At 45.4% G+C, this 222,933-nt stretch overlaps 12 protein-coding genes across 31 annotated transcripts; 4 read left to right on the top strand and 8 right to left on the bottom strand.

Moving 5' to 3' along the window:
• Positions 1-9,704: 9,704 nt before the first annotated feature.
• Positions 9,705-35,605, top strand: ghrhrb (growth hormone releasing hormone receptor b). The gene is made up of 13 exons (XM_028403411.1): positions 9,705-9,874; positions 14,443-14,551; positions 25,685-25,792; positions 30,192-30,292; positions 30,390-30,487; positions 30,565-30,697; positions 31,795-31,948; positions 32,024-32,084; positions 32,621-32,690; positions 33,082-33,173; positions 33,252-33,381; positions 33,454-33,495; positions 34,063-35,605. Exons 1-13 carry the CDS (start codon positions 9,770-9,772, stop codon positions 34,270-34,272), a joined length of 1,413 nt encoding a protein of 470 aa, XP_028259212.1. The 5' UTR covers positions 9,705-9,769; the 3' UTR covers positions 34,273-35,605.
• A 1,556-nt stretch (positions 35,606-37,161) lies between these two features.
• Positions 37,162-41,237, bottom strand: LOC114434645 (pituitary adenylate cyclase-activating polypeptide type I receptor-like). Its single transcript, XM_028403976.1, has 6 exons — positions 41,107-41,237; positions 39,045-39,140; positions 38,864-38,933; positions 38,696-38,787; positions 37,995-38,124; positions 37,162-37,230 (listed from the first exon to the last, which is right to left on the bottom strand). The coding sequence occupies exons 1-6, from the start codon at positions 41,235-41,237 to the stop codon at positions 37,162-37,164; spliced, it is 588 nt and encodes a 195-aa protein (XP_028259777.1).
• On the bottom strand, positions 38,923-58,889 carry LOC114434834 (pituitary adenylate cyclase-activating polypeptide type I receptor-like). 3 transcript variants are annotated; one of them, XR_003670513.1, is made up of 17 exons: positions 58,537-58,889; positions 58,306-58,440; positions 51,639-51,770; positions 49,411-49,504; positions 48,755-48,868; positions 48,454-48,557; positions 48,009-48,106; positions 47,457-47,589; positions 47,224-47,377; positions 47,089-47,149; positions 46,950-47,019; positions 46,782-46,873; positions 46,417-46,546; positions 46,174-46,215; positions 45,454-46,000; positions 39,045-39,140; positions 38,923-38,933 (listed from the first exon to the last, which is right to left on the bottom strand). XR_003670513.1 is itself a non-coding variant. In XM_028404260.1 (15 exons), the coding sequence occupies exons 3-15, from the start codon at positions 51,693-51,695 to the stop codon at positions 45,623-45,625; spliced, it is 1,527 nt and encodes a 508-aa protein (XP_028260061.1). In that variant the 5' UTR covers positions 51,696-51,770; positions 58,306-58,440; positions 58,537-58,889; the 3' UTR covers positions 42,305-45,622. The 3 variants fall into 3 exon arrangements, 2 of the variants coding, with proteins under 2 accessions (XP_028260061.1, XP_028260062.1); XM_028404260.1 differs by lacking the exons at positions 38,923-38,933; positions 39,045-39,140 and having other exon boundaries at positions 42,305-46,000; XM_028404261.1 differs by lacking the exons at positions 38,923-38,933; positions 39,045-39,140 and having other exon boundaries at positions 45,679-45,987.
• A 6,145-nt stretch (positions 58,890-65,034) lies between these two features.
• Positions 65,035-85,870, bottom strand: LOC114435090 (alanine aminotransferase 2-like). 11 transcript variants are annotated; one of them, XR_003670539.1, is made up of 17 exons: positions 85,551-85,869; positions 85,100-85,189; positions 84,916-85,024; positions 84,692-84,825; positions 84,344-84,587; positions 84,193-84,272; positions 83,984-84,114; positions 83,737-83,911; positions 83,508-83,663; positions 83,262-83,362; positions 83,028-83,178; positions 80,269-80,340; positions 79,292-80,037; positions 79,090-79,212; positions 78,446-79,002; positions 70,701-70,846; positions 65,035-66,771 (listed from the first exon to the last, which is right to left on the bottom strand). XR_003670539.1 is itself a non-coding variant. In XM_028404632.1 (12 exons), exons 1-11 carry the CDS (start codon positions 85,653-85,655, stop codon positions 83,037-83,039), a joined length of 1,467 nt encoding a protein of 488 aa, XP_028260433.1. In that variant the 5' UTR covers positions 85,656-85,870; the 3' UTR covers positions 81,270-81,430; positions 82,992-83,036. The 11 variants fall into 11 exon arrangements, 1 of the variants encoding a protein (XP_028260433.1); XR_003670540.1 differs by having other exon boundaries at positions 65,035-66,408; XR_003670541.1 differs by lacking the exons at positions 65,035-66,771; positions 70,701-70,846 and adding an exon at positions 72,815-73,009.
• A 2,731-nt stretch (positions 85,871-88,601) lies between these two features.
• On the bottom strand, positions 88,602-109,308 carry LOC114435088 (1-phosphatidylinositol 4,5-bisphosphate phosphodiesterase gamma-1-like). Its single transcript, XM_028404629.1, has 32 exons — positions 108,108-109,308; positions 100,561-100,710; positions 99,949-100,042; positions 98,850-98,897; positions 98,123-98,207; positions 97,966-98,046; positions 97,510-97,544; positions 97,257-97,329; positions 97,070-97,165; positions 96,856-96,974; positions 96,200-96,285; positions 95,986-96,106; positions 95,748-95,916; positions 95,536-95,655; positions 95,356-95,463; positions 95,098-95,282; positions 94,796-94,996; positions 94,608-94,727; positions 94,337-94,520; positions 94,175-94,252; positions 93,722-93,825; positions 93,558-93,654; positions 93,407-93,473; positions 92,455-92,621; positions 92,265-92,361; positions 91,956-92,180; positions 91,644-91,789; positions 91,444-91,558; positions 91,201-91,362; positions 91,006-91,094; positions 90,616-90,800; positions 88,602-90,433 (listed from the first exon to the last, which is right to left on the bottom strand). The coding sequence occupies exons 1-32, from the start codon at positions 108,376-108,378 to the stop codon at positions 90,373-90,375; spliced, it is 3,939 nt and encodes a 1,312-aa protein (XP_028260430.1). The 5' UTR covers positions 108,379-109,308; the 3' UTR covers positions 88,602-90,372.
• Positions 109,309-111,098: 1,790 nt separating this feature from the next.
• naprt (nicotinate phosphoribosyltransferase) lies at positions 111,099-116,106 on the bottom strand. Of its 2 annotated transcripts, none has more exons than XM_028404631.1 (13): positions 115,691-116,106; positions 114,438-114,565; positions 114,271-114,353; positions 114,018-114,148; positions 113,814-113,929; positions 113,517-113,713; positions 113,237-113,374; positions 113,024-113,108; positions 112,869-112,949; positions 112,682-112,784; positions 112,405-112,562; positions 111,454-111,561; positions 111,099-111,364 (listed from the first exon to the last, which is right to left on the bottom strand). In XM_028404631.1, the coding sequence occupies exons 1-13, from the start codon at positions 115,935-115,937 to the stop codon at positions 111,278-111,280; spliced, it is 1,662 nt and encodes a 553-aa protein (XP_028260432.1). In that variant the 5' UTR covers positions 115,938-116,106; the 3' UTR covers positions 111,099-111,277. The 2 variants fall into 2 exon arrangements, with proteins under 2 accessions (XP_028260432.1, XP_028260431.1); XM_028404630.1 differs by having other exon boundaries at positions 113,237-113,377; positions 115,691-116,079.
• A 205-nt stretch (positions 116,107-116,311) lies between these two features.
• c4h8orf82 (chromosome 4 C8orf82 homolog) lies at positions 116,312-118,491 on the bottom strand. The gene is made up of 3 exons (XM_028404634.1): positions 118,212-118,491; positions 118,074-118,122; positions 116,312-117,175 (listed from the first exon to the last, which is right to left on the bottom strand). The coding sequence occupies exons 1-3, from the start codon at positions 118,371-118,373 to the stop codon at positions 116,688-116,690; spliced, it is 699 nt and encodes a 232-aa protein (XP_028260435.1). The 5' UTR covers positions 118,374-118,491; the 3' UTR covers positions 116,312-116,687.
• A 562-nt stretch (positions 118,492-119,053) lies between these two features.
• LOC114434500 (MARVEL domain-containing protein 3) lies at positions 119,054-122,329 on the top strand. 2 transcript variants are annotated; one of them, XM_028403796.1, is made up of 4 exons: positions 119,054-119,324; positions 119,765-119,906; positions 120,320-120,438; positions 121,029-122,329. In XM_028403796.1, the coding sequence occupies exons 2-4, from the start codon at positions 119,770-119,772 to the stop codon at positions 121,682-121,684; spliced, it is 912 nt and encodes a 303-aa protein (XP_028259597.1). In that variant the 5' UTR covers positions 119,054-119,324; positions 119,765-119,769; the 3' UTR covers positions 121,685-122,329. The 2 variants fall into 2 exon arrangements, with proteins under 2 accessions (XP_028259597.1, XP_028259599.1); XM_028403798.1 differs by having other exon boundaries at positions 119,055-119,324; positions 119,768-119,906.
• A 703-nt stretch (positions 122,330-123,032) lies between these two features.
• On the bottom strand, positions 123,033-138,751 carry LOC114434448 (PH domain leucine-rich repeat-containing protein phosphatase 1-like). Its single transcript, XM_028403706.1, has 17 exons — positions 136,783-138,751; positions 133,536-133,732; positions 132,860-132,985; positions 132,051-132,199; positions 130,277-130,423; positions 129,209-129,436; positions 128,912-129,114; positions 128,764-128,824; positions 128,574-128,669; positions 127,803-127,958; positions 127,521-127,721; positions 127,218-127,380; positions 126,574-126,704; positions 126,363-126,479; positions 125,425-125,619; positions 124,955-125,192; positions 123,033-124,818 (listed from the first exon to the last, which is right to left on the bottom strand). Exons 1-17 carry the CDS (start codon positions 138,389-138,391, stop codon positions 123,667-123,669), a joined length of 5,169 nt encoding a protein of 1,722 aa, XP_028259507.1. The 5' UTR covers positions 138,392-138,751; the 3' UTR covers positions 123,033-123,666.
• Positions 138,752-140,005: 1,254 nt separating this feature from the next.
• On the top strand, positions 140,006-170,556 carry LOC114434372 (tensin-3-like). Of its 6 annotated transcripts, none has more exons than XM_028403567.1 (27): positions 140,006-140,055; positions 143,216-143,421; positions 143,524-143,574; positions 143,656-143,778; positions 143,859-143,923; positions 144,955-145,038; positions 145,227-145,339; positions 145,410-145,470; positions 145,546-145,621; positions 145,705-145,834; positions 145,981-146,046; positions 147,033-147,137; positions 150,010-150,939; positions 153,909-154,039; positions 154,517-154,619; positions 154,706-154,774; positions 165,618-165,774; positions 166,908-167,362; positions 167,571-167,654; positions 167,806-167,937; positions 168,030-168,122; positions 168,363-168,440; positions 168,733-168,810; positions 168,899-169,067; positions 169,154-169,222; positions 169,475-169,504; positions 169,762-169,903. In XM_028403567.1, exons 2-27 carry the CDS (start codon positions 143,254-143,256, stop codon positions 169,901-169,903), a joined length of 3,762 nt encoding a protein of 1,253 aa, XP_028259368.1. In that variant the 5' UTR covers positions 140,006-140,055; positions 143,216-143,253. The 6 variants fall into 6 exon arrangements, with proteins under 6 accessions (XP_028259368.1, XP_028259370.1, XP_028259367.1 ...); XM_028403569.1 differs by lacking the exon at positions 140,006-140,055 and adding an exon at positions 142,667-142,706; XM_028403566.1 differs by lacking the exon at positions 140,006-140,055 and adding an exon at positions 142,685-142,725 and having other exon boundaries at positions 143,245-143,421.
• A 29,930-nt stretch (positions 170,557-200,486) lies between these two features.
• Positions 200,487-218,753, top strand: igfbp3 (insulin-like growth factor binding protein 3). The gene is made up of 4 exons (XM_028404451.1): positions 200,487-200,985; positions 203,704-203,951; positions 207,098-207,217; positions 216,034-218,753. The coding sequence occupies exons 1-4, from the start codon at positions 200,622-200,624 to the stop codon at positions 216,157-216,159; spliced, it is 858 nt and encodes a 285-aa protein (XP_028260252.1). The 5' UTR covers positions 200,487-200,621; the 3' UTR covers positions 216,160-218,753.
• A 539-nt stretch (positions 218,754-219,292) lies between these two features.
• Positions 219,293-221,702, bottom strand: igfbp1a (insulin-like growth factor binding protein 1a). The gene is given in 5 exon segments (XM_028404481.1): positions 219,293-220,329; positions 220,331-220,438; positions 220,525-220,653; positions 220,883-221,052; positions 221,143-221,702. Coding segments are annotated over 5 exon segments (819 nt in total). The 5' UTR covers positions 221,537-221,702; the 3' UTR covers positions 219,293-220,311.
• Positions 221,703-222,933: the final 1,231 nt, after the last annotated feature.

Genomic DNA, 222,933 nt, shown 5'->3' with positions numbered 1-222,933 from the left:
CCTATTAGCATATATATCTGTTCAGACTCGGGTCCATAGCAGGACTGTAAGATTTTCTCTGCATTGCATGAAGTATGTTGGTGGTACTGCAGAAAACAGAGCGAGTTCCTTTGTAATGGCGAATGGTCAACTTTGAATTTTTCTACCAAGTTTGGTGAGTTTTGGGGAATTTTAAGGCCTCCAAAAATGCGATCATTGAGTCGGAAAAAAAATATAATCCCTAGGGTTTCAATAGGGCTCTCACACCGTTCGGTGCTCGGGACCTAATAAGAAGTACAACCACAGGATTATCCCATTGTCCCATAGGGGGCACTGTGCAGACAGCTTGGACTGAATGGGGGACCCATGACGTTAAAACAGTAATTTGGGAACTTTTGGGAAGTTTTTAATATGAAAATCAGATATTATTCCAGATTTTCTTCTTTCACACATTTTAAATGTTAAAAAAATACTTCCCAGCATCCTCCATTCTGAGTGGACACAGCCAATAAGCAGCAGCAGACCCCCTATAGAGATATGTATCTGAGGACTCTGGCTGCCATTAAGGGAGGATCTCCTGTCACCATCAGTCTTAATCTGACCTGACCAGTCAGCTGCATAATCAATACTCTATTGGCCAAAAATTAATGACGTTGTTCACCAATGCAACACATGTACAGCAACCACACAGCAGGACATGTTGTCCCAGTCATCTGAGGGAAAATGTTTCTGCTAAAAAACATCAGCTCAGAAACAAGGGCACCTTCACGTGATCAATATACATCCTGCAGTATATACAGTAACACGGTTTATCTGTCAGATCTGAGCTCGCTCATCTTCAGCTGGCTTCCAGCAGGAAGGAGGACATCAAACATTATCAGTCCTGGTGGACAGGAAGTCTCTGTGACGTCTCGCTCTGCACCGTGTGATGAAGCTGTTTGTCAGTGCTGCTTTGTTCGAGCATGTGGAGTAAATGTTTTATTAGTCGTGGTCTATTTTTCTTTCCTTTTAATTTGCATTAAAGGTCACAGACGAATTTGCTTTTCTTCTTTTAATCAAGTCAGATTGATAAAAAACAGAAGTTGCACTGCTCTCCTGAAAAAAGGCTTTTATCTCCACTCACTGAGAGTTATGACTTTGAAAGCCAGATGCTCTTTCAATTACTTATCGGCATTAGCGCTCATAAATGTGTCATTAAAGCACACACGGCAGCCCAACACAGTTGTCGTTATTGGGAGTTTTTTTGTGGCTTGGTGTCTCCGGGGTCCAGCAGTGGATGTGATGATATTTAGATATGATTTGAAATTTGTATGTCAACACCAGTGGGACTCTGAATCCGTTGTGGTGAGTATATTGGCTGGCCACTGTTACATCTGCATAATTTAGCAGCAGAAAGGTTAGCGCTGTCTCTTCCAGCTTCAAAGTTTGTCCCAGAGTGGATCAGACGTCTGCTTTATACTTCAGCCAACATCCTCGACAGCTGAGACGTGCGATGGGAGCGACGGTGACACATGAATGAAAACGTGATGGGAAACGCGAAGGACGTGCTATAGGAAGCCCGATGATGATAAATAACAATAAAGCTGTCCGCAGGGGACTGCGGCTGATTTACCCATCACAATAACCACAGAGATGAGTTCACCAGGATGGGATGATGGAGAGACGTCCATCCATCTCCCACAGGCTGAGACTGGTGTCTTCCCGCTCGTTACCAGCTTGGATGCTGCAGGCGCTGATTTGTAACTTTAATATTGAGACACGGTGTGACGCCTAATGCCGCGTGAGTTTCTGTGAACGACTCTCAGGACTGACGTTTGACATCTGCCTCCAGTAGAGGCAATCAGACAGAACAGACCTCTGCAGGATCATCTGAAAGCGTCCTCATCAGGCGACAGATGCTTTTTGTCTCACTGGCAGCAGGCTGTGTGGATGTTGGCTGCTCTGACTCCAACCACAGGCTTCATGTCAGAAAGGCAGGAAACCACACCACCACTACTTATCTCTGTTCAGAAGGAAAGTCCTTTTCCATTCTCTACACATTTACACACTTCACAGAACTCAGCGGACCTTCACTCAGGAGTCCAGGGTTCATGTCCACCTAAGGGGTTAGCTGAAGATCATCATCATGAATTTATAGCATTATCTTGCTGATTTCCTGTCAGACAGATCAGCGTAGTCGGCCCCTAGTGTGACTCTTCCTAAAAACCCTTTGATGCAGACCTCACCGACTCTGGTCCTAAGTCTCATCCATGGTTACAAACAGCTGCAGTAATCCCTCAGGATCCACCTGAGACAAGTGGATCAGATGTTTTTCAGGGCCCAGTACGCAGACAGCTGGATCTTTTGGAGTTTGTTGTGGATGACTGGATGTTTCTGGAAGACACCCAGCTCTGTGCCAGTGTATCGCTGTGTCATTAGATCATGTCATGGATCTCGTCGGTGGTCTCCTGTGTGGTGACTGGGGTCATCTGCCACAGGCCCTGGAAAAAAGGAGCTCCATCAACTTGCGATGTCAGCCCGTCATTGTGGACCTCTGGTTGATAAATCCATGACACACAGATAGTGGATGACTGCATTAAGGATGGATCTTCCAGACACTCATCAATCACACATCCAGTTTTCAGTATGTCAATGAATAAAGGAATAAAGTTTAGTAAACAGATTTTCTCGCTTTTCATTTGTTGCTCCACAGTTCTGTGGAAATGAGCCATAAAAAATGACCACTGCAGAGCGTATGACATGTGAGTGTTGCTGCACCTTAAACCACAAATCACGCTAACGAGTGGCAGCCGTCCTAATGGAAAGAATGTGTGTTTATGTACTTCACAGATAATGATGATGAATGCGCGGCTTTGAGTGTTCAATTAAAGGACATCAACAGAAAGGGAGGATATGCGCATGGTATTCAGCTTGCTCATCTGATTAAACCGAGACCTCTGAAACTCTATAGCAACCGTAAAAAGCTTGATTCTTCAGAGGAGCAACTCATAAACAGAGCAGATCAATGAGGCCTCTCTAAAAGGCACATGAGTCAGGCTTTGGATGAGGATATAATTAGGAGGCAGCTATCTGTTTCCAAGCTGATATCCTCATTAGCCCCTCTTAACAGGTCAGAACAGAGAGGAGCTGCACGGTTACTGTAACATGTAGTAAATACATCCATCAGTTATTGTAATATGAAATAAATTGCCATATTTTGTATGTATTTAAATGTTTTTGGACACAAATAAGATTGAAGATAGTCGTGATACGTGGATGTTTTATCTGCATCTGTTCAGCTGCTCTTGGGTGTTTGTCCTGCCGGCTGACCTCCACCTCTGTAGAAGACAACAGGCCTTTATTCATGAAGGTTCCTCTCAGTCAGCAGGGACAGCTGCTGCTGCTGCTGTTGGTCCTTGTGAAGATAATGCTGATCATGTTTCTTCTTAATGATGCTGTTGTTGTGAGAGCAGCTCCGCTGTGGTTCAGGTTAGGAGGGGAGACAGCGGTGATGCTGCGGTCAGACACCGTGATGAAACATACCAATCATTTCAGAGAGGCTGATTAAATTCAAAGCAGGCGGGCTTCAGTGTGGCCTTACAACACGTCGTTTTTTAAACCCTGATGGTACTGACGAGCTGAGCTGCCCGTGACCACAATACGAGTCGGTATGGATGAAGTTAAGAGTTAACCAGCTCTCTCACTGACAGCTGCAGAGGCTGATTGACACAGACAGTGATTATGAGGCGCAGTATTTATGTGTGTGTATGCTGCTGCTCAAGCTATAGACCCTCCTCTCTCAGGTTTCACTGCTTAATCTTGGACTTGTAGAACTCCCTATAGGAGCAGCAGCAGGTCAGAGGGGTCAGACATCAGGGTGAGGAAGAGGAGGAGTCTCTGTGCAGGTCAGAGCTGCGGGTCCCGGGCAGGGACAGCTGCTGGAGTCTCTGTCTGCAGCGTCCACAAACATTTGACAGGACAGCTTTGGTCCACACATGGACAGAGGAGGGCTGGATCCAGACTCCATGACCCCCAAAAGAGACGCAGCACAGACTGAGAGCCACAGACGCAGAGTCTGTCTCTCTGTTAGTAACAGACACTGACCCTGTTTGTTATCAACCCGTCTAACCAGTTTGGAATAGCAACTAGCCCAGTGCATTCTGGGAGTTGGAGTTTAATCTTCGTCTGTTCAGACAGGTTTTCTGCTGTACATCTGACTCATTTCCATCAATGACAACATAACATCATTATTACTGCCAGTTGAAGTCCCGTGTTGCTGCCTCCTGAACATCAGTCCTTGTTTCCATTTTACTGTCACAGCTTCTTCATAACTGGGTCAGATGTGAAAATATAAAAGCTGTTTCCAGCTGGACGCTTCGCTCGGCAACACAATTAAATGTGACCTTCAAATGGCTCTGAGGTCATTTAGAAAACACTCCTCGCATACAAACCAAACATCAAAACCTCCTCTGCAGTTTCACAAAAAGCAGACATGAACAGAGTTCACTTTGATGGTGACTCCTCCAAAAAATACATCTCTGATAAAAGACAAAGACAAACAGGAAACACCAGAGAGCTGTGCTGATTGGTTATTATTGTCACCATCGGCTCCCAAACTGATTTTGATTGATTAGGATACACAAGTTAAATAAACAGAAAATAATGAAACAGGAAACAAACAACTCGACAAGGATGAAATGAGACACACACAGATGACAGCTTTCCGGAAAATCATTACACGAGGTAATTTAAAAACCAGACAGTAATATGAAATATGAAATCGTATATTATCATGACTGTGTATCCTCATCATTCAGATCTTCATAAAATGTCTCCGGGGGAGGCTAAAGCTTATCGTGTCCTGTGTGTGTCGATGAAACTTCTGGCACACGTGTGGTGAACATGTGGGTAAAGGTCAAACCGCAGCCTGCCGTGCAGAATAATGAGCTGTGATGGCTGCGATGCGCTGAAACAATGAAGGTCCTATCAAGTGTCACTGGCATGTTTTTTTGGAAGGTACCGACTCTGTGATCTCTCATCTGGCCACAGCTGGTTAAACTGTGATGTTAGCTGCCTCTCATCTCCAGTCTGTCACCTCTACCTTTGCAATCAAATCAACCATCAACCATCAAAGTCAGATGGAGCAGCCTCGTCCGTGTTGGTGAACTACAAGAGCACAAAGCAGTCCTGAAGGTCAGTGATTCAAGATGATGATGAAGATGATTCTGGACATTTATTGTGAAGAATCCTTCATTTTGATTTAAAATACACAACAAGCAGCAGAGAACCTAAGTTATAATCTGATCTGCCCAAACACCATCCATTAGCAGAATCAAGAAGAAGCACGAAAGAGGAGAGATTTGTTTTTTCAATTACTGCCAGAAATCTAATAAAACATAAGATGTTTTGGTTATGGGAAGCTGGGAGGTGAGGCAGACAGGTGACATCTGACAGAGATGGTCTGAGGACATCTGTGGTCTGGGTGGGTTTGGATCTAGCAACATAGATGATGGAGATTCTCTTCTTCTTGGATTACTGGAATCCTCAAAACAGAAAGCTGTTTTACAAGTATTTCTGTTCAAGACTTGCAGTTGTGCATGTATATTTGATACAGCATTCAGTCAGTTGTTCTGTTTATTTTGCTTCCTGACAGATTAAAAGGTCCTCACAAATTAGAGCAATGTTCCTGCAGAGCCTATTCTGTCTTCAAGTTATCTGGTAACTGACTGCAACACACAACAACGTCATCGGTCTCACATAAAAGCGACACTAAAGTCCAGAGGTGAGGAGCTGATACGTGACATCTCCTGCTCCATTTGCTTCCCTTTGGGGTTCAGAGCCTCACAGTGTCTGTGTGAGCTGTGAGGAGACATGCAGCTGCAAACAGCAGGTGTCCAGCAATGACACACACACACACAGTGTGTACACAGGAATGTTGTTTGTAACACAGCAACGATCCACAAAGGAACAAATCTGGACAAACAGACAGCAGGTCATCTGAAGGCTAAAGGTTAAAGAACATTTTCTACCCAGCAGACACAACAGACACACACATGGCAGTGACACAAACTACAACACACATCTGTAACTCATTTGAAAACATACATTTGATGACAGATAAAAACACTGTCTGTGTGAAATCACATTTTAATCTGGAGGAAACATCATGCTGCTCAGATTACACTTCTGCTGTGCCTCAGTGAAATGATTTGTTTTTCCATTACAACTTCAATTTCATTGTGGGGTTAGGCACACAGCTGAACTTCTCACAACATCAGCACTGAAGTTATTCCCACTTCTAAGTGTGTGTTACAGAGATATATGCAGGGGTTAGCATGCTAACCAGCTAGCACCACCCTGCACATTCACGTAATATCACTTTGCCCCACAAGATGGATCAACGTAGCAGAACAGATGTACTTTAGTTACTTAAACTCAACACAACCAACTAAGATTGCTCCTTTTAAATGGCTAATCTTTCAAGCTAATGCTAGTAGAGACAACTGAAGCAAGGCTTTTGGTCTTGAAGAGTCTAATAGTACTAACACTAGCTGTCACAGTGCAGTAGTGAATCATTCCAGGCTGCTGAAAAACACACTGAAGGCTTCTATCAGACATCAGAGATCTATGTATCTATCTACTCAGAAGAATCCCAACCATGCACTTAAAATAGCAAACATCAACAAGAGAGGCTTCATGAACTATCAAAATCGTAACATCTGGCCTAGCTAGTCTATAAATCTGACCTTGGGGAGCAGGATTAAAAACAGACTTTAAGCCTCGTGTGGATCGCCTCTGCTTCCTTCAGCTATCAGACTTTAACTTCACATTATTGCTTCTAATCTGTTGTATTAGAGGCATGCTGAGACAACAGGCCCAGTGCATTCTGGGTGTTGACGTTTGAATGCTGGAGCCTTGTTTGTCCTGAAGCATCCATTTAAAATGTTCTTCTTTATATAAAGTCAGATCTTACGACTTAAGACTTTGTTTATTTTTCTATGTTTTTTCCAAAGAAAAACTGTAAATATATCTTTAAATGTGCTCCGGCAGAAGTGAAACTTCTTTAAAATGCTACTTTCTACCTCCACAGCTCCTTGTGTCTGGTTTGTCCTTCATGAGTCCTACATTCATATATATTTCTGGGTTACATTCAATCCTTTAATTAAGTGATCCAAAAGTAAAATTACAGACTGAGTGTAATAAGGTTCTCCCACATTATTATTAATATAACTATTACTTTGTACAATGGCAGAAAAGGGATCCTATTCAGAGCTGAACAGACTGATTGGAGATTACAGAGATAATGACTCATCTGGTCTTTATGAAGAGGTTTGTCCTCCACTGCCTGCTGAGTGTTTATTTTTCAGAACCACTGTGTACACACAGAAAGAAACTCACAACAATACAACAATGATCTGCTGAGGTTGGAATTGAACAACATGTGACAATGACAAGGACAGTTTGAACAAAAATCCTTCTCATGTACACACACTTACACACACTTGTGAGGACACTGTGCTGCTTTAAAATCTATTTCTATGAGTGTTTATCTTGTGCACCTGCATGAGGACACACATGGACATGACAGAGACACCTGGACGTTTGAAATCCAGAGGTGTCAGCAGAGCTTCAAAGAACAACAGCTGCTTCAGAGCCTGCAGAAAGAAAGCCTCCACCTGCAACCTGCGACCACAAACATCATCTCCACCCAAGTTTAATAGGTGAAATGAAATGAAATGCCAAAATCTGCTCCAAAAGTGAGTCAGGCCCCCTAATGGCGTAGGCAGAGCGACAACCAGACTAGTGTCAACAAAAGACATCAAAAACAACGTGCAGCTACACCTGTGACTGTTTTGATATAAAAACTTTAATGTTTTGGAACAAGGCAAACAGCAAATCATCACATAAATCCTGCATCATGTTAGATAAACAGTTACAAGCGGTGTAAAAGAGTTTGTACTGAGTGGAAGTGGCTGTAAAGGGGAGGGATTCTAGATCTGATTCACAGACAGACCTTTCACAAAGTACTCGGGTATGGCCGGCCAGGCTGGGACTTTAAAGCAGAAATAAACACAGCCCTGATCAAGAGACTGTTTGGTCTCTATTCATGGCCTCCTTCCATCTTCTGAATCCACAGGATCACAGTACCCAGAGTACCCAGGGGGAGAACGCACAAACTGCCCACAGAAAGGCCCCCGCCAGAATCGAACCAGGAGCCTTCGTGCTGTGCTAAACACTGCACATTAAAGCAGAAAAATGACAGCTGGGTGTGGACACAGGTCGCTAGCCGTCAGCCTCAGTGCACCTTGTACTCCAGCTTTTTGCTGCTTCTGGGTTAAATCCAGGTTAGCTGTTATCAGGTGATCAGCCTGTGAGCAGATTTCTGTCCTCACAACATGACAGAAACACATGCACACACAGTATCCACTGACTATCAGAAGGTGCATTTTTATAACAGATATCACACTGCAATATTTATGTAGTACACACACACACACACACACACACCTGCTCACAGGTGCTGCTGTCTGCAGGAAGTTCATTGTTGGTGGTCTGCTGGAAAAGCTAAAGTCACCGTCTGTCGCCAGCTGACCTATGCAAGGTGCAGGGTGCCTTCTCCTCCACACAGACACACACACAGACACACACACACACAGCATCCTGCTCTGCGTGCTCCTGTCAACTTGCACTGTTTAAGTTTCCTCTAACTGTTTATATAAAGTGTCCTGCAGTACAGTAACATTCAGCAAGGGCATGGCTACTGTGCCCACAGAACACACACATACACACACACACACACACACACACGGTCTCTTATAACTGCTGTACTTTCAGAAAATATGCAGCCTACATAGTGAGAAACAAATGTCTTCCTCTTTGTGGGATTTGTTGCCCTTCAAAACAGACGAAGAACAAAACACAACTGCAATTCCAGTCGACACTGATCAGTCTGCTAACTGCTGCAGAGGTAATGACAGCTACATTCTTCTGAGATAACAAAAACACATCTGCCAGGCTTTAAGATAAAATATTGTTGCCAGACCATGAGTGGTGCAGACCGATCGGTGTCCTGAGAGATCAAGTTATGGGCATGTTCTGCATGAGGAGACCGTTTTATGCACATATTTCCTTCACAAAGACAACAAGACGAGTGCCACCTGCTAGCTGTCAAAGACCCTCAGCAGCTTGTTGTTTCCTTTACAGCCATAACTGATGATTGGTGACACTGACTGACAGATGGTTCATCCAATCAGCTGCCAAGGATTCTTTTAAAAGGTCCTTTACAAATAGTTTCCTCCATCTGGAGTGGCAGGTTAGCAGAAGCTATTGAATTTTATTGGTTCGGCTTATTATTTGGATATTTCTTTATTTCTTCTGTTTAAAGTTCACACTTTAATAACAATAAGAATGGACCAATAATGATATATTTAAAACGATGAATGAGTATATATGTGTATATAAATTGGCTGTGTGGCTGTGTGCAGGTGAAGACCTTCCTCTCTGCCCCCTCTCCTCTGCGCTCCGCTGCTGCGCCTGTGCGCTCCGCTCCTATCCGCTTTATCAGGGAGGAGCGCACCTTGTGTGGCTCACTTGGGTCCGGCGGCCCTCCTTTGCGCGTAACGCGGGCAGTGAGTGAGGACACGGAGGAGACACTCACACCTGCGAACTGCCAGCGCGCTGCTCGCTCCATGGATCGCTTCCAGCTGTGGAAATGTAACGAGGACGCAGCTTCTCATCCTCGATGACTGATTCTGATCCCTGGACCTTTATGTGCGCACTTTTCAAAGTCTAAAAAAAAAAATAATCCTGAATGATGTCCACGCACAGTGAGCTCCTCTCCAGCAGTTCGCGGCTGAAACGGAGCAGCGCATTACTTCACATGGTTCTGTTCCTGCAGCTGGCGGGCTGGGAAACGGTGAGTGCACAGATTTTATTTCGGAAATTAGTTTTATGTTAAGAAATATACATATAAAAACACATTTATTTGTCAACAACGATAGCTTTTTTTAAATTTGTTGATGCACATTTGTGTAAGTTATTATTACATTTAATTGTTCGTGAAGATCATTTAGAGGCCAGCAAAGAGCCTAAAACATGAGAATATTGGAGGGTTCATGAATAAAGGCGCACACAGAGCAGGTTATCTGTGACAGATGTGCAGATCTGCAGACAGCCGTCATCACGTCTTTATGAGTGTGGGTCATAATTACCTGATAAATGACAGATTTGACTCCAGCAGTGTGACATCATCATATGTCAGGTTCAGTTATCAATTTTCATCTAATTTGCTCTGATGGTTATATGGTTTACTTCTGCCTTTGGCGTGTCACCTCTTTAAATATACTGTATATTTCAGCAGGAGCAGCTGGTGATATAGACACACACACAGAGAGAGAGAGAGAGAGAGAGAGAGACATGAAATAAAACTCAAATAAATGAAAAGAATGGATCCAGTCCGTCTCCTGTGGCTCCATTAACACTGGACCCTGGCTTGACTGTGCTGCCTTGTGGCTGTAGACCGGCAGCTGCAAAGAGAAAGCATTAATATCTGCTCTGTGTGTGTGAATATGTTGGTTTGACAATTCACTATTCCATTTTATCCCTGCTGTATTCAGAAGCCATTTCTTTCTCTCTTCACTGTGATGATGATGATGATGATGAGGATGGTGTGGGTTAACCTGAGGACTGATGCAGGTCTTTGACTGTAAATGATCCCGAGCTGTCCCCTTCCTTTATTGACCATTTTACCCCCGAGACACAGCTTTTGATTGTTATCAGGTCTCAGGGTGCTTCTCTATCCTCTCTTATAGATCTTTTTCTGTTGATGACGTCTAGATGGTCACCAGTCGTCAAGTATTGACCTGCTGGATCACTGTAATTGCCTCCAAAGTGATTGTGGGCAGAGTGACTTACTGCACAGGCATCCATGTTTACACTTCTGCTGCTTTTTGAGAGACAGCACAGGTTCTGTGGTACCCACATGATCAAGACGACCTTTCTTTACATCAAAACAAAAACAGCTGAAAGACATATTTGGACAATTTGCAAGGGCAGGAAAGGGGTGAAGCTGCAGTAATGGATCTTTATAGCCACTTGAGGGCAGTAGAAAAAGCTGTGAAGCTAATTTAACCACTTACACCTGGCTCTAAAGGCGAGTCAGTCCACATAGACCTCCACCTTTACAGCAGAAATGAACATGTTTACTGCCCTGTAGGTGTTAAAATATGTTAAAGAGCGGAAGTATAAAATCGTGTCAAATGTTCAGTCAACATATTTACATCATGACAGTTCAGCTCTAATTTCCTGAGCCGTGACATCAGAAATGGCCCCACTGAGCTCTGTCCGTCTCCAGCCTGAGGCCAGTCTCTGTCTCTGCCTTAAAAACAAGCTGGAAACCTTAAAAATCAATTGTAGAGGCCACAGGTTGCTGCAGCTAGAAGGTCACAATGAGGAAATGCGCTGTAATGTTTTCTTGCATCCAGTGAGTGCCCTTTGGGTGGCTGTGTTTTTTGTCTAGAGGGAAGGTGGTCCATTGATTTTGGGGGGAAATGGTGAAAGACAGTAACGCAGCTTCTGTAGGAGCCTGAAGAGATTTAATTTGAAAAAAAGAATCCAATTTCACAGAAACTCCTGAGCTGATCGACTCTGAAATGTTTTTCAACAAATTTAATGTAATGACAATTACATATTGATTTAATGATAAGCAAGTTTAATAAGATTCAACTGGGGATGTGTAGAAGGTGCAATTTAAAGGTATGAAATGAGATTCTAATTCTGAACCACGATAAAACCACAAAATCCATCAGACACATCTTTATATATCGAGGCTGATGTTGCTCTAAATTTTCACCTCACTTCAAGTTACCTTTCAGACTAAACTTGGTTCACACTCACACACACAATGAGGATGGGCTGTTATTATTATTATTATTATCATATGTTTGGACTCAGCCAGGCCTCCGTTTCCAGTCTCATGTGCTAAGCTGACGACATTTATCATACAGGAAACCTGCACCGGGGAGACTGAGGGGAGCTGATGTAGCTGTACGTCATCACACAAAAATTAAGGATTTGATTACACATTAGACTGAAAACCTGACAGGGCCAATAACACACACACACACACAAACACACATTAATGACCTTGGAGACCTGGTGATCACCTGTCCTTTGTAACACGGTGAATGTGAAGTGATGGCGGCTCGGTCTGGAGGCGATCTGTGATCTTCCATAAGATTGAATTATTGAATTTAATTGACACTGCAGCAGTGAAAACTGCTGCCATTCAAGGAGCCCGGGTTACAAAAAATTAAAGTGCACACTCTCACACACACACACACAGTCGGGGTTTATTATTCTGCATCTATTGAAGTTAGGAACAGATCCAGCAGACTCTGCTGCTCATCACAGGAGTTACTCCAGGTTGTCGTACACACTATAAGACAGAACATCGTGCTGCTATCTTGCTTATAAAAGCGGTTTCTTTCCATAGACCTACAAGCAGATATGGTGGCACTGTCTTCTGTCATGGCGAGGCTGCACTGCCGCGCGTCTCCTGTAGGTATAAACTATTAGTGATGGAGGAGTTTACAGGCCACCCGGCTGAAATGAATGTGGAAATGTTTGTACTGTAAACTGTATAAAAGGTTTATTTATGACGGTATTAGATAAGAGAGAGCTTTTAGACCATCATTATTCATGCCACTTTTATTTATTTTTATTGTGTTATTGAGAGTTTACCGTATAAAGCCACAGAGCTGTAAGGTGGAGACTTTACTGCCTGCTTTCTTTTACTCACCCCAGTTTGATTCAATCAACCGCTCATTGCTGCTGCTAATGCTCTATTTAAACCTAAAATGAACAAGTCGATGGGATGTTGGGATGAATCTATCAGCTGTAAACGATGAGCTAAATCCAGCACCTGTGTCTTTTAGGGGGCGATTTTCAAAATGTGTTTTCTTATTTGACTATTTTATTGTCTCCTCCCTGAGTACTGAACTAAACAATGAACACCTGAAGCACAATGACACCACCGTTTAGAGGTCATATCAGGCACATTCTGCAGTATTTTGTGTAATAAGCAGTGCAGCTAATGACAAAGCTGATTTTAATCATAAATTCGATAACTAGTGAAGTCGCACATCTCACCTATCAACAAATACAGGCATAGAGGTAGTGCTGAGGGAGGAAGGCAGTCATGTAGGAATAATCACACCGGCCATGAGAACCGACATCCACCTGTCAACTGATGCAGTCAAGACTTAATTATGCAAACTTGAGCATAGGTTTTATGTTTTAGCTTGGCTAGACCTTAGATTTCTCACCTCTTCTGTAAAAAAGTTAAAAAAAAAACATGTATAAATTACCTTTACAGTATAAGTTTGACCTCAACACGTGGGGTTCATCCACCCACCCGACAGCTGCTGGATGTTCTGTGTTTTGACAAAGCTACCTGCAGTCCTCACAGAGTGTCGTTATTCAAATGATGTGTCCAAATACAGGGAAAGGATCGACTGGAGACAGAGAGGCTGTCAAAAGGGGTCAAGAGGCTGGAAACACTGAGCTGCAGAGAGTCGTACAAAAGACTACATATTTTATTGGGACTGCATAACGAACACATTCACACGTTTCAGATACACAGAGATTGACGATTTGACAACTGCAGGGTAAAAAATGTTTCAGTCTATTAGCAGGAAGCATCTCAGCTCATGGGCCCTGGGCCCTGCAGCGCTGCCAGAGCACAGGGTCAAAGGTCACACTGACCTGCAGTGTCTCCATCTGTCAAACAAGCAGGCGTTCGATACAACAAGAACGAACACATCCAGCACTAAAAAACAGCCTGAGACATAATTTCTCTCAATCTATGACATGATTGTATACACGCCACGTCCAGCTAGGTAATTACACATCATCTCAGATAATTAACGGTTGCTTCCTCCTCCTCACATTCCCAAGACGCCATGAAAGGCAGTGAGACACAGAGGAGCCTTGACAGTTGATGTCAGGAAGCCGTCAAACACACCCACGTTTCTGTTGTCTGGGGTGCTGATTAACGTGCAGAGGTTCGTCTCCGGAGGAGACCTACAACATCCTCCACGTCTTCACTGCAGGGGGGCGATGAGGCAAAGATGAGCGCTGAGCAAAGCTCACAGGCAGACCCACAGGCAGAAATATTTTAATGTGGACGGAGGGATTGACCCCAGAGTGATCACTACGTTCAGCTGAAAAATCTAACCTGAGTCTGACAAAAATCCAAAAGGGAGAGGAGAGGTAATCTGTCTGTTTATCACAGATGAATTCTAATCTGTTCAGTATAAAGTCATTCACCCGTCTGAATAAACAGAGTCTTCTACATGAGATGAGACGATACTACGAATATTCACCAGTCAGTTACTTTGCCCTGAATTTGCTGAACTCCAGTGGAGGTTCAACATGTGCTAAAATCCTACTGAAGGCACGTTTTCATTTTCATTTTCTTTTCAGACTGAGGCCATCCACCCAGACTGCGCTCTGGTGGTTCAGCACATGAAGGCTCAGGATGAGTGCAACCAGATCCTCAAACAGGAGGAGAACAACCACTCTGCCAGGACAGGTGAGTCTGCGGGTGGGGAGAAACAGCAGGTTTAAATCAGGCAGGACATCTCCCGTATTTCTGACTTAATAAATATGAGCGTCATGTTTGAGGTGACTCAATAAGATTTTCAATAAGAGCTTGAAAAAATGAAAATGCTGTTCTGCACTAATGCTGACACCCAGCTGCTGCATGATCACTGTCAGGGTTTTCATCATGACAACAACGAGGCAACTATCATGACATCAGAAAAACACCTACACTCTTGCACATACTAAGCAACATATCAGATGACACCAGACCACTGTAAAGCCAAATGGACAAGAGGAACAAAAAGATGTTGACGTGAATTGATAAGAGGGCGTAAAGGTCCCAGCATTTAAAAACATCTCCTCACATATAGATGCCATTGACTGCCAGTAAATCTAAAGTCATGTAGTTTTAGCCTAATAAAATAAAATGGACACTTTCACAATTTATGTATTCATGTATGACTTAAATATGCCTAAATGAGGCAATTCTTTTAAACACTTTTGAAGATTCTTGGACATTAAATCTCCATTGTACAGTCAGGACAGGAGATCATCTTATCAGTGAGTATAATAATAGTAAAAGTGTACGTACATGGAACCGGCCAGTAATATGAAAAGAACTGAATCCACTGGAAGGATCGAAGCATCGTCGCTGTAGATGTTAAGATTCACTAAATCCTACGTCTAAGAATGAAGTGCACCACTTCAGTGAATCATTTAAAACCCATAACCCTTTAGCCTGTAAGCCTGTAACGATGGCCAGGTGTCCCAGGAAGTTCTTTTGCTGACTTTAACTATGATGGATTAACAATATTCTGGATTTAAGCTTTTCTTAGCCATGACAGCTCCTCTGGAAATGAAGTCTATTTAGAGAGACTTAAGCAACACATTAGACTTAAAAAGGCTTTATCTAGCTTCATGTAAGACCATCAGAGGTGAAGTCATTTTATAACCTTCTAAAGGTTTGAGTGAACTATGAATTTTACCTGATCCAAAATGCCAAATAGCAAATATCATGCACTGGCTAGGCACAGTGGATTCACACAAAGAAGATAACTATTGGCTGAAGGGTCACTTTTTGCCATCATCATCCTCCTCAGAGAAAGGCGTTCAACAGCAAACATCAGCGAGGGAACTGATTACTGTGCGGAGGTTCCTGGTTAAAGGACAATGACCACCACATGCAGCCTGACTTCTCAGTGAATAGTGGAATTTAAATTCAATCCAATATAAGACAAAAACGCTCTCAAAATCTCATTTATTAATCGATATAAAACATGAAGAGCACAGCTAGGAGCTGCATGAGAGCTGTTATCTCTCTTCTGAGTGCTTTTTACTTGCACAGCATGTGGTCTGTAGCTGTGTAAGCGCACTTCACCTATCAGCCATTCTGTACCCTCTCTTTGGCAGAAAGGATGTTTTTAAACGTACGTCTTGAGGCAAAAAACAAAAAGGCTTGAGTCGTGTACATATGAGAAGAACTGTGGCATGTCAAATACCTGAAAGGACTGTTAGTAGAAACAGTAGGAGTGTAAAATAAAAAATGGCGAGACAATAGATGGGTGTAGCTTTATGTTTTGCAAGGATCTGATTAACTCAAAAATATATTTGTAACCTTTCCTCCAAAAAACAACAGTTCCACATAAAAGTGTGGAATATAGAAAAGGAAGGAGTGTCCATGCATATGTTATAGTGTTAACCCTTTCACTACTATAATTATAACAGTTCACCTTCTTTCTTAATAATTCTGTCAGAAAACGTTCTTTGTATTCATTATTTTGCCTGTTTTTCTTGATGAAACTTTCAAAAGCTGGCACATATTTGTTGGATTAACGGAAACAAATTTGAATTTTCATCAAATTTCTCTTAATAAACAACTAGAAATGTTCATCAACAAGACTTTTGAGATTACAACTATTTTACATCAACTCTCCTACGCTCCATAAAACTCTAGCCCCTGGCACACACGCAATGTGGTCATTACCGTAATGAATGTGATGTGGTGTAATCTCAGCTTTCAGAATGCGGTGAGATTTTTTCAATAGTGCGAACATAACCAGAGCTACGGTAGTTTGAACAGCGTATGTCAATTTCTGTCACTGGCGACAGCTCCGTTTTAGAAGGGGTTAAACTAACCTGGGGACGACCTGGACCTCCCTCGAGCTCCTCCATTCACAGACTTAATTGCTCTTTCAACATAGACGATTAATAAATATCTTGGCCACTGAACTACTCTGTCGTTTACGTGGTAAATTGCCTTGAACTACCTGTAAGCCGCACCTGAATGTGAACCTGCTGACTGGCTTCCTGTGCCAGATGATCGCTTCTCTTTAATCAAAAGCTCAGCGAGCTTGTTTGCTTCCTGTTATCAAATTAGCATCTGTCATTTGTCAGAGCAGACAAAACAATAAAAGGAACTAATCAGGTGAGGAGATGACTGGATTAAAGAGACCTGATTGGGCTACGTGGCCTGGCTCTGTGTAATATCTGGATCTGTATCAGGAGATTTTTCCTTTATCCTCCTCTGGAACAGCTCGTCCTTCAGGAGGACTGCGCTTCACGCTGCCTCAAAGTGTGTTGATTGCACCTGAAAAACGAATTCTCCTTGTTGTGAAGTGTTTTCAGGATGTGATGGGGTCATTCTGGCTGGGTGAGCTCCTCTCTCTCCACCTTGAAAAGCTTGTTATGAACGCTACACACTCTGTAAGACAGCCAGTGGGACCGGCCGTCTGTGCACGCCGCAGCTGGTGCCGCTCAGAATTAATTGCATCGTTTGCCACTTTTTCCTCTGATCATCCAAAGACATGACAATTAGCATTTGAACAGGCAGGTATGAGCTTTTTCATGTCTGCACCAAACACAGACTGAGGTGCTTCACGTTCCTTCAGGTGGAATGGCACTGTCTGTAGGGACAAATGGTCACATCACGGACTCAGTGAGGATTCCCGAGAGGCCTAACCAGCCGACCAAACACACATTCATTCACTTCTGTCAATCAAAACGAGGCATTCACTACACATTTAAACACAAAGACAACTACCAGTACTACCAGGTTCTTCTCAAGGTGGCTACACAGTGTAGAAAGTATGAAATCAGACTGAGTGCTTTCAAGGTGTGGAAGCACCTGTGCTACATACACCTAATCCCTCCTGACTGTAATCATATTTGTTCACCTTGTCAGTTACTCTCACCTGCACAAGTCTGTCCTGGTTGCACAAGGATCATTAGGTCACTTGCACAAGGCTGTGGAATCTGCATGCTTTTATTTCTGTCTTCTTTCTAAACTAAAACTCAAACCTAAAAAAAAAACTTGCCAAGTGTCAAATATGATGCCTATAAAAAATCCAGAGCACTACTTTAGCTCACATTGACATTAAAACTTCTTTAATGAGCTCTAGACTCATAAATGTTCAGTCATGTTTTACACAGAGACAACCTGAGGGCTTGTAGGTCAATAGGTGTGCTTATTCTGGGAGAGTTTACTACATTCATCTCAGGACTGAAGCTCAATAAAACAATAAAAAACAAGACAGGTGACGCTCATAACATGAATTACTGCTCTGTTTCTGTTCCGTCAGTGAGACAGCAGCAGGTACGTCCCAGGTGGGTTTTACAATATATCACAAGTGTTTCCCAGTTTACACATCTTACCTTATCAAGTCCATACAGCCTGTCACTGCTGAATGGTTTCAGTAATGGCTAAAGAATTTTGGCCAGAGCAGTAAGCTAGCGTTCCAGTTTTGGAGATAAACAGGTACCTGCTCAAATTCTGGTATTTTTTAAACTCCAATCCCTTAATTATTTCTTAGCACAGCACTTGGTAAGCTAGCTGACATACACACCATTGGGCAAAATGGCATTTTAAAAATGTAAATGTTTGGTATTTTGTCAAACTGAGCAAATTTGTGCAGGAAAGTAGCTCAGGATTATGTCTTACATACAAATGTTCAAATGACTAAACCCAATTAGTGATTCTTGCACAAAAAAATTATTTTCATTTATCTCAGCAGGGCCGGCAATAACGAAATTATGCACAGACACGCTGGGTTTATATTCACTTTAAAGAAGCCAGGCTCAATCCCTAATACAATATGTGAGATGTTCAGTGAGCGCAGGAATCCTTCAGCATCAGTGTTTTGTTGTTAAATCAAATCTGGACGTGTGTTTACTTCATGAATGTGTGTTATATGGAGGTTAATAGGTGGAGTTATAATTCAGCGGATTCATTTCCAAATCCTTTCAGTCTGATGCATCATGTTAAACAATGAGGAAGCTCATCAGATGTGAGTGTGGGATGAACAGATGGGCAGGATAAAGAGGTGGTAAAGGGCGACATGGCTCATGAAACAGTAATTTAGAAATTATGAAGACGTTTTAAAAGCCTGCAAAAAAAGCTAGAGACTACTGTATAAGTACATGTAGAATTTTCCATCATTTGTAGCTGTAATGGTAACAAAACTGAACCAAACACGCTCAGATTTTTCCCTTTTCTCTTCCTAGCGACTGTCAATAACTGTCCAGAGAGGGCAGACATCTTGCCTTCTTCAGGTTAATTACCTTCACACCTCCAGTCCCACAGGAAGCACCATCAGTGCAGAGACATGGAGAGTCAGTGACAGAGAGAGGCAAGGAAGAAATAAACTGAGAAACAGGGTCAACAGACTTCCTCGTTTTTTAACAGATACCCAGATTAATTAGACTCACAATGAGCTACAGGCAGCATCATCAATTTGTGTGTGTGTGTCTGTGTGTGTGAGCGCTTGTTTCCGCTCAGCTTTCACACTCCACTCTTGGCATTTCCACAGATCATTACACACCGTGACCCTCCTGCCCTCTTTGTATTTCTGTGGTTATCCACAGGTGTCATTTTCAGAACTAATTAGCATATATGGAATACCAAAGGTGGAAGGTAAACACAACATTAAATTGAATAATGATCAGCGTCTCATTGATCATTCATTCAATGTCCACAGATTGTTAGAAAGGTCTCCTTGGATTTATGCAACTGTAGACGATGCAGTATTACTTAAATAAATTATTTTTTTTGTTTCCTGGGTGGGTGGGAAGGTGCATGGGTACTTTATTGACGCCCGAAGGGAAATTCAGGTATCCAGTAGCAACAACATAGGAACAGACAGCATAGCATGCATAAGAGTATAAATATAGGGTACTAAAAATAAAAAGCAAAGTAGTGTATGGGTGGGGGAAAAACTGCTTTGTGATATTTGCTTTAAATGTCATTTAGGAAAACGAACAGTGACCTGTGAAAGTCCACATTCTCAGGTGCAAACAAAGTGGAGGATTTTTCAGTGAGAAAAAATACAGATGTTTTATTTTGGATCTAAAACACAAACCTGCAGATCAGACCAACGCTTCCTGAGTTTCTCCGAGTTGTACTGAGGAGTGCAGAATTTTTGATATTATTACATAATCTGTTATTTTGTAGAACAAAGTGTTCTTGTTGTGTTGAACTGTCACCATTTTCAGTTTAGGTTTGCTTTTGTATTCTAAAGGAAACATACAGACGATGCATTCTGTTATGTGCGGTGTAAAAGGAGGACCCAAATGCAGGTGAAGTTCAGGCAACTGAAGGCGAGCTTTATTCAAAAGCCAAGGTAAACTCAAACAATCTTCATCTGAAGACTAGGAACTAAGATTAAACTAAGACAAAGACTTGGACTAATAAACGAAAAATAAAACAAAGAAACAAACAAACCTAACCATGAATAATCCAAAGGAGGGAAGGGAGGACGAAACGACAGGAGAACCACAACGCAGGAACAGCAAACAATGATCCGACAAGGACAAAGGAGAACATAGGGCTTAAAAGGAAGAGGAAGACAAGACACAGGTGGAAACAATGAGGGAGGAGCAGGTAATCACAGAGGCGGGAAAACAGGAGGAAGTAGAAACACAACAGGAAGAAACGGGGAACACAGGACTACAAAGCGCACCAGAGAACAGGAGGGAGGAAGGACAGCAGAAAGGACAGGAGGGGAAGAGAAGAAAGAAGCTGACAGAAAGGAGAGAGAGGAAAGAAAATGCTAAATAATAATAAATAAGAGGAAGGAATATGGTAAATAATGTAAAAATGACAAGCAAAATGAATACCAAACAACGATCAGAACACAGGCTCATGACACATTCAAGGACTATTAGTGAATTAAAAGTCCAATATCTGCACGATGACTGTGGGGGGGGGGGGGTCTCAAACACTTTACACACACACTGAAACCAATGAGGGATCAAAGACACTATGACATGTCAAATCAAGGCATTAAAGTCTGGTGATGGCCACAGTTTAAACACACCAGTTGTTTGCAGTGATGCATCAATTTGCCAAACACCAACAAACTCAACAAAGAAGAAGAAAAAGGATAAGGGGGAAGAAGAAGTAAACCAACACTGATGACAGTCGGCTCGCTGCTGCCACGGTCTGTGCAGCTATCTGCTCAGAAGAGTCAATCGTCGTTTTGATTTCCCACTACTTCCTGTGTCCCACCCTCTCTTTGTTATTGGTTGTCGGCGACGCATGTTTGGGTCAGTGATCAGTTAAGCTACCCGACTGAGTCGAGACTCAGCTCGACAAATGTTTTGATCGACTGCAACTGAGGTCGGGTCACGTCTGTTCCCCTCACACACTAACAGATTTACACATGCGACTGTCCCCGGTTAGTGCAGACTGGTGCAGACCTTGCCCGACAAAGTCTGTGACGCAACTGACACTCCAAACCGTGAACGTTCTTCATTTTAAAGTCTCAACAGATTTAAAAGTAGCATGACGCAAAAGTAGTTCAGAGCACCTCTAAACAAATGAAAGCTGGCGGCGTTCCCGTCAGGAACACATGAATGGAGAGCAGAGCTGATCATCCTGCTGCTCCCTGCAGACGTCTGTCCATGAATGAAACATGATTTCAGCCATTCACTAAACATTATGCAAACTTCAAGTGGACCCTGGTGGAGACAACAACTCGACCTGTGGCCACCACATTATTTGAGTTTACACCACTGGTGTGCACACAGCACTCCACATCTCGAGGGAAAACACTGTCACCGCACAGAAGTTTCATTTATAGTCTGGATCTGAGGAGGAAAGTCTGAGTGCAGATGTCTCAGCAGTCTCTCCTGTGTCCCACCCTGCTTCTCCCTCACCACATGTAATATAATATTGTAACAATATTACAGAAGCAGCAAAGTTCATGGTCTGTATTATTAAACTCCCAAAATGCAGGGGAGGGTGAGGAACAGAGGTGTAGCCAGAGGACAGATAAAATGCAAGACATCCGTTTAGTCTGACGTCTGGTGAACCTAACTCTCTTCTCTCGTCATGCCGTCCTCTACAATGACAAACCTTTCTTAATAACTTGCTCCAGCGCTCAGAGAGAAAGATAATCTAATAAGTTAAATTAGATGGCAGCTGGGCCTTATATCCTTATTGCAGTAAAGTCATCTTCAGGATCGGTTTGACCTTTCTGTAATTTGTGTACGAATGAAAAAATGCTATCAGCAAAGAAAAATAACTAAGATCCCTCTGGTGGTCTGTAATGGTAGTGCTAGTCGGGGTAGGACAGCCTAGATTAGAAAAAGGTAAAGCAGACGGTTGCAGCTTAAAACCGCAGTTCTTCTAATGGCCACTGAAGGCCGCCTCCAAAAGTGAGTTAATTTCCACCGACCCCCATGTTGAAACCACCGGGCCTGGTACTCTTCAGTCTATCTGTCTCTGGTGGGTCGGGCTAAACCAAAGTAGTGAAAACAAGGAGGGTGTTCAAAGATCGACTGTTACCTGTGAAACGGGTGCAACGAAAACACCCCCATTAGCACTTGGTACAGTCCTCCTGATAAAATTAACGCTACAAAAAGTCGACCAATCAGAATTTTGGTCGAGCCAGAACGTATCGACTAATAAATCGACCAGTCGACTGGGAGATTACAGCCCTAGTTGAAATATTCAACTTTAAAACAGAAATGAACATATTTACAGCCTGGTACTGTGAATACAGTGGGACTCTGATGATAATTGCTCCATTCATGACATACAGCGGGTGAATTTGCATTGATATTTATCTGGCTGAAGGTTATGCAGATGTAAGGGTGTGTGCAGTCTCAGATCACAAGCTGTCTGCATACACTGCCACGCCCAGACAGATAAAAACCTGCCAACAGGTGTAATCCATCATTACTGACAGCCTGTTTCCAACATCACTTCCTGGATGCGTGTGTTTCGAGGTTTGAAATTGGATGCCAACGTTAAGCACTTCTTTTACTTTTAACTTTTATCTGCACAGCCAAACCACCATCTAAAACTTTGTCTTGTTTCATAGCTTTGATGGTAAGTTTAGAATAATTAAAATAGTAAACTAGCAGGATTGAAGTAGTTTTTACTGATTAAAACAAATCTCTAGTAGCAGCTGCAAACATAACATTTAGATATATCTGGTGTGACTAAAACATCGACAGCTCCAAAACCTCTGCAGCAGAATCAAACACAGATCTACACACACCGTTTGTTCTGTTTGGTTGCAGCTCTGTTAAAGTAAACACATGCTCGTTATGTAACAGCCTGTCATAAGGACCATCAGTCCTGCTGCGGCTCCGGTGAAGGAATCCACTGCCGGCTTTGTGTTCTGCACCCTTACTGTTAACAGCACAAAAAAGTGCAGCCATTAATACCTGATGCGAAGCAACAGCCTATTCATCCATTGTATAATCCTGCCAGAATGTCACCAGCGGTGCTTTAATTAGTGTCTAATGAAGGGACTTCACTGGCACCTATGGAGCCTCTCTCACACACAGACTCCAACAAGAGCTGCGTGTCCATTTGTACCCGCTGTCTCTAGTGGCTGTCCATTACATGGAGGGCCATTAGGACATTTACGACAACAACAACCTAATAATCAGTCAATGCAGCGGAGGTTATATGAACATGTCATTTGCTGCACTTTGTGTGTGCGTACAAACAAAGGCCACGCTGTAAAGAAGAAATTCACAGCGAGATGTTTGCTTCAGCGCGGCTCTGGCAGGAGAACCTCCAGCAGCAGCCAAAAGCTGTGTTTTATTATGAATGAGTGCTGGTGTGTCTGCACTGCTGTTTTAATTGACACCGGGCCGAGGAGCTTTGATGTACGAGGCGTGGTGGTGGCAGAGAGACGGGCTCCTCATTACTGCTCTCTCATCCCCACCATCATCACCTCCTCCTCCTCTTCCTCCTCCTTGCAGCTAGTCAGCCATGTGAGAGAAGCATCACGGACGAAGCACGGGCAGAGAGGAGGGCTGAGGACGTCACCGACTCAAACGCCCCCTTCACTTTCCCAGACCGGGGGAAACCCCTTGAAAGATGACATCAGAGGACTGACTTTCTATACAGCCAACCAATAGGTACTGTAGGACCAGGAGGCGTTCAAGGTCGTACAAGTCAGTCGCTGGAAGAATTTTAAGTGCTCTGCATTAGGAAGGGGAGGACACGCTGCTCCGTCTGTAATCAGATCAGACACAAACAGAAATCCTTCTAATCAAGTCTGTATTGTCGCTACCCAACAGAGCGCGTGCTGTAACTTGACCGTTATGCTGTCTGAAGCAGTTTTTTTTATGATTAAACCTTTGGACATTGATTGCTTTTAATTGTGTGCAGGAGTTTAGTCTTCAGACGGCTGGATCTCATTTTAACCTGTGGCTGTATATTACTGCCTGTTTTGTTAAGTGCCTGAATTCCTACCTCCATCTGTGACAAGAGAAGGGGCCATCCTGACTCCGAAGATGAAGCCAATGGAAGGTGGAGGTGGAATACGATGACTGAAGGTGATGATAACGAAGGGGTTAAACCTCCAGGAGGCGATCAGCTTTATCAGCACCGTCCAGTCTGGAAAAAAAGATCAATTCAACATGAACAAGCAGCTTCTTGGTTCCTTATATTATTGATTTCAACTATTCTCCAGCACACTGTGACAGGAGTTATTAATAATTATTAAATGTTAGTATTAACTAAAGGATTTACACGTCAAGGCAAAGCAATTCATTTTGGTCAGATATCACCTATTATTAACAATAATTCCTTTAGCGTGTCACCACCGTTTAAACAGAAACAAAACAAACGTAATAAAAAACTAACAATACAATAAGTGACATTTTCAGGAGGAACCAATAAATGTATTAAAATCTCAAATTTAACAGAAAGAATTACACATAACATGCTCGTGTTTACACTCTAAGCTAGTTATTATCTCTTTTATATCGTTAACCGTTAAGTTAGCTAATTAGCTCGCAGCTAACACTCTGGAAAGTTCGGTAAAAAACTGACGTTTGGATTGAACTTAGCTCTTCGTCCTGCCTGCTGTGTCTCTCTAAGTTATCGACCTTCTCCTCACGCTGCTTTATAATCAATAAATCGAACTTTATTTTACACCTTTCCTCCACCCTAGCTAACAGCTCCATGCTAGCTGCTCCGTCACAACAGAAGCTGTGGTTTAACTGGGGCCCGTTTCATTAGGTTCAACAAGGGTTAAGTTTATATGTCAACTCTAAGTTGATTCACCCTGAGATCCAAAAACTCGGAGTTTCCGGTTTGACTGCAGCTGATCTGCGGTGGTTCAATGGAGTAAACAAGCGCGACTATAAACAAGGCATCATCAATAGATCCCCGATAACACGATTCACCATGGCAACAGGTGCCGAAAAAGAGCCCAAAAACCTATAATTTGCAGTATTATAGGTTTTTGTTTTCGTTTTTGTCAACATTTGTTTGTTTGTAGTTTTTAAAAAATATATTTTAAAAACTAGAATGAAGTGGTTTGATTAAATATCACAGTTTTCATCTGATTCATACTGATTGTTTACTGATGGGAACATACGGAAACTCAAAGTTCAACAATTGCTTCTGTTTATATAGAGTTATATAGTTGTTCATATTTATAACCTACAGTTTGTAAATGTCCTCTGGGACTCCAGGATGAATAAAGCCTGGATCGTTCTGGAGTGCAGACGTTACAGCTGCTGATAGTGGTACATAATGTTTCTCTTGGACCAACATATGTCTGACTGTATTCAGTCCATCCTCACATCTCTCTACCCCATTAACTCTTCATGTAACTCTGACTGATGTCTGGTACATGCTGTGCTGCTGTTTCAGGGTGCCCCACAGTTTGGGACGACATCCGCTGCTGGTCTCGTGCAGAGGTGGGACAGGTGGTCAGCGTCTCATGTGCCAACGTCTCCCAGCTGTTTGAGAATAACCAAGGTAACTCGTAAAATTTGGATTATGATATCAGAGGCTGACATTTTGGGGACACTGACTGTACGTCCTGATAATGAAGAGTTTGTGTTTGTGTTACTTTTGGCTGCTTGCACTTTTTATCCTGGGGCAGCAGAACAGCTCACACCAGCTCCATGTAAAGCAGAGAGGTGATTAATAATCCTGCCCACAGCCACACTGGTGTTTTTATCCTCCAGCTTCCTGCATGCTGTCCGTCACTGCTCTACGCCCACGTTCACCTTTGTTTGTAGAACAAGCTTCTGAAACTTAGCAGCATGATGAAGTGCAGCGCCTCATTTCATCCATCTCTACGTTTACAGCTCAGCAAGCCATTAAGTATATTTAGAGATCTCTCAGGACCAGCTTTTCTACGTGCTGCGCCATGTGAAGGAGGCTGCAGAGGGCGGCGCTATCCGGACTGTTTATGTGACCCCCGCCTTCTGCAGACCCCTGTCTCCTCCAGCTGGTCTAAAGAAAACAAAATGCACTCACACTCTCTCATATGTAGCAACAAATACAGACAGACGTGGAAAAATGGATCTGAGACATGAACGATGACAGAAAAATCTGTGTTGTCATTAACAGACAGCAGTGTACAAAAATACAACACGTGTACATACAGTGAAAAGTAGTTTATTCAATTCAGTTTTATTTATATAGCACATTTTACAGTCAGAATTGTCTCAAAGCTTTTCACAGAGACCCAGAGCCTGAACCCCATTAACATCAACAGTGTCAGGAAAAACTCCCTTTAACAAGAAGAAACCTTGAACAGGACCCGACTCATAAGGAAAACCTTCGTGCTGACAGTCGGCCGGGTAGAGGAGGAGAAGAAGAGGGAGACAGGACAGAGAGGATGAAGGACAGAGAGAGGAGAAGAGGGAGACAGGACAGAGAGGATGAAGGAGAGAGAGAGAGGAGAAGAAGAGGGAGACAGGACAGAGAGGATGAAGGAGAGAGAGGAGAAGAAGAGGGAGACAGGACAGAGAGGATGAAGGAGAGAGAGGAGAAGAAGAGGGAGACAGGACAGAGAGGATGAAGGAGAGAGAGAGAGAGAGAAGAAGAGGGAGACAGGACAGAGAGGATGATTCCATGCAATAATGCATTCCCCTCGAGTGGTTAGTCTGTTTAAGTTTAGCTTCATCAATAACATTATTAAAGCTCAAGTTACAGTAAATAACATTGGAATGACGTGGTGATCTCTAACAAAGGTTTGGAATTCCCCAGAGAAGGTGAGAGGACCACTGTTGGTGTCACATGATCCCCATCAGTCATTCCAGCGTGTCGGGGGGTTCCTGTTGTCGGATGTTTCTCTGAATGTTGTGTATTGAGGGATCGGGGGTGTTGGTTTAGGGAGGATGGGTGATGACGAGTTTTACCTAAGCTGTTCTATCATGTCAGTGAGAGGCGCTGAAATGGTCTCAGCAGTACGTGGGCTGCTGGGCGTAGAAATGATGCACAAAGCTTGCGAGCAGAAGTTAAGCGTACACTCTGCGTGGAACGATCAGGAGGCGGAGGTTGCCGTTGACGACCTCATAACTCAGTGCTAGCGCGTTGCTGGACCCCATTGGACCTTCTCCTCCACCACCGCGCTGTATCTATGGGGCTGATCCAGCATTTCCAAAGGGAGGTTACACGCAGAGAAAATAATGAATTGGAAAATCAAAGAGTTAAATGTAAGAGCCAACCGCTTGAGGAAGGAGTTGGCGCTGCTTGTTAAGAACAGCAGCGTTAGCTTCAGCAGCAGCTTCCCCGGAGGCCCGGCCTTCAACCTCCATTCACATCCAGGCATTCTGCAGGCCTGCAGGCTCTGCACGCCGACTTACACCCAGGCTAATGCGGCTGGATATCGGTTAATCCGCCCACGACTCAAACCCCCACACTCTCGCTCTGCGGCGCTGAGGCGTTTTCACAGCGTGGAGCCGAGAGCTGTTCACTGTACACTGCATAAACACAGACTCCTGCTGGATACCTGGTGACCTCATGTGCATCCTAACTGCTACACATCGTCAGTCTGACTCCAGGCCATGGACGGAGAACAAACTCAACAGATTTCAATGATGCATTGGCTGTCATAAATAGAGATTTCTCAAACTTCAGAGCTCAGACACTCTCCAAAATCCAGCAGTCGGAGGGATCCAGCATGCTGCAGCTATAGCACAACGACTAATTAAGCTAGCTGTCAAAGTGCACCACTTAGGGTTCTGGAAGACGTTGTTTTCACAGCTTAAATTGGACACGCAGCAAAAGTAGAAGACAGTTATTATTATCGGTGGAATCTGCTGCTTGGCTCAGGCTGGATAATTGGCTGAAACATCTGGTCTACATCCTGGCAAAGAAACAGAAGATTCTCATTGATGGCAATTACATAAATAAAGTCAATAGATGTTATAGTGAATGTTAGTTTTCTTAAGCGAACGCTGCTCGACACATGCCGCCTGTTGTTGTTTTAGGACAAAGAGTTCATGTCTCTCAACCTGTGGAGCTAATGTTGTGTGTGCTATGAGCTTCTGTGTTTCATAATTAGAAGAAGGTATTCGTGAGCACATCCAGGTCTCATTAAAAGAGGACTTCAACCCAGCATGGTACAACAGAAGAGTCTGGGATAAGACCAAAGCACAGCATCATAAGCCAACTCCAGCCTGTTAGATCAGCTAAAGAGGAAACACAGCACAGCTGGCATGCACCCGTCTGGCTTTAGCACCAGCCTTCATCTGGCCCTGATGAAATCCATGTGAGCCTCAAGACCAGATCTGGGCCAGTTGTGGTTTATTTGGTTTATTTCGGTGGAGGACTGGCTATGATCCGGCCTGCTTGTGGCTCAGATTAGACAAAGAGGTGTGGACCACCTGAGTGCTGTCATTCCACGCCATAAGAGCGCTGAAGTGGGCCAGATTTAGGCCACACCAAATCTGTGGTTAATAAACAAAAAGAAGAAAGGATCATGAACAGGGGCTTCTGATTCTGCAGAGGAGGGTTTGAGGTGGTAAACTCTCCGTGACCCTCAGCATGTGCTGCACGTCGCCTTCACGTGTGTTTGTCACGTGTCCTCTTCACAGGAGGTGCGTCTCCAGCTACATTACATCATTAACAGGCAGATGGAGTTTTTTAGTGCGACCCATTGAATCCTAATGAAGAGCTGTGGTGTTACTTCACATCTGAGAAAGTAGCACAACATCTGTGCTCATGTGTACGCATGTGTTCCAGTGGCAGCGTCTGCATAAAGAGGGGAAGGGGGAATCACTCCGATGATCCAGCAGAGTGTCGGTTATACCGTGAGGCAGATTATATGAACATCAACATCAGACGCCATCCGGCTTGTGTGCGTAACATGTAGCACAGCTCAGACTGGGTATACTGAGCTTTAGATCATTACCTACATTCAAACACTCTTTACTGCACTCACCTGTTTGTAATAGTGCTTCCAGTGAATGCTGACCACAACGCCGCTGAGGTTGTTGAGGTCAGTGTTCCGGTTCATCCCAGAGGTGCTGGATCGGGTGGAGGTCGGGCTTTGATAATGCCAGTCAGGTCCTTCATGCTGCACAGGGAGAAGCTTCTCTTTGCCTGCAGACAGACTGTTAATGAGGACAAATAAGAAAACAAAGCGCCTGTTGGAGCCTCTGTGCAGTGAATGTGATGACCTCTGACCTTCATGTGTGACATGCTGTGCAGCCTGGCATCACTTAACAATGTATGAGTCCCACTTCCAGGCACTCTGCATGTCATTTTGGTGGTGTGTTATTTAATGCCCACTCATCTTGTTACATATGGGTGTTTGGTCAAGTGCCCTTCATCTGCTATTAAGATGCCACAAGTATGAACCCCTGACTCTCTCCAGGAGCCGGCGCTGGTGTTATTTTCACTCTCTGCTTACCTTAGTATTATCCAGATGTTCTGGATGACCTGCCTCTTCACCCTGTAAAGGATCAACTGTAATAGTATCATGATGTTTTTAAAGCAGCTTACGCTGAAGCTTATTAGACAAGCATCTTAGCATAGCTCTGTCATGTGTTTTCTCTGGGGTCATTCTCTGTTTTTACTTTACTTTCATGATGAGGTTTGACCTTTGATGCCTTGATGTGACTGTTTGTGTCTTCAGAGTGCGAGCGTCTCTTACATTTAATGCCACATAATAAAGATATACATGTAATTCATCTTTTCCTGTAAATGAACATAAACTTCTTACTGAATTAAAAAACAATTAAAGAGTATTTTATTAAGTAGATTAGTCACTGCTGTGAGAGCGGTGGGTCTATATGGTGCATCTGTCCGCCTCCATTCTTCTGCTGGCCTCCCTCGCCTCACAGTTGATGGTCAGATCTCTAAATTCTTCACGTTCAGTAGCTGACTGAACAGGATTGCCTGCTTTGTATCCTTCTAGGGTTCATCTATAGAAACTGCACTGCAGAGGGGTGGTCCGAGCTCTACCCGTCCTACGAGGAGGCCTGCGAGTTTGCAGAGGCTGAAGAGAGAGAGTCAGAGGTAGCCATTAATCATCCACTTCTGATTTGGAGGTTTTGTGCCGTGTGGACATGCTGAAGAGACTAACAAGTGTTCTGCTCGCTTTCTCACATTTCAGACGACATATTTCTCCAACTTCAAACAGGTGTACACCGCCGGCTACGCCACCTCCCTCATCTCACTCATATCCGCTATCTTTGTCTTCACTGTCTTCAGGTATCGTTAAAGCTTCCTGTGAAACACAAATCTCTGTAAAACTTCGTCCAAATAAAAAAAACCTCCATGCATTGCAGGAAGTTTCACTGCACCAGAAACTACATCCACATCAACCTGTTTGTGTCCTTCATCCTGAGAGCCAGCGCCGTCTTCATCAAAGATGGCGTCCTTTTCTCGGATGAAAACCTGGATCACTGCTTCATGTCTACGGTGAGTGTGCATCAGCGGGTCTATATTTACCTGTTTTACAGGAGAAAAACAAGCTGCAGAACACCACGAAAGAAGAAAAACAGGACGTCATACCTCGGAAATATATCAGAGATGAGTCGCAGCTACTAACAGCTACAGAATGAGAGTTTTGTAGACGTTGACTCAGAAAGTGCGTAAGCAGCAACCAGTTTATTCTGCCCGAGTGAAGAGAGGCTGAGAGCATTAATGACGAGGGTTTCTCTTCCCGTGTTACTGCTGATGAAGCCGCCTGGAGGGACGCTGAGTGTCACTTTAGTGTGTCGACAAGGGACGAGCATCAGCACATCGCTGTGACTCAGAGAGGAAGTGAGGCAGAGACACTGATCGGAGCCATGACAGGAATATGACACTAGAATAGAGTACAGTAGTGATCAAATAAGCAATACAATATTTTAATCAGTGATATGCTGTTTCACCAGTCAGCAGCTGGCTAGTAACAAAAGTGGGTCGTCAATCAGGCTAAAGAGACAGAGGCTGGAGGAAACCAAAACAGAGCTAAAAGCAGACAAACAAGAGATTCATGGACTTTATAAAAGTGCTTCCAGGTCTAAAGAGGTTTTCAGATTGTTGCCAGGTGTGGAAGCCCTTTGAGTCAAAATTAAACATTAAAATAATGCAGAAATATTTAAACACATCGTATCGTTCCATTCCCTAAAGTCATGTATGTAGCTAATGTTAGCTAATGCTACTTCTACGGCAACATCAGCAGCATCAGCTGCTTTGGTCTGAAGATGACCTCTCCCCTCTATTTGAATATTAGGAGTGAAAATCAATAAAGCCATGAAATAATTCCATCCATCCATCTACGTTTATCAGGGGCAGCAGTCTAAGCAGGGACGCCCAGACTCCCCTCTGCCTGGACAAGCTTCCAGCTTCCAGCTCCAATCAATCAAGGTTTCAGACATGAACCTTTCCAGAACCCCTGCCCACCACAGGAGGATGAGACCTATACTTAAAGCACACACCCACAGCTTCAGATGTGCGACACAGAAACAGCGCCCGCCCCTCTAGTGACACGAGCCACACTCAGTAACCTGATGTCTCCTGTTGCCCTGCAGGCGTCCTGTAAATCAGCCGTGGCCTTCTTCCAGTTCAGCATCCTGGCAAACTACTTCTGGCTGCTGGTGGAGGGGATGTACCTGCAGACACTGCTCGCCCTCACCTTCGTCTTCCAGAAGAAATACTTCTGGTGGTACATTCTGATCGGCTGGGGTGGGTAGAGCCGCAGCACGTCTGCTCAGACCTCCTCTCAGACCCTCTGCTGATGCTGCTGTTTGTGTCTCACAGGTCTCCCAACCACCATCATAACGGTGTGGATCCTCACCCGAAACTTCTATGACAACAGGGGGTGAGTGGCTGCTCAAAAATGTAAAAATGTCATCACATGGTAAAGATATCAGCATCACATACATGAAGCCACAGGAAGCACCTTTCTGTCAGCTTTAATTGGCACCAGCAGAGTCAGTTCTCAGCCACCACAGGCTGCTGAAAGGAAGCCCACAATAGGAGACAATTCATTTTGTTTTTACTTACTTTTTTCTGTCCATAAAAAGCCTGGTGGTCAGTCAGTCAGTCAGTCTAAGTCTTGGTTAGGTTTAAGCCAGAAAACTGCATCGTTTCGGTCTTGGTTACCATGGTAACAGCTCCTGTCCTTTCTAGGATGTAATCAAATGGAAGGGGCTGAAATTATTGGACTACAATCTTGAAGATTATCAACATTCTCATTAATTTAGATTCATCTGTGCTAATTAGCATAACCTCGTTATGTGTTTTCATGATGACATTAAGACTCACTCACTGAGGGATGAGGAGCGTGTGTGACACGTGATGTCGCAGCCTCGGGATTGTTGTGTTTATTTCATTAGTGCCTGTTGTGCGTCTCAGGTGCTGGGATGACACAGATGTGGCCTTCATCTGGTGGATCATAAAAGCTCCAATAACTGCCTCACTGCTGGTGAGTACAGAGCGCTCTCAGTGGGAGATATCGGGGGATTATATGAGTCATCAGTCTTCTATATGTCCAGTGTTTTGACACAATGGCGGCGGTGGCGGCTGCTGCTGCTGCAGACATATCCGGTGTTCAACATCAGCAGAAGGACAGTTGATTCATTCAGACAGACAGCGGACAGCGCGGATCAATCAGTGTTCTTCCTGGTTTCTTGTGTGTTTCATTGTTTGCCTCCAGGTTCTGAGCTCAGCTGTATGTTTGTGTTTTATGTGTGTGTCTTCACGCGGCGCTAGTTGCTTCAGTTTATTGTCATAACACTGACTCCAGGTCAAGTCCCCCTAACAGTCAACGACAAGATGTGTTTTAAAGTGTCTCTCACTTCTCCACCTGTGTTTAGGTGAACTTCATCATCTTCATCAACGTGATCCGTATTCTGGTGCAGAAGCTGAGGTCTCCTGGTGTCGGAGGCAACGACACCAGTCACTTCAAGTAAGACGACATAAATGTGACACATGAGGACACACAGGACGAGCAAACATCGCAATGTGTGTGTGTGTGTGTGTGCAGGAGACTGGCCAAATCCACACTGCTGCTCATCCCTCTGTTCGGGATGCACTACATGGTGTTTGCCTTCCTGCCGGAGAACACAGGAGTGGAGGCTCGGATCTTCATAGAGCTCGGACTGGGATCCTTCCAGGTAAAACAAAGACCCAAATATACAGAACGAACATTTAAATCTTTTCTATGCTAATGTCTTTATGCTTTAAAGGGATTCGTTGTGGCCCTGCTCTACTGTTTCCTGAACGGTGAGGTAAGATACTTTCACTTCATTCTAAATATCAGACTGACGACCACTAAGCCCTCCACCTCCTCCACCCCCTCCTCCGCCACCTCCTCCTAATTTTGCATTTGATTCAGCTGTCTGGTGAATATTTTACTGCTTCTAATTGAGTCAGAGACTTTCTGATCTCTAATCATAAAACAAAATCTGTGGCTCCCTTGTCGGACTGTAGCTGATGTAACAGACAGGGAAGCATCACCGAGGGAGTTACGAGTAGAGACATCTGTAGAGGCAGAAGTACCACCAGGAGCTACACCTGCACTCACACACATGGCTCCACCTAGATATCAAGAGACAGCTCACTGTGTGAACACTTTTACTTTTAATACTTTAAGTATGTTTAAAAGTACTTAAGACTTTCACTGAAGTAGGACTGTTGATGTCCACCAGACCAGTGGAAAAAGCTGTGTGAGTTCAAAAAGAGCTCTGAAATGAAGAGCTCTGATGAAATAATCTCTTCTTTTCTTTTATATAATAAATGTGGTTAAAATGCTGTAAATAAAGTTTTTAAATGTGTGTGTGTGTGTGTGCTCTCAGGTGCAGGCGGAGCTGAAGAAGCGCTTCTGGAAGTGGCAGACTCAGAGCTACCTGACCTACAGTAAACGGCGGCGCACGCTCTTCACAGAAAGCAGCACCATCACCCAGATATCCGTCCTGGACAAATCCAGTCCCAAAGAACCGCCGGGCTCACAGACGCTCGCACACACACTCAACACACACACACCCAGCACTGTGTCCACCGTCTGAGGGAGCAGCCGGGCTGACGGCTCAGACCTTCGCTGTTTTCAGATGTCATCCTGAGTGCGCTGAACCGCGGGGCCTACGTCTGTACAGTCAGGGTTCACTCGTTAATTCACGGCGGCCCACACATTCCTTCACTGCGACACTGATTTGGTGGAAGCAGAGGTCAGATTTTGTGTTGATGCTTTGGGGCTCCTCCTCCACATCTTTCTCACTGTTTATCCCCTTTTAAAATGCGCTCGCATTACACAACAACACAAAAGTCAGCCCTCTCATACTGTAAGTCTTGAATCCTCCTGCTCTGCTGCTCCCTGCAGTGGTTTGCTCATATTTTTACCTGCTCATGAAAGAAAACGAGCTTCCCAAGCAGCCAGTTCTCCTTCTACAAACAGCCGATAGGATTCCTCCGCTGTCCTCTGGATTATTGCAGAAAATACATAAAAGTTAATGATCCTCACAGGTGTAGTTCAGCAGGATCATCCTCACTAACACCACTTTATGATGTTTGAAGCCTGAATACGATCACCAGAAGCTAAAAGCTAATGCGACGCTACAAACCAGCTGCAGCGCGCTCAGTTTATGATGTTTTGCAAGCACAGAAGAAGAATTCTCTTTCTGAATTGTTACACTAACATCTTTCTTTCACCCTAAACTTGTTTCTGACTCAGCACTGCCGTCGCCATGATGACAGTGAACACACCGGCGTTACCGTCCACACACAACATGTTGCACAGTGCATGAGCGCACATCTGGAGCACTAGACTGTAAAAGCTACGTGTCTGTCTGATGATTGTTTTTCTTGTTGAATGTCAATACTCCTGATCTAGAGTTTACATGTGTTTAATGAGATTTCTACACACAAACACGTTCAATGGCCTTGTTACATAGCAACAACACGGTGTTTACGTTCAACAGAGTTTTTGTATCATACATGTAGTTTTATTCTTATAAGCTGTAATAATGCAAAATGTACATGTTTCTATTTGTTAGTTACAGTTGGAGACAAAATGATCAGCCCACCGATCAAAATGTTCTTTTTCGAATATTTTCCCACATTTCCAAACAGATGAGTTTTATTTTGGACGTTTACAACATTTCACAGAAACGAGCTCAGAACGATGCTGACGGTCAGCTGTGTGTCCTCTGTGTGTGATGACAGTCTGCAGTCTGTTGGTGGAGTTTTCAGGAAGTCTGAGTCTCCTGAGGAGTCCTGGTCCATTCTTCTTCTGTGGTGAATCTCTCAGGCTTCTCCAGACCTGATGGTCTCCTGCATGGACCCTGGTCTTTAGTCCACTCCACAGACCTTCCATCAGATTTCAGTCAGGTCTTTGTCAGTCATTAACCCTTTGCTCTCCTGGAGCTAGTTCTTCACTAGAAGAGACGTTTGCTTCATCTGTCATCATGTTGGAGAGAAAACCAGGACCCAGACCCAGTCTGACTGCAGACTGCTTCAGGGTTTCTTTCAGATGTTCAGACAGACTTCTTGTTTCATGATTCTTCCACCCTGACAGGATCCACAGCTCCAGACTGACTGAGTCCTCCTCACAGCATCATACTGGCACCACCATGTCTGACTGTATGAAGCCTGTTCTTTGGGTTCTAGCCTCTCCTTTCTGTCTCCACATGAAGACAACATCTCTCTGAGCACAGAGCTCTAGTTCAGCTTCATCTGACCAAAGGACTTCCAGTCTGTGTGCTCTGTCTCCAGGTGGTCTCTAGCAGACTTCAGTCTGTGTGCTCTGTCTCCAGGTGGTCTCTAGCAGACTTCAGTCTGTGCTCTGTCTCCAGGTGGTCTCTAGCAGACTTCAGTCTGTGTGCTCTGTCTCCAGGTGGTCTCTAGCAGACTTCAGTCTGTGGTCTGTCTCCAGGTGGTCTCTAGCAGACTTCAGTCTGTGTGCTCTGTCTCCAGGTGGTCTCTAGCAGACTTCAGTCTAGTTTGGAGGTGTCTTCTCTGCAGTCCATTCCTGTGCAGGACTCTAGTAACGGTCTTCTCTGACTCTTCAGGTCCAGACCTGGTTAAATCCTTCACTAGTGTCTCTGCAGCTGTTCTCGGCTCTTCAGACTCATCTCTCAATAGTTTTCTTTCCACATGTTTCTGTTCCTGTCTCTGACAGTCTGGCTCTGATTGACTCTCTTTGAGCTTCTTGATAAAAACCTCTCACAGCAGCTCTTTAGCATGAAGCTCTTTGATGAACTTGTAGATCTTCTGCTGCTTTGTAGATGTTAACAAACCTTTCTCTCAGGTCTAAAAAGACGTTTTTATAGTCGGGCTGATAATTGTGTCTCCACCTGAAGATGTAGTGAATTGCTAATGCTAAAGCTAATCCAGAGGAATGTCTGACTGTGTATCTGCTCTCCTTTTAGGTGTATGTACATACATATGCAGATGTGTATATACTGTAACATACAGTGTTGTTGATGAAAGAAAAATAACTTTGCTGAGCACTACATTTGGTTTACAACATGAGTGCAAGTTTCAGGTTTGGTGTTTGTTTTTTTGGGCTGAGGGGACCATTAAAGCTCAAGGCTGCTGGTTTAATATGATGCAAATAAAAACATGTGAGCTCTGTAGTTTTAGGCCGACAGGACATCCACACTGGGACTACTTTCAGTGGTGGATTCATACATAATTATATCCTCATTTCTTACTCAGGTGTTCACTCACAAAAAGTTCGACATTTAACCTACGAAGCCCCTCAGGCTGCACCAGCGTGATTGGTTGGCTTGGTGATGTATTTCTGTTTCTTCAGACTTCACGCTCCTGCTCCACCATTTCTTAAAACTCATTGACTATAAACATGATTAGGGACACGGTTATGTACCATCTTCTCCACCTCCTCCTCCAACTAAATACACTCTCTCTCTTTGGCTGTTGCCAAGGAAAGAAACCCGACCCTACTGCTCTGGTGGTGACACAGTGGAGCGACAGAGATGTTCAAAGGGTTCTCGACAGCAGCGGGGCATCTGTGGGGATAAACCAGGCTTAACATGGAGGCTCGAGTCGCTTTTAGTGGCAGCTCCTAGGGGAGCTTTTGACACGTCTACATTTGCTTCAGATGCAAAAAACAAAACCACCTGTGTTTGTACAGCATTCATTTGAAAGAATGTATAAAGTCAAACTGCAGTTTATTTAGGCACAAGGTTCGGCTACAGACCTCTCAAACACTTCAACTACGGTAACCATCTTTGTCTGACATCAACATAGTACTAGATAGATGGATATAATATTGATCCCCGAGGGGAAATTCAGGTGTCCGGTAGCAACAACAGTGTGTGTGGAACACACAGCATAGCATGCCAGAGCCTGAACCCCCTTAAGAGCTACAGTGTCAGGAAAAACTCCCTTTAACAGGAAAAAACCTTCAACAGGACCCGACTCATAATGAGAACCTTCCTGCTGACAGGCTGGGTAGAGGACGAGAAGAGGAGGGAGACAGGACAGAGAGGATGAAGGAGAGAGACAGGACAGAGAGGATGAAGGAGAGAGAGAGAGGAGAAGAAGAGGGAGACAGCCTGTCTCCCTCTTCTTCTCGTCCTCTATTTTTAGGATGAAATTTCTTCATAAAATGTCAAAAACATTGATTAATCATGTACAATGGAAACAATTATCAGCTGCAGATCTAGTGGACTGCAGCTTTAAGAATGACACCTAGACACCCAAAACTAGAACCAGACCAGCTAAAGCTGAAATTTCCCACAATTCATCAGTGCTAAATTTAAACCCTTACCTGGAAGGACCCGAGGCCGAGCTCGAACACCAGACGCTCCCTCTTGCTGACGTTCTCGGGGGAGAAGGCGAACACGGTGTAGTGGATCCCAAACAGAGGAATCAGCAGCAGAGTGGAGCGGGCCAACCTCCTGCACAAGAACCACACACAGACACACTTATTATAATAAAGACAACACACACACACGGTGTTCAGCCGTCATCACTGCATCGTCCTGTTTAAAGGAAGGACAACTAAATCCCTTCAAATGAACCCTTCCTGTTCAGCCTGCTGTATCTGCAACGACATGCAATGAATCCTGGGATACGTGGGGCAGAGAAGGATCAGGCTGGTGCTTCTTTCAGCACACATCCAGTCAACCAATGAGTCCTACGTAGGATGCAGCCCCTGACACCTGGGATCAGATAAAGGCTCCTGTACTTCCTACGACTACACCAATAAAACACATGTAACATCTGGGTGAGAGCTGAAAATAAAAGCAGCAGCAGTGGGCTTTGGACTCCTGACTGTCAGACCTTCTTGGTCCCTCACATGGAAAAATTCCAGCCTGAGAGCGGCTGGATTTTTTCCATGTGAGGGACCAAGAAGGTCTGACGTGTTGACAGTGTCAGAAAAGAGCTTCTTATTTCAAAGTGTGATAAATCTCTCCTCTTTTCAGCAATAATAAAGAGAGAGACTGAAACAATATAAAAAGTATTTACAGGTAAATACTGGATTCTTTTCCACCGATATCTGGGGACTGTAACTTCTGCACCAGGATGATGATGATGCTGATGAAGAGCACAAAGTTGACCTGCAGAAAAACACACATGAATGAATAAATGCTCTCTGACAATAATAAGAGAAGCACAGAAGGCTTCGTTTCTCACCATGATGGAGGCCAGCACAGGTCCCTTTATCACCCACCAGATGGCAGCGTTGTCATTCATGTCCCAGCACCTGCAGGTAGAAACAGACCGTCAGCACATGAACACACAGACGAGGCTCGTTACCTCGCTCGGTGAAGAGCCAGAAGTAGTTGGAGAGGACGCAGAAGTGGAAGCCTGTCACCTTGCCTCGCCGTCTTTGATGAAGACAGAAATAGCTCTCAGGATGAACGACACAAACAGGTTCGTGTGGATGAAGTTCCGGGTGCAGTGCAGCTTCCTGCAGAAACACCAAGCTTTAATGATCAGAGCTCGACATGTCAGGTGTCAGGGGTCAAAGGTCAGAGCGCTGCAGTTTGTGAACTCTTTAAAAGATTCTACATAAATATGAACTGAAGCACCAGCTGAAGGACTGAAAGTAAAACAAACAAAGAAATAAAACCTAAACTTTTCACTTTATTTATTTATTCCAGGAAATGATCCAGGATCAGACGCGTGTGAGTACCTGAGCCTGAAGGATCATCAGTTTATCTGAAGTCTGTTCGGTCAATGGAAGACGTCAGTGAGTGCTCTGAGAGATCTATCAAAGTCTGATCCTCACAACATGTTTGTGTATGATGTCCTAATCAAAGCACATTTCTAAGGACCTCATCAGGCTGGAAAAACAGGATCAGATGTGTTGACGGGTCGACAGGTTTTATTATCCAAGTATTTTCCTTTTTTGTTCAACTTAAAAAACAAGAGACACAATTTTTTCAGGGATACAAACATACAACAATAAAGGAGCATTACCGCCACCTACTGTTCCGGAGTATGGGACGTTGCATGAGCTAATCTAATGAAATGCTTTGTGTACAAAACAAAAACATATTCAAACTAACCAACTCATCCGTACTGACTATATCCTCTCATAGAGCCCTGTCTCTTTTAAAAAGGACACTAGTAACCCTATCTGTGCTCTACACACCCCAAAACACTCTTCAGTGAGAACTCATGCACCCCCAGCTCCCTCAGCCTCATCCTCAGATTCTCCCTTTGCACCCTGTGGTCCCTACACCTCAAAACCACATGTCCACTGTCTCCTCCTCCTGACCACACTCACACCACCCTGTCTCATGTTTCCCTATCATGTGTAATGTCTTGTTAAGCATACAAGTTCAGGAGCTGGTCTCACAGGTGAGCTTTTGTGTCTGTCTCTGATTGGCCAGTAGAGAGAGGTGTCATATTTCTATGGCCATGATTGGTCAGGGGGCGGGGCCAAACGAAAGCAGGAAGAGTGCTGCAGAAAAGTTAAACTGCACAATAAAGCCGGGCACACACTGTGCGTTTTTTGGTCCGATTTTGACCCGAATTTTGAGTCGTACGATTTTTTTTTGGGTCGGGCCGAATTTCAGCTTTGTCGTGACATGTTTGATATTTTTTCGCCCTTCGTGAAAGTATCGCACAGTTTAAGCAGAGATACGGCCCGCAAGCTGTGTTTTTCCCCCACTGCGCATGCGTTTGCCGAACGCCGTCGACGTCACTGTGCCTACACGAAATTGTTTCAGATGATAACAAACATGGCGGCGCCCACACGGCATTGGAAAGAATTGATGGAGGCCATATTTGATGAGCTGAGGCAGCAACACGCAGCACAGATTGTGACTGACTTAGATTTTTCCTTTGGAACAGCAGCAGCTCCGGGTTAGAAATGTTTAATTTCCGGTTCAATGTGATCACCTGAGCACCTAAATTTGCGTGTAGTGTGAGCAGTTACGTTGCAGCCGACCATCACACCGTACAATGTGAGCACATACATCGTGAGCTTTGACTTGACATTGCATGCGTTTTATTCGTACAGTGTGAGTTGGTGTTAAACACAGACTTCCCCAAAATCGCACAGTGTATTGGAGGCTTAAGTGGAAGCAGGAAGCTCTGAGTGGCAACCAGATGTCACCTGAAAACACCTTAATCATGCAAAGGTTTGAAGTCTTCATGTAATGAACCAGGCTCTGGTGGAAAGGTTGGACATATTATTGCACCCTGCCTTAAGACATTAGAGGTCCCATCGCATTGTCTCTAGTTGTAGCTACTCTTTAGATGCATCTCTCAATGATGTCCTCATCGCTGTAACTCATCTGTTCTACCTCAGGCCACAGACTTAGACACAAAGTCTTAGTAGATCCGCGCTGACAAAAGTGAGAGTCCAACAATTCACAGCTCTGTAAAAGAGCCTGTGACTCTGAGCTGTCCTTACATTCTCTCACCCCTCTGTGTTCTTGTTTTCTTTGTTGAGTGAATCATCCTCTCCAGCTACAGTCTCGCCCAGATCAATGCAGATCTCCACATGGGTCCTCACAAACGTCCCCGCTCTTCCTTTGCGCTTTGCCATTGCCATGGAGACTCCAGCGAGCAGCCTCGCAACATGGCGGGACTTGTCAGAGACATGCGATGCTTCCCAGTGGCTCCGCAGACACACATGGAGACACACACTGACAGTGCTTCAATTAAGATGGAGGATTGACTCACTTTGGCAGTGGCAGCTCCCAGAGGAGCTTTTGATACGTCTACATTTGCTTCAGCAAAGCACGGAATCAGAAGACTGTGTGTGAGCTCTCCATCAACACCTGCGTTAAAGAATGTAGAAAGTCAAATTTATGGGCGACTCAGAGAGGAGGAGAACAAGAACAATGTTTTACACTCTAAAGCACAAAGTCTGTGTTAATCCACTAAACGTAGGAACTATTTTCTCTTGTTGGAACGTCAAAACAAATCTGGTCATGGAGCAGTCAGGTCAGCAAACACTGGTGGATTGAACCGTCATTTCATTTTAGGAAAATAGGTTAGAAAAAAAAAATCAAGACCCCCTTTGAGACAAAATTTCTTCCATCTGCGGGAAACTTCTCTGCCTTTTCATTGGCTACTGTGTCACTTATTAAAGGTCAGGTAGGAGATTTCATTCTGATGCTCTTTGTGTTAAATCAGTGTAACTTCTCTTTACAATCCGATAGCAACCGATTAGTTCGGCAGTTTCTCATTAAAACGAAGAATATGAATCATCTGAAGCTATAAAACACTAAAAACATCATCAGTCCTCCGGGTGGACCCTGTAGGAGTATTGGCTGGTTGTCACTCTCTTCCTGCTCTGTGTGCACCAGAGAGGTACGTGCATGATGGCCGAAGTCACAGACCGCAGCTCGTCTTCAGGTGATGCTCGTCCATGTGATTGGGAGGCGTGGCTTCGGGATGAGCTCCGAGAGAAAGGGGCGTGTGTTTACTTTCCAAATCTGGCTGACTCTCACTGAGTTTTCAAAACCTCCTCCCCTACCTTTAAGGTTATATCTACAAATTGTTGTTTTTGATTTGTTTAATAATCACGTTAAAAAACTCAGAACTACAGAAGTGAGTCATCAAAGTTAAAAACATTTATTGTTGATACTTCAATAATGTACAAAAACCCTCTAATGTGCACACCAAAGAAAAAAGGAGACCGGTGCACTGTGCAGTGCAAGAAGCTCACAGCTTTACATTCAGCCATCAGTACACAAACTGCTGACAAGCGATCAGTTCAATTCAATAAAGACACAAACAGTAAAAGTCATGCTGAAAACAGTGAACGCATCTTTTAACGGCACTAAAACTTTCCCTCATGTCTGCGGCGGGAAACATTCAAAGGAAAAGCGTCGGACAGGACGAGAGCTCCGGGAATCCTTCCAGCTTTAAAAGGAGCTCTGCTGCTGATTCAACACGCATGCATCAGAGCACAGAGGCGTTACAGGAGGCTTCTACACCACCACCATTTAAAAAGAATCAGAATAATAATAATCACAGATATTCACCACATTTACAAGCTCGCTTCTGTCTGGCACATTTAATAAACTGCAGTTTATTTAGTCACAAAGTTCGGCTACAGACCTCTCAAACACTTCAACTAACTACTTCAGAACAAATGGATATTGATTCTTATCGTCATAGCAACAGCTTTGTCTGACATCAACATAGTACTGGCAACATAAGGCTCCCATCCTCACACTGAGGGAAGTCATCCAGAAAGACGTGGAGGCTGCGAGATTGTCTGAATGTTGGTGATGAACTGAACCAGAGCAGACGAGGCGAGATTGTCCAGCCCTTTTCTTTTTTTTAATTTATTAGTTTACCAAATCAAACAGGGCCCCCTTATGGCTGCTGTAGGAACTGCACTGGTATTATTGCAGGAATACACACACACAGCAGGACGACAGGACGGGACAGTTTCCGGTCAGCCCTTCTCTCTCTCTGTGTGTGTGGGAGGAGTTTGTGGAGGTTTGCCGGTTGAAAGACGTCTTTAGGGGGAAGTTTTAAAATAAAGCATTGAGTCTTTACATGTGGACAAAGTCAGCATAACCTTTTAGGAAAATTAGAAAACAATGTTTGCAGAAAACAGCGGCAGAAAATCAGACCGTGCACGTCACAGAGTGACATGAAGGATAAAAGAAGTCACATTTTTTACAGTGCATTAATGCTCCTCCATCACTCATGATGACAGGTTTTATTCAAATCTAAAAAAAAAATCTATTTGTGAATATTTTGTGGATCAAATTTGGGTTCATCATGATTATGGATGCTTTTTTGTACATTAATTAAGTTGTAAAGTTTGATAAAGTTTAAATATATGAAATAAAAATGTCATTAAAGTAATTATTAAACATAATAATGTCAAAAATAATCACTTTTATTCTTTTAAATATTATAAAACGTGTCAGTTTGGAGGTTTTATCCATTTAAAGACGTCTTGTGTGTGTGCTTTTTCTGTTTTTATCAGTCATATAAATAATGTAAAGTATTCACAAGTGCCTCAAATATAATAACAATAATCAGAACAATAAGGTATTAATGAGAGACTGCACGTATGTGTTGTTGTTTGGCAGCTTCAGTTTTTTTTTTGCAGTTAAACTCAGATTTGATGGACATTTAGAATAAAGAATAAATTAATTTTAAAAGCAGGACAAATGAAAATGTCCTTTGTGATGTAGCGTTCAGTCGGCACTGACAGCACTACTCGCATGTCGTATGTTCGGCTCATCGTCAGCGATGAGTTAAAGTCCTCTGAAGGCCTCCAGGTTTAAAAACACTGATTTAGTCGTGAGCATCATAAAAGCACTTTATGTTTTTAACCCTTTTTCTTTGCTTTGCAGGTTCGTTTATGAAATGAAAAGACAAATCTTTGCTTTGAAATCAACAGAAGTTCAAATACTGGTTTTTGTGCTTGAAGGCACTTTTGGAGACACAAACGTTGGAGGAGATTCGGAGGAGGTCGTCAGACCAAAGGAAAACAAATCTGCAGTGACATCGGTTGCAAACGCTCGATTCATTCATCTTTGGAATGAAGAGGATTAGGAGTTGGAGTCAGAATCCCTCACACGTCTGCCTCCCTGTGCACAAAGCACAAACAGAGCCCGCAGAGGCGGCAGGAAATAAACCCTGGACCTTTAAAACCGATCAAAACTCAGAGGTGCTGTGATGTGTCTGATCTGTACACACTTCCTGCAGGAGGCAGCAGGCGAGGCTCGGCGTCACAGGCCGAGAGAAAAGTTCATGAAGGAAAATAAAACACTGAATTATCACAGACATGGACGATAAATGCAAATTCATGCAAGCAGATGATCTCACGGCGCTGCGGCCACGAGTTTGACATTTTCTGTACTATCGGCTGAAAGCGTCTTCTTTTCCAGTGCTGAGGCTTAAAGGAGGAGGCTCGTGGTCGTACACACACACACACACACACACACACATGAATCAGTGTGTGTGTGTGTTTAACATTTGGCATTTCAGGAAACAAGTCCTTCCAATAAATACTGCTTCTCCTCAGACAGTCACTGTTTGTGGAGTCCACAGTCAACAACACTGACAGGAGGTCATGTTTTTAACACTGACGTCACCATGTGCACAGTTTGTGTTAAAGGGCCACTGCAGCTGTTCAGTGCAGCAGCTTGAGGACCCCACCAGGGATGAAACAGAAACATCAAAGCAGCGGAGGAGCAAGCTCTGAACACTACATTTCCAACAATGCAACATGTTTTCTGTCAGCTTTGTGTTGACCCCCTGAACCCCAAATCCTGTGGAGGGGTTTGAAGTGCTTGCTTCCATCACAGGATTTTGACCTTTTCAGTGGTCTTTGAATGCATCGTGTGCAGCGTGAGGTTTAGTCTGAACCTTTTATAGATTATTCATAACATCTCAATTAAAAACTGTAAAATGTAAACTGTTCACAACAAAATTCTGTAAAAAAACAAACAATTCTGCCTTTCTCTGCACATTTAAAGAGCTACGACGGACTCACACGTGACCAGCGGTCACATGACAAAGATTCAGTGTATTCAGCTGACCTGCTTCATTTCTGGCGTTCTAACAGCAGAAATGTTTGACTTCTCTCTGTTTGTAGCCATGATTGTGCCGTTTTCAGCACACACTCACTCACTGTTTGGGGTTCAGAGGGTTAAATATGCTTCTCCAAAGTCACAGCAAACGAGTAAACCACTCAAAGAGCTAAAATCAGCGTGTCTCATTAAAGTATTTACATCTGAATAAACCTCCTCACAGGGCACAGCAGCTCAGCTTGGCCCACCTTGGCCTACCTGGGTGTGGACGTCAGACTGGAATGATTGTTGATGAGCTGCTCCCTCCCTGCTGTGCAGCAAACACTGTGAACACTGACACAATATATACAGAGACGGCGGCGCGCCTGCTTCCTGTCAAAGAGGAAGGACTAGTGATGGTTGTTTGGCACCAGGTTTTGAAGCAGGTTCAGACGAGGGGCTGTTCAGGGTCGCTGGAGGTGAGCTGGGTTTCCATCACGCCGTCGTCGGGGTACGGGTTGGGGTACGGGTTGAGGAAGGGGTTGGTGAGGCTGGTCATGGGGACGAGGGTGGGCGTGGTGGGAGGTTTGGCGGCATCGGGTCTGGCGCTGTCGGACGCGGTGCTCAGGTGGCCGGGGTCTCGGCCTGCAGGCTGGACATGCGGATCTGCGAGCTGCTCTTGCTGAGGATGGACAGCTGCGTCCCCCCGTTCACACCACTGCTCGCCAGCGAAGGATGCCGGTGCTTCAGGTCCACAGCAAAGTACCTGTTCACCGTCCAGCTGCGCCATTTCCTCTTGATCTCCGATTGCACCTTGAGGGATATACTTCACAAGGTCATTATTAATGGACCTCGCTGGAAAGAGACACACTCCCTGTCCTTCAGTGTCCACGTCTCTGACTGTCTGAACTCTGTCTGGTTTGACATAAATTCTACAATATTCTGTCTGATCTGCATGATGCTAAAAGTGTTAGCGATGCTAGTTTTAAAGAGATTTACCTCTCCATTCAGGAAGCAGTACAGGACAGCCACCACAAAACCCTGAGGAGACAGAAGTTCAAACTTTGACCATTTTTAAGGCATTAATTCCATGTCCATAAAATGTCACAATACATTGATTGATCAGCTACAGTTTTAGTGGACTGCAGCTTTAAGAATGACACCTAGACACCCAAAACTAGAAACAGACCAGCTAAAGCTGAAATTTCCCACAATTCATCAGTGCTAAATTTAAACCCTTACCTGGAAGGACCCGAGGCCGAGCTCGAACACCAGACGCTCCCTCTTGCTGACGTTCTCGGGGGAGAAGGCGAACACGGTGTAGTGGATCCCAAACAGAGGAATCAGCAGCAGAGTGGAGCGGGCCAACCTCCTGCACAAGAACCACACACAGACACACTTATTATAATAAAGACAACACACACACACGGTGTTCAGCCGTCATCACTGCATCGTCCTGTTTAAAGGAAGGACAACTAAATCCCTTCAAATGAGCCTATAACAGGAGGACCTGGTGTGGAGACCAGCTGAGGGCCTGCATCCTTTAACGGACCTTAAAAGTCTCGATGTGGAAGACTTCCTGTTTAGTGTAAATAAAAAGTATTTACAGGTAAATACTGGATTCTTTTCCACCGATATCTGGGGACTGTAACTTCTGCACCAGGATGATGATGATGCCGATGAAGAGCACAAAGTTGACCTGCAGAAAAACACACATGAATGAATAAATGCTCTCTGACAATAATAAGAGAAGCACAGAAGGCTTCGTTTCTCACCATGATGGAGGCCAGCACAGGTCCCTTTATCACCCACCAGATGGCAGCGTTGTCATTCATGTCCCAGCACCTGCAGGTAGAAACAGACCGTCAGCACATGAACACACAGACGAGGCTCGTTACCTCGCTCGTTACCGACCCTATGTCATCAAAGTGCAGCCTCAGCACGGCCCAGATGGTCACACACACCGTCGGGGTTCCTGTAGGAACACAGAGCGTGATCATTATCACTGACTATTGATCAGTTTTTCAGGTCAGATGTGTGAAGTCTCACCCCAGCCGATGATGATGTACCAGTAGAAGTATCTCTTTTCAGGGAAGAAGGTCTCCACCAGCAGCGTGAAGAGGTACAGACCCTCGATGAAGAGCCAGAAGTAGTTGGAGAGGACGCAGTAGTGGAAGAAAATCATCACCGCTCGACACTCCAGCTTCAGGACGAGAAAGAAAACAACATGAGCGAGGAAGCTGTGAAACCTCAGTGAAGGGAGACCAGCTGGCGTTACTCACAGTGTGTATGAAGCAGTGCTCGCTGTCCTCTTTGGCGTACAGCACGCCGTCTTTGATGAAGACAGAAATAGCTCTCAGGATGAACGACACAAACAGGTTCATGTGGATGAAGTTCCGGGTGCAGTGCAGCTTCCTGCAGAAACACCAAGCTTTAATGATCAGAGCTCCACATAGGCACGGTGTCAGGGGTCAAAGGTCAGAGCGGACAAACCCCAGGGGCTGCTGGGAAAATACTCTGTGGACAGATGAGACCAAATTAGAATGATTTGGCTTAAATAAGAAGTCTGATGTTGATTTCAGTTTTTTGAAAAACAAAGGATTTGACAAATGAACAAATGAATCTACTTCCTGGTGAAGTGACCTCACTTCCTGTCTTCCCATATAAGGGGTCACCTGTGACCACAAGGTGGCACAGGTAGAAGTTGTGCTTGTAGAATCTGCAGATCAGAGTCATATTCATACAGAAAACTTTCCTCTTGCAGCTGTAAAGGTGAGATTATTAGATGCATTCACAAAGACCGGGAGAAGAGGCTGAAAGCAAACACATCTCACCTGAACCTGCACAGGATCACCATGGCCGTGGTGAGGGACACCAGAGAGGTGCTGTAGCCCACAGTGTACAGAGCCTTCACTGACACGTAATACATGTCCTGGAACAGACACACAATATGAAGTGAGGAGGAGGAGGAGGAGGAGGAGGAGGAGGAGGAGGAGGAGGAGGAGGAAGAGGAGGAGGAGGAGGAGGAGGAGGAGGAGGAGGAAGAGGAAGAGGAAGAGGAAGAGGAAGAGGAAGAGGAAGAGGAAGAGGAGGAGGAGGAGGAGGAGGAGGAGGAAGAGGAGGAGCAGGAGGAGGAGGAGGAAGAGGAGGAGGAGGAGGAGGAGGAGGAGGAAGAGGAGGAGGAGGAGGAGGAGGAGGAGGAGGAGGAGGAGGAGGAGGAAGAGGAGGAAGAGGAGGAAGAGGAGGAGGAGGAGGAAGAGGAAGAGCTGCTGGACTCACCGGGTGGCTGCTGTTTCCTTCCTCGTACAGGCAGGCGTCGACATAATGAGGGAAAGTCTCCGACCAGCCGTACTCGGTGCAGTTACGACTCACTTTCCCCACTTCTGTGGACACACGACAAACACAGACCGGTGAACTGTGTGGAATCAGGAGCAGAGGCAGACCTGGAGGCCACTCAGGTCAGATCACACCTGCTGAGATCCAGTCAGCTGAGAACCAAGACCTCATGTTTGTGCTGCGGCCCCACAATAAAAAATACAATCAATCAAAATACAATACAATTGAAGGACCAAAAACTGACCGTAGTCTTCCTCACTGAAGACCTGAGAGAAGAGTTCAGGACAGTTGACCTCGATCACATCGCCGACCCGTGCAGGCTGCCAACACGTCAGATTGTCCCAGAACCACGGGCAGTCTGAGGACACACACACACACACACACACACACACATTGGGTTTTTCAGTCTCCACAGCTTTCTGGATGCATTAACATGTCCCATCCTGCCAATAAGTGACCAGTAGTTCTGTAACAGTCTCTGTTTACTGACAGCAAAGCTGGTCCAGCGTGGGCTTTCTTTGGAAGGCGAGATTAAACACAGTCTCCTCCTAATGGAATCATGCAGGATTTGAGTTTTATCACTTGTGTTTATGCTTAAAACTGAGGCACAGGTGTGAGGAAGGGGGAGACTTCATCCAGAGGCGGCAGGTCGAAGGTGTTTAAGAGTTTGCTGCCCAGCGTTAGCAGCACTGAGGCTAAGTACCAGCATGTTCTGTAGTTTTTTGTCTCTGGTTTACAGAGTCTGCTCAGAGCGCCGCTCAGTCTGACCACTCCCCTCATCCATCATCTGATCAGCCACAGAGACGCCTGTCACTCACTGATCAGCTTTCAGTCTCATCATCATCATCATCATCATCATCATCATCATCATCATCCCTCAGTCCAAAAACAGACTCCTACCAAACTCTGGAGGGTCGTCCTGCGCCATCATCTCCAGGCATTTCTCCTGCTCCCTCTTGATGACACAGTTCGACGGGACCTGCTGGCTCGAAACCTGCAACACAGAAAAGAAAAGAGTGAAGCAGCTGAGCAGCACAGAGGAAGGCCTCAGAGGTAAATTAGCTGCTGTGTGTGGGAGGGTCTGAGATTAAACAATGAAACGAATCATTCCAGAGCCGCTGAGGGGCGTCAGTCTGAAGCAGAGACGGCAGGCACCTCAGACGGTCCTCCATCTGACCAGAGACAGATTCACAGAGGGCACAGAACTGAAGGAGGAGGAGATGAAGCCATGTGTAGGCTAAGAGCACCGTCTCTGTGCTGCCGTCAGTCTGAGAGACGCTGCGTCACCGCTTTATGAGGTGTAGCAGGGGGACAGTTAATCGCTGACGTCAGTGCTGCTGGCCGGGGAGTCACACAGGCAGACACACAGACGTTTGTGTGGAAGGAGTGTATCACCGACCTGCTGCTGGATGATTTACTGACTGCATTTTCTAACAAAGACACCGTTACAGCACTGAACTGAACTGGGTGCAATAAAACCCCCCAGACATCAGTGTTCAGAGCACCGCCGTGTGGATGTGGATTCTGTGCTGTCATAAAACACTTTGTAGATTACAAACACATCACCAGAACGACACCGTTGATCACAGAGGGACACTGAAGAAACAGGAAGGATCCTCTTCATGAAATCATGAAATATCGACCAACCACCACAGTGGAAGCCACCACTGACTCTCATGTGATGATGGTGGTGTGATCTGGACGATTTCTACAGCTGAGTCGACAACTGATGGACACATCTGTAGCATGTGGAGCTAACATGTTGTACATATATATATATATATTTAGTTTTTGATGAACCAAATGTTCATCTGTTGATGTTTCTGTGCTCTTTGTGCCGTTTCCACAGATGACTTTCCACCCTGCAGTGTACTGCGAGGGGTTAACACCTCTGAGGATTAAGCGCCGTCTTAGCTGCTGACATCTCTGTTGTGTTTTAGCAGCTAACCAAACAAAGCTGTGCACTGATTTATGAACATTTAAATGTTTGATATGCAGCATGAACCCCAGGTTTAACATGTTTTATGCCTCAGACACATCTGACCTCCATGTTCCACTGTGGCTGAGTGATCAGTGGAAGCTCAACACGCTGTGTGAGTTCTGTGTTTACGTCTCTGTTGTGTAACGTCCTGAACCACCTCAGTATATCTAATTAGTGACGTGTGTGTGTGTGTGTGTGTGTGTGTGTGTGTGTGTGTGTGTGTGTGTGTGTGTGTAGTTATTGGTGCAGCTCAGTTTTCTCACCTCTTATTATTCTACGAGCATCTTTCTGTCCAGAAGTCTTCTCTTCAGCTCAGATACAGCTTGTCTCTCAGTTTCTCAGACAGCACTTGAGCTGGAGGGTGATGACTCACATTTAACTGCAGCAGTGAAATAACCTTCCTCACAGAGGCCTTCCTCCTCCTCCTCCTCCTCCTCCTCCTTCCTCACACAGGCAGGAATAATGTTGAACAATGAATAAGTGATGAGATTGCATCCTTATCCATCGCCCCTGCCGCATGCTGATGAATGAATTATTAATGCCGACACTCCATATGGTTACTTTAACTAAGTGAGTGACTGAACAAGTGTGTGAAAATCAATCCCTGTTTGTTGAATTTATGGAGGCGGAGCGCCACCTGTTGCTGCTCGCATGGTAATGAGCTTGTAGCTCACATGAACACAGGACAGCAGCAGGACAGCTCCACCAAAGACAAGGCTAAACCTATAGATCGCCCCCTGGTGGTTGGTTACGGTATATGTTATAAAATCCACCCCCTACCTGTTAGAAGATGAGACAAAAGCCAAAGACAGTGTGAGGACTGTTGTTGTTGGTGTTTGGAAATGACAGGTGATCAGACTGGAACTTCAACCAATCAGATCAACGAAGAGGAAACACAACAAGTTGCTGACAATCTTTGAAAGCTAGAATTCAGCATGTTTGTGCTCTCAGAGTCTCACCATCATCACAGAAATCCACCCAGACCTCCCAGCTCTCTACTGATTGGTCCAAACCACCATGAACTCACAGCCTCAAGGCGGGAGGATGCTGGGAGATCCCAAGATGGCGGTCTCTATGGACACCATCCATAATATTTGACCAACAGGGGAAAAAAGTAAGGTTAAAAAAAAAGAAGGAAGGAACTTACCGAGCTGGTGAAGATGAGGAGGAGGAAGGTAAGCAGGCTGATGTTAGCAGCAGACATTTTGAACTCCTCAGTCAAGAGCTTCCTCTAAAGAACGAGCTGCACAGACAGACGACCGCCAGCTCACCTCGGGATCTGAAAGACACAAGTGTGTGGGACAGAGATGACATCTCCTCCACATCTGCACTCTCTGAGTCTGTTTACATCTTATTACAGCAAATCCAAACTGGAGAGCCCTCAGAGACATTTCAACAATACAGATGTTTATAAAAAAAAGAGCTGAGTGCTCGAAACTGTGAGAAGAAATACACGTTAAAGATGAAACTATGAAACAGCTGCTATGATTATCTGTCTGAGGTTTTTTAGAAGAATTCAGCAGGCAGCAAAACACTGTGTGTGTGTGTGTGTGTGTGTGTGTGTGTGGTCACAGCAGTGAGACTAGCTCCTCCTTTTCCTCGTCTTATCTCCACGTTTACATGGTTTGATGCAAACCTGCTGATTTCACACTGACAGTGGCTACAAAAGGCTTTTATTGTGAAGCTCTGACACGAAATGCAAAGAGTGTGTGTCACAGAGGTCACAGAGTTTGTTGGCTTTGTTGAGATAAAAATGTCAGTGCAACAAAATGTGGATATATCCGGCTCAGTTTGTTCAGTGAGTCAGTTGCCGTTGTGTGTGTTTTTGCGAGCCAGCACACCTCCAACACGTCATCAAGGTAAACAGCTTTCGGTACTTTCCCCGCTGTGCGGTGGAGAAACACTCACGCTGCGCCAGCTCAGCTTGAACGGTCACAGTAGCTCATGTCTCCACTCACTGTGAGAGGAGAAGACAGACTCTGAATGTTTCCATAAAATCAGAAATAAAACTAATCTGCAGCGAAGTGAACATAAAGTTCACAAGAAAGGAGTTAAACGCTCTAAATGTCTGAACAATGTAACTGAAGATGTTTAAATGACGGCCATGAATCACAAACAGTCCCTAATTCCAGCAGGATACAAATACAGGAAAACCCCTTTTCTTGTTATTTCAGATTTTTTTAGCAAATTAAACATGTAAAATTTACTATTTTTGGGCAAATATATGCATTTGTTCCTCAAATTTGTGTCAAAGAATATATTACATTATTTACACAATTGATTTTAGAGTAAAAACATCAGAGCGGCCCTCATCAATAGCCAATCAATCACTGAACAAATTAAACCGATTATTTGACACAGTGAAAGCTCCAATAATCTCATTTCCCTCACAGCAAACAGAAAACCGTCCTCTTCGGGTTCCACACTCCATGTGAGTGAGCATGTCAGGGCTGCGTGTCTGTAATGGGTCTGTGTGCATGTGAGTCTACATGGATGCAGCCTGGCGCTGCAGGCCTGGAGGGTTTGCATGAACAAAGCCAAGGAACAGGACCGAGCGCTCAGGCCTCGTCCCACAGGGAGAACTTGGCAGCTCAGCGTTTCTACTCTACCAAAGCCCTGCCAGCAGCCAGCCCCTCCTCCGCCCGTTGTCAGGAGCAACAGCTGAGAGAGCTGCTGAGTTTGGACCTGAAGTGGACCACGTGGACCTGGAACCTCCTCCTGCTCCTTCTTCTGCTCTCTACTGTAAATAGACTCCTTCAGAATTCTCAGATATAAAATTCAACACTAAAAAGCTTCAAATTAAAGAGTGCTGCACTGAATATTAATGCATCACACACACACACACACACACTTCATTCATATTTTACTAGAACGACACACTGCACCACAGAAAAACCCTCAAACATAACAAAAGAAGACACAACGTGAATGAGAGTCTGCGGCGATGCCAAGGCCATCATCATGCTGCTGCTGAGGCTCTTCCATAGAAAAGCTTTCACTGTGAGTGCTCGAGCATAAACTGCCAGTAATTCATTTCTGAAGAAGGAAATTAACCTTCATATGCAAAAAAACACAACGACTAGGAGTGCACAGCCACCGATGAGGAATTCACTCGAATGCAGATCCTGAAGGTCTCAACAACAACAAGCACACGTTTCTACAACTTCACCCTCATGCTGGTCAAATGCAGTGAACCCTGCGCTGCACCTGCTTCCACACTGAACAGGCAGAGTTTGAGCTCTACAGGTAGATTATAGTAGTATAGATTATTCTCCTCTCTCAGTTTTATTGTGCAACAGGGAAACAAACCCGATATAAACACTCTGCCTTCATACTGACTGTGAAAACGTGTATTTGAAATGTATTTCCATTTAAATCCTCACAGAAACTCCACTCTGGGGGCGGAGCTCTTCCACTTCCTGTTTATACAAGTGAGCCAAACCTGGCTGCCGTTCACCTATAGAGGGCGCCCATGAGCTAGACCTCGATAAATAGTAGCAAATGCAGCAAAAATGATTATTTACAGCTTCTAGACAAAAAGCTCACATTTCATTTGATTTCAAAATTCAGAAATTCTAAAAATTCTGTGGACGTAAACGTAACTTAACATGATGTCATCAGTATGTCACAAAAGTTTGTTCAAATAGAATCTGAGCTAAAAACTGGTGGTGGTTAAAAATGGACACACATAGCTCTCAAAAGTGTGCGTGTACATGTGTGTGTGCCTGTGTGTGTGTGTGTGTGGGTGTGCATGCATGTATGTGTGTGCGCCTGCGTGTGTGCACGTGAGTCTGTGTGTGTGTGCGTGCATGTGTGTGCTCAGCTGCTTCTCAGGACTCTCCTCCCTGAGCTGTAATCAGTGGCTTAATGAGTCTCAGCGGCTTTCATGTTCAACACTGTCAGCCGGAGTGTGTGTGTGTAACGTTTGATGCTCCGTCTGAAGAGCACACACTCTTAATTAAAGAAACACACACAGGCATGTTCACTCTCCAAACAAAGCATACACACATTCAGGACATCGGTCGGCACTTTACTGAGCAAACACTCCCACCCAAGAGGAAAAGGAAGAAGAAGAAGAAGAGGAGGAACATGAGTGGGTGTTTGTGTTGTGAGACGATGATTCCTCTCGAGTGCGGAGGAATTATTCCTCTCAGGAATCCGCAGGAAGTTTCTTAATGATCACTCACCTGTAGCTCTGCTGGGAGCTTTGATAACTCTGCCTGATCAGACAGAAGAGAAGAAGAAGTGTGCGCCATCTCTGCTCTGCCTGGGACTCTCTGCTCCCCCAGGACATGTCCTGGTCCGGCTTTGACAGCTGTTGTGGCCTAAGGAGTAAAGGCATGCGACGGCCAACCCCCCCAGAACTCTTCCACCTCTCATCTACTCACTGCTTCCTCCATGCTCCGAGATTCATCATCATCATCATCATCATCATCATCATCTAACGTGTTAATCCGGGCCTGGACCGTCTAATTCCCGCTGAATATCACAGTAAGTCACTCCGGCTCTATATTTAGCCCAAGGAATTATGGGAGGAATTAATATACACAGACACGACTTAGTCTTCATTATTTTGGGGAGGGAGAGGGAGGTGCAGACATTACAGAGAGGAGATAGACAGAGAGAAGGATGAAAATTGGCCTGGTTTCTCGATCCCATTATGTCCCGTTTTTCCCACAATTCATTTGGGAACACTCACAGAGACAGAGACAAAAAAAGGAAAAGTTCAAAAAACATCCTCAAAGATGCACAAACATCAGATCTTCTACTAACTGTTCATCGCTAATTGTGTCAAAGCTACAGTCAGAAAACTGAAATTAAAGCTTTGGACTTTTATTTATTTATGGAATTTTATTTTAGGAAGTCAGTCGCTCTGCTGGGTGGAAGTTTTGGATGTGCAGCTGTCAGATGCTGATGAGGAGCTTTACTGGCACCACATGGGGGGGGGGGGGTATTTTGATTTGCCATTTTAGATCTACGCAGCCTGAGAGGCAAAACCGAGGGCAGGAAGAGCACCCTATCTGAACAAGTGACAGTCTGCAGTTCCTCTAATGGCCACCTGAGGTTGTCAGTCAAAACGTGATACTAAGCCCCCGAGGCCGGCTCCTGCTCCGCCCCTTTACTGGCTCCTCTCTGTGGAGGAGCATCGACTCTGCACCAAACTCCTCCTGGAAGTCCAGGCTCCTCATCCCATCACTGAGGAGGAGATAGGGCGGCTCCTGGGACACGCAGCTGACACAGTGCTTCTTTTTCTGGCACCAGGACACAAACATGCTCTCTGTCTGCTGCCTGTAAGCTTGGTTTAACTTCCTGGCTCAGCAGCCGATGGGTAAAGGAGTGAAGGATATAATCAGAAGGACAGAAGTAATTTGGTCATCGCCCTACTTAAACCTGCAAACCTCCTTTGTCTCCTCTGAGGCCTCCACACGCCTGGGAGGGAGGTTATGGCCAACATTACAGATGGTTCTGAGGAGGTAGAACTCTACTCATTTCTGTCCGATGAGTCTGTGTAGCTCCGTGCAGTCACTGACTTTTATAGTATTTCTTTGTATTTTACTTTCTAAAACCCACAGCAGCATTTCATGATAAATCTACAGCATGCAGCTCCAGCCTTCAGCTCTCTCTGTGCTCCTGTCATCTCAGACATGTCTGAGTGACCACTCAGCTAATTCATAGCCTGACTCGTCCCCCCAGCCATAACATTTAGGCCACAAATGTGGAGGCCTTATGGGAAATGGTGTTTCTTACAGACCACAGAGAAACGTCTTCCATCTCTGCTACCAATGTGAGACACACATGAGTGGAGTGACTGGAAAACAGGGCAGCGGCGTGCGAAGCAGAGCAGATTGTAGGACACAGAAACAGGACGATGTTCTGGTTCCCAGCGCGACCCAGAGAGCCGGCCCTGTCTGCTGCACGGCTGCACCGTGACGGACTGATCCGTTTCTTTTTACTCATTATCCAATCAGGCTCCTTTACATATATGTGCTGCTCCCTGATTGTCCAGCATTCCACCTGTTTTTGTGCCAAGTATGAATTCCCTGTTTATGACTATTTGCTGATGTCTCCTGTTCCTTCTGCTCCTCGTTTACAGAGGGAAGTTTGGATTTTTGCCTGTTTCCTGGAATCTGGAGTTTGACCTGATGTGCCGACTTCTGCAAGTTCAAATTTCCATTTGATTTATTTTTTTTGTCTTTTTCTTCAGAACTGTGACACAGTCACTGACAGGTAGCTCTAGACTCCATCCACAAAAGAACAAATAACACGCAGGAGCCTGGACTAAACTACACACTGAGTCCCGTGGGCCAGGAGGAGCAGATATATCCCATCATAAAGGTTTACTGAAGCAATCAGAGAGGCTGTTGCTCGACATGTTTCCATATTGTGACTGAGCTGCAGCAATGAGAAGTCATTTCAAAGACAGAACGAAATAATTCAGTCCTCACGAGGAAATGAAGCTGGGAATTTCTGGATTATCTGGCTGCTCACATTTATTGCCCCCTTTGTGTTAATTAACTTCCAGTGTTATAAATACAGATGGTGTGGACTCACATCTACATAAATCTGTGGATAAACACATTTAAATGAGCATCCAGGGCAACAGGGGTGTAACACGGTGCACGATTCCTGTGTATTCATCAGCTACACACACAGAATATTCACCCAGAGACGCTTCATATGAATGACGACACATCCGAGGAGGAAGTTTATGGATAAAAGCTGTTGTGACGTGCAGCCTTTTGCATCCAGAGCAGGATCGTCTACATGACACGCAGCTTCATGCATGATACTGGGCGTGTTACAAGGCTGCCGTGCTGAGACTGGGCCCTACGCCTATGTCCTCCTCCGCCTCCCTCACTTTCTCCCTCTGTCTGTCCAGGCCAGCCAACACAACAAGGCTAATTGGTCCATTTAAATGTCAGCATCACTGAGATGTAGGAGATTGAAAAGCTCTTCATGCACTCCAAATGCTTTTTTTTCCTCTGCTCTAACATCTTAAGGACACGTTTGTCTGCCACACGTCAAGCAAATCTAAACAGGATTCTGTGGTTTGCCTGAAATGTGAACTGTAAATTTAAACACAAACACGGTGTTGTCTGTAGGGATAAAGCTGCTCAGATATTTAAACAGATGTTTGACACACACAAACACAAACAGCTCCCACAGTGACTTCACAAAACAGCGCTCACAGCACCTGCTTGGCCTCGGTTCGTGGATTCGGCCGGATGTGCCTCTCATTCATCACTCTTTGTGAATGAGGCTGCAGCTGAGCATTCAGAAATGTAAACAAATAGCTCAGCAGGAGGCTTATTTTATCCATGTAATCAAACCACACACACACCTTGGAGCTGAGAGGAAGCACAACTAAGTCACACCATCCACACAGGAGAGAGCTGCAGTTTAATGAAGATGAATTACAAGGTCACACGCAGCTTTTAGCCAGAAGCCTGGATGTCACACACCTTCAGCATCCTTAAAACAAAGGCTGACATAAAGACTGGCTGTTTATCAGCGGGATCCCTGCAGGCCTGCTGCAACAATGCATGTATGATTGAATGGCAGAGAGACGTGCATTAGCCTCTTCATCATCCATCCCTGACTGTAGCTCTTGAATAACCCTCCCCTCTTCCTCTCTTTGATCTCATCTTCACCGCTTAATGATGCCTGTTTGCAGCCTCTGATGAGAAGGAACCTTCTCTCGTGCCGCAAGCTCCCGGCATGCTCCTCTCCTCTCCACCCTCCTCCTCCCTCACACGCACCATCACACATCCTCCAAGATGCTGTTCTCATTCATGCATATATCCAGATCTTACCATGTTATCGATGCGATCCTAACGTAGTACCTCCTGCTCCTCCTGCTCCTCCGCGCGCTGCAGGAGACGAATCAAACCCTCGAAGGTACAAGACTCCCGCGGCGTCTCCGGACACAGAGACAACTTCCAGCTCCACTGCAGTTTGTTTGCAGATGAAATGTTTGGAATGAAACAGCGATGTTGTTGTTGGTTTTTTTTTTGCGGAAACAGTTAAGAAAAATAAAAACAGACCTTGCTCCTCTGCTGCGCGCTGGAAGTGTTTCCCGCTGCCCTGCGGATGACTGCTGCTCGCTTCGCCCTCCACACAAGAATGCGCCGCGCATTTCAACTAACCCCTCTCTCTCTCTCTCTCTCCTGCTCTCTCTCTCCTTCTCTCATCCACACACAAACACTTTCACACATGCGCGCAAGGGAAGCACAGATTCAGTTCTGCATGATAGATATGGGACATAATGTTAATCCAGCCATATTCAACACAGTGCATGATCAGTGTGTGTGTGTGTGTGTGTGTGTGTGTGTGTGTGTGTGTGTGTGTGTGTGTGTGTGTGAGAGAGAGAGTCTGAGGTCATGGATCATCATATTCAAACAATGCAGATCAGGACCTCGGACAGCGACATTTAATGCAGTCACTAAAACATAAAAGCATCCGGTCCAATAATCAATAGGGATCAATACAAATCAATAGGGATCAATACATGTGGGCGAGGTCTTCAACACTTCGCTTCACGGATCTGTAATCTTAAATTAGGGTGATGGAACACAACAGTTCTTTTCTCTTGTTTATTGGGTTGATTCAAACACAGGCCCAGAGGTGGAGCCGGTGGAGCCGATGGAGCCGTGGAGGTGACCAGGCAGCTCACATGGAGGGCAGCACCCGTCTGTCACTCACAGTGATCACCCTCTTAACTATGGAGAGTTCCTCAGGAAATTATCACTAGAGAACAAAACATTTTTGCCACTTCTGTCTTGGGTTCTCAGGCCCAGGGATTAAAGAAATGTCACCCAGACATGTTTCTTACAGCATCACATGTGCATTAAAATTGATCTTAATGTATTAAAATGTGATTAACAGTAAGATAACCTTATTGAAACCGGTCCATTACTTTACTTTGACTCTTTTCATAGTTAGTTTGAAGTTCACGACCCGGTCTCACCTGCGCGAATTTTTTTGTATGTCAGGGATTGGTCAGTAGACAGGGACGTCATATTTCTAGGGCCGTGATTGGTCAGCGGGCTGAACCAATAATAATAATAATAATAATAATAATAATATAATGTCTGTTTTTGCAAGCTGCAGTTATATTGTTTTTGCAGAAGGTATTTAAAAACCTGAGGTTGTTTACCTCAGCTTCATTCTGGGTCCACTCCTCCTGTTATTGATACTTCTTAATCAATATTGTGTACAGAGGTGTCAAACATTTACAATTAAGTGTACACTCAAGAGCGTGTGCAGTTGTTTTCCTTGTTAGCTTTATCTAATTAATTACTAACACAAAAACTGTGGGTTTAACCCTTCACATCTGCAAATTCATCTAATAACCTAACATGTGCTGCTTGATTTAAAAAAGACACCTCGGAGTATTTAAAATGATGCACATATAAGTTTGACATAAATCAAATACAAAGCTAAATGGTATTTTGTCAAATATGGCATTAAAGGTAGGGTAGGAGATTTTGAAAACTCTCAGTGAGAGTCAGACAGATTTGGAAAGTAAACACACGCCCCTTTCTCTCGGAGCTCACCCCGAAGCCACGCCTCCCAATCACATGGACGCACATCACCTGAAGACGAGCTGCGGTCTGTGACTTCGGCCATCATGCACGTACCTCTCTGGTGCACAGAGCAGGAAGAGAGTGACAACCAGCCAATACTCCTACAGGGTCCACCCGGAGGATTGGCTGATGTTTTTAGCGTTTTATAGCTTCCACAGATGATTCATATTCTTCGTTTTAATGAGAAACTGCCGAACTAATCGGTTGCTATCGGATTGTAAAAAGAAGTTACACTAATTTAACAAAAAGTGCATCAGAATGAAATCTCCTACCCTACCTTTAACCACAATTCTGTGGAATTCTCCAGTGTTACATAGAGGTTTGTAAACCGCCTACTAAACTACTAAAGACCCAACAACTTGAGAGCCATCAGAAATGTCAGCCTTCTTTGATATTTTTAAAATTGAAATCACAGCTGGTGCAGAATCAAATCGGTTAAATGTGGCTGTGTGTCGTTTGGAGAATCTAATTCTCTTACTACTAACAGTTGGCGGCGGAGGCGGAAGAGGAGGAGGTCTTTACAAAAGAGAGTCTCTAAAAATATATTCTCTCTCTATTTTACCGGCATGCTTTCTGTGATTGATCTGCAGGAGAAAGAAAAAATGGGCAGAAACATCAGTGCATTAGGAAAATGGCTGAACACACGTCCTGTGACTACCAGTGACAGACACATGTTATTTGTTATGTTGCTGCAAATCTCCACTTTGTCACTCTCAGAGGCTGACAGTCACAGCAGTGTTACAGATGAGAGTCACTTCTTCAATTTGCACTGACAGAGTGAGTCTGTGTTTAAGGGGAAGATCGTTTTTCTGCTACTTTAACTTGTCTACTTCCAATTTTACTCCCTACCTCCATATATACAGCATGTTATGCTCTCCTCTGGCATATTTCATTCTTCCTGCTGCCATCCAGCCCTCCTACACACTGTAGTGGTGACTCAGGCACCTCGAGTCTGCCTTCATTTTCCTCTCTGAGCTGCAGAGAGAGAATGAACCCCTCTTTCTGATTCCACACACACTTATTTTTACACACACACACACACACAGACACACACACACACAGAGGCCACAACTGGCCGCGGTGAATCAGTCGTGATCAGGATTTGAGTGTTTCTCTTGACGCAATGACATCATCACTAATTGATCTTCTTTTGAATTCTGAAAGGGAAATAATATGCTGCTGTATGGGGTTGCCATAGCAACTGGCATTTCAATGCAAGTGGGGATGTGCAGTGCTGCTGGAAGCTGGGGGTAATTGGGGATGTTAGGGTGGTGGTGGTGGTGGGGGTGGTTGTGGTGGGTGTTACGAAGGGTGTATGGAGAAGAAAAGGAAGTGGGGGGTTGAGTGGGGGCTGCCTGAAAGGAGAAAAAGAGTAAAGAATGTAGTCAGAATAAAAAGACAAAAACACCTGCCTGACATAAAGAACTTGCAAACCATCGAGATTTAATGAGCTGGGGAGGTGTGTGTGTGTGTGGGGGGGGGGGGGGGGGGGGGGGGTTTGTGCAAGACAACAAATCTATTTCATAATCACACTGATGACGGGATTAGAAAGACGGAGCTGTTGAGAATTGGATCAATTATAAGTTCTGCTTCAACTGCGAGCTATTGACCGAGCACTTCTGCACAGATCCATAGGTTACACACATTCACAGCGGAGCCCAGAGGGGAAACACACTGCGTGTTTAATAGAATGACGTTCAGAGCCTAAGCCTCTAAATCAGCCACTGTTATATCCACAGAGTCTCTGACTCTCTGACTTACAGTGGGACTACACTGTAACAAGGCTGCTCCATGCCTGGAAAATGCACATTAATTTATTTTCCTTACATTAATTCATTTTCACTGCTGCAGACTTCTTCTCAGTTCAGTCTAATTTAATGTCTCAAAAGTGGGCAGACAGTCTGAAATATATGATTTACGCTAAAGGCTACAACCGGCGTGCTAAAAATGATTACATTATGATGTTTAGCATCATAGCATAGACAGCAGGTGATTGGATGAAGCATCTGCAAGTCACTGTCTATCATGAGGTAACTTTACAACAACTTTTACAAACAGAATCGCCAAAGAGAAAACACAGCCAGCTACCGAGGAACTTTGTCATACAGGAAGTCTGGAAGATGGATAGTTTCTTGGTTGGCCCATAGGAAACCATGAAGAAATTAGGCTATGGCTGTAGGCTGCTGAAGGCCCCGTTCACGCTGGAGAAAGTCAATCCAGGTAGAGTGGGATTGAATCCAGATATCCTTTAAGATGGATACGTTCAGACCTATTTTCAAATCTGGCTATCACACACATGTGTCCACGCTCAATCCAGCTTAACCCGGCTTCTTTGTTGTCTTCCAAACCGCTAGGTGACGCCTCGTAATACAGAGTCCATTCAGGCCACGGAAGGACTGCGTGTGCGTTTTTGGGTTCAAAAAGCAGTTTATTACGGAAGCGCTGAACTGCCACAGTAGAAAAAAAAAATTTAATCACTATCACATTATAACGTCAAATGCTATCACGTTATAACGAGATATTATCTCGTTATAACGTCAAATGCTATCACGTTATAACGACATATATATAACGACTTCTCGTTATAACGAGATAATATCACGTTATAATGAGAAGGAAGGTGAAGGTGATGCAGTTTGTACCCATCGAGCCTTCTGTGTCCTTCCAGCTGATCGATGAGAAATGAAGCTACCTCCAGAGGGTCGGTCTCATTCTTTCTTCTGAACAGTCCCATGCATTTTAAAAACCTTCTGAGTGTCCGCATACTGATCACAGTATCGTCCACTGTGCGCAGTAAGGACAGACTTAATCCAAGCATGAAATACAACTTAATTAAATCTTGTAAATGTGTCATTTTCCGATGTGAGCAGCAAACCGGTTAGGTTAGGCTACTTATAAACAGTTCATTTTTTATTACAGAAATAAAATGTATCTCGTTATAACGAGATAATATCACGTTATAACGAGATAACGTCTTATCATGTTATAACGAGATAGCGTCTTATCACGTTATAATGAGATACGGTTTGACGTTATAACGAGATAATATGTCGTTATAACGTGATAGTGATTAATTTTATTATCTACTGTGGCAGTTCAGCACTTCCGTAGTTTATTCCTTTGTAGCCTTGTGGAAAATGAACTTGGGGCAAAACTGTTCGACGGTTGTTTACATACAGCTTTTGTACGCGACCCAGACACTGTCCCTGTGAACCAGAAGTATCACGTCGCTAGAGGGATTTGCTAGCTGCATTTGCGTTCAGCCTTGAGCCACATTTGAGAGGTGGACTGAAAACTATCAGGATATATCCAGATATGGCCCGAATCCTGCTCTAGATCGATTGGTTTCCCCAATGTGAACAGGGTCTAAGTGATCCTGCCTCATGGAATTGATCACTAGGGTCAATGAGATTCATCTTTTGGGGATCTTGAGCAATACATGTGATGCTTTTCCAATCCCATCCCATAATGCTTTTGACAGTAGTAATCCATTTTGATTAATACTTTGCAATCTGAGTCTTCAACAGCCGGATGGATCGATTATCACCCAGGAAATAGTGTGTTGGAACTGCTTTTGACAAGTGACGGCTAAAGTGTTACAAATTCATCTTGGCTGCTCTTTGACTCACTTCATTCATTTGCTTTCTACTTTCCAGGGATGTAGGAGGCTGGAATCTTTCCCAGAATGCACTGCGCAGAAGTAAGAGACATCCATGAAGTGTCACCACAGTCCTGCTCACGGTCAGTGCCAATAATATGTATGAAGTGGTTCCTGCTTCCCACACTGTTGATAGCTGATGCACTGATTGACAGAGGGGGCGGCAGACATGCTGTCAGGGTGATAAACGCTGCCACAGACGTCCACTGTGAAAGCTCGGGAATGTAAATATAACGCGTCTCTGCCGGTGGGTCCTCCTCATCATCCTATACTGTAGCAATAACAGCAATTGAAATCACCATGGCAACAGAGTTTCTACCTGAAAGCAAGGCTGAGGAGAAGCCGCGGGAAGAGAATCAGAAAGACTCTGGGGCTTCTCATCACACAGCATGATTTATGAAGGTCTTGGAAGGAACATTTACAACAGGGCCGCTTCGCACACTGAAAGAAAAGCATCAGACATTCAAGTCCAGGCAGCCATTCAGTGAAGTGATTCATCCTCTCTCCTCGCCACTGCCCCTGCCTCCGTCTGCCTCTGTCTGCCTCACTTTTATTCTTATTGTAAAATCTATAAAAAAGGTTTCCTCATCTGTAGATGTCAGAGTAATCTGTGCTGCGGGGACAAAAAGACATTTTATACGTTGGCCTTTTTGAGTCTAAATTTAATCCATTTGATATGTAGTCCTTTCATGATTAAAAGCCCTACATATCTGAGGGTCTCTGGGGACCATTAGTCCAGAACAGTAGTTCTCAAACTATGGCCCCATTATGGAGACTGTCCAAACTCTATGCCCTCCCTCTGCATTCTTGTGTATTTTTCTTTTCCCAAAGTAAAATATCTAAACCCAAGTTAAACTGAGGCTTGTTTGGCACATTTACTTGCTTCTGTACAACAACCACAGACTGTAAAAATACCCTCACCATGTTAGTGATGTCTGAGTCCACCTTACATCCAAGATAATTCAAATACAGGCAAAGAAGTAGAGCAGGAGTGGAGCAGGTGGGCTGTCGTGGAAGCAGGAAGCTCTGAGTGGCAACCACCGGTCACCTGAAGCACTTAAACCTTAATCATGCAAAGGTTTGAAGTCTTAATTTAATTAAAGGTTATATAAAGTATACAATATAAAACTGTATACCCATATAGTTGTCATACAAGAAGATCCAAACTGTTTTGGTCTTTTGTTGCCACAGACTTGTGCTCTCATACAGTAAAACCTGAAATAAAATGGCTGGAAAGAGAGCAATATCACAGTGATTAATGTCTTCAGCCTCATTATCACTCCTTAGTAGATCCGCGCTGACAAAAGTGAGAATCCAACAATTCACAGCTCTGTAAAAGAGCCTGTGACTCTGAGCTGTCCTTACATTCTATCACCCCTCTGTGTTCTTGTTTTCTTTGTTGAGTGAGTGAATCATCGTCTCCAGCTACAGTCTCGCCCAGATCAATGCAGATCTCCACATGGGTCCTCACAAACGTCCCCGCTCTTCCTTTGCGCTTTGCCATTGCCATGGAGACTCCAGCGAGCAGCCTCGCAACATGGCGGGACTTGTCAAGAGACATGCGATGCTTCCCAGTGGCTCCGCAGACACACATGGAGACACACACTGACAGTGCTTCAATTAAATTACATGAAAGAAGTAGATCCCTCTTTGTCCATCGTCTGACCAGCCAGCTGGCTTCCTCCCCACACAGAGGGGCAAAGTAAAGTCAGTGTGTGGACTATTGCATCCTCAAAATCAGGTATTACATTTGCAATAGATGTTAATTGAAATGCAAAGAGTAAGTGCACAACTATTCAATGGCATCATCATGAGGCTTGTTGGAGGCAGGTTTGGAAGCTCTTTGGAAATACAGGATTATTGTTGTTTTAACTGTTTCACTCTCAGACTGCTGGGAGACTGTGATGTGACCCACTGTTTTCATGGGGTGAGACATCCTGGTGAGGGATGTTAACACTGCACTGTTTGTGGCAGAAGGACGAAGTCTGAGTCCAATGTGACACAGATGGCTTCCTTGATCCCTCTTTCAAAGCCTCTGTCCTGAAGTGTGTCCCTTGTCTTGATGGGCTGCTAAGTCCTGCTCTATAGAGCTGGCTCTCCTGTGCTGTGATATACTCTTGTGTAGATTCTCCAGTGGATTGGCCTGAGTTCTTCGCAGGTTGCTGTCCTCTTTCCCATTGGTTGTTCTTTTTGTAGCTCTGACCAGGGCTCAGTTAGGCAGTGTTTGAGTTGGTTTTGATGTGCTGTTGCTTCTGTTTTCTCTTTGTCCTTGTGTGTACAGTGTGAGCTCTGTGCTGTGGTGTTCTGATGACTCCCAGCTTGTGTTCTAGTGGGTGGTGGGATTCAAACAGTATCAGTCTATGTAGGTGGGTTTTCCTTGATGTTAGGGCTTCTGTCCTCTTCTTTGTGTACTGTGCAGTCTAAAAAAGCCACACTGTGGTGTCCTCCCATATGAGCTTGATATTCCTGTCATCCATGTTTCTGGACCGATAAATGGGGGCAGCTCCACAGAAAGAGCTCAGGGCTCACAGGTGACCCCATGGGACATCCGGGCTTCTGCCTGTAAACATTTCCATTGTATTTAAAGCTGGTCAGGCAGAGGTTTAGTAGGCCACATGGTATGTCTTCTGGGAGCATACTGTACTGTAACATGTCTACCATATCTGTGGCTCCTGTGGTAGAAATGAAAGTGAACAGAGAAGTGATGTCCCACCAAACCATGGTGTTATCTGGGTCCATTTGAATATTTTCAGCCTTGTTGGCACAGTGTAATGTGGTGTATTTCCAGCCAGATTTGCCAAAATCTTAGCTATGTTTTGTTGGTTTTGTTCTGCTCTCTGTGAGTAATCGACTCTGTCTGTGGTCTCTCTGAGCAGCTGAGATGTAGGCACATCAAACCGTAACAGGACCATTTGATGCTGTTGACACACAAATTTGTTGTGACAGCTTGTTGCTCAGAGTTCTTTGACCAGAAGACAGAAGAGAGCAACTACACAGACATAACTGGTGCATCCGACCCGACCTGAGAGACAAAGCTGGGGGAGAGAGAGAGTGCAATAAATGCACCGAAAACGACAAGAAAAAGAATCTGCCAGACATCTTAAAGAGACACACAGAGAGCAGAGTTAAACATTAGCAGTCCAAACAATACGAGCAACTCTCTCCTGATAAATAAAACATTCAGCATTTCCATTAAAGCTGATCTGCAGGAGGCTCGACAGGCAAGGGCGAGAAACAAAAAAAGCACTGCAGTACAGTTCTCTATGTCTGCAGGCTGTGTGCGCCAGCTCTTCCCACGACAGAGTAATTTGTTAATTCTCAGTGGATGTGTTTTTTTCTGACTGTCACAAACCCCTAGCTATTTTAAAAAAAGAACATGCTTCTTCCTGTCAGTTTGGAATTGCATGAAAACCGTGCCGACTGTCACTCAATCAGGATATGTGACACCAGAATATCCAGATGTCCATACAAATCAACCGAATAAGTAAAGTAAATGAGAAGCTGCAGAGTTTATAGCAGCCCATCCAGCTGTTGTGGTAAATAAACCTCCGAGGACTCCTAAAGCTTGGTCCACAGTCCCTTCAAAACCAATTACTTTTTCTAAGATGGAATGTGTTCTCCCTGCTACTCCAGTGGAATTAGTCTGACATTCCGGAAACGGGAATAAATAAAAATAGACACAGTGTCACTGTATGATGTTTGTGGTCAGGCGTCTTGTTAAGTATTTTTCTGGATTTGGAATCTCAAACTTTCTTCGTTAAAACTTTGCATCAGGAAAGTAAAGATTAGAGTAGACTCTGATATATCTTACAGGGCTGAAGTTTAGTGTGTGAATACAGATGTCCACCTGCCACCAACCCAAGCTAATTATTTTCCCCAGTTCAGAGACCAGGGGCATGTTTCACAAAGGAGGTTCAACAACAAACCCTGAGCTGAGGTGATGATGTGAATCAGTCCGGTCATCTCTGAGTAGGTTGACTGTAACTCTACCACTATAAAAAAGCCAATATTAATGAGGCCCTGATACTATAATTCTCAATGGCAACAGCAGTTAAAAAGAGGTGTGCTGTTTCCTTGGAAATGCAGTCATATGGCAAGTTTGAATATATGTATTTGATTAAAAAGGTACCGTATCTTAATGCTTGGGCCAGGTTATGTGCATAGAATAAGTTACTATGGTTTCAGATTACAGATTACTTCACCTTGTGAAATGAGTTTGACCTACGGCTGTTTCTTGGGTTACATTTAGACCATTTCAGACTGAAAACAGTGTCCTCTTAGTGTCCTGATAGATTGGTCAGTCGTTGGTATTCTGTGGTCTGTTATTTCTCAAGAACATGCTGCTAATAAACAGAACTGTCCCTTGGTACAGCCCAAGCATGGTCATGAACCATCTACTTAAGCAAATTATTGAATCTGTTGCATAATAAGTAGGATAATTGGGCCATTGTAGAACAGTATTACTCACATTTATATAGAAAAGATTTGGAGAGACATATGTGTTGTTAATCATTTTTATGACCTGGACTGCCTGACCTGCAGATAACATCTGGATATGACTGTAACTGTTGTCTCCACCAGGAGACAGAGCATAAACCTTATGACTGAGGAAAAATCAACCTAGTGACCTGCTGCTGCCCCATAAATACTGCTCCTGCTGTCATATGTTGTTGTACCCACCCAACATGAGATGCTGCAGCATGCACTGTTTATGTGCAGAGACATTTTTTGCAGGTTAGGCCATAATGCAGCTTAGCTGGAAACCTACAGAGGGAACTCTACGTGAACTAAACTGAAGGGGAAGCTGGTGTTTTTCCTCCTTTTTATTGCTCAGTGATATCAGTCACAGATATCAGCAGCTAAGCTCTTAAAGGATATGCTTCCAAAGATCGATGCAGTTTGCAGTTGGAGCTGGTTAGCTCTGGTGTTTGTGGTTTAGAGTTAATGGAAAAACTAAGCTGCATTTAGTTGCTGCATTGTTGAGGCAACTGAAGGCAGCATGTACCACAGTGTAGAAACGTGCCTTTACACCAAGACATCTGGGGATCGGCACTCCACACACAGCAGCAGCAGCTCCTGCCCACTGCAATGAAATTACTCCCTTTATCAGAATGTAATCACTGTTATTGTGCTGACTCCCTTTGCACTGTCACACAGCCAGAGGAAATGGCTGCGGGTGTATTTTCAGGCAGCCTACAGATGGCAGACCCCTCTGATTCAAGGGTTTTGAGAAATACAGTAGACAGCCAAGAAAACCTTCATATTTTAAGCATGTTTTTTTCTGAGGATTGAGGGTTTTATGTCCACGTTCTTGCATGTTTTCAAATCTCAGCTAATCTCAGCATGGGTCCTTGCTGTCATTTAATCTGCAAATGAAGTCAGTTTAAAAGCTGGACGTGTGAAGTTAGGATGTCTGTGGTTTCTCCACACACTCGTCCTGCTGTTAAAGATAAAGATGACTATCTTGTCCTTGGAGGCAGAACCCTGAAGGATGAGTTCATTTTCTGAGGCAAAGGTTCTTTTGGGAGGAACGTGGGCTGCAGTCTATTTGAAATGTAGATTCTGAGCCGTGTCTGTTGCACTTTCATCCTGTCCATGAAAAATGCATGCTGTGATCTCATTATCCTGCTCTCCTCTTGGAACGCCACATAAAATCAATCCAGGGCAGAGGAGGGGTTAGAACATTACAGATTCTTCTTCACTTTTCACAATGGGTGAGAAGAGGCCCTACAAGTGGGAGGAGAAGTGTAGAGGAGTGTGTGAATCTGCTGTGTGTGTGTGTGTGTTAAACTGGTGGTTTAGTTTTAGTGTTTTAAGTGCTAAATCTGTCTTTCTCAGGCAGCTACAGGACATCATTTTCTGCATTCAGTGATCATGTATTTATTGTTAAAGCTTTGGTAAGACTAAAGACTGTTGGACACTGTGCCATGACTTTACATCACTCAGCATGTAGGGTACAACCCTAACACAGGGATGCTTTGTCAAGGAAAGATAAAGCAGAGTTGACATAACCGACGTACTTCTGTGATTGGCTTTGACAAGACAATGGCTTTTTGAAGAATGGCTTGTGAAATGTATGTCATTGTACTAAACACAAGTCTATCCTTAAGAGATCAAACATTTCTGAAGTTTTATGAACTGTTCTTTGAGTTCAGAGGGGGCTTGCAGCTTTCTGTACCCAGAGGGGTAGAAAATGTCACCCATGGGAAAACTTCTGAAGTAACCATTGATGGGACAAAGCAGGATATAATCTGCAGTCTCCCATGTCAGAGCTCCCACTTCATTGACCCAATCATTCACCCTAACCTCCCCACAGATGTTGTCAAGTCTTTAGGGACAGTACAAAGGGAAAGGTTTATCTGATGATAACGATCTCAGTTAAAAAACAAAATAGGATATCAAGCCTCAATTTTCCATTTTTATACTTCTATCTGAAATAAATGCATACCAATCCAAATACTTGTTGTCTTCTCCTACACGAACAGGGTCATTAATACCCCAGGTTTATGGTAGTTATTGGGCCAAAACTGGAAAGCAAATGGTCTCTTACGCAGCATGTGTTTATGGTGCACAAGCTGTCACAGTCTGTCAGTGTAGGAGGATAAAAAGTATATAAAAAAATCTAAGTACTAGTCTCACTGTCAGTTTTTTTTTTTTAACTCTCACCGGATGTTCTCATTGCTAAATTGGCAGCAGGTGGAGAGCAATACGTGTAGCTGCAATTTAACCAATTATAGTGATGATGGGTGAGGGCCGTGTCTCATTTCCCACTGTAATGGGCTAAAGTGAGCACACCTCACTGAACAGGCTGCATACCAATAACACCTGAAGCTCACAGCTCTGTGTTTGTGTACGTTCAGGAGCTGGATGTTTGGACTGTTCAGAGGTATTGTAGGGAATACCTATTTATTTCCTTTGTGGTTGCCATGGAAACCATCCGCCAAAGGCTAAAGTGAGTTCTGACCTTGGTCTCCTCGGAGATTAATGGGCCTGTTTAGTTCACTTCGATTGATCGCCTTTCTCCTTCGCATCAATATGGACACAGCTGTCTTTAGCATCTTCACAGTTAGATTAATGGAGCCTTCAGCCCTAAGTGTCACCACCTGGGATCTGCTGCCGAAGAAAGAAAGAAAGAAAGAAAACATTAAGCCAGTGAAAACACTTTTCACTATGTTTGGTGTGAGTAACAAGCTCTAACAGATACAGTCATGACGTTAAAAGGTTTGGCAATCTGATGTCACATGCTGTACTTCCACAGACCAAATTCACCTAAGCGTTTTGGGATCCTAGAAAAATTAAGCGTAAGCAGTTCCTCAAATGGCCACTTGAGGCTGGCTTCAAAGACCAGTTAGGTCTCCACATTCAAAAATAAACATGTTTTGGTACCTAAATCTTCTGTCCCCTCTTAAAACAGAATCCAGAAAACAGAAAAAAGTCAGTCATGATAGCCAGGTGTCAACATGTAGGCAGTCATTCAGCTTCCTGGTTATGCACCAACCAGCCTCAGCTCAGCTCACACCCCACCACTTGACACGCTGATCATTCAGCCATTCCTGCATATGTCCTGGAAGGTTTGGCGATATTTATTTGTAGCCTGTGGAAAAGTAAATAGTTGATTGTGATATTGTGCTCCTCAAATCCACAGCAGAGAGGCAGCACAACCTGTAAACGTCCTGGTGCTGCTGCTCTGTTTCCTTAAAATCACAGGCAGCACATAAAGTACACAATCTGTCAGAGTGTGCTCTGGTTGTCTGAGCTGTCTTGTATTGACTTTGTCTTTGCTGTAATCTCATTGAAATAATGGACTGTGCAGAATACTTTCAGTCTATTTTCAACCTGAGGTTATTCAATCATTCAGCCGTGTAATTCAGTTAGCAGAGATTTGTTACCATTATCATTATGGATCACTATCAATGGGATTAAACGTGCAAAAGCTGTAACAGGATAAAGTGATTCAACAGGACGCTGAGTGATGTTTATCCAGAAACTCTTTAATGAGGCAGTGGAAATGGATCCCTGGCACAAACATGAAAAGGTTCCCAAGAGTCACAGGTGGAGGATAAATTCCACTCTGAGCGCTGTTGCTGTAAATCCACAATCTTTTCTTCTAGTGTCAGCCCAGACCGCTTCACATGAAAAACGACACCGCTGCCGCCTGCGCTGACTGTTGAACCGGCCTGCTGGAAATGTCAGGTAATGAATGTTAAACTCGCATTTGAGTAAACAAGAGGTTTGAGGAGGACTGCAGCTCATCTTATACCACAGCCATCAAAATGGAGTCTGTGGCTACAGTAATATAATCATAATTACAGTGTGATAATTATATTATTTTTTACTTTGATAATCAGTGCCAGCGAACATGGGAACAAAGGCTGCAATTTGTAGACGGGAGAACACGTATGGACTAAAAATGATCATATAATTAGATGATTCACGGTTACACTGAGCCTCATTTTAATTGTTGCACGAGGAAAGGTCTTATTCCTGCTGTAGAACCCAGACTGCTTCCTCTCAGCCAGGCGGGTGTTGTTTTCTGCTGGATTTTTTGTCTAATTAAATCAGCCTCTCCGCCGGCAGACAAAGATCGACTCCCAACGTAAACTGTCTTTGTTCAGAATGTAGAGAGTGAGAGAGAGCTGAGGCGACGGGGACAGGCAGGGAATTAAATTGAGGAGGTGCCGCACTGACATTGTGTTGAAACAGAGTGAAGTGGGGAAAGAGACTGGCGAGGTGAGACGTATAAATGATGTACAGTAGAGCAGAGAGGAGCTCAGACCATTATAGATGACAATATTTCTACATTTATTATATGTATACACTACTAAATTACCTTTTCAGTCATTCTTAGTCCTTATTTGTTTAAATACATGATTCAAATTCCATGTTTTTTTAATAAAGGCTCATCACCTACACAGTCTATGGTTAAGGCTATGTCACGGCCCGCACCCTCAGACAGAAGGAGCACAGGGAAGGTGTTACACAGCCTCAAATCATCTCTATTTCATTTCACACCTGAGTGAAGATGTGTAACTGATGCTTCATGATCCTATTCCACACGATGATGTGCCTGTCCTGCCTCGGGCTGTGGTGTAGTCGTCTGTTCTGCTTTACTGCTGCCTCTGTCTGTAGTCTCTGTGGATCTTGTTGGAGCTGTAGCAGCACCAGCCGGAGCTCTACTGAGGTATGTCTCAATGGGAGCAGTAGGGAAAGATGTTCTTCTCCCATTTTACCTGTATCCTGATTCCTGATTCCATTTCTGTCAGCAAATCTGTGCTGCACAATAAGACATGTAAGGCTAGTTATGTAGAGGTAAGGCTCAAATATTAATGATCATAGGGCCATCTGCAAAAAACATCAATTTAAAGAAAGCAAGAAGGTGGTGAGGTTGGTGATTTACATACTATGATGATCAAATTATGAGATAATTAATATATGGTAGCCATTTTCTGTTAGCAAACATTTCCATGAAACCCCTAGAGGTTGCTGTTCGCACTCTGTCAGTCATTCATTCTCCTTTGTAGACAAGACGTATATAAACTTTTGTATTTAATTAATTAAGAGACATTTGCTGCCAAGGGGATGTTTGAAAGATGTTTTTATTTGACACTTGAAATGGCATACATATATTTAAAATATCTAAATATTATTATAACCGCAAACATTTCTGAACAGTATAAACACCATATCAGCTCTGTCCTATAACACCTGTAATCACTAGACTCTGACATAAAATGCAAACAAAAATTGTTGGTTGGTTTTCCTGCGCCACGATGGGATGGATGACCCATGATCTTCTCACGATGTTCATGATGTGATTCCTGCAGTCCTCTTTCACTGCTTCTTGGCTGACAACCTGTGAAAACAAATAAGCCACAATTAGATTTTTGATCTTCAATATAATACCACACGACTATATATGATATGATGATCATCAAATACCTGATTGTCTATCGTGTATCGTATCGCATTGCATTGCATCGTATCGTATCATATCGTATCGTATCGCATCGTATCGCATCGCATCGTATCGTATGCAAGTCAGTCGTCCTAGCCAGCAGCCTTGTGAACATATCCAGCGTTGATAAAAACCACAACCTCATGTAAATGCCGACTCTCAAGGGCGAAAAGGACCTGCCTCTGCTAGCATGGTTAGCTAGCAGGAAAATACACGCAATTATCCGCTGCTTTCAGTGCGAGAAACTGACTTAAGCAAATGAATCATAAGGAAAGTTCAAAATGTGTTTCGCTTAATACTTACCTCCATGATTCCATATCCACGAACGTCCCAAATTTATTCAACAAGGTCGGCCATCCTCGTTCAAGTGTAGCTGCTCTGGACGCATCTGACGGAAAGATTCAAATGTGGCTCCCCACATTTGAATCTTTCCGTCAGACGCGTCCAGAGCAGCTCTGTCAGGGCTCTGACATCATGCTCCAAGTTCACTGAAAAACTGCTAATTTAAAGTAATATGAATTTAGTAAGAGCACTAAATTCATATTTCTTTGCAGAATTAAATACATAATTGAAGTAATGACTACAGGGCCAAAAAAGTGGATGGGTCAGCTAACAAAGAAAATCATTGTGGTAGCTGTTTTGACAACAGGAATAGTTTGATGCTACAGAAAGGTGGCTGTTATCTGTACCGCAGGAACTGAAATACGCTTTAATGTCAGCAGTGATAATATCATCTGTATTGCCAGCAGAAATCATGTGAACCACATGCCTCTGAGCAGCACCTTTTCTTTAAATACCTCTTGAACTGAACAGGACTGCGATCACTAAACCCAGTTAAGAGCAGAGCAAAATGAGCAGCAAGCCTTCAAGCTTTCATAAGCCCAGAATCCCAAAGCAATTCAGACGGAGCTTTTTGTTCCCATGACAGCAGCAGCAGGAGGAGGAGGACGACTCAGTCTGCAGTGAAATTTCCCTGATGAGGCTGATATGTGTGCCACACTGAGCATTACATAATCTTAAAGATGAGCATGTGTCACTCTTGCATGGGAGTTAAATCTTACATTTTTTGTCATGTGCAATTAGCGAGGTGATTGGCTGAGAGTAATTGTGTTGTTTGTGATGTGATCGTGCTCCCGGATTACAGTTAAGGAGGGGAAAGACAAAAAAATCCACACGACTAGAAGAGTCGAAGGGAGGGATGAGAAGAAATCTGGGCAGCAACATCCCAGGAGTCTGGTTGGTAGACAGACACTGATGTTGAAATTCAGATCACACACACGCCTGCAAACCATGCTGCTCACCACAGAGGGGAAGGGCGAGAGGCAGAGGGGGAGAGAGAGAGAGAGCGAGAGAGAGAGAGAGAGAGAGAGGGGAGGCAAGATAGGGGGCAGGGGCAGCCTGTAAGACAGAAGAGAGGGCCAAACCCTGATGTACAAACACATCACACCCATAATTATCGCAGCACTGAGCAGCAGGTTTCAATTATAGTTCCACCTGAATTTGACACATATTCGGTACACACCTCTGATTTGTCTCTCCTGAGGCTGAACATCTTACGGCTTACTGTCATGATGAGGAAATCGAGCATCAAACCTGAAGCTGCTCAGCTCGCTGACGGGAAGGCTGATGGAATATTCAGTCAACTCATTGGGTGTAAAAATGTGTCAGCGTACTTATCTAGAAGAAGAAGACACTTGTCTATAAAAGCAACATATCACTATGTGTAGATGGCAGCTTCTGTTTTGGCGTGATGATGGCAGTGATGTGTCAATTTTAACAGTTTTAACCAAGACATAAGAGTTTCTGTTTACTATAGCAGGCACTCATTACTCAGGATTTTACTTTTAGTTCAATCTACAAGTCGCCCTGCTGGTGGAAAGTGTAAAAGAAAAGGCAGCACACACCAGTCCTCAAAGACCTCCGTGTTAAAATGTCCACCACGATAACAGAAATGAGCATGTTTACAGCCTGGTATCAGAGGCCAGCGCCTCCACACCGAGCTTCACAGTATTTAGGCGTACATTACTGGAAATTTTTTAAAAGAGCGTCACAAAATTCAATTTAAAGAAAAAACAGGAAAAGTTTGAAATGAAAAACCATTTTCTGAAGATAAATCCTCTCAAAATGTCACATCATCAGCCAAATAAAGCTAAGTAAGTGACAGAAGTTCAGCCTTATTTATTGACCTTAAAGGTTCGTTGTTGATCCTGGACATAGTTTCGTTCTAAACACTATTTATCGTGCCTTTTCCTCTTGGTATGCTGTTATTTATATGAAAAGAATAACGACCAAGTCTGCACCCTTGTAAATTATACTATAATTATTTAGTTAATCCGTCTTTCCATCTCAGCTTTCTTCATATTTTCTCCCTATTTTTGCGTTCTACAGTATTAAATGTCTCCTTCCCCCATTCCCTCCAAACAAAGCTGCATGTTGTTGATTACATTTAATCAGGTGCTCCCTCAGGCCACCATTAAGGACAGACAAAGCATTATGGGTAAATGGAAATTAAAGGGAAACGATTGGAGGAGAGAGCCTTGTACTCGACTGGCACCACCAGTTTTACCCGCTTAACAAAAAGCCATTCTGGCCTCACTGCTGCTGTTTGGATGTTTATGCTTGTTTATGCTTGTTCCTTCTGGGTCAGAGGAGGTTAACAAACAGAGGTGGTCATTCGGTGCCCCACTCAATGCCCTCCATTGATCCACGAAAGAGAGAGGGGAGGGGGAGGTGACACATTTTTAGCTCCTGTTTTTGTCCCAAACAGGATTTGAGCTCAGTTATTTGTTTACTGTCATGCACTGCACTGTTCTATGAACAGGCTGCACGGACCGGGGCTGATCCCAAAAAGCTGCTTCAACATCTTCTCCATTAAAAAAAAAATCCCTTAAAGTCTCAGCTACAATGTAAAAATCTGACTTCTCTTCTATGCTTCCTCACACTCTTGAACATGGTGTCCCTTGCAGCACCTACAGTTCGCTTATCTCCATGGCAACCAACTACTTCCACGTTTCCTTCTTTGCCTCACATCAGTTTGAAAACAATATCATCGCTCTGCTTTCCGTCTTGTTTATTCTCGCGTATTCTTAGGAGCGTCGTCTTCGAGTCAACCATCCATCCTGGTATTTGTGTGTCTATCATCCGGCTAAAAGAGTTGCTATTCATAGAGGCAGTCAATGCCGAGCAGCGGGAAGAGTGACAAAACAAAGCTTAATGATGTGTGAGGGTGCTTTTAATAGCACGTATAAATAAACTGTAAACTGCTGCTCACCACTGAGCCTGTTCAAGACAATTAAAGAATGGGCTGATAGAGGAGAAGCTTCACAGAAACTGAAAATGGATTCCTGTCAGACACAGAGAGGACAGTAAGTGATATCAGCATGTGTCTTTCCCAGGATTGTACCTACAGAACACACTAACAGTCCTATGGTCTGGCTGGTTGGGAGGTTTGGGATTTTTTTTATTGGTTGATTTGAAATTATGTAGCTTACCAGACAATCACGTCCAGTCTCTTTTGTTATATTTAAATAAAGACAAATGAACGATCCAATGCATCCAGTGTTTTAAGTTTCCATATCAGGTTTTTCTCACCCTTGGTGACTCCCAAAAAGTCTTCAGTCCTGAGCAAGAACATCGTCTGTGTTTGTGTCTCACTTTTATTTCGGCCCTTATTACTCTCGGCCCTGGGTGGCTTCTCTCCTTAGTGAAATGGTGTCTCTCTCACATAATGTCTCCCTGGGGATGTTTTAGGCTTCATACATTTCCACCTCATTTACTTTGCCAGCCTGGAGACTGCAGACCAGCTCTGTGTGTGTGTGGGGGTAGGGTGAGTCTGTGGTTGCTGTGGTCGAAAAATGATCCTCCTCGGGGCTCTGTTTTTGTTGTGTATGAGTGTGTTACAGAGTCATTGTTTGTGGTATTTAGGGACTGACATCCAAAGCATATACGCAGGGTAGAAAGCGATTGTCACAAACAAACAGTAATCCAGACAGACTGATGTATAAAACCACCTCCATCTCCTCCACACACACACACCGACTGACTCATCCAGTCATCTCTCAGGGTAGCAGTCGCTGGACGGCTGACATGTGGCCATTATTTCCCCACAGTATTTGTTTAATTGGTTGTGCACTCTGAGGGTATCGAACCAAAGCGATTCTCTCAGAGGATTTATCAGCCTGTGGCCAAAGCTGCAAAAACTCAAAGATCAAAATGAGCGTTACCGGCGTTAATGCAAGCACGCAGTGTTTTTTAAACTGCAGATCAGTTGTAGCCACACAACACAATTCTATTTATTTTGTCTTTGTTGCAGTGATATGACTCTTCGGTTGTGTTTAGACTAAAATGTGTTATCTAAAAAAACTGTTCCTGGGCCTCTGACAGAATTTCAGCTCGACCCTGCAGCCATCTGTGCACGTGTTTCTCCTCCACCCTCCTCTGTCAGTAATAAGATTATGTATCCCTGCAGGCTTTGTGAACAACATGCTAAGTGCCTCACCCCTGACCCTGGTCTCCAAGGTGCTCCTTTTTCACTGTCACTCATCGCCATGGAGCCCATAGGGGCAGCTGTACCTGCCAAAGCCCCATCAACACCCCCCCTGCTGCCTGCCAGCCGGCACCTCTCGCCCCCTTCAGCAGCACCTTCCACTGCCTGCTGGCATTCAGCAGCTACAGCCAAGACATTTAGGGGGCAGGCGGAGGAGCAGATTCTGCTTTCAAATATATACATCCTAAAAATCTTTCATAGCGCTTACATGTTGTAGTGCAGGATGAGATGGAGGAGGTATCCATGGCAACGCTTTGTGTCAAGCATCACTTCTCGGAGGCTGTGCGCACCGCTTGGCTCGACATGAGCGTCCTTCCGACGTAAGAAGGCTCTCCAGTCCTGTGGCATATCAGACCTTCTGTCCCCCAGCCAATCATCAGTCACCTTCAACCTCAACGAGCCAATTAGATCACAGAAAGAGAGAGACAGGAATACAATTACAGAAACTGTCTGTCTGATATACATAGTGAGGTTCTCTACTAAAGATTGTTTGGTGTCAGATTAAAGATGACACAGGGTTTCTCCTGGAAACACAGATGTGGATCATAACAACCTCACTGTTGAAGTTCTCCACGAGCTGAACACTGAGTCTCTGTGGCATCAATTAGACACTGTTATATAATGTGATGTACGTCAGCGTGAAACTGAGAGTGAGTGATATGTAATTAAAAGATGGTTCTGATGAAATCATTTCGGGATCCATTTTCCACACACTGCTCACTGCAGGAGTGAAATTCCTCATAAATTGTGCAGCAGTTGGTGCATCTGCATGAAAGGGGAAACATGCAGGTAAAGCTGGAATATCAGCGTTAGACATGCATATTGAGTCCCACTCCCAACAACACATCTCACCTGCAGCAGATCTGATACGACCATGGATGGTTTGTACAGTGGTTGTTCCTAAAGTCTGGGAATGTTGAGCTCTGTGTGGAGGCTCCAGTCGTTGCCATCTCAGCAGTATGTGACTCATTTAGTCTATGAATGGACAAAGAGGTGGAGCATGAGTGGACAGGTGAAGCCTCGGCAGACAGCTACTGTTCTTTAAATCACTCACCTGTCAATCCAGGTGGTTTGTTTTCAATAACAAAGTCTGCTTGGCTCAGATGTTGGATGTTTTTACATGAAGGTCTTTGGACACACAGGTTTTTATCTACTCTGATGATTCCAGCAAAGTCATTTGACCTGTGAATGAAAGCAGATTGAACACACTGACAGTCAAAGCCAGATATTAGTGTGTCATGTTGGGTCTTTTGTCAAAGTTAAAGGAGCTTTCATGCACCCTGCCTTCTCCTCCTTTGTGTACAGATGTGAGTTTCTACTGCCTTCACAGGGCTTTTTTTGCTTGAACTTGTATCTCATTGATGGGGTCATTCTGAATGTTAAGCCAATATAGTGTTCTCTAACTTCTGGATCTTTATATGCTTCTGCCATACACTGAGCTTATCATAAAGCGAGACTGTATCTAGAGAAGACGTATAAATCGGTGTCACAGGAGAGAGCGGAGAGTCGAGGAGAATGAACACAAGCAGCCCGTCCTGTTGGGTCTCCATGGTGAGCATCACGACAGCTTGTGAGCTCCCGCTGTAACTCCTCACAGGACGAACACGCCTCCTCTCCCACAGCAGATTTAGGCAGCGCGCTCGGTCCCTGCTGATGTCTTATTCCTGTCACCGCCTGTTTACAGTCAGGTGCATCAGATGCAGTGCTTTGTCTTTGTGTTACTGTCATCAAGTCCAGGCAGGCAGGCAGATGGCCAAACAAACAGACAATCGGTGGTGGGGATTGGATTAACACGGGGGTCTAATTGCATTGGAGAGAGCAGAGAAAGCACGTAAGGAAGAATTAAAAGTGGCATCCTGCTGATGGCTCGGTTACATAGCAACAAACAGCCGAGTGTCTGAGCTTATACAGGTTCAAAATAACACCAGAAATATTTATCTGTCAATGAGAAAATCAATCAAAAACCATAGTTTGATATATGTGCATCTGCAAATATTGATATTTTGACATTAGTGTGTGAAGATATCAAACCTCCCATCTGTGTCCTGTGTTGTGGCCTCTGTGAGCGTCATGACTTTGCAGGTCCTGTCTTATTTCTGTCTCCTGTAAATAGATAAAAAAAAAAAATGAAAGTGGAGTTAAAGACTACTGGCAGGTGTTCGCACTTCTTGTAATATAATAAATAAAAATATATACTGAACAAAAAACAAGTGTACAAGAAGCTGCTGGCTGTGTGTTTGTGAAGTGATGCTATGGTTTCCCTCCTGCAGTGCCGCACCCAGAGCTGAGTGGTGGAGGCTGCGAGGTGGAGGATTTTGGGTCTTTGCTTTTGAGGAATGAGCCCTCTCACTCACCCTGGAGCAACTGAAGTGGAATAATTAGCATGTGCAAAACTGAAGTCCACTCATTGTGAAAGGAGAGAGAGGGAGATGAAAATGAAGCAGAGAAAGATGGCCGCCGTAGATAACTGTGAGCCCTGCACAGCAGCTATTCACATTATTTACAGCTGAGGATTTAATGCATCGTTCAGTAATGAGCAGCCAGCCAATGGCCTGTGATCTGAAGCTCACTTATTCACTCGCTGGGCTGAACTCCAGGCAGCAACAGCCTGCAGGTTCCCCCGAGTCAGAAACACATCCAGCCCACTCCCACTGCTGCTTTTCATTCTATTCTTGTAAGAGATCGCTTGTGCAGATGTCTGTGTGTCACATGTTGCTCCTAAAATCAATAGAATGCTGTTTTTGACGTTCCCCCTGATCAGCATCCACCTACAGTCACATTTGATTATAGAAAAGAAAAGGCAGCAGTGACACCTGGTGGTGACAAACTGACAGTACACCCCCCTGCAGGCTGCCGGTGATGGAGCGTTTGTTAGTTTATTTGACATTTTTATGGTCATTGTGCGCAAAATATAAATAAATGAATTCACTGTGGCAATTCTAATAACATTTTATGAAATAAAAACAATAAAAAGCAACACTTTAGCTTGATGCGTGGCTTCATAACATGTTCGTTTCAAAGGTTTAGGGTGAAAAACTGTTAGACATGTAAACTGTCTCCCTCTGATCTTTGTCTAAACTCTGTGTCCTTGACATTTCTGTCAGGGAAATGTGTCCAACACAGGCGCAGGTGGAACAAACGGAGGCGTGCCAAGACTTCCTCCAGAGCAGCAGGAGGAGCCAGAACTCACAGCCTGAGCGGGGAATGAGACACACAGCGTTACTGTGAGCTACAGACGGGGACCTTAAATCCTAAAATTCTGCTTTTCTTTTATAAAAAAAAAAAAAACCCTGATGTGAAACTTTGTTTTCACAGCCTGCTCCCAGACAAACGCCTTCCTCCTCCAGTAACCTCTGACAGTGAAATCATCGTTAGTCATAGGGTGAATGACTGAATAACACGTCAAAGGGCTGTTTACATTCAAAACAACTCTTGTTAAAGTAACTAAAGCTGTGAAAATATCTCAGTGCAGCAGAAAACAAACCAACAAAAACAACCCCACAGGATCACCGCGATGATTACTGTGTAAGAGCTTGGTGGGTCATTGTACAGACACAGCTGTTAGATGAATTTATTTATTACATGTGATAAGATACACATGCAGACCTGGGCAAAGCACGGTCCGCGGGCCACACCCGGCCCGCTTGCGTCTTCAATGCGGCCCGCAGACCGTGCACACAATATTAAACAAAGGCAGCAAAAGTCAGCTGTCAGCACGGCATCACTGGTAACGTCTTCCCAACCCTCCTTGTCTCTTCCACGCTGCTGTACTGCTTCATCCCATCTACTCTCTGGAGAGACACGGTCGCGCTGTGTACACTTTACCAAAAAGGAACTCTGTGCACCAGCCACTTTACCCTGTGCATTCTCTTGCACCCTAGTCATGTCATACCAGTCTCATATAAGCTGCTATAACTTAAACTATTCCTGGACTGTTTACATTATGCCAGCTGCACTATACATCTTTTGCACTCTCACTGCATTGTGCCATCATTATGTGCCTTGTATTTTGTGTGTGCCTCATTGTAGGTACATTTTTTTACACTTTATATTGATCTTAAGTTTTTAGTTATATGTTATATGTTGCGGAGTGAAGAGTAACGCAGTTTCGATTCTCTGTATGTCCAGCACATATAGCAGATTTGATAAGAAAGCTGACTTTGACTTTGACTTAAAAATGCTGCACGACTATTCTGAAATGTACGGTAAAGCACACAGAAACTCCACGGGGCATTCAGATGTCACCGCGGTGCTGCAGCCGACATGTTTCATCGTCATCTGCTCTTAAAAAGCTCAGATCTTTCAGAACTCTGGGATTTGCTACTTTAACTTTGACTTGAACTCTAATGGTTTTCTTCAGTAAAAATATCTTCACATCATCTGTGCTGCTCTGCACTGTGTGTGTGTTTCAACATACAACCAGCACACACTCAGAGCAGACATGGACACACACAGAGAGGACAGAAAGATTCGTACAATGATGAAAATGCAACAGGAGCATATTTATAAAGGTAGATACTGTGCCAGTGGTCTCTGATTTATATTATTATTTATGAAAAAATGTGGCCTTTTCTTATGGAAGTCTTATGTGGGCCTAGCAAAAAAATAATTGCCCACCCCTGCTCTAATGTATTAATAGAAATCAAGTAAAACCTGGGACTGCTGTTGAGTAAAGTTAGGACAGGTTTTTTTTGCAGTGTCTTGTTTAGATTGCGTTCATTGTAAGCGGCCAAACTCAGCTAGAGTGGACATACCTTCTAAAACAGAATGACATCCTATCTTTACACCACCTTTGTTGACTAATTTGATTCTCTGTGTTTCTCCACATGTTGAGTCCAGTCGTTTTGCACACAGTTGTCAGCATCCATGAGGCGTCGGTGGAAGGAGCAGAGGCGAGTCAGGACCGCGTCCAGAGTGTCAGCAGGAACAAGGACACACAACCTTGAGAGGAAGAGGAGACATAAGAGGGATGATGCAACACACAGAACACGACTGAAGCGGCGATATAACCTCTGTTCTCCAACCTCAGGTGGTGGCGGCCGGTCGTTCCATCTGCACCCACAAACACACCCTCCTCCTCCAGTAACCTCTGACAGTACAGAACCTCCACGTCCACGCCCAGCATCTAAAAACACAAAGAAATGCCTACATATTTTCTATGTAAAACAGGTCATTGAAATATGAGCAACCTCTCATACAGACATAAATCAGATGTTGTTCTAACATCCCTGTGGTCCTTCTTCCTCTAAGCATGAAGGAACGTTTTCTACCTCTGCCTGCTCCTCAAACTCAGCAGGTAACCACAGACGGGGGTAAAGGAAGATCCCGCCCATCGCCGGCTGACAGCTCATCCCAGGCAGATCATTCAGGCGCTCCTGAGCCCGCTGAGCATTCTGGGACAGCATGGTGCGAGTGAGGAGGATCTCCTTCAGTGAACAGAACCACACAGAGTTGATTGATGTTGTAACAGGAGGTCAGCTGCTCCCGCTGCTTCCTCACCTGTGTGTAGGCATCACTGGAGGCGTCTCCGGGCCTTGGTGGGTTCAGCATTAGGTCCAGAGCGAGCTGCCCTGTGACCGGGGTGCTGATGTCAGTGCACAGCATGGTGTCGACGAAATGCATCACCTCTGGGTCCATGTTAACCACCTCCATGTATCCAGCCCTCAGACCACACCTGGAGCACAGGCACAGCGTTCAGTTGGTGTTAGAGTTTCTTTGAATCATACGTGTCAGAGACAGAACTCACTCTCCCACGCAGGCGCAGGACAAAGAGTGGAAGGAGACCATCTCCACCGTCTCTGCGTACCTCCTGCCCATCTCAAACAGGACTTTCTTATAGGAAATAAACTCCTGTCCAAACACGCTGTCCTGGTACACCTGCAGAGGAGAGGAGCTGGTGGGTAAACAAAGACTTCAGCTACTGAACACCAGCTCAGTGTGATCGTTGATCATCACCTCGTCCACCAGCAGTAGGAGTCTCTGCGCTGCTGCAAACTCAATCACTTTCTGTATCGACTTCCTGTCCTGCACATGACCTACAAAGACAGACTGTACAGGAGGAGTGATGACGGCAGAGTGTGTGTCGTTCTGTGTGTGTGGAGTTCACCTGTGGGGTTCCCTGGGTTGCTGATGTACACGGCTCTGGGCTCACACTTCCCCCTAGCGGCCGTCAAAGCATGCTGCAGCTCGTCCAGCTCCACTGCCCAGCCGCGCTCCTCTGTCAGTCTGTACGACACCTGCGTCACCCCGACCTCATCCAGCAGGGGGGGCAGTGTGTGCGGGCAGGGCATGGGCGTCAACACACCTGTCTGAGTGTCACCATCCCCACAGGCCAGCAGCTTCAGTATCACCTGTGAATCAATGATGTATTGAGTTTGTCCGATTATGTCCCTGATAATGATCTTATTATTATTATTAAGTCTTATTTAAGGTGACAGCATCTTCATGTTCCCACCATGACGGCCCTCTGGGAGCCGGCAGAGATGAAGACGTTCCTGGCGTCTGAAGGAAGTCCTGCGTCTCGCCTTGTGATGAACTCAGCGATACTTCGTCTGGCATGAAGCAGCCCAGAGGAGGCCGTATACGAACCTAACAGCCGGTTTTTACATGTCTGAGTTAAACCGTCCAGCGTTAAATGTCACACAGATTATAAAGGATTATTGTCTTCTGGGCCCTTACCAATACTTCCTCCATCACAGGCCTCCAGCAGCCTCTCAGCTCTCAGTCTGACATCCAGGGGAAGGCTTTTGTCTCTCAGCAGCTCAGGGTACAAACACACAGCCAGGACCTGCAGGAAATAGAGAGAATAATCACAATCACATGTGTGAAAGGAAATACATTTATAGAAAAGCAGAAAACGAACCTGTCGAACAAACGAGACGGGCTTCAGCCCTGCTCTGTGAGAGTCACCGGAGCTGACATCAATCACCTCCTTAAAGGGCTTCTGCGCCCCCTGTAGGAGAAGACATCTTACTGGAGCTCAAGGTCACATCCAGTCTATCAAACCCCCCCCTTTAAGCATTATATCTGTCATATTGATCATCATTCAGCTGTTAAATACTCTTCCACATGCTAATCACACAGCCTGTCCTTATATGTTTAAGGCTAAACAACTTTTCATGTGGTATATTTTCAGGAAATCTCTAAATTCTGTTTGTACTGTACTGTTTTCTACTTTTCAAAATAAGAGCTTCATCCTTTCAGATTGTTGTTATTTCAAGATAGGTCAGGATTTTCTTATTTTGTTCTTCGTTCTTGTCTGTTTGTTGTTCATTAACAGAAACATTGCTCGTGTACAGAAGTCAGACGCTCACCTGTGCGATGTCCTGTGTGATGTGTGCAGCCAGACTCTGCAAGGCGCTCTGTGAGGACACCCTGATGGCTCTGACTCTGGGATTCACACGCTGCAGGGAGGTCATCGTCTTATAAAATGATTTTAAAATCTCTTAAAGTTTTTTTTCCCCCCAGTCAGACAGACACTGAAGCGGTGTCTGTAAAACCTCAACATTTAGAGCAGATAAGTGAATGACTGACTAAACATAAATCGCCCCCTGTGTGATGTGTAATCTTTTTGTGATGCATTCACAACAAATATGTGATCTCCGAGGTGGACTTTGTTCATTTGGAACATTTCTGTCAGTCTACTGAAATGTCTTGTCTTCATTCTGTAGAGACACACACAGAATTCAAACAAAAATAAATATCTAAACATAAAAAAATCTGTAAAAAACACAGGTCATAATGTAAAAAACACGTATTTTTAAACAGAAATGAACAAAATAACAGCATAAATAACGTAACAGTATTTCACACTTTGATCATTTGTTTGTATTGATCGGTATGATGACGTGTGTTGATCATACAGGTGTAGGCAGCCTGTGGACGTCAGGTGCTGGACCTCAGGTGATGTAGCTGCTTCTGTTTTTTGTCTTTTCTGTCACAGACGTCGTCCACAGAGATTAAATGTGTGTTTTTATAATGTTAATAGTTCAACAACAGCCTGAATTTAATGCTAATTGTTGATGCTGATCGCAGCTAGCATGCTAGCAAGCGCGGCAGTTCGCTAGCAGACGATGGTACAAAAACTGAGGTGAAACATAGGACGTGTGAAAGTCGCTCGACATTAAATGACATATGGATGTATATGGGCCTTGTAAACGTTTGATTTAAGTGAGTGGAGTTTGTTTTTTTTGGCAGGGGACCCACGAAGTCTTTGCACAAGTGCTAGCAGGGTTAGCCCGACTGCGCACATCCGCCATTTTGGATTGTTTACCCTGCTGACGGCCATTCTTCATCATTCTTCATCCTTTCCTCAAGTAAGTGCTGATTAATGTGTTTACGTTCATTTTTAATCACTGACAGACTGCAGTGTAGCTGTATGTTGTTATTATTTCAACTAAAACACTACTTGTTATAATCTTAGTAAGTCTAAGTAAATAAAAAACTCCATAAGCCTAAGATTATGCATTATTCGGTGTGAATAATGAGTCTGCCTGAGTCTGGAGACATTCTGACTTTTCAGTTGACTGACTTTCTCCTCATGAATGTGAATAATTTACTAAAGAGCAGCCCTAGAGATCGGATTGTGTGTGTGGATGGACCTTAAACCTGGAAACTATTAAGATTGCGGTGTTCCAGTAGGTGTTCCTCCACTTTAGGCCACTGAGTACAGTTTTATTTAATAAAAGGCAAACATTAGCTTTAGTAGTCTTCAGTTGGACCTCCTCTCCTTCTATAAAACTCACCAGAATCTGAACTGTATGTGTGGACCACACACCAGTAGATCTGCTAAAGTTTGACTTTGAAGAATATTCCAAATAGTCTGTTGGATCTGTGTCTACACGAGAGGTTGTTGGATAAATAGCTTATGTTGGCTTCATTTCTAGAAGATTTGGTTCTTAATGGATGAAAAGCATCATAGCTGTCAGGAAGTGGCGTTTGTGGCCCACAACAGGATCTTATAGGGATGTCCCGATCAGGTTTTTTTTGCCTCCAAGTCATTTGACTTTGAGTATCTGTCGATACCGAGTCCCGATCCGATAAATGCGACAAATAGCAAAACCTGTGTGTGTGCGGCACCCTGCACAGAAGGCGTTAACTTTGAGAGCCCTAATAAATATATATCCGAATCCTGATCGGGAGGTAGCATCCGATTCCGATCGAGTCTGAAATCACGTAATCGGACCCGATTTCCAATCACGTGATCGGATCGGGACATCCCTAGGATCTTACTGGATTACTTGGCAGATAGATAGGCTCACTTAACATAATACTTAGAACATTGTTTTGATGAATGCATGTATTTTTAAAACAATAAAATAACAACATACCAGCTCTTTATATTGATATTCCCTTCTTCTATTAGGAGGCAATGTAGCTTGTAGTGCAAAGTACGTATTTTTAGGTCAAAAGCGATGTGATTGAATGATTGAAATGTCACAGATTGTATGAAATTGGGTTATGCACAGACTCCTCTTGCATTAGACAAGTGGGCAAACGAGCTAGCCTAGCATGGTCAATGTGTGTATGTATGTGCATCCGGGGTGGAACTCCGTCATGTGCAATACAGAGAGCAGCGGAGAATTGTGAACATGTGACCATGTAGAGACAGAAATGACATGCTGTCATGTTACCTAAGATAAATAAGATTATTCAGCATGTTTAATAAAAGAAGAAGGGATAGACCTGTTCTATAGGAAAGGTAACCTTAAATGACTTTTGCTGTGATCTGGCGCTATATAGAAAATAACGTTAAATAAAATTAACTTGACCTTCAAGGGGGAAGGGGGGGGGGGGCGTAGCAAGTCGTATTTTAAGCTCTTTTATTGCATATAGGGCATTATATATTAGTATCAATATTGGCATCAAATCGAATCGTAGCATACTGCGATCGGGGTGTCCTTCACAATACCCAGCCCCAGGCTGCCCTGTCCGAAGCTTATTAGATGTCAGGCTGTGTTTGTGCCCTCAATGTATCCCACAATGCATCCTGAAACGTAGCATACAACCGACTACATTAGCGATATGTACCTACAAGAAGAATAGGAACAGAAGTTACATGAACTGTCTTACAAATATAATGATCATGACCCGTTGTGTTTATTACCTTTTGCCGAGGTAGTGTCTGAAAAGATTTTTTACACGAGTTCACCATGTGGTTCCCTAGATTAAACTCCCCATGCGGGGAGTAGGGAGCGAGTGATTTTGGACACAGGCATTGTTGTTGTCATGACACACAGCTCCCTTTTCCTTCAGCAGGTAAATAAATACAGGTGTTGGGATTGTGCTTGTCAAACACAGGGGGAGCCTGGAAACACTTTTCGTATTAAACTCTATAGTGTTGCTTTGAAATTATGTGCACAAGCTCAGGAATACATGAAAGAGCTTTATTAACTGGAAACTTGCAGGAGGAGGAGTTGTAATGCAGAGTAATAATACTGGACAGTTAGCATAGGTACAGAAAGTAAACACAACTTGAGTCAAATTGCCTAATACACAATGGCTATAGGCCAAGAATACGACCTTTGCATAGAAGTCCCTACACAGTGCAGGGAGAAGGAGCGAGACCTGTGTCTATGGGGACATTTAAAGGGAGCTCCAGGTACACAATATTAGTTTCTACATAAAGTTACAGTATCTTCAGTCTGAAATCAGTCGTGTAGTTCGTTCTTTCATCTATTAAAACAGGGTCTGTGCCTGTCGGATAAATAAAAGAAGTTATATACAATGAGAAATTAGACAGGGGTGGAGTAGCTACAAGGGGGGTGGGGATATAAAGCCATGCAGTGAGTCCAATCAAAGCTGATCCAGGACCAGCTGAGCCACACCTGATTACAGCCAGACGAGGAAAGTGATCGTGGTCGTTCAGACGTGAGGTGTGAAATCTGAGCCGGCAGGTAAAAAGAGTGCTCTGCTAGTTTTTCTGTAATAGCCCTTATTTGGTGTTTTGTGTGTGTGTGTGTGTGTGTTTGACAGAGGTGAACACACCTGAGCCCCTGTGCAGGTGACATCCAGGGGGCGCTCTCCTCTGCTCCCCTGCTCGCTGTTCTCGTGCCTCTCGGAAGGTAGTATAGATACATTTAGAGCCCTTTGGAAAAGTACTTAAAGACCTTCTTGGTGTGGTTTGGTACAGGTTTGTTCGTCCAGTTTGTGCTGTCCCAGGTAGAACAGGAAGGTCTGTGCAGAACAGACTTCAGTCTTTAAATCCTTTTAAACCCATTTCATGAGTAGTGGCCCATGTCAGAAGAGTGTGTTCCCTCCTGTTTGATCAATGTTTCCCCTTAAAGGGCAACGACTGGTCTCTGAAACACTCAAAAGGCACATACAGGATATTTCTTTTTTGCTACGCGTGCCCTCTGCTCCCTTTGTTCCATCCACATATCAAAATATTTGTTTTTCATCCTCACATTTGTGTGACCTGAGTTTTCCTCTCCCTTTTTATCCTGGTTTTTCACTCTTAAAGCTGAAACACAGTAAGAGCAAGTTTGAAGAGTCTCTGATGTGTGATTTGTGAATCTCATTATTAAGATCTTAATTCCTTCGGATGGCATGTTTTATCCTGCGAGGCAGCAGGATTCTTGCAAGCATCTTGTGTGAGGAAGCCCTGGCAGTTATAGGGTGTGATGAAGTGACTGTTCTTTTGTAAACATGTTTCTGGTTTGCTAATATTTTTTGGGTTTTAGTAAAAGTGCTTCTTATGTTCATGTTTTCCTCACAAAGATGACAACAATCCTGTACCGACCTACTTCTGCTTCTTAGCCTGAGATCCTCAGGGACTTGTTTTCTTCAGCAGTTCATTGCTCTAAATGAAGTTAGATTTGGTAGAAAGAGCTGAAGTCATTCCCACTGCACCATCCTCAGTTTGCTCTCATTGTGTTTCAGACTTTAAGCCATGATTGTTTTTATAGCTTAGTGTTGTTGTTATTCCATGAGATGTTTGTGCCCTTCTCCTTCTGCCCTCAGCTGTGATAATTCACGCTTTATTGTGAAGGAGCATGTTTTTTTTTCTTCCAGTTACTATAGGATTGCATGTCGCTGCTGTATAGAGCCCGTTTGTTTGTTATTTCAGGCTGTCATTGCACAGCACGTCAGGCACTGTTTGTGTTGGAGTTCAGCGCTCTCTGGTGGTTTGGAGGATTAACTGCGCTTTGCTGCCACCTGCTGCCTCAACTTCTCCCTTCTCTTCTTCTCCATCAACCTGAAAAAAATACAACTGTGTGACATGAGATTTGTTTGTTTTGTTTGTTGCGACAGACAACAGATCCTCACATTTGAAGAGCTAGAATCAGGAAATATAGTGCTAATTTAAATATTTTCCTACGCAAATCAGTCACTACATGTTTCTTCTCTCTGTGCTCCCTGTGCTGTAGGATCAGTCACCTGCGGTTGCGAGCCTCCACCAGCTCACTCAGCTGATCCTGAGCTGCTCGGAGCTCCTCCAGGCTCTGCTGGTAGCCCAGGTCTGCTGATCCCGACCGCTCCAGGAGAGAAACCTGCGTGGACAGTTCGCTGGTGCGATCCCTCAGCCGCTGGATGGATGTGTACAAGTTCTCATCGTCTTCCTCCTGTAGCCACCGTGAGAGTGAAGAGAGCAGCACAGCCCACAGAGAACATGTAAGTGAACAACACTTACCTTTACAGCTAAACTCTAGTGATAATAAGACACATCTTATATATTTAGGAGAGCTGAAAGTTAGAAAACATCAGCCTGATGTCTGCAGACAGACTTCATCCATCCCTGTAGCAATAACTAGGCTTGGTGTTGTGTACCTTTGCATTGACGATCTCTATGTGAACCAGAAGTGTAGCCAGCTCCAGCTCCTCACTGTAGCTGTTCTTCAGAGGTACACTCCTGTAGCCTGCAGAACATTAACAGAGTCAATCCAACAGTGTAAAGACTTGATCATGGCTGGAGTCTGCAGAAGTGTCTGATTTTAACCTGGTGAGTTTTAATCGTGTGCTCACCTGTTCGCAGCAGGCGGACAGGGTACGTTGCCTGTGCCAGGAAGTTGGGGTCACTGAACATGTCCTCCTCGTAAACAGTGAAGCGCAGAAAGCAGAAGGTCGGGTTGTGGATGTCGAAAACAAATTGCTTCTGCACCCAAACGGGATTCAGACCGTTATCAGCTGGGAGGTTCAAGGAGAAGACACCATGAACATACAGTCAGCAGACAGAAAAATGAACTTTCTTTGCAGCTGCTCTCTTACCTACGACGTCAGTCTTACACTTGCAGCTGTCGTAGTCTGCTCCGCAGATATCCACCTCTACAAAGGGACACACAATGCTGCGGCCATTTTTAGGCAGATGGCGAGCACCGAGCACCTGACAGAAAGAAACGCAGCACAAATGTATGTGACAAAGTGTGGGAGGAAAGAGGAGCAGGGATGGCCTTCTGTGTAAATCTGACCTGTATTTGGATGGTGATTGGCTCCACGTGCAGTGTGTCCTTGTCGAAAGGGTCAAAGGCGTCGTCCCTCATGATGTCAGGCTGGGGAACGAAGCCGCTGCTGCCTCCCAGCATAAACAGGGCCTGATTCAGCTGCATCGGTTTATCTACAAAAAATGTTACAGTGTGTTAGTGTCTCCACCTGCTGGTCACTTTCTGAGGTTTCACTGATAGTCAATATTACAATTTGTGTCTTAGAAGAGGAGAAATACATTTGGAGACATCTGTTCCGGCTTCTCTGGAAACACCCCTGCGTCACACCAACACACTGACCTGGCGTCTGGAAATTAAGAGCAACTAGCTGTGAGCCACAGAGCCACATTTGCAGCGGGTCGTAGTTGGACGAGTCCAGCCTCTGTCCTCTGGGATACACTCTGGACAGTTGACGGCGGTTGTACCGCAGGAAGCGCTTTCCTCGGCCGCGGGTTGCAAACTTCTCTGCCTTTGTCTCCGGAAAGGAGGACATGTCCCGGTAACAGGCCCGCTCTGTCCCGATCTCTGCAAACAAACAGCCAATCAAAGAGGAGATGAGACACAGGACGTGTTTAGAGAAGCGAAAATAAAGGCAGGTCTGATGCTCACTGTCTTCATTAAAGGGAACAGGTCTGCAGTAAACAACGAGGTCAGACAGCTCCACCGCAATCTTCTTCCTCCTCTCCATCTGTTTCTCCTCCTGCATCTGTTACCACACAGATAGGGTGATGAACTGTCAGTTTATCTTACCGTATTGTGCCTTTGTGTACTACAGTTTGTTGTGTAACGTGGCACTGACCCGTGCATCTGCATTCTGTGCAGCTTCTCTGATCTTGCTGGCCCAGCACGTGAGGTCCTCCAGACTGTCGGCTGCCACGTCAAGCGTCTGCACCGGGTGAGAAGAGAGGTGCTGGGAGTGGATGGTAAACACGAAGGGGCGGGAGTTCTTCCCATCTTTATGCACCACTGCAGGTAGGAGAGAGAGATTTTTGTGAAAAAGATAAATTCAACAGATTAAAACAAACGTTATTTAAAACAGTCCTTGTTTAGAATTAAAACTTTGTTTCGGTTCACTGTCAGCTGATGACACAACATCATTCTGAGGGTCAGAAACCAGAAACCCTGGATTAGAGGTAACATCCATGCTTATAGCTCAGCTGCCATGTGTTGGAGTTTTCCACTGTAAGTGAGAGGGCCACCTTCCTGTGCCTTTGGGGAGAGGTCTCTCACTATGTCTCTTGGCTGGCCCTGCTAGACTGCTGCCCCTGCAACCTGGCCCCGGATAGGCTGTTTGAAGATGGGTGTATCTGCTTTTAATTCTGGGGACCTGGAAACCTTGAGAGGAGCCATATAAGACCCTCGCAGAGCCATCAAAGAGTTCAAGAGGAACTACAGGGATAAACTGGAGTCCAACTGCACCTGCTCCGACCCCAGACATCTGTGGTGAGGGCCACACTCAATCACTGGCTGCAAAGAGTAGAACAGTTCAGGAGTATCTGATCTCCTTTTATACCCAGTTTGAAGCAAAAAAAAAAAACACACCTGCCATGAGGCTGACTGAGAACCCTGACAGACACAAGCATCCATCTTTAACCTGTCCCTGAAGCAGGCCAGTCTCCACTTACTACAGAGAAACTACAATTATCCAGATTCCAAAGAAACCCCCTACTACACTAACCTCCACCATCATGAAGTGCTTTGATGACAATAAAACCTCTTTTGAGTCTTTGGGGGAAAGAAAATACACTCACCAACGTGGCAGGTGGGCACGTCGATGTAGCCCTTGAGGAAGGTACCCAGAGGACTGTTCTCTGTGGACTGAGACAGCAGAGAAGACGTCTTTTTAGAATAGTTTTTGAATAGGAAAAGAATACTTGTGTGACACAGTAAATGAGTCCTTACTGTCTCATCGAGTTCTCTGGTGGGAGAACTGGGCACCTCCTCCACGTAGTTTGCAGGAAACCACAACTGCTTCTTTCCTCCATAGTCGCCTCGCCACCTGAAGACAACACTCAGCTTAACATCAGGATTTTATAGAAACCACAGATCACAGAGAGGCTCTTTACCAGCCGCCCTCCTGCTTGTCCACGTTGAGGATGAGCGCCTGTTTGGGGAAACACAACTCGTCTTCTCTCTGAGCTCGGTAGTCATACAGAGCTTTGACTGTGCACTGAAACACAAGAGCGCATCAGAGTAATGTTTTAGTGCAGATGCAGCCACATGAGGGCGACAAAGTCTTCAATGGGCTTTCTCTTTCCTTGGTGGGCTTGAAATGCAGGTTTTAAATAGCTTTAGATAGTTCTTGAATGCAGGTAATCTGAGCCTAAATTTGTGACACTGTTCCAAAAAAAGCTTTTTTTAATTTTATGTCTTAATGAAAATTCTGTAAAAATAGGTCAACATTTGAATTTCTATGTTCATGACAGAATTGTAATACCTATATCTGCTCTTCATTTACTGAATGATATAAGATATGACGATTGCTAAATAATCTAAACAAAGTATGTTTGTGGTCTTACCCGTGCTGTCGGCATTTTGTTGGCCTCCACATAGAAATGAGGAGTGCGAACCTCATACAGCGCCCCGTAGTCAAGCTCCTGAGGAAAGAAAGAAGTTACCTCTCCACCAAAGTCAAGACTGTTTTCTTCCTGTGAAATGAGCTTTTTATGTGTGTGACTAACCGTGGTGCCCATCCGGTCCAGAGTGTCTTCGTTGATGGGGTAGCGGAGCCTCATCTTGCGGTACAGAGGATGTTTCTCGTAGTAGCTCACAAGATCCACCAAACTCTCAAACTCAGCCGAGCTGCCCAACATGAAGAGGCGGCCTTCCTGCTGGATACGACAGTGTTTGATCTTCCCCTCCGCCCTGCACACAGACAGGCAAGGAAGAAACGATTGACGGTAAATGTGGACATCATGTTCATGTAGGCAGTTTCTGGGTTTGATGCTCTACCTGAAGGAGATGGCGTAGGAGTTGTGTTCGCTGCGTTTTCGCACCAGGAAAGCTCCGTCTCTGGGGACACGCATCAGCATGTGTTCGGCCTGAACGCGGGTCAGACTGGAGTGGTACCACCTGGACAACAGCAGAACTTTGAGCAAACGTTGTAACATGATGTTATGATTTCTGTTGCAGTCACTCACTCTCGGCTCTCGTGTGCGTTCGGCTGAGGAACCGGGCTGCCCAGCCTCATCTCGAACTCGTTGCAGCGCAGTGGCGTGTCTCTGTAATGGCAGATGAGGCGGTAGAGGCTATCAAAGACCAAGTTGTCTGTCAGGTAGAAGCGGGTGGAGCCGGATTCCTGCCGTGAGTGAATCCTGCAGTGCTGGACCCGACCGGAGCGCCTGGTGGAGGACATTACACGTGATTGGCAGATATTATTTGATGAAACTGGAAATAAAACACCTTCTGTGTTTTTGCCACCTTCAACAGAACGCACACTGACCAGAAGGAGAGGGTGTAGTCTCCAACAAAGGTCTCGCTCTCCCGAACCAGGAAGGTGCCATCTTTAGCACCACCCTCGCAGTACTCCTGCAGGAGTTTCTCAGCCACCTGCCGGCCATCACGACCTCCCCCCAGCTTCCCATGGAACCAGCGCTCTGCACAGTGCTGCTCGTTGTTGTTACACTCCTGATGGATCAGAGAGAAAGCTGAAAACTAAAAGTCTTGGCTTCTTCTTGTTCCTCTGATGTCATGTTCCTACCTCTTTTCCTTCATCCTCCTCCTCTTCATCAGCTGTCTGGTAGTGAGACGTCTCCTCTGAGTAGTAAATCTTATTACTGGTCAGGACAAAATAGTGTGGCGTCCACGTCTATAAAACAAGACATGTTTCAATAAGTCAGAGCTACTTGTGTGTTTTCTGTGTGATCACACACTCACTCACATGGTCGATGGGGTCTTCAAGGTAAAGGATGCCGTTCTTCAGTGAGTTGCTGATGTCGTTTTCAGAGTAGCTGGCTGATGTCACCTCTTCATACACAGTTCCCTCCACTAGTTTCTTGTGCTGTAAAAGAATGAAATTAAACTCTAATAAACTCTAATCTGCTAAACATTCGTGTTTCCTTCCTACATTTCCTTAAGCAAACATGGGCGTACCTTGATAAGGATCTTCCTGCGGAGCTGGTAGGGTGAGGGAAGCTCATCTGCATTGTTGTCGACGGGTTTGGTGAGCAGCAGATCTCCAAACACCTTCTTAAAATGTGTGGCCATGTTCCTCTGCTGCACCACGCTACAGTGGTCCTCGATGGACAAGATCACCGGATACCTGCACGGGACGTGTCAGTCAGATTTGATAGCAATGCTGTTGTCATTCATTAATCTCTAATGGACTCACTCAGATGTGACGAAGGCATGTTCTTTGATGGTGTGCAGCACATCCAGGAATTTGATCTTGGAGGTTAAAGTGTGGCCGTGATAGATGATCGGCAGGTCGTCAGGTCCGTCCCAGCAGTCCACTGAGATCACAAAACACAAAGTTCACTGTCAGAGAGGAGCCTGAAATATCAGTTTGTCCATTTTTAGGGGAAAAAAAATGTCCCGTCTCTTACATTCAATGCAGCGGCAGCCCATCCTCAGACATCGGGCGTACGCTTCAAGAGACGATTCACTGGAAAACTGGTCACCTGTCAGGTACCTGAAACATCAAGAGTCTAAGCAGCTTTCTGCAAACTAGTTTTTTACTCTGTTCTGCACTTAAAGGTCGAGTAGGAGATTCAATTCTGATGCATTTTTTTGTTAAATTAGTGTAACTTCTCTTTACAATCCAATAGCAACCGATTAGTTCGGCAGTTTCTCATTAAAACGAAGAATATGAATCATCTGAAGCTATAAAACATAAAAACATCAGCCAATCCTCCGGGTGGACCCTGTAGGAGTATTGGCTGGTTGTCACTCTCTTCCTGCTCTGTGCACCAGAGAGGTACGTGCATGATGGCCGAAGTCACAGACCGCAGCTCGTCTTCAGGTGATGTGCGTCCATGTGATTGGAGGCGTGTCTTCGGGATGAGCTCCGAGAGAAAGGGGCGTGTGTTTACTTTGAAATCTGGCTGACTCTCACTGAGTTTTCAGAATCTCCTACCCTACCTTTAAGCTTTAGTTTTTACAGAATCAGTGCAAATGCTAAATTCAAACATTTTATGATTTTAATCTTTGTATTGATATTTTACAAACAAAAATTTAACGTGTGGGTCAGTGTGAGACCTACGTGTTGTGTGAGGAGGAGATCCAGTACTGAGAGAGCGGCCTCTTCATGTCATCGGGAACAACAGGGGAAAATCGAGGGTCACACACAGAGTTCTCCTTGGAGAACAGGTAGGCCAGGAACTAGAGCAACAAATTAAAAGATCACATTGAGTGGGAAAAACGGCATGTGTGTGTGTGTGTGTGTGTGTGAGTTTTATGTGTCTTTGTAGCGCCACCTCGTCCAGCTGTAGCATCGGCTCAGGCTGAGGTCCACCCCTCATGTAGCCCATAAGAAACTCCCTGACACGACTCAGATCTGACGCCCAGGACTCCTGAGACGAGCCGGATAAAGAAAAGTGAGCACAAAGCAGTTTTTCAAGGAGCGCTGTGCGTTGTGCTGACGGTGCTGGGTGAGCTTCCTACCTTCTGGTCCATCTGCAAAAACTTCTGGAAGTCGTAGAGGGAGATCTGACAAAGCTCTGGCCTGTCAACATTTCTAAAAACAAAAAACAACCATTTATAGGACAAATAACTGGCATGATGATGGATGTCAACAGACAGATTATAATTTGTGTTTCTATAGAGAAACTGAACAGGTAGAGGGACCAGGTGGGGGTTGTGAAGACGAAGGACTGGACACTGAGGAAGAGGTGGTGGTGAAGGTGGAGGGACTCACCGCAGAGGGAAGGAGAGCTCCAGCTGCTCAATAATCTGAGGAACAGAAGGGGAGGAACCAGGTGACGGACAGGTGGGAGGAAGCCGGGTGAAGCATAAACAGGAGAGGACACAGTGAGGGTGGCGTGGTGAGGAGGTGCGGAGGTGGGAGGTGTCAGAGTACAGACGCATTGACTCGAATACAGGAGTGCTGAGCAGTCCTGAGGAACTAAAACCTGACTTTAACAGAAGATGGTGCAGAAATCGCTGCTGAACAAGTAAGGAAAGTAGAATAACTGAGGCTGTGAACACCTGGCGGCTCAGGTCCAGCCGACCTGCAGTTTATGAACTCGTGTTCTGCTGCACTGATGCCAGGCAGGATGTACCAGGACAGTAAGTCTAAGGTCTAAATAACATAGTTGGAGGTTGTTAGCTTAGCTTTAGCACCACGTGCCAACAATGGAGACGGTTCACTCACACTCCTCTGTGCGTCGAACATCAGTGTCCTGTAGAGCTGTGCAAAGTTGGGGTATGACAGGTCACTCCTGGCCTCCACCTCCTGCTGGAAAACCAGACAGCAGTTAGTGCGACACCAAAACTATCAGCACGTCCTCACACTCACGTCCCGCTCTGACCTGCAGTTTGTCTTTGAGAAAGCGCATGTTGGGGACTCTGTAGTTGACCTGGGGCAGCAGAGTCTTCACATCCTTCACTGTGATGCTGGAAGAGAAACAAGGAAATGATATAATGAATATGAGCCTCAAGCCTTTAAAGACACGGGAGGAAGCCTGCTGATGGTCGTCAGGTAAAGGAGGGAAAGAGGAGGTAGATAGGACAGAGGTTTGACAGAGAGCGAGGAGAACAACAAGCACACAGCATCATAGATTAGGACAAAGCTGGAAGCCTGTTGTATGTATTTATACTGCAGCTGTTATATTTCTGGCGGACAGAAAAAATCCAGAGCAGCCCTCTGAGGCGAGGAGAAGGTCTTCTAGGGTTAACGACCGCCGTCGCTGCCAGGTCTGAGCTGAGCCTCCTCCCTGCTGTCTAACTACTGTTACTATTTTCACAGGAGACAGGAAGTTGCCCTCTCCCAGCCCCTCGCATCACTTCCTGCTCCTTATCAGGCGGTGGCAGGCTGTTTGTCCCGGAGCGGATCGCACCCAAACAGATGCCTGGACAAATCAGTGCGAGCACGAGACGGAGAGCGTGAGAGAGTGATAACACAGGGCGCTCTCTGAGGACATCTGGATCTGTCACACACGCCCCCACCACCCCAGACACAGCAGCCAGTGGGCATCCATCCCCGGCTGCTGTGAAAGGTACCAAGCGGTGTTGATTTGTCTGCGGCGAGTCACCCACCTGCCCTCGTGGCTCCTGTCCATGACTTCAAACTGTTTCCTCAACCACCTGCAGAGGGAAGGTGGAAACGAAAGTGTGAGTCCAACACACACACACACAACACACACCACACACACCTTGTCAACAAATGCCAACCGCCTTGACAACGTCCCCCCGAAATTCCTGCTGCATCCACAGTAAAATAAGTTTCTGTCGGTTCAACGTGTGCTTGCAGGGCTGCAGCTTTGTTGTTTTACTCCGTACCGTACATTTAATTCCTGCTGCTAACAAACAACTCGCCACTAATGGGCACACAGCCTCCCCCTCTGTCTCTGCACACACACACACACTCACTGCCCAGTGTTTTAATCAGTTATTAAGGTATAGAAGGCCAATACTGCCTCTGCTCACTGCATTGAAGTGAAGCCAAAATACGTTGCTTATGGGCGCTGCCATGTTGGAAAAAATGTCATCTTGGAACCAGAGTCTGCACATCAAGAGCTGAAGCTGCATCATCACAGTTTCACCCAAACCTCCACCCACTTCTGCTTTATTTGAGGAGTACTTTTAGTTTTTAGTTGGGGCTGTGTCCCATCTGGTAATTTGGAGGAGGGGATTATGACCTAAACTGCACCCAGCCACCAGGGGGCGATCCAGATGTCTTGCCCCAACTCTTGAACAACTCTCATGCATTCACAGTCAATGATACAGAAATAAAACACAGTACATTTCCTGTACAGCACATGGCAAACATCTTGGCCACTAACGTTATAAAATGTCTTTACAAATGTTCGCCACATGTCGAAGCGTCGCAGAAACACAGAGAGCTGAGAAGCTGTCAGTCTGTGTCCTTCAAGCCTCGCATTCAGCTTTTGGATCTTCTCCTCCAGCAGTTTACACGCCTTCATAAACAGACAGAATTAGCCTTTTCACTTCCTCTGACTGAGGACTGAGCATCTCTCTGTGCTGCTGCCCTTGCCACAGAAGCCACAGAGGGCGTCTGCACCTTCATCTACAGCAAATATTTGAACTGAAAAACAAATATTTGTCCTCAGACCTGCCGCTCCACATCCAGGCCTCTGCCTCTCGGAAACACGCAGATGTTAAGACAGACACTGACCTGTCTATCTGCTGCGGGCCCGGCGCTCTCTGAGTGTCCATCATCAGCCAGTTAAGTCCAGTGATCCACATGTTGACCTCCTCCTCGCTGAACGCTGCACACACACACACACACAGACACACACACCATTGTTTATGTGACACTCATAAAGCACCGCACAGCTCAAACGTCTGTTTAAAGGAGGCCAAACCCGTCAGTAAATGTGTCCTAACAGAAGGTTCTGAGCACCAGAACCGTTTTAAAATCATCTCATATTCCATTCGCATTTATTTGTAACATCTATACATGAACTTTATCCTTTAAATGAAGGTTTCAGCTGTAATTATTATTAGACACATTAAGGCTTGATATGACAAATGTGCACCTGAAACGTTGCAGTTTGTTTGGGCATCACTGTGTTTATCATCATAGAAAAAGTGCAGATTAGCAAACAGTGTTTTTTTAATGATCACTAGTGTTGGTTGGTTTCTGGATAATGTAACATCAGAGGTGAAGAGTAAATCTAACATGAAAGAAAAACATCTAAAAGAAGATTCAACAAATAACAAACTGATAGAAGAAGAATAAAAAACCAGGATGCACACACACACACACACACACACACACACTGACCAGCCACACTGAGCGTCCGCAAGCGAAACTCCAGGCCGTACAGCACGATGAAGCAGTGGGCGGAGTCCAGTTTACGAGCCTCCTCTGGGTAGCGTTCAAAATCACGGGAGCCCTTCCCTAACCGCAGCTCCCGGATCTCCCGAATGTCAACTGTGGGAGGAGGAGGGGGAGGAGGAGGAGGGAGAGAGGAGGAAGGAAGGAAGGATAGTGTTGCATGAACACAAATATGCACAACCATAAATCACACTTTGGCACGTTGTGCGTTTCCCTGCCAAACACACAAAAATCTGCTGCTGGAGAGCTGGACAAATGCTCACTGTGTGTGTGTGTGTGTGTGTGTGTGTGTGTGTGTGTGTGTGTGTGTGTAGAAACAGATACACAAACATTTCAGCTGTCAGTGGGAGGACACTAAAAAAACGTCTTTAACTGCAGGAGCAGGAAACATAAACAGAAAACATCAGACTCTGACTGAGACGCGACTTTAAAACCTTTAAATGAACGCTCAGGTTCTCCCTGAAATATTCACCAATGATTGAAGATATTTTACCGCCTACTGTCTCATTTTATTTTTACTCTCTTTACAAACTGAACTTTTCATCACTAACTCGTGGCAAAGTTTTGGAGTGAACCGACGTTTGAAGCTTATTTCCACATCACTCAGCACAGGGAGGGTTAACAGAGCGCAGAACATGATGTAAACTCTGGACTGTGACACACGCAGTGGTCGACACTCCCACTAAGAAAACCCCAGCTTATTGACATACCAGATGCCCTGTGCAAACACACACTCATACATCCTCTGCTATCCACACACACACACAGGCCCACTGTAACACACACACACACACACAGGCCCGCTGTAACACACACACACACACAGGCCCGCTGTAACACACACACACACACACACACACACAAGCCCACTGTAACACACACACACACAGGCCCACTGTAACACACATACACAGGCCCGCTGTAACACACACACACACACAGGCCCGCTGTAACACACACACACACACAGGCCCGCTGTAACACACACACACACAGGCCCACTGTAACACACATACACAGGCCCGCTGTAACACACACACACACACAGGCCCGCTGTAACACACACACACACAGGCCCACTGTAACACACATACACAGGCCCGCTGTAACACACACACACACACACAGGCCCACTGTAACACACACACACACACACAGGCCCGCTGTAACACACACACACACACACACACACACAAGCCCACTGTAACACACACACACACACAGGCCCACTGTAACACACATACACAGGCCCGCTGTAACACACACACACACACAGGCCCACTGTAACACACACACACACACACAGGCCCACTGTAACACACACACACACACACAGGCCCACTGTAACACACACACACACACACAGGCCCATTGTAACACACACACAGGCCCGCTGTAACACACACACACAGGCCCACTGTAACACACACACACACAGGCCCATTGTAACACACACACACACACACAGGCCCACTGTAACACACACACACAGGCCCATTGTAACACACACACACACACACAGGCCCACTGTAACACACACACAGGCCCGCTGTAACACACACACAGGCCCGCTGTAACACACACACACAGGCCCATTGTAACACACACACAGGCCCGCTGTAACACACACACACAGGCCCACTGTAACACACACACACACACAGGCCCACTGTAACACACACACACACACAGGCTCGCTGTAACACACACACACACAGGCCCACTGTAACACACACACACACACACAGGCCCATTGTAACACACACACACACACAGGCTCGCTGTAACACACACACACACAGGCCCACTGTAACACACACACACACACACACAGGCCCACTGTAACACACACACACACACAGGCTCGCTGTAACACACACACACACAGGCCCACTGTAACACACACACACACACACACACAGGCCCACTGTAACACACACACAGGCCCGCTGTAACACACACACACACACAGGCCCATTGTAACACACACACAGGCCTGCTGTAACACACTTGGAGTGAATGTCACTTTTATGAGCCTGGACTCTCTGTTCCTCCACAGAGGACTCAGAGGAACCAACATGTAGGAGCAAAATATCCAACTAGGTAGACAAAGGTGGACACACACACACACACACAGCAGGGAGACAGGACAGGCTTCCAAAGCCAGCTGTTCTCAGCTGGTTGTAAATAATCCAGCATCATCTGGTTCCTGGCTGAGCCTCAGATGACAGCAAGCCTGTCTGGCATGAGATTAAGAGAGGCGTCCATTTTTTTTTCCTTTTTTCCTTGGAAACGTGTCAAAATTTAACTGAGGTTCAGCTGAGTGCTCACACACACACACACACACACACACACACTGCAGCTAATGGAAGTTATGCACCAAAAAGTAAACAACAAACACATCTGCAGGAAGAAACAGACCTCAGCTGGATTATTAAACACAGACCTCATCAAAAACACACACTAAACTACACACAACAAGCAGCAACCTCCAAAACACTGCAGCTCACTGTCCACTTTCACATATGCAGCTACCAAGCTGCCAGACGACTGAATGTGTCTGACAACACAAGTAAACGGTGAATCAGACCTAAAATGTACTGGTGTTTTATTTTGAAACTCATTCTGTCTGCTGTTGGTGTCGAACTTCCTGCCTGCTCCATCTGTGCAGACTGATGCAGAAAATAGAGTCTGTGTATCGTTCATGGAGCAGAACAAACAGGCTCAGGTGGGGCTCGGGTCTCTCAGTAGGTACAAAGGTGCTATATAAAAACCCACTATTTATTTACTATGATGAGCTACAGCCGCCATGTTGACGCTACAAAAAAACCAGAAGAGGACAAACACTACTGGACACTGACTGTTCTCTGAACAAGAACACTGAAGTTTTCAGGTTCAATTCATCGTTCACTCTTCACACAGATCCTGTGTTTTGGGAGCCAGAAGATGCTAATCTTTTCAAACTGGGTCCCAGAGTGGATGGATTCCAAAACACCCTAAATGCCACTTTTCTAAAACAATGACGCCACAGTGTTCTTTATTAGGAGAAGACTTTGTGTTTATTATCCTCAGTTTTAATTGCCGCTGGTTTCAAACTAAAGTTATTAAGATACAAAGATCGTCACAGTGGAGTTACAAAAACTAAAACCAGCCCGGGGCGAAGCTGCTATTTGTTTTCGTCGCAGCCTTTATTATTTCCTGTCATTTGGTTTGGACGCCGGACAATCAGACTCTCAGCTCGCCACGTCACACTTCACTCACCATGACACACACACACACACACACACACAGCGGCCTTTAATCCCAGTCCAGGCTGTAAACACTGGCTGTGATCACACAACAGACAGTGAACACACTGAGTTATTATCAGTCGTTACGGTATCGACCCCCCCACCCTCTCTCTCAGTGAGTTTGGCTGCACTGAGCCGGCAGCTGTGTGCACTGCTGACCTGAAGCCAGCAGCCGATGATGATTACAGTGAAACACAGTGTTCCTGGTACGGCTGGTGACATCACTCGCGGCCAGACTGCAGTTTACAGCAAGTCAGAGAGAGGAGAGCTCCGAGAGCTCCGCTGATCCAAAGACAGACCAAAAGATCAGATATTAAGGTTCTTCTGCAGCTAATTCAGAAATAATTTTCGATTTTTACTTGTTTTATATTTGGGGCAAAATTCTTAGGAACCACACAGCTGTTCAGAAGTGACACAACAACATGTCTGAAGCTGAAGCGTGACACTCATAATACCACTTCAGCATCACTGTCACTCTGTCAGTTTTAATCCATCCTTGGTTTGTGAGCATAACTCCTTCCATACACATGCTTGTAATCCCAAACCAGACAGACTGTAACTCAGATGATTCGTTCACAACCCAACAACATGAAGCAGGGTTCATGTGTCGACGTCACGTCACAGAATCTGTTGTTGTATCGTTTCATTTTGCACTTTTAGAACTCACTGCTTACTGTGTGTGTGTGTGTGTAAAGCCCATATGTACACACACACACACACACACAGCTACAGTATACAGTACCCACACGGTTTTGACGATATGTGTAAGACACACCGAGCGATCCACAACCTCGCAGCGAGAGAGAGAAGAGCCACCGACTCATAAGTTACTCATAATCCACGGTACCACTGTGAGACCAAAGTACCGGCTGCTTCACAGGTTCACTGCACATAAGAGAAACCCTGTGACCCACCTTCTTCTGACCCGGTCTTTGGGAAACAGTATTAAAGCACAGAAGGCAGCCTGAGTAACGTTCATGGCATCCTCCTCAAACCACTTGCCTTCTGCGCAGTGATACGGTTGTTGGGAATAAAGTGAAAGAAAATAGTTCCTAGATGTAACTACGGGGCCCCAGAAGGGACATTTATAAATTGTATTTCTGTCTCGCTTTGAGGACCAGAAGCACAGAGACATCTAGCTCCATCACGCTGGACAGAAGGCCAAACCCTCCAAACAACCTTGATGGACACGTGGCCCTGCGGGACGTCAGGAAACTTTTTTGGCGGGTGGGGGGTCCGCTGTGGTTAACCCTAATCACACTTTTAAATGATTCCATGTTGGCTGAAACCGCTCGGAGCAGCTCAGGCATCCAGCGCCTCATTGTGGTCCATGACTGGCTTCCTGCAGAAGATGCCGGGCCTTTTGTTTTTAGTCCTTCAATCTGAGACAGGAAGTGAGACACTCCCTGATAACCGTACACTTCCTGCGCCGCAGGATTTTATACCTCCACTGCCAGAGAGCGCTCATCTCAAAGGAAAACACTGAATCCCACCGTGCATGTGTGTGTCTGTGTGTGTGTCTTTGTGTGTGTGAGTGAGTGTCTCTGTGTGTGTGTGAGTGTGTGTCTGTCTGTGTCTCTGTGTGTGTGTGTGTGTGTGTGAGTGAGTGTCTCTGTGTGTGTGTGTGTGTGTGTGTGTGTGTCTGTCTGTCTGTGTGTGAGTGTCTGTGTGTGTGTGTGTGAGTGAGTGAGTGTGAGTGAGTGAGTGTCTCTGTGTGTGTCTGTCTGTGTGTGAGTGTCTGTGTGTGTGTGTGTCTGTGTGTGTGTGTCTGTCTGTGTGTGTGTGTGTCTGTGTGTGTGTGTGAGTGAGTGAGTGTCTCTGTGTGTGTCTGTCTGTGTGTATGTGTGTGTGTCTGTGTGAGTCTGTGTGTGTCTGTGTGTGTGAATCTGTGTGTGTGTGTGTGTGTGTGTGTGAGTCTGTGTGTGTGTGTCTGTGTGTGTGTCTGTGTGAGTCTGTGTGTGTCTGTGTGTGTGAATCTGTGTGAGTCTGTGTGTGTGTGTGTGAGTCTGTGTGTGTCTGTGTGTGTGTGTGTGTGTGAGTCTGTGTGTGTCTGTGTGTGTGTGTGTGTGTGAGTCTGTGTGTGTCTGTGTGTGTCTGAGGGAGAAACTGATTTTTAAAGCAAACAAAGTATCAGGAGACAAAAACAAAGGAAGGAGAGTGAGGAGGGGGGGGTCGGTCAGATACATGAGAACGAATGGACGACCTTGAAGAGAAAAAGAAAGTGAAAGAAAACAGTGAAACAGGGCAGAGGAGGAGAAGGTGGATGTGTGGAGAAGGAGGAGGAGGAGGAAGAGGAGGAGGAGGAGGGGAAGATGGAGCTGTGGGAGATAAAGTGAAGGACAACATGCCGAGTTCCTGGAATCTGCTGTGGGTTAGTCCGGTGGGAGGTTGTTTGTAAAGGGGCGTTATGAAAGTGTGTGTTAGTGAGTGAGTGTGTGTGTGTGTGTGTGAGTGTGTGTATGAGTGTGTGTGAGTGTGGACTGGGTGTGATTGAGCAGAGTAGCTGATCACTCTGTGCTCCCCTCAGATTAGCGTTGGCGCCATTTAGGTGGTTTATGATTAGGGATGAATAATTAACAAGCTGATAGAGCGGCCATTAGCCTGTGGGTTTCTGAAGAAGAAAACTTCAAAGGACACACAAAGGACACACAAAGGACACACAACCGCACTGAGACAACATCCACACGATCTCCAGGATGTATGAAGGGAAACCGTCATCGATTCTATGACGCCAACATGTCAGATGTGACAGATCTGCCGCCATAAATTCACGTGTTTGTTGTGGACAGAACAAGCTTCTCCTTCATTTTCCAGGTTACCACGGTAACCAGAGTCCTTTGCATCTGATTGGTTTTAAGCACTTAACATGCACAGCAACTGCTAAAGGCCTGAATCTATCTGCCGCCAAGACAGACAAACACCTCAGGCTGTCAACACGACGCGCCCGGCTCATCAGGGAACCACGCAGCTTTTTGCATTTTAGCCTTTTTGTTTATGATAACCGTGCAGGAGGATTACTCCGCCCACCATCAGCCCCTCACCTGTACACAGTTTAGACGACTGTTGTATAATTCTTGAACTTTGGCGCCAAGTGTCAGAATAAACTGCATTGATGACTTTGATAACTTTGATGCAGCAAATATTTCAGGTAACTGGCATCACAGATCACCAGCGCTGTGATTGGCTGGCGTGTGCTGCCATTTTTTAAACTGGTTGTTGACTACGTATGTGGTTATGGACCAGATCGAGGAAATACGATCACTTATTCAACTGTTCGTCACCACAGAACAAAGACTGACACATTGACTGATCGTATATGAATGTCGGATGGACACTACTTTTCATGATGCATTGTGGGCTACATTGGGGGCCCTATATGGGGTCTATAATTTCTCACTAAGAAATGGCGAAGGCTCTATATAGGGCCATAAATAGTGATTAGGGAGTGATTTCAAACAGCCGATATGCACGCCGCTTCTTTTTTCTGTGCTGGTTTGCACCTGAGACGCGCCAAGCTGCACCAGACGGCTACAAATAAAACACAATGACAGTCAAACTCAGTGTACAGCAGCTGTCATCAACCTGTGTGACTTCAGGCAAAGTCTCAGTGAAGTTTGTGATACTAATACTTCCTGTCAGCTCGTCACGGCTTCCTGTGCTTCTATCTGCTGTGTATCTGTTTCACCTGCAGTCGTCGGGTTTTCTCAGTATTTCTCGAACAGCATCTGTTTTTTAACAGTGAGCGACCATAAAGTCTGAGAGTTACAGCAACACATGGCTCACAGAAGGAAACTCTATCATGCCAGCAGTGAAAGCTAACAGACCCTGTAGCAAATCCTCCCTCAGGCCACGAAATCCAGGACACAGACAGAAAAGGAAAAAAGGAGGAGGACACCACCAGCAGCCTGCTGCTCAGCCTGCTCCATGTGGCAGCAGCGAGCGCGCCGCTCCGTCTGCGAGGAAGCAGAGGTCACCGGGTCGTGATCCGTCTGTCCGCCGAGGAGGGAGGAGACCACAGCAACATGTCAACCTCCACAGCAGCAATACACAGAGGAGGATCACCATGGCAACCTGATGTAAAGGGCCAGTTCACACAGACCAACACCTGAGAGGTCGACCACATCACAGCCACTCATCACATCTGCCTGTGTCTTATTATGTTTGTGTGTCTTTGTATCAATGAAGATCAGGCCTCATACTCACTCTCTCCTTCGATCTTGTCTGGGTTCCGGCTCCACACTATCTGCCTGGTGTCCTGCCTGATCTGAAACGTCCTCCTCTCAGGCCGCTGGGACTTCTTCTGGTAGAAGACGGTCATCACCGTGCCCATCTCCAGGCTGTGCAGGATGCGGGGACCTGCCTCCGTCCAGTCCAGCATCCTGGAGGCCACCATGGGAGCGGCGGCCCCTGCGGCGGTGCCGGCGGCCTCCTCGGCACAGCCGTTGAGGCAGCCACTGAACCTGGCTGCACACATCCTCAGTGCATCGCTATGAGAGCGCTGTGCAGGATCACTGTTCTGTTTGCGGGTTCTCGGACAGGATCGCTTGTCCAACAGTCACCTACTGAGGGCACAGAGGGCCACAGTGGTCCACCAGGTCAGCTGCCAGGAGGAAGTCTGCCTGTGATGCCGCTCAGTGCAGCTGGTGTGATTAAAACTATTTCACAGTCAAACAGCAGCTCAAAGACATGAGAGACCCGCAGCAGAGCTGAGGCGTCTGAGATGTGAGTTATCCTCTGGTCCTCTGAGGGGGACTGGATCCCTCTGTTATCCTTTCCAGATGCTTCTGGCAGCACACCAGTGAAATCCACTCGGGCTCAGCTCTCATCACCGCTGGACTCAGGTTTCCACCCCTGCTCCTCCAGTCCACGACAGCAGAAAGCAGCACAGCGAGGCTTCGCGTCCAGCTGCCGCCGCGTCCTCGCCTGCTGCTGGGGCGGAAAACAAGACGCGCCGACCCCTCTCCTGGCTGTGGGACAACGAAGTCAGCGCGAGCAACCGAGACGCCGAGTTATGTAATGACAAGCCGGACACCTACCCGGAGGTGGGTGCAGCAGGGCGGCGGAGAGGAGCACGGGCAGCGGCTTCACGGAGACGGGCAGACGCGCGGATGGCAGAGCACGGAGCGGCCGCGGCGAGAACCGTGTGCGCTCCCATCCGCCGAGGCAGCGCTGCTCCTCCTCTCTGAACACATTTCACCGCAGACAGGCTCCGCAATCACCCGTTAGGAACCGTCCGGAAGCGCGGCGTTAACTGTCCAGTTCCTCCTCGCTGCTGCTCGGCCAGGATCTCCGCGTCTGTGCCTGCGCGTCCCCTCAGCTCCAACGCCAGAGGTCTTGAGAGGAAATTAGGACTAGCAGACCGGAAAAGCTTGATCTGATTTTTTTCCTCTCGGTGCTGCTGTAGTGAATCTGAGGGAGGAGGAGGAGGAGGAGGCGGAGAGCAGAGCGACCTCCGCGGGCCTCCAGGAGATCTGCATGCTGAAGGGATCCAGGGGAGGGGAGGGGACCACTTTCCCCCTAAGACTGTCAGGACGTGACGTGGGGGTCAAACTGCAGAGGTCACTCACATGTCAGAGTCACCAGCTGCTGCAGGGAAACTGGACCTTTGTACAAAGAGGAAGAATTCCAACACGCTGCTAAACTTCAAACCATAAATGTTAATCTGTCATTAAAAACTCTAAAGTTTGTTTTATTTCATTTTTTGTGTCATATATTTGTGGATTATTCTTGAAAAAAATAACAAATTTTCCTCTGTATGTATCCCAGTTTGGGGCAGAAACCTAAGAAAAGCATGTTCACTTTGTTATTCTATAAAATCCTGGTTTAGAAACAGTTAGCAGCTACGTTAGCATTCTGTCTTTGTTTCTCTTAACTTTAGCGTGTGCTACTTTACACTCGTCTTCTCCTGTCCTCATGTATTTGTTTTTATCTTTGAGAAAAATTAAATGTCATTTCTGAATTTGGTTTCTGCTGCAGTTTTCTGGTCTACCACAGGAGGGCGACAAAGCCAGAACATCAGAGGCTTTAACGCAAACACCAACAGAGCTTTGGGTCACGAGAGGAAACACAACAAACATGTGAGGATCTTTCAGGACCTCCATCATCACTAATGTAAGACCAGCTTTGTTTGTAGAGTGAGAAAAAAGAAGCAGACAAGTGCTCACCATGTGTGAGAATTCCTTCAAAATAAAAGCTGCAGGTGACGCCTGCACGAAGCTGGATGGAGCATGAAACCTGTTGAAGCTGTTGGAACAGATCAGGATCTAATGTCGCTTCATTTGATGTGTTGACTTTGAGTTTTAACAGCTTTCATGAGACCACAGTGAATACTTCAACCTCATGCTGAAGCTCTGTATAACACAGGTAATATTCTGTGTAGGAGTCAAATAGCAGAAACCTCAGAGGCCATAAAAAACACATGTGAAGTGTGCGAGTGTGGACCGATCCACCTCGGAGGGATGAGATGGTCATGGATGATATCACAGCCTCTCCGTGTCTAATCAGCTCCATATGTCCACTGGGCGTGTCTGCGTTTCTACTACCACTGGTCAGCCAGCAGCCAATCACAGCTCAGGAAAACCTCCTCTCACATGTCGGGCAGCGGAAAGGCAGCGGGGGCGGAAGGTGCCTTTAGTCGACCCGTGAGCAATCAAACACACCAGACAGGAGTCCAATATCAGACACTCATATTTCAGTATAAACATATATAATGAATTGAAATCTATCCAAGTATGTGCATCACTTTTCTGTTAGAGCAGGTTTACAAGCAGTGACGTCCTGCCTGGACTGCAGCTGCTGCAAGAAGAGTCGAGGATCAAAAAAGACAAATCGAGTCAAAGTTCTTATTTTGGAGTAAAGTTTTTCAGGTATAGATGAAAAACGACATAAAAACATTTAAAATTTTCTGTTTTGATTACAATTAATTCAACCTGTGTTTCTTCTACAAAGTACCTTTTTTCTGCCATTTGTGTCCCCTTATGACATCACAAGGGGATTGCGGAATTGACTGTGATGTCATAAGGCCATAAGCCCCACCCCCATGCCCTGCTAAAATTCTGTGTTTTCATTTTCACCCATATGTATGTGTGTTAAAAACTATAGTCTCATCAGTGCATCGAACATCGTTTACATCAGGACCAGAATGGACCTCCACCCGTCTCCTGCTCTGGTGATTAAATAAAACTAGACACCAACTAAATCAGAGTAATATTTTAGTAGAATAAACTTTTACTTACATGGAGGGTCTTTTATATATTTGCCTCTTCCTGCTGGGCTTTCTAACAGAAACTCATTTTAATTGATTTATAGACATTAGACCTAAATGACAGAGACCACTCCACAAACAGTCCCAGTAAAAACAGGAGAGTTTGCCTTCAGTTGGCCAACAGGAAGCTGCTGTCACTGCTGCTGCCTCGGTGGATCTCTGCCACCAGGTTGTGGAGTCTCTCCGACAGCGCCACCTGGTGGGGGAGAATGATGGCATAGGCGAGGATCGGTCAGTGAGGGAAAGCTTTGGAAAAGCTGTGGGTTCAGCATGGATTAGACTCACTGTGTAGGAATCTGGCTCCTGCAGCTTCTTATGTCGGGGGTGCAGAGTCTGAAGGGAGACCTGGACCTTTGCTCTAGTTTCTGCAGCACTGCAAAGAGGCTGCGTGACCTAGAAACAGTGGGAAACACATTCCTCAGCACCACAAAGACCAAGGAGCTGTTCACGGACTACGGGTAGAAGAAAACAGACATGTCTCCACTTTACATCAGAGGGGACTGTGTGGAGAGGGTAGCTCCCGATTCCTGGGAGTCCAGATAGAGGAGGACTGGACCTGGAGCACAAAGACCTCTGAACTGCTGAGGCCGAGTTGAGACTCTACATCCTCAGGGGACCGAAAAATAACGTCACTATGAGACTCCTGGTGTCCCTCTACTGGTGCTCCATGGTGAGCATCCTGACCGCCTGCATCTGTGTATCTGCTATCACTGCTGGCTCAGATAAAAGCCCCTCCAGAGGGTCATAAACATGGCCTAGAAGATCATCGCCTGCCCTCTCCCAACACTGGAATGACTACACAGTTCCCACTGTATCAAGAAACACCCAACACATCCTCAAGGACACGCCGCACCCCGGAGACGCCCTGTTTGAACCGTTACTGTCGGGATGACGATACAGAACAATCAGAGCAAAGACAAACAGACAAACAGACTGCAGCCATACCTGCACTCTATAACCTAAACCGCTGTTTACATGGGAACGTGCAACAGGTGGGAAGGCATGACTGAGTGGGACGGGTTGTTAAAGGTTTGTATGTGCACTTTGAACTGATCCACACTTTTTATTTCCATTGTACATGTAACAGGTTACAAAGACAATAAACGCCTGTTTACTGTGCTATAAATTCTACACATAAAACCTCCAAGTGTGTGTTATCTACAGACTGCCGCTGACTCCCTCATGCAGGTTGTATGATGTTGACAGCGGTGTTTGAGAGCTGCCGTCGACCCTCACCTGTCCCTTGGAAAACACCTCCAGGCGCAGACAGGCGACCTGAGCTGGAGTCACTGAGACAGCCGAGTCATCACGGCCCAGAGGGTAACACTGCAGCGGGAGTCCCGCCTCTGGAGGAGACTCCGCCTCCAGACACTGCAGGTCGAGGAAAGGATGGCCTGCAGAGGACACGAGGGGACGGGTCAGTGAACGCTTCGTCATTAAAACGATGTAAACAACAAACATTAATTTCCGTATCATGTGACAGGTCATGTGACAGGAAGAGAAAAATGCTCACCTTCAGCATCCACCAGCCGATAAACAGCTTTCCTCCCGGGAACGGTGCTTTTCTCTGGATCCTCACTGATCTTCATCCTGGGTCTTCCTCTCGCCTCCACCAGCTAATAACAAGTGAAACCACCACGTGTCAACGGAAGGAAAAAGGAACGTGAGAGACTGCAGAGTGTGTCCTCTCATCAAATCACCTTATACACACAACCCAGAGATGGCTGTTTTGTGCAAGTGACCAGATGTGTTCCCACGCCGACCACGTTGATCTCGTTCTCCTGAAACAACAACAGACATGATGAAGTCCTGCAGGAGGTCCACGTAGGTAATCCTGCTCAGTCTTTTCTTCCACCTTCTTGTTGAGTTCGGCCATGCTTTGCTCTGAGATGTTGTTGGTCCCGACGATGAGCAGAGAGTCAAAAAGAGGGACGGAGAAACTGCAGCGAGAGAGAACAGCAAACAGGGACCGGTGAAGACATGAGACTCAGACCTGTGGAGGAGTCAGATGTGGCTGCAGGTCTTAAGGACATACTGATCCACATGTGCAGCGTGGCACCTCACTCACTGCTCGCTGCAGAGTCTGAAGACACGACGGACGTCCACAGACTGCCTGCAGAGGTCTCCGCTGTCCAGACGAACTCCCAAAGGTCTGTAGCCCAGTTCAAACAGAGTCAGGGCCACAGCACAGAAGTTCAACAGACCGCTACTGAAATCACACGCATCAGAGGAGGAGGCTCAGACGCAGAGACAGAAGAGAACAGTGAGCTCACGACAAGGAGGAGGACACGAAATCCATCACAACCCCCCGAAGTAGAACGTTCGTAACATTCCGTATGAGGAGTTACCAGCCAACGCTGTAGCTGTCAATCACGGGGAGGAAGTTGTGAGGGTAGGCGATGGCGTACGACAGGAAAGCGGCACACTCGCCCTCACGGATCTTCCCGGGATCTGATCCCAGCAGCTCACACACACGATTCAACCAACCTTTGGTTAGAGAGAGGACGTCGACAGAATCAGAGTCCCCGTTGACCGCCGCCAGCGTCTGAGCGGAGACAAACACAACACCGCGTCACAGTTTATCTTCCGAGTTTGGATTTGCTTTGAATAATGAGTGACAACATCACCACACAAGGTGTGCTCACCTGTGGCCACACCTCCTCCAGGGAGGTAAAGGAGGTGACGTATGAGTGTGCCATGGTCCCAGCGACAGGAATCCCAAACAGGAAACCAGCCTGAACGTTACTGGTCAGGTCGAACCCTAGAAGACACGTTCCGCTGTGAGTCTGTGGCTGTGGAACTTTATTGTATTACTATGATCCGTAGTGTCGTGAATATGAGTCTCATACCTCCTATGTATGTGTATCGTGAGGCGGTGAGTCCTCCGTCTGGTCCCTGAGCCCTCCTGAGGCCCATCTCCAGCAGCCTCTTCTCGGGGCCGGCCGCCAGGCGGAACCGAGCGGCATTACTGCACACAAGACTGAGAAGACGGAGGAGGTGGGGGCAGGACAGACATCGTGGAGTCAAAGGGTACATCACACAACACAGACATTAAAGTGTGTGTGTGTGTGTGTGTGTGTGTGTGTGTGTGTGTGTCTTCACCTGGCGTAATTCACCAGACACAGTAAGCTGGTCTCCAGCAGTTGAACCACAGCCAGCGGTCCTGACACCTCCATCAGAGGCACCTACAGATGTTACACACATGCAGCAGCGGTTACTCCCTCTGAACTGTCCACATGCCGACAGCGACCTCTGACCCTGCAGCTCACCCTGGCGAACACCACGGTGCCCTCTGGAACGGAGCACAGCGTTACACCTGAACAGTCGAGGTCTCGCAGGTACTGAAAGAAGGCGGGGTCAGTGGCTGGAGGCAGGACAGAGCGCAGGAACTCCACATCTGAATCCAGAGAGACACAGAGTGAGAACACAAGACCGACGACGGAGGGCCGACACACAAACACATGTCCTCGTTGTGTCCTCCCCAATCACATGATGTCCACACACGCAGGAACTAAATCTAATAACTCTGTGTACAGCTAATCTAATCCAGCAGATGAAGACTCAGGTATGAAGGCACATCGTGCTAACCACTGACTAACAACTGCACAAGAGAGACGACTACTGAAATCATGCACATCATCCACAGCTACGCTGCTTCACAGACCTCTACTGAAAGATATCATTCCAAGTTAGCATGCTAACCAGCTAGCCTTGGCCTGTGCTCCGGTCTTGTATGTTTCTACATGATGAAGTGTGTAGTCTGTCCTCGGTCCATCCAGAGAGGTAGACTCAGAGGTGTGGGTGTCTCTGGTCCTGGTCGGCGGCTCCATCCTGCGCTCTGACGTCTCCTCCCTGAATAAATGTCTCCTATACAGACTCAGTGGTGGGAGTTGGGAGACGGCTGCGTCCTTGTCCTCACAGAGACGTGGCTCAGAGACAGAGCTCTGTGCGGTGAGGCTCGCCGTGGTCTCTGCTGTGTTTACATCAACTCAGTTTCTACTTCCTGCTGCTCACTGGTGGAGCAGAGGCTCCGCTCCACAGACCAGGGTTAATGTAACATGAGTTTTATAGAGAACTAGAATCTTATTCTACTTCTTTGCTAAAGTTCAGCTCCTCAGAGCTTTTAGCTGCATGAGCGCAGGTGTTCCAGTGTAACTGGTGATCTTTGTCTATGGTTCAGGTCAACAGTGCGCTCCGAGTCTACTTCTATGGAAGAAGCGGTCTCAGACCTCAGGCCAAACTCAAGCACATCTGTTTACCTGAACAAATATCACCAGATAACATGATCACCAGTTAATCTGGAGCACAGGACAGCATCACAGATTATGGATTGTGGATTATTTTCTGTGCCAAAGTTCAGAGCTGCGTGTCAAAACGTTTATCCACCTCATGGGGGGCGCGCAGCGCGGCATTGCGCAACCGGCTCAACGCGCCTGAGTCTGGGGGAGAGAAAAGTCACGCTGACCCGCTCGGTGCCGGTGATCAGTCACCGTTTGCTACATATCGGTTCTGGGTGTCTCACCTTCCTCCGAGAAGCTGAAGCTGCGCAGGAACAGCTGGCAGTCGTGCAGCCCGGCGAACAGCGAGAAGCCGCCGCCGAACGGGTTGTCCCTGAAGAAGAGTTCGAACACGGCGGGCTCTTGGTGCCGGCCGGCCCGCCAGTACGCGTACGCCATGGTAAACTGATACATGTCGGTGAGGAGCGGGGGGGCCCGATCCCGCACGGACCGCTCCATGAGCCGGCACGTGCTGCCGGACGGTGCTGCCATGTTCCCGCAGCACTGGTCCCAGGTTCACTGATGCCGAGAAGTCTGGGACTTGAAGTCCTCGGACGCCCTGCGAGGGGGAGAGAGGGGGGGGGGCGGAGGGTCGACCCTCTGACTGACTTAGACCAGTTCCAGATAAAACTGTTTTCTGTGCTGTGCTGGGACTGACGTTGTTTTTAGTCTATCAACGTTTTCAAAGGTGTTTGTCTGCTTTTATTTTGAAATGACAGATTTTGAAGAAACGGGCAGAATAACATCCTCTCTTATTTTGAAGGTCTTAGTTCAGCCTCTTACAGGACAGACATCAGACACCTCTGCTCTACACAAACGACCCTTTGCAGCCAGTTTGTTTATTAAAAGTGTCCAGGAAAAGTGTGTGATGCTGCAGATGAAGGAGGTGAATAACAATCAGACACAGAAACCAGTCAACAGGGAGAACTGAGAAACACTAAGAAATGGACAGTTCTAAGACAAGAGTCCATGATGGAGGTAAAACAAAGGACTGATCTCATCAGAGTCTGTGTGAACACTGACCGTCAGAGGAAGGAGCTTTCAAAATGTTCTGTAGCATAAAACACTTCAACAAACAGAAGAGGGTCAGTGCGTCGTGTTTATTCAAGAAAACATCAAACTGTCATTTTCATCTAGCAGCTATTTTATAAATAATATTATATCCACTGTAACATCTGATGACACACACACTGCCCCGCAGAGTTCACTTCACTTCATCTGCCTTTAAACGTCTGAGCTGCTTTATCCCAGCTCCCCATGCTGTCCGCTCTCTGCAGGGAAGCATCCTGCGAGCTCATTGGTCAGTGTGAGCTTCTGTCCTCCCCACAGAAAGTGCGTAGGCTGTCCTGATTGGCCTTTCTCTGACGAATAAACAAAGGACGAGCTGAGCTCGATGGCCAGTGCCGACCTGACCAGGCCGACGCCCCCTGACCGCTCTGAGGACGGGTGATACACTCGCCCGCTGGCAGGATGCATGTACAGCGCCTCGGGGCGGAACGGGACGGAGAGCTTCTCCGCACCGCCGCAGTATGACAGCAGTTCCTGGTCTGTTGCTGCTCCTTGCGGCCCTGGGGGGCTCTGCAGCAGGTGGGTGAAGACCACAGGTCGGTCGTCACAGCGCACGAAGTTCCTCTCCCTGCCACACAGGGACAAGAAGGGGAAGTCCTCCTCGTAACGGCCGCTCTGGTTGGAACGCAGACGACTGAAGAAGAACACCAGGAAGTGTTTATCTGGACACAGGGAAACAAATGGTAGAGATGATGAGTGATAAAACCAATAATGTGGTAATATTATTACCACAGCTCAGCTCTGAGACTGAAGCCACCCACTGCTAAGCTGATTCAACAGGCTGACATTTGTTATGTTTTGTATTTGGGATGGTCCTTTACAAATATGTGTGGCCACACAGTGGTGGAGGAAGTACTGAAGCTTGGTACTTAAGGAAAAGTACAATTACCCAGCAAAATATATACTCAAGTAAAAGTAGAAGTGCTACATCAACAATCCTACTTAAGTAAAAGTCTTAAGTACTTTTAAATGTACTTAAAGTATTAAAAGTAAAAGTACTCACACACTGAATATATATGATTGATTTCCATTGCAAAGGATCTGAACAGGTTAAAATAATCAAAGAAATCATCTTAAATGAAAATGGAGCATGTGTAGTTAATGTACATGTTGAGTCCAGAAGCAGCTATGGACAGGTCTGTGTGTCATGAGGCAGGCTGTGGGCATCGAGTGAACAGAGAGGCTGCTGATAACAAACAGGCATTCAGCATGTTTACTGTGTCAGTGTTCCTGCTGTAGATTCATGTTATGATTCATGTTAATCAGACATTAATGGATGGACCTGTGTTAGCAGACAGCAGCTAACTAGTTAGCTAACTGAGCCAGAGCACCGGCATCATGACTGAGGCTCATTATAGAAACACAGCTGGCAGCGTGACACCACCTCCATGCAGAGTCTGACCTCTCATCAGTCCAGCACTGTGTTCATCACATGGAACAAGGAACTACAGACACTGTAGGAATGTCGTGGAGGAGAAAGTCCAGCTAACACGCAATCATCAGTTATCAATCCGTTATTCTGTGTGTGTTATTAATCAGAGTAAAGATAACTCTCTTTACCTTTGAAGCAGGTCACAAAGTTTTTCACTTTGGTGTCATCCAGGAAAAGCTGCAGGTAACAGAGCACAAATCAAACCGGTGCGCTGCTGACAGCAGGATGTACGTCATGTTTCTGAGGTGTCTGTCTGTGTTCTTCACCTGTCCTTGATGGTCGATGTAGTAAAAGTATTCCCGGATGCGTGGTTCGGGGCTCTGGCCCTGGACGTACGTAGCGGTGCTTCTGGAGGCGGTGTAACCGGCGGGCAGGCAGCGCAGAGCGGGGAGAGCTCTGCAGCTGAGAGCCGTCCGGAAGAACGACATGACCGCGGAGAGGACACACAACGGACACACAACAACAACACACACAACACCACACAGAGCTGTGTGTCCAAATGTCTCTGGAGTCTCACGGTTAGAAGACCTTACACAGCTCAGAGAACGTCCTCATGTGTTTTGTTTACAAGCGTCGAGAAGCCACCCGGAAGTGATTGACTGGAGCAGAGTGGTCACATGTTACGCAGCGCCCCCTGGTGGACACAATCATCACTGTTTTTTTTCTCAACGTTAAACACAGATTCAACACAAAATTAGACATCAAATATCATAGAGTTGATAGAATAGATCCAATAGTTCGTGTTTAAAATGATAAGAAAATTCAAGCTTTTAGAGAAGATTCAAAACATCTTAAAAGTTTTAAAAAGCAAAAACTCGGGTCCACAGCAGCACTGTAAGACTTTGTCCACATAATGTGACAGTTATTGTTTCTCCACAAGTAGTGGAAGTAAGGTTTAAAGTGACCTTTTGGAGTTTGGTCTGGTAAACATTTAACAACAGATGTATAAACCCACAGATATATGGCATTTTCTGATGATGGTGTCATTCAGCTGTACATTGTTGTCTATTCATGGGACGTGAACAGCCCACACATCAGAGGCTTCATTCCAGGCAGACACAGCGGGGCTGTGTGTAAATCTCTGCCCCGATAAAAGCAGGACATAAACAGCCGCATGCCTCAGAGACACCCCCCAAATCCGGGTGTCAGCAGAGGCTTCTGTGGCTCCACACACGGACGGACTGAGCTCACACAGAGCGGCTGATTCACACCGGCTGCGGCCGCGGGGCTGCTCCGCTCACCTGGAGGTTTCTCTTCCGCCTCCGCCTCCAGCAGGGCGGGGTGGCTTCTACCTGAACTCTGACGGCCCACAGCGGAGTGTTTACGGACGCAGTGTTGTCATTATAGTCGGATTTTACAGCGCTTTCACAGAACTCCCGGTGAGTTTGTTAATGTTCGTTAACCAGCTAATAATTAGCAGTTTTAGCTAATTAGCTAACAAAGTAAAACCCGCGCTGGGTTTAGTTTTGGCTGCTTTTAAAGCTTCGTACCTGCTGCTCGGCTGTTTGAAGGAAAGTTTGGAAAGCTTCCGCATTTCCAGGTGTTTTTATATTTGGGGTTTTTACATATAGTTTTTAAAAGCATAAACGTATTTTTAACAGAACATTAGCATACACTGGTTTTTTTGCGTCCTGACGTAAGCGACGTCAACGTCGAAACTTCACTGCGTCACCAGAGGAAACTTTAAAATCTCACTTTCTGTGTAAATTAGGTCAAATTACAGCGAAAAGCTGCGATCAGTGAACAGGTCGCTGCTTTTTAAGGTAACTCCGCCACTTTTCTGAGGGTTTGAATGTTTTTCTTTGTCTGAACGGATCAGCAGGTATGAGCCACCCGCCCCGTTCAAACCGGGGACACCGGGAGAGGAACGGAGAACCCCGGGAGAGGACCGGGGAGCCCCGGGAGAGGACCGGGGAGCCCCGGCAGCCCCGCGATCACCGGCGCTCCTCTCCAGACAGCAGGTGTGTCCACTGAACTGGTGCTGTGTGTTTAACCGTCATATTTAGGGTATTATTGAATAAATATATAATTGTTATTGTCAAAGAAGCTGTAAAACAAGAGATTATTTCCTCCAAACATCAGTTTTCTTGATGAATCTTTGTTTGTTTGTTTGTTTTGGGGGTTGTTATTGAGACGGGCCCTCATGAGCCCAACTGTGTGGATTTGTGTATTTTGTCTGAGCAGCCATCAACAAAAGAAACTGAAAACAGAATTTATGGTCTTTTTGCTTAAAAATGATCAAAACTATGAATCAAATGACATTTCAGGTTAAGTGATTGATCAGATAATCATTCCAGTCACACACAGGAGAGGCTGTGCTCAGTCTGTCTGGACTTCCGGTCTGATTCTGTTTTTGTTTGTTTTGTTGGTTCAGGTCCGCCTCCTCTCGACCTCCATTCTACCCTCGAGAAGCTACCCACTCTTCCAAAAACCACCCTTCCCCTCGTGCGGAGCACCACAACTCCTCGTGCACTAATGTCTGCTCCAGGAGAGGTACGTGAGGAACACACTCTGTGTTTGAAATGGAAGCTGCTTTGGTTTCACTGCACTTCATTCCTTCCTGCTTCTGTGAATACTGGACCGACCGGTTCTCTGCTGTTTACTTGCAGCAGTGTGACACCATTCAGATCGTCTGAGTCTGCAGACTGATGACGTGTCAAACCAGTTTATTCTTCTAAATATCAACCAATACAAAGTATTGATCCATTAAACTCCACACAAAATTGCAGACATCTTGCTAATAAACAGTAGTTTGCAAAGGAAGTTGCTACCATAGCAACAGAAGCATTGATAAGCAGTGGTTAGCATTAGCGTGTAAAATAAATGATAATACTGATTTTATTGGCACAACTCAAAGTGAAGACTTCCTGTTCCTTGTTTTATATGATGGATCTTTGACCAGATGTTTTCATGGCTCTTAGGACAGGGAGCTTTTCAGTTCAATTGTAAAAATATTTCATACTTTGTGGCCGCTTCAGTTCCCTGAAGTCTGAAGGTGACATCTTTAAATGGATTTTGTTGAAACACCAGTTAAAATCAGACGAACCTGAGCGTAATCCTCCTCCTCCTCCTCCTCCTCACAGGCGTCGTGTTGATCTGTGCCGTACTGACCAACGCCCTGGTCCTCATCTGCGTAGTCGCTGCTCAGATGGTCACGTCAGGCATGACGTCGATGGGCGGGATGGGCGGCTTCGACATTAACTCCAACTTCAACCTGGAAGGCACCCAGCTGCAGCTTGCCAGAGACCTGGACATGCAGTACAGCCAGATGAGGGCGCCGGGCATCTACGGCGGCATCTCCTTCAGCCTGACCTTTGGCGTCATCTCGCTGCTGTTTGTGGTCGCTGGGAACAAACCCCCTTATATGATGGCAAAAAAGCTGCTATACGGAGCGCTGGTGTTTCAGGCGGTGGGCGCCGTGATGTACGTGGTGGCGGTCGGCCTCTACCTGCACTTCATCATCAAGGTGAACTCCACAGATGTGTGTAAGCAGCGCGAGAGGCTGTACATGCGGAGCGGCTACACCTGGATGAACTGCGACGTGAGCGGGGGAGACGCAGCCGTGGCTCTGTTCGGGCTCATCACCGCCATCCTGTACGGCGTTGGTGTGGGTCTCACCATCCAGACCGTCCGAAGAGTGAAGCAATACCTGCAGGAGCGACAGAGCAGAGAGGCGGAGAGACAGGCAGGAGGGAGCCTGCAGAGGGCCCCGCTGAGGGCCGACACCACCGCCGTCTGAGCAGCTGGACTTTGATTTCCTGGTATCACTTTTAACAGATTAAGTCAGAGGAGCACATCAAAACAGGGCGCTGATGTGGAGGCTGCTAAACCTTTACCCTCAGAGGCAGCGTTTAAGTCTTAAGTGTGAATTTCCATCAGGTTTAAACTCAGCTCCACTGCAGCTGTGATTGTGACTAAAACAAAATGAAACTACTCTCCGAGGCTTTATGATGCCCTGTCACCCGATCAGGAAGGAGAAAGTCCACAGACACACACAGCTGCAGCCACATATAGTCAGGTTCTCTGAGGTAACGCTAAAGTAGCTCTGTGGCTCCAAAATGAGGTCAAAGACACAATTACACCACGACCAACACAGTGAAGAAGGATGCTGCCTATGTTTTTGTTATAATGTGTTTTTCTGGGAGTATTTGTGTTTCAGCACTCCCCAGGTAGCTCAGTTATTGTTAGACCTTTGTGCTTAGTTGTTCACTGTCTGCAGACTTCAGTGAAGGAGTGAGGTTGTTAATGGCTGTATAGGGGGACTTTGTATGTGAGTGTGTGTGTTTTACAAAGTGTGTAATTATTATAATGAATGTGTTTTTATACCAGACGTCATAATCGTTTTGATTTTCCCTGCTCAGATTAAACCCACATCGTGATTCCATTCAACTGTCTTTGTGATAAATACTGTGAGGAACCACTAGGGGGCGCCAGGACTCTGTATACAGCGCTGCTGTTCCTGGTGTCCTGTAGTCCACTCTGCACTGGCTTCCTGCCAGTTATGACATCCCTGCTGTCACACAATGGAGCAAACACACACACACACAAAGGACACAGCAGCGGTGATGTAACCGCTCAGTCAAGACTTAATTACAAACCAAAAGAAATTCTCAAGTGATGTAATGACTTCTAATTTTACCCCGATAACAAAGCAGCGATTGTGTCAGGGCCACACAAACACAACGTGACGGCCGTGGAGCTCATCGTGCGGAACACTGCGCACTCAGATTTAAAAGAGTGTCAGTTCTAAAATATGAAAAACCCCAAATAACCAGGCTGTAACATGCATGTGCACAGATGGATTTTAGAATAACGCGCAAATCTAACTATGGAAAATGTGTGGGTATCCAGGCTGGCTGGTTTATCCAAACAGCAGTTTGTTGATCAAATGTTAAAAAACTGGAACCTAGAAACGGCTGATATAGAAAAAAAAAAACTTTTTAGATGTCAGTTTTTTAAAAAACATTGTGCGCTGAAGCAGAAATCTCAGACTGTTTGCAACATGAATCCGAACCTGTGTACGACTGTAACAAAGCTTCTGTAGTAAAGACCCCCGCCCCTCCTCAAAGACCTCGAGTCAACATGGCGTGGTTATCTGAAAACTTTTAATTTATCATATAGCAAAAGTAGCTCTGTTGTGCGGTTTGTTGTAACACTGTTCTGAGAACATTCGTTGAGCTGGTAATAACTGTGTGATCGCGCTCTTTGTTTTTTTGTTTTTTTAACTCACCACTGCAGCACCACTCTGGACTCTGCACTCGCTCCCCAAGAACACAAACGTGGAACATCAGCCTTCAGGGAATAATCATCTTTTCTCTTAGAGAATATTAGTACGTGTCAGTGACTAGGTCACTTTTAAAGTATTTAACTCCTAGGAGTTAGCTAAAACAGTTTTACTAACTCCGACAACTGTGAGGGCGTCAGTCATGACCAACAGGAGGAGACGCCGGCGATAACACAAAAACAGATCTGAATCTTAAAGTACCGTCTAACGTAGAATTAATCGCTAATAAAAAGCAAAGTGCTTCTTCAAATGAAAGATATGGTAATTACACGTGGACATGAAGTGTTCTAAAAATTGCATTGCGTTTCGAGGGGCGTCGAGTTAACAGTAGAAAATAAAGTAAATAACAAAAAGTTTAAGAAAACAGCCTCTGGTCCAGAAATGATTTCACAGTTCAAGCCAAATCTGACTCTCCGTCTGCAGGAGCGGGGCAGCGGTTAGAGGGGGGTGACAAAGTAGTCTGCAGGTTTCTGGTAGTTGTGTGCTTGCTGGTTGTGTGTCTGCATCTGTTCTTGCTGCTGCTGCTGCTGCTGCTGCTGGATGATCTGCCGCACTTCCTCCTCCAGCTCAGGTGGGATGATGAGCTGGTCGTCAGGGTCCGGCTGGGCGGGGGCGTTGAAGTATCCGCCCTGCTTCCTGACAGGGGCGTCAGCCGCCTCCTCGATGAGGTCCTGGTTCCTGCCCTGGCAGGCTACAGAACCATTAGCTCGACCCCGGCGGCCCAGAGTTCCTGACCGAGCCTCGCCACTAAGGCAGGGAGAGGAGGGAGGGATGGGGGAGGCAGCCGGGGAGGTGAAGGCGGGAGGTAATGGCTCGTTGCGCAGCATGGCAGGATGAGAGTTGTTTGTGCTTGGTTGGGTGTGGGCGCAGTCGTGGCGGTGCAGGCAGTGGACGTCAGCCTCCACCTCCACGCGGCTGCCGTTGGAGAAGACGCCAGCGATGGGCTCCTCGTCCTCGCTGTCCAGCCCGTTGTCGGACAGAGCTCCAGAGAACTGCCTCTGGAAGCTCCCTCCCCCGCACGCAGGCCTCCGTACGCCAGCTCGCCCGGGCGGGTTCATTTGGGAGGTTAAAGGCTCAGTCTGTGGTGGCGGCTCCTCTGAGGAGGCCGTGGATCCCACCTCGCTGCTCATCTCCGACGTGCTGAACTCACTGCTCAGCTCGCTCACGGTCCCTGAGGATGTGGGGGGCAGCGGTATGCCGCCATCCCCGCTCACTGAGTAGGGATGTGTGCTGGGGTTAGCGCCTGGGCCGGGGCTGGGCGGCGGAGGTGGCGGCTCACAGAAGCAGCAGCAGTCTTCAGTGATGCTGAGCTGCACGACGACGGCGCTCAGGCTGTCGGAGCAGCCGTAGCTCTGAGCCAGCGTCACCAGCTTTTTAGCAGCCGCCAGAGCATCGGGAACGTTTCTGACCGCCTCCACCGCCTCGCTGGGGGACAACATATCCCACAATCCCCGGCTGCCCAGAAGAAAGAACTCGTCCTGTGGGGTGAGCGTCACCGTGGAGACATGTGGGAGAGGCGTGACAGAGGGGCAGAGGAAGGAGTAACCCATGATTCTGGTGGAGTCAGTCACACCGCTGACTTTGTTATCCTGCAGGAAAGGAAGACAGAAAGCTTTAATAACTCCACACAAACAGAGGAGTCTGATTCTTTGGTCATAATTGCATTGACTTCAGTAAATCCATAAACGGCCTGATTGTTTCTGTGACTCGGCAGTCTGTTGGTACCTCCGTGATGATGGCATTGTGCCGTCGAACCCTCTGGTACTCTGACTCCTCTTTGACAGTGTGGATGTTGGAGAGTTGCATAGCTTTGCCGTCTCGGCACAGGACGGCCTGGCACCGGCCGACGTTGGCAGTCTTCAGAGTAAAGCAGCCGCTGTGCTCGCCGGGAGCCACCGGGTCGTGCCTGATGTGACATAAAGCCGCTGAGCCGCCCATCCTCTGGCCCGCGGTGCCCAGTTTCCTGCAGGTGAGCGTCACAACAAATGTTGAAATGTCCAACATTTACCGCAGAAATAAACCTTCCTGCTTCCTGCATCCACCTCTTTCATGGTACCAGGAGTTAAGCTGGACTCAGTTTGTCCTGCAGTGCAGGGTGGCAGAGGGCTGAAGCCTATCCCGGCTATCTATAGGTGAGAGGCGGGATACACCCTGGACAGGTCCCTACGAGTTATATCCATATCTATATTGCTTACCTTTGCATGGTGAGGAAGGTGTTGGTCATGTAGTTTTCCTGCCTCTGGCCTCGGTGAAGCTCCTCTGCCAGCACATCTCCCATGGTGCACTGCAGCAGGTAAGGTACCTCTACGTTCCGGTCTCCATCAAAAACTCCATACAGGGCTTCACGAATGCCACAGAAGCTGTCCAGAGCCAGAGCGGCAACACACAGCCTGAGGAAAAACACAAGCTATAAAAATATGCTGATATGTATTACAGGGTTTTAGCAGCAGTGGCTCAGTGGGTAGAGCAGGGTTGTCCAATAACCGGAAGGTTGGCGGTTCGACCCCAGCTCCTCCCTAGTCATTGTTGTGTCCCACTTTCCCACATTGCCTCCAGTGCACTCACTGGTGTATGAATGCGTATGAATGAATCGGCGGTGGTCGGAGAGGCCGTAGGCGCACCTTGGCAGCCACGTCTCTATCAGTCTCTATCAGTCTCCCCCTGGGGAGCTGTGGCTACATCTGTAGCTCACCACTGCCACTGTGTGAATGTGGTGTGAATGAATAATGCATCTCAATGTACGCGCTTTGAGTGCCTGCTCAACAGAGCAGAATCCAGCTCAATCCAGCATCTTTGCTGTCCTCCAAACCACTAGGTGTCGCATTGTAAAATCCAGACCCCCTTCAGTCCGGGGTAGGATTATTCACTGATTCCTTGTAGCCATGTCAAAAATAAACTCTTGGCAAAGCGGTGAACCCAGACGTATGACATCACAAGCTGGATTCGCAAGCTGCATTTGCATTCAGACCATCGTCATAGGTTTTAATGGAATCCAGCTCTAACTAGAGTTGCGAGTTCAGACTGAGAAAAAATGAATCCTGCTTGAGCAAGTCTGAACTGGGTCTAATTAAGTTGTGTTTGTAAGAGTGAAACGACACTTGTATAAATGTTCTGTCTGAAAAACAGGACTGACTTGTTTTTGACTCCGGAGGCCTCCGTGTAGCCGTGACTCCAGACTGCGGGGGCCCCATGGCTCTCACTTACACATGGAGCTGACGGAGACGGATCCACCCTGAAACATCGAATATTACTGCAGAAGAAAGAAAGAAAAAAGTTCAGAGGACATTCTTCTTCTTCTTATTATTATTATTATGCTGCAGAGTGTTTATGCTCAAGGTTCTTACTTGAGGAGTTCCAAGCTCTTGTGGTCCAGGTTGAGTCGAGGATTTCCTGTCAGATCGAGCTCCTGGAGCTTAGGAGGAAGCGTCTCTGGCAGGGTCACCTCCGTCAGCTCGTTGCAGCTCAGATCAACACACTGAGAGAGAAACAGAGAGAGGATTATATAACATAACAGAAGCTGTTGCAAAATCCGTCTCTGTCTTTAACACACTAACCATTGTGTCCACCTAAGAATCAATTATATTCCCCACCCACATTTCCCACATGCAGACAAGTCCAACCAGCTCTCGCATTTTGGGGTTAGAGAGAGAAGCCAGAGATTAGAGAGTTAGTGAGAGATTACAAAGGATTTTCTGATTTGGCCCAATAAAGATGAACACAGAGGAAGAGAGAGATAAAAAGGGACACAGGGAGCAGAATGAATGCACAAAGCAGGGATCTGCTGAATGTGTGTGGATGGAAGAAAGACAAAATAGCAGCCTGGCAGCACGTGTGTCAGAACGCATCAGAGCAGACACTAAAGGCACATTCTCTTCAAATGTTCACATTTTATCTGTTGAGGCCACAGAAGATAAATAAATATTTGATTTTGGGGTAAACTGCTTAAAACTCATTTTACGCAACATACACAAAAACGTATCCGACTAACCTTGATCTCGGACAGCTGGAGGACCTCAGGGAAGGCGTTGATGCAGTTGGAGTGGGCCGACAGCGTGTGCAGGCGCTGGCAGTTGAGGATGGTGGTGGGCACAGCTCTCAGTCTGTTGCCGCTCAGGTCCAGCTCCTCCAGCTGCTCCAGTCGAGCCAGTTTACTGCAGGATTAAAAAACAAACGTCATCAAAACACATCTCCTGTGCCTTAATCTGGAGTGATGCTGCGATTTCAGAGCGATGGAGGAAACCTAGCGTAAAGTATCCATGAAATTAAACCTCGGGTCAGTGCAGTACGTCACCTGGCAGTGAAGATTTGCAGCTGGTTGTAAGCAAGGTGCAGCACCCGGAGGTGGCCGTGTCCCGTCAGCAGGGGGATGCACTTGTCAGTCAGAGTGTTATTGGTCACATAGAGCTCCTCCAGGCTGCTGGAGGCGTCCTCTGACAGGCTGGCTGCAGGCAGGTTCTCCAGCTTGTTGGCCGACACGTTCAGGTATCGCAGGCTGTGATTAAAAAAAAAACAAATTTAGGACCTTACAAATAAAAACAAAAACACGAATAATAATTAAACCACATGCGAGCACCTCTGGGCTTTGATGAACAGGTTGTGTGGGAGCTCGGTCACGTAGTTGTGCTGCAGGTCCAGGACCTCTAGCTGTGATCTCTCCATCCTCTCGGCCAGCTGGCACACATCGTTCCAGCCTACCAGCAGCTTTCTCAGGCTCCCGCTGGACAGCAGCCTACAACACAAACAACACAGTGTGTGCACTGTAAATCTGTCAGTGTTTCACCCTGATGGAGACACACACACACACACACACTCTGCTCCTCCACTGAGGTTCAACAAGCTCAACTTGTTATTATTATCACTGCAGAGTGAACATTTCATTATCAGTTACCCATAAATTACATTCAAATATAAATCTTGTCATCTTACAGTAACATCACACACACACACACATTTGATGCCTTTGTTAACACTAGTTTATCCCAGTCCCATACTTCCCTTCAGCTCATCTATATGTGGTTTACGAAGCTGTTTCTTGATACTTTGGAGCCTTTTTCAGACACTGAATATGAACGCTGCAGCCTCACAAGTCACTGACGTTAGCAGTAAGATCCTGGATGTTAACATCTGAAAATATAACTAAAAAAAAAAACCTGCACTTCTCCTATGAAACTATGATTGACTTACATGTGACAAAAATAAACCAACAGATATCGATACCATGTGAAGCTCGTGTTTTTCCCACACCAGGACTGTTTCCATGGAGATGCAGGACTTCATATGAACCCACATCCTAGCCCGCATTTCGGTGTTATTTGAAGCTTTTGTGTGTTTGTGTGACGCTCACCATACGGGCAGCTCAGTGACACAGTTATGGCTGATGTCTAACACCTCCAGTCTGCTGCTCTCACACACCCAGTCAGGGACACATCCCAGCTTGTTCCTTTAAGTAAACAGAAGCAGTCAGCACAGAACAAGCACACGGTCTGCAGTTCTGCCCTGTAAATAGGACAGTGACGTGTTTAAAGTCTTCCTACCAGGACAGATCCAGCACAGTCAGATTCTCTGGTGCAGGCTGCACCTCCAGCTGCTTCAGCTCTACAAACACAACATGTATAAATTTTGTATAAATGTGACAAGTGCTGCGTGTTTAACATCTCTAGAACACATCGTCTGTGCCAGTACCGTTATGTGCCGCATGAAGGCTCTTGAGGGAGTGGCCGCTGACTCTGAGGAGGGACAGAGTGTTTCTGTCACAGCGGAGGAGCTCCAGCTTACACAGACACCGGACATCAAGCTCCTGTAGACCAGTGTCCCTCAGGTCCAGATGGACGATGTGGCCCAGCTGCTCATCGTCCGCCACCGTTACTTTTTGCAGCTGGTTCAGCCTGGACAGAAAAAAAGAGGAACAGGCTTTGTTATGAAGTTAAAAAGAAACAGCGGTGGTGCAGAAAATGTCTGAAGCTGTGCGGATGTTCTTGCCTGAGATCCGTGTAGCGAGCAGGCAGCCACTGCAGTTCTGCCATGTCCAGGACAGAGAGCTGGTTCCCCGCCAGGCAGAGCCTCTCCATGCCTCTGAGTTTCTCCAGGACGGGTGGCACGCTGCTGAAACAGTTGAAGGATAAGCCGAGGTAGGTCAGGCCCTCCAGAGAGCCCAGCTCCACAGGCAGCGAGCTCAGGAGGTTACCGTCCAGGAGGAGAGTCTGAAGGCTGGACAGGACGAGACACAGGCAGAGGAGGAATTCAGTCAGGGTCATTTTTCCACCAGCACAATTCATTCTGTGGTCTATGCTCAGCTGTGATAAAACTGCCAAGATTAAAATAAAAGAAAGTAAAGTAAGTCAAACCCCACAGCCTCCATGTTAAAATGTCCAACACTGCAGCACTCGCAGTGCCAACAAAGATTTTGTTATCTGTACTTCAATCTACCACACACACGAAAGATCTGTTTGGATCCAAGTCAGAAAACAGGATGATACTTGTTCACTGTCAGGCTGACACCTGACTGAAACGGCAGACAAAAGAGGAGTCTCTGCATTGAATACTGCTCTAATAATCCACCCAGAGTAAATGATCACAAATTAACAAGAACTGTGACCAGAAGGTACAAAATTACAGAAGGTTAGAGGAGCAACTGTTCTGACAAAGCTCATTTTCTCAAGAAACACAAGTTGTTTATGTTGAAAATGAGCTGTTACGAAAGAGGAAAAATGAACTTGTGATATCAAGAAACAGCTTAAAAATAACTGTACATGGATTAAAAGGAGTAAACCGTGAAGGAGGATTTGACCCAAAGTTCCCCGTCATTCAGCATCAGCATGACTCTGCACTGTGATCACCTGCAGCAACCTGCGCTGTCAGGACAGAAGTCTGGTACGCAGCCAGTTGTTCATTTAATACAGGGAGGGATTAATCTGCACTGATGCACCCGCAGTGACAGCACAGGTCAGCGAGGATATGCACCGCTCTCAGGCCTGCTGTGAGAGCTGCTATGTTACCATCATCGTCGTTAACAGCTGCAGCCCCGAGCTCGTCTTTCAGCCCACTTACTTGTGCATAGTTCCTACTTCTGCTGGCAGAAAGGAGAGGCGGTTTCCAGACAGGTTCAGCTCTGTGAGCGAGGTGATGTCGCACAAGGCCAGAGGAACCGCAGACAGGCCATTATTGGACAGGCTGAGGCTTCGTAGTTTACAAAACCTGCAGAGAAACAATGAGAGAGACATCCAGGAGTAAGCAAGGGAAGGGTGGCAGGAAGAAAAGGGGCAGGCACAGATCTTCGTCTCAGCACCTCGGTTTAGAAACGTCCGATTACAGCACAACAAACCGACCATTGTGAAACTTTTCATAGAGAGTTGGCCGCTGTGTGCTGTAACAGGCTTTGCTGGCCTGAACTAATCCGGTTCACAGAGGGGTCAGGGTGAAAGGCTGAGCCGGACCTGCATCCTTCTGAGGGGGAAAGTCACAGGCAGCAAAACCACATTCCTCAAAACGCTGCCTGGACAGTGTGTGTTTACGCAGAACAATAGCAGTGTATACAGCATGGGTACATTTTAATCATGTAGACGTCACGTCTGAACGCAATGACCCTTTAAGAGTAAACCGTGGGACTGAAGGTCATGTGGGACTGAAACATGACTTCTCATTTTGTCGGCACGTCAGTGTACATTCTGGATTTAGTTAACAGTGTTCTAGTCTGGACTCACAGAGCTGCAACAGAGAGATACTGTAAGAGGACACCACAAAATTCACATCAAATTTTAAATGCAACTGGACCTGGATCTTAAACTGACACCTTTTGATTAGACACTGATTTTGACTCAGTCCCGCTACTTTTTTGTCCCTTTACAGGGTTCAGTTCTTCTTAGAAAGAGAATAAATATAAAATAGGTCATCAAATAAAAGAGAACACTACTTCTGTACTGGTTATATTTATTAGTTTAGTTCATAAACAAATCAATGAATCTACATTTCTGAACTGTTAATGTGGAAATTTACCGTGAGTCACCTAAGCTTGGATGCTAATATATCCCACACTCACAGGAGAGCAGCGAACGTCACACTTTGACACTTCAGTTCACCTTGAAGGGAGGACAACATGCCGAAGACCTCAGTCTTGACTAACTTTAAATGAAGGCAGAGACACATAAAAAGTCGAAGCAGAAGCTCAAAACTAAGCCTTTAATCCCCCATTAAAACAGTGCATGTTTGAAAAAAACATGAATTTGTGTTGTTTAAAAATTAGCTGCAACTGGTCTGAAGAAGAGACACTGTCTCTGTGCAGATCAGCTGCTTCTGCAGTGTTCAATAAATGTAATCGATGACTATTTTACTGTCAAACAATGAATGCTCCCCTTTCTCCATCCACACTCAAACTGCAGCGGAAGCATTTCCAACTTTTTTAAAAGCCTTTTTGGCTGGATTAAAGCCAGCTTAGTGTGGGCAAAAAGATAAGGAAAAAACTCCTAAACCTCATAAGACTGTGACATCAGCAACTAATTTGAGAAGCTGACCTGGAACCCAGGGAGAAGCCCTCTGCCCCGGAGGTCAGGTGAAGGATGTCAGAGCTCTCAACACGACTGCAGAACTCTTTTAAATCATCCTAACCACACACACACATCATCTGTAACTCAATCAAGGCTGCTTCCTCTTTAGACCATATGGTAGCTCCCCAAGACAGTAGAAATCCCACAGAGGGACATTTCATTTTCAAAAAGACAACAGAGAGGAAAATCCTGCTTTTCATCTGCCAGCTCCTCCTGTTATTACACCAGTGAACACACAGGAAGGCAGGAGGGCGATGTGTGCAGGAGTGACAGAAACTCACCTGGTCAGTGCTGGAATGCCTTTGTTTGGGGACATGAAGTTGTTTTTGAGGTTGAGGTGAGTTAGGTCCTGGCTGTAAAACAGCTGAGCGGGCAGCTCCTCCAGGCTGCAGCAGGACAGGTCGACCGAGTTCACCCTCTGAGAGGCAATCTGACAGAGAGAGAGACAGAGAGAGAGAGAGAGAGGGATGAGATGAGATGATTAACATCCGACAACAAGTCCACCAACGAGTGCTGCTGTTCCTCTCATGATGCATTCATCACATCTTATACTTCTGAAACAGGAAAATGAGCCATTTTCCAAATATAACAAGAAATCCTGCCTTTCCAGCAGGAACTAGAAACTCATTATTGACTCACACATGACCACCAGTTGTGCAGTTTTAAAAGAGATGTTCAGGACTTTATACAGCGGTGAACAACAAGCTCGTGTAGATAGAACATGTGACAGAAGGGAAGACTGGAGATCAGAGGGTCAAAGGACGGATTTAACAGCCTGTCTTAAAAAAGTCAAACGGGTTAAGTAAACATTTTTCCTGTTTACCTAACGCGCTGCTTTCTACTCTACCTCTGTCCTACTTGTTTCTTTTAATCCTCGTGGCCAGAAGCAGCGAAAACATCTGCTGCTAACAAGCCTTCAGTAGGACACCGTCAAAGATAACTTCCTGATGTGATACAGGACAAAATGTGTGCTGTGTGATGAATCCTGTTCAAACATTTGGTGGCTGTGGACTTCTTGTTTTAGCAATAGAAAACAAACAGGAGGAGTTAATCCGGCCGACGGTAACACTTTAATCGGCCCCAGACTTACCTTTGAGGCCGTCCTGTGCCAGCGGAGGTGCTCTGTGTACGAGTCGTAGCTGATGTAGTAGGTCTGACTTTGAGGACCGGCGGAGCTTAAAGCCAGACAGTGGCTGTGTCTCTTCACCTCCTCCACCTGCAGAGAGGAACACAGGTTAGCTTCTTCCACGTGCACTGAACCCATCCTACTAAAAGCTGAGAGGTCATTTTTCTGCACCGCTAAACAAGCGTTTCTACTCTTCTGCTCTGCATTGACTTGATTTGGAATAAACAAGTCTTTATAGTCACAGAGCTCCTGGATAACTGATGTACATGGATGCACCCTGAAGATAAACTGCACCTCTGCCTTCTGGAAGGTGCTATCAAAGCATAACTTAGCAGATTGCTAAGGTCATTCATTCATTCATTCAGTTTACCGAGGTAAACACTGAAGGATTGTGTTTGTCCGCTTGCTGATAATTACGTGAAATAAGTACATAATTTCATCAAATCTGTCACAAACAGCAGAGCATCACATGAAGTGGATGGGCAGATGATTAAATTTGATCATGTGGAAGAAAAAAAAAAAGCTCCTAACAGCAGGAACAGGGGATTGGCAGCATCACAATCAGATAATCAATATCATTTACATTGTTTATGATAGATTATTGGTTCCTGTCTGAGTCATGCGTGACAGACCGGAGTACCTTTCCTCCGATGAGCGGGAGGATGTGCATCTTGCCGGTGTGGGCGTGTTTCACAGACGAGACGATGAGGCAGGTCCCGCTCAGCGTCACCTGACGTTTTGACCAGCGGTTCACCGGCAGCGCCAGCTTCCCTTTCCGCACGTTGAACACCCCGGAGAGCTGCACGCGCTCAGAGCCTCCCACGCTGCGCGGCTTACCTGCAGACACACAAAACACACTCCGGTTGATGTTGACGCACACACGCACACAGATGACGGCTGCAGACAGGTTTATTTTTAGCTCGGCGGTATTTTGTGAATAAAGTCGTCTCTCTCAATGGGTTCGTCTCTTAGAAAGCGAGGGCTGTGTGGTTATGTAAGGGAATGTGTCTAACAGCCTGTGGGCTGGCAGAGAGAGCAGTCACTCATGAGTGATTTGTTACATTAACCCCTCGCTGACACAGAAATTAGCTGCAGCTCAGTTACCATTACACATTCCTTTGTGTTTCAACAACTATAAACTCACACTCGCTGTGTATGTTCTTATAAAAAGTGACACACACACACACACACACACAGGAACAAGTGAAAGGGAGACACATGAAGAGACTGAACCACAGAGAGGCCTTGAATCAGATTAGCTTGTTATGTAATGTCTTACAACACCAGCACCTAGATCCTCCCCTGCTGCCTCATCCGCCGACTTACACACAACATCGCTGAGGCTTCACAGGTCACAGGAACACGGCCTCAATGAACTGCGGCACTTTGAACGTACTATTTAAAGTGTTCACATCACATTCAGAAACAGGAAGGAGTGAGACTGAGCGGGGCAAAGAGAAGCCTCACATCGAGCATCAAGTTACCTCAGAAATACAGAAGTCCAACTAACTACTGAGTTCCAATTTTAGACAAAACTGAAAGGTTTTTAGGCTGAGAAACTATAATGCAAAGTGGCTAACTGTCAACAAATCAACAGAAATGGAAGCACTGAACATTAGCCTGATGCTTTAAAACAGAGCACTAACAAAAATGGTTAAAATTAGGAAGAAAACTGTCAAAAATATCAAAGAATCCATTAATTACAAGAGTTAAGTCCACTTTAAAATGATTGATTGCCACAATATGAAGATTATTTGCTGATTAGACATAAAAAAACACACTTCTTATTATGTTCTGTACATCAGGATTTGCTCCTTCACAATTTAAATATTAATTTTACTGTTCAAAGAGACAAATATTTGGCCACTTTAAAACATGTTTTACTGCCAATCAACTCGTGATTTTACCCACACTACTTTCATTTTTAATCTTTTTGCCACACATGACTTAAATTTCTCCTTTTTCTGACTTCTGTGGAAGAAAAGAGGAACAGTGAGTCCAGACTGTCCAGACACTGATGGAAGGAGTGACCGTAGATACAGATGCAAAGGGAACTACTGAAGGAGAACATGTTGTGGAGATCTGATGGTTAAAGGGTCTTTTTTCCCACCAGATACACACAACTTCTGATTAGATCAGCTTGTTTTCAAAATGCATTGATCCAAGTTTATAAAAATGTAAGAAAATAAGCATGAATGTTACATTTTCTCTACGCCCGCAGAGATGAATTCTTTTATTTCAGTTGAAATGATGTCAAACACATCAACATTTTCAACTAAACAATGATGTGGAATGTGCATTGTGCGCCCTTCCCTGGGCGTTGCAGAGGAGATGCAGTGTGTTAATGTACATGCCCTTTCCTTCCCGTCTACTTCTCTGAATGGGGAACATCCTGCCGCTCATCAAGCAGCTAATATCCACGCCCTGCTCGAACTGCGTCTCATCCTGGACGGAACCACCCCGGCGTCCCTAAACACACCACAGAGCCTCTGACATCCTCATCCATCTCCCTTATCAGGAGTCATGTCATCGTTTGGCCCTAGGCAGCTCTGCATCGGCCTCACGTTTAACCTTCTAAAGTAAAAGCTGTGACCTCTGGGTGCTGCAGAGGAGCCGGCCGGCAGCTGCACCCGTCTCCAAGAGATCCGAATCACTGAGGAGGTGAAATCTGAGTTCCACTAAGGTCACTTTTCTCTCACTGTCAGCACACCGCGAGTCTCTGCCACAGAGAGAGAGCGGAATTTTTCTGCTGAGTCAAGCCCTTCTGGCTGGACTCCGAGCATCAAAACTAAATTCATGCAGGTTTACTTGTTTTTAAATACCCCTCAGATAAAGGAAATAACCCACAGAAGAAGGACGGGCAGTGAGTTGTAGTGAACGACTGCTGTTGCTTCCTGTCACTGCGCCACTCCGGCTCACGCCAGGCACACGGGGCAGCCTCTCACTGCTCGTTTCATGGCTGTGTGTTTGTCTGCGTTATCTGGAAGGGCCCCTGCTTTCAGCGGCATAACTCTGCGTCACGCTTTGTTCCTCTGTCATGCTACTGTGGGAGCCAAGAGAGGACGGAGGGGAAGGCAGGGGGATTTTTCAGGCAACAGGAAACCCTGTTTTGTAGTTTGAATATTCCCTCCAGAAGTAATAGGATGTCTATTGTAAAAAAAATTATTCACTGGTCAATGTAAACTTTAATTTAAACTTTTTTTTCTTGTAAATGTATGGCCATAAGCTCATGCTTTACATTGTTAATTTGAGTTTTTTCTTATGAACTTTGCATTTATATTACAACTTTGACATGTTTGTGACTTTAATAACTTAAATTAACACTATAATGACTGAAAATGTTTCTCTGAACATTACATATGGCACTAATGTTGTCATAATAATGCTGTATTTATTGTTTTATAAAACAAAACACACCAAAAACTGAAAACTGAAAGGAAAAACTGTTAAACAAACAAATGATTTGTTATCCCCACCGTCTTTACTGATGGGGTTAAAAAAACAAGGTCAAAAACAGCATCCAGTTGTGCTAATCCCAAAGGAGATCATGGCTGTTTTTTTTACATCCTCTTGTCCCGCTTTCCAGCAAAACAGGATCATCATCATCAATAACAACAACAACAGTGGAAGAGAAAGAGAAACCGGATCTAACGTGCTTCAGGGTTTCAGACTTCAGAGCACACCTGTCACCTCCAGATGTGTCTCCCTTCTCGACACACACTGAGGGGGCTGCAGAGGGTTAACCGGCACCAACACTGGGTATTGTTCTGCCAGGACAATTCAATACACTCGTTTAACAGTGTGACTGCCCAAACACAATGACAGCGCTCACGGTACACTGAGAATGGATGAACAATGATTGTAAAGACTTTCTTTACCCTACTCACCGAAATAGAAGCGTATCAGGCAGCCGACCTCTGGATTCATGCCCTCCTCCTGCACCCTCCATGCATCTTCAAACCCCAGATTAGTGAGGTATTCATTCAATATCTGCAGGGGCCTTTCGTCATCCCCCAGCCGCCGCACAGCTCCACCGTGCAGCTGGATAAAGAGGGCCGGGGTCGGACTAGTATTGATGGGCTCAGGCCATCCTCTGCTCCCTCCGGGGATCTCCGGGTCAGGCTGAACAGAAGCTTGGCTGGTCAGGGGCCGCGTCGTAGAGCTGCTGGGGAATTTGGAGGCAGGTTTGATTAATTTGGATGTGTCTGCACCATCACCAGCTCCTGCTTCACTGTCATCGTTCAGTTTGGACGGTGTTTCAGAAGAGGCTTCAGTGGGAGGCAGGCCAGCAGCTGAGCTTCCAGGTGAAGAATGTGTCGGGGAAGAGGTGAGATCCACTTCATCGGAGGAGCTCTCAAACGGGTCGGGTCCCTCATTGGCACTGTCACAGTTTGGACTCAACACTGAGGAGTCGGTCCCCGCACCCAGCCCTTCGCTGAGAGAGTCCCGGTGCTCTGTGCTTCTAGATCCACCCGGGCTGAAGTCCTCACAGGTGCTGCTCTCCATGTCTGACCCTGAGTAGACTCCATAACAGTCGGCCACACTCAGACTCAGCTCCACGCCGATCTCATTCAGATACACCTCAGATGAGGAGTTACTCGCAGTTTTATCATCGTGCAATAAGTTAGAGGACAGTTTAGTGTCAGGATAAGACAGCTTTGACTCTTCAGTTTCTTCTGTTTTGGGGTATTTGACATCCAAACTGTCACCGAGACTTCTGCTGTCATCACTGTGTCCATTACCATCTCTACAGGGATCATTTGAGTCAGATGCAGCAGCAGGTTTGCAGTTAATTCTCAGCACAGCCCCAGCCTTGCTCCCCTCCAGCTTACTGGCCACCTCCTTAGCAGTGGTGTCCGCGGTGCACAGCACTGGCCGCGGGTAGGAGGGCGTGAGCCAGTCGTGGACGTGAATGCAGCCCCGCCGGAGGTCAGATCTCACCCATGTTTTATCAGAGGCCTGGAGCTGCTTCGACTGCTTCTGTCGGAGGAATGTCTTTCTGTCCAAGCTCAGCGTGCTGAGAGGCGAGGCAGAGGGTCCGGGGCTGGCCGCCGCCGCCTCAGTGGAGGACACCCCGGCTGAGATGCTGGTCGGCGGAGCCCCCAGAGACAGGTTCCTCTTGTGTCTGTGCCGCCGCCTGCTCAGCAGAGAGTTGACCGAAGTGGTGCTGTTGACGGACGTGAGGCTGTAGATGTTGGCTGTTTTCACGGCAGGCATGTTTATGTTTTTGGCAGCACCGCCGATCGCGTTGGCAACTTGGTTTTGATAGATCCCGTTCCTTATCGCAATCTGGAGAAGGGAGGTGGCTGCGAGTCCCTTCCCGAAGAGTTTTGCCTCTGCGCCTCCGCCGTCATCCTCCCCGATGGAAGGTCTCTTCCCAGCCGGCGAAAATCCACTTGGCTTCGCGGAGTTGCTGTCCCCGCTCGAGTCGAGCTTCCCCTGCGGTACCGGTAGATTTGAAAGCACTCCGGACTCGTTTTCCTTCACACTTTCCATCCTGTTAGCAAACAGCAGCAGCGGCGGCGGCAGTCAGTTCGCAGGAACAGCCCGCAGGTGAATGCTAGCCTGCGTTAGCTTAGAGCCGTTAGCTCGCCCCAGTCACAGGCTAGTTTCTCCTGGAGAATGTGTGCGGCTCCACGTTAGCTTAGCATGCTAATGTACTGCGCAATTGGTCCAAAGAGTTATTCCGCTACATCATCCCATTTCAGAAGACGCCCGTTAGCTCTCTAACGGGAGCTAACCGGCTGCTCGAGATGAGAAAACGCCTTTCTATCTGGTCGCCATGTAAGCTAACGCTAGAATGCGCGACTGTCTGTACTGTACAGCCCGAAAGAGAGTGACGGTCAGCGGCACACACTGTGGACAGGGCGGGGTCTCATTGGATATGAATTATGACGCGTTCACGTGTAACCGGAATGCTCGGGAATTTCAGGGTGAGCACATGACAGAAGGGCGTAGGGGGGAAACTACCGGTATTTTGGTGTTTGCTCTAAGAGGAAGAAACAATGACAGAATTCAACGCAGAGCAGTTGTTGGTACATTTAATAAACGTTATTCTCGTATTAGTTTCTCGTGTTAGTTACAGCGTTAGAATTTCCTGACATTCAATTAGCTTCAAGAAAACCACTTCAAAACTTTCCTGTCCTCTGAGTTTATACATTTTCCGAGCTTGGATGAGTCTCTAAATGCAACATAAACTGCAGTTACTTTACTATTACTTCACGTGTTTTACTTTTTAGGTAAATTTGCATTGTTTTCAGCCACCTGACTTCCTTGATTTAAATATTTATGTCATTAAGCTAACTGGGATATTTGCGCTTTAAATAGCTAATAATAACCAGGGCTAATCGGTAAAGCGTCTTTTGGCGCCACCTACTGGAATAAAGACTGTGTCGTCATGGCGATTCTAAAAGCGTTTAAATCAATTTCTAACAATTATTTATTGATATATTTATTTTAAATAGTATAATTTTAGAAAATAATAAATTATTTTTTATTGTTTTTGTTTATATTTTTTTACTTTGTTGGATTTTTTTAGATCATTCTTTTGTTTCAGTGTTATTTTTTAATTCTTTATTTATTATATTTATGTTATATTATGTATGTGTATGTATGGTTGTCTTGTCTTTTAATAAAGTTAACTAAACACCTCTGTCAATGTTAATGTATTATTGTTATTCATTATTTATCAGGGTTTATATTTTTGCTTCCTAAATTTGAACATTGTAAATAAAAGACATATTTCAGAAGTTTGCTGTTTTACAATTCCTATTATTCATTCTAAATTGGTGTTTATTTGTTTTTGACAATGAAACACTGTTATAATCTTTAAAGTAGATTTTCATTGAACAGACAAAAGCACAGACGATGCAGCGATCAAACTGTTTGATCAGCTCCTGTCTGTGTTCGATGAGGTGGTATTGGATTGTTACAGCTGTCTCTGACGCACAAACAGAGGTGTAGTGCTGTCACACTGCAGTCCAACAGAGGGCAAAGTGCAGGCAGTGCTGTATAGTTTATCATGCTCGCACTCCCTCTCTCCCTCTCTCTCTCCCTTCCTCCTCCCATCTACTGTCAAGTCTCCACCTCACTTTTTATACCAGTCACACACACACACACACACACTGTTACTGCTGTGAATCTGACTTCTGGCTGCAGAGGTGAGTCTGTTTTCGGATGTTTTTAACATGAATGAATGTTTACCAGTTTCCCTGCTTCAGATTTTACAGCATGTGATTGATGGTAAATCCCTGGGGGGTTAAGTGTCCCCCCCCCCCTGACAGATGCAGAGATTAGCCCACTGACACTGAACCCCAGGAGACGTGTTTCCTCTGAGAGTCAGGAGGTCATGTCTGACGAGCATTCTTGTCTTTACAAAATAAAAGCCTGCCAGCAGGGCTGTGATAATTACACTTATTACACATGCAAATGCACTTGCTTTGACATAATTAGACTCTGATTGAGATCCTGCTGGAGGATTTAATTAAAAAAATAAGACTGTGTAACTCAATAGGAAAAGCTCTGCGGAGAGCTAAAGGGAGATTAGTTCACGGCCTTAATAAAAAGCTCTCAGGGACATGGAGACGGCAGGATGGGACTCTGGAGGCGGACTGTCAATTTCACTTCTGGTATTTTCGCACAAACGCTTTCAATTTCAAACAATCTGTTAGTGGGATTAAGTGTCTCTGTTTAAAAAGGCGAGTGGGTGTTTTTGACTGGAACAAAGATGGCTAATCCATTTTGGAATGCCTTTCTTTTAAAATGGGAAATAAGGACTATAATTAGCTGCGGTGGTTAGTTTAGGCTCGAGGACTGTGCCGAGCTGCTCGGCCTTATAGCAGCATGTGTGTAAATGCATGTGTGTGGTTAGGTCGCACACTTCCGTTTGTTTTGGTTCCCCAGCCGGAGGCATGCTGACAAATTTAGATCGCAGCAAAAGAAACGCTGGAAAAACAGGCCAGGAATACATAATTGGAGAGTAGTCACTCATTAAGATGGTTTGCCCAACATGTCACCGGCTTCAGCGAGGACTCTGAGGCCGGGGTGCAGCTGCAGCAGCAGCAGCAGGCATGTCGGTGCTGAAAAACACATTTTGAACACGTGTGTGAAAACAAGTGGACGCCACAGAAATGTAACACTTTAACAATGATACAGGCAGACTATGAGAACATGGACTCTGAATACAGCTGTGGGGACATGGAGGTCTGGGTGTCTGTCATGTTTCTGCCATGACCCTGATGGATGGACTGACCCTGAGCACAGACACATAAAAGGGAGAAGGGTCTGGGATTTGGTCATCTGTGTTTCAGTGACTACTTAGTGCCACACTGTGGTTTCTTCCACATTGCATCTTTTTGCAGTAGCTGGATGATTGATCAGGGTCTCTAACCTTAAAACTGGAACTTAGCCTTTCAGTGAACACTGACGGACATCACTGTGAAGTGCTTTCAGGAAGAGAAACTGTAACGATCCTCTTCTTGATGGGGTGGGGCTTGTTTCCTTGGTTATCAACACAATGATCTGTTTCTAAAGTTGGAAAGTGAGTGAAAGTTAGACTCAAGTGACAAAAGGGAACCGGAGACTATCGACCTTGGATGTTGGACAAAAACAAGACTTAAGAGTGGGTGAAAACAAAACAGCTAGCGGTGTCAGGGAGACTCAAACCCCCGAGTCTCTTTTATTGTAATAAAGCTCACAGTTTGCACCAGAAAACTAGTTTAGTTTAGTTTTTTTTAAACTAGTTTAAGTTATTTGGTTTTTTTTTTGCGCACAAGATGTGCCACCAAAACAATAATCATAAAAAGCAGAATGTTTATGACCAAAGTAAACGTCAGTTTTTCATCCCTGGTGTGGAAGTGGGAGCTGCTGCAGTGCTTCCCTGTGTGTGCTGTTCCTGCCTGTTGCTCTGGTGAAATGGTTGTATCACTGTTTACTCTGCTGTGGTCACATGGTCAGGGTGAAGGCGAGGTTAACCGCCGCCCTCTGTTGGCTCTTCTCCGCTCCTCAGTCCCATGGACGTGCACTAACATGCGTGTCATTTCTCTGCTCTGAATGCTGACATGGTGCCCAGATACCACACAGTTATCCGCACCACGGTTCACCCAAGAATGTGGGAGGAAGTTCTTTAAGAACATATCCAAAGAAACATGATGGGAAAAAAACAGGCACAGTTTGCGGCTTTGGGAAAGGCCTGTGCTTTAATACAGGCATTACGATGTGTGTGTCATAACTTTAAGAACCAAAGGATTATGGGTACTAAAATGTACTTAAGGCTCGCTAAAAAGTTCAAGAAGTAACAAATTACTTCTTAGCTAGCTTCTTGGGGTTTGGGGTGGATTCTGTTGGGGTTGTCTTTATGCTAAGCTAAGCTAAGCTAAGCTAAGCTAAGCTAAAACTTTATTAATCCCGAAGAAAATTCTTGTGCCAGAGATATCAAGTTACATTAAATGCAGTTAAGTACAGAGTATAAGTGTCACTATAATCCAATCAGAGTACAGTACGCAGTATGAGCACAATATATGATGCATGGATACAGATGTGGCGTTCTGTGCTGCTCCTCGGTAGTCTCAGTGTACCACTGAATGTGCTCCTGTAGGACAGCAGTGTGTCATGCAGGGGGTGAGACGTGTTGTTACGAATACTGAGGAGTTTCCTCAGTATCCTCCTCTCCGTCACCTCCACCACAGACTCCAGCTCCACTCCCAGGACCGAGCCAGCCTTCCTAATGAGCTTGTTTGTTGGTGTCGGCCGTCTTCATCCTGCTGCCCCAGCACACTACAGCGTAGAAGATGACGCTGGAGACCACCGAGTGGTAAAACATCTGCAGCATGGTCTGGCAGACGTTGAAGGACCTGAGTCTCCTCAGGAGATACAGGCGACTCCGTCCCTTCTTGGAAACATTTCTGTTTGTGCAGCTTTTCAGTCTCTGGTTGTGTTGTGATCGTTGTAGCTTGACGTTACCTTTGCTGGTGTTTGTGTGAAAAGTAAAGCTATGCTGACCTAAAAAGTAAAAATAAATGGTTACAGAGTCATGAGAATGAAAAAAGTCGGATTCTTCAGTGTTCCTCTTTTTAGTGCTGATGACTAACGAGTTTTCTCTCTGCTCTCTTCTGCTCATGAGCTCAGAGTTTCCAGTGACTAAGCTTTTCTCTGACCCCACTTTGTTTCAGCATCACATCCAGTAAAAAGGATTTGCAGATTTTTTTTTTTTAAAGCTGACCTCACGAGAACTCCCATATTTAGATCAGATCCACTGAGTCATTTGAGGCGTCCAGCTGATGAGGCCCGTGCTCACACACATGCTGTCTCACTTCTCTTTAGTTTCTGCATCACTTCCTGGATCTCTGCAGGCGGCGCCCATGTGGCCAAACGCAGCCATGGAGATTACGCGTCGAATGGATCTGACCTACATCACAGAGCGCATCATCACCATCTCCTGCCCTGCCGGGTGTGCCGAGGAAACCTACCTGCAGAACCTGCAGGAGATCATTCCCATGCTGCAGTCGAAGCATGGACACAACTACACGGTGAGGCTCATGCTCGCTGATTTATCTTTTTAACCCTGAAGTGATACTTGTTTCTGTTTTGCACACTTCATCTTACTTTTGTTTTTCTCGTGCTTTTTGCAGCTCATCAATCTCTCCCAGAGACACGGAGCTCTCACCCAAATGAACCACAAAGTAACCACAGCACTACACACACTGAAGGGGTTAAATCTGGCAGAGGAGTACTGACGTGCAGTTTTTTTTTTTCCCTGTCAGGTTCTGGACACCGGGTGGGTGGACTTTTTGGCTCCCGGCCTGGATCAGATCCTCAGTGTGTGCACCATGATGGAGAACTGGCTGCAAAGCCATCAGAAGCATGTCCTGGTGTTACACTGCAGGGTACACACACACACACACACTCACACTCACACACTCACACACACACACATGTTTCTTTATACTGATTCTGTGATTCACAGGGAGGTAAAGGCCGGCTGGGAGTCCTGGTGGCGTCCTACATCCACTTCAGCAACATGTCAGCCAGGTAACACTGACGGGGGCCGAGGACATGCAGTGATGTTCCCATCTGTCTGCTTAGTGTCTGCATTCACTGATGATGGATGACCTTTCAGATATACTTTATTTTGTTATCTATTGACGGAGCCTGGCTACCCTAAGCTAGGTGACTAAGCTAATGCTAAGCTAATTGAGTATAGCTTCAAGTTGATCTGACATTGATGGAAAGTAGCATCAATCTTGGATTACTTTATGAAACCAAGGCACCGTTGGAGGTTTTACTGCATTCCCACTCACGCCTGCTAGTGCTGCACATTAGCTGTAAAATAATGACGCAGCACTGATGTGTTTGCAGGTCAAAGAGCAGACAGAACAATAGGCAGAGCAGACAGAAGCTGTGCGTCTCCAGCAGGCAAAGGGCAGCGCTGCTGACTGATGAGACTTTGAACCACTCTGTTATTTGATTATTGGGCCGGGATCTTGTTGCTGTTGGACACCGGTCAATTTATTCTCTCGTAATTTAGCCCTGAACCTGAAGAAAGCTACAGAATGTGGCATTTTTTAAAGCAAACGTGGCCGCCTCTATAGCTTCACACTGCGGTTTCATTTCTTATTTAAGTAACCATGGAAACGCTCAGTTTGAGGTCAATCACTACAAATACTAAAAAAAAGAGGAAGAAGAAACGGTTCTTTGTGTGCAAAGGTCTGAGAGAGAGAGTCTGACAGAGTCTGAGAGAGTCTGATGGTCAAGCTCTTGGTTTTATCTGTTTGTCGCTGAGGCTGCAGACTGCAGACTGCAGAAATGAAACGCAGCGTCTTAAAGTGATTTTTACTGCTGTGAAGACAAACGTGTCATAAATCCCGACTGTGGAGCAGAAAATCTGTTCGAACTCTGAGGCCAGAGTTATTCCAAACTACAACTCCCAGGATGCACTGCGGTGGTTGGTGCATTAAACTCTGATTACGGTGGTGGTGGTGGTGGTGGTGGGGGGGGGGGGCATGTATACGGAGCTGCTTCATCACTCGTCATCATCATCTGAACCTGTGCCTCTCTCTCAGTGCAGAACTTTCTCTCGACCACTTCGCCATGCGGAGGTTCTACAACGATAAGCTCTCCGCTCTGATGACGCCCTCACAGAAGCGGTAAGCGTGACTGATGGTCTGCAGGTCGGCTCTGACCCCCTGCAGGTCGGCTCTGACCCCCTGCAGGTCGGCTCTGACCCCCTGCAGGACCACGTTCGGCTCTGATCTGTGGCCTCTGACCTCAGACTGCCTGAGGCTCGTCGTGTTTTAATGATGTCACAGACGCTGCATGTCGTCCCGTCCTGCAGGTATGTGTGGATGCTGGGCAGCATGTTGAAAGGAGGACTGAGGATGTGTCCGTCTCCGACCTTCCTCCTCTGTGTTGTTCTTCACGGTCTCCCCAACATGAGACCAGATGGAGGTGAGAAGCTGAACTATGATCGGAACTAAACAGCCACATGTTTTCCTAAGATGGTCTCATTGTCTCATAGGATGCTGCCTGTTCCTGAGGGTCTACCAAAACCTGCAAGCTGTTTGCACATCAGCCGTCTAGTGAGAACCATTCAAACAGTATGTGATGTGATAAAGCACAGCAGGTGCTGTAACGTGTTAATGCCTCCGCCACAGCCACGCTAATGCAGCCCACACAGACCGGCTCTACTTTGTGCTTCAGCCAGCTCAGCTGCTCAAAGGGGACATCATGGTGAGCGGAAAATATCGGAAAATAACAAAATGTGAATAAATGTTTAAAGACAATGTAAACATGTCGTGACTTTCTGGCTTCAGGTGGTGTGTTATGATAAAAACAGCCGCTCGGCCAGCCGGCAGGTCGTCTTCCAGCTCCAGTTTCACACAGGCCTCGTGGTCGGACACACCCTCACATTCTCAAAGGCGGACCTTGACTGTGCCATCGAAGGTATTTACAGCCTTTCCATATTAATGTGTGACTGAAAAGTCCGTCTCCTTACCTGAACTCCTGCTGGAAGAACGTCAGCTCCGCGTGCCAGCTTCATCATAACCATCCAGCTGTGCTCCTCCTCCTCCTCCTCTTCTTCTTCTTAGACCCTCGCTTCCCAGAAGAAGGAAAAGTGGAGCTGCTGCTGTCGGAGAGTCCTGAAAGAATAGCAGGTAGGTGATTTATCTTTAATAAAATCTGCAGTTATATAAACAGAGAGGCAGTGGAGGAACGCAGGTTCAAATGTGTTTCAGATGGAGCCCACGTTTCATTTCTCAGAAAAGGAAGATTTACATTTACAGCAGCACACAGGTGTCAGTGAAACATTCATACATAACACACACGTATCCATATGCAAATCTGATATGTGTGCATATATTAAAGGTGTGGAGCTAAAAACATTTAAACTATTTAAACCCTGTTAGAAATTATGTCACAAACACCGTGATAATCCCCAATTTTTAGTTGGTGTTTACATTTTTATAGTCAAATATATAAACAGAGGCTAATAGGAAGAAAAACATAAACAAAAATGTTTGAATTTCTTAATCTGGATCTGAATTAAATGCATTTTTGTTCTTATTTGGTGAAACAGTGGATAAGTTCAAACATCTGGACGCCCACACTGACTCACTCAGACTTGATATCTGGATGCTTCATTGTGTCTTTTTATCCAAGCAGAAGAGACAGACGTGACTCAAGACTGAAGCATACTGACACACACACACACACACACACACACACACACACACACACACACACACACACACACACAGAGTTATGAATGAAAGAGTTGACTCTGCCAGGTGGGGGCAGTGTTGGACATCAGGCCGAATGGACCAGGACTCACCGCCTAAAGTCATGCTCCTCGCCTCTCAACAGGAAGCAATATGAGGGGTTATCACTCACACACATCTGACAGGAATTCAGATTGCAGATAATGTACACAGAAGAGATAAACACACCAGCAGACACACACACACACAGACACTGACAAGAAGGTAGACATCAACAAAGTTATCTTATTATTTAAATCACATTTGAAATCCGATCTGTTGCTGAGGAAACAAACACAAGTCTGTGTGTGTCTGTGTGTGTGTGTGTCTGTGTGTGTGCGTCTTGTTGTTTCACTGACTCCTGACCATTTGTCATTTTCCAGGCAGAGAGCTGTGGCACAACGGTCGCTCTGTGACGGTGGACTACGACACCTTGGACCCTTTGGTCAGACGAGACTCATATGAAGACTCGTCTACACCTGAACCAGGTGAGGTCAGGGTTTACCCCCAATCCACCTGTTTTTTAACACTTTCTCTTTCTGTTCTTCGGAACTCATCTTTACACAGGAATCATGCGGGAAGCATTTATTCTTTTATGGAAGGTAAACAATCTCTGCTGAGTGTTTATGTTACACAAAGTCAGGCTAAGCTAGGCTAAGCTAGGCTAATTGTCTGCTGCTACTGTTTCCATTCATGAAAACAGTGCTTGGTTAACAGCAGCTGGTTGAGACCAAATCAGCACACACTGCAGTGTAAACAGGTCTGAACTCCTCCACCAGCTGAAAGCAGGGTGAGGGAGTAACTCCCCACAACAACCGGACAAGCTGATCATTCATCAAATGTGTGTTTTTTTTGGGCTTTTTGTTGATTGTTTCTGCCGATAATGTATTTCTGGCTGCTGCTCTGGGGTTCCATCCCTCTGTGGGTGCAGATCCAGTCCCTCATGATGTCTGTCTGGACCCGGGCTGGTGTCTCGTGGGTAATTGCCTGCTCATCATTGTGACAACTTACAACTGTTGTGGTCACAAAGGCCTCTTTGGCGTTCCTGGGAATGGATGTAATGACAATCATGTAGACACCAGCCAGACCAGACCTGTGCATTTTGGAGGCGGCTGTTTTTCAAGAAGTTTTCCAAACACACACAAACACACACATAAACACACACATCCAGACGGCTGAAACAATCACTTGTTGTTGCGGCTGAGGTTTCAGCTCCAGCTGTTTTATGCCATTGCTAAATTTGCCCCGGCCAGCCATGTAATTTAGATCAACCATCCACAAACACACACACACACACACACACACACAGACACACAGAGCCATGAGCGCCAGCACACACATGCATGAGCATAATGAGGGTGCCAGCCAGTTAACAACGCAGGCGCTCGCAAGAATGTTGTTTTTTTTTCAACCACAGGTGGTTCTACTTTACACCCCCCCCCCACACACACACACCGCTTCTATCACTCCATCTCCTCATCCTCTCTTACTTTTCTCCCTCTCTCTTCCCTCTCTTTATCTCCCGTCTCTTGCTTTCAGGTTCAAGTTGCAGGTTGCAATTTGTCCGACGTGTCCCCATCCCCCCTGCTTCCACACAGCCTCCCTCCAGTGCCCGCCTCCATGTTTACATTCCCCTCTCCATATTTGGCCAGCTCAAGGTCCTTGTGCTTTGTGTGTGTGTGTTTTTTTCTCCTTGAAAGTGCATTATGTGTGTTGCACACACTCTTCCACCTGTGTGTGTGTGTGTGTGTGTGTGCTTAGTGAATGATCCACCCTTCAGTTTCCTTCCTTCTTGGACATAAAATGCATGAGTGCACAGCCTCTCTCTACCTGTGTCAGCCGGGACAGGATGTAGAGGAGGGGGAGGGAGGAAAGAAAAAAAAGGAGGCAAAGCTAATTTGACGAAGAAGGCGGGATTTATAGTGCATGAACGGAGGAGTGACACGAGAGAGAGAGAGAGAGAGTAGGCGGGGGGCACCAGGGGGCTGTTAGCACCTTAAGAGAAAGAATGTTCTCTGCTGGTCTGAGAGACAGAGACGACGACAGCAGCGCAGGAGGAGGAAGAGGAGGAGAAGCTGCTCCTCTTAATCTGCTTTCACTCTCATCCTCCTCATTCTGCCCTCGTCCTTTCCTCCCCTTCCTCTCTGCTTGTCATCTGTTTCTCTTTTCCTCTCTCTCTGGCATTTCCATCCTGTTCCCAGTCTGCAGAGGGGGACAGTGAAAGTTTGCTCCTGGCTGCCGGTAAAGTAAGCTGCTTTTGTTTTATATTGAAGTCCTGTGGATTCTGCAGCCTGTTTATCAGTTGTGTGATATTCTGTGTGTGTGTGTGTGTGTGAGCAGCTGTGAGGTTTTACCGTGCATGTCTGGTATTTGAGTTTTATTGCCTCTCTGGACTCAGGAGGCTGCGCTCATACAGCTCTGGTATGCACTGTATGTATTGTTGCAGTCACTGTATGGGAGCAGTCTTATCTCATCAACAACTTTTAGTCTAGTTACAGAAGTTTACCAGAGAAAGTTGGATTATTTCATCTTTAGCTTATTTTAAATGTGCAGTCAAAGCATTAAAGTGTGTGTGTGTGTGTGTGTGCAGACTTGCAATCGCTTGGTCTATCTGACCTCAGGTAGACGTCTGTGACCGACACGTCCTCTGCGTAACACACAAACACACACGTATGCATCCGCCTGCGCACACAAAGGAGCTCTGTGTGATCTACACGGAGTGTGTCTGCTGTAATGAATCATGTACAGTAGAGGCGGCTGCAGGTACGAGGTCACATGTAGTGTTCCAAAGAGTTAAGGCCAAAAACAACTGGGATTGTTCAGCTACAATAATCCAGACAAGATGAGAGAGCACTTCATGAAAATGTACATATTTATTTCCACCCTTTGGTTTTGCCTTGCAGGCTCTCTGAGCCAGAGGATGATGGTTTGTGATGGATGCTATTCCTAAAAGATTAATGCCTTCACTGAGAGAAAAAACTTCTTGATTAATTAGTGATGATTTTGTTGTTTACAGCCCTAATCCAGATGTTGATTTACAGTACATGTACAATTGTTGTGCTTCTTTATTGCAGACAAAGGACCAGCTACCTCTGATTGGTTGGACTGGTGGCAATTTCGAGATTTAATTTTTAATTTGGACACATAAAAATTAGAAACAGTGTCGATTTTTGGGCACGATTATAATATATCATAATATGTTACATAGTTTAGATTTGCTTTTAGAGATAAGATGAACTGATTTAACTCTTCTGAACTGTCACTGCTGGATTAAAAATAATCGAGTACATCCAAAATGTTCTATTATCAAATATGTTTTATCAATGAGGTGTGATCTGACATGTTTTTCTTTCTGTACAGTTGTCCTGGACTCTGGGAATGGTTGCCTCTATGCCAGAGTGAGGAAGCAGAGCAGCGAGGAAGGAGCCTCCTTCCATCTGACCTCCAGCAGCCCCAGCTGCAGCGACCGAGCCCCGTCTGCCAGCAGCGACTCAGGCCTGTCTGTGGCCTCGCAGGGCCTGACAGGCGGCGGGCAGAGGAGAGGGGCCACACAGGACAAGAGTCCCCAAGCAGGGAAGCTGGTGGCTGGGGTGGACATTGAGCTTATTCAGCCTCTTCTGGAGGTCATGACTGAACTTGCTTCGTCTGGTGGAGGGGAGGGGGAGTTAGCTGGGAACGAGTCTGGACTGGGACACGCCGTCAACGGAGAGGCGTCATCCAGTGAGCGGGAGACAGACATCCTCGATGATGTGGATGAAGTAGATGATGTGGCAGGTCCTCCTCTGGACATGCCGAGCTCGAGCAGTGTTTGCTCCCTCTCACCTGAAAATCTGCCCGAAACTCAGAGACCAGCCCAGACGGAGTACTCCACGGACTCCTGGGTACGGCAGCAGCAGAGGGTGGATGTCACTGACAACTGCCTGACGGCGGACGAGGAGGTGAGATCAAGCAGGGTGAGAAATAAGAGGCCGCCACCTCTGGCGGTTCCTGACACACCTCCTCGAGGACTCAGCAGCAGGGATGCGGTACTGAGAGGGCAGGTGGACCAGGACGATGCACACAACATACACAACACACAGACCGACAAAAGCACTCACACTCCACCCTGTCAGGACGATGAACTGGCGACGTTAACCACGGACATCGACGAGTCCATAGAGCAGTTGAACCAGCTGATTCTGGACTTGGACCCCACCTTTGTTCCTGTTCCCACCCGCTGTGCACCCCTGTCCCGCTCTGTCTCTCTGCACACCAACGGCCACAGCCACAAAGAAAATACACATCTGTCAGGTAAGTTCAAACCAGGATGATACATCCCAGCATAGACCTGACATTTAGGATTTCCTCCCACTAAGGATAAGCATCAGTATTTATATGAACATTTTAAAGGTTCTAGAAGACCTTGTTTTTACTTAAGAGACATTTTTTCCATGAAAACCTAAAGGATGTGACCTTTATGTTCGCCTCTGCTAGCGATTCAGCAGTGGTTAGCTAGCTTGCTGTAACTTAGCTACATGGAACTTCTCCGCTGTTTGTTGATATTGTTCTTCACATTGACGTCTGCTAAACTGCAGTCCCACAAATAGACTACTCTTAATGCAGTGGATGGTTCTGTGGTGGGGTGAGGTGACCTCATCAGCCAAATACTGCCTGTGCTTTGAGGGAACTGACCATTTTCTTTGGCCACACTAAGACAAACACACCTTTGCCAACATGTTTGTGGGCAGATGAAGCTTGTTGGGAGTATTTCAGGCTGCTACACACTGAGCACCATTTGTAACCCCGACCGCCTCACTGTGGAAATCTCCACCTGAGATGGAGGAACATGTGTGATACAGAAGGCGTGTTTGTGTTGTGTTTGTGTAAAAGGTGGAAGTGTTTGATTAAACATGTAGTGGATGTTCTCTCTGTGTAAGCACTGTAAAATCAGGACCTCTGCACGCTGCACAGAGTCGTGTTTACCCTCCAATCCGTCTCACAGACATGAACTAATGACACACTACACGACGTGAATTTAATAAACTTTGGTACGACGTCAAGTTTGATGGGTGCAGATTGTACGATGACCATTTACTGAATCGCAGACGATCACAGGTTACGTCGTACGCCAACATGCGAGGACGAGGAAGACGTGGATGCCGGGTGACAAGTCATAGCAGCTGTCACATGTCAAACATGTTACCAGGGAGGTCTAGCAGGATTGACTCACTTTTGAATCCGGCCCTCAAGTGGCCATTAGAGGATCTGCACTACTATAAACTAGCACTGAGTAGATACAGCAGGTGAATGTGAGCACCTGGAACGTCAGAGTGCTGCCTGGCCGCCTGTGCTTTGTGTTGTGTCAGGTACCAGCCCCTGGCTTTTTGCCTCGCTCTTCCTCAGCATCAGGCTCTGTGGAGGAATAGAAACCCGGACCCTCGAGCGAGCAGAGATCACATAGCAGATCATCATGCAGGTTGTTGTTGTTGATATCTATCCAGACACAGGCAGCAGTAACTCTGACACTTCATGTTTGTGTACCTAATAAACTTGCTTTTACTGCCCTTTAAAAATATATTGAGGATCACATGCAGCTAATGAAAGAAGGGGCTGGTTTCTTAGTTCCTTGCATGCTTGCACAGAGTATTTCAAAGGACCTCTGCCTCTTAGTTCTGCCTCTTCTTCACCGTTTCTTCTTTACATGTGATGGATTTATTCCTTCTCGTGTCCACTGGGACGGCGCCAGGAGGAAGAGGTGCATTTCTGCTGTGACCTGCATGCCTGATTCATTTTCTGTTTACGGACTGCGGGTCATAGGTGTACGAGTGATGTCATCACCTCCCAGCTGTTTTGCATGCAGAGCAGCTGTTCCATCAAAGCTAACCTCTGAGTCAGATGACGAGGGTGGCCCTGACAGTTCCTGAGTCACATGTGTGGCGGCCTGTGCCATGGGTATTGATGACCCGCGGCCATGTGACACTGCCAACATTTAACCCGTGACCCCACACTTTTGTACGCCGTCAGGTCAATGAGAGGTCCTCTGAGATCTCCTTGAAAATTTAAGCGTAGGAAATGGAGCTGGTGTGTTTGTGTGTATGTAGGTCAGTGAGTGTGTCAGGCGGCTGGAGGTTGATATTTCCCCAAGGCATATTTTAAGCAGTAACTTAAGTAATACTTGACTCGCTCAGTAACTGTGAGTGTGTGTGTGCTTGTTTTCCGAGGGGATGTTTTGAGGCAGGAACTTGTAAGTGATCAGGAATGCTTTTGAAGTTTTGACACAACGCTTTGCTCTCCTTCTCCCTCTCATCATCTTCGTCAGAAGAGAATGGCCCTCTGACAAACAGCGTGAACACAAAGTGATACTCGACACTGCACAGGGCTGAGTGGAAGCTCCCTCGGCGGGCCCACCGGTGTGGGACAGTAACTGGATTAGTTTCAGATGGTCGACTTCGTCTTCATGTGATTCTAAGATGATGGATGCTCACAGTGAAAGCTGAGCTCATAATGTTCCTCATCACTGTTTATACTTGATATGCGCAGCTGAGTGTGATCCCTCATTTAGTAACTCTCCATTATGTCTCACACGACGGCCTCTGGACGCTGTGTTTGTGACTCAGAAGAGAAGCTCAGATCTCTAACAAATTCTGAGGTAAACTGACATCAAGTGTCAATATTGTCAATTAATAAAAAAAAATGCAAAGAAACTCAAGGTCAGCCATTTTTTGCCAGAAATGATCCTGAATCTGTATTTTTTGCCTCTAAGTTGCATGGAGCAGAGTGTTTTCTGTGTGGGGTGGATAAAGATCCAGGTCAGGGGGCGTTGATCTACACGTATCTGACAGGAGGAGGCCTGATTGTTCCGGCAGATGTTTTTTCTGCATGACGTTCCACCATCTGGTTACAGTGCAGTCCTGCTTAGTCACACAGCCTCTGCCCTGATGAAGGCAGCGTCGCTCTGCTGATAAACACACTGATAGGAGCTTTTGTCTGAGGCAAACACGCCAAAGGGGGGAATCACTGTCATCACCTTTTATTGCCACGCTGCCGTCTGGTCATAACAAAGTGTCAATACTTGTTAATGTTATGTTTTTTTTATGAGGACAGACATAACTGTTTGTGCATATTTCATTTCATATAAGTTTGATTCTCCGGTTGGTTGCCTTTCAGATTATAATCTCTCTGACTGATCTGTCATCTGGTTCTCCTTTTCTGCCTCCCACGCTCTCCCCCTCCCTCCCTCCTCCACCCTCTCCCCTCTTTATCGCTCTGCTCCTGATCAGGGTGGAAGCGGCAGAAGCAGGTCAGTGATGTGACAGACTACACCGCTCCCCACAGTCCAAGATGGAGAGGGGGAGGATCTCAGAGCTTCAGGGGCTCCCCGCTCAACAGTCTGTCCTATTCGCCTTCTCAGGTAAACACTCAAGAGTGATACCACAGATTTCCTCTTTTTAATCTGATGCCAAACGGATCCAGGTAGCTGCCCCGAGGCCGCATGTTCACAAAACAGAAAAGAAGTCTAGGCAACACACAGTTTAACTGATCTAAAAGAATGATCTACGAAACTATGTGACATGCTAATGCTAACTCCAATAGCTCCAGAGAAGGCAGAAAACTGCCAATGATGACTGGTTTCTGAAGAGTTTCTGTCTGAGGCTCTGACCGCCGCCATGTTGTCACAGTCCACCTAAACTCCTAATACGGGCGAAGACGGGCAGCGCGAGTGGAGCTTATGTAGCTTCTTTTTTAGCAGTCTCATGGTTTGGTGGCATGAATGGTCCAAATGTTTACACCCAAACACAGATCACAAGACTGATGTCTACTGCTGTGTGTGTGTGGGCTTTTCTTTTTTTTTCTTCTTACCTCTCCCCCTTTCTTCCTCTTTTCGAAGCATGGGCATCTGTATAAGACCAACAGTGTGGACTACCAGATGCATACCTCTGACATGGTCCCTCCCACTCCGGCCTTTCCGGTGTCTCCTCCGACGCCCTACAGTAAGAGATAGTGTGAAAATGAAGACAAGTAGCCGCGGGTGTGTCTGCATGTGGAAATCTTATCAGTGTCTTCCTTCTCTTCCCAGTGAAACATTTCTCAGAGCTTTCCCAGCAGAGGAGTGGAGGGCAGTGGGACCAACACAGCTGGACACAAGGTACACTTTCCCAAGAGTGTGTGTGTGTGTGTGTGTGTGTGTGTGTGTGTGTGTGTGTGTGTGTGTGACCACATATATGTGACTAAACCCAAACAGTTCCTGATTGCTGCTGGGCAGGGTTCAAGGACCAGCTGGAATGTCCTCCTGGCATCATTTACCAAGCAGACACCTGGCTGGTGTTTGTGTTGCTGTTGGCTGGATGTGTGGGCACAGCTTGTGTTTGTGGTCAGATGGAGACAGACAGCGAGTTTCTTTATTTTTGGTTCTGATGTGATATTAGTTTAAAAAATGGGCTTTCACATCCTGTCGTGCAGGGACAGCTGATGCTGGATGTTTGCTAATAATAGTTGAGGGTAACAGAGGAAGAGACCACTGCTGGCAGGATGTCCACTCACGTCCTGTTCTGGGAGGGGACGAGAGGCGAGGGGAGGGACATCCTGCCCGAGGAGATATGTACCACACACAGCTGCAGGAGGAATTCACTGCCGTATCAAAAACACAAAACCCTCCTTCAGCGGCTCAGTCTCATATCTGAGCTGATTTAAATCAAATGAGAGGACAGCTTTTCAATCGGTCTCATAAAAATGACTCAAAGGTTGCAGATGTTGGAAGAAATTTCCCAGTATCAATACTGCAAGTTATTGATTCTACAAAGTTCACCTGCTGTAGCTATAAGTAAAACGTGTTGTTTTACTGCAGATAATCCTCAGATATTATGACCTAAACAGCTGCTAACAAACCTGAAGTGATTTTTATGGCGGCATTTTGCAGACAGATTGCTTCATTCTTTTAAAGGGCAGGTCCGCCTGTTTATTGTAAACATGTTTGTCGGAGCAGACAGGCGGCGGGATGAAGGGAGAGATGCTGAAAGAGTAGAGGGGAAAAACAACAAACACCTGATTCCACCTTTCTGCTGGATGGACAGAAGACACAGAATGTCTGCTGCCATTTTTTAAGGGGGGTTAGACAACAGCTTCCTGTTTCCCACGTCAAACACTGACGGCCGTCTGGGAAACAATTTGCCAAGACTGGAGAGAGCAGTGTGACCCTCCATTTAAATGATTTACTATTTACTGTTTACAGTCATTATTGCAATCACTATTTGACCCCAGGCTACTGAACAGAACAAAACAACCACAGTGCACCAGGTCATGCTGCAGCTCAGACTGATCACACTGGGCATGCTGGGATATCGTTTTTTTTTTTAAACGTTTTGACACACTCAAACTTTAGAAAACATATATCTGATCATTTGTAATGGTAAAAAAGGCAGAAAATTCATAGAGATCATAGAGAAGAATTTCATAGATTTGAAGAAATACACATAGATCTACAAGAAAAAGATGTAAAAGATGTATTTTAAAACATAAATATATCGAAATAATTCAAAAAATATGAAAAAATGGAGAAATAAAAAAAGAATTACATACAAAGAATAAATAACTAATAATAATAATGATTAAATAATAAGTAAAGTTAAACAAAACTTTCTTTCATCTGGTTTCTTTACCTCCCGTGTGAAGCTCTCATTCTCCATGAATGATTCCAGACCCTAAAAATAGTCGACTGCTGAATGAAACACTATTATTTGACTCATGACAACAGCCTGATGTCATTAGTTACATCTTTTCCACTTCAGTCCTTCCACTAGTTCAGCCCCTTTTTTTTCCACGCACCAACCTGAAGATGAACTCTGCTGCTGTCTCTGTGTCTTTTCATTTCCTCCTGGCAGCAGTGCGGCTCTCTCACGTTATGTAACGACTCTTCCTTTGTGTACTTGTGGCCAAATCAAAATAAACAGACTTTATACACAGAAGCTCTGAGGCAGCGGAAGCAGGATCAGCCAAAAGAATGTAGATGTGGTTGCAAGCTGAGGTAGAGGCAGATGGTTCCCTCAGACGAACACTTGACTGTCTGAACCTCAGGGGTCAAAGGTCAGGAGAAAGTCTGAGGGAGTGGCAGAGAGGCTTCTAATGGTCCGATTTGTTCATCATCATGAATGAGAGTGAGCTGAGTGGTCTTAAAAGTTGAAAGTGTCATTGTGTGGAGATGGTCTTTGTGTAGTTGTCAGCATGTTTAAAAGCACTCTCTGTGGTCCAGATGTAAACACGAGGACTAAAAGCTGCTTCAGCTCTGACAGAAATGAAACCAAATGGTTTGTTTACATCACAAATGGAGTTTGAGTTTTTCATTTCTGAGGTGAAAATGATGAAATGATGTTTATATACAACTGAAGAGGAATGCGGCTTGCTGCTTTTAGAGGCGGAGCGTTGTTGCGGTGGAGGGTGGACACACAAACACAGGGCAACAATCAAGAATGCTAAACATGCAGGTTAGCGTAGCTTAGCACGGCAACCAGACAAATGAAACATAAATAAACTTTTTTATGGGTAAGACCAACAAGAAAACAAAAAGTGTTGGATCTTATCAGGCTAACTGTTTCCACCTGTTTCCTGTGATTGTGCTAAGCTAAGCTAACGGACCGGCACAGTGCTGTGCACAGATGCTGCTCATGTCCACGCCGGCCTCCCTCCTGTGACGGGGAGGTTACAACAAGACACACAGCACATGCTCTCTCCGACACAAAAGTAAACTTCACACAGTTCATCGGCAGCTCCGTGGTGTAATTTATGACGTGCTAAGATGAGACACATGGCAGCAGACAGTGTCGGTGTGTCTGCATGCCTTTGTCCCTGTGTTTGTGGCCAAGCAGATGGTGGGAGTGGACACACATGGCCTGACAGAGAGGCCATAGAAACCCCCCAAACCCCTCTCTCTCTCTCTCTCTGGTCCATAAAAGGCCACATGTGACCTCTGACCCCACTGGAATCCATCCTGATTGGGGGAAAGTGCTCGCAGCAGCCCAGCATGAACAATGCTCAGTGGTCAGCAAGCGGGAGGGAGGGATGGATGAAGGAAAGGCGGAGGACGGGGTGGTGGGGGGGCAGGAATTCCCTACCTCTCCTTTCTCCCTCCCTCTTCTTCTCTCTCTCTCTTTCTGTCCCTCCCTCCATACAGAAGTTGAGCGGTATCACAACAAGCCAGGAACAAACGGGGAGCTTATTTTTCCGTCTGGGGGACGAAAGGAATTGGGCATGGCAGCGAAACAATTCGGCCCCTGACTTTAAAAAGAAAAAAAAAAAAACAGCGACTGGAGCTCAGATTGCCTCAGAAGTGAAAGAGGGAGCGAGAGGAGGAGGTTCTCGGCAACAGGGAGGGATTCATTCACAGAGCGGACCGCAGAGAGACGGTTTTGGAGCAGGAAGGTGTGAGCCTGGAAGTTTTGGGGCTGAGAAATAACAGGAGAACTTCTGAGGGTGTCACCATCATGACCGCATCTCTCGGTATGTTTAAAAAGAAACGTGTGATTGGATGACGGATGATGACAGTGTGTGTAAACAGGCTAACACCTCCTCTGCTTGTATTATTTCCTTCTACCTCCTGGCCCATGTGTTATCTTTTTTAAAGGAGGGCACCATGCAGAGGAACACGTCCCCTCTGTCTCCTGGAGGCCTCTGGTATTTGTTAGAGTGCTTCTGGAATTTTCAAACACTCCTTAAAAGCTTCACCTTTCTGCCTCTTTCTGTGGGTCGAACGTTTCTGCAGCCTGCAGTCTGACACATCTCACACTTGGTGGTGAGGTGGTTTGTTCCACTGCTGCCGTCATGATCTCATCTTGTTAAAGGCTATTTTGGCCTCCGTCGTTGCGGGCTGATGTTTCGGTGGTTAACCCCCCCCTTTTCTCTGCACTACTGACCTGAATTGAACCAAAAAGTCTTTGAAGATTCTGGGGTGCTCGTTGCTGCGGAGGCTCCCCAGAGATGTTATGCACGCTGAAATGAGTTTCAAATGTTTGAGAGTGATTGGTTTGTTTTCCTGTGTGAATAACTTTAGAAAAAAGGAGTCATTCAGCTGAACATCAGCCCCATCAGCCCTCCCGGCTCCAAGGAGATTTATAGTGTCTCAGTTTATTGTTTAGCTGTCCGGCTACATGTTTACTGTTCTGGCTCAGTCTCACAGATCTCACAAAAAGCTCTGAGAAGCCACCATTCACGACATGACAACAACAATCAGACAATAGCTGTGCAGAATTTAGCAGCAGATGTTTCCCTCTGGAGTCCCTCTGACAGTTCAAAAAAACAGTTCAAACAAACTCCAACATTTAACAGCTCAACAACTGAATAACACCGGTCCAACTGAGACATTTGGGGACATTATGAACCATTTATGTTGTTCCAGAGGGAGACTGGATGGAATCACATGTCATTGCATCTTAAACAAGGCGGAAGTAGTTCCATGTTTCTCAGAATCACTTGAAAAATGTCAAGGCAGATCTCATGATCTTGAGAATCCAGTCAGGTAAAGCGAGTTCTAAAAACTGCAGTTCCTCCAATGTCCACTTGAGGGCAGCTCCAAAAAATGAGTCAATTCCCACAGACCTCATGCTGACACGACGGAGTAACCATGTTCTAACATTATGCAGATCAAACTATCAAAGAAACAACTTGCACATTCATCAATAATTAAATAATTGTTAACCTGCCTACTGCCAATACTAGAGTTATTAATACGACACTGTACAGATGGATGCTACATGAGAGACGCTCGACTTTTTGCAGGACTGCAGGAAAATATGAGCAAAGATGCAGAAAATCAAACCACTCGATGGAAAATGTTGAACACAGTGGATAGAGGGCGAGTTCAGGAGGCAGACTGCAGCGTGGAAAGAGCGAAGCAGTGGTTCGGTTCCTCAGAGCATCCATCAACAACAGGCTCGGTCTGTGTGAGATTCACCAGAACATCCATTGTCCAAGACTCTGATGATGTAATGATGCCTGGTACATCTGCCCTTTACATCACAGAGCATGGAACAACAGGAAGTATGGATTCTATGTGCAGTCCATGTGGCATCTGGACATGTTTGCTCATACAGATACAGCTGACATGAGCTCAGTCACAGATACCAGGCCTCTGATGTAAATAAAGGTGGACAAACCTTCCTGAGGGAGCTTAGGGTGGAAGTGCAGGCTGTCACCAGCTCTGCAGAAAAATGCTCCTTTACAGGAAGCCCATACAGAAGTGCCAAAAACTGCAAGGGCCTCGGGGGTTGTCGTAAAACGGGGGAGTCAATCCCTGTGGACCTCTAAAATGTCCTTTGTTGACAGAATATATAGATGGATGATGTGGTTCTGCCCCTCGCCCATTCTACAAATATTTCACTTACAAGCAGTGGAGGAAGTACTGAAGCTTGGTACTTAAGGAAAAGTACAAATACCCAGCAAAATATATACTCAAGTAAAAGTAGAAGTGCTGCATCAACAATCCTACTTAAGTAAAAGTCTTAAGTACTTTTAAATGCACTTAAAGTATTCAAAGTAAAAGTACTCATGCACTGAATATATATGATTGATTTCCATTGCAAAGGATCTGAACAGGTTAAAATAATCAAATGAAAATGGACCATGTGTAGTTAATGTCCATGTTCAGTCCAGAAGCAGCTATGGACAGGTCTGTGTGTCATGAGGCAGGCTGTGGGCATCAAGTGAACAGAGAGGCTGCTGATAACAAACAGGCATTCAGCATGTTTACTGTGTCAGTGTTCCTGCTGTAGATTCATGTTATGACTCATGTTAATCAGACATTAATGGATGGACCTGTGTTAGCAGACAGCAGCTAACTAGTTAGCTAACTGAGCCAGAGCACTGAGCATCATGACTGAGGCTCATTATAGAAACACAGCTGGCAGCGTGACACCACCTACATGCAGAGTCTGACCTCTCATCAGTCCAGCACTGTGTTCATCACATGGAACAAGGAACTACAGACACTGTAGGAATGTAGTGGAGGAGAAAGGACAGGGGACAGCTGCAACATGTAATGGAGTCAAAGTATAAAGTATGCACTAGTAGAAATGCATAAAAATTACTTAAGTACAGTAACGAAGTACAAATACTTAGTTACTTTCCACCACTGCTTACAAGTGCTACCATGTTAGAAAAAGACGCCATCTTGGATCTAAAGGCTGTGCAGTAGAGCACAGACACTTAATCAACATTACTTTCTCCTTTTTTAACCAATTAATATCATATCCAATTAAATTTGAATTAGAATCATGTTGCTGAAAATACAGAAGACCAGTGACACAAGTCTCCTTCTGCCAATCAAACTCTGATTGATCAACAGACAACAAAGTCAGTGCTGGAGAACTTTTGCTGCTGGTATATAATAGGAATATCTCCTAACACATTCTTTAAACCACAAAAAAACATGCTGTCCCAGGAAATTTCAGCTTTCAACCAGTCTCTGCCAGGATGGTGAGCAAACGTCTCTACATAACAAAGAGCTTCCTGCAGCACACACTGGCGTATGGATGTACCAGCAGGAGAAGAACGATCCCTGATCACTTCTCCAGATGGGTCAGTCTGAGGAATTCAGCTTGAAAACACGGTCAAATATCTGGAACGATTCAGGCTCCTCTGAAACATCGATTCTTCAGCTGGAGCACTGACAGTGTGTAACTGAAAACAGTGACTGCAGTTCATAAAGGCATTAGCTCATTATCAGACAGCGGCCATAAAACCCTCAGTGATGGCGTACTCTCTTTGTTTACTGACACCTTTCACCCTCTTTGTCTCTCCACACTTTGTTTGCAGTGCTGTTATCTTTCCTCCCCTCTTCAGCTGGCTAGTAACCGAGCCTCTCCTCCGCCGCTCGATACAGCAGAGGAATCTGATTTACAGGCAGTTTGTCCTCCCCTGCAGAAAAATGTTTGGCTGTGAGACACTGAGCTCCCGAAAAAAAGGAGGAGGAGGAGGAGGAGAAGGAGGAGGAAGGACACAGCAGGGTCTGAGGTTGATTGATTTTTACTGGAGAAGGAAAGGCCGGAGCAGACAGCTGATCGCATTCTGACGGAGGGCCAAGTGATTCCAAGGAGAAAGCTGCAGGGCTCAGTAATCCTGTATAAACAGCGCCGTTTAATCTGTCACTGTCTGCTGTAGGCATGTAAATGATTGACTTTGGTTGTTTTGCCACCTTTTTTCCTTCACTCATGGGTAGGTCTGAAATGTATGCGTGCAAATATGTAGCTGAGCTGTCACTCAGCACTTTTTCTCCCTTTTTAATTATTTTTTTGGGGCTTTTTTAACCTTTAATTGACAGTGAAAGTTTTTGAGGTGGCGCCGTGAGCGGGTTAATTTTGTCCTCGCCCGCTCTGAACATACCACACACACACACACACACGCTCAGATGCTTTACATTTTGCTCATTAGCATCAGTTTCAATATTACGTCATATAGACTTCTTATCATATAGACGCCATGAGGCCTTCTTTTCAAGAGTTGTTACCATAGTAACCGAGATCCAAACCACAATATTTTCCTAAACCTAACCTGAATAGTAAATCACAACAGATCTGCTCGGTGCGACCTCTCATGGCAGAAAGTTGTGCTACCTGGCTTATTGTGGCATTAAGTGGCATTAAATGGGTACCTACACATAAATCTCAATGTGTTATCATAAGTCTGTATGAAAGTGGTGAAGTAGAACCGTTTACTGCAGTAACTGCTGCAGCAGGCTCACGCGAGTTGGCAGAATTTTGTTGAGCTCTGGATTTAAGTGAGTTGACCGTTTGTCCTGTCAGGTTTATTTTTTCAATTGTCTAAAGTCTATTTTTAAGTTATTCTTACTTAATTATGTGGAGCCTCAGCAGGTGTTTTCCTCCTCCTCCTCCTTTGGTTTCCCCCTGAGAAGCTGCAGCCTGTGATCGCTGTGAACAGCTGTAACATGCTGCAGTGTGTGTGTGTGTGTGTGTGTGTGTCCACATTCCTGCGATCAGCAGGGAGTTGGTCCAGCATAACTGCATGTGCATCTTTGTGTTTATGTGTGTAGGCTGAGCCGCTGCGATGAACAAAGTGTTTCTTTGTCAGATGAAACATGTGACGGATGTATGATTCTTTCTGATTATGCAACAGGTGGCGCGATGAGAGGACAGATTATTGATCACTGGCTTTTATCTTTATTGATGTAGAACTGTGACCCTGTGATCAGGAAAGTGTGTGTGTGTGTGTGTGTGTTATGGGTCGGTTGGTTGGGTGAGGGTACTTGCTGGTGGTTGGCAGAGGTGCCCACGTGGGTCTGTGCCATCTGGAAAAGCTTTTGCATGGTTTGACGGTAAACTGAGGAGGCTTTGTGCTCCCTCAGAGGCCGAGTGAGGAGAAAACAACACTGACGGGAAAAAACTCCTATAAGCCAACATTATGACCCTGTGTTTTATAAAAAAAAAGCATCTCAGGGGTTAAGATCACAAGTAAATGGCACAAAGTTGTGGATGCACAGAAAAGGAAATTCTCAGTTAAGTACCTTAACATTTGTGCAATACATGCAAACACTGACAGGCGACACCCGGGTGGTCTGGGACACATTTAGCTTCTTTGTCATGTAAATACTAATGTGTTCCTGACAGGGACGTAAAAGGGAAAAAATCCCCCAGGGGGAAATGCATTGTTACAGCAGCCAGCAGTAATGTAACCAAGGACAAGACAGCGCAGGTAAGACACATCTATTTAACATAAAATCAAGATAAACACAGTCCTGTGAGAAGCCTGTGTGCTGCAGCGAAATGTAGAGTACACCATATTATTAAGAATCAATGTTGGAGGCAGAGGAGGATGAAGATTTGGCCAAGGGTCAGATCACAGAGGGATGTTTCTCGCTGGCTGGAGGTGTGTGTATATTGTGTAACCATGGATACAGAGGGTGAAAGGTGTGCGAGGGTGTAATAACGACCTGAGGTCAGCGAGGTCAGCGAGAGGTCAGCCGTTGTCGCCACAAGTTTAGTTTGGGTCTTCGGTAATTAAGCAGACAAGCATGGACGAGCTGCAGATGTGACAAACCACAGTGGAGAGAGAGAGTCGGGTCGTGGGAACAGGGAGAGAGAGAGAGAGGGAGAGAGAGAGAGAGAGAGAGAGGGGGAGAGAGAGGGAGATGAGGTCTAAATGATTTCCGGGAAACATCCCGAGAGAAGAACAGTCAGCAACTGTGGGAATATTTAAGGAATCTCGCTGTTATACGCCCTTCAGTTTGTGTTTTCAGCATCAACAACAACCATAAGCACGGGGCTGTCCCTGCTTTCTGAGCTGTGTGTGTGTGTGTGTGTGAGCTGTCAGTGATGTGTCATTAATGTCTAATTGTAGGCAGACCCTCCTGTTCTGAGCTCTTGACCTTTAACCTCCAAGAGTTCAAGTTGAGTGTCGCCTGTTGGTGTTTGGTGCCTCAGATACACAGAGGAGGAGTCGTGGAATATAAAACAAGGACATTTAGGCGAGTTCTGCACAAATCTGAGGTTCTTCACTGAGAATTCTTAAATTTGTTTGCACAAAAATCTGAAAAAGAGCGGATTAATTTCATCAGTTAATTTAGGATTTACAGAAAATGAACTGGAGGCCATCTTGGATTTAATGGATTTGAATCAATACGCTAAATTGTAGTGTAACATAAAACATAAACTAAATTATAAAAAACGTGCAACTTTTATGTAGAAACATAAAAAGATAGAAGTTTTCAGAGATTACAGAGAGCCTAAAAAGTTTTCAAACGTCTGTCCTGCTCAGAGCAGCTGCCTGTTGGTTCACACTGTCAGACATCTGATCCACCGTACATAATGCGGGCACTGTAGACATGTGTGTGGGAAACCTTAAGCTGTGGGAAAGTCATATTAAACTGAAAGTGTTTCACCAGCAGCAGAGGAAATATATTCAGATCCTTTACCTGAATAAACATTCTCCATCTTAACTAACATTCCTGCATAAAAAACGTACGACTACAGCTTATTTTATTCCTTTTCGATTTAACTGATAAAACATCAAGATACACAATGAATTTAAGGGAATCTGGAGGAGTTAAAGGGTTGATTTCAGAAGAAATAAATGTGTTGGGAATACAGTTTCTGGCCAAAAAGCTTATGAATATTGCACCTCTAAAGAAAGGTACATGAACTCCAGGGTCCAGGGTAAAGGTCTGGGGTCACCATCCAGTCCTGGGGCCTCCATTTGTGGCCTGATGCTGCACAAATGCAACCATGTGTCCTTTTTCCAATGGGCAGATATGTATTGCAAATACAAGAAGAGTGTGCCACAGTCGTCTGCCTTTTCCCTCCCACTGAGGCTCATTATACAGCATCTAGGTTGACTGTAGGAAGGGAGGTTAAAGTGCACTTTGTTTTGCAATTCCTTGACACGTGGGATTATATAATCCACTCAATCAATGGTGTCGAATATGACTACAAACAAAGTTGGTAGTTTAGCACAGATTCCTCCATCGTCGAGCTCTTGAATGGAGGGAAAGAGCGGAAAGGGTGAGGAGGAAGAGGAGGGGGGAGGGGTGGGTGGGGGAGTGAGGGGTGAGGGCGGCTGAACAAGGAGCCCTTTATAATGATTGACTGTTTTCACGGTGACTCATCGCACTTCACAGTCCTGCCTCTGGCCTGAGGAGGCCTGCCCCTCGTGTTTGCTGGATGACACACTGCGATGTCAGGATGTCATGTAGGGCATGTTTTGGAGTGGGTCCCCCCCACTCTGACACCACCCACGCACACACACACACGACAATTAGTGTGACTGCACCCCTGCAGAGTCATGACTCCTGACTTAAAGAATTCCAAGCTGTTGTAAAAAGAAGGACTTCTGTTAAACATGACAGGTGTGTTTCAGCTCACTCCCTCTGTAATGCAAACAAAGTCATATCGAAAGCAAACACGTGTAACTGTAAGCAGTGATTGTGTGCATCCTGGGAGCTTTCTAACCGTACATCTGTTTCAGTTTGTTCCTCTTTTTCCCCCCCCCATCAGATTCCCGGAGTTTCCTGGAAGGTATGAACCACGCCGGTGGCTCCGCAGAGGGCGAGCTGTTCAGATCAGAAGTGTCCGTCGCTCCTGCTTCCTGTCAGAGGATTTTTGGCTCCCTGTGCTCAGTGTCGTCGGGCAGCCCCCTTCCACACACAGACAGGTACACCACACAGCTCTGTCCGAGCTCCCAAACCGCATCGCTTCTTTGAACAAGATGTTCAAGGTTCAATTGTTCCTCCCAGATTCAGAGAAGCCATTCAAAGAGTATGAAGTGGCTATAAATATTGATTGTTTGGTATGAAGGAGACCAACGTGTCAAAGGAAACATCCACACAGTCTGCAGCCTCGGCATAAATGGACATTCATCAGCCCAGGTCCTGTTTTCCAGTCTGCCCACCGCAGACTCACATGGCTGCTGTTGGCTGACAGGAGCTGTGATGTTTTTCTACGCAGCATGCTTGAAAAGAGGAGTAATCTGAGTTAGATTAACCTTTCTGTCCAATATCACTCTGAAATCAGGCTCTAAGAGTCACCCTGTACCTCTGTTAGCATACTGTGCCAACATGGCGGCAGTCAAATCTCACATACAGACTGAACACAGGTATCACAAGAGCAGGTCTGTCTGTACGAAGTCAGATTCAAAAAAGAAAAACCTTGATGGAAGAGATTTAGCATCAGGAATAGACGCCATGAGATGCTCCTTCTCAGGTTGATACTGTAACTACGACCCAAATGAAACAAGCATCAACCTCAGGTCTGCATATGTGGCCCTTCTGACAGCCTGTCTTGGCAGGAACACTGATGCTACACAGGCACCCACAGCACAATCTGAGGTGAAAGCAAACCCGTCACTTCATGCGTCATCATGAAGCCCTTTCTGTCCACAGAATGTAGTAAAGATGAACTTTCAGCCACCAAAGTCACTGAGGTCGCTTCATTCTGATGTTTTAATGTGAACACTGGCTGCAGCTCCTGACCCACTTGTTCTGCTGCTCTAATAATCACACAGCAAACCTGTGACTTTCTGCGTCCGTCTTGTTTGTGATCTGGAATATTTGCCTCATTCTTACTTGCTAAAGTCATATGACCTCCTCCCATAAAGGGAACATTCTTTTATGCATATATCTGATTCAAAGCGTTTATCTCTGCAACAAACCTTCTGACTTCATACTGAACACACGCCCTGTTTGTGGGCTGAATCTCTGCAGGAAATCTGTTTAGTCGCAGAAACCAGGACTCTTTTAGAACAACATACAATGAGACTGTCCCTCTCTCCTCTCTCTCCCTTTGCAGCTCCACTCCTCCTCCTGTGTGGCACGACCGGACTCCAAACTCCCTAAACTACCCATATCCTCCCCAGCCCTCCCCTCCTCTCTCCCTCAGCACCCCTAAAGCTCACAGTTCTCCCCGAGGGGCGCTGAAAAGTCTGGATGGAGATGCGGGGGTCCACAGGGGGACGGACAGCACTGACTTGTCCTCGTTTTTGTTGGGGAACGGGGGCCTGGAGCACAGCCTGCTGGAGGCCGTGGAGGGGCTCGGGAGTCTAAACCTGGGGGGAGATGGGGGACTCGCCCCACTGCTGCCTGAGAAAAGACGAGGGGGCGACGGGGTTGAGCTTGGCTCTCGCTCACCTTCTCTGAGCGGGTTTTCCAGCCCTCACAGCGGCAGCAGTCTCAGCATCCCTTTCTCTTCCTCCATGACCCCCGACCCCCTCAGAGGACTCAGTGGGGCCCAGTCGCCTGGAGCAGGTATACCATCCCAGATAGATGCTCTAGGGTCTTAGAGTGTTACATAGGTTTTTCCTATACCTCCATTCAGTTCTGTGGTGCCACCAGCAATCTAAACTACAGATAAATTTATCACCACCAGAGCGGAGTCACTGTATCCCTGTGACCCTTTAACCCTTTCCCCTGCCAGTCTGAAACCTAACAGAGAGTTTTAATCTGTGTCTCGCAGACTTTGGCAATAAGCAGGACACTGTGAAGTTTGTTCAGGACACTTCCAAGTTCTGGTACAAGCCCGACATCTCCAGAGACCAAGGTAAATATTAGCCTTGGACGAAACGGCCTCTAACGGCCACTCGTGAGCAGATAATACACTCTTGTGCAAAGATTTTCCTCTGTGTACAGTCTGGACCTGATTCTGACTTTAGCTTATCTCTGCTTCCTCCCTCTGTTGACCCACTGAGCAGCCATCGCCGTGCTAAAGGACAAAGAGCCGGGCTCGTTCATTGTCAGGGACAGCCATTCATTTCGCGGCGCGTACGGGTTGGCCATGAAGGTGGCCACGCCTCCTCCATCGGTGTTACAACAGAGTAAAAAAGGTGAGTGAAAAACAGCTCAAAACAAAAACAATAACATGATTTTTATGTGCACATTCAGGCGTGAATAAAACGGATTAACATTGTGTCTGCAGTAGATCTGTCCAATGAGCTGGTGCGACACTTCCTGATAGAGTGCACACAGAAGGGGGTTCGTCTGAAAGGCTGCCCCAACGAGCCGTACTTTGGTGAGAATTCTGCCATTTTGTTTTCTTGTTTATTGATGTTTAATTAAAAAGAAATCTCCACAAAAACATATGGAGAGAAGAGTGAATTCATTCATGTCAACCACAGCCGCGTGTTAACAAGCCAGCTCTGTAGGAGTTTAGTATATGATGTCCTCTGCCACCCTCTACTGGTCAGTACAGTGAAGTGCAGCGGTCACTATGGTTGTAACACATTTGTGTTTGTTTTGTTTCCCCTGACAGGAAGTCTGACGGCCCTGGTGTGCCAGCACTCCATCACCCCCCTGGCTCTGCCCTGCAAGCTCATCCTGCCTGACAGAGGTAAGATGTGTCCATGTGTTATGACGTCGATGAAGAACTACTTGTAATTTTCATATTATACTCTCAAATGTATCCTTTTGTACCACAAAGATAATCATTTAAACAAAAAATTCCAAACTGAGTTGACTTCGAACCACTTGCCTGATATCTGACCTAACTATAAACTATATATTTAAATATAAATATTGAATGAAAGGCTTATATAATAAGTGGAGCTGCATGAGCGTAGAGGATACTGGGATTAAAGCAGGTCGTTTTTAGTTTGTTTTACATGCGTCTTTCCTCCCTGCAGACCCAGTGGAGGAGCTGAACGACTCGTCTGCACAGACCGCCACTAACTCTGCAGCTGAACTTCTCAAACAGGGAGCAGGTACGACCTCCAGCAACACACAAGTCCCCTCTTATTACATTCCACCTGATCAAGTGACTGTAGGAAGTGTGTGTGTGAATCCATGCAGCGTGTAATGTGTGGTACCTGGGCTCCGTGGAGCTGGAGTCTCTGACGGGATACCAGGCGGTCCAGAAGGCGACCACGATGACGCTCTCCATGGACCCTCCGCAGGCCTCCACCGTCGTCCACTTCAAAGTGTCAGCGCAGGGAATCACGCTTACAGACAACCAGAGGAAGTGAGTGTGTGCACCTGCAGAACAAACACACACACACAGTCACACACAGTCAGACAATCACACACTGCTTCTGTTTGATCCTGCAGGTTGTTCTTCAGGAGACACTACGCTGTCAACACAGTGATATTCTGTTCTTTGGATCCACAAGGGAGGAAGTGAGTTCACTGGGTTCTTCTTAAAATGCTCCACATACAGTATGTTCTTTATATTAACACACACATGATACTTATGTAAAATAAGGGACCAGTTCCAGTAAAATTCTAAAGAAATATATTTAAAAAACTGAAAAACTGCCGGGAAGGTGGTGAAAAAGTCACATTTATCAGTAATTTCTTTCATGATTATGTAAACATTGTTTAAATGTGTCCAAGTCTGAGACGAGTGTGATGTTTTTCTGTCCTAAACAGGTGGACGAGAGACAGCGGCTCCACTGCAAAGTAAGTTCATTTCACAAAAGTCTTTCTTTCATAATTATCTTTTATCTGCATTATTACACAATATAGTGTTAATATGTCTTTGTATGATACAATTAACAATTGAATCTCATTAAATTTTAACAATGAGACACAGCTGAGGAAAGCTGAACAGGACAGGACCCAGAATGGTTCCCTGTGGTTCACCCTTGATAAACAGAAAGAAGTCAGACTGACGCTACAGAACCCTCTGTGACTGTTCGGTTTCTTTTTCCTTCCAGAATCTTCGGGTTTGTAGCCAGAAAATCTCAGAGTGAGACTGAAAACATGTGCCATCTCTTTGCTGAGCACGACCCCGAGCAGCCGGCCAGCGCCATCGTCAACTTTGTCTCAAAGGTCATGATCGGATCACACAAGAAGTGACTCTGACATCACATAAGTATAAAAAAAGAGTAAAAACAAATCAACAAACTATGAACGCTCACACACTCCAGCACCTGATCCTGCCGAATAAACTTTGTAGTGACTGCACTGCAGGATTCCGCCACCAGAGGGAGCCATGTTCTTCAGGAAGAAGCTGTGACTTCTTTGCTGCCACGTTTCCGGAGCTTTCTTTTTAAATATCTATAAAACGAGTATAAACTTTTTTTTGTCACCTTGACTACTTTATTGGACCGGACAATCTCTGATATTCTGCACATAAATATAGATTTTATCACACTTAAAACAAAAAAAAGGTTCTTATTGGTCACAGTACAACAGAACCAGGTTTTCTGTTTAAAGAGCTGCAGCAGGACAGAGACGAGGATGTGGTCGCCCTGTACTTAAGATGGATTTATTGTGTTGTTATATATTCCTGAAGATATTTATCCCTTTTTACAGATATGTTTCTTTGTCATATATTTTTGTATATTAACACAAACTGTACATTAGGATTTTGGCAGAGTATCATAAGTAACTACACATATTTGTTGTATTACTAATATAGATGTTAATATACTTTGACCAATAGTATACAGATGTGTATACGAGCCCTGATTTTCTCTGAAAATGTGATAAATGTTAATGTTAACACACCTCAGCATTTTCTTTTCATTTTTCTTCACACTGCTTGTTTTTTTTTCAAATATTTAAGTTAAGGTTTTACAAAAACAGTATTTTCAAGTCTTTAAGACATCGGTTTGTAGTGCTCACACTGCTGCAAAACTGGAATTATTAGGAAGTGGTTGAATGTGATGAGCCTGAAAAATTGTTTTTTTTTTTTTAGGAGCACACATTCATATTTTGGACACAGAAGTAGTCGTTGAATCAGTTTCTGGCTCTCTATAAGGCGAGAATATGTCTTGTAATTTTGTGTGAACTGACCCTTTTAAAATCCACATTGTAGTTCACAGTTCTGACAATAGATGGCAGTAATCAGCCACTAAATGTTATACTGGATCCAAAACTTAAAGTGTTCCAGAGTGTGTGTGTGTGTGTGAGAGAGACAGAGAGAGAATGACAACGAGCAAAGTGCACACATGACACATTAGACAGTGGTGTAAATGCCAGACAGGTTTCCAAACACCTCAGAGATGGACTGCCCGTCTCCGCTCCGCCATGTCTTGCTTTGGAGGCCAGATGATCAGATACGGCTCTGAATAAGACTCTATTCAGGTTCTTGGTCTCTGCGGGGAGTGCTGGAGGAACTGGAAGTGGGACAGAGATATGGGGACGCATTGCCTTCCTCTGCAGTCCTGCCTGGCCTGGAGGGACAGCGTGGCGGGTGGGGGGTGTATTGGTGTGTGTATGTGTGTGTGCGTGGGGGGTTGGGGTGGTTGTCGGTGGTGGATGACCTCACCATTACGGGAAACTTTCCCACAGCCTGCACACAAAGAAGGCCGTCAAAAGGTAAAAAGGATGAGAAAGAATAGAAATTTAACACAGTGTGTAAAAAAGGAGGCAAAGTACGGACGAGCAGCCGGTCGATGAGAAAGAGGCTGTTTCGGAGGGGGAGTCCTGTTCCCTTTTCAGCGATTCAGAGATTTTCTGGGTTGATAGAGACGCTCTGCTGCTGCTCAGACAGACCTAACAGCCTTAAGTCCTCTCCCTGCTGAGTCACCTGCTGCCATTTTGTCCCATAGCTGGACCTCTGCTTGCACTTCCTGCTGCACTTCCTGTCAGGCAACTCCCCAGCACCTGGTGGCCCAGTGGTTTTCATAGCCGCCGCCGCTCCTGCCGCCGCTCCTGCTGGACGACATCACATTCCTGGCATTGCTCGCTCCGAATGGTGTTTGGAAATCCAAAGGCCCGGCTTCCGTTCGGGAATGCCTCCCTCACAGAGTCCCTCTTAGCCTCTGATCCCTGGCCTCCTCTCACTTTATTTGAGTTAGCTATTTAAAGCCCATGCTAAGTGCGCTGCTGGCTGCACAGGGGAGCAAACATACACTCCATCTCACACGCTAAAACCACACCGACCCACAAATAATCCTGCTCCTATTTTTACATTAGTGGGCTGAAAGGGGCACAGGCTGCAGGCCTGACTGAAAAAAATGAAGACTTTCTATTGATTTGTCATGTGACTTTGTAATCATATCAAAATTAGTAATCAACATTAAGCAGTGTATCAACACAATAGCCACAATAAGATAAAGAGCCAGCCAGTATTGTATATGTGACATGTTCTACGGCATTCATTTCTCTCTTTATGTTCTAGTTCTGCATCTTTCACAACTCGTACTGAGGATATTATTTCATCCCAACGTTGGGAAAAATGACAATAACCAGACAAACTGCTGGTGTCTGACATTTGGGGGGACATTTTATTAATACATGAAATGTGTTTTCGTTTAAATGGCTAAATGATTTCTTAACGTCTTACTAAAGGCAGGCAGCTACCCAGCCGTGAACTTGGTGGTGATTCCGCTTTGCACAGTGGCCCAAATGGACAAATGGAAGACCGGTCCCATGCAGCAAGCAGAGATCACGCAGCTTATCCAGCAGATCAATATAAACCCTGGCCCTCTATCCTATTCAGTGGTTCAACTGGTTAACATGCTAACTTCAACAGACACGACTACAACACAACACACAGACGTAAGAGGTATAACATCGTGATAAAATGCTGCTTCATACTTCAAGATCCATCTGTCTGACCATCACAGAGCATCGTCCAAAAGCTCACATATTGCACGTGCCACACGTTTTACCTCCTTATGAATCACACACAGACACACACGCACACCGAACGCACACACACGGCATGCCAATAACGATTTCTGGGTTACGTGCACTTAGGCACATGCTGAGAAAACAGGCTGTCGTCTTCATGGCATTGTCTCTGGTATAACTGACTGAAACACGCTGTTTCACACACACACACACACAATGGGTCTCAGTACTTGGGTATCAGCGTCAGTCTTAATGAACCTGTCTCCAGGGGGCGGGGCGGGGTTATGTCCCACACAAAGAGCTCCCGCTGGGCCACTGAGCCAACCAGAGGCCAACAGATTAACTTGCATTACATCAGCATCCCCACAATACACCTAATGAGGGAGGGTTTATGTGTGTGTGTGTGTGTGTTGGCTCACATGCCATTGCATCACTAATTAAATGCAGTGACTTACTTTTGCTGATTCAGGGTGCGTGAAAATGAGCCGTGCTCACAGGCAGACGCATCTTAACATGCTCTGAGCCCCCGAATCTGCATTAAATGGTATTTTAACATCAGATCATGTGTTTTGTGATGGACTGATGAACCCGCTGCAGTTTCACTCAGCATTTTAGCATATTTAAACTAATTGTTTTGGTTTCACCGGTGGTTTTCCCAGCAGCAAACAGCTCTAATAACCTTTACTATAAATGCACAGCAGCACAGTGGAGTGACTGGATGGGGAAGAAACCTGAGCACTAATGAGACAAATATTTTCCTCAGGAGCTGGATGAGACCAAAACCAAATAATAAAAAAGACGCGACCATATCGCAACTTCCTCCACTGCCCTCATGTGGCCAGCAAAAGGAGAGACATGCTCAATAAATGAACTTTACTGTCTTAACAATAGGGCAAGAAGAGCATGATGTTGGGTTAGGGTTAGGGTTAGGAAGTTTCATCCAAACTTCCAAAGAGCCTCCCTTCCTGCTCTCACCTGCCCACCTTTGCCTGCATTTGGATAAACCGGGGGTTGAGGCAGGCTCAGATACCACCAACATGTCCACCGTCAGAGCCTCCCACGAGGACTTTAAATGGCTCTGACAGTCCAGTCTGTACACGTCACCAACCAGTCCCTCAACGTTCTGTAGGTTTTTAATAAAAAAGCCTAAAGCTTTGGATCCATTTTGTTGTTGGCCTCTTACCCTGGATTTAACCGGCTGTGAATGTAGCAGGTTTTTTTTTTGAAAATCTACCCGATTCTCTCTGGCGTTCTGGTGCCTTGACTCTTGTTGGTGCAAATTGGCGCACATAGGGCATGCTACAGTGCAAAAACTAGAAACGATGGGTACCTTTCGCAATGCACCGCGCACTGTCGCACTCTCAGTGTTACTGTGACCGGGTTAACTGGACAAAAATGCATATAGATCATGTTCTGACTTTTTTGGAACCCGGAGTGATCAGAAGGTGCACTGAGACGCTGTCTCAGTTTCTCAGTTTGTGAGTCTGTGTGGAGGTATTTGTGTGTCTGTGTCTTTGTGCCATTTCCGGCTTCTCTCCACAGAGTTTTTATTAGAGCCAACGTACCTCTGGTTCACGTTTCAACTTTGTTTTTTCCATCTTCAGTTTCAGTCTCATTGTTTCTTTTATTTCCTGTCTTTTATTTGGCTTCTCCTGCACACATAAAAACTTTACAGAATGTGGGAACCGAGTGGTGAGTGTATGTGCGTCTCCTGTGGAGAGAGACTCATGCTGCCTGTCCCGTTTGGCTCTCTGCATCTATCTTTCTTTTCCCTTCCCTCTTTATTCTCATTCAGCACGTCTACCTCATGAGGTTTGGATCCCGTGACCCAGATTTCTGTCTGCCAAGGAAAAAAGAGCAGAGCGTTAAAAAGAGGCCAGGACTCGAAGTCAAATCAATAATTAGAAATCACATTAACCATTTACTGAACGAACAGAGGAGGGGCAGAATAAATAATTGAGTCAATCAAAATACTTCCAAAGTTTGGAGCATTTCACCGTGAACTGGAAGAGAGAGGCAGAGCCAAGTACACTGGACTGATAAAAGTGGATGGTACATACTCAGGTTCACCTCCAGTATCATTTATATGCAGTCTACTGGCTCAGCTCGGTGGTCCGGCCAAGCAAGTTATCTTGCTATCAAGCTATCCTGCAGCATCCAGCACGCCAGAGCGGTAATATCTGCTCAGAGACCACGTGGAGATGCCGACTTCATCATGTCAGGATAAACTGACAGATATATTGCCTCATAAAGCTGTATCTCCGTTACTGTTGGTTAGCACATACCTCAAAACAAGCTCAAGCTAACTTTAAATGCTGAGCTAAAAATGATCATTATAGTCACTTGTTGCAGCCCTCAGTTGAATAACAAGACATCTAAGTCTGAGTGGAGTGACAGTTGAAATGCGAAGGCCGTACAGGAATAGAAGCAGAGTCGTTCTGGACGGCTGCACAATGGGCACCAGTTTGGAGAAGGCCCAGCGTCTGTGCCCGCTGCCCCACATCTCTGTGTGGTAACAAAGGGAAATCCAGAGCCACTGTGTGCCCATCACGGTCCACAAGTGAGGAACAGACGTGGGTGCACCACAAAAAAACACAAAAAAAACAAAACACGGGGTCAGTTTCCGAGTAATTTTCAATGTTTAAATGTCTGGCTCCCTCTAGTGGTTATATGAACATAGTGCCTGTCAAATGTGTTTCCAGGATTGTCAAGAAAATAGTAGAGAAGTTTCTTTCAGATGAGATCATTTTGTCTTAGTAAAATATGAATGAATGCCTTCATTAGACCTAAACAGGTTGTTCTGGTGCTTATGGGAATAACTGATCGATTAAAAAGATTAGATTGATAATAGAACGCTTCAGTGGCTACATGCATAAGCACACTGAGACTTGGACGATGTCACTCAGTATCATCTGCACATGGTTGCAACATCTCTGCTGTTAGCACAAAGTAGCTAACGTTAGCCAATATGTGGAGCAGACATAGTTGTTTCCAGAAAATGAAATTACTGCTGGCTTCAGTTCGGAGGTGGCAGCGTGATTCCAGGATGTGAAAAGAAACAGTCACACGCTCTTTATTTGGAAGGTCTTTAGTTAAGCCATTATTGATTTGCATCAAACGCGTTGCAGCAAAAAATTCTCGTAAATGAGATCATCATTTAACGAGTATCATTGTCCAGCCATAAACATGCCATGAGAAGGAAAACGTTGCTTTAAATCAGGAAAACAGGATCATAAATACGCCTTCAAGTACAGCTGATGCTAGCCTGCAACACTCAACTGAACAAATCATTTCTTTCACCTGTGAATATGGCTTTTTGCTCTAGTGGTCATGCTGCGTTTTCACGGAGGTTTATCTTTTCTTACATTTTGTGGATGGACTAATTTAAGGCTCGATGCCAAATCATTCCCACATCGGCAGATTCTAGTCAAACTCAGATGATGCTGATCCTGAAGTTCAATAGAAAATGGAAGCATGTTCTTGCCCTGTTACAGGCTGATGGATCGCTGCCAAATGAAGTGATTCAGTTACTTGTCAGTCCTTGTGACTTGGTTTGTTAAGCAGCAGTGTAAACTGGGACTTGTTCGTTATAGGATTACTGAATTATCAGAATGATTTACAAAAACCTGCTCACAGTCCTCTGATGTAAAAATAGCTCCTCTGGTTTTAACTTGGTAGATTTATCTAGCTAACTTAATCATCCCGCCTTGTGAGACAGGCCTCGGGCATGATTCACATCAAAGCAAACACACTGCAGGAGTGAGTGTGTCTTTATTCGGCTGTCAGCTGCTCTGCACCGTCCAGTTTATTGAGGTTTACCAGGATAATTACCAGATGTGCTCCTGAAAAGGGTAATTTGTGTCACAAAGTCTCATACGAGACTACTGGATTATAGCTCATCCCTGTCTGACCTCTGCACTTCTGCTTTCTACCTGGAACAGCTAATCGTGTCAGACAGAACTGATGAAATCTCACGGCCGTCTTACTTTTCTCATTACTGAACAGAGGTGAGCATTCAGGTCGAGCCCAGCCAGTGTCGGCTGTCAGCGGTGGCTCTGTCTCCGTGCTGCCGCCTGGCCCTCCTCCCCTCCTCCTCCAGACTCCCTGAATGTGTGTGCCATGATGTCATGCTGCAGCGGGGGTGTGTGCGGCGTGATAATGATGGCTGAACCCTTGACCTTCTGGTTGTGACCTTCCAGCACCAAGTCACCAGCCAGGTGGAGCCTCTTTGCAGCAGACTCCTCACGTGGTGACCAGCCTGCTGTTAGCATTAGCATGGGCTAATGACCCGGGGTCCTGAACTAGAGGCTAAAAGGTCAAGGGAAGAGCCTGAGCCAACACCTCTTTTTCTAAAGTGCTCACGTATCTGCATACAAAACGTAAAAGCAGGTAACATGACGCACACATCAGCTCATACACTCATTCAAACACACATACAGGAATGCATGCATGCATGTACATACAACACAAGCATCTACACCCAGAGAAAACAACACACCCTCTTGGGGACACATTCCTGTATCTTGTATCCTGAGCCCTGCCACTGATAAGCGCCTTGTGTGACTGAGACACATGGGCCGAGTTTGGACTAATTCAGCACCTGGGAACCCCTCCGCTCTCGTCCTCCACCCCTGTCTAACTCCCTCTTTGGGAACAAACCCAGCCTTGTGCAATTCCCAACAATGTCAGTGACACTCTACACTGCCCCATTGCCACTAATTGTTAGCTCACAATGCTTCCTGGTATTGTGTTCAACAATGCCCACTCTGAATAGAGAGTCTAACCTACTTGTATTGTCGCTAATTGGTTTCTTGAGAGGAGTAGAAAATGGGGAGAGAAAGGGAGAGAGGAGATGTTGGTAATGGACTGCAGTTTCATTGGAGTCGCCAGTAAATAGAGTTCACAAAGGGCTTTGTGGGGTCGAGGGCCGAGGGTCGGAGGTGAAAAAGAAGAGGTGCACCTGCACTCTCCACAGGCCGACAATGAGCTTATTCAGCTGCTCTGCCCAGCAGGACGATGGAGGACGGAGGCAGTGGCTGTCCCACAGCTCCACAGAGACAACCAGAGACAACCAGAGAGGAGAGAAAGACGAGACAGAGAGAGAAGACAGTATTGTCACATGTTGAAGAGGAACTATTGATGTGCTATAAATATTTATATGACCAAATAAGTGGAGAAAAAAGACAAGAAGAATGGATCAGAAAAGAAATCAGACATATCTGTGCTGAGCTGGTAAGAAAGGGTCAAAAATATGAAAGAAGACAATTACAGGGGCACGAGAATAATAAAATAATAAATAAGGAAATACAAGGAATTTTAAAACAGAAAGAAAATAAAACACAAATATGTGAAGACGATTTGAAGCAAAGGGAATGAAAATAACAAAGAGGAGGAGGAGGAGGAAAGAGGAAAAAGAAGGCAGTGTGTGTGCCTGTAATACTTTTAATTTAAATTTACCTTGCACACGCACACAGTGGTGGAGGAAGTACTGAAGCTTGGTACTTAAGTAAAAGTACAGTTACCCAACAAAATATATACTTAAGTAAAAGTTGAAGTGTTGCATCAAGAATCCTACTTAAGTAAAAGTCTTAAGTACTTACTTTTAAATTTACTTTTGTATTACAAGTAAAAGTACTCACACAGTGAGTGTGGCATGTATGTAGGTGGTGGCATTTTGATAAAGAAGATGCTCCTGGTAACAGTTCTGCCTCTACAGATGTCTAGATACTAGTAATCCTGCCAGCAGCTCTTTTCTTTGAGGCTGACACAGAATGGAGTAAAAGTATAAAGTGTGCACTATTATTTTTACTTAAGTAAAGTATAAATACATACAAATTTACTTAAGTACAGTAACAAAGTACAAATACTTAGTTACTTTCCACCACTGCATGTACATGCTTGTGTATCTGATTGTGCATCTATACTATAAATGTGTATGTTGTTGAGTAAAGAGCTGTGGACCTCCTCACATTATAGTGTAAAGTTGTCAACCCCATCTAAATAAATCCACTTTTTTACAGCACCTGTAAAAATCATGGGTTGGTAAGAAAACACACACACACACACCTGAGACACATAAAGTTAACTTAGCACAGCCGGTGGCCCAGACCTTCATCTTTCATATTTCCTAATTCATATCATTTAAATCATCTCATATAAACAGCACCTTTGGAGTTCAGCTCTCCAGCTTTGAGGTGAAAGACGTCACTCACACTCATGAACCTAACAGGGTCAGTGATAAAGATTTACGTCTGTTTGGTTCAGCTTTAGTGCTCTCATTAATCTGGTTTCCAGCAGCTGGAGCAAGAGAAGAAAAAAAACTCTATACCAGCCAAAAACAACACACAACAGACAAACTAACATCTTACGGCACAGAGCGCTGTGTTCAGCCTAATGGAGCCATCAGGACCTAATGACAAACCCTTACCACACACAGGTGGGCTCACACATTCACTCCATCACAGTGCTGTTTATTTTACTGGTAATAAAAGTCAAATCATTTCACTAAGCTAACAGTGTTTTTGCATGCACCCCAAAAAGAGTGTGTTTATTCCCATATAGTGAGAAGCAAGTGGTGCAAATGGACACAATGACATTCAGATTATAACTCACAATAAGAGCTCCAGAGGTGACCGAAGGCCTACCTGTGCTTCACTACAGTGTGTGAGAAACAGAGAGAGAGAGAGAGTAGAACTGATGTAAATCAACCTAAAACTGGTAGTGCAAACTACACAATGGCAGGCGTAGTATGAGGGACACACTCTCAGAATGAACAAGTTCAAATGTTCCTCATGAAAGCAGTGAAGCTGGAGCGCAGCCTGAGGGACAATGAGCAGAAACCTCTTCACTCTGCTCACGTTGATGATGATGATGATGATGATGATCCCTTTCTGTCTGACGTCACACTAAACTGGTCAGGTTTCAGTAGAATTCATGACCTGTTCAAACTGCTGGATATTCTGTAGGATCAGAAACCTCTTCAACTGACACTATACAACTGTCATCACTGGTCTGGTTTTCAATTTCAACAAAATTAACAAGAAAGACGACCTCCAACAAAGCCGTTAAGCAATGAGTCATGTATGCAAATTACCTTTCATTTAACCTTCTGGTAGACATACCTGAACTTGCATTGCATATTTGGTTTTAGGACTTTTGCAACTGTAAATGAAAATGACCAGTTTCAGTGAACACATTTCGAGTTAGGTGCAGATGTGTGTGCGCAGCCAGAGAACCAAAACAACAGCTTAAGGTCACGAGTTCCTTTCAGCAGCCTGTCCCCGTTAGAAAAACACAAGAACGTTTAAGGTGACTGGTTCATTTTTGTCGCCTGCGCCCTCCTGTGATCATAAGAATAGGTGTCATAAAATCTTTGGGACTCGGGTAAGCGACACATGTTTATGCCAGATGGCGAGAATGGCACATCTGGTTGATGGCTGACATCATTTGGCCATGGGGGCCATTCTCTGTCAGCATGTTAGAGGGCTTGTATGTGGATTTAAACCTGCAGCACAGTTGCTTTATTTCAGTTATTTGCTTCATAAACACAGCAAATGTCATTTTCAGCTACCATGGTGACAAGCCCTGCCCCCTCAACAACACATATGACATACAGATATGTACACAGTGATCTCCTATAATGCCACAGCCCAGTTATGTTTGTGTTTATACTGACGTGTGTATTTCACAGTAACAGATCCTCACCTGCTCTAATTCCTTACAGTAGACGGATAATGTTTTTAATTTCTGGCCATCCACAGTCTGAACACTGAGTCTGAGTGTCCTGTCAGTCCTTGAGCACCAGCCAAGATTCCTCCTCTTTGGGCTTGGGGAGTATATCACATCTTTCAAAGTCATGAGACTCGTGTCTGGGTAAAGTCATGAGTCATTAAATCTTTTTTTGATTCTGACAGATGAAGTCATCAAATCTGTGACTTGAGACACAAAGTTTTTGCCAGTAGCTAAAATACCAACTGATAAACCTCACCACACCCTGCGCAGTCCAGCTTGCACCTTATAAGGTCGCAGAGCCTATAAGCCTGTGCATTTATGATTTATATTGATGAGCTTATTTGGTATTTTTCAGCTTATGTTTGAAATTCATGGGATTAAAAACACAGCGATAAGTATGACACGGTCTTTCTATGCTGCTTCATGTTGTGAATACCTCTGCCTCTTTCATTTATTGTTGTTTTCTTAGTCCATTTTTGGTATCTCTTCTCATCCCATGGCCTACTTTCTCAGGAATCTACTCTTAACAACAAATAACTCTTAGTCTGTCTCTCTTCTTTTAATTCACACAGACACACACACACACCTATAAACAGGCATTTGGAAAAAGGTTAATACACACACAGACACACACAGACACGCGTTATATATTGCCACAAAGTCCCAAGGCCATGTTTTTGTTTCCGTTGTAAATGTAACAGGGTAAATTCAGCCACTGCTGACAGAGGAGTCCAGGCACTGGAGACACTCCCAGAATGTAAAGCCTGCAGTGTAGCATGGTATGTGTTACAGTGTGTGTGCTATATCTATATCATCGTGTATGTTCATGTGTGTGTTCATGTGTGAATGAAAACACTTTCACATAGGAAAACAAGATCTTATCTTAACTCATCAGCATCATTCAGATATGTGCACATCTGCATATTAAAAGGGCCTTACTGCAGAGGACAGCCAAAAGCTGTGATAGTTGTTGGGCTGTACACAATTCACAATATATGTAATATACAATTCTGATTCAGAAACAACAAAACACTGAACAAGTATCTCACGTAAGGGAATAAAAAATGTCTTCCTGACATTCACCACCTTGTGGTCATGTGTGTGATTACTTCTCTGCAGCAGAAGTAAAGTTGAGATGATCAATAATTTCACTGAGGTACAGACGAGAACATTAAAGGAACAATTTTAGTTGAACATTACCTGACGCAGCAGAAACATGAAATACAGGATCGACCACTACTCCACCAGCATGATGCAAACACACCACCCACCACCGTCAGCCTTCATTCACAGAGCTGCTTTTTTCTGTCGGCAACAAAGAGACCGAGATGCTTACCGTGAAAACGAAGACTCTAAGCTCCCACTCTGGTGTCTGCAGGAGTCATGTGTTTATGAATGTCCAGTTTATTGTGCAGAGAGCAGCATGACCAGGTAGGCCTGTTGCGATAATCAATAAAGCAAATTGCACAATAACTTAAAATGGGCTCGGTAAGCATTTGCACACTCGTTTGTTTTCCTCTCTCCCTCTCCATGCCAAAGTGACTGAATTACAGCGTCACTGCGGTGCGTCCAGCCGTCGCAGCTTCTGTCTTAAAATGTGTCAAATCAACAGGTAGTTCTTATTTTTTAACTCATTGTGTAAGGTTTACGTGATGTTCTGAGCAGACCGCTGTCAGCTCGCTGTCTGCGTCGCCACGGTGCGTCATGGTGCTGCAGGGCTTGGAGTAACGCATAGAGCTGTGAAGCTGCACAACACCGGTTCAACACTTCACCACTATTCACCACGAGACTAAACATGCTTATGTATACAACCTGCTATCAGAGAGAATCCGCGTCGTATGAGTGAAGTTCTCTGCCTTCTTACTGGTGACACCTGCGGCAGCGCCACCCATTAGTTCTCTTCCCAGTCCTCTTGTGGTAATAGGCCTACCACTACTCATAATAATAATAATAATAATAATAATAATAATAATAATAATAATAATAATAATAATAATATTCCACCTTTCCCGTGTTAAATGTTCTTTGAAATTAAAGTTTATTGATCTTTGAAAGGGTGTACATGCATTATTATCTCGTTATCATTATACAAGTCGAAAATTGTCTCAAAATGACAATATTATCGCTTATCGCAATACTTTCTCTTGGCAATTAATCGCCCAGCAAATCGTTAGCGTGACAGGCCTATGACCAGGAAGTCACTCACCACCAGCATGGGATGGTGTCGAGCTCACAAAGCTTCCTCTGCTTTACCCAGCTGATCAGAAAAACATTTTCTTTCCTTGTGTGAAGTGTTTTTCTCTACATTAATGTCCATCAGAATTCACCCTTGGCCTGGGTATACTAGATGTCACGGTGACTCACTTGCCCATCTACACGTTAGCATGCTAACTTGAGTAGTTATCTCCACAACCCAATACATAGCTGATTTTATAATATCATAACTGTTATTTATTCACATTTCTGAATCATGTTTTGACTGGCCAAAATATGATCCAGATGTGAGGTAGCTCTGAAGATTTATTGACATCAAATCACTGTAGAGAGTTTATAAAAATTAAACAAAGCATTTTGCAACAGATTTAAAACTTGATTAAGTAAGTAAAAACAGTCAGTCTTCAGGATGACTGTTCTACCGCAGTGCCACTGACAAGTTAAACTTAAATGTACTTATGTAGGTCTAAACAAGGGATGGTATTGCTGGAAAAAAGTCTTAAAGGTATCGCACATGCCCACCCATTGTTTCCTAAGTACCATGTTTAACATATCCAGGAGTTTAAAACGATGCTATGATTCTGGTGGCGGCGATTTTAAACTCTTAGATATACCATGGCCTTGATTAAGGAAAGTTTTCACAGTCGTAACTTTGCAGAGATTTGCAGGTTGATGGTCACATTACGTAGTTATGATACCTCACTGCCACATTTCACAGCAGCAATGCGGAAAATATGTCATCGTTTTAGAACCTTTTCACCTTAGATTTTAAGATTCAGTTCCTGAAATGCAACCACAAAGTCAGAAAAATCTCATAAGAGTTTCCAAACATTGCAGCTGTAAAGAGGTGTCAACAAGCAACCAACATCCTCGTCTAGAAACGTGGATACCTGGAGGAAATATTAGGCTAAGATTCACACACTTTCTCATGACCTGTACGAGAAGCTAGGCAAAAATACAGGAGAGACAGCAGAGGGGATAAAACCAGAGATAGATGTTTAAGGCAGGAGGGAGCTGGAAAAAAAGACAGACTGAACAGAGGGGGGATGGGTGAAGGGAGTGCAGAGAGCAATATAGGAAAATGGGTGAGGGGGTGAGGGTTATGGGTTTGTAGGAGAACCAGTGCATGAAATAGAGAAAAAGTGAGCGAGAGGAAAAGAGAGAGAGAGAGAGAGAGAGAAAGAGAGGTGTTGGTGCTTTTTAAATAGCATACGTGGAACACCAAATCCCCTCAGCAGCACAAATCAGCTGACTGACTGCCACTTGCCAAGGAGTAGGTGGGGGTGGGGGTGTGGGAGCAGGGCTTATAACTCTCTCTCCTCTGACACATTCACCATGCGGAGACGAGAGAGCTTTATCCATGTTGGCCCTGGAGAACTCTATCCTGTCTAAACATAGACCTCCTGGTGCACTGGGAGAAGACGAAGGAGACTGGCAAGGAAAGAAAGAAAGAAAGAGAGAGAGGAAGTACACGGAGAGATCAGCTGCTCTCATTATTCATCCGTTCACTGGACTTTGTTATCAGAGTGTACGTATTACTCTGTGTCACAACTTTTACCCTTTATAACTCAAATACAAACACTGTGAATCCAGGGGCAGTAATCAACTATCTTTCAAGACCTGTGCACTGAGCGCCAGTACTCTCTTTTTTTTGCACCAAATCACCTAATTAGGACTCACTCACAGACACACACAACTTGACAAGATAGAAATCCTCATGCCACTTTGCTGATGGTTACCAGGGGCACAGTGTGTGCACTTCAAAAAGGAAGTCCATTTATCCATTTTTAGCCACTTATCTGGTCTATGTCACAGTGGCAGCCGGCTAGGCAAGGTTAGCCTTGAGTGGCATCCTTCACAGACACTTCCTTCAGCTCATCCTGAATAACAACAAGAGTGTTCTAACAGATTCCTAGCCTGGCCAGCCACCCTTTAATTCCCTTCTATACAGAGAACTGGTCTGGTCTCTGTGGGTTCGAGTTAGATTTCTAAGGGGGGAGCTCCAACAGACACAGAATAAACTGCTTGTATTGACATACAACCAATCAGTGAAACAAAACATGTGACAAAGGCAGAGCGACAACCCGACTAGCATCAACAAAAGAAAAACGGCGTGCATTGGAGTAGGTACACAATGACTTGTTGACAAATGACAAAAGAACTGAACTCATGTGGAAACAGATCGTGAGCTTCATTCTTCTGCGAGTGCCAAATCTACCTCTGCTAAACTCATGCTCCATCTTTTTGCCTGCATTTGGTAATCTTTGTGGAAGGTTTGTTCTGTGCCTAAAATACAATAACTTGAACCAATAAGCATTAGTTTATTACTGCAAAATAAAAAAAAATGCAAAAATGTGCCTTTCCTCCAGCTACTTCCTTTACATAGCACGAAATTCCTACAACGTGGTTTGAGTGTTCTCCCACTATGATGCACCAAAAACTCTTTCTTTACACAGAGACTTCTCTGCAGCCTTACCACCAGGATTCATAGGACACAAACGGCTTAAATAAAGCACTCACCCACAAACAAAGACTCAGCCAATTATATGTAGAGACAAAAAAAGTGAAACCACAACCAGACACAAGTTCACACTTGGCCAAATTTTGTGTTAATGGGGTGAGAATGTCAAACTCTTTGTGTTGGAAAGTTCCAAAATTAGTTAAATGGAATGTCATTCTTTGATGCTAATTTTTGGCGTTTAAATTTTCATACCCACAAGTACAACAGAGGTTTATTTAATATACAGTGAATTGCATTGGCAGAAGGTGAACATGTGTCCGCATACCCAACAATTCACTGTCTCTTGCTAATTTGAGCAACTAAACTGGAAGAGAGGCTGTGTGAAGTCTGTTGCTATCCACATGTAAAATTGATCTTCAAAAGAATACACAGACACCCCAACGTACAAGGAAAACGACCCAGACGTTGACAGAAGAACTAAGTGTGCACCACTGTGGACCATACAATGGACCATACAATGGACCACAGTGTCTGTGGAGTCCTTCAGCTGTTCCTGGCTGAACCATTAGCTTAAACTGGTCCACTTGAATCTTTACTAAATTAACATCTGGTACCGTTTTGAAGAGGCCACAATTTATTGAACTAGGTCCTGGTTTGTCACCTAATTTTGATGCCAACATTTGTCAGGGGATGGTATTCAGTGACAGTGATGGTATTCACGGTTTGTGACCGTGCTTTGGTGTCACATGTCCACTGTGAAGGTTCAGATCTAGGAAGGATGGTGGAATAGGCATTAGGTGAGAGAGAGAGGGAACACTGGTAACAGACGAACCAGACAGGACAGAGCTATATATATATTTTTTTTCTTCTACTCCCTCTCCATCTCTCCTGAAGTCCAGCCGGTTTCCTGCTTTCCCAGAATAATGCACAGTTTATGAGGCAGGCAGAGGGCCATGCTTTATAAATGGCACTGTCTAAACCCCTATGCTCGCTCCCTTTCTCTCTCTCTCTCTCTCTCTCTCTCTCTCACTCTGTCACCCTCCTCCACTCTCCAAGGCAGTTCATGCCATTTGTGTAGGGGTAGTGAATGCCACAAACTGTCTGCCACAGATCTGCAGAGGTATGCAGTCATGGAGCATCTTTTAAATTCTGGGGCTTTTTTGGATTCCTCCCATGTTAGCTTCCTGCTTTCCCTCATTTCACGCACTGACAGCACCACCCTGTATTCCTGAAATGCACGAAACAGAATGAGAAGGTCACTCCATGAAGGCTAGATGGTAAATCTTCAGGTGACCTCCGTCTTGTGTTACTTGTCACCTCACTCGGTACCCTGCCATCACTCTACTCTGGCCCTTTTTCCTTCTTTTCTCCCCCTCTGGTCCTGGTTTCCTTCTCGGCTGGGTGACTAACATCTTGGAGGATGAGGGTGGAAAAAACACTTAACCCTTTTTAATGAATATCAGAGACGGGTGTGTCACACATTTGTGATTCATATCCGTTGTTATCTCAAAGGCTCCACTCACCAAAATCCCAAACACTGAATGGAAAAACTGGAGAAGGGTGGTCCAAGCTTTGGCCAAGAATTTCGCTTCCAGTTGGACCAAACAGAACAAAAGGGGATTCAGCTTCATTCTGCATGGATGGGAGTGGACTAACTGTGCTAAAACACGGACACATGCACATGTCCTAACGACAAAAACCTATGATTTCGTATATTGTAGAAACGACAGGTTTAATGCTGCATTTCGGTCGTCACCATCTTGTTTTTTGTACCCAGAAGTTACCATATTTGGACAGAAGGTAGAGCGGGAGAGGAGCAGAAGGCTGGACCTGGCTTAGAATCAAAGAACCATTGAGATTAGCGATCTTTACACAATGACTAAAGTCAATGCTATGAGTTACTTTGAAGGAAGAGGTAAGGATTGTTACCACTTAATTTTATTACATCTCTGCGAGCCCAGGCTTTTCAGTGTGCCTTTAAGTGCAGGGCCTTTTAATGATGACAACCACCTTCCTCCTCTTAAGTGGTCACAGGTGACACAAGGTGATTTTCCACTGCAGGTGCTAATGGGCCATTTTAGGAAACCCAGCACAGTTGTGCATGTTCCTGCCACTAGACCTTTGAAAGTTGGCATTGATTTATCACGTCTTCTGAGGAGTCTGTAGGATTCGCTGCAATCCACACACAATGACTGAGGGGGTCAATTAAGTGGGCGGTTCCTGCAAACAAAATCACAATCCGGAGTTCCTATAGCAGAAAAAACACAGTAAGAGTTTTTTGACTGCAGGAACTACAGGGCTGCTTTAGAGCATCGCACACATTCAGTCCTTTAAAAAAGTCGTCTAAAAAGTCAGAAAGGGCTGATAAGGGTGGGCGTTCCCACTAGTAAACAATCACATACCGGCTGCAGCAAAGAACAGCGTATAAACTTAGTTCTTGAGAGACTGTTTCCCTGCTATAGGACAGTTCCTACTTGAAGGACTACTACTACTACAAAAAGTCTTTTTTTCACTGATATTTAGAAGTGATTTGAGGTTGTCACTTTAATCTTATCTTGAACTTTGCAAATCATTATTATCAAAAATGCTCTTTTGGCATTTTTGAACCAAAGGAACGTTAGACACACATATAGTAAGTGAAAAAGTTCCTGGGACCACAGTCTGAGAAATGGTTTTCATTAAATGTCACATGTTCTATTAAGTACTATTATTAGATAGTTTGATTCTAAATGAGGCCCTGTACTTCTGGACCAAAGGTTCCAGATCTTACTACACATGTTGAGCTGTTAAAGAGTTAAAACCTTTGAACGTTGAAGTATGACAAACGCTGCAAACAGGCCAGGCATTCTTTCGCTGAAAAACATTCAGAAGCATGCAGGCATGCACCACACTCATCTCACAAATGAGTGGAATGCGCACACACTCATCTAAACACATACACACTTCAAAATCAAAGCAGGCATGCATCACCCATACAATAACCGAGTGGAATGACGTGTGAGGTAACGGCTGCAGTGTCCCGTGGCCCCGCTGCGAAACATAATAAAACGCTCTTTGATTACATTCCTCTGCGACCGGTCGTATCCCACTTTCCATTCTCCTGCCGCCAACCAATGTTTTATGCACAGCCGCTCTGTTTTCATGATGCAGGGCAGCGATCTGGAGCCTGTGGGGGTGATTCTGCCATGATGCATCCGTTTGATGTCCTGAGCTCAGGACCTCCCAACATTTTATGCCCCACCTGCCACTTTGGTTAGAGGTGGGGGTGGTGGAGCACAGAGTAGAGAAGAGAGGGGTATTAAAATTAAAAAGACATGCAAGGGGGGTGGGATGGGATGGGAGGCAGGATAGGTGCATGCATGGCTAACATGTTTCATGATCTGTATGCTCAGCTAAGAGGGGTTAACCCTTTTCATGGCCATAGCTCAGGTGGGCTCTGAGCACTGAGGAGCATCATCTTATCACAGCCATGCCTGTTCTCACACAGAAGACTATCATTCTAATACAGTATCTAATAGATTTGACCTCCTTCTTCACTCGTGCTTCTGCAGGTAGCCACTGATTTTTCATTTTTCCTCCTTAAGTATCTGTATTGGCTGATATAACATAATTTGCACCAAAACACCAAAAAATACAGATGTCAAAAGGTGCTGTGAAGACTTTCATTTGCCGTTTACTTCCTCTTAATGGATGATGGTTCATATTGCCAATGAAGTGACCATCGTACACTAATTTCCACAATGCATTGTGATAGATTGAGGGCATTCTCATTACACAGTTGGACAGCACAACAAAATGTCAAAGACAGTGTCATTGGGAGCAAATATTCAGAGAAAAAAATTGAACATAACAAAAAAGTCAGAACTTTGGAAATTTCTGGCACAAATGTATATAAATATTGATTTTTAATTTCTTTCTTGCAAAGTTAAGACTATGTATCATTTAGGGCATATCATCATTTTTGTACAAATTTGAGTACTTGTGATGGAATCTTTAATCTTGATTCTTTATATTTATGTGAATAAATGTGGAAAAAAAGTCAAAAAGGCATTTAGGAAAAAGAAAAGAGAGATTCAACCCCCAAGAAAAATATTTCTTTCAATGTGTGATGATTAAAAAATAATCAACAAATATAGAAATCTTCCCAGAATCCCAGATTATTCATCTTTTTGTCTCTCCACTTCTGATCTACTGTCTTATATGGTGAATAAGATTCCCTCAAGACAAGGGTCTCAAAGTCACCCTGCAGACTGAATAAATGTCTAAGAGATAAAGACAACACTTCATATTCTTCCCTGGCTCTATCGTCCATGGTGTATTTTCAGGCAGGTTTCTGTGATGTGACTATAGTAAATTTCTTCTTAACCCTTTGACTGCACAGCTTAGGAGGGGCGGCCTCAGCCCAGCTGCAGGGTGAATCATTGGCTGTGGAAAGATGACTGACAGACCACACGGCCGAGCCGTGATTGGCTGCTGAAACCTCCTGATCTGTCTCCACCACTCCTCACCAGTCAGGTGACATCCTGGAGAATCAATGTTATCAATCTGTCCCCCACAATCAGCAGGAGCACCGCTAATGGGAAATGTATCAATGCAATAAATTGCTCCTCTTTCCTCTTGTTTTAGGAAAGAATTGCACCTCCTCTGGGTTTTTATGTGGTCTATTACAGATTAGATCTAGGACGTGGAATGGGTTGTGAGCTGTAAGCCTCTGTTTCTTTTTAACTGCTGGCCTCACAAACACACAGAATCATTATTCAACAAATACGGTCATTATCAGGCACTGCGGAGGTGTCACTGGGTTCAACGTGACTCATGAACGTCATGTGACGTAGATTCTCCTCTCTCCATCCTTTTTGTCAATAAAATTAAGCCCAATAAGGTAAAAGTGCCTCATAAATACTGTTGTTTGGACCTAGCTGGAGGTTAAGTGAACACAATCATTTAGACATCTGTTTCATGAGAGTGAGGGTGTGTTTTTGGTCTAAAACATCCTCTATCCTCAAATCTTAGTTCTGCAAAGTTTATGGTTTTAGTGCACATTACAGACACTTTTATCACTTTTAGCCTCACACTGCTTCTCAGAAAACTCTTAAGGTGACATCACAGAAAGTTTATTTGTCTATATTTACAATCTATAGTCATCTGAAGGGGGGGTTCCAACGCTATCCAACCATACGATGCAAATTCCAGACCGTAAATCCAGCTTAAGCAACGGCTAGCCACATATGTTTAGCACCGATGTGAACAAAGTCCCAAACAAATCAAATCAAGGTGGTTTGGTTTTAAACAAGCAGCGAATGTCTGGAAAGTATTTCAGCTCTTGAACGCAGCCTATAAACAATTAGGGAAATAAAGTGTAAATCCGAGATTATTTCTCAGTTGATCTGCCCTGTTACTCAACACACAGACAAGACACAGAGCGTCTTCAAAGTCTTCCTGCTTTTTTAGTGAGTACACCGCCAAACACACACACACACACAAAGACAGTTCCCATTTGTGTGATGTTGGAGTTGCAGCTCTGCCTGCTTCTTGGTGTGAACGCCGTGGCTACAGAGCACCATGTACTTTTGTGGCAGAGAGCGGCACTTTCAACTTAATGAGGCCATGTACTGCCTGATTCATTTACTCTAAAATACATGTTGTGGGGACGAGAGCAGTGTGTCATTAGAAATCACTTGACGGGGACCCAAAACAGAAACGTCTCTTCTTCCTTTTTTTATATCCATGCTCAGAAGGAAAGACAGGCAGACAAAGGCAAAGAGACAGGAAGAAGAGAGAGGAGGAGGAGGCGGAGTAAGAGGGGGTGAGGGGTGTCAAAAAAAAGTGTGAACTCCTGCTCCTTTGTGACCTGTTAAAATCACTTGGTGAGCATTCAGGGTCAGTGAGGACGAAGGAGGGAGGGGAATCCGTTCTTTCTCTGCTCGGCAGGGAACAGCTCATGCTTGACTAACTCTTTGGATCCCCACCGAGCCAATCTATATGCTCTTCCTTCTCCCCCTTGTATCTGATTCTGAAAGTGTGTCAAAGCCAATCATTATGTTTGTTTCAGATATGATTGACCTCTGCGTGTGTGTGCACGTCGCTGTGTGTGTGTTTGGAAGGGAAACCTCCAGGCGGTTTTCTCATGCAGTGGCTGTTAAGCATCATACCCAAACCGCACAGCAGAGGCTCTCTCTGGGAAGCACAGCATTTCTGTCCAATGTGTTTTGTGATGCATGCAGCTCCAGAGGTCTAATTATGCTTGGTTTGAAAGTACAGACACCCCCATGTCAAAGACAGACTCTATATATCACACACAGTCATTAGTGGGAAAATATGCTTTTTTTCTATTCTTTTGAGGGCTTGGCAATACAACATAAAGCCAGGGCAAATAAAAGCAATAAACTATTTATTGTTTCGGGGTTAGAAATGGTTACATCTCTCCACACAGACAGGAATGGCATTTACGCAACTGAATTGGCTGTAAACGCTTTTTATTTGAAACCCAGGATATAATTAGAAACTTGTGGCTAACTCCAAGAAAGGATATGTATGTATGTGTGTGTGTGTGTGTGTGTGTGTGTGTGCGCACGTGTTTGTGTGTGCAAGCCTTGAGCGTGCATGACGGCGTGTTTTTTCACTCTCTCTCACTCACTTTCTCTTCTTCATTATGTCAAGTAGCTCCCAAATATTTTGTCAGAAATAAAGTTCACATGAGGAATTTCACAGGTGGCCGTGGCAAAAAATACATTAGACTATATGGCCAGGAAATATGAATCTGACATGTACAAGTCGCTCAGAGTGAACAGCAACACTCCAAATTTTGGACTACATACCAACTCGGAATAACCCTAACATTTGTTAACATGAAGGTTTGTCTTCTTTTTAAGATTTTAACTGATCAAAGGTTTAATTTTGGACAGGTGTGTCATGTATATATGTTTATCACAATAGTAAATTGCATTTTTCTCACCATCATTTCAAAGATATTTACACACATGAAAGCAGCATTAGAGAATCAGGTGACATTATTCTTTCAATAAATCCTAACCGATGGTACGTTTGTAAACACAGACTGTACCATGACTGACCCATCACCACCTACAAATGTACAAAAGTGAAGGAAACATTAATGGTGTTATCAAAGCTGTGGATGATGGCTGTGCGTTAATTCCAAACTGGTTAGCAACTGCTAGTGGATGAGGTAGCTAGCAACATGTCAGGTACTTTGAACTGGGTGGGGAAACACGTCAATATTCAATTAAGCGTCGCAGGCTTAGCTTGAGGTTGGCAGGGCTTACTGCCACCTGAACTGTCGAGGTGTGCTGTAAAAACCTGAACCATCCCGAGTTGCCTGACAGATTTAGTCACCACAGCAACACATTCCTACATCCATCTCACCACAGGCTGGACGCGTGGTCATCATCCCATGATGGTGATGCCGAAGGCTGCCGGCTTCCTTCCACTCCCTTTCAAGCATATAGTGTTGACCTTATGTACAAGCATGTACTGTATGTATGTGAATGTATGGGATTAGATTAGATTAGATGAATTGTTCACATGCATTATGTGTAGATCGCACGTGTATGTGTGTGTGGATACGTGCACATATATGTGTTTTATTTTGCCTTATTTATTTCACTTTTTTAAATTTCTTTATTAAATTACACACCATGTACTAAATTCACTGGCTCTAAATAAATCAAATCAACTACACCTCTCCTACAACATGCTGTCACCCCCTCTGACAACAGTCAGACCCCTGCTATGCTGTCAGAGCTGTCAGACTGTCATTGTGTGGAATGTGGATTACTGTAGGCACTTTAGAGAAAATTAAGATAAATAAAAACTATACAAAGTCATCGGTCCTGTCAGCAGCTCTGCAGAACCCACTGGAAGCTGCAGAGACTGATTAGATTCAGTCCCGGCGTCTTTATTATTGCTCTCCCTTCTAACACTCCCGACAAATCGGATGATATGATGCACGCACTGCACCCTTCCTACCATATTACCCCGTCATCCCTCCCCCGCTGAACTCCCACGCAACCTTCCCAGCACTGCACGAGGACCGGGATGTGACCTTGCATGAGCCACACAAGATTAATCCGCTATTTGATGGGAAACATGTTGTTCTCAAGGTCTCTCAAGGGAGATAGATTTAAAAGCCGAAGTGAGATTACATCTTCATTCTTCTCTCTTTTTTTCCACTGCTGACAGAGGAGCACATTTTATTTACTTTACCAACCTTTTACTGCCACTTCCCCCCCAACCCAACCAACCCGGCACCTCCACCACAACAGCGCCCTATCGCCTCACTCAGCTCCTCTGCAAAGCGAGAAGCTGGGGGAACCATTAATTTCTCCGCCTACACTCTGTCACTCTTTCTATACCCTCAATCTGCAGAGTTCAACATGCCCTTTAGAGAGTCACTGAAGTGAGGAGCACACCTAACACACGTCTGAGTATGTACAAACAGTACGTGCGCACACACACATGCACACACCGTACATTAAGGTAATAATACAGTAAAAACCATTTTGGAATATTTGAAGGAGTGATCTGTGGAACTGTGCAAAAGACTTTGAATTAACAGTCGTTATCAACAGCAGAATGTGAAGAACAGCTGCTACACAATACCAAACCTTATGCTGTACAGGAGCCCTGTGATGGACTAGCAACCGGTCCAGGGTGTACCCTGCCTCTTGTGGGTACAACTGTGGCACCCGTGACCCTGTACAAGACAAGCGGGTTCAAAAAATGAATGAATGAATGAATGTATGTATGTTTTAGCGGTACCAACTCAAGCTAGCATGCTAAGCAGCTACCCATGGACACATGAACACTTTCATGCCAATGTGTACCACCAGATGGGCTTATGGGCCAGTACTACTAGCATCTCGCTCCTCCACAGAGGACGAGAACTGCTCCTGAACCTATATCATCCAAACACAATATCCTTCAAACACCTACAAGCTATTTTACCAAAATGTTGGTAAATACGAACCTCCTGTATTCTTGCTGGCCTCTTTTAGCTATTCGCCTAGCTAGGGTTTCATTCGCTCTGCTTAGAGTGACTGCTGCGTGCCATTACCAACCACGAAGGAGGAGGGGTCAGGCACCGCCAATAAGGAGACAACTCAAGCTACAAGATTTCAAACAACCTGTCTCAGAAAACCTGTGTGATCATTGAAGGCTTGGCAATATGTGTGCAGTCTATGACATTCCTACAAATACCTTACTTTTATATAATATAAATCAAAAATTGTATTTATTTATTTTTTTTAATAAGGAAGATAAAGATGAGGAAAAGCCACACATTTTCTTACATTTGGACCGTTGTGGCCACACCTAAATGTCCCTAACTTCGCCGTCGACATCAGAGTTATGCTTAGGACATAGTGAGGTGCCGCTCACACAGAACACTGCAGCAGCTAAGAGGCGTTTTTTTCGGTGGAAGGGCTTCACATCACAACCTAATCAGTCATCGACAATCCAAACAGCATGACAGGCGACTGGGTTCAGCCAGAGCCACTCTGCAGCTGGTGTGCAGGACATGCTGCCTTTTTGCCCATTCAGGCACACACCTGCTCAACGTCAGGTCAGGCTTCAACATGTGTCAAAATATACAGGGGTTGGGAGTGTTACACTCTCTGTCTTTCTGGCAGCGCACTCCTCAGTGCTAACACCTGTGCCTTGATCAGCCCCAATTTACTTTTCATCAGCTACTTGTAAGAACACATTAAAGGGTCAGTACGCCCAAATTGTGCGATGATGAAATTGTGTTTTTAAAACCTTTTAGGGTGAGTCAACGTCAAATCAGGCTTACACAGGAGAAATGACTTAAAGGGAAACTGCAGATTTTGAACACTACTTTTAGAACATAAATGATGAGGACAATGGGCCTCACACTAGAAACCATATAAGTTCTTCTTCTGACTTCTGTCTTATTTTTGTACCCTACATATTCTTATTTTGTTCAAACCCAAAGACTTGTGGGATTCACCAATGTTTTTTTATTTTTGCTCTTTCTCCATGTAAGAAAAAAATGTATGTGTGGTGAAGACACACTCCCGCTCATGAACTTTGTAGCTGATGATGGACAGGTAATGCTTGTTATATAAACATAAGACACTGTAGAGAAAAGATGCAAAAGTAAGCGGAAGAGAGCACCACAGCTGAGAGTGAAGCGCCATTTTAGCAAATGCTGTCACCTGTCTCTTCACTGCTCTGTCAATAATGTCCATTCACTGAGTCCTCTCCTTGACATGTTGCCTGCATGTCTGGATGTGACATCACTACATGTGATGTACAAGCCTCACCCAAGCCTCACCACTCCAAGATCCAAAATTAGACACCTCTCTGTCTGTCTCCCCAACAGTGTCATACTTTTCTTCTGTCTGTGGCTCTACGCTCAATCCCAATCCCATAAATCTCCCTTACAGCCGCTCTTTGAGCAGAGCGGCAGAGTTGTATGTACTCCCATGCAGGGCCTTTTTGCTGCTGCCTACCTGCCTGTAGACACAGTTAGGCTTTGTGAGAGTTAGGTTTAAGATCTCAATCCTCTTAGAGAGGACTTTGTCTTTCAAACACTCTGATCCCATCCATGCTGCAGGACCACGTTGGTTTTAGAAAGCGAAGAAGAGTGTTTGTGGCTCTGTCTGGTGAGCAAGCAGCGAGCCTGAAGACTACCGAGTGGTGCTAGCTGGGTATGTGTGTCAGGACAGGAAGGGGAAACTGATCCTCTTAGCAGCCTGGAATTGGCCCACACTCAGGAAAGTGTCACTTGAGTTGGTCAACCTGAGAGTGCCAGGCGAGATTGTCTAGCCGTGTATCTCCTTCCCCTCCTCCTCCTCCTCCTCCTCCACCACCCTGTTCTCTGCAGGAGGACTGCTGACCTAAAGAGAGCTGGTTGCACAGGGCTCTGATCTCTCCTTGATATGCGGCTAAGTATGCCATTCCTGGCCTCTAGGCATGAGATCAATCCAAGGTGCCACACTGCCTGTTTGACCAATTAGAGTGAGCCTCTGCTGGGCAGGACCCAGACCTCCTGCTGAGAGCTGCCAGGCATATCCAACTCCAGCCCAACAAAGCCTCCACCACAAACACATCATAACACATGCTCGAACCCTAACCTCGCCGTCTCTCGGCTCCCACATGCAGCTGCCTTGATTAAAAAAAACCTAGAGCTAGTTGACTTCTTTTGTTTTTCCTTCACCTTTCTAACTCTGCACATTCCTCCTCTTGTCTTCCTTCTCTTGCCTCCAGATGTTTCTCTAACCATGTCACGCAGACAGCGACAGAGAGCAGCTCATTCCATCAATTTATTGAAAACAGATACAATGGGAAGAATCCATATATAGAGCAGTCCCCATTACAATCAATCAATAAGGAACAGCTGGGTTTAAAAGCATGCGTGGCATTTAATAGATTTCAATAAAAGCCGCACCATTGTCTCTGGAGAAAGGGTGGCATTGTGTTACAGCAGCAGAACCTGTGCCATAAAAAGTCACCAATGTTATAATGAGGGCACTTATAATTCCTGGTACATTTGCTCTAAAATCAGCCCCCCCATTTCCCAGAAGGATACTTACAGAGTCACAGTCATGACCGTGTGGAAAATCTGATGATTATGCAGTTTGGAAAACACATAAAAACTAAGCAGGACTGTACAGACATGGCAATTTACCTGCTTTCACTCTATTGTTGGTGTAAACGGAATCCTAACCGATTCAGATACGACTGAAGTCCTTGAACTTTCAGGAAAAGCACTCAACTGTCAGTCCTGACCTCAAAACAGCTGAATTAATGGGGTCTGAGGATGGTGGTTTACAAAGGCAGATGTCTGCCACCCAAGTTGGCACCCAACACACAGCAACATCCCTTCCCCTTTGCCTTGGCTCAAGTCAAAAAACAGTCGAAAGCACCAAGTGGTAATGTCAATTGTCAAATCTGAGTCCCAAGATCGGCCACGTAAGACTTAAGGTTTTTCTAAGTTTATCTAAGTTTTACTACGCTCTTGTCATTTGAAGGCCCTGAAACATCCCAGATGCAATCATCAGGCTGCAGATATGAGCCGCGCTTCATTAGCTGATCTACATGTTTCGCCATGACGGACGAGGCCTGTCGCTGCTGTCAGCACCCCGGCTGAGTTAAGGAGTGCCAAATGATTTTCCTCAACGCGAAGCTGGCAATGCATATTATTTATGCTTTATTCCTGTAAGCCACAGTCAACATCATTCAACAAAATTACATGTTAATCATTCTCCTGATGGGAAAGCAACCCAACGGCATGAAGCAAAATAAAATTAAAACAAAAAACCTTCAGATTGAAAGTGTCTGTGCTGGCTGAACAGCACCATAAGAGCAGTGCGACACAAAGCTTCAAATACTCGGGCTGCTTTGTGGAGATGTTTATGAAGCTGGAATGGAGTCTGTTGATAAGGAAGGCCTTCATTTGGCTGCTAGAAGGAATGCTTAATTAATGTCATTCCTGTTAGCCCGTTGGAATGTGCCAAATGCCATAAGAAAAAGTTGTAGAAAGAAAACATGTGAGGAAGCTGTGATATAATTTGACTGTGAAGCTGATTGCCAAAGAAAAGGGTTGAATACATTTCAGTGGCTTCTTCTGACTTCCTCAATACAAACTTATACAAGGCTGGATAACATGTTTGAAACTGGACTTTTTTGTGGTTATTTCAGAACTTGTTTTTATAGTTTTGGCCTCGAATTCAATTCAATCAGGTATTCAGCCTTTCCTGCTTCAGTCAACCTGAGGAAGATGAAGTTCGGGCCACTGTGGGACCTCTGCTTTCTATTCTTCTGGTGCATTCACGATTCACTGTGAGCATCATTACTAATTTATTTTCACTCATAGTTAGGGTTACAGGAAGTGGCAAACGCCTCCCACAACAAGCTTCCTTGCCATTTTCTTGGCTGTCAGAGTGACTCGTCAAACTATATTCATGACCACAGAGGGGTGCCAGATGTGAACGCAATGCTCATTTCAGTCTATTGGGGAAAAAAATGACCTCATGATCTGTTTTCCGGGTGAAGACAAGCAGATCAATTCACAAACAAATATTTAGGAATTTTAAATTAAGGAGACGAGTAAGGGTCAAATGTGTTCTTCGTCGTTGCAGCCATGGTTTTGATAAAGTAACCAATAACATCTGGGATCCAAACAGTGATGGATTACAGGAGAGAAAAACTGCAGGAGGACGGAAAATTACTAACAACTGCGCTTTGCTGAAACCCTTGAAAGTTTACAGGTGAACATCCTGCCTTTGTTGCAATAGCTTTGTGTAAATTATTATTCACTCCTCTTCGGTTTTAACTAATTCAATTTGTCTCCATGACAACAGAGCTGCTCGTTTTGTCTGATCATCATCCAAGATCTATCAGTTCACAAAGTCATTCACCGACTAAGAATTTCATCTGATGCAGTGGGTTAATATTTCTTACTCCGATGTGGGAAACCGTAAACTGTCAGCAAACCAACCGTGATGTTTCTCATGAAGGAAGGAAACAATTAAATCAGTCCAGAACCTTTCGTTCCCACAAAGCCTCAAATGATAAAGTGTATTGTGCCAGTGGTGCCGAGGATCGTCACCAACTTTGTGTTTCCAATTATTGATTTACAGCCTGAAATGTGCTGCATGTATGAAGACAGAGACACTAAAATCCAGGAGAGATTAATAGCAGGGGAACATCGGATAACTTGAAGCAAGAGGGCAAAAGACAAAAGTGCAGATGCCAGATGAAGACAAGATCGTTTAGAAAGACAAATCGCTGAGTTCGCTGACACTGCAGCAGAGACAAGTCGAACATATGGTTTGGGAAATGAGAGGTGCGTGTTTGTGCCAGCAGTTATCTGATTTCAGTTTATCTTTTTATTATACCCAAACTGTCCCCAGGCACATTACAACATACTCTGCTCTGGTTCTTGAATCAGATCCCAGTGGATGTCCTGATTTGGTGACCTTTTACCTCATGCTGTTCAGCATTAAACAATGTCTAATCCAGCCGCTTATCGTAAAACTTGACGTATCAGTTTGGGTTGTTTGTATATATGAAGACGGGTTTTAGCAGCTGCCTTCATCCAGAGAAACAATAACAACACAATATCATGAACCCTGTCACCTCTAAGTATGACAAACAAACCTGGAACATTTACTGTACTCAGAGGACAGAGTGTCTTTTATGCTGAATTAGTTTAAAGGGTGCTTTAAGGTAAAATCACACCGCGGACAGACGTGCAGACAATAAACAAGCCAAAGGTCAGAAGCTGAATATTTCAGACATGGAAAAATGCGGAAAGAGAAAAAATGTCAAGTAATAAGAAAACTAATCTTAGCTGGAGACGTTTTCTTGCTACTCTCGGGGTGTTTCCTTACCCTCTGCTTGTTTTTCATAATGCAGTCTCAACACTTTTTCTGCTTCTGTGGTGGAAATCACACAATGGCCGATACTGATTGCTTTATTTTCTCAGTGTGTACCCCCCTCTTGCGTTTGTTATTGCAGAACAGGAGGATATGCCGGACAGGGGGGCGATGCTGAGCCTGCAGAATCTGAACATTTTCTTTCTAATAATTTGAAATCCTGTGGGGTCGATGATGGGGTGGGGGTGGGCGTACAGGAGGGAAGGTGCAAGAAGGTCTTGATAGATGGTAGGGGGGGGGGGGGTCTGCTTGGGGTATGTGAAAAGTGAGCACAGCTACAGAAACTACGAAGCAAAAGGGTCAGGTATGCAGTCTGGTCTGCACGTGCTTGGTAGTAGCTGGCTGGTGTTCTGACTGACATGTGCATCCGAACAGTAAAACAATACATCCCTGGCTGCACCCACCGCTGAGCGTGTGGTCAGACATACACAAAGGTTATATGCAAAGGAATTATTGTTTCAGTGAGTTAATACAGAGGCCACCTACACACCTGCCAAGAGGAATGTTTTATCAGTATTGCATGTGGGGGGTACCACCATTGGCATTTACTCACATACCATTGATGCCAGCAGGGGATGTGGCCAGCGGTGCAGAAACCTCTCCAGAGGTTTGGAAACACACACAAACTCTCTCCCTCTCTGGTGCAGCAGTTTTTTTTTACCTCCCTCTGGTTGGAATCTGCAGATCTTGTCTGTAAAATGAGCATTATATTTATATTAGGGACATACACAGGAGAAGGAATACACTCTGAAGCCGCATACCTTCTGCAGCTCACATAACATGCCTGTCCTCTGACAGGAGGCCAGGTCTCCAGATGGAAACAAACATCTTTTGCTTTTTATTCACAACACAGTGAGCATGAAAGCACAGCAGAGGGACAGTCCCGAGTAAAGTATTATAAAGGTTTCAAAGAGTGGAGTATTTGCGCTGCTCTCTCCTTACGCTGGATGTAACGGTCCCTCATATCGGGGCTCTCCGTTTACATTATTCATACGGAGGAGGGTGTGACTTGTTGGCTCTTTTTTCCGCCTGTATAAAACGAGAAGTTCGTGTAAAAGAAAATACAGATGGAGAAGGCTAGCCGGCTCGCTGTGTCACAGAGAGTCCCCTTAAGCCTACGTGACAACTCACATACTGTCCCTTTGTGACCAGCTTAATCGGCAGAATGCCCGGTCTCTGTGTGCTTTGTCTCGCCGCCGCGCTGGCTGCGTTCGCCCGGCTCGCCGGCACGGTGGGGCCGGTGGTCCGATGCGAGCCGTGCGACGCCGTTGCGCTTCTACAGTGCAAGCCGCTGCCGAAGGACTGCGCGCAGGCAGTCAGAGAGCCCGGCTGCGGCTGCTGCATGACGTGCGCCCTCGGTGAGGAAGAAGCGTGTGGAGTGTATACTGCGCGCTGCGGCTTAGGCTTGGCTTGCCAACCACAGCCGGGGGAGAGGCGACCCCTGCAAGCTCTGCTGGGGGGACGGGGAGTGTGCACCAGCGCTAAAAACTCCAAAAAACTCCACAGCTTTGTCATGGCGCAAAAACAAGGTAGGACGCGTGTTTCATTCTCGCTGTTTGTGTTTTAAAGACACTTGCTGTGATTGTTTGGCTGTAGGTGTGTGTGTGTGTGTGTGTGTGTGTGTGTGTGTGTGTGCGCGCCGGGTTGTTTTGTGGCTTTGACACACTCACTCTCCATGAAGTGCGGCTCTTGGACGTTCAGATCTGGGGAGCCCATTCCTTATACAGCAACATCGATCAAATGCGTACTGATAGTGGGGTGAGACAAAGATGCGCAGACTGATCCGTTTTGCGCAAACGTATTGTCTACCCGAATATAAACCACAATGTCTGGCAGCCAGATTGTGGAGGGGGGGGGGGGACACTTGGACACTGCGCAGTCATATGTTCGCCTGGGTTTGTGAGCTGCCACTGTTTCCATGTGCGCACGACTCTGAACCAGCGTGCGTAAAATTGTTAAGAAGACGGTCGTTCGGGGTTTACTGCTTCTTCTTCCGAACACACACGCACACACGCGCACACGCACACACTGACTCTGGCTCCCTCAAACCAATAGTTAAGGAATGCCACATACATACTGTAAGTATACAGTATTTAGCTGAGGCCGTGCGCAGACCATGTCCTTCTTTCTGTGATGTCCTCATTTTCCTTCAAGTGAAGCTCGTGGATTTTTGTACACAGCATGAAAATATGTGGTGGTGCTTCTTCACTGGCTGCAGGATGAGGGCCAACACATCTCAGCTGTCTGGCAAAGAGGATGCTGGGGGTGCAGGGGGGTGTGCAACACACAATCACAGGCACCAACTGCCTATTCCCTAATTGCATGTCAGTCCAACACTGACAGGCATCCTGTGCATAGTGCTGTATTTGAATGACGGTCAAACAGCACACATCCCACCTCCGTGTGAATACACACAGTTGTGTGTTTAGGCACTGCTGACGTCAGACCTCCAGGAGCCTCCCTGTGTGTGTTTTCTTCTTCCTGGTTATTTGGTTTTGTATGGTTCAGTATGTGTGGTGTGCAGGCACCCAACACTACTGACACACAGACTTCTCTCTCCCTGCTGTTCCTCCCTTCATCATCATTGTCACGCGCGTGTGTGCGTGTGCGTGTGTGTGTGTGTGTGTGTGTGTGTGTGTGTGTGTGTGTGTGTGTGTGTTTTTCTCACTGACTGCACACAAAATTAAATTAGGTGAACACAACCAATCACAGCAGTGTCAGGTATCAATCACACTTATTTACAGTCTCCACTGCTGGAGATGGGGAATATATATATAAAAAAAAAAGGAGGCAGTTGATCCTTAGCGCCCCTGTTGGTCAGAGTGTGTCAGCGCAGCCCGGTGGTTTCCATCATTCCTCAGCTCCAGAGCAGCTTCTCCTCTCAGACATTAACAAGCGCTCCTCACCGCAGTTTGTGCTGTTTACCCCGGTGCCATTATACAAACAAATTGCGTAATGTGTTTATCTAAAACAACTTAGACTTTTCTACAAAGGTTATATACAAGTTTACACTGAGGATACAAATTAATGGCTGCAGGACTGAATATTTCTGTCCTTGGTTGTGGACGTTGTGTTATGACCCCTGTGGAGGTAACCTCAGGTTTAAGAGCATCTTCAGAGTCTGGTGCTGTTGTTGACATCTGGGTTGTTTTTCTACGTTCTGGTGAGCCTGGGAGACTGTGGAACCCCACCACGTCACTAATTGATCAGGTGGTCATGGAGAAAGGGGTGGGCTGCCAGCCTGCCTGCCCACACAAGCTACACCCTTACATGCCCATCCACCGCCCTCACCGCAGCTCTCTAACACAGAATCTGCTTTGAGTTAACAGTTTAAAACTGTGTTTGGGTGTGTGTGTGTGTGTGTGTGCCGCTGCATGTGTGTTCCCATCGCTTCTCTGGCTCTCTGGGGACGTTGTCTCCGAGCTCCTGTGGCCTTGTGGTGGTGTGGTTGACCCAGTGGCACATGGTGGGTTGTTTGGTCCTCTCCTATATTAAGGAGGAGTGTCTGATGCCCCCCCCCCGCCTCTCTTCGTCCCAGTCAGATGGTTCAGGCTCTGCTCTGTCTAACGATTTGACAGGAATCTTTGGCAGCTACAGGGGCTATTAATATATCTGCTCCCTCATCTTTCACTTTACCTGGCCTAACCTCGTCCCCACCCTAACACACACACACACACACACACAAACATATAAACAACATTTTCTTGTCAGCGTCCACAAAATGTCTTGTTTACACTCAGCTCCTCTTTGTGACTCTATCTCTCCGTCTGCATAATGCGGAAATTTGTGGATTTGAAATCGTCATGTTTCTGTTTATTACTTGGCTTCATTTCTGGCTCCAAACAGCCCACAAGGCAGCGGGCTGACTGGAGTTTGTCTGTTTTAAACAGGCCTGTCTTACACAGTCAAGAATTCTGTGAAACACAAGCCATCTGTTTTGTAATACAGCAAATTAAAAGAACAGCAAACTAAACCAACACTGAGATGGTGAATTTGTTTTTTTGATTCTGACATTCTGATAACACTGAAGGTAAATAGATCATGATATTTTAAAGTTTACCCCATGTTTGCACCACATACTGCTGTTTATATAGCAGCAGATTGAACATGACTGTACAGACTATAAGTGAATAATGTGACACTTTTAAGAGCCTTGAGTTTTTTGTGCAGTTACAGGTGGTGACGAAATAGACTAAGCATTGATTAAACATAATGATACTGATCTGTACTTACCTATCCCATCACAGAAAATGCTGGAAATCAGGTAGAAGATTGTGCCAATGTGACCCAACCAATGACGGTGTTGCCGCGTGTGGCAACAGTAAAGAATGAGCACAGCCGGGGGTCGATGGACACCAGGCCTCCACTGCACAACAAGCTCATCCAGAAGGATCAAAACAAAAAGACGCAGAGCTACAAGGTGGAGTCCCTGTCTGGAGGAACCAAGATGGACGTGCACAACTTCTCCCTGGAGAACAAGAGGGAGACTGAGTTTGTAAGTAACACCCAACCCGAACCTGTGTTGCTGATGCTGTTTTGGAGAAAAAAACATTAAGACCGTGACTTTAAGCTGAATCATGATAATTATGCTCAATACTATGCTTGGCCTCTATATAACCGTATACTAGGGGTGGGACGGTTCAGGAAAAAAATCGGAACCGTTCGGTACACGTGTTTCGGTTCAGGGCGCGTGTTCTGTTCGGTTCTGGACATGCGCATCAAGTAATACAGGGAGGCGTTTTTACCACAGCATGGAGACGAGTGTTGGCAACTTGGCGTCTCTCTTGCTACATTTGGCGCTTTTCAAAACTTTTTTTTTAATCAACAGCTACTAGTGACTCTCTCTGGTGACTTTTGGAGACTGACATGAAATCATTCTGCAGTCAGGCTACTGTCCTCGACAAGCAGCAACACTGAGCTCCTCCCCCGCCTCAACGCATTCACAGCCGGTCACTCTCACTGTAGCTTTACGCAGCAGGTTCAGCTGCAGGCGGAGCAGAGAGACCCACAGCACTCTGCGTCCAACCGTGCGCAAAGCTGCCGAAGGTCCCGTCAGTGCTTACAGAGCGGGATGTAAATAGCATATTTCATTGGCAAAAATAAAATAAAAACATGGACATCAGAAACGTTAGCTTAGCCTAGCGTAGTCATAGAGTTCAGGCTATCCTACTAGCATGTAATAAGCAACGGTGGATAAAGCAACGCACATTCTCTGTCCGACGGTGTGTGTCTGTGTGTGTGTTTGTCTGTGCATGTGTCTGTGTGTGTGTTTGTCTGTGCAAACAGCAGCGCAGAGAGAAATGACATGCTGCCGTGCAAATAAGATAAATAACATGAGCTGTTTTGCTGTTGCTATATAGAAATTAAAAAGAAATATAATTGACTTGACTTGATATAATGATGACACCTAACGAACCTCAACGATGTGAACCGAACCGAACCGAAAACCGTGACCTCAGAACCGTGATACCAACCGAACCGTGGATTTACTGAACCGTTCCACCCCTACCATATACACATACACATACACATATATGAACATGACATGATATAACAGAATCAAAAGGCTAAAATTGTATATTTTGTGTATGTAATATTGTGTACACAATATTTATCTGTCAATAAATTTAAATTGGATGAGCAGTATCTGTCACCAAGCTAACTATTTTCTTTGCTAATTATCATTAGCTCTGTCAAGCTAAACTCGTAAACCATTTTTACTGTAAGTGTATTTATTTTGGAGCAAATGCAGTTTTTAAATTGATAACATTGATATTCTGAAAACACTTCTGCTTCACAAAGTGTCACAAACACTTTAAAAACCACCTTGATAACTGTTGTTTGCTGCTATTAGCTCGCTGTTCATCATATTTATACAAACAAACTCAAATGTACACGTAGCTAAAGCAGCCAGCTCCCTCTTCAGTGTGTAGTTTCCTCACAGAGTTTAATCTCAGAACTTTAAAATGGACATTTATAATTATAAACGGACTATGGGGAGCTACCCTAGGGGAGGAAGTGTGGCTATCGCTTGTTAGCTTGCTACTTGTTTCAACTTAGCTCTCTTGCTAAACTGTGGTACAGTAAACATAAACAGCTTTGTGCACTTTGCAATACATTTACAACAAATGCTTTATGGAAAACAAAACGTTATGTTTACCTTAAAGTGTCAGTATACTCCGTCCTCTACCTTGATGAATAAAATCATTTGTTTTTTAAAAAATGCAGTAAAATGCAGGTAACACAACGTGCCAGTGACGATGCAGTTTTTGGCTAACTTGCGCAGGTTGCCGACACGGGCTGCTTAATAATAATTTTGACACTGTAAAATCCTGTAAGCTATAAGGTTTAGCTGCATTGGTTGTAACCATTGCGGTTGTAACCCACTGTTTATGTTGTGGAGCTGGTTATTCTTCTCCTCCAGTGGGCGTGGCTGGATTTGTTTTGACATGTTGCGCTGTGTCATCTGTTAGCTTGCTAGCTAGTTAACGTTAGCCGTAATGCTACTTTGCATTTTTAGAAACATTATACAAATTCGGGTTTAAATTGTTTTCATAGGCCTAGAAAACATGATAAATATAAACAAAAATCTGATTTTGTGTGTTTTTTTTGTTGTTGTTTTTTTTTTTTTTTTGCTTGCTAGATTTACTACCTTAATAGAACATTATGTTTACTGAAAAGAGGCAGTAATAGTTGTATCTCTGCCTTGTACTCTGCAGTAGTGTTTACTCTATAACCCAAGAGGACAACCTGACATTAGGAGGCAGTTGTCTGTTAGCCTGCTATGTTTTTCCTAGCTGTTACCTGTATTTTATCTTAGGACACATTCGGATTTAAATTTCCGTAACACTTTGTGCATGTAATTTGTGTGTAAGCCTGCTCATTGTACACATTTATGTAAAAGAAGTAGTAGCAATTAGCTCACCTGCATAGACATCTTGTTTTTATACACTATAATCAACTTTGGACATATTAGAACAAATGGTTCCAGTATCTGAGAAACTACACTAAGGCATGTCAAGGTATCTTTCTCGCTAGCTAGCTTGCTAACATAACATGCACACTGCACCACTTTGTCTTTGTCACTGGCGTAAAGTTTTATGCATACAAAAAATAGCACTGATTAGGTATGAACGAGAGAGAACAGGGAATAGCTGGCTCTATGTTCCACCCCAGCCTGATGGCAGTAATGCATATCCCTGTAGGTGGTATGCATGTGTAGCCTCATGCACGTGCAGGGAAAACAGAAGACACAAACAGTATGGCGAATCTTTCATCAAAACGCTCCTGACAGTCAAAACAGTGTAATTTGAGGTCACAGGGTACCTCCACCATCTTTTAAACACCATCAGTTTTGATTACAAACTCTTTGTAACAGAAGGTACAGTGTTTCCACAAAGTGTTGTCTTAGTTTGGAATGTAACCTCTTCAGCGTGAACCCAACACTGGGTTTGTTTTTGCATTCTTTATGCTGTGAAACCTTTCACTAACAGACAGTATGTGATTAGAGATATTTCAGTAGGTTCAGGTGGAAACCCTGTAGACCTCGATGACACATGAAGTTCCTTGAACATGTCTGACCTTCTTCAAGGATGAGTGTGTAATAATACTGTGTATGGGGTCTGTTTGCTGTGTTGCTAGGGGCCGTGTCGGCGGGAGATGGAAAGCACCCTCAACAATTTTAAAGTCAACAACCTGATGAACGCGAGAGGCTTCCGCATACCCAACTGTGACAGAAAGGGCTTCTACAAGAAAAAACAGGTGAATAGCTCTCACTGCTGTTCCTTTTACAGACACACACATGCACGCACCTGCGGACATGCAAATAGACTCACCACATGCCCCAACACTTCCAAAGAATCTTCAAAGGCTCATCCCAACCACCCACACAAGCACAATCCCGTTTTTTTTTTGCTGCTCAGGTTGCCTTGACAGCCACATCAACACTATATTATCAGAATGGCTAATAACCATGTATTACTCCGGTAAATGCACTGCAGCCGTCTGACTCATGCCTCACAGGAAATGAAGTCGGTCAGGTGTGTTTGTGGGTGTGTGGTGTGGGAGAGTGTGGGGGGTAGGGATGTAAGAATGTGGTCTGGAAGTGTGTGTGGCACGGTAGATGTGGCGGCAGGGGAGTGTATGTATGGCGCTCGTTTGATGGCGGTAGTTTTGGTGAGGGTGTGTAGGTGTGGGGTGCTGTTGGTGAGGTAAAAAAAAAAACAAACAGGCTGTCACTGGTTTAGTTTTTCTTGTCCGTGGTACAGCAGACCGGGGCCACCCATAACCTGCTTGTTTAAATGATGGGGGGGAGCTGAAGTTCTTCTGAGTAGTTCGGTGGGTGACATGTGCTGACCTGAGGGAAGGAGGGGCACAATGGGGGAAGGTGGCAGATAGCGCCACAGGCTTGTCGGGCATTGACAAGGTGCACGGCGTGTCAAATAAGTACCACCATCCTATTTCCTGAGGTTGGGAGTCTCATCGTAGGGATTCCGTGGAGTGTGAGCCCGTTCTGAGAAACGCATGAGTCACCGAAAAAACCCCCCACAAGCACCATGAGTCAGAGTCCAACCCAAGCCATAACACACACACACACACACAGAATCAAATCCTCTTAATTCTTACCTCACTCTTTCCTCTAACGTGTGGTTTCATTGTTACCTTTATTCAAGTCAGACTCTTCCTTGTTCTCTTCCTGGATTTCATCAACGAAAAATGTCAGTGCCAGTCTGATCATGTGTGAATGTGTGTGTGTGTGTGCAGCAGTGTGATCTTGTCGCTCTTTTCTCAGAGGGCCAGTGGGGTGCAGGGTGTTGTGTTAAATCCATCTGAGGGGATGTGCCTTCACGGTGTGTTGCAGAGATTTATGACCGGAAACACAGCGAAGAGGAGACCGTGTGAACCGTCTAGGGTGACAATACTGTGAAAAGAAGGGAGCGGAGAGGGGGAGGGAGGGAGGGAGGGAGGAAGGGAGGGATGGGTGAGGGGCTGCTGGAGAGGACTAAGCAAAAAAAAAAGAGGCATAAAAATACTCAAGCTGTCTGAGTTTGTTAAAGTAATAAACCAGCCACGATCTTCTGATGTCATGCACTCATGAAACTCAGGTGGCAGGTTTCATCTTTTATATTTACCAGGAATCAAACAGGGAATTAACGGCTGAGCAGTTCCAAGAATGATGAAGCAACAGAACTAAAATAAGAACTTTAAGTCCCCTTTGTGCTCTTTTGTTTGCTTTTGTGTGTGGATTAGCCTGATGATGGATTAGATGTTTTTTTTTTACACAGAACAGAAGCACAGAAGGTGAAAAGGAAAATGAAAGTAGATGATCACAGATTCAACAGTAACACTGAGGCTGAACCCGATAACATCTGTTGATCAGTTGTTTTAGTTTTATTGAAATTCTTGGTTTTCTTGGTCACCTTAGTATGTTTGTATGGTTTCTGTTTTATTTTGAAAGTTGTGTGTCTCTGTGCTTTTTCCTCCATCTGTGATCGCCTGCCCCAGGGTGATTGAATTCACCGGTGTCTCATTGTGTATTTAATCTTGGGCTCCCCTTTGGATTTGTCAGTTCGTCTGTTATGTTACATCGGCGTTTCCTCGGGGTTCCCCAGTGCTCGTGTGTGTTCCTGTTCCCCGGGCTCTTTGTGGTTTACCCTGCCTGGTTTGGTTTGTTTCCGCTGTTTGTTTTTTGGACTCTCAGGTTTATTTTTGTGTTTCTGGACTTTTTTGGCTAATTAAAAGCACACCCTTTGTGGTTATATCACCTTTTGGAGTCTGTGTTTGGGTCCTCTTTTAGGACTCACCACACGTCACACCTGGCTTTTGTCTGCAAATCAAGAATCTTTATTGTCATCATGTGTAGCACAATTAAATTTTGTCCAGTAGCTCTTGGCACAGAAAAGAATAATGATAAAACAGAGGTATGTTGTCAAGTCCAGCGGGATGTTATAAAGTGCAGTGTAGTGCATATCACAGACTTTAGCACAGGGTGTGTTTCTGCAGGGACCCGGTGTGAGTGTCTATAGGGGGAATAATTGACTTCACAGCTCTGGGGAAGAAGCTGTGTTTCAGTCTGCTTGTCTGAGTCTTTAAGGCTGTTCCATACTCCACAAGAACAGAGAACTCGCCCCACGGGTGGTAAGAGTAAAAAAAAGTTTGTTTTGGCATGGAGGTACCATACTCCGCAAGACGTGTGTGTGCAGAACTCCTCATACGGCCTCCTACGCAGCGCACGTCACACACAAAAGGTTGACAATGCAGTTGTATTGTAAATTGTGAGCACAGTCGTGGTTACCTGGCCTAACGAGCTGATAATGTTCAGGGAAGAGGGCGCACAGCTGACAATAGATAGAAGATGAGTGCAGCTGACTGTAGCAGACCTCTGGTCTGTGTGAGTTTAATTCTGTGAACGCGTGGATGACGGTCTGCAATAATACATCCCGTCTCCCGGTGTTTAATGTGCGTCCAGTCCCTGTAAGTCCGTGATCAATACTGCGATTAATTTTTATCGCCACCTGTTGGACAGACACATCGTCGCTGTACTTCCTCCTTCTGTCTGTGTGTTCTGCACCTGAAGAAGCTCTTGTGCTTCTCCACATTCATCACGCCCACAATAAATTCCAACCAATCACAGCATGGTTGACGCACAGCACTGAGAGAAAAAGTTCTGCCCGGGCCATGTGTCCGAGAGCGCTGCACAATGGGCGGTCCGAGAGAAAAAATGACGTCATTTTGTGGGCGTAACGTCTGCAGAGGGAAGGGAGTTCTCTGTTCTCGCGGAGTATGGATCCAGCTTTATGATTCTATACTGTGGTCATGGGTATCTATCAGCAGCAATGCTAACTTAAAACTTCAGTCCACAAACGAGTCAGTCAACACAGACCTCAGTGTCCCTTTGCAGAGGAGATAAATACAGAGTCACAGTGTCACTGCCCTGATTGTTCCTACAGCGAGCTTCCAAACCGCTGTTCCCTATAAAAGGTGTCGCTGAAGGTTTGTCCACCTTACACTTTATGTGTGACGCACTTGTCACCTCCATCTGTGACTTCTCCAGCTCTTTGGCATCTCAGCTACAAATCCAATCCACCTCCATTCAAGCAGGGCTCGAACATCGTGCATTGAGCGTTAAATGCTAACAGACAGAAGTCACTGATGCAGCTCTGTTTACCGATGCTGGAGCAGTCACAACAATACCGCTTGTGTCAGGAAGGGTTTAAACAAAATCACAATCAGCTATGAAGTTGTGTTTTCTGCTAGTTTGTAGTGTTTAGGCTGTATTTTGTACTTATCTATGTCACAAAGTAATGATTGTGATGTGAGTAGTATAGTCATTTCATTTAAAGCATCTCATCTGTCATTTCTATACATTCAATGGCAAAGAATGACAGGTGACATGATGCTTCATCCAGGCACATGAAACTTTATATGACTTGACATGTCAGTCATACATAATCTCATGACACCAGGCTGGATATGGACACACTCTTCTCTTGGGGTGAAAGAAAAGGGGATTATTTTGGAAGACAGAGTCAAACAGGAAACAGTTTGCTTTGGTCCAAAGCAGGAAAAGCGTTTGTGTTTGGATTAGATTCATATCAGTCAATGATGTGTCAAAATTCGGACCTGAGGCAGGAACAGGCCACGCAGGTGGAAACGTGAAAGGAGTTACAGGAAGCTCAGAAAAACGTGCAATGCCCTAAACTTGTCTTGTGGTTCTCCTCTTCTCTGTCTGTGTGAAGCTGTGTATTTCATGTCTCTGGTTAGTGGTTGTGTGTTTAATTGAGTGTTTTTAGAGATCTATGCGACTCCCACATGACTGAATGGGCTGTAAAGAAGCAGCAAACAGGTGCTACAGGATGTTTTTATGCTGTTTACCAACATGGAAACTGAATAACTGTATGAATTAAGTCAACTACTTGTTGAGTTTTCATACAAAATAACTGTGGGTAAATGTAATTTAAATGTTCATGTATCAGCAGGAGGGGTTGCGTGTGTGGTTTTTGGTAATATGAGAGCGTCCAGCCTGTAAAAGAAGCGACAGTACACAGAAAGCTATTTTTAGCAGCAGTTATATGAATTGGCTCAGTACCCCAGTTCAGGGCATGCATTCCCAACACTGGCCCACTCATTACACCCATCAGAGTCTCACTCTCTTTCTCTCTTATTCATTGTTTCACCCACCCATCATTACCCCCTTTGTGCCTTGCCTACAGTCATCCACCCGCCTTTTGTTCTGCCTGCCCACTCCATCATTCTGTCCATCCTGCCCTTCCGCCCACCTGGCTTTTCCTTCCTTGTTTGGCCAGGAATCGCCCCGCAGAGGGATGTGAATGGGACGACAGTGTCTGTGCTTCTCTGTGTACTCTTTCGGAGTTCGGTCTGTGTGTGATGAGAGGAAGAGGAGGAGGAGGAGGAGGAGGTGGAGGCCGTGGGTTAAGGATGTGAGCCAGGTGCCTGCGTACACTTCAGCCTGCTCGCTCACTGGGTCCTGACAGTGCCAGGCACATAAGGGCTGACTTATTGAGCGTGACTCAGAAGGATCTGTGGAAACGTACACACTGACCACAATGGCTTTATAATAACTGGCCAACCTTTGGGGACCCAGACAGCTATTTTAACTCTGTCTCTCTTGCTGGTTCTCTGCCCTCCCTGGATTTCTAATCCATGTCTCCTTCCTTCTCACTTTGGGACGAAAAGCTAGCACAGTATTTTTTTATATGTTGAACTTCCTGTCACTATAGCTCTAAATAATAACATGATCATTTTGCTCAGATTGTTCTGTGGACTGTGTGTTGAACTTGGATCCTTGCAGGCATCTTGGGCTTCCAGAAAGTTTCCACAGCAGTAATCAATGTCAACATGGCCAACTGAGCTCTTTCTTCATCTGGAGGAAGAGGTAGCTGTCTGACAGGACAAATCATGTGACACTGATGCACTTGTGGTCAGACTGCTGTCCTCAAAGAGCACTCGTCTTACTGAATTTCCTCATATGTCTAATAAACTGAGTTACAGACAATGGATGATGCAGAAATCAGGATCCTCCTCAGAAATGTTCAAATGTCTCTTTGACGTGTGCTGAACTGGACCCTTGAAGTTTCAGTGGGCTAACACTTGGTCATTTGAAGTGTCATGTAGATAAATACATGGGCCCAGGCAGCTCTGTGCCACTGTACCCTCTCTGCAGACTGTTATGTGACATGTGAAGTCTTTCACCACATCCTCACATCATATTGATCTCACTTGCTCCAGTCTACAGTCACTGTACTTTTCATCATATTTATTTTATCTATTTTAAATATTGTTTGGCTTCATTCTTCTAAAACAAAATGAAATCTGTTCTCAACATCCTGCAACACAGACCTACAGATCCACCTTATTATACACAAATACATGTCCATGCAACCCTTCACACACACACACACATTACATTTTATGAGCTTGTGTTTATCCTGTGGTCGGACCTGGCTCTTTTTAATGTCCGTGAAGCCCAGCGGTGCTGCTATTAGCTATAAAGACCGGCATCACAAGTGCACGCATTCATACACATACACACACACATACACGGCTCATAAAGGAGCATTATGAATGTGCAGTATGGATGAAATGTGTGTGTGTGTTTTTGCAATGGCAATGTGGGGGGCCAGCATAGAGGCTGTGAGGATCAGGATATAGGGCATGAGGTCTGGACTGACCCTCTTTAGTCAGCATGTTGTTGAAAGGTGACATCACAGCCATTCATTTTACGGTTCTGAATGAAGAGGGACACGTCGGTGTGAAGGTGCCCAGTGTCTCAGCTGTTTGTCACACAGATATTGTTTTGGTGCAGGGGCGACCTCTGTTTCTGCCTCAAAGGTGCAACAATGCCCCGAAATAAAGGTGCCACCTTGAACGTGCTGTGTGAAAAGGGCTCACTCCTCTGAGCCCCAGTACAGGTCTACAAAGAGTCCTGGATTAGCATGTATTTTCAGTGTCCTGGTAGGTTACAGGACAGCTGTGTACATTTGTGAAACATGTTCAATAAACTTACATTTCTACAAAAAGTGTTGTGACAAAGCTGTGAAGTGACATCCAGTTCACTGGCTGTGTTTGGCTGTCTTTTGCCGCGTCCTGTGTGAGTGTGTGTGTGCGTGTGTGTGTGTGTGGACTGAGGCAGTAAAGAAAGGATTGCTTGAGATGACTGCTAATAGTTCACAGATGAAAGAGAGACTGAGCGGAAATTCGAAGGTAGCCAAGCAACAGGGAATGCACACATGCACATTTTGCTCTTCCTCTCCCCTTCCGCCTTTCCTTTGGCTTTTCAACCTTACCATACACACACTGACACACACAGAGACACACACCAGGCACATGCAGGACTGTCATCATTAACCAGAGCAGAGGAACACAATGTTAAGCTCGTCCCCACAGACTTAATAGGCTAAAATAGAACCTATGTGCAGACGATGACACTGTGTGTGTGGAGAGGGGGGTTGGGAGGGTGAAGAGAGAGTGAGACAGATGAGGAAAGAACATGGTTGACCAAAAAGAATCCCTGGGTGAGGTTGGTGTGTGAGAACGGGGCGTGTCGGGCTGCGTACTTGCCCCCAGACTGCTGCAGTAGTTGTTGGCGAGGTATTTTAATAGGCCTCTGTCTCTATAAAGCTGCCTTTGATCATGCACTCTGGCTGCACGTGGATGTTGACTACACCGGAAACAGACACCTGGTCACACTCTAAAGCTGTCTGTATGCCTGTAATGCTGTCTGTAAGTATTACAGAGTTGTGTTTTGGCTCCACACTTCCAGCCTTTAGAGATCAGAGTGCAACCAAGACTCTGAGATGAAAGTGCTGATTATCAGCTTTAATTTGAGTGTGTTTACATCCACATCTGATAAACTGTGTGTAGGAATTAAAGCTCATTTTGCACCGTCTCCTGAGGGTAAAACGTGCTACGAATTGGTTCACCAAAGACTGACAGGTTCTCATTCCTTTAGAAACCACACACACACTAGATTCTTGCACTGTTTAGCTGCAGCAGTTACACATTTCAGCTTCCAAGAAGATCCAGCACACATGTTGAATCCCATCAGTCAGTTCATAATGGACATATAAGAATGTAGAGTCTTCACGTGACCACAGGAGGGTGCCTAGCTATGCAGGCATGCTCAGCCTTTGATTATCCGATGGTCCTGGAGTATACTTGACCCACCTGTGACCAGAGTATTTGGCTGAAGTGCAGAATACAGTGAGTGAGATGCTTTGTAGCTTTCCAGCAAAACAGTATAAAACTTCACATCCACAGCCTACAAACACCTCCATACATGCTTAAACCCAGCATTTTCTTAATGAAACTAATGATTTTTTATTTTGCTTCATCAGTCGTCATCCATCACAGCATTTAATCATCGGTTCTATCAGAGTTGCAGGTAAAGAAGGCTGCATTTTTGCTCTGTGTTCAGAGGAACTCTTCAATCTCCTCCTCACACAGTAACACTGTGATAGAAAGTATTTGTGCTGACCTCAATGTTCAAAACCATCAAAAATAATGAGTCTGGGCTGCATGTATACCTGCTGACTGCATGATGTGTATATGCTCTCAGGGCCTTGCTGGCTGCGCTGCCAGCGGGACAGACAGGCGTGTCTCGGTCCTGGCTGGTCTCCTCACCTCTCTGTCACCACTCCCCCGGTGGGAGATGATAGGAGATGAGGAGGAGGATTATTCTGAGTCAGAGTTTAGCCTGGCTCCACTGATTGTGTCGGTTCATGTGTACCCCAAACAGAGCTCATAAAGTTGCCACTCTACAAAGCCCGGCCCCCTGCGGGACATCTGATATTACTGCGTACATGTGTGTGTAAGCAGGTGGGGGGTATGTATGCGCACAGTGCATTCAGCTCTTGTTTGTGTGCACCTACATGTTTGCTAATGTGTGTTTATATGTGCACGCGTGCCCGTGCACGTGCGGGGCCATAATCAGCTCCAGATGATTTTGGTCTTCTGCCAGCTTCCCAGAATAGCAGCGCTGGTTTCCCTGCAGCCTTCCAACTGGCCTTGGCAAATATTTTAGCAACTCTATGTTTACCTTCACACTCCTTTACTCTCACTCAGTCACTGCCTGCACCTCTGTATCAGAGTTTTCATCATTTACTCCCAGCAGTCAGGAGCACAATGTAAACTGCTCCACGGTTACTAAACGATCGGCATCACGCCGGACGCCTGCGGACACCTGAGCGAGGCTCCCTGGCTCTGATCTTCGTGCATTTCTTACCAAGCAGAGCAGCTGTGTTGTTTATCTCAGATAGTTTCTGCACATAAAAATTCAGAGACGTTCCAGGCAGCAGGACATTCCTCTACGTGATCGATGAGATGTTTGTCTTGTTAGAGTTGTGCTGAGGCATGACTTGGCTTCCTGACAAGCATCCACAATCTGAGAGCCAGCAGAGAGATTGAGTGTTGTTACAATGCACGCATGCACATTGAGGGTAGTGTTAATAAAGGCAATAACTCTGTTCTCTCTGTGATAAGTCCTCTGCTTCTTTCCAGTCTGAACTAAACATGGAAGTCACAGCCTGCTGAGTCTCTTCTTCTTTTTTTTGTTGCAGTGCCGTCCATCCAAAGGAACGAGGCGGGGCTACTGCTGGTGTGTGGACAAATACGGGCAGCCTCTCCCCGGCTACGACGGCAGGGAGTGGGGCGAGAAGAAGTGCTACAACCAGGAGAGCAAATGATAGGACGGAGGGACGACAAGTGGACAGAGAGAGGAAGACGACATAAAGGATGGGGTGGTGGTGGAGGAGGAGGAGGAGGAGGAGGGAGAAAGACACAAAGACTGAGGAAGACGGAGAGAGAGAAAGAAAGAGAGCCCCGTTTGCTCTTGCATGTAGTTTATGTAAACATTTGAAGGAACTCTGGACCTTTGATTTCAGGTCCCATTTCTGTCAGAGAGGGAGGGGGAATGGGTGGAGCACAGCTTCCTGTCCATCACAGCTATCTGTCCTCTGGGGGGGGGGGGGGTCCTATCATCTGCACTATTCTTATAGAGAGAGAGGGAGGAGGGACTTTTCCACTCACTTTGAAGAGGACTTGACTGTGACCCCAAAACAAAAACCACACCAACACCCTTCTGTTGTGCGTGTCCGTCTGTGTGCATAACACACAGCTGCATGTCTGTGCACGATGCTGTGTGTGTGTGTCTGTGTAAATAGTGTATGTGTTAGTTTAGAGCTGTCAGACCGCCTGCCCCAGCTCCAGCTCCATTAAAACAATGCAGAAAAAGTAAAAAAAACTCTCTGGCTCAGGGTTCATTTTAAAGTGAAGGATTATGGGATGGCAGGGCTCGTCCTCCTCGCTGCCTCCAGCTCCCTGTCAAAGAAAACGGAGGTAAACTGTGCAGTTACAGTGCCTTAGAAACCTTTCAATGCCTCCTCCTCCCCTTCAGCCTCCATTAAAGGAACACTTTGACTTCTGGGTCTCAGCAGCACAAACCTCTGCAGCCACTGCTGCCTTGACGAGATGTTTTTTTTTGTTCTGTCAGATGCTTAAAAAACGGCCGTCACATATCCTAAAAGCAGCCCGTCCTCACCGGTAAAACGATGGCAGTGGTCCCATTTTTTAAGGCTTCCCAACTATAACGGCTCAGAATGGAAGCAGACTGAGTCATGATGTGAAGGTGAAATTAATGACGGCCTCAAAACCTGCACAAGCAAACACAGAATTTGTGTCATCTGGCAGCAGCGGGAGCAGATGTTTGTCGGGTTTCTGTGGATGTTTAGATGTCTATGAAGATCTGCCTGAAACAGTCAGTTTGGTTAGATCAGGCTGTCTCCTGTCTCTTCTGCACCCGTCCACGTCCTCCCCTCTTGAATCTCGTCCTGCTATGTTTCTGCCTTCGTCCTCCTCTGTCATGCAGCCCCAGCGCTAAAGTCATCTAAGTCTTCCATGTCTTCAAAAGCGTCCCGTCCCTGTGTCCATGCCTCGTCCTGGCACCCCCCCCCCCCCCCCACCTCCAGTCCTCTTCCTGTCAGTGGTGCAACCTGGTGTAGGCTTGTTTGAAGGTGTGGGCGAGGCCCGGTGAGACTGACCTGCCCCGCCGCAGGTGCCAGCTGCCCCTATGCTTCAAGCACAAGCACTTAAAGCACTTTAGCAGTGCTGCTACTCGTCATTGCATGCAGTTAAAGACAATTGGACCTATCTGCATCTGCATACCTTTCCTCAGAGGTAATGTCAGATGAAACAGTGGTGATACTGTAAGAAAACAATAATAAACCATAGAGGAGAAAGCTACACCAGGACTTCTGACAGCAAACACCCCTCAGAAAGTTTCCATTCAATGCAACTATTTTTTTTTCTTTTGTTGTTGTTGTTTTTGTTTCTTTGACAAGAAAAAAAAATGCTTGTATGATCGTATGCCAACAAATCTCCACAAGGTGGACACAGCACCAAATATGCATTCACACGAGTGGTAGGGGGTCTGAGGGAGGGAGGCGTGGTCCACCCACCCCCCAACACACCCCCGATGGTGCTTCCTGCCCGATGCTCTCCCACATCCTGTGTAAAAAGACTTGAAACAGTGGAGAGAGCGCCGACAGAGAATGCTTGCCCAGTAGCTTGGTAGCATGAAATCGGCTGTAACACAACAACCGCTAACAGACAGCAGCAACCTAACAACCAGCCTGTTGGTGCTATTATCCCACACACTCAAAGAGTCGATGTACGGGGAGGAACACACATACAAATATGTTTAAGCTATTCCCTCCCTGATATTTGTAAGTGTGTCTTTTTATATATTATTAATATTATTATTATTATAATTATTATTATTTCTTGGCCAGCTATATGTCTGACTAGACATCATGTACAGTACTAAAAAATTATTTATCTAAGAAAGAATTATAAGCTGATCCAAACTAGGTTTTTCTTATGAACAACTCTCACCGATTGCACAGCAAAAGTCTATGATTCAGTGTATTTTGGGGAATATAATCACTAATGAATGTCTTTATTTTTATTGAACTTTTGTTTTTCCTTCTGTCGCTCATTGGTTAACCTCTCTGCGGAGGGGAGAGAGGCTCAAATCTGTGTCATCAGTCAGGCACTCAGGTCTCTGGTGATCCTCTCACTTCTCTCCATGCACGCCCGGACATCCCGCCCTCAGTCAGTCTGTCTGTCAGTGCACAGCCTGGGTCACACTCTTTTATTTTAGATATTTTTTTTCCCTGCTGGTCACGTTGAGACTCTCTCTCTGTTCACGGGTATTATGTTCTTCATTTTATCCTTTTTAAAGAGATTTCTTTGCTTTTCATGGTAACTAAAAAAAAAATCACACAGCTGTTAATTTTCTCTGAGAACAGAAATGATTTTGATTCAAAGTATAATTTGAATATTTAATGTCTTTTTTTTTTAAATAAAAAGTGAACACATTTTAAGAAGGAGTCTGAAGTTTCTTTGTGTTGTCATCAGCAGTTAATAAGTCCATTGCCTCAGGCACAAATTTGCTCCTGTTGAAGTCCTTGAATGCAATCAGGCTCCCCTCAGTCGTGGAATGTGTCAATAAGGATAAAGCGAAGGTTCAATTTGTAAAAGAATAAAAATAAATCTGGTGGTGCCAGGCAGGCTGGCAGCAGGCACCAGGGGTTGAGGCGAATTCCTGTGCCCGACCAAGGCAAACAGAGCGCGGGTCAAAAGGCAGCCCGGCGAACCGGCTAAAGTTAGAGCAGGACCTCCACTTTAGATGACTGTGATAACACCGCTCACAAACACACACACACACACTCAATATAGAAAAAGTGCTCTTTCACAATCATGTTTTGGATGCACAAAATAAACCAGGCTGAGGTGACAGAGAGGCCGGGAGCACATAGCTGAGGTTAATGTTTTTATTAAATATATCAGCTTTTTTTTCTTACATTACATCTCCATTACAAAAAAAAGTGTACATACACACGAGTTAACAGTTTTGGAATAAGACTCGCACAAACAATAATTCTCTCTCCAACAGCAGCATGTAGGTATAGAGCCGAGCCGCCGGCGCAGGACTCTCATTGGCTCTTTGTGGTCATGTGTTCTTGGTCAGAGAGAACAGCAACACACAAAGTATTTTCTTTCGTTTCTTGACAGATACATCAACACAACTGACAGCAGACACATAAATATTGGAGGTAGGTAAATGTAGAAATACCCGTCTGAGAGGCAGGAGAGAGACAGTCGCCGCCCCGTCATGCTATCTGCAGCCCCATTGAACCATGGGAAATGTTTTCTGAGACTTGTTTCTTGAGGATTGCTCCAACTGAGAAGTTTGCATTCACTGACAAGAGCTGATGTGGCACATCAGGAAATAATAATAATAATAATAATAACAATGAAAAAGAAGACTTAACAATGGCAACGACATGAAAAATGAGTCATAAAAACATTTAGAAAAAAACTTCTAAATGACATTTGGTCACTCAGTGCTTTTTTTGTCCTTGCTTGGTTTGTCACAAACCAAACCTCCGGACGACTCCGTAAGGGTAGAGCGAGCTCAACTCAGCAGTGGAGTTCCTCAGGGCCAAGATACATATATACACTTTATACACACACAAAAATAACATTATAATAATAACAATAAGGCAAAAAATGATATAAATACTCACAAATAAAATGCAAAATAAATAAGGCTGAAGAGTAAATGCATCAATAATAAAATCTCTTTTCAGAAAAACAAAAATAGATTTTTTTTTCTCTTTGGGACGTGTGTTTGAAGAGGAGGGAGGGGGGGACCCACAACCCCGCGATGACAGTGTACCTGAATTAAACACCACCACGGACAAGAGCAATAAATAAACTATCAAAAAGGAAAAATCAGTGGCTTCTTCTTCTTCTGTTGTTTTTGGGAGATCTTTTCAGTGGTCGATCTCTTCAAGGGCACTCAGCGTCTGCAGGCAGGTCGGTGGAACCTAAAATCTTCTTTCCATTCCAGGAGTTCACGCACCAGCATCGACCCCGCTGTCCATCCAGGGACGACTCACACTGCAGGAGGAGAGGCTCAGTGAGCTTCACATGTCGTGTTGAAAGCTAGTTACTCACTCAGAGGATGCTGCAGAGACCACACTCACCTGCTTGGGCTTGTAGAGGCCGTGCTTGTCACAGTTGGGGAGGTAGAACCTGGTTAACTTGTCTCCTAGTTTCTGCTGGGATTTGGCAATCTTGTCCAAAGCTCTTTGCAGCTCCAGGTGACAGGGCCCCTGCACAGGAGAGAGCGAAGGGTTAAACTCACAGAAATCAACAGCAAGCAACATGAAAGTTGACATGAAAGCAGCATCCCCATTCTCACTCTCCAGCTCCTCATTATGCACACAGCGCATGAGCGCCCCCTTGTGGCGCACTGCGCATGTCCAAAAACTTTTACCAACATACATTTATTCCCCCTCACAGAATAAGACTGTCACAGGTTTGTGTGTGTGTGTGTCTCACCTGCTCCACCAGTTTCTTGCGGATGGCGATGAGTTTGGCTTTCATGCTCTCCTGAGCGTCGGCAGCAGCCCTCGGGTCGTAGGGCTTACTGAGCCCGGGGAGGTAGAGGCTGGAGCCGGGGTCAGAGATGATGGCTGTGTTCTCCATCTCCGGCTCTGGCTCTCCCTGATCTGCAGAGAGAGAGAAAGAGAAAGACCGTGAGGCGACACCGCTGAAGTCCCTGTCCCCTGCACTAAAGCCAGATGTGTGATGTGGCCTACCTTGCAGCTGTGGCTCGGGGGTGGGCTCGGGCTCCGTGCTCTCCGTGCACACGGCTTGTCCGCGTGTGAGGGAGTGCAGCGGCCGGGGGTCGCCGGGTCTCGGGGTGCAACTCAGTCCGGAGCCGCATGGCGCCGTGTAGATCCCGCACAGCTCCCCAGCCTTCAGGGCGCAGGCGAGGCAGCATCCACAGCCGGGCTCCCGCAGCACCTCGGCGCACCCGGGCGCCACCGCTGGACACTGGCTCAGCTTCTCCGGAGTGCACGGCGCGCATCGAATCGGCTCTGACCCCACCACCGGGGACCCCAGCGTCCCTTCACTGACCAACAACACGGAGCAGAGCGCTGCCACCACGACGTGCTTCAAATATAATCCAGCCATGGCCAGCATTGTCATGTGGACACTGAATAAAGACAAGAGTATAAAATGTGGAACAAGGCAGAGAGGATGATGAGAGGGACGCGCCGGATTCCCGCTCCTGGCTCAGCTGTGTCTTTCCTTTGATTTTGGGGAAAATGTCTAACTGTGCGCTGCGCGCAGCCGTATTTATAGCCGGGTCCTCTGTGTGTGTTTGACGCATCGGCGTTATGAATGATTTCTGAAAAGAAGGTGTAATGATACCAAGCGCTCTGATTGGCCCGTCCGCGTCCGGCCAGCCAGCTCATTTGAATACAACAATCACGTCGACATTTATTTTGGAACAGGCAGTGCCTGCACGTATCGCAAGACGAGTGACGACACCAGCGTTTGATGTTGAAATCAAGGACCCCCCCCCCCCCCCAACCCCACCCCCTTCTCACCCGGGTGCTATACAGCAAACTACTTTACCTCCACACACACACACACACACACACACACACACACACTTTGGATTCTCTGTGTTTGTTTACAGAAAGTTGAAATGAGAATAAGTTCACGCGGAGCGGCTTTTCAGGGGTGAAGCGGTTCCTTGTGTTTCTGCTCCGCTGCCAATGAGCCTCTCTGCGTTTGGAACAGTTGTCTATTCATAACTATGTTTCCATTAATTGTCCCACAACAAACTTCTTACACAACTTTGTGGGGATGAAAAAAAGAAGAAAGAAACTAATTATGAGCGGCAAATGATGCACGCCCACGCTGCGCGCACAGAGCGTGGGCCCGCGGGAGCAGAACGCATCCGCGCGTCACGCGGAGACAATAATAAGACCCGGACTGCAGAAATAGCTGCGCGGATCTTTTTTTTTTTTTTTAAACACCAGCGGCTCTGGGTATGTGAACCCCTCACTCGAACCTCGTGTGTGTGCGCGCGCGCTGAAGCCGGCTTTGGGCCGCGTCCAGGAGATGTCCCGTCGTAATTACCCGTTTCCTGGGTTAATAATAGACCGAGGCGTTTGAATCGGGGCTGCCTGCGCCTGACATGGCCGCAGACACGTCCCTCGCCTCGCTCGCCACTCTCCGGGAAAGGGGGGTGGGGTGGGGGATCTTTGATGGTCCCACGGTGGACGCAATATGCACGTTTTTACAGCTCGCACCATTTTTGGTGTCCTGACACAGCTGATGCCCCCCTCCTCCTTCATTTACAGTAGAATTAAAAAAAGATGTCCGCGCGTGCACGCCGCCTCTTTCTCACGTTTTAATTGATGACCTCCACCAGCTCCATCTGATGCAACACGCCTGCTGCGCGGTGCCTCCACGCAACCACTCCGCCGGGTTGCATCATCTGTCAGCGGGTGTCAGCAGTCAGTCTCACCCATTGAATGAAGATTTTAGTGTAATGTGTGACACACTTTTCTGAACCTCCCCGCCATCTTTGT

Source organism: Parambassis ranga, chromosome 4 (assembly GCF_900634625.1).
Source record: "Parambassis ranga chromosome 4, fParRan2.1, whole genome shotgun sequence".
In the NCBI taxonomy this organism is placed as follows: domain Eukaryota; kingdom Metazoa; phylum Chordata; class Actinopteri; family Ambassidae; genus Parambassis; species Parambassis ranga.
Note: the sequence above shows the minus strand (reverse complement) of the source record. Positions and strands in the feature narration are given on the sequence as shown.

Excerpts from the sequence above, each read along its gene's own strand:
- ghrhrb (XM_028403411.1), top strand. The coding sequence starts at position 9,770 with ATGATGTCCACGCACAGTGAGCTCCTCTCCAGCAGTTCGCGGCTGAAA. Across the intron at positions 14,552-25,684 it reads CAACCACTCTGCCAGGACAG|GGTGCCCCACAGTTTGGGAC; the intron begins GTGAGTCTGCGG and ends CTGCTGTTTCAG. Across the intron at positions 33,174-33,251 it reads AACGACACCAGTCACTTCAA|GAGACTGGCCAAATCCACAC; the intron begins GTAAGACGACAT and ends GTGTGTGTGCAG.
- LOC114434645 (XM_028403976.1), bottom strand. The coding sequence starts at position 41,237 with ATGGCAATGGCAAAGCGCAAAGGAAGAGCGGGGACGTTTGTGAGGACC. Across the intron at positions 38,788-38,863 it reads CTGTGCTGGCCTCCATCATG|GTCAACTTTGTGCTCTTCAT; the intron begins GTGAGAAACGAA and ends GTTTTTCTGCAG. Across the intron at positions 37,231-37,994 it reads TCGGCCTCGGGTCCTTCCAG|ATGCCCCGCTGCTGTCGAGA; the intron begins GTAAGGGTTTAA and ends TTATCCCCACAG.
- LOC114434834 (XM_028404260.1), bottom strand. The coding sequence starts at position 51,695 with ATGTCTGCTGCTAACATCAGCCTGCTTACCTTCCTCCTCCTCATCTTC. Across the intron at positions 48,107-48,453 it reads AAGGAAACAGCAGCCACCCG|GACATGTATTACGTGTCAGT; the intron begins GTGAGTCCAGCA and ends TGTCTGTTCCAG. Across the intron at positions 46,001-46,173 it reads ACTGCTTCCTGAATGGAGAG|TATATCCCTCAAGGTGCAAT; the intron begins GTAAATCTCTTT and ends GACCTTGTGAAG.
- LOC114435090 (XM_028404632.1), bottom strand. The coding sequence starts at position 85,655 with ATGACCTCCCTGCAGCGTGTGAATCCCAGAGTCAGAGCCATCAGGGTG. Across the intron at positions 83,912-83,983 it reads TCCTGCGCCTGCGTGGGAGA|GTGTGGTCTGAGGGCTGGAT; the intron begins GTGAGTTCTGTC and ends CCTGTGCTCCAG. Across the intron at positions 83,664-83,736 it reads CCAGTGATGCCTACACACAG|GAGATCCTCCTCACTCGCAC; the intron begins GTGAGGAAGCAG and ends TGTTCACTGAAG.
- LOC114435088 (XM_028404629.1), bottom strand. The coding sequence starts at position 108,378 with ATGTGTGCAGCCAGGTTCAGTGGCTGCCTCAACGGCTGTGCCGAGGAG. Across the intron at positions 94,728-94,795 it reads AACGCACACGAGAGCCGAGA|GTGGTACCACTCCAGTCTGA; the intron begins GTGAGTGACTGC and ends GCTGTTGTCCAG. Across the intron at positions 91,790-91,955 it reads TCTTAATTTCCAGACGCCAG|ATAAACCGATGCAGCTGAAT; the intron begins GTCAGTGTGTTG and ends CATTTTTTGTAG.
- naprt (XM_028404630.1), bottom strand. The coding sequence starts at position 115,937 with ATGGCAGCACCGTCCGGCAGCACGTGCCGGCTCATGGAGCGGTCCGTG. Across the intron at positions 114,354-114,437 it reads GCACCGTGGTGTTCGCCAGG|GTGCCTCTGATGGAGGTGTC; the intron begins GTGAGCTGCAGG and ends TAACATCTGTAG. Across the intron at positions 113,930-114,017 it reads ACGATACACATACATAGGAG|GGTTCGACCTGACCAGTAAC; the intron begins GTATGAGACTCA and ends CGTGTCTTCTAG.
- c4h8orf82 (XM_028404634.1), bottom strand. The coding sequence starts at position 118,373 with ATGTCGTTCTTCCGGACGGCTCTCAGCTGCAGAGCTCTCCCCGCTCTG. Across the intron at positions 118,123-118,211 it reads ACATCGACCATCAAGGACAG|CTTTTCCTGGATGACACCAA; the intron begins GTGAAGAACACA and ends TGTTACCTGCAG. Across the intron at positions 117,176-118,073 it reads CTTTGTGACCTGCTTCAAAG|ATAAACACTTCCTGGTGTTC; the intron begins GTAAAGAGAGTT and ends CCCTGTGTCCAG.
- LOC114434500 (XM_028403796.1), top strand. The coding sequence starts at position 119,770 with ATGAGCCACCCGCCCCGTTCAAACCGGGGACACCGGGAGAGGAACGGA. Across the intron at positions 119,907-120,319 it reads CGCTCCTCTCCAGACAGCAG|GTCCGCCTCCTCTCGACCTC; the intron begins GTGTGTCCACTG and ends TTGTTGGTTCAG. Across the intron at positions 120,439-121,028 it reads TAATGTCTGCTCCAGGAGAG|GCGTCGTGTTGATCTGTGCC; the intron begins GTACGTGAGGAA and ends TCCTCCTCACAG.
- LOC114434448 (XM_028403706.1), bottom strand. The coding sequence starts at position 138,391 with ATGGAAAGTGTGAAGGAAAACGAGTCCGGAGTGCTTTCAAATCTACCG. Across the intron at positions 127,959-128,573 it reads GTCACTGAGCTGCCCGTATG|GCTGCTGTCCAGCGGGAGCC; the intron begins GTGAGCGTCACA and ends TTTGTGTTGTAG. Across the intron at positions 127,381-127,520 it reads CTGCAAATCTTCACTGCCAG|TAAACTGGCTCGACTGGAGC; the intron begins GTGACGTACTGC and ends TTAATCCTGCAG.
- LOC114434372 (XM_028403564.1), top strand. The coding sequence starts at position 143,173 with ATGAGGCCCGTGCTCACACACATGCTGTCTCACTTCTCTTTAGTTTCT. Across the intron at positions 143,924-144,954 it reads TTCAGCAACATGTCAGCCAG|TGCAGAACTTTCTCTCGACC; the intron begins GTAACACTGACG and ends CCTCTCTCTCAG. Across the intron at positions 147,138-150,009 it reads CTCGTCTACACCTGAACCAG|TTGTCCTGGACTCTGGGAAT; the intron begins GTGAGGTCAGGG and ends CTTTCTGTACAG.
- igfbp3 (XM_028404451.1), top strand. The coding sequence starts at position 200,622 with ATGCCCGGTCTCTGTGTGCTTTGTCTCGCCGCCGCGCTGGCTGCGTTC. Across the intron at positions 203,952-207,097 it reads ACAAGAGGGAGACTGAGTTT|GGGCCGTGTCGGCGGGAGAT; the intron begins GTAAGTAACACC and ends CTGTGTTGCTAG. Across the intron at positions 207,218-216,033 it reads GCTTCTACAAGAAAAAACAG|TGCCGTCCATCCAAAGGAAC; the intron begins GTGAATAGCTCT and ends TTTTTGTTGCAG.